Source organism: Poecilia reticulata, chromosome 19 (assembly GCF_904066995.2).
Source record: "Poecilia reticulata chromosome 19, P_reticulata-male-v2, whole genome shotgun sequence".
Taxonomy (NCBI): domain Eukaryota; kingdom Metazoa; phylum Chordata; class Actinopteri; order Cyprinodontiformes; family Poeciliidae; genus Poecilia; species Poecilia reticulata.
The window spans coordinates 24,453,106-24,735,605 of record NC_088848.1 but is presented as its reverse complement, the minus strand read 5'-3'; the positions used below and the strand labels follow the sequence as shown (position 1 = coordinate 24,735,605).

The 282,500-nt window shown below is 40.7% G+C and overlaps 10 protein-coding genes and 4 long non-coding RNA genes across 30 annotated transcripts in view; 6 read left to right on the top strand and 8 right to left on the bottom strand.

Moving 5' to 3' along the window:
• rnls (renalase, FAD-dependent amine oxidase) overlaps positions 1-11,143 on the top strand; it is a 14,876-nt gene extending 3,733 nt beyond the window's left edge. Inside the window, exons 2-7 of one of the 3 annotated variants that reach the window (XM_008438089.3) lie at positions 3,099-3,204; positions 3,277-3,419; positions 3,998-4,153; positions 9,564-9,737; positions 10,598-10,764; positions 10,828-11,143. In XM_008438089.3, coding sequence (XP_008436311.1) covers positions 3,099-3,204; positions 3,277-3,419; positions 3,998-4,153; positions 9,564-9,737; positions 10,598-10,764; positions 10,828-11,004 — 923 coding nt within the window. In that variant the 3' untranslated portion in view covers positions 11,005-11,143. Of the gene's footprint in view, positions 1-3,098; positions 3,205-3,276; positions 3,420-3,997; positions 4,154-9,563; positions 9,738-10,588; positions 10,769-10,827 lie in introns of all 3 variants that reach the window. The other 2 variants (XM_017310799.1, XM_008438090.3) reach the window with 2 other exon arrangements.
• An 833-nt stretch (positions 11,144-11,976) lies between these two features.
• On the bottom strand, positions 11,977-32,185 carry ptenb (phosphatase and tensin homolog B). 3 transcript variants are annotated; one of them, XM_008438083.3, is made up of 9 exons: positions 31,584-32,185; positions 24,354-24,438; positions 22,702-22,746; positions 20,972-21,015; positions 20,652-20,890; positions 19,416-19,557; positions 18,965-19,131; positions 17,261-17,506; positions 11,977-17,029 (listed from the first exon to the last, which is right to left on the bottom strand). In XM_008438083.3, the coding sequence occupies exons 1-9, from the start codon at positions 31,663-31,665 to the stop codon at positions 16,841-16,843; spliced, it is 1,239 nt and encodes a 412-aa protein (XP_008436305.1). In that variant the 5' UTR covers positions 31,666-32,185; the 3' UTR covers positions 11,977-16,840. The 3 variants fall into 3 exon arrangements, with proteins under 3 accessions (XP_008436305.1, XP_081456516.1, XP_081456517.1); XM_081600390.1 differs by lacking the exons at positions 24,354-24,438; positions 31,584-32,185 and having other exon boundaries at positions 22,582-22,717; XM_081600391.1 differs by lacking the exons at positions 20,652-20,890; positions 20,972-21,015; positions 22,702-22,746; positions 24,354-24,438; positions 31,584-32,185 and adding an exon at positions 20,105-20,641.
• Positions 32,186-40,424: 8,239 nt separating this feature from the next.
• On the top strand, positions 40,425-52,042 carry atad1b (ATPase family AAA domain containing 1b). Of its 2 annotated transcripts, none has more exons than XM_008438082.3 (10): positions 40,425-40,560; positions 43,823-44,026; positions 44,098-44,196; positions 44,264-44,384; positions 49,744-49,944; positions 50,071-50,177; positions 50,245-50,334; positions 50,412-50,462; positions 51,083-51,213; positions 51,318-52,042. In XM_008438082.3, the coding sequence occupies exons 2-10, from the start codon at positions 43,853-43,855 to the stop codon at positions 51,439-51,441; spliced, it is 1,098 nt and encodes a 365-aa protein (XP_008436304.1). In that variant the 5' UTR covers positions 40,425-40,560; positions 43,823-43,852; the 3' UTR covers positions 51,442-52,042. The 2 variants fall into 2 exon arrangements, with proteins under 2 accessions (XP_008436304.1, XP_017157220.1); XM_017301731.2 differs by having other exon boundaries at positions 40,432-40,560; positions 43,844-44,026.
• A 5,355-nt stretch (positions 52,043-57,397) lies between these two features.
• minpp1b (multiple inositol-polyphosphate phosphatase 1b) lies at positions 57,398-66,112 on the bottom strand. Its single transcript, XM_008438079.3, has 7 exons — positions 65,555-66,112; positions 65,103-65,294; positions 62,816-63,016; positions 62,509-62,606; positions 61,755-61,885; positions 61,540-61,673; positions 57,398-58,825 (listed from the first exon to the last, which is right to left on the bottom strand). Exons 1-7 carry the CDS (start codon positions 65,955-65,957, stop codon positions 58,572-58,574), a joined length of 1,413 nt encoding a protein of 470 aa, XP_008436301.2. The 5' UTR covers positions 65,958-66,112; the 3' UTR covers positions 57,398-58,571.
• Positions 66,081-114,469, top strand: LOC103482124 (uncharacterized). 2 transcript variants are annotated; one of them, XR_536390.2, is made up of 5 exons: positions 66,081-66,174; positions 112,594-113,141; positions 113,335-113,420; positions 113,954-114,060; positions 114,207-114,469. It is a non-coding gene; the product is annotated as an uncharacterized LOC103482124 (long non-coding RNA). The 2 variants fall into 2 exon arrangements; XR_014085144.1 differs by lacking the exon at positions 66,081-66,174 and adding an exon at positions 73,223-73,552.
• On the bottom strand, positions 80,997-82,821 carry LOC145549168 (uncharacterized). Its single transcript, XR_014085148.1, has 3 exons — positions 82,732-82,821; positions 81,919-82,091; positions 80,997-81,070 (listed from the first exon to the last, which is right to left on the bottom strand). It is a non-coding gene; the product is annotated as an uncharacterized LOC145549168 (long non-coding RNA).
• acta2 (actin alpha 2, smooth muscle) lies at positions 83,613-96,321 on the bottom strand. Of its 3 annotated transcripts, XM_081600950.1 has the most exons (10): positions 96,161-96,251; positions 94,638-94,696; positions 92,026-92,205; positions 91,814-91,942; positions 87,207-87,317; positions 86,512-86,596; positions 86,241-86,402; positions 85,941-86,132; positions 85,615-85,796; positions 83,613-85,315 (listed from the first exon to the last, which is right to left on the bottom strand). In XM_081600950.1, exons 3-10 carry the CDS (start codon positions 92,152-92,154, stop codon positions 85,172-85,174), a joined length of 1,134 nt encoding a protein of 377 aa, XP_081457076.1. In that variant the 5' UTR covers positions 92,155-92,205; positions 94,638-94,696; positions 96,161-96,251; the 3' UTR covers positions 83,613-85,171. The 3 variants fall into 3 exon arrangements, with proteins under 3 accessions (XP_081457076.1, XP_081457075.1, XP_081457077.1); XM_081600949.1 differs by lacking the exon at positions 94,638-94,696 and having other exon boundaries at positions 96,161-96,321; XM_081600951.1 differs by lacking the exon at positions 94,638-94,696 and having other exon boundaries at positions 92,026-92,187; positions 96,161-96,298.
• LOC145549167 (uncharacterized) lies at positions 89,102-91,431 on the top strand. The gene is made up of 2 exons (XR_014085147.1): positions 89,102-90,309; positions 91,142-91,431. It is a non-coding gene; the product is annotated as an uncharacterized LOC145549167 (long non-coding RNA).
• On the top strand, positions 104,331-109,419 carry LOC103461531 (uncharacterized). 4 transcript variants are annotated; one of them, XM_081600952.1, is made up of 13 exons: positions 104,333-106,225; positions 106,284-106,331; positions 106,498-106,581; positions 106,663-106,728; positions 107,278-107,338; positions 107,523-107,573; positions 107,643-107,687; positions 107,759-107,820; positions 107,905-107,968; positions 108,174-108,227; positions 108,432-108,458; positions 108,544-108,696; positions 108,776-109,419. In XM_081600952.1, exons 5-12 carry the CDS (start codon positions 107,294-107,296, stop codon positions 108,580-108,582), a joined length of 387 nt encoding a protein of 128 aa, XP_081457078.1. In that variant the 5' UTR covers positions 104,333-106,225; positions 106,284-106,331; positions 106,498-106,581; positions 106,663-106,728; positions 107,278-107,293; the 3' UTR covers positions 108,583-108,696; positions 108,776-109,419. The 4 variants fall into 4 exon arrangements, 2 of the variants coding, with proteins under 2 accessions (XP_081457078.1, XP_081457079.1); XR_014085143.1 differs by having other exon boundaries at positions 104,331-105,847; positions 106,100-106,225; positions 106,663-107,338; positions 107,523-107,687; XR_014085142.1 differs by having other exon boundaries at positions 104,332-106,225; positions 106,852-107,338; positions 107,523-107,687.
• Positions 111,963-118,034, bottom strand: acbd4 (acyl-CoA binding domain containing 4). 2 transcript variants are annotated; one of them, XM_008438076.3, is made up of 11 exons: positions 117,755-118,034; positions 117,456-117,615; positions 116,568-116,688; positions 116,136-116,220; positions 115,629-115,749; positions 115,203-115,358; positions 114,252-114,349; positions 113,943-114,135; positions 112,914-113,125; positions 112,730-112,780; positions 111,963-112,299 (listed from the first exon to the last, which is right to left on the bottom strand). In XM_008438076.3, the coding sequence occupies exons 2-11, from the start codon at positions 117,544-117,546 to the stop codon at positions 112,171-112,173; spliced, it is 1,257 nt and encodes a 418-aa protein (XP_008436298.1). In that variant the 5' UTR covers positions 117,547-117,615; positions 117,755-118,034; the 3' UTR covers positions 111,963-112,170. The 2 variants fall into 2 exon arrangements, with proteins under 2 accessions (XP_008436298.1, XP_008436297.1); XM_008438075.3 differs by having other exon boundaries at positions 117,456-117,570; positions 117,682-118,033.
• A 1,533-nt stretch (positions 118,035-119,567) lies between these two features.
• LOC145549166 (uncharacterized) lies at positions 119,568-121,969 on the bottom strand. 2 transcript variants are annotated; one of them, XR_014085146.1, is made up of 4 exons: positions 120,812-121,969; positions 120,372-120,515; positions 120,061-120,194; positions 119,568-119,952 (listed from the first exon to the last, which is right to left on the bottom strand). It is a non-coding gene; the product is annotated as an uncharacterized LOC145549166 (long non-coding RNA). The 2 variants fall into 2 exon arrangements; XR_014085145.1 differs by having other exon boundaries at positions 120,372-121,284.
• Positions 121,970-122,059: 90 nt separating this feature from the next.
• Positions 122,060-146,309, top strand: LOC103482122 (1-phosphatidylinositol 4,5-bisphosphate phosphodiesterase delta-3-A). 2 transcript variants are annotated; one of them, XR_014085141.1, is made up of 16 exons: positions 122,060-122,243; positions 125,431-125,598; positions 129,067-129,295; positions 129,430-129,559; positions 129,635-129,860; positions 130,595-130,796; positions 136,739-136,883; positions 137,336-137,488; positions 137,693-137,827; positions 137,982-138,135; positions 138,973-139,089; positions 140,464-140,642; positions 140,986-141,121; positions 141,195-141,344; positions 142,059-144,395; positions 144,501-146,309. XR_014085141.1 is itself a non-coding variant. In XM_008438074.3 (15 exons), the coding sequence occupies exons 1-15, from the start codon at positions 122,168-122,170 to the stop codon at positions 142,145-142,147; spliced, it is 2,289 nt and encodes a 762-aa protein (XP_008436296.1). In that variant the 5' UTR covers positions 122,060-122,167; the 3' UTR covers positions 142,148-146,309. The 2 variants fall into 2 exon arrangements, 1 of the variants encoding a protein (XP_008436296.1); XM_008438074.3 differs by having other exon boundaries at positions 142,059-146,309.
• Positions 146,310-146,461: 152 nt separating this feature from the next.
• LOC103482121 (muscarinic acetylcholine receptor M3) lies at positions 146,462-154,208 on the bottom strand. 3 transcript variants are annotated; one of them, XM_008438071.3, is made up of 5 exons: positions 152,083-154,208; positions 150,495-150,565; positions 150,195-150,349; positions 148,291-148,586; positions 146,462-147,945 (listed from the first exon to the last, which is right to left on the bottom strand). In XM_008438071.3, exons 2-5 carry the CDS (start codon positions 150,547-150,549, stop codon positions 146,805-146,807), a joined length of 1,647 nt encoding a protein of 548 aa, XP_008436293.1. In that variant the 5' UTR covers positions 150,550-150,565; positions 152,083-154,208; the 3' UTR covers positions 146,462-146,804. The 3 variants fall into 3 exon arrangements, with proteins under 3 accessions (XP_008436293.1, XP_008436294.1, XP_081457074.1); XM_008438072.3 differs by lacking the exon at positions 152,083-154,208 and having other exon boundaries at positions 150,195-150,242; positions 150,325-150,349; positions 150,495-151,484; XM_081600948.1 differs by lacking the exon at positions 152,083-154,208 and having other exon boundaries at positions 150,495-151,484.
• Positions 154,209-154,293: 85 nt separating this feature from the next.
• ryr2a (ryanodine receptor 2a (cardiac)) lies at positions 154,294-276,748 on the bottom strand. Its single transcript, XM_017310781.2, has 97 exons — positions 276,536-276,748; positions 276,006-276,210; positions 275,766-275,870; positions 275,431-275,534; positions 274,837-274,920; positions 273,979-274,138; positions 270,939-271,086; positions 269,921-270,024; positions 265,653-265,757; positions 261,612-261,786; positions 258,155-258,363; positions 250,596-250,766; positions 250,037-250,182; positions 249,779-249,893; positions 249,189-249,349; positions 247,552-247,711; positions 241,053-241,139; positions 240,108-240,239; positions 239,010-239,104; positions 238,743-238,918; positions 232,940-233,592; positions 231,828-232,028; positions 230,919-231,024; positions 230,700-230,837; positions 230,109-230,236; positions 229,067-229,212; positions 226,696-226,810; positions 226,449-226,581; positions 225,238-225,341; positions 223,954-224,089; positions 223,683-223,869; positions 223,275-223,386; positions 223,063-223,183; positions 222,716-222,885; positions 221,504-221,724; positions 221,261-221,351; positions 220,775-220,915; positions 216,548-216,711; positions 216,346-216,424; positions 214,952-215,041; positions 214,620-214,757; positions 214,071-214,148; positions 213,836-213,911; positions 213,331-213,454; positions 212,490-212,605; positions 211,783-211,847; positions 210,940-211,061; positions 210,704-210,753; positions 207,332-207,392; positions 206,065-206,303; positions 205,900-205,981; positions 205,464-205,594; positions 204,528-204,655; positions 201,598-201,790; positions 201,263-201,345; positions 197,420-197,577; positions 197,111-197,198; positions 196,478-196,570; positions 196,135-196,305; positions 194,661-194,720; positions 194,346-194,480; positions 194,127-194,239; positions 193,085-193,181; positions 192,838-192,944; positions 190,862-190,913; positions 190,693-190,740; positions 190,488-190,587; positions 189,492-189,571; positions 187,480-187,556; positions 186,571-186,644; positions 183,034-183,051; positions 177,533-177,613; positions 176,684-176,772; positions 176,150-176,278; positions 175,743-175,847; positions 175,428-175,509; positions 174,916-175,074; positions 174,616-174,770; positions 171,894-172,109; positions 171,527-171,799; positions 170,330-170,536; positions 169,925-170,230; positions 167,957-168,027; positions 167,691-167,841; positions 166,647-166,733; positions 165,871-166,140; positions 165,435-165,565; positions 165,268-165,310; positions 165,051-165,184; positions 164,380-164,440; positions 162,905-163,051; positions 161,588-161,722; positions 158,819-158,975; positions 157,921-157,985; positions 157,645-157,745; positions 156,960-157,011; positions 154,294-156,752 (listed from the first exon to the last, which is right to left on the bottom strand). Exons 1-97 carry the CDS (start codon positions 276,598-276,600, stop codon positions 156,657-156,659), a joined length of 12,603 nt encoding a protein of 4,200 aa, XP_017166270.2. The 5' UTR covers positions 276,601-276,748; the 3' UTR covers positions 154,294-156,656.
• Positions 276,749-282,500: the final 5,752 nt, after the last annotated feature.

Sequence of the window (282,500 nt, the reverse complement as noted above, 5' to 3'; positions counted from 1 at the left end):
ATGGCAACCTCGATGAGGTCACAAGGAAAGGAGCCACAGCCAAATACCTCCAACGAATAAGGCAAGTCCTGAGAAGCCAGCTCAATGGCAAGAACAAGATCTGTGCAATAAACAGCTATGCCTTACCAGTAATCAGATACTCTGCCGGAATAATTAGCTGGCCAATGGAAGAGATGAAGGCCACGGATGTTAAGACTAGGAAGCTACTAACCATTCCACCCCAAATCCAGCACCCTGAGACTGTACACGAGCCGTAAGGAAGGAGGCAGAGGACTAGTGAGTGTGAGAGCCACTGTCCAGGATGAAACATCCAAGATCCATAAATACATCAAGGACAAAGCCTCAACGGACGATGTGCTCAGCGAATGTCTCAGGCAATGGGGAACAGAAGACAAGGTGCTGGAAGTACCATCATGGGAGGACAAGCCCCTACATGGGATGTACCACCGACAAATAACTGAAGTGGCTGATGTCAGGAAAACCTACCAATGGCTGGAGAAAGCTGGACTCAAGGACAACACAGAGGCTCTCATCCTGGCCGCCCAGGAACAGGCCCTAAACACCAGAGCAATAGTGTCTCAGATCTACCACACCAGACAAGACCCAAGATGTAGGTTGTGCAAGGAGGCCCCTGAGACAGTCCAGCACATAACAGCAGGGTGCAAGATGCTGGCAGGGAAAGCGTACATGGAACGACATAACCAAGTGGCGGGCATAGTGTACAGGAACATCTGTGCAGAATATGGACTGGAAGCCCCGAGATCAAAGTGGGGAACACCCCCAAAAGTGGTGGAGAATGACCGAGCTAAGATCCTTGTGGGACTTCCAGATCCAGACAAGATGGTAATGGCGAACCAACCGGACATTGTGGTGGTGGATAAAGAACAGAGGAAAGCCGTTGTGGTGGATGTAGCAATACCAAGTGACTACAACATCAGGAAAAAGGAGTATGAGAAATTGGAGAAATACCAGGGCCTCAGGGAGGAACTGGAAAAGACCTGGAAGGTGAAGACCACAGTGGTGCCTGTGGTCATCGGGGCCCTCGGGGCAGTCACCCCCAAACTGGAGCAGTGGCTCAAACAGATCCCAGGAACAACATCAGACATCTCAGTCCAGAAATGTGCAGTTCTAGGCACAGCCAAGATACTGCGCAGAACCCTCAAGCTCCCAGGCCTCTGGTAGAGGACCCGAGCTCAGAGGATGAAACAGACCACCCGCGGAGGGTGAGAAAGGAATTTTTTTTTATATATATATATATATATATATATATATATATATATATATACAGTACAGACCAAAAGTTTGGACACACCTACTCATTCAACGGGTTTCCTTTATTTTCATGACTATTGACATTGTAGATTCACACTGAAGGCATCAAAACTATGAATTAACACAACAAAAAAGTGTAAAATAACTAAAAATACACCTTATATTCTAGTTTCTTCAAAGTAGCCACCTTTTGCTGTGATTACTGCTTTGCACACACTCTGCATTCTCTTGATGAGTTTCAAGAGGTCGTCACCTGAAATGGTTTTCACTTCACAGGTTGTGCCCTGTCAGGTTAATAAGTGTGATTTCTCTCCTTATAAATGGGGTTGGGACCATCAGTTGTGTTGTGCAGAAGTGAGGTGGACACACAGCTGATAGTCCTACTGAATAGAGTGTTTGTTTGTATTACAGCAAGACAAAAGCAGCTAAGTAAAGAAAAACAAGTGGCCATCATTACTTTAAGAAATGAAGATCAGTCAGTCCGAAAAATTGGGAAACTTTGAAAGTGTCCCCAAGTGCTACAAAGAAACTGGCTCACATGAGGACTGCTCCAGGAAAGGAAGACCAAGAGTCACCTCTGCTGCGGAGGATAAGTTCATCCGAGTCACCAGCCTCAGAAATCGCAGGTTAACAGCAGCTCAGATTAGAGACCAGGTCAATGCCACACAGAGTTCTAGCAGCAGACACATCTCTGCAACAACTGTTAAGAGGAGACTGTGTGAATCTGGACTTTATGGTAGAATAGCTGCTAGGAAACCACTGCTAAGGACATGCAACAAGCAGAAGAGACTTGTTTGGGCCAAAGAACACAAGGATTGGACATTAGACCAGTGGAAATCTGTGCTTTGGTCTGATGAGTCCTAATTTGAGATCTTTGGTTCCAACCACCGTGTCTTTGTACGACGCAGAAAAGGTGAACGGATGGACTCTACATGCCTGGTTCCCACCGTGAAGCATGGAGGAGGAGGTGTGATACTGTGGGGGTGCTTTGCTGGTGACACTGTTGGGGATTTATTCAAAACTGAAGGCATACTGAACCAGCATGGCTACCACAGCATCTTACAGAGGCATGCTATTCCATCCGGTTTGCGTTTAGTTGGACCATCATTTATTTTTCAACAGGACAATGACCCCAAACACACCTCCAGGCTGTGTAAGGGCTATTTGACCAAGAAGGAGAGTGATGGGGTGCTGCGCCAGATGACCTGGCCTCCACAGTCACCGGACCTGAACCCAATCGAGATGGTTTGGGGTGAGCTGGACCGCAGAGTGAAGGCAAAAGGGTCAACAAGTGCTAAGCATCTCTGGGAACTCCATTGGAAGACCATTTCAGGTGACGACCTCTAGAAGCTCATCAAGAGAATGCCAAGAGTGCGAAGCAATAATCAAAGCAAAAGGTGGTTACTTTGAAGAGCCTACAATATAAGACATGTTTTCAGTTGTTTCACACATTTTTGTTAAGTATATAATTCCACATGTGTTAATTCATAGTTTTGATGCCTTCAGTGTGAATCTACAATTTTCATAGTCATGAAAATGAAGAAAACTCTTTGAATGAAAAGGTGTGTCCAAACTTTTGGTCTGTACTGTATATATTTTACAAACTTTGTATTTATGGAGTAGCTTTCAACAAATAAACAATTTCTCCTTGGGGATCAATAAAGTATTTTCTATTCTATTCTATTCTAAAGATAAATCCCTAAATAATCTATGAAGTCAGCAAAAATAAGTTTTGGTTTTTTTGCACTTTAAGTGTATAAATGGAGCTCTGTATAGACATGCCTTTGTGCAGATTTCCAACCCTCTGTATATCCACTCTGTCCCAGGGGGTAGGATGTCTACCAGCCGTCCTCCTGACCCTACATCTCATTCCGCTGACCTTGGAGCCCAGTACATTACAGCCACTGCTGCATACGCTCAGTCCCACAGCAAGTACGCCTCACCTGATAATTTCTGACGTTAACTAACATCCACGTATCAGTTTCTGATGATGTGTATGTTCAGTTTTTATACAGAGTTGCTATCAGCTGGCCTACTTAAGCCACTGGACTGTCACATTGAAGGTCTGCAGCATAAAGAGGGAAACAAGAATTATGTAACACCACTGGGGACAAGCAGTGTGGTGAAACACTTCCTGTCTGAGTCAGGTAATCACACCTTTTTGATATTTTGTGTGTGTGAGATACCTGCAGTCGTTTGCTGCCTGATGATGATTAAGGATACATGTGATGTAGCATGTGGCAATTTACAGTCATAGTCACTTTACAGGAATGAGAGCACCAGTTATTCCTGTAAACTCATCAACAGTTAACTAAACAAGCAGAAGTGGGGCAGAGTTTATTGAAGATTTTGTTGGTATGTGCAAAGATATTTCCGTACTTTAGAAAACGTTAAAAGTCTTCTTAAACACAATAACTGAAGCAATTTTGCTTAAAAAAATGTTCTTTTCACATGTGGGCTGCACAGTGGCGCAGTTGGTAGAGCTGTTGCCTTGCAGCAAGAAGGTTCTGGGGTCGATTCGCGGCCAATGATGAGATCCTGTACAGAGACGAGATCAGAACATAACAAAGTGTTCCTCTTATTATCTTATTTTAAACTGTGGTCCAACAGTTTGATACTCTGATTAGAAACAGATCAAATCATTATTAATTCACAGCAACAGCAGAACTAAATATAACTTAAAGGTATAGAGTTCTTCAGGTCTGAAACTGTCTTTTTGCCACAGGAGCTGATGTGCACCTCGAATATCATGTGACTGGCCTACACCGCTGTGGAGCATCATGGAAAGTGGAGAGGAAGGGAGGCAATGAGAAATTTGACACTGTTGTCTTGACGATTCCTGTGCCTCAGATCCTTCAGCTGCAGGGAGACCTGGGGACCTGTAAGACCGTCACAAACACAACCAGAAGCAGAACATGTTTGAGCCTTTGTGTCACCTGACCTATGTACAGGTCTCGTGAGCTGCTGCAGAGGAATGCTTTTGATGTGACCTATGCTCTGATTTAGGTACAGCCTATGAACACATGGATGCAGCAGCAGCTTCATCCATGTAACTCTGTGGTCCCATAGAATAATCGTTAGTTTTTGCTGAACAGACATTGGTCTCAGAGCAGCAGTTAAACACATGCATGTTGTATTTCTAACCATATTAGGATTGAGTATTGACTTCCATTTAATGTAGTGACTCAATTTGCATCCTTAACCTTAATGTAAACCGGCCACTTTATTGGGTACACCTTGCTAGTACCGGGTTGGACCTCCTTTTGCCATCAGAACTGTCTTAATCCTTCGAGGCATAGATTCAACAAGGTACTGGAAATATTCCTTAGAGAGTCTGGTCCATATTGACATGATAGCATCACGTAGTTGATGTGGATTTGTCAGCTGCACATCCATGATGCAAATCTCCCGTTCCACCTCATCCCAAAGGTTTTCTATTGGATTGAGATCTGGTGACTGTGGAGGCCATTCGAGTTCAGTGAACTCATTGTTGTGTTCAAGAAACCAGCCTGAGATAAACTTGTGCTTTATTGCGCATTATCCTGCTGGAAGTAGCCATCAGAAGATGGGTTGATAAAGAGAAGGACATGGTCAATGCTCAGGTAGGTTGTGACTAATGGGCCCAAAGTATCCCAGGAAAATATCCCTCACACCACTGCACTACAACCAGCCTGAATGTTGACGCCCAAATTCTGACACTACCATCCAAATGTGGCGGCAGAAATTGAGACTCGTCAGACCAGACACCATTTTTCCAATCTTCTATTGTCTAATTCTGGTGAGCCTATGTGAATTGTAGCCTCAGTTTCCTATTCTTAGCTGACAGAAGTGGCACCCGGTGTGGTCTTCTGCTGCTGTAGCCCGTCTGCCTAAAGGTTTGACGTGTTGTTCAGAGATGCTCTTCTGCATACCTCAGTAGTAATAAGTGGTTATTTGAGTTACTGTTGCCGTTCTATCAGATTGAACCAGTCTGGCCATTCTCCTCTGACCTCTGGCATCAATAAGGCATTTGCTCCCACAGAACTGCTGCTCACTGGATATTTTCTGTTTTTCAGACCATTCTCTGTAAACCCTAGAGATGGTTTTTCGTGAAAATCCCAGTAGATCAGCAGTTTCTGAAATACTCAGACCAGCCCGTCTACCAACTACCATGCCATGTTCAAAGTCACTTAAATCACCTTTCTTCCTCATTCTGATGCTCAGTTTGAACTACAGCAGGTTGTCTTGGCCATGTCTACATGTCTAAATACATTGAGTGTCTGCTATGTGATTGGCTGATTCAACACTTGTGTTAAGAACCAGTTGGACAGGTGTACCTAATAAAGAGCGAGTAGTGCCGGTGCATGGCAGTCTTACATCTGTCAGGTGCATATGCCATATGACTTCATAGCCATATACTATGCTATCAGCCATATGCAGACAGCATAGCCATATGCTACTGAGCTTGTCACCATCAGTGTCACGTCCTCTGGATTTGATATAGTGTTATAAAAGTACAGACCATTTATCATCAAGGGTGCATTTCTAATGAGATGAATTTATTTGCAGTGCACAATGTTGTGTTCCATTATTAGTCGCTACTTTAAAATTTTTACTTCCATGTTGGAAAAATCAACTGGACTAAGAGTAGTAGAGTTGGGACGTGTGTTGGACACAGGTATTTGAACACATATTTGCCATTTGTTAACGAATGTAAATTAGTTTCAGTGTTGTATATAGGGGCTATAAATTCTGTGGGATGGACAGAAAATGTCCTCTGATTAATTAAATAATTGATTAATCTCAATTAACAAGTAACTTGTCTACTGTATTTGCAATAAAAAAGACGAGTTAAATAGAAGTCATCAGAGACCATTATATCAAATGTAATAACGTCTATTAATTTAATAAATATAAGAGCTACATCTAAACATTTTCCTGCTACATCTTTTACCAAAAAGATGTAGCAGAATTTTAAAATTTTTGGACATTTGACTGAGTTGAATGAATTGGACCCAAATGCTGGCAGGTTTAGTTGTATGACAGAGAGGGGCAGAAAAGAGAAGCGTGATGGTGAGCTAGATGTGAGTCCAGGGTTTCCTCTAGGATAGTGGTTCTAAACGTGGGCGGTGCCCCCCAGGGGGCGTTCAGAGGACGGCAGGGGGGGCTGGCGGAAATTTTTACAAAAGGGGGGCGCTGGGATTCCTTTGGGGGGCGTTTGGTCGAAGGTAAACTTTACACCTTATATGCACAACAATACCAGTTCAGACTTTGAGAAACTTGGTAAAACTGTATTGTGTAACATTAAATCATGCTTGGCTGCAATGTTTTCGATGGCAGCTCTTCTTCTATTCAGTGTTTGTTATCTTTTGGCACAGCTTCGTTCTCTTGCTAGTAGCTTCACCGCATCAGGTCAGCGTTACACCGGCTGATGACGTTGCTGTGATTCACTTTGTCTGGTGTCAGATTTTCTGATATTTTATGTTTTATTTAGGATTTTTGTACACATGTTTAGGCAGTTCTGTGATCATGTTAAGCAGCAACTTATATTAAAAAGTGTTTTATTTCCGTTTGAAGGCTGCACGCTTCCATGGAAGGACAACAGAAAATCGCTCTTATAAACATGTAATTACTAAAATCACAATACCCTCACTGTGTATCCCTCTGAAAAATGAACCAATTTAAATCAAGAAATCAATAAATCCCTCCATGGGTGATACCACGATAGAGAGCCTTCATTTTATAGCGTTAACACGGTGCTGTAAGTGGTCCGGTATGAAACGGGTGTGATAGAACAACACAGCACTTTTAAATTTCAATAATCAGAATGCAGAAATTGTTTCCGTTGTTTTAAAAGGTTTATGTCAGACTGCCTTTTCCCCATCGATACGCTTCCCGACCGCCCTAATCAAAGGAAACTAAATGGAAATGAATGAAGAACAAAATGCAAGAATAAACTAAGAAACTAAAGTAAATACACAGGAATAAACTGGTATGGCAAGACCTTTCAAGCAATAATTAATACAGAGACTGTATGGCAAGAATAAACAGACACTATTTCTGGATAAAAGGTAAAATAATATGCTGAAGTGCCATGGTTTGTTAGACCACATTTAATACTGAGAATAAATATACTTACGACCATAACAGTAATAACTGATCACTTATTTATGTTTTTAATTAGATTTGATATATTTATTCTTCAATATATTTTTCTTCAGTGTTAATTATGAGGTTGATGACTCCATGACACTTCAGTTTGACTCATTAGATTGATTAAGAACCAGATTTGTTCTTTGTAATCTCTGCCCAGTACCACTACTAATCCATAATCACTAGACAGGTCTATATAAAGATATATCCATGTTCTGTCTTATTTTGTATGTATTAAAAGGAACTTTATTTTTCCACTGAAGCTTGGTTTGAACAGTAAATGCCATGTGGGTGAGTTTTATGGATGATACTCTGATGTCCCATTCTCCTGAAGGCAGCACAGAGCTGCACCACCAGAAACTGACAAACACTGAAGAGAAGAAGAGTTATGATTAATGTAGTTACAGTTCTATCCATGTTTTAATGTTGCAGCTCAGTCATTTTGCTAATGGTTCAAAGTTTAAACCGGCATGTTGTTCATCTTTTATCTGGTTATTTTGTGGAATATTTAACAACTAGAAAATGGCAAAGAATAAGATTTTTTTTTTTCACTCTGATTGGCTGCCTACGGGTTTTAAGTTGAATGTTCATTGTATTTTTCATAGACACCTGTGAAAATAATTTCTATTCTTATAACTTTTTTGTTCTCTGGCAAATAATTTTTAATGATAAATACAGAAACAAGCATAAAAATCAAAACATCTACAATAGTGATAGTAATATTAATAATAAAATAATAATCAGTGCAAAGTAGCCTACAAATTCTTTGGTGGGGGCGGTGAGGGACCTGGATAAAGGCTGGGGGGGCGCTGGGCTGAAAAAGGTTGAGAAACACTGAACTAGGATGTTTTTAAACAGGTTGGCTAACACGATTCTGGCAACACTACTGCAGAACAACAATAGTTTTAATTTAGGGCTGTCAAAGTTGACACAAGCAATTATTCTGTAAATTTTAACATATTAATTTTACATAATGCAGATTAGTTGAATGTCCTATTTTGACCTAAAAAGTCTGTCTCTTGTGGAGGGTTACCTAGTTCACAGCAATGTGTTATGGACTCAACTCACGGGGAGCAACAATAAAAGGTGAAAGTTTAAACCTTCCTGAATATAAAAACTTGGAAAACTGAGAGTCTTTGAACATGTTTAGTTTGAAACAATAAAACATTTTCTGAAAATGTGCATGGAGTGGCGATTTTTGATATGGGCTACATACAGTTGCCCAGGGGGCATCAGAAAGGGGTGTGGCACTCAAGAACTAGAAAATAAATATATGCTGTCAGTTGACCCCTGCATAAGTTGGCTCCTACTTGTATTCATGTGCAGTGAAGTAAGTTTCCATTAGTTTCTGTTCAATACTAAATTATGTGTATTCTGCTGCTGCAAAAAAACCATAACAGATAATTGTTTGGAATTCGGCAGAAAGAGGGGCCTGCCCAGGGAACCATTCCTGCAAGAGTGAGGAATGGTTCCCTCTGTGCATATTTATATTTTAAGCGTACACTGTATGATTAATCTGATTACATTTTTTTATTGACAGCACTATTTTAATTAGAACCAAAAACAAAATGGAATAAAAAAAAACATTTATTTACTATATTCACAGTGTACAACTGAAATTAAAACTGAATTGTAGTAATTTAATGGTTATTTCAGTTCATCTGGGTCCCAGCTGCCAGATTATTTGTGCTCACTTTTTTCTTCCCTCCCTCTTCTTCTCTGATGCTCTGATCTGACTCACTATGTTCACCTGTTCAGGAAGATGCATCCTCCTGCTCTGCCTCTCGACTTGGTGCCTATGCACAGCAGAGGACAGATGTAACTGATGTTTCAGAACATAAAGATCTGTGGGACACCTAGAGAAAATCTTCAAGAAGAATCAGTCAGTTATGTTTCAAGCATAAAATTATTTACAGATGTTGAGTTTTCTCAGAGAGGTTTCAAGGTCATAAGCAGTTCATCTGCTGTCTGGAACTTCAGGGAGCAGATAAGAGACTCCAGGGACATACTGTATTAGCAAAACTCAAGTCTCTAAAAGCAGTAATCATGGTGACATTTGATGAGTTGAAGTACCTAGGATCAAGCATCCAGGTATTACATTTCCTGTGATTCCCATGATGCAAGTGGTATTACAGACTGTCTGTCATTCTGTTTCTCAGTACTGTCTGTCCAGCAAACAGAGCAGTTGGAGGGTGTCAGGTACTCATCCCGCTTCGCTATTGCACTCTTCTTCTCTCCGGACGTTGTCTTCAGTTTTTCCTGGGGAGCGCGGTACGTCATTGACAGCCACTGCATCCGCTACATCGCTGTGGACAACAAGAAACGCAGCTCAGGTATCTTCACCCATCTGTATCTGATAAATAATGTCACTAGCATTAAAAAAATCAACTATTATAAACAAAGTTTTGTACTTGAAAATATAAATTGTTTGTGTAACATCACAACTTAACGTATAACTAACTTGTGAAAGCAAAACCCTGCCCCTGGCAGATTTGGAAAAAAAATCTGCCAGACTTGTCAACTTATCCACTTTGTTGCTACATTTATTGATTTTCCAGGCCCCTCTGTAGACTTTTGTAAAGAAAACAAAAAAAAACAACTAAAGACAAATCTAGAGACTTTTTTTTCTGTTGTTGACAATTTTAGTGGTGACAACACTGCAGCTCAGCTGCAGCCCGACTCTATAATGAACAGAGCATCTAAGGCTACCGTAGCCTATTCTGCTTCCTAAGCACTGCAGTAACCTGCAGATACCCATTCTACTCCATGTCCACACTGCAAATACATTGTGGAAATTGATTAAAACTGATTAATGCTATCAATCAATGCTCACCACAGTCACGCGTGGCTTGCTGTCCCAACTCCTGACTCCCAACCGGGCGGGACTGTGACCGAGTTGTACCAAGCTATATCTTTGTAACCAATAGCAAAATTCAACTGCTGAAGCACCGTTCAACCAAATGAGGCCCAGCAGTGAGATGGTTTTCAATAAAAGACAGCAGAACTAAACAAATTTAAATGAAAATGTTAAAATGTGCACAGTAGCATAATCAAACCATAAATAATCTATTTATACAGTTTCAGCAAATAAAAATTTATTTGAGGTTTAATTACACTTTACGTATCTCCACAAGAAATAAAATATTTGTCTCAAATTTTCATATTTATCCATATATTTTCTGAGATGCTCCAGGTCTCGGTCCATCCCTTGTCATCCACACCAGCGTTCCGTTTGGTCTGGCGCACTTGGAGAATGACAAGGATGCCATCCAGCCAATCATCTTGCAGGAGCTCCACAGGCTGCTCCCTGACCTCCCTCAGCCAGTCAGCATCAAGTTTCAGAAGTGGAGATACTCCCAGGTGAGTCAGTGTATCTCCTCCAGGTGAGGCAATGACTTACTCAGCTGTCCATTCCTTGTGCAGGTGCTGACCTCAGTGCCCAATTGTCCAGGCCACATGACTATCTCGGAGCAGCCGCTGCTCATATGTGGAGGAGATGCTTTCACCCACTCCAACTTTGATGGCTGTGTGGAATCTGCACTGAGTGTGTGCAAAGCACTGCAGCTCTCACTAGATGTCCAGCAGAACATTTGCCTCTAATTTGCACACTTATCCATATATTAACCTATTGACTGGGGTCATTTGCCTAAATGCATCAAGTGATTCAAAGATAAAACCAAATATGTCTTAGTTTTTCAAAGAATAAATGATTGTTATTAAAAACTTCTCTCCACACTAAGCTGCTCATAGGGGAATTTTACTGCCACAAGTAAAGATCTTACATTTTCAGTTTGGATTGAGAGCAGGAGCTCATCTCTTTCCTCAGCAAACTTGTAACACTTGCACTTACAGATTTAAAGGAGAAATGATAATATTTGAAAGAAAGCAAAAGCTTTGAAACAATTTTCTCTGCATTGTTTGTATTTACATTATGTAGCTGCATCTCATATTCTGGTGTTGTCCACTAGAGGTAGAAAAAGCAACTTCAGCTTTGGTCATGCTCCCAGGACAGATCGTGTCACACTGTTCTGTGTTTCAAGTGTCAGGAAGTCATGAAATGCTTACAAAAGAATAATACTTTGTTTTTGTCAATTTAATTGTTTTCCAACTGGGCAAAACTGCTGCTGATTTATCTGTTCAAACACTTTCTTGGAAAGTCAAACAGAAAATGGTTCTCAGCTGGTTTACTTTAAATTCTAAAAACCTGCAGGACTGTAAGACTGCAATTTTGAGCTGTGGAACAGCAGAACAAGCTTCTGTACTGTTCCCTAAAACGTTTTCTTCGTTTCTCCTCAGGGTTCTCCTATACATCTTGAAGTTCTCAGACAGAACCACATTCTACATGGTTTCATTCTGTTCTCAGAGAACTGGATCTAAACCTACAGAATATGGTTCATGCTGGGAGCAGAACCGCAGCTTCAGGGCTTGAGCCTGCAGGACAATAGATCTTGGAAATGCTTTAGTTTCACAGCTTACTTCTAACATCTGCTATCACATTCAGGTTTTCATTGATCTTTTGACTTCATGAAGGTCAATGAGAGCTGTAGTTTTTAAAGAAACAGAAAAGCGCCATGGGTGTTTATAAATAGTTTATTACTTTACAGTGTTTTTTTTTCCCATTATAAAATGGGTAGCGGCAGATAAAAGAGGGGAGGGGTCAGAATAATGTGTGTGTATGGTAACAACTCAAAGTGTCACAGCAACTCTGCTGTTTGACATCTGACTGAAAAAAATAAATGTTTACAAAAATCTTTTGAAGCTGATGGTTCCACAACTCAGAACTCGTCAGTGTGTTGCTGACAGCCATTCTACAGGAACAATCTACAGTTGTGATTGAAGGCTTTTATTATTTGGAACTTAAAATATCCATTGAGTAGCAGAATCAGATGTTCCAATAAAGCTGAACACTGGTGTCATGAAATGTACAGGTTCAAGCACCAACATACCAACGTTTTGCTAATCAGCTGAACAAAAATCGCTGACTGGACAACCAACGACCACTTCAACCCAAAATCACACAAACATCCAAGTGAGTTTTTTGTTGCTATAAATGGAGATTGAAATGGAACTTGAATGGTCAAGTTTTGATTCAAACATGAGCAGTGTGATATATCATGTATTTGAAGACATGAATGATACTGTCTGTCTGATAAAGTCAACTGACCCAGTTGATTTGACCGTTGATTCCTCTGATCCATGTAGCCCACCCAAAACCCATTTCCAAAGTCCAGAACCCACTTCTCAGAGCAGGAATCAACCCACCTCTGACATGTGAACTTCCTGAATGAGCTGCAGCTTAGCATCTGAAACCTAATGAGATGAGCTGAAGATCCAGAACAAGCAGAGGTGTTATCTTGGAGCTCATCGCTATTCATACAGGGAGTTCTGACAGATGATTCTGCTTCCAACTGAACACCATACTGGTTCCAATTCTTCTCACAAATCTAAACATTTGAGCTTCTTAGCTGAGGATGAGTACTGAAATACTTTACGATATCAGCACCTTTAGGAAAGGCCATAAATTCATCCACCTGATGCGTGTCAAAAAAATGAACAGCTGGTTCTTATTTAACAATGTTCTTATTTAGCTAATTCTGCCTTAACTCCTCGTGCCAGGCAGTTTCCCTTACAAAGTCCAAATCCCCTATTAAGATATTAACCCTAACCCATTAAGATTTAGTTTTGGAGTGGAAATAAGGCTCCAAGAATCAATTTGGAACGCTTCCTCATTGATATAGGGTTGGGAATTTGGAAGACTGTTGGAAAAACTACTTCAACAGCCCTCAGAAACTTAACAATTTTTGCCCAGTTGTCAGTTCTCTGTGTTTTCATAACCCTTCATTAGACATATCGAACCCTTACCAACACCGGACAGAAAATATACAGTCCCCTCCTAAAGTATTGGAACAGCAAGGCAAATTGCTTCAAAGATGTTTGGGTTTAACATCAAAACATGTACAGGACGAGTTCAGAATGTCAACTTTTATTTCCTGGTTTTTACAAGTAGACGTGGTAAGTAAATTTGAATATCTCACTATTTGTGTTGCACCACAGCATTTTTAGGTGAGCAGAAGGAACAAAGAAATTTAACGAGAATAGTATTTAATATTTGGTGATATAACTCTTATTTGTAATGACTGCCTCAAGCCTGTGACCTGTTGACATCACCAACTGTTGCATTCTTTGTTTGTGATGCTATTCCAAGCTTTTACCGCTGCTTCTTTCAGTTCTTGTTTGTTTCGGAGGGTTTCTCCCCTGAAACATTTCAGGAGGTGAAATGCATTTTCTTTTGGGTTAAGGTCAGATGATTGACTTGGCCAGTTTAAAACCTTGCATTTTTTTCCTCTGTTGAAGTTCTTTGTTTTGCTGGATGTGCGTTTTGGGTCACTGTCCTGCTGCATGATAAAATGTCTCCCAATTAGTTTGGATGCATTTCCATGTAAATTGGCAGACAAAATGTTTCTGTACACTTCTGAATTCATTCTGCTGCTACCATCATCACTTACATCGATAAAAAAATAATGAGCCTGTTCCAGAAGCAGCCATGCACGGCCAAGCCATGACATTACCTCCACCGTCCTTCACAGATGACCTTATGTGTTTTGAATTCAAAGCAGTTCTTTTCTTTCTCCAAACTTTGGCCTTTCCATCACTTTGATGTCTTTGTGGGGTTCCTTCGCCACAGAGACAAAGAACCACAAAGATTATTACCATTACAGAGTCCTGGGGATCAAACACTTCTGAACTAAGAAACCCATTGGTTTTATCAGTCTTATGGACTGATGAAACCAATCTTATAGATTGTGTACCAGAACTTTTCTGGCTCATCTCTTACTTCTTTGCAAATTGCAATCTGGCCTTGCGATTCTTACTAAGTGGTTTGCATCTTTGGGTATAGCCTCTATATCGGAGTCTTCTTCGAACAGTGGATTGTGATAAGTTCAGCCCTGCACCGTGGGGTCGTTGGTGATGACACTTACTGATGTTTTAGGATTTTTATTCAGTTCTCCCAATATTTCTGTCTTCAGCTACTGCCTGTTTGCCGTCTTTGACTCAGTTTCTTTCTTATTCAGAACATTCCAATTGTGCTTGCTATGTCCATTGTTTGGCCAATGGGCCTGATTGATTTCCCTTCTTTTCTCAGCTTCAAAATGGCTTTCTTTTGTCCCTTAAACACCTCTCTTCTCTTCATGTTGGTTTATCCTCTTCAACAAGATATATCTAGCTAATAGGTTTAAGCATAGGCCAAAAAGAAGACTAGTCAAGCAGAGCTATTTAATGTTTGAATAATCAATGTTAAACACGTACCACCCTTTGTTTGAATCCACTTTTTTCAAAGGAGCCAAACTATTGGAACACCTGGTCAACAAGGAACACCTTTCGATCACGTGTTCCAATAGTTTGGCTCCTTTGAAAAAAGTGGATTCAAACAAAGGGTGGTACGTGTTGAATTGTTTAACACATCTATATGTTAAACCCAAATGTCTTCATTGTTCAACAAAAACAAAGCAGTTTGCCTTGCTGTCCCTTTTGGAGGAGACTGTATCTGTCCCTGAGAGAGAATGTTCTACAAGGTTCTACCAATCCAATATCTGATCAGAGCTTCAGCTTTCACCCCATGGATTGATCTAGATCGGATGGAGAAGTTTCATGACCAGTGATTTGAACTAAGGGTCAAGAGTCCTTCATTGTCAGATACGCTCCAGCTCAGTCAGTTTCCGTGTGAACCAATCTGAAGACTGTGCATAGCAAACAGTTACAGCGCTGATGCAACATAAGAGGAAAAAAATATATGGAAAACTAGGGGAGGAAAAAACTGACCAGAGTCAGGCTCTAAACTGGAACATCTCCAAGTAGCTTCAGAGAAATTTTAACTTGATGTCTAGATTACATGATCCCGGTTTGACATTACACACATATATAAAAAAGAAAAAAATCAAAGTTAAGCACTTTGAAATGCCTTGTTGTTGAAAATGTGCTATATAAATAAAATTACCTTACCTTAACCATCAGAAGCACTTCTGATTTGACAAATCTGGCCCATTAGGAGGCTCTATAATTAGACCTTCTGAAATGTTTTAGCACCAGAAACCTTAAAAAAAAACAGCTGAGCTGTAGTGACACTCTGGGGGGTGGGGCACAGCCTTCTTACAGTTTCAGACCAGTCATTCTAAACCTGGATTCACAACCTGGATTGCATTTCCAGAAGTAGCTTATATGATAAGTTCATGAAACTAACAGAAAGGTGCCAAACAACCAGAAGAGCTTTTCTAGCTGGATTGAACATGCTCAGGAATATTTACAAGGCTGAAGTATCTGGAACAGGGATGGTTAGCGAGATGAGCTTGTTTGCTGTTTAGGTTAATGATAGATGGAAGCTAGAGGAAAACAATACACTTCCTATACCTGGGATTTGACAGACTCCCAACAGCTGATTGACAAAATGCCAGTTGATTTGGAATAGGTTTCATCAACAGGGCTGGAAAGTTCCTTTGAGCGACACATCGCCACAAAGACAAGGAACCCCAAAGATTATTACCATTACAGAGTCCTGGGGATCCAACACTTCTGAACTAAGAAACCCAAACACATACTGTGCCAACACTAAGGTTTGGATCAAGCTCAGCTGGAAATCCACAACATTATGTCAGGAGGACATCTTGGGATCAGAACCCAAAGCTAACCTTAAAGATTTCCTGCTCTAACTATTTAAAAAAATTCTAAACCATTAGCCAGAAAATCTACACACTAAAATATCCTTCTGTGATCTAGACTGTTTTTCATCCTTCAACAGAACCTCCTCAAGCTGCCTACCAGAGCGTTGGGATCAAACTCAACCAGAGGCTCTAATTTTAAAACTTCTGAATTCAGATGTGCATCTGGGCTCACATCTAAATCTTTTTTGATCCTGATCCTGATTGGATTATGATCAATTTAAAGAAACATTTCAATAGGAAAGCAGCTGACATGATTTTGGACAAGAATTTAATGCTCAAGAATTTAAAGAGAAGAACCAAAGCCGGAACTCAGACAGGACAGAAATGGAAACAAAGTTAGAATATTTTTGTTTCCAAAACAAAAACATTCTTCTGGAGGAAAGAAAGAAAGAAAGAAGATTCTAGGAAAGGTTAGGTTCATCTCAATGAAGAAAACCTCTGACTTTGTGAGATTCAAGTTTTACTCGGTTTCTGTTAAAATGTCCCATTCTGTGCCCCAGCCACTTTCAACTGCTCACCCCACCATGATTGTTTGGTTGTGCACCGAGTAGATAAAATAAGTTTGGTGTCATTATCTGATCCAAGCTCTTTAAACCCAGAGTCCACAGATCAATTCTGGCCCAGACGTCTGGTCGAATACTGGTCTCCATCCAGTGTTCCTGGCCTTGTGTATTTATGTACACGTTTACACTGAATATGTGTGTGTGTCTCTGTGTGTGTCAGACTTTTGTGATCTGACTATGGAGATCATCTTCGAATGGTTCGTTCTCAGGGTCTGAGTCTGTAGTGTCCGAGTAGCGATAGTGATCCGGCTCGTTGTCGCTGACGTCTGGTGTCACTGAGGTCGACATACTGCACGTGTCACAGTTGGCTCCTTCCTCCACAGTCTTTGTGAAAAACAGTTTGACCTGAGGAACAGAAATAGCAGGAATGTTCTCAATGAGCAGAAAAATCTAATGTTCCTGCATGCACCCAAATGAGCAATATGATTTATTCTTTATTTATATTTTAGTTTTCCATAAAAAATCCGAAAAAAGTTAAAGAATGATTATCCAAAAGTAATTCAGAGAGCATCTGTGAAAAGTGGGCGTTGTTTTCAGTCTGAATAAACAATGACTGAAGCATCAATCTGGCTTTACCTTAAAGTTTGGGGAGAAGTTCTTGTTAGCTTTATCCTTATTGGCTTTATCCAACTCATTCTTGTCAAGTGTCAGAACCAAGAAGTCTCTGTCGCTGGTCTCACTACCCATCATCAATTCTGGATTCTGAAACATTCTGTCAGAAAGATCTCGAAGTGTTGCGAAGCTACCATTCTCCAGTCTGTCCGAGGACTCCTCTGGCCCTGGGATGAAGAATGTGTTGATCCAAAAATGGAACATCTTTTCCTATAAGGACAAAGGAAGAAGAGTACCAGGGATCAGTCAGCTGAGATGGTTTGTGTTGTAAGATCAGGTGTTCACAGTGGTGAAGATTTAACCTGAGCTTCATCACTAGGAATGCCTGAAGATCCATGCGGAAACTCAAACTCAGATTAAACTGGAAAGACGGGAGTGGAGGAACATCCTGCAGAATGTAAGAATATCTGGAGCCGGAAAACATGAAAAGAGGTTCTTGTCCTAATTTTTGCAGTAGAAATATATGTTTACCCAGAACCTCTGAAATTAAACAGAACCCAATCAGAAAAACAGCTTATTTTTAAAAAGCATTCCTAACCCTCACTTATTAAGTTGCAGATGTTTTACTTCTGTTCTGATCTGGATCATGTTCTAGCTGCAAAACCAAACACTTCCCCAACTTTTCTGGGGGAATCCCAAGGCTAGCCGCAAAGCACAGTTCCTCCAGTGTGTTCTGGAGCAGTCTAGAACACAGCAAGATCTATTCTAAACTCAGTTGTGCTGCTAAGAAAGTGGGTTGGAAGTACCCAGAACACCTGACCTGGGAGGCATTTAGGAGGTGTCCTAACCAGATGCCCGAGCAAATTCAACTGGCTCCTCTCAATGTGAAGAAGCAGCAGCTCTACTCTGAGGCCCTGCTGGATGACCAAGCTTCTCACCCTATGCCTAAGGGAGAGGACAGACACACTGTGGAAAAACTTTATTTCAGCCACTTGTTCTTTCAGTCACTCCCCAAAGCTTGTGACCATAGATGAGAGTAGGAACATGGATCAACTGGTTAAGCAAGAACTCATCTCTTGAGCTCTTGAAGTGCGGTGCACCTCTTGAAGTACGCTTAAGAGGTGCACTGATCCTCATCCTGGCTGCTTCGCATTCAGCTGCAAATTGTTCCAATGAAAACTGGAGCTCACAATCTGATGAAGCCAATAGAACCACATCATCTGTGAAAAGCAGACACAATCCTAATGCCACCAAAACATATCCCCCTTTTAACACCTTGGCTCCACCTAGAAATTCTGTACATAAAGATTGTGAACAGAACTGGTGACCAAGGGCAACCTTGGCGAAGTCCAACTATCATTGGAAACAAGCCAAACTTAATGCCAGTAACGTGGTATTAAGTCATATAGGGACTTAACCTAACAAAAGGCATGGTACCCATACTCCCCCTACAGAATTCCAGAGGGACCCAGTCGAATGCCTTCTCCAAGTCCACAAAATACATATGGTTGGGCAATCTCTCATGTGTCCTCCAGAACCCACTAACGGTGTAGAGCTGGTTCTGTGTTACACGACCAGGACAAAAAGCTGGTGGTGTAACACTGAAAGGAGTCTTCTGGAATCCAAGATTGGACTAACCGGCAAACTCTCCTCTCTAGGACTTCTTTTCTAACTCAAAAAGATCAAATGATCAAATTCAATCAAATCAAATTATGAACTCCTGCTCACCTTCTTCATCATCTTGTTTTGCTTGTGAAAGAACTCCACCTTGATGTCTCCGCAGACAGGTAGTGGCTGAGGGAACTCAAACAACATCAGCTTGTCCTCCCTGCGAGTATAAGCAGGGTTGTAGGTGTGGATCTTCACTTTTAGCTGGTAGACCACAAAGTGAGGGTCTAAAGACACAAAAACACCTGAGCGTCACTCCCTTCTTCTAGATCACATAATGAACTGAAATGGAACTCGAATATGGTCTGCAACTGAACCGAGAACAGTTTGGGTCTGGGTAGGGACGTAGAATTGAGACTTGGCATGGGTCTGATTCTAGAACTGAAAAGTATCTGGAAACAATATTACATTTCTAACATGATCTCAGTATGAACTAAATCATCCAGAAACTAGACTACGCTCTGGACTACGAAAGATTAACCAGGGTCTGGATCTGGTTTCTAGAACTTACTGCATGTACCAGCCGTGAACATAGGGATGGTTTCAAACAACATTTTGTGGAAGAGCAGTGCCACAGGTTTGTAGTGCAGCCGGTTCCTGAGCAGGAAGTTGTAGTAGATGACATAGCGGCGCTGGCTGGGAATGGTCACACCCTGAACACACACAAAGAATAACAGCATCAAGATTGGGTGGGATTTTCACACCACAAAAGTCCTTTGGTCCACTTGTATCATTCACACCAAAAATGGACTTTATTTTTTTTGTTTGGTGCAGTTTACTTTCACATTGTATTTTTTGAAAGTGAACTATACTTTGTAAACAAAGCCATGTCATTGATGATTGTTGCTAACATTTGATAGAAATGATGAGGGGCAGAACAGAGCACAGACCCAGAAAAAAAAGAAAACAATCATGCAAGTCCTGCATGCTGAATTTATGTTGTACACATTAACATGTGCTTGTTATTACAATTGCAATACAATTTTGAATGTCAAGAGCTGGTCATTCAACTCAGGTTTCGCGATGTGATATTTCTCATTTTGGAACCACGTCAGCAAATGCGTGCTGCTAACTTAATAAGCCATGACACAACATGCTGGCAGCAGCATTGCTAAGCAGAAGACGACAGGTCAGGTATGATTTCATTACAATTAGTACATGCAGTAGTCGTGTTAGCAACACTGAAGGGCTCATTTTTACCATGATGCCCAGCAACGGTGTCTTGAGAAGTCCAAAAAGACGTATGTTTCCTGTAGTTGGTTCAAAACGAGACAGGTCTGTATTCACTCCAAAAGCAAACCGAACCAGGGTTAGTTTGAAAGTGGACTCAGACCACTAACTCAAAAAGTGGGTCTCTCTCTGTTTGGGGAGCACCAGGGTCCACTTGAGCATATTTACACTTGCACAAAAGGTTCGAACCAAAGAGGAAACGAACTCTAGTCCATTTAAAGCAGACAAAAGATGGCAGCTCAGTTCAACCAGCTGCAAACCAGAACATAAGGATCATAAAGATCCAGCTGCTCATTGTTTCTTTCTCCTTACTGTTAAACTTCAAACCTAACACACTCGGCAGGTCCAACTTTATTTGCATTCTGACCTGATTCATGATAAGGAACAGAGATCGGGAGAAGGATCAAGGATGTTGGTGTAAACTCAATAACCCAGAGGACATTCCTGCTTGTAACATATGGCAAACACACACGTGTTTTTATCTTTACTTGGTCTTTGCTCTTCCTGACTTACTGACCTTCTTGTCTCTTGTCCGGACCTCTCCATAGAAATCTAGGGCCTCCTGAGCTTCCTGGAACTTCCCTCGGTGCAGCAAGTAGGCACAAATCATGACTCCAGTGCGGCCCTTTCCTGCCTTACAGTGGATGGCAGCCACATGATGCTCATCTTCACTAAGCCACTGATCCAGGTCCTCACAGAATGGCTTGATTAGCTCCAGCTGGGGCGGGTTGTGGTCTTCGAATGGATACTGAGCCACTAAAACAGAACTGAGTAGTTAGTAAGGATAAATACAAAAACTGGTCTTCCAACAGGTCAGAGGGCGGGAGACTGTCTCACCTCTACAGCTGAACTTTGAAGTGTCGTAGTGTCGCTCTGCACACCTAAGGAAATAGGGAGGCTTTTTAAGAAACTCAAAGACATTGTACAATAATAAAATTAAAAATAACAGTAATAAGAAATCATGGAAATGTTACAGAGTAAGAAAATTTTTAAAAGATGGGTCTTGAGTATAGAATCTGTATGAAATCTCACTTTAAAGTTGACTTGCAGATTTGAAAGTGAGAAGGTCAGAACAATGACAGATGGTGACGAGGAGTATTTTGAATTCAATGAGCTTAGAGTTACGGAGCCAATGTATATTTTGAAGAACTGGGATTATGTGGTCATGGGAGAGGGTGTGAATTAAGGTTGGGTGATATCCAGGATTTTCTAAGTCGATATTCGTCAGTCTATCAAATGAAGATGGGTGACATATTCACACAGGTGACCTTTGGACTTTTTGTGTGTGTGTGTAAAAACAAGTAACCTAACAATGATTCGCCAGCTTAGAACACAAAAGTAAAAAAAAATGGAGGAATTAGTTGCCAAAAAAACCCCAACAAAGTCACCTATTTGGGATTGCTTTGGCTTTTAACAGGATGAAGAGGTAAACCACAGGCTGTGGATTGCAACTTGAGCAGTTTGGAGGTGCTGCAGCTCTAGCAAGCTCTGAAAAAGTTTTTCACTACCAGAAATACAAAACACAGTTCAATAAGAAAATTACCGCCCCATGTGGACACAGGGCACCTTAGCTGTAAATATTTCTCAAAGGAAAATGCATAAAAGGCGTTTCCAATTGATGGAAACAAATAGCAGGCAAACATACTGGTCTGTGGAAAGCAACTCTTTGAGAGGAGCTAACATCAGCTGGCTTGCCTAACCACATATTTGTGGCTGGTGAGACCACAAAGTCATGAGTGCACCTTCTGAACTTGTCTTCAGATCCACTGGTAAAATTGTTAACCACCTGCGCAGGCTGCACACACTGCCAAATTCAAAGTAAGACTTCATGACATGGTTGTTTCCTTTATAAAAGCATTTCTAAAATGTATCTAGAAGACATTGAAGAGTTTCCCTGTTTGAATTCTGCATAGTTTTTGGGTGTTTACATCATGTATTTATTTTGAATGCATCAAATCACTCAAAAAGAAACTGTGGCAGGGATTAGTTTTTATTCTTTTAATTTTAGTTTGTGTTTAATTTAGTATTTAAACAGCATGGTCATACAAATTCAGAAGCACAATTAAACTAGGGAAAGGCCAGTCACCCCTCACTGTATTTCAATAAATGTATTTTCTGAAAATAGGGTAGTGTATTTCTGTTCCAGGTTTGGTAAATAAATTGCTGCTGCAGTTGGAGGAACTTTGGGGAAAAAAAACTAACTGGAACGACAGTAGTTGATGGTGTGCTGCGCCTTTTGGCTTCAATCAAGAATTGTTACTAGTGTAATAAAAAAGTAACTCAGGCAAAAAAAAAAAAACACCTTTAAGAAGAAACAACCAGCAAAGGGCGCAGTCTTTCATCAATGGTCAATAAATTTGTCCAATCGCCCAATATTAGTATGTGGTTGGGAGGGCAGCTGAGATAATATGAGCTGGAGTTTGTTTGTTTAACACCTCCATAATTACCTGAGGAGGGAAAATCCGGAGAGAGAAATCTTTGACCTCTAAACGTCTTTACCAGGAATGCTCCTAAATGTGAAGGGATCAAAAGTTGAACCAGGCTAACAAGAGGAAAGTAGTACTTACAAGTTATAGATCTTATAGTGATTCTTGTGCTTGGAATCCAAGAACCTAAAAATAAAAATAAGTTAATTAGGTATCATAAATCAGTTTGAGTTTCCTCAGAGTGGTTTCCTCTTCAGAGTTTCTCTCTCAAAGTGAATATGATCTGTTGCAGTGGTGATGTTCAGTCTCTAAAGGCGGATGCTGTCCCATGTGTCTGCACAGTCCACACCACCAGAGGTGGGATCTTGCACACATGGCATCACGTTGCAATTTCACACAATTAGTGCTTTGATACTAATTGTAATCATTACCACAAGTACCAAGGGTATCACATTTCACCAATCAATGAAAAGTTTTAATTGAAAAAAATAGAGACAAAGAGAGAAGTAGGTCAGTTATGCTAGCTCGACTTTGACAACTTTAACATGTAGATGTGCTGCAGAATTCAGTGTTCTTGGTTCAGTAAAAAGAAAAAAAAGGCGAGTTGTTCTTCAACGGTTTTCCTGCATTATGTCCCCTTTCCTCTTGCACACTGCACTGAATTAACAATTCCTACATCTCCAGGTTTCATTTTGTTAAAGGAATTGTAAAACTGCGGCAGCGTGGTTGAGGATGGCAAGTAAAATGATTCTTTTGCTCTCCACCGTTGTGCACATACGCAAAATTTACAGATGAAAGCAATAACATGCAGAGTGTCTATACCTGACATGCTGCATGTTATTACACTTTAGAAACCACGATGATTGTTATAAGCGTTTGATTTTAAGATGGGCAGTCTCTCCTCTTCATTTCTTCTTCTGTGGTATTGTTTGTTAAATTGTGCCCCTTATATCCTCTCCTTTTGTGATGTTGTCTTGTTGGTGTTGGTTGCTTTTTTTGTTCTCATTGCCATTATAACACAGGGTTGCCCACAAAAAAGTAGCCCGCCTTCATGCCAGAGTGGCCACCGGACTTAACAACTTATGACTTTTATCTGTGGGGCAATGTGAAGGGAAAAGTGTACGCTAATAACCCGAGAACTTTACAGCAGTTGAAAGACAATATTTGTAATGCAATTCAGAGCATTGGTGCCCCAGAGTTGCGTTGCGTATATGACAATATGTTAAGGCGCGCCCAAAACTGCATTGATGCACAAGGGGATCATTTCCAGCACTTTCTGTAAGGAGTGAGTAAAGATTTGGGCGTTTCAAGATCTTTCTTTCTTTAAAGAAGGCCGCCAGTAATACTATAGTAACGCAGGCTACTTTTCCGTGGGCCACCCTGTATATAAATCCATCCCATAATGTGAATATTTAAGTGAAGGTACAACTGTATACGTTATATCACGGTCACTAATAACCAGAACAACACAGAAAGGATTTGGTTACACAGAGAGGTAATAGTTAGAAGTTACATTGTCACAGTGCAGAACTCATCTAACTACACATAGTATGATTATCACATGATCCAACATGTGATACAGTTAAACCCTCCCTGTTAAACTTAACAGTTACTGTGAAAACATGGAACATACAAGCATCCAAAGTTATTATTTATGACATATTTCTTGTTTGAGAAGTTGTTAACGAGGCAGATGTTTGATCTCGGCTCTAAAGCAAACCCACAACACCTCAGTTTGATTTTTTCATAAAACTGCTTTGTCTGTGGCCCAGTTTGTTCTGTCTGTGACTCACCGAACAACATCATCGATATTGTTCCTGTAGACGCCTTCAAGTCGCTCAGCGGGAAAACCCATGGCAATGATGTTGGGATAGATATCTGATTGGTAAGTTCAGGAAAGTAACCTGTGGAACAGCTCAGACAAACGTTTCTAAATTGGCAAAATAAATAGTTTACAACTCCTTCTCTTAACAACTCAAATAATTCAGTGTTAGTCTCACATTCATATTATACAAGTCATGACAAGCTCTCAGCTCCACTGATTGACGTTCAACAAAAAATTGAATCAATATCCAGGGCGTGGCAGAGGTGGTCCAGCCTGTGTGGCATTAGGCACTATTGATATTCAGATCCTCTGGTTGTAAGAGCGAGGGTGGGTGGGTGGGTGGGTGGTTGTGCTCATGCTGCTCCCCACAAGATGCCGGTTGTCCATGTCACCTATATCAGAAAAAAGTTGTCCCAATCCGATTATGTGATCGGAAATCGGGCCAATCACATGCTTTCAAACTGATCTGAATCAGGCATCCCAACCAGGGATCAGATATATATGCAATATATCCGTATTGATTCTAAACACAAATAGGAATTAATAAGACTACCAAGCAGGGCGTGGCATAGGGAGGAAAAGTGATGACAATTCCAAGGGCCCTTGACTACAGGGGGTATTATAAGCCTGGCGGCCCGCCATGCTTTACTAGCCCCGCCGCCAGGCTAAGCGTTGCTATTTACGTTTCTAGGAAAATAAAAAATTAATAATAATAATGAAAAAAATTTGAATCGTTTTTTTCTTTCTTTTTTTAAAGCCGGGCTTCAAGCTTCTCTTTATCTCTTAGCATTTCACTAGCAGAGCAGATTTATTCCTAAAGGATAGGTTTATAATAGATAGGTTTATAGTTTATGCATTTAAAGCCAGCAGCGCGCGGACCAATCAGCGCACAGCTGGCGCCTCTGCGCTTTGAATCGCGCGCTGCCGCTGCTTTACTTCAGCGCGGATCGCGCGCGCCTCCTTTCACTCAAACTGGACACAGACTGACCTGTATGGATATTTACATCAACCTACTGTGAGGAATTCTGATCCTTTGGAGAACTCTAGGTCAGAGTTTAAAACCCGCCGCGTTAGTTCTGGTTGCACAGCTCAATGTGAACCGCAGGAATAACTTGTAGCGAATTCAGAGGTCGCGTTGTGGAGCGGTGAGAACGATTTATCTTTGTGAACGAACAATTGAGGTGTTTCCATCTCAACGCGCTGCCCAGCCTGTGGCTCTGTGTCCGTCTTCCCTGTAAAGTTTATGGTCCCGGTTGGCCGGAGCGTTAGTGGATAACGAGCAGCGCTAACCTCATCATGCAGGTTCAGCCCGCTGAGGAGTTTTCACGCTCTTCTCGGAGTCACGCATCACGCTGACTTTATATTATTTTATTATTCTTAGTAGTATTTTTCCGGTTACACCATGCATCAAACCATATCAGTTGTCTACTTAGAGTTAATACGCGCGGAGATCTGAGAAACTGTCCCATAAACCAGAATAGTTTCTGTGACGCTTATTAGAAACTCAACCGACACGAAATGGAAGAACTACTAAAGCCACATTAGCAGCATTGAATGAAATCTCTCGTTTGTTGGGCATCTCTGCGTAGTGCAGCAGATTACCTCATCATGCAGGGCCGGTCCAAGGCTGTATGAGGCCTGGAGCAGAATCTGACTTAGGGGCCCCTTTTGTTGCTAAAAAATATCAGCACCTCTAACAGGTTCTGTGTTAGATTGAGTCAAATATGGGAGAAGGGAATAGTTTAATTAACCAGCCTAAAAAGCAATAAGTTATCGCAGTAATTTGTATTTGTAAATTCAAAGATTAAACTCACAGCATCAGATTGTTGCTACGGTAACAAAAAAAATCTATGACTATTGTTCTTTGAAGTTTTACTAAGTAAAATTGCCAGCTCCTTAAAATCTTGTATATAAAATGTTAAACAATTTTAAATAATTTTATTTATGTATGCCTAAACAATTGAATAAAATTTAACAGCATTGATCATCTCAATGAACAAGTGTTACATTTATGTATCTGTGGTCTGTTTTAAATTATTAGCACTTATGGGGCCCCTGAAGCCCTTTGGGGCCTGATGGAGCCACTGACTTAATTTGGATTAAACAGAAGTGCAAATTTGTTGTTTTTAGACTAGTTGTGGATTTAAATAACATTTCACTAGAGATCTTTTCCCGAAACATATAAGTAATACTTTTACATTTCCGGTCAACTTAACATCTTTTAATACAAAAACATGGTGGACTGCCAGTGGACCGCCTCGATTCCCCGACCACCGGGCTTAACAAGTTTTCTGGGGGAAACCCTGTGTGTGTGTGTGTATATATATATATATATATATATATATATATATATTTCCACGTCCCTCCTGACCTGTCCTCTCCTAAGTGTAATTAAAGCTACAGTATGTAACTTTAATAAAATGTATTGTTCTACATTTTTGAACTGTCATTATGTTGTTACAGTATGGCATGAGAGATAATTTGCGAAAAATTATTTCCTCTGTCTTCTCCTATCTAGAAACAACCAATCAGAGGTAGGAGGCGGGTTTTATCACTGTCAATCACAATCTCATGTGGCTGCTCATCCTCCCTCCCCTTGCTATGCTGCAACTAGCAAAGCACAGAGCTGTGCAGATTCAAACTGTGAATACTCAGTCAAGTTAACATAGCTACCAATGACGGCAGATAAAGTTTTCCTGTGTTAATAAGTTGTTTCTCCACCACTGCACATTTAGCAGTGAGTGAATGAAATTGACTGACCACTAAAACCCTCCTCCTGGTTCTGATTGGTTGTTTTTGGTCAGAACGTTGCATTATTTTAGCTAGCAACAGTAGTTCAGGGAGCAGGTGGAGGAGATTGTTTTCACAGATTATCTGTCTCATAAACTGTCACGACATAATGACAGGTTTAACAAATATGGAGAAAACCTATTTTTTTTATAATTTGTAATAATTTTAATAAGTTGTTTCTCCAACTTGAATAAAATGCAATTACATAGCATTTTTTTTAGAAGACTGGATAGCTTCATGTGTATTTTGCACGTTGTCTGAGACTTGCAAGTGGGAAGAGACATTTCAATGAGATAAAACTAATAAAAAAATTAAGCAATTTATTTGCTGTATTGTATGCGGACTGTTACAGGTAAAATTCACTAGAAGTAAATATTGTGCTTGTATCAGTATTGGACCAAAGAAAGCAAGGCAGTTGCAATGAGATAAAATTATGCAAGCCTTTAAAATTATGATGCTTTTGATGGGTCAGATAGACTCAAGAAATTTGTAACAGTAGTTGTGCAGGGTGGGGGCCCAATCTCATTTTTTGTCACGGGGCCCAAGATTCCTGGCAGCGCCCCTGCTGTCGAGGTTATGTGGTGGTACAGAATCAGAATGTCTCGAAACAACACATGCACAGCTCACTGCAGCAGTGACGGCTGTAAGGCGAAGCAGAACACAGCATCAGCTTGGGAGCGCTGTTGCCAACTTAACCACAATGTAATGGGTCACTTTTCAGACCCCTGGTTAATTCATTTATTTTTTTCTCCAAAAAAGTGACTAGTGACAAATCTAGCTCTCTTTGGTTTTTTGGGAACTTTGCTGACAAAATGGGAAAGCAGCTTTAGTACTGCAGTGACATGAGACCCTCCCTCCTCCGAAGCCCTTACTGGCTCATCATGCAGTAGAGTGGAGGAAACTCCATTCCGTTTCCACATTCCAATGGAATTACGCACTCACAGAGCTGCCGGTGACCCCGCTCTGGATGAAATATGATGTAAACATAGTTTTTATGTTGCCCAATGTCTTTTGGAACCGAAACCGTCGCATCCAAAGGTACCTGTATTTGATTTACACTGCCTGTGTTCTGTTAAATGATAAATAAGGTGGATAAAATAAAAAAAGGGACAACCTGGATCTGTATCTTCACTCCCGCATTTTTAAAATGTAGTTTTGAAGTACCGGATCAGGACCTGATATCAGCCAATCAAAGAACTCTGAGGCAAAAAAACCCCTAACATGGAACCTTATTGAGGGCTGCAGGGAACACTAATGGTTTTAAAAGCAGCCTTCACACTATTCTGTAAGCAACATCTGTAAACCAATGAGCTTCTTTTCCATCATGACCAGGACTGGAGTCTGACAATTACATAAGGTTAATGTACAGCATTCCTCCTGCACTCGGAGCAGAGCAACTCAACACTAAATAGCTTCAATTCCTTAAACTATACTGCTTCCATCAATTTCCTTATATTCCCTTCCCAGGTATTTCAGAGAATTGATCAGAAATTATGATCAGCTCTCTGGAAGATTTAATGGAATCAGCCTGAGGTCAGACCAAACCAGACACAACCGCTGAAGAAGCAGAACATCAGTACATCCATTTCTTCTTGTTCTGTCTGGAATAATTACAGTTTTGCTGGAGTTTACCAGCAGCAAACAGGACAGCTCAGCATCTGCGGAGTCACATTTCAATTTGCTTAAATCCTAGCAAAGGAAAAGTTTTGGATTATTTATCCAACTTCTGAATCCATTCAGATCTACTTCATTCTGCTGTACATCAGCACCACCTTCAGTCAATTTCATAAACTGCCTTTCAGACACTGTTGAGTCAGACTAGACAGTGGACCCACAGACACACAAGGTAATTTTAAAAACAAACCAACATCTGAGTTCTGATTGTTTGTTTGGTTCCGGATCAGGTTTACTCTGCTCCGTAGCAGATCACTGTTTGCTTCAGCCATTCTGAAGGTAACAGAGTCTCTGCTGTGAGGAAACATTTTAAAACCAAGCTAGGAACACCTTCTGTTCTATTCAATCCTCTGGCAAGAAACTCATCCTGCTGTCCTGGAAAAGGAGGACCCAGCTTTTAAAGCCTGGATGGCAATAATGACTGATACGGTACCTTCTCAATGACAAACTGAGAGATTTTGAAAAAATCTGGAACTAGAGAAAAATCTGCCTCCGAGAGGCCTTGCAATCACTTATGGAAGAGAAAGACAATTAGAAATGTACATTACAAGCTGTAGTCTTACTATGCCTCACTAGGGGAGTTACATAAGGGGAAGTGGGTGATGTTATCCTTCAATGCCCTTGTCTATGTTTTTGGTTTGGTTGTTTTTCTTTGCCTCCTTATATTGTATTTATTGAAGGACAAAAATGTCAAAGGCAGTAAATTCCATCTTGATCTCTGCTCAATGGAAGCCTTGCAATAAAATATTTTATTGCAATATTTCAAATTATTGTAAACTAGACTAGAACCCAATTTACCTGAGCTAGTTTCCTGAGCTGCACGTCCACTTATTAAAACAGATCAGACAAACCAGAGAAATACACACGTGCAAACTGAGTTGTAAACTGCTCTCTTATTTCTTTTTAATTTCCTGAATGTGATTCAGGCTGAATCATCAAATGGAATTTCTAAATCTGCAAACCAAACCTCAACAGAATCTGTATGGATTCATTTTTCTGCCATAATTTGAAAGCACACATTTCCAGTCTGAAAGCAGGATTTCATGTTTTTTGTTCTCAAAGCTTTTAATACTTGGGTTTACATTTTCAGTTTAATAGCAGAACTTCATGTCTTTCTTCTCAAACTTATGCTTGTGCTCAAAACTTGTGTCTTTCAATTATTCACTGTACTTTCTCAAACCTTTCTCCTCACACTCAAAACCTCTCTGCTCAGATCAAAACCCAGCTTGTAAACCTCTCTGCTTGCTTGCGAATTCTTTCCTGCTTGCTCTTAAAACAAAAAGGTACAGTTGCCTGGCAACCTCTCGGCCAATAGAATGACAGTGTTGAACTGGGTGCGTTTGTTTCTTTCTAGTGGGTGTGCCTGTGTGGCTATTGATTGTAACAACCTGTGCTGTCCGCTGGATGTAGGGAGAAACGACGACATCAGCTTTTTGCTCCGTGTTACAACTTAGAGATAAGGAATTTGGGTATAGAGTCTGCAATCAATTGCTTAGCATTGACTTACATGACAGACAGCAAGTCTGTGTTGTATTCCTCTTCCTCATTAAAAATCCGCCAGCAGTGTGCTACTGATCTCTAACAGCCTACTGGAGCCAGAAAATGGATCCACAGAACCAACCGTGTTTCAACTTAGATAGATAACATGTTGTGACTAAGTTGACTAATCTAGAGAGACCAATTAACCTGACAGTTATGTTTTTGGACTGTGGGAGGAAGCAGGAGTACCCAGAGAGAACTCACATATGCACAGGGAGAACATGCAAACTCCATGCAGAAAGACCCAGGGCCAAGAATTGAACTCAGGATCTTCATGCTGCAAGGCAACAGTGCTACCAACTGCGCCACTGTGCAGAACAAAAGACATGAAATCCTGCTTTCAGACTGAAAATGTGTGCTCTCAACTTATGGCAGAATTTCCCTACTAACCTCGCTGGTTCAGATCCACAAACAATCCACACATAACAATGTACTGTGCTTGGGAATAACCCAGCATTACAGGATATTTCCTTCTTTAACGCACCATCAGTGTGACCAATGTAAAACAGAATTGTGAGAATGTAATGCTGTCTGCAGATCATGTTCTAAAGCACAAGAGCCCCATCTGACTCATTACACATTACACACATGTCTGCTTGGTTCTTCACATGCCTTTTTTCCCCAATAAAAATGTGTTACTCAACAGGTGAGTTCAAACCTTTAATGAAATAAAGTAATTAAAAAAAACATGCTTGAAGGTCATTAAGACTACTTGAGAATGAATTGAAGGGAAATTGCATTTGCTGTTTTCTGCTGTGACTAAAGCATGAAACTTTGCATAAACCTTTACCCGCAGAACAAGCAAGGAGAAAATAATCAGTTTAAGTCCACCAAAAGCTGTGATCCTCCTGCCTAATCAACCTGCCACTTTAACCCAATGGAACCAGAGGACAACCAGCTTACGTCCCACACTCATCTCTGGAACTTCAAGCTGTTTTCATTATATTTCAATACAACTGGGAAGGACAACCCTCCCAGCTGGAACCCAAAGAGGCTTTGCTGAATTTGAAAAAAGACGTTTTCCTGATACAATAACCAATCTGTGACTTCTCACAATAACCCTGCAGCTATAAATGGTCTATAAATACAATATATATGTATTTGCAGCTATGTCTGTGATTCTGCAGTTGTAATGTAAATGTTGCGTTTTTAATGCAATTATGCGGGGAGTCCCACGCTAACAGGTGAAAGATACAAGTGAGGTCCAGGTCAAACCCATCTTCCTGATACCGCCGCTTGTTCCTGCTAACAATCTCCTTGATTAGGTTAGCAGCCATAGTTCCCAGAGGTCCGTTAACCAAGCACCAGGGCTCGGTTGGGAGCTGGGAGCCCCCGATCCCTCTGTCGGCTTAGGACAGATGCGCTAACGGCGACAGCTAGCTAGGAGCTAGCTCCTCGCTAGCCCTCCAAGCTCCACAGAAAGTATAGAATAACACTAAAAATCCTCCGAAAAATATTCTCACTGCAGTCAAAGGCCTGAGTATCTCTCCGGGTTCCGCAGCAGCAACCGGATGCTAACCGTCCTGCGTGTGGACAGCCAGCCCCCGGCCGTCGGCGGTGCTTTCTGGGTCAGCTCAGGGGCTGCTCCCGCTGTGGGCCCGGATGTTCAGGTCCCCCCGTCCAGACACAGAACCGCGGCGTCGCTCGCCAGTGCAGACCATAACCTCCGGACAGATCCAAGGGAACTGTTCCAGGCCTCGGAGAACTGCAAAGACGCAGTGATTAAATGCAGCAACACGGAGAGTAAAACAATCTCTGAGCAGCGACCACCGAGCGTCAAGTCCGCGGCAGTATGAAGGACATTCAGTGGCTTTCAAAATAAGGGATCGATCACAACAAGAATTTTACTCTTGCAATGTAATTTCTAAACTGTGTAAATTTTCCAACAGCGTAAATCATTAATAAAATGGTCTTTTTGCCTCCTTATCTTTTCTTAAGTGCATTTGAAGAATTAACCCCAACAGATTTAGACTATTTCCTATATGCTATATAAACTTCGGTTACGTCATGCCACATGCTTTTATTTTCTACAAGACAGACATCCTGTTGCCGCCTTGTTCAAAATAATAGAAAATCAGTGGTTCTCAATTATTTTGTGGCATGTAATGTCCTCTCTGCCACTGTTGCCAGAGAGTCCAGTCTTGTACCGACGTGGGAACAAACTAGGGGGACCCAGACGCAGACCCGTTTCCTTGGCAACAAGCGGAGTGTAGCTCCTGCAACGCTGATTTCGGAATATGGTTTTCTGTTATGGCCCTTCACCTTGACAGCATTGGGTCACCAACGTTACCTGGACGTGAGATGGATTATGCTTTTATAATATCTTAGAGTTGCCACCCGTCCCAATACGGAATCGTCCCGTATTTGGCTGTTAAATGTTGCGTCCCGTATTGAACCGATACGGGACGCGATTTATTCCGTATTATGTAAATGTCCGATAGACACGCCTATCACACAGTATCAACACTAAGTGTAGCAATAAGGACCAAAACAAAACACAGGAAATATTAAAGTCAGCTAAATTGTCGTGGCGGGAGCATAGACATAATATAAGGATAGACGCCTCATGGACCGCTCTCGCCTATTGTCGCTGACGAGATTTAGGGCGGCCATCTTGGAGCGGTCCACCACTCCACTCAGCGTTATGTGTTTAGCAGCACAATGACGTATAAGCGCATTTAATCAATCATAACACGCTTTTTTGTTACTTGAAACCATATTCAATCATCTATCAAAGCCACATTTATAAACAATTGTATTTTTTAAGTATGTTTTTAATACATAGTTCAGCATATTTAAATATGCTTAATTTATTGCTATAACAATAGAATAGAAATGGAATATTCTGATATTGATGTATGATGAGCAGATTACAAAGCACACAGCCGTTCATAATTTATTTAATAAATTATTTAGTAATATCAATACATATTTATATAACTATACAAACACAAGTAATTAATGATTAATACTGAATAATATATATTGGATACGTGTTTATATGTATGTATGTGAATACATACATATATATAGATATATGTATACGTTTTTCAGCCGAGGATTTCTAGCTTCAGAGATTCAGCAGCTGAGATTGAGTCCAAAATCTGATGTGAGATTCATCCGTGCTGCAGTGAATCCGTCTCTTTTTATAGATTCTCCCTCTTCTTCCTCACATCGTGTCTTTAGGAAACCTTCAAAACAAAAACGGAAGATTGGGGATGTATCTTACTTTTGACAGAGTGAAAGAATTATACATAAATAATAGTCTTTACCACCTGTGTGTTGTGATCTGTGTTTTCTGTGTATTTATTTTGAGGTTTTTCTGTGTTTATTAGCCTGTTCCCCTGTGAGTCTGTCTTCCCTATTGATTGTTAACAGCTATGTCTCGTTTCTTTGATTACCCTTCCAGTGTATTTAGTCCCACCCAGGGGTGAAAGTAAGGGGGTACGGCAGGGTACTGCGTACCCCTAAAACAGTGGTCCCCAAACTACGGCCCGCAAGTGTAAAATGAATACATTTTTAATTTATATGTAGAATGCACCTATTAAGACAAATGGAAAAAGTTTCATGCAAAAAAAAAAAACTTCTATTTTTAAAATATTTTTAAACTTTAAAATGGGTCAATTTGACCCGCAACATAATAGGAGGGTTAAGAAAATACTACTAAAATTATATATTATGACAATTAAGTATAAGTAGTCATTTAAATAATTATAAAAGTATCAATAAATTGAATTAAAAATCATTTTAATATATTTTCCAACTCCATTGATATTTGTCCCTAGTTTTTGTCAACACCGTCAGAAATGAAAAGAATGTAAAAAGAAAAAATCAGGCATTATTGGGGGGCACCAGAACTTCTGAGGACCCCATGACCACTTCCTTTCTCTTCCTTTGCTAAGAGGGCTAGTTAGCTCTGGTTAGCTTATGTTAGTCTTTAGTTTTTTCTTCTTTTTATTTCTAAGTTGATTGTCACAACCATGATGTGTCAACACCATAACTGACAATTTACAAAACTTTGATGAAATTTTGTGAAATAAAAGCTTAATTTTGTTAAAATGTAAAGATTTCATGGACCTGATGAGCTACAATATGGCCTCCTTCAGAATAACATCATATAAATTGAGGTAGTTTGCCATTTTGTCAACTCTGTCAGATGTCAACTCCATCAGTTTTTGTAACTCTTTCAGTGAAATTGTTGTCAAATCTCACTTAAATGTGAAATTAATTCATTTTAATGTATTTTACATAAATTGCATTACTTCACATGTATGAAGTTTTTCATTTTATTCACTAGTTTGTCATCACTTTCAGTTCTGTGTCAACTCCATCATGCAGTGTCAACTCCGTCAGATGGACTTTTTGTTGTTTTTTGTTTTAAATAATATTTATTTTGTTTCTTGAGAAGCATTTGTCTGTAAAAAGAGTAAAAATATCACTATTAGGGTCATTAAAAATGATTTTTTATTTATTTTTGTCAGATGGTGATGACAACGTTCTGGGTCAGGTCGATTAAAAATGTTATTTTTTTTAAAAAATGTTGCAACTGGGAGCCTGTACCTTAGCATCTTTGCATTTCCAAAACATTATTTGTCATCTTTGCATACATAAGGTTGAGAAATTAAAAAAAATATGGGAAAATTAAAACCCATTCTCAAGAATCACTGAAATATTATATTAAATATATATTAAGTTAAATATATATTATTCAGGATCAGGTTTTAATAATATGTACTAGTACTTTTAAAATATCTTCAACAGCAGCATTACAGGTTGAAATGGGAGAAATGTATTTTAAAGGTGGTATCGGTTATCTTTGAACTATTGGTCAAATCTACAGAAACAAAGAAATGATCATCTAACATTACAGGTGCTTAAACCTGGCTGGGAAAAGAAATAATAAAAGGTATTTGGATGGATAATAAATTCTAAAGTTAATGAAAGCCATATAAAGTTCCATTACCCACAATACCACTTTGGATACATACTGATGCTAAAGTAGATTTTTCATTATTGGAAAAGAAGATACATTTCTCATTATGAATAATTGTATAGTACAGGAATACTTAAATCAGCATGTACATATATAGACGGATGCATAAAAAATATATCTAATAGGATAAGAATATTGTTTATTGTACCACAGTTTCAAATTAAAGTAGGATAAAAGTTCAGTGGTGGAGTCTCGGTGTATACAGGAGAAATGCTTGCTTTACTTTTAGCAGTTCAGTGGGTGGAAGAGGTAAGACCATCAGTCATCTGAGCAAATCAATCATTTGCTCAGATTCTAGTTAATCACTTTCCAGTTTGCAACACAATCAGTCAGACAGTGGACCAGATATATTAATTGAAATACAACAAACACTTTAAAAGGAGAGCACTAATAGGGTAAAGATTGATATTAATGTTAGTTTTAATATAACAGAAATAAAGGGTATAATTAAACATAAAATGAGAGAGGTGGAAAAAAGTATGGGTAGAAGAAAGGAATGGACGGTGGTTTTATAAAATCCAAAGGAAAACTAGAGAAATGAAAGAAACAGGAGAGAAGAAATAATTATTTCCGATAGGGAAACATCAGATAAGGAAATGTGATTGTGGGGAATATGAGACTATAAGAACCAAAAATGTTAGTGTGTAATATTGTTTATTATTGTGTATGCTGTTTGCATATTTAGATATTTTGTTAAGATTCCTTTTCATTATGTTTTTAGTAGAAAAGCGCCACCTAATGGACGTAATTGAAAATATGTAAAAAGTGCTGTGTCACTTTAGTTTATGAAAGAAAATTTAATGTGGTGCATTCAACTGAGCTCTACAGTTCAGTTTTTTGACCATTACGTTACTTTACATGTGGAAGGCTGTGCAAAATTAAAGAATCATCTGTAATATTTGCTCAAATTTCGTCGTTCGCCAGACTTTGTGTGGATTTTACAAGTACTTCACTGAGAAATGCACAAAGGCATATCGTGGGACAGAAACGCGTCAGCTCAGAGATAAGCTAATGAACGTCAACGAAAGAAAACGGAAACTTGTTGAACAATATAGTGGCTTACACTGAAATGAATAAGCAGCCACTACAGAGACAATAGAACATGTTATTTTGCATTGCAGGAATTATCGGATTCAGTGAAACAAGTTAATTATGAATCTTTGTAATATGAAAATGAAATTGGACATTATTTATTACAGAAGAATTTAGAAAGTAGAGGATATCAGACTATATTAGATTTTTTGAAAAAGTATAAATTGTATAGGATATAGTTTTTTTGTCATGTGGTTGGTGGCAGTAATGATCACCTAATGTTTTTAGCCAATCGCCAATAAATCTCAAGAAGACGAAGGAAAAAGAAAAGTTCACAGTTGTAATAATTTAAGTACAGAAGAAAACGGAGAAGAGTTTGTACATTCAATGAAAATGTTAATTTGTTAGAAGAAAATGTAAGATCTAATGACTTACATTAGATCTTACTGGAGCTCCTAAATTACAGCCTCTTTTTTATTTGAACTAAATAATGCTCTTAGGAAATCCATCTGTCCATTTTCTTACACCCTTGTCCCTTAGTGGGGTCAGGAGGGTTGCTGGTGCCCATCTCCAGCTAACGTTTCGGGCAAGAGGCGGGGTCACCCTGGACAGGTCGCCAGTCTGTCACAGGGCAACACACAACCATGCACACTCACACCTAGGGGAAATTTAGAGAAACCAATTAACCTGACAGTCATGTTTTTGGACTGTGGGAGGAAACCGGAGTACCTGGAGAAAACCCACCATGCACAGGGAGAACATGCAAACTCCATGCAGAAAGACCGGGGCCAGGAATCGAACCCAGAACCTTCTTGCTGCAAGGCAACAGCTCTAACTGTGCCACAGCTCTTAGGAAATCAAAAAACTAATCTCCAGGAAAATATAATTTTTCTGATATTATGGTTGTTAAGCTTAGTAATTCATCTAAAAAGGTTTTATTGGAATTGTATAATAAGATCTGGGAAGTAAGTTTTAAATATGGCATGGAAAGAAGCAATCATGGTTCCAATATTAAAACCAGGTAAAGAGTCAAATCCACCAAGTTATCTTCACATATACAGTGGTGTGAAAAAGTGTTTGCCCCCTTCCTCATTTCCTGTTTTTTTGCATGTTTATCCCACTTAAGTGTTTCGGAACATCAAACCAATTTAAACAATAGTCAAGGACAACACAAGTAAACACAAAATGCAATTTGAAAATGAAGGTGTTTATTACTAAAGGAGAAAAAAAATCCAAACCATCATGGCCCTGTGTGAAAAAGTGATTGCCCCCCTCGTTAAAATATACTATAACTGTGGTTTCTAACACCCGAGTTCAATTTCTCTAGCCACACCCAGGCCTGATTATTGCCACACCTATTTTAAATCAAGACATCACTTAAATAGGAGCTGCCTGACACAGTAAAGTCCACCAAAAGATCCTTAAAAGCTACACATCATGCCATGATCCAAAGAAATTCAGGAACAATTGAGAAAGAAAGTAATTAAGATCTATCAGTCTGGAAAGGGTTATAAAGCCATTTCCAAAGCTTTGGGAATCCAGCGAACCACAGTGAGAACCATTATCCACAAATGGCGAAGACATGGAACAGTGGTGAACCTTCCCAGCAGTGGCCGGCCTCCCAAAATTACCCCAAGAGCGCAGCGACGACTCATCCAAGAGGTCACAAAAGACCCCACAACATGTTCAAAGAACTGCAGGCCTCACTTGCCTCAGTTAAGGTCAGCGTTCATGCCTCCACCATCAGAAAAAGACTGGGCAAAAATGGCCTGCATGGCAGAGTTCCAAGAAGTAAACCACTGCTGAGCAAAAAGAACATTAAAGCTTGTCTCAATTTTTCCAAAACACATCTTGATGATCCCCAAGACTTTTGGGAAAACATTCTGTGGACCGATGAGACAAAAGTGGAACTCTTTGGAAGGTGTGTGTCCCATTACATCTGGCGTTAAAGGAACACGGCATTTCAGAAAAAGAACATTATACCAACAGTAAAATATGGTGGTGGTAGTGTGATGGTCTGGGGCTGTTTTGTTGCGTCAGGACCTGGAAAACCTGCTGTGATAAATGGAACTATGAATTCTGCTGTCTACCAAAAGATCCTGAAGGAGAATGTCCGACCATCTGTTCGTGAACTCAAGCTGAAACGAAGTTGGGTTCTGCAGCAGGACAATGATCCTAAACACACCAGCAAGTCCACCACTGAATGGCTGAAGAAAAACAAAATGAAGACTTTGGAGTGGCCTAGCCAAAGTTCTGACCTAATTCCTATTGAGATGTTGTGGTATGACCTTAAAAAGGCCGTTCATGCTCGAAAACCCTCTAATGTAACGGAATTAGAACAATTCTGCAAAGACGAGTGGGCCAAAATTCCTCCAGAACGCTGTAAAAGACTAATTGCAAGTTATCGCAAATGATTGGTTGCAGTTGTTGCTGCTAAGGGTGGCCCAACCAGTTATTAGGTTTCGGGGGCAATCACTTTTTCACACAGGGCTATGATGGTTTGGATTTTTTTTCTCCTTTAATAATAAACACCTTCATTTACAAATTGCATTTTGTGTTTACTTGTGTTGTCCTTGACTATTGTTTAAATTGGTTTGATGTTCTGAAACACTTAAGTGTGACAAACATGCAAAAAAACAGGAAATAAGGAAGGGGGCAAACACTTTTTCACACCACTGTATGTAAAATGGAGAAAATGACAAATAAAATTTTGAACTACTTTGTTGAGAAGAGGGGATATTAACATGTCTAAGTGGATTTAGAAAAGGTAGAAGTTCTATGGATCCTATTCTATGTTTAGACCATAAAATCAGAAAAAGGCAAGTTAATAAGGAGAGTGTGGTGGCTGTATTCTTCATATAGAGAAAGCTTATGATGTGGAAGGAAGGATTTTTAATAAAATTAAAAACGATGTGAACTAGTTGATCAATCTTTTATTGGATAAAAGATTTTTTACAAGATAGATCAATACACGTAAGAATAAGCCAACATTTTTCAGAAAATGTTTTTGTTGAAAATGATACACCTCAGGGAAGTACAGTGAGTCCATGTTTTTTTCTATTATGATTAATGATATGTTTGAGTGGAATGGGCTTTTCTTTATTTGCTGATGATGGAACAATTTGGAAGAGGGGTAAAATAGAAGACTGGTCCTTTAAATGGGTTTCAAAATTTCTATAGACAAAATAAAGACTCTATTTTTTTTTTACAAGGGAGAACGTGTCTGAAAATCTAAAATTGCAAAAATATAATCATGATTTAAAGAGGGTAAATTTAAATGTAGCAGTTTATGGCTGGATGAAAACTCTAAATTCTCCCTATGTGTGTGTGTGTGTGCATGGTTGTTTGTCCTGTCTGTCTCTGTGTTGCCCTGCGATGGACTGGCGACGTGTCCAGGGTGTACCTCGCCTCTCGCCCGAAACGTTAACTGGAGATGGGCACCAGCAACCCTGCCAACCCCGACAGGGACAAGAGTGTACAGAAAATGGATGAATGGATGGATGAAAAACTTACTTGGAAAGTTTATATTAAAAAAATAGAGAATAAGTGTAAGAAAGTTGAGAGTGCTGAAGAAAGCATTGAATGCAATACACGCTGTATTTGATTATGGCAATATAGCTTTTGGATCAGCATCAGCAACATTACTCAAAAAAATTATATTTTCAATATTCAGCATGAAGCCTTGTGGTTATGTACAGGTGCCATCAGAACAATTCCAACATCAGCTTTTCTAGAAATGGGAGAGGTACCACCTCAGTTAACTTCAGCTTATTGGTGTCACAATGGAAATCATCCATGTTAAGAGATTTTAAAACCTAGTTGGGGAAAAAACGAATTAAATTCTTTTGGCTGGGTTATAGAAAACATAAAAAAAGACTTTGATTTATCTCACATAATATCAGTCAAATAGTTCCTCTATCACTAGTTAATCCTTTATTTCCTAATTGTGTCGATATTTATTTTTGGTTGTTTTAGTGTGCGGCAATATACATTTTCCATCCCGGTCCACACTCCCCTCCAGTAGATGGCGGTAATGCACATCAATACGTTGCTTGCCAACTTTTGGAGTCATACAAAAGAATAATAATAAGAAGAAGATTCTGCACTTTGCTCTCAGACACACGGAAGCCGGTCCTCCTGGGATAAGGTGAGTTCTTTAATGCTGATAGCAGCTTTGTCTGGTTTTGTGTTCCCCTGGGTCAAGCCGAACTACTGCTGGTCCGTTGTGGGGATTGGTTCATGGTTCCTTACATATTGTTGCCGGCGTGAGCGAAGGTCAACCCTTGCTAATACGAGTTAGCTTCAGGTCACTTCCAGTTTCGTTATACCTGGAGGCCAAGACGGCATAAAGACTAACTCTATTTGAGCTGGTAAAACTTCCTTTGTGATCACGGACTTAACATCATGCCAGATTCCTTTTAAGCTTGTGTCAATTTAAGGTAGCACAACCCCACAGGGACATGATCTTCCAGCCGAGACCGCCACCAGATCAGAACATCCGTCAACGATCTGTTTTTAATTCAGAGAACCGACATTCTCTCCAGATCATGAACATGAACTTTCAGATTTAACACTTGTTAATTTTGACATTGAGAGCTGTCTTCTGAGACCGGAGCTCAGAGATTAGTTTAAAAATCTCAGATTAAAGACTTCATCTGTTAATCAGGGGCATCTGCTTTATTTCACAAAACATTTCCACAGGTTCTCCTGTAGCAGGGGACACGAATCTAATTGGGGCCTGCCATAACCATGCATAGAGAGAGCAGCCTCTGCCTCATATGCAATGCATGGAAGAGCGAATGTTGTTATGGTACTCCCATTTACGTGCGGCTTTCACAATAAAAGCGCAACCCGATCTCATGAAATTCAAAATAAAAGCCTTTTAAAATAAGACGTTTTCATTTTATTCCCCCTAAGTTGCTGTGCTTATTGCTGAAAAACTCTGTTTCCAGTGACTTCTCTCACTTCTGCATGGCAGAGACTTATCTCACTTCTGCGTATCAGAGGGACACCTCTAAAACACAACCAGCAAGTGTCAACCCAATCTGATGTTTAATTTCAAAATAAAAGCACAGCAACTAAGGGAGGGGGGGGGGGGTAATAAAAACGTCTTATTTAAATAGACTATTATTTTTGAAATTATACATCAGTTGTGGTTGACATTTGCTGGTTGTGTTCCAGAGGCATCCCTCTGTCACCGAGAAGTGGGAGAAGTCACAGGAAACAAAGAGGTTTTAAGCAATAAGCATGGCAACCTGGGGGGAAAGGGGGGTAAAAATGTACTCTTTTAAATGCACTGAACTTGTATAGCACTTTACACTAGAGTCACATTCACCCATTCGCACTCAAACGCTCACACATTTATACACCGATACGCAGATCAGTAGGCAATTTGGAGTTAAGTGCCTTGCCCAAGGGCACATCAACATGTGGCAGGAGGAATCTGGAATCGAACCTACAACCTTCCGATCTCAAGACGACTACTCTTCCCACAGAGCCACAGTTGCCTTTTAAGAGGCTTTTATTTTGAAATTAAACATCAGATCAGGTTGAGATTTACTGGTTTTGTTCCAGAGGTGTCCCTCTGCCACCCAGAAGTGAGAGAAGTCACTGGAAACAGTTTTTCAGCATTGCTTAATATCCCCAATTATTTCCGATAATTTCTTTTTTCAACTGCATAAATACAAAGTCTAAACTTGAAACCGCTGGAAATCTACTTGCAGTTAGGCCTGCCGCAATAACAAATTTTGCTGAGCGATTAATTGTCTATAAAAATTCTCGTAAACGATAATATTGTTTCAAGACCTTTTGACACTGATTTAATGGAAATGACATAATAATGCATGCGATTTCCTGCCATAGATGGATGCACTTTATTTTCAAAAGAACACGTAACACATCCACATGAATTATGTGTAGTTCCGCCACTGTGTGGTGGTCTCAGGTTTTGAAAATGGGCCGACAACTCGTGTAGTGTGCGCTGGACATTACACAAAGGAAAGGAGGAAGGGAGGGTCAATGGAGAGCACCGGAGTTGAACCTTTTTTCATTCAGTGTCAACAGAAAGAAAAAAAGCAGAAAGAGACAATAAAGCAGATAATTAAAATGAGGTCGATAGGTAATTTATTGTGCGATTAATTGATTTGTTTATCGCGACAGGCCTACTTGCACTAGACCAAACATGAACCGAATATTTGCTTTTACTCTGAAAGGAGCTGTAAATTACTGTGCCGTAATGTCTTGTGTCGTGGCTCACGTGAGTGCGGGCTGGATTTACTGTCATTTTCGAACATTCATTCATTCATTCATTCATTCATTTTTATTCTGTCACGTTAATGCGTCTCGTACAGCCACTACGTGCACCCCCACACAATAGGTATCAAAACGTGCGGCTCGATCTCGAGAAGGGAGCTATTACTTTTAAGGGAAATTTGAGTTACCAAGGCGACATAATTCGCGAAAGTGATGTCACAAAATCCCATACAAATCAATGGAGTGAGGTTAACAAACAAGCAAAAACACAATTTTTTTGGAATTTATGTGTGGTCATGGATTCACATAGAATTCAACTTTCACTTTGTATACGTCCGTGCTCTGTTCAGAGGTGAAGACAGTACTTAGAAACGATTTACGTTTTTTTCACAGCTGTCTCTAGCGCACCAAAGTTAAAAAAAATTTTTAACTGAAAATAACTGCTGCTCCACTAGAGTGAGAAACGGAGTGAATTTCTGACCCCAAAACATTTTTTAACAAGCCCCTTCACGTCCACAAATATTGCTCCACTGATATGTAATATGGTCATGACATCACACCGAATGCCTGCTTCCATAAAATGTTATCAGAATTGCTCTAGGGCTGACTGTTTTCTGTCAAGGTGCTTCAGAGCACTAATATTAGCTCTTTCCATAAAATAAGTATTTTAACTATTTCTTTCTCACAGGTTACAAGGCAGTGCAATAACACTAGCAAAAACATTAGCATTTCACTGCTACCCTTTAGGTTTGTGCATTAGCATTAGCCTGCCTTCCCTCTAAAATAAGCATTTGAGCTATTTATTTATTAGCTATGTTTAGCACACGGAATGGAGCAAGTCAAAAAAAGACATCATGCTAGTGATATCCCACATTCCACTGACAGCATTTATGCCAACATAGCATTTTGGCAAATTTTAGCTCATACACTATGTTTAACATATTGAATGGAGTAGGTCCATGTTAGTCAACATGCTTGTGATTCTCCACATGCTTTACATATTTAGCTAAATTGATTGATGCTAATGTTTAGCATCAGATTGCTGGGTTCCAACTGACAGGCACACGTTGGCAGGCCCCACTTAAACTTCAGAAATTTTCTAGTGAATTCTTGTTCTCCTGTCTCAACTAAGTATAACTAAGTAACATTGCGTACAGCCTGGTGTGTGTGTGTTTCAGAGAGTGACCATGGTTCTGAAAGAGATTCCAGCTGATAACATTGCCCGTCCTTTGGGGAGGAACGAGGTAATTGGTCTGCTCTTCCGACTCACCATATTTGGAGCTGTAACCTACTTCACCATCAAGTGGATGGTGGACGCTATTGACCCAACTCGAAAGCAGAAAGTGGAGGCTCAGAAGCAGGTGAGGGTGTGGCAGCCTTGTTATTCACAGCTTTGTGGCTGTTCATGAATTTTCTGATTTGTTGTCAACAGGCTGAGAAGTTGATGCGTCAGATTGGAGTGAAGAACGTCAAGCTGTCGGAGTACGAGATGAGTATTGCTGCTCATCTGGTGGACCCATTGAGCATGCAGGTAGTTTCTCCTCGTAAGAGTTGATGATGGAGAGTCAAGACTGTGTCTAATCTCTGACCTCTGATAGATCACCTGGAGAGATATCGCTGGTCTGGACGAGGTCATCACTGAGCTGAAGGAGACTGTGATCCTGCCTGTTCAGAAGAGACACCTGTTCCAGAACTCCAAACTGCTGCAGCCTCCCAAAGGTCAGAGCTCATTCATTTGCCTACTATTTACCTGTGTCATGTGACTGCAGCTGTGAGGTAGGTTTAAGATCATGTTGAACCTGAGAGAGTATTGAGTTCAGAGACGAGAATTTCTAAAGACAGATATGCAGGTTTGGTTTCAGCATGACTGGATAGGTCTGCAATAAAATGATCAAAATGGGTTAAAACCCTTAGATTTTAGTGATAATGGAGGTTCCCTCTAAATTTGTGACATTTTCTGGAGATGGAATCATGGGTTAAAGGACTCTGGACCTGAGGTGGTGAGTGTGATCTTTGGCTCTTTCTGTTCTTGCTGTCATTTTTGCTGTAATTTTGTTTTGTTTGTTATTGCTGTATGTTCTCTTTTGGTTCTTGGCATCTGATCTGTCAATGCCTTGTGGCTGTAAAGTTGTTTCTATTAGTATTTTTTCCCCCATCTGATTTGTTGGTTCTTTCCATATGTTCTTTGCTGGATATTTTTATCTAAGATGTCAGCCTTCCAATGTTGTGTAACTTTTACAAAAAATGCTTTCCCATATTTGTTAAAACTGTCACCATATCATGACAGTATAATATGAGACAGATAATCTTTGAAAAGATCAATCTTCTCCACCTCCTCCCTGAGCTGCTGTTGCTGTGTGAAGAAATGCATCACTCCTGGTTAGAAACAACCAATCAGCCAGGAGGAGCCAGCATTGGTCTTAACCAGTCCCTTTTTGAAGGACAATTTTGTTTACTGAGACTTTTTAAATTTTTTTTATTATTATTTGGATATTTAACGTGTCTTCCATTTCCAATGTTAAACGTTCAGTAGAATTTAAAGTTTATTGATCTTTGAGAATGTTTTATTGGGTTGTTATGCCACTGCCATCATATTACTTGAAAATTGTCTCAAAACAACAATATTATCATTCATCACAATAATACTGGGTCAATTTATTGTCCAGCAAAATTTGTTACTGTGACAGGCCTACTCATATCGTACTGTCAGGAAATTCTGATGGTTTTAGCCAGTGGTGGAGAAAGTACTCAAAAAATTTACTTAAGTAAAAGTACAAATACACAGTCAAAAATGTACTCAAATAAAAGTCAAAGTACCACATTAACATTTTACTTAAGTAAAAGTAAAAAAAGTCCTGGCTTTTAAAAATACTTGAGTATTAAAAGTAAAAGTACTTGCTGAATGCATTACCTAATCGCTATCATTAAGTGTGCCGATCGTATTTAATTTTAATACATCAGAAATGTGCCATTTTAATTAACACTACCACAGATTAAACATGTTTTTATTGTGTTTATTCTCTGTAACAGTTTAGACTTGGATATGTGATTCTATGAATCATAGTTTCAGGGATGGAAACATTTTGTCTCCTGTCCTAACATAGCATGAACTTCATTAGTCACATTTATTTAGAAAGAAATCTAACTGAAAGGGGATGTAAAGAAGGTGAGGGCAGGGTGGAGGACATGCAACCAAGGAGCCATGTAGCAGAGTTGTAGTCAAGACCACTGAACCCAAGACCAGCGCCCTGCGCTAAATGACACAATAACATTAAGTTTACCAGAATTAAGGTGGATATTTTCATTGGGCAGACCGGTGTTATGCCCAGAAAAGCCCGCCTGCCCAAATTTGCATCCCCTGTCGTGGGAGCGCGCATCGCTCTAAACTCTCGCATATTGACGAGGAAACGGATAAAAATATGACCGAAGAGAAAATTTTAAAGATAATTGTAACATTATCACGTTTCTCAACCGTGTAATCCCTAATACGGTGGGTTTTATTTTGCAAATTATTTGAAATAAATACGGTTTTTACACTTTTATTGACACAATGAGTCGAACTTTTTTTCAGTCCGTGTCTGTTGTAAACGTTCTCCGCAAATGGTTTGAAATTCTCTGCTTTGTCTTTTGATATCATAATAGCTCAAAAGCATTACAAAACAGAGGCTCATTATGTAGAACATTTTATATCATGCTTCACTTCTAGTCTGTTAATGTAGGAGGAAATGCAACTTAATTTATGAGCCTGAAAATATTTGCATCCGTCTTGTTGATATGAAACTTATAGCATTAGCTCAGAGAACAAGTGTCATTACGTAGAAGAGATTAAATCATTTCAGCTCTTTATTTCCCCCAATTAGCACAGGGATGCATGTTTTGGCAATATAGATTTTGAGCCTGCCACAATATGCATCCCTTCTCTATTCCCTTCAAATATTATCCTATCGATATAAAACATATACCAGCAGTTATTGGAACTACTCAGATTATGTAGAAAAAGTTATTTCACTATTAACTCTTGAATTCTTTAAATTAGCACAGGGATGCGTTTAGGGGCAAAATTTCCAGCCTGCCAAAATATGCATCCCTTATCTATTCCCCTCAAATATTATTCTATTGATTTAAAACTTATACCAGCAGTTCTTGGAGCTTCTCTCATTATGTAGAAATAGTTATTTTACTTTTAACTCTTTATTTCTCAAAGTTGGCACAGGGATGCATTTTTGGGCAATATGGATTTCCAGCCTGCCAAAATATGCATCCCATATCTATTCCCCTCAAATATTATCCAATTGATTTAAAACTTATAACAGCAGTTCTTGGAGCTACTCTCATTATGTAGAAAAAGTTATTTCATTCTTAACTCTTTAATTCTTCAAATTAGCACAGGGATGCATTTTTGGGCAATATGGATTTCCAGCCTGCCAAAATACGCATCCCCTGTCTATTCTCCTTAAATATTATTATAGTGATTTAAAACTTATACCATCAGTTCTTGGAGCTGCTCTCATTATGTAGAAAAAGTTATTTCACTCTTAACTCTCTAATTCTTCAAATTAGCACAGGGATGCGTTTTTGGGCAATATGGATGGCCTGCCAAAATACGCATCCCCTGTCTATTCTCCTTAAATATTATTATAGTGATTTAAAACTTATACCATCAGTTCTTGGAGCTGCTCTCATTATGTAGAAAAAGTTATTTCACTCTTAACTCTCTAATTCTTCAAATTAGCACAGGGGGATGCATTTTTGGGCAATATGGATCCCAGTGCTAATTTGAAGAATTGAAGAGTTAAGAGTGAAATAACTTTTTCTACATTATGAGAGTAGCTCCAAGAACTGCTGTTATAAGTTTTAAATCAATTGGATAATATTTGAGGGGAATAGAGAGGGGTGCATATTTTGGCAGGCTGGAAATCCATATTGCCCAAAAATGCATCCCTGTGCTAATTTGAAGAATTAGAGAGTTAAGAGTGAAATAACTTTTTCTATATAATGAGAGTAGCTCCAAGAACTGCTGTTATAAGTTTTAAATCAATTGGATAATATTTGAGGGGAATAGAGAGGGGTGCATATTTTGGCAGGCTGGAAATCCATATTGCCCAAAAATGCATCCCTGTGCTAATTTGAAGAATTAGAGAGTTAAGAGTGAAATAACTTTTTCTACATAATGAGAGTAGCTCCAAGAACTGCTGTTATAAGTTTTAAATCAATTGGATAATATTTGAGGGGAATAGAGAGGGGTGCATATTTTGGCAGGCTGGAAATCCATATTGCCCAAAAATGCATCCCTGTGCTAACTTTGAGAAATAAAGAGTTAAAAGTAAAATAACTATTTCTACATAATGAGAGTAGCTCCATGAACTGCTGTTATAAGTTTTAAATCAATAGGATAACATTTGAGGGGAATAGAGAGGGGATGCATATTTTGGCAGGCTGGAAATCCATATTGCCCAAAAACGCATCCCTGTGCTAATTTGAAGAATTAAAGAGTTAATAGTGAAATAACTTTTTCTACATAATGAGAGTAGCTCCAAGAACTGCTGGTATAAGTTTTAAATCAATAGGATAATATTTGAGGGGAATTGATAAGGGATGCATATTTTAGCAGGCTGGAAATCCATATTGCCCAAAAATGCATCCCTGTGCCAACTTTGAGAAATAAAGAGTTAAAAGTAAAATAACTATTTATACATAATGAGAGTAGCTCCAAGAACTGATGGTATAAGTTTTAAATCACTATAATAATATTTAAGGAGAATAGACAGGGGATGCATATTTTGGCAGGCCATCCATATTGCCCAAAAACGCATCCCTGTGCTAATTTGAAGAATTAGAGAGTTAAGAGTGAAATAACTTTTTCTACATAATGAGAGTAGCTCCAAGAACTGATGGTATAAGTTTTAAATCAATAGGATAATATTTGAGGGGAATAGATAAGGGATGCATATTTTGGCAGGCTGGAAATTTTGCCCAAAAACGCATCCCTGTGCTAATTTAAAGAATTCAAGAGTTAATAGTGAAATAACTTTTTCTACATAATCTGAGTAGTTCCAATAACTGCTGGTATATGTTTTATATCGATAGGATAATATTTGAGGGGAATAGAGAAGGGATGCATATTGTGGCAGGCTCAAAATCTATATTGCCAAAACATGCATCCCTGTGCTAATTGGGGGAAATAAAGAGCTGAAATGATTTAATCTCTTCTACGTAATGACACTTGTTCTCTGAGCTAATGCTATAAGTTTCATATCAACAAGACGGATGCAAATATTTTCAGGCTCATAAATTAAGTTGCATTTCCTCCTACATTAACAGACTAGAAGTGAAGCATGATATAAAATGTTCTACATAATGAGCCTCTGTTTTGTAATGCTTTTGAGCTATTATGATATCAAAAGACAAAGCAGAGAATTTCAAACCATTTGCGGAGAACGTTTACAACAGACACGGACTGAAAAAAAGTTCGACTCATTGTGTCAATAAAAGTGTAAAAACCGTATTTATTTCAAATAATTTGCGAAATAAAACCCACCGTATTAGGGATTACATGGTTAGGAAACGTGATAATGTTACAAATATCTTTAAAATTTCCTCTTCGGTCATATTTTTATCCGTTTCCTCGTCAATATGCGAGAGCTTAGAGCGATGCGCGCTCCCGCGACAGGGGATGCAAATTTGGGCAGGCGTGCTTTTCTGGGCATAACACCGGCCCTCGAGGCCTGGAGTTGCCCACCCCTGTTCTAGACGGTCGTTAGGTAGATAGGTCAGTCAAACTTTATTAATAGATTATAAACCAGCGCTCTGACAACTATCCCAGCATGCACTGCACCGCGCGTTTCTTCTTCTATGGCCGAAAATGAAGTTGGCAGCTGCTTACTGTAGTTGCTAGACCTGTTGTGGCTCAAAATTGGTCCATATATAAGGCGCACTGTCGGTTTTTGAGGAAATTGAAGGTTTTTAGGTGCCTTATTGTGTGGAAAATACAGTAGTTATTTATGATCCAAACAAGTTTTATTCTGAAACTAGAAAAGTAAAAGTCGGTGTTGACCTTATCCTGTCGTCGTTTTAACAGGTGTACTGCTTTATGGCCCCCCTGGCTGTGGAAAAACACTGATCGCCAAGGCAACAGCGAAGGAGACAGGGTTTCGCTTCATCAACCTGCAGCCAAGCACACTGACGGACAAGTGGTACGGGGAGTCGCAGAAACTGGCTGCTGCTGTATTCTCATTGGCTGTTAAGCTGCAACCTTCTATAATCTTCATTGATGAGATTGGTGAGAAATGTGCACACAGTGACTGACTACAGATAGTTGTAATCTGTTTGCGACCTGTATGAATTAAGCACCTGTATGTTGTAGTATCTGCCTGGCTCCAATACGTATCACTGCTTTTGAATATAGACTCATTCCTGAGGAGTCGTTCAAGCTCAGACCACGAGGCTACAGCCATGATGAAAGCCCAGTTTATGAGTCTGTGGGATGGACTAGACACAGACCATCATTGCCAGGTGCGTGTGCAAAAACAGATACACACACAAGCAGGTGGATGTAGTCTTATAGTTTTCTCCATGTCAGGTGATCATAATGGGCGCAACTAACCGTCCTCAGGACCTGGACTCTGCCATTTTGCGGCGAATGCCAACCAGGTTTCACATCAACCTACCTGTATGTACAGTCATAGTATTTACAAGTTCTGCCAGAGATCCTGTTGTAGAGGATGCCAACACTGTTTGTTTCTGCAGAGCGATAGGCAGCGAGAGGACATCCTTCGTCTCATTCTGATGAACGAAAAAGTAAGTTCAGCTCGAGAAAACAAACTTGAAATTTATTCTCATTAAAATGATCAATTTTGAAAATTTTGAAATACTTCACCCATCAAGTCTGCTGTGGGTGAAAGGCGGGGTCACCTAAAGGCGGGACAGACTAATTTTGTAAATAAGGGCTAATGATTTTAAACTTGAGTCACACCTCAGGCTTGAGCCCCTTTCATCTTTTAAGCTTCAAGTGCCCTTTTTTGAGTGTTTTTTTATCTGTGCATCAGGAGGCCAGCTTGTGATCCTCAACAATAGTATTTAGCTAAATATAACAATTTAGCTAAATAAATTAGTCTGGCTGCCCTCGGTCTAATAATGCTGAGCATTCTCAGTGCCACTGCCTCCATGTTAAGACACTGAGCCCATGATGAGGAGGAGGGGGGAACTGCAGCCTCTAGCTATTAAATTATGGGCATGTTTTTTCCAACATACTTGTTGTTAATAAAAAAGAAAGTTGTCTCTGCCACCTGTTGGTGGCTCATATCTCAGGCATGAAGTGGCAGAGACAACTGCTGCAGGATTTCTTACAAATAGGAATAAAGATCAATTCAGAACAAACTGAACTGATAGATCAGCTGATGGTTTATAATCACCTGCAGGTGGACACCTCTGTTGACCTTAAACTTGTTGCCAAGGAGACGGAGGGTTTTTCAGGAAGTGACCTCAGAGAAACTTGTCGTGATGCAGCACTGCTCTGCGTCCGAGACTTTGTCCACAACCAGAGCACCAGGTAAGCTGCAGAATCGCCTCTTCAATCACATTTCGTGTGTCTCAGGTATGCCTAGTGTTATCTCAGATGTGTGGTTTTTTTTTTCTTTTTTTTGCTGTTCTCAGCTCGGAGGATGATGACCCTATACGTCCTATCTGTCAGTCTGACCTGCAGACCTCAATCAGCAAGATGAAGCGCTCTAAGGCAGCAAACATTCATGGTGTTCTGGTACACGCCGCTCTGGACTAAATGCTTGGGTTCATATGAACTTCCAATACTGGTGTGGAAACGCATTGAGCATGTGCCACTTACTGCTTTCTGACATCTTTGTTTCCTGTCTCCTCCATGTTTGGGCACCCAACAGGAACCTGGTGTTCCTGATGGGAGGTGTTCATAGTTACACCACAGTTCTCTGTGAAGCTACCTAGGGATGTTCCACCTCACCAAAGTTCTTCTAATCTTCCCCCTGTTGTCACCCCTGACCTGAAAATGCTGAGATGTTCTGAATTTGAAAATAATCCTCACTGTGTCAAAGATAATACATTTTAATCATTAGACAAAACCCATAAATTTAATAAAACAATGAAACTGCTGACAAATTGGTCAGGGGCAGCACTCTGTGATGAAACAGCAAGCAATTATCAACATAAAGTCATTTATAATTGATTAATATCTTTTATTGATCCTTTATTCTATATGTTTTTGTGACTTATAATTTTCTGAGGGCTGGTTGTGTATTTATTTATATTTAACCATGGTGGGTCATTTTGTTCTGTTCAACTCTGATTGTAAACAGTCTGAAGTGTTTTTTATGCAGTAGAAAAATAAAAAGCAAAAATATTTATTTTAACACATCTCTATAGATGGAGCTCATTTTGTCACTTCACTGTTTGATTATTGAACATTTTGTTTTTTTTCCTATGTCAGAGCTGTGTATGTTTCAAACCTGCTCTGACAGCTCATGGTTGAAAGTACTTACACACGTGGACAAAATTGTTGGTACCCCTCAGTTAATGAAAGAAAAAACCCACAATTGTCACAGAAATAACTTGAATCTGACAAAGGTAATGAATAAAAAATGAAAATGAAAGTCGGACATATCTTTTTTATGGAAGCGCATTGCTATCACGCAGGGGGGAAAAAATTCGAGCGCTATCACGTTAAAACGTGATGGTATCTTGTTAAAACGTGATACGTATCTTGTTAAAACGTGATACGTGTCTTGTTAAAACGTGATAGTATCTTGTTAAAACGTGATAGTATCTTGTTAAAACGTGATAGTGTCTTGTTAAAACGTGATAATTTTATGTCCAGGAAGTGGCGATATTATGCTAGGCTATTACAGTGGCTAACAGGAATTGGTCAGGTTTCCCTTCATGTTTGGTCTACAGGGATATGGATGCTGCTTTGCACTGTGGTTAAAACCATTAATAGCTACTCTGAGCAGGATCCTAAATAGAACGGTCTGCACAGAAGGAAACGTAAATTCGGTTCTCTAGCTGTGGCGGCTTTCCTGACCCTGGAACGAAGCTGAAGTTGGCTTCCGGTTGTAGCTTCTGATTTGGGAAATGGCTAAAGAGCGATTATAACGGAGGCTCAGATGTATTTGCTGAATATTTTCTGTTCAGATTTCTTTTTTTTTAACAGTACACTTGCTGAGGAACGGCAACGGCTGTTCGTAACCAAGCAACCGAAATCAACAGAAGGCTACATAGTGGCAAAAGACAAAACTAGATCCTGTTAAGCATTCTTCAAAAATAAAAGACTTCCTCTCTCCAAAATAAATCATATATAAAGCTTTGAATTTAATTATTTTTCACGTCACCTTTTTGTAATTATGTACAACCAAGTTAAATTAGGTGAATAATAATTATCATGTAAATTATACTTAACATATGACTTGACATAAGACTGTGTATAAATAAGTGTTGCCCTACAACAAATTGGCGACCTGTCCAGGGTGACCCTGCCTCTCGCCCAGAACGTTAGCTGGAGAGGCACCAGCAACCCTCCCGACCCCACTATGGATGGATGGATGGATGGATGTAAATAAGTAACTAATCATGGAAATTCTATTTAACATATAAGTGTTAACAAATCATTTGTTCTGCTTTAAAAACGAACATGCATCGACACTTCAAATCTGGAGTACATTATTCTACGGCAATGGCAGAATATTTCAAACCTAGTTTGTGATTTGTGAAACCTTTATCTGAATTGTGAAACTTCAAAAATGAGAGATTTAAAAACCTTTTCGTATCTGGATTGCATTAGAAATGAACTATCACATTTACAATATTTGTTATTATTTTAGCCTTCTATTTTCTTTCATTTTTTGTCCTAGAGCACCTGCCTTTCTGTTTGGCTGTTGTGGCTTACAGGGATGCATCAGCTGGGATAATAATAATTCATATATAAAACATGGTATTGTTTTACCATGTTTTATAGCAATAAAACATGGTGTTTTAAACGAGCCCGACTTACTGCCGGCAATGCGGACCAGACTCTGACACCGGTCATACAGGGACCTGACAGCCCGTATCAAACGGCCCGGTACCCCATACTCCCGGAGTACCCCCCACAGGGCCTCCCGAGGGACACGGTCGAACGCCTTCTCCAAGTCCACAAAACACATGTAGACTGGTTGGGCGAACTCCCATGCACCCTCCAGGACCCTGCTGAGGGTGTAGAGCTGGTCCAGTGTTCCACGACCAGGACAAAAACCACACTGCTCTTCCTGAATCCGAGGTTCGACTATCCGACGGACCCTCCTCTCCAGAACCCCTGAATAGACCTTACCAGGGAGGCTTAAGAGTGTGACCCCCATGTAATTGGAGCACACCCTCCGGTCCCCCTTTTTAAACAGGGTGAGCACCACCCCAGTCTGCCAATCCAGGGGAACTGCCCCCGATGTCCAGGCGATATTGCAGAGTCGCGTGAGCCAACACAACCCTGCAACATCCAGAGCCTTAAGGAACTCCGGGCGGATCTCATCCACCCCCGGGGCCCTGCCACCGAGGAGCTTTTTGACCACCTCTGCGACCTCGTCCCCAGAGATTGGAGAGCCCAACCCAGAGTCCCCAGGCTCAGCTTCCTCAACAAAAGGCATGTTGGTGGGATTGAGGAGGTCTTCGAAGTATTCCGCCCACCGGCCCACAATGTCCCGAGTTGAGGTCAGCAGCACACCATCCCCACTATAAACAGTGTTGGTGCTGCACTGCTTCCCCCTCCTGAGACGCCGGATGGTGCACCAGAATCGCCTCGAAGCTGTTCGGTAGTCTGTCTCCATTGTCTCTCCAAACTCCTCCCACGCCCGAGTTTTTGCCTCAGCGACAACCCGAGCCGCATGCCGTTTCGCCCGTCAGCTGGTACCCATCAGCTTCTTCTGGAGTCCCACAGGCCAAAAAGGCCCGATAGGACTCCTTCTTCAGCTTGACAGCATCTCTCACCGAAGGTGTCCACCAAGGGGTTCGAGGGTTGCCGCCGCGACAGGCACCAACAACCTTGCGCTTGCGGCCGCAGCTCCTATAGGCCGCCTCGGCAATGGAGGTGCAGAACATGCTCCACTCAGACTCAATGTCCCCCACCTCCCCCGGAACGTGTTCGAAGTTCTGCCGGAGATGAGAGTTGAAACTCTGTCTCACAGGGGACTCTGCCAGACGTTCCCAGCAGACCCTCACTACACGCTTGGGCCTGCCAGGTCTGACCGGCTTCCTCCCCCACCACCGGAGCCAACTCACCACCAGGTAGTGGTCAGTGGACAGCTCCGCACCTCTCTTCACCCGAGTGTCCAAGACATACGGCCGCAAATCCGATGAGACGATGACAAAGTCAATCATCGAACTGTACCCCCTCTAAGGACTCCAAGAAGGGTGGGTAATCTGAACTGCTGTTTGGCCCGTAAGCACAAACAACAGTCAGAACCCGTCCCCCCTCCCGTAGGCGGAGGGAGGCTACCCTCTCGTTCACCGGGGTGATCCCCAACATACAGGCGGCCAAATGGGGGGCAACGAGTATGCCCACTCCAGCCCGGCGCCTCTCACCGTGGGCAACTCCAGAGTGGAAGTACGTCCAGCCCCTCTCAAGGAGACTGGTTCCAGAACCAGAGCCATGTGTCGAGGTGAGGCCGACTATTTCTAGCCGGAACACCTCAGCCTCGCACACTAGCTCCGGTTCCTTCCCCACCAGAGAGGTGACGTTCCACGTCCCAAGAGCCAGCTTCTGCAGCTGATGATCAGACTGCCAGTGTCCCCTCCCTCGGCTGCCGCCCATAGCAAAATGCACCCGACCGCTTTGGCCCCTTCGACAGGTGGTGAGCCCATTGGAAGGGGGACCCACGTCTCCTCTTCGGGCTGAGCCCGGCCGGGCTCCGTGGGTAAAAGCCCGGCCACCAGGCCTGGCTCCAGAGTGGGGCCCCGGTGACCCGCGTCCGGGCGAGGGAACGCCAGATCCAAAGTTCGTATTCATCATAAGGGGTCTTCGGGCAGCGCTTTGTCTGGTTCCTCACCTAGGACCTGTCTGCCTTGGGTGACCCTACCAGGGGCATAAAGCCCCAGACAGCATAGCTTCTAGGATCATTGGGACACTCAAACCCCTCCACCACGATAAGGTGGCAGCCCAAGGAGGAGACAATTAATTTAATTTCACATAATTATCGCCGTAGAAACCATTTGTTTGTTAAATACTTAATGAAACGTATAAGCCGAACAGGTGATCAACTCATAACCACTTGCACCTTTTTATTCTCCATCCCTCTGTCATTTAAGCACACCCGTTGCCGTGGCAACTGCCTGTGCTCCGCAAACCCAGCAGAAATTACTTAAAGACATTATATTTTTTATGTTTTTAAGTAAATATAAACTTAAAAAAAAATAAAAACCTGGGTTTGTTTGTTTTTTTCCCATTCTTTTTCAAGTGTCACCATAGAAAAACACCAACTATCCTGGCCCCTGTGTAGAACCAGCCTCCAAACCTGACTCCTTATTTCTATAAATATTTTAGTAATATTCTTTACAGTACCAGAATGTCCACATAACTTTTATACTTTTGGCTGTCTGAGGAAACATTTTGAATATTAAATCAGGTGTTATGATCAGTTATTCAGTACTTGAGTAGTTTACCAAATACTTTTTACACTTGCTTAAAAGGGTGTTTTTAAGGTATGCTACTCTGATTGGAGTACAATTTTGGGGTACTCTAACCAATTATGCATGAATGATTGCTCTACGGATCACTTTTTAAAAACAAAAAACACCGCCGTAAAATAATGTTTATCACTGCAGTAGAAGTCCCACCCCATGAGTAGGACGACGCGCCATGGGGAGCGTCCCTTATTTTCATTTTTGAAAGGTGGCAACCCCAATAGTATCTGAATATTCATGTGTGGACAGCCGAGTGATTCGGAATGCACGCTGCAAAAGTTTCTTCTGAACAATCTCTTCAAGTCGGAACTTTCTCATGGTACTCAGCTCTGTGCAGGTGTTGTTTACCCACCAATCCGCCCTACCATGTGCTAATGCGCATGCGCACATCAATGCTATGTCACACACTGCTTACTCAGCGTATTTCTTATCAATTCATCCTACCTGTTTAGGTTTAATTTCATCCAAGATTAAGGTAAACTTTAATTAATTTATTTTATACCTGGCTTTCATGAAGCTGCTGTATTACTTTATGTTTTAAGTTTACATGATAGTAGGGCTGTAACGATTCCTCAAATGATTCGAGTTAACGAATATTGTGGGAAATGGGATAAAAAGTTATCATTAAAATTCCTCGAGAAAAATTGATCTGCCTCAAAGCTTCGTAAAATTATGTTTTATTATTTAGCACATCGTGTTCCACCGGGTTATTATTTATGGTGGGCTGCGCTGTTGTCGGTAAGTGCTAGCAGCATGATACAGTATAGAATTTTCCGCCGTTTCATGAGGTTTTGGGGGACCAATAAGGATTGTTAAATTGTGTGGCGGTTTGGAGTATGACAGAGCCCTACATGTCCATAACCATATTTGTAAATGCCTTTATTTATAACGCATGGAGGTGGGGCTCAATGCCCCCCGTCCCCTCCATGGAGGCGTCTCCCTGCTCCAGACTAGCCAGGTCTGTGGAAACGTGATTACTTTTTAGTAAAGCGGGGCTGCCAAAGCAGATCCTGGGAAAAGGAAATAGTCCCACATGTCTCTACTTTAGTAAATAAGCACAAATATTTAATCTGAAAATCTTGCTTTATTAAAGCTTTAATTCAGAAACATTTGGAACCAAAAGAACTTATTTGGTACATACACCAATTATTTCACCCACAAGATATTTTCTAAACCCAGAGCAGGAATTTGTGCAGTCACAATTTCAAAACTGTTAAAGCTACAGTATGTAAATTTTATAAAAATATGTTTTAAATATTAGTTGAAACTGTCACTATGTTGCAACACTATGGGATGAAACAGATAAGCTGTGAAAAAAGGAGCTGTGCTCCTATGCCTTCTCCCAGTACTAACTAGAAGCAACCAATCAGAGCCAGGAGGAATAAAACAGTGGCAATTCATACTCCATTGCCACTTCCTCTGGACAAGCTCTAGTTTATGTGATAAGCTACAACTGGCTTATCACAACATAGCCTGCCATGCATTGGTGGCCACCAATAAAGGTCCGGTAACAGTAAATTATTTCTCGGCCATTAACACATTTAGCAGCACATACAGGAGTTGATTGACAGCTCCAAGACTTTCCTCTTGGCTACCGACTGGCAGCGGTGCATTTTTGCAGACTGCAATAGTAGCTGCAATCTATGAAGAGAGATCCATCTTTACATATGCTCATATTATGCTGTCATGGCATAGCAACGGTTTTAACAAATATGTAGAAAACATTTTAAATAAAAGTTACATACTGCTGCCTTAAATAAAACCTGAGTCAGCAAGAAATTAACTTAAAGCTCCAGACAGAATCCCAGATTAAAGAGTCAGTTAAAAAAATTAGAGTAAGGCCTTGCTGCAATATTCTTTGTATTCATCTAAATACAATTTCAGTAAATTTCAGCTAGTTGAGTGGAACACAGAGATTTTTCCAGTTGATTACATTAATATTTTTGTATGCAGAGGCTGGAAATGGTACAGAAACTGTTTGCTATTGAAAAGAGCTGGTAGATATCTGGATGCCCTTTAACAATAGACAGCAGTTTATGAACAGAAATCGTTTTAATAGAGTGTCACAGCTCCACTAAGAGGGAATAATCAGTCTGGGCAATTTTTGCAACACTTAATCAAGAAAGTTCAGGCCTTGAAGAGCAGTTTTGCAGCTACAGTATCTGATTGGATGACGCCTGAGTGAGTTTGAGGCTTTGTCACCAGGTGGATTAAGACATTGTGTAAGGGTTAAAGCTGTCAAAGCTCAGTGTTGGGTCCCCGGCCTTCCGGTTTCCTCTCACACTCTGTTTTGAAGTCACAGCCATCTAGCAGGTAGCGGTATGCTGCACGAACATCCCTGTAGAGTGGTGCATCCTCAGTCTGAAAGTTTGGAAAGCGTAGTGGTGTCTCATTGATGAGCAGCTGTAGTCGGGGGCCACGCTGACAGTCATAGAGAATGAAGAGCAGGTTGGCAGCGTATGGAATGATGCGACTGGTCCGGAAACGTCTTCCTACAGAGAGATGTGCAGTTATTGTTCTGAACAACAGGACATGTTCATTTGAAAACACTATGTGACTTCTGAAGGCAGTTGTTTAGTTGATTTAAAAAATCTCTATTGAAATCTCTATTCAGCTCTTTACTCTTTAAAGAGCTTTATATCACATTATATCACAGCTTTATATCACATTATTCCCTCATCAAAAACATAGCTAGAGTGTTGCCTTGATTCTTTCATGCATGTTTGAGAACTCCTTGAATTTCCTGTGGCAGTCATTCAGAGGTGTTAGTGTTTGCTCCCACAGGATGCCGAGTATTTCCACAAAGCTCCTCTTGGAACTGTAGTCTCCAGCTGAGCTTCCACCTTACAATACACCTCCATCCTCACCTCCCTCTCACAGCTCTAACAGAGTAGCAGCAGGCAAGCTTAGCAAGCACCTAACGTGCTAATTGCAAGTTAGCAAATTAGTTGGTCTGATTAACATACACGCTAATTCTCAGTTCTACGCTCCCAACAATGGTTGCTAACGTCATAATGAGAAGCATTATTGTGATGACGCGCTGAAGGCAGAGTGTCAAAGAGCAGGAACATAAGGAGACAGAGACCCGAATTTAAGGCTTCAAATTATGAAGTCTAATTTCTTTTAAGTTATCTGTGACATACAGCATAACAACCAAAGATAATATACAGGTCCTTCTCAAAGAATTTGCATATTGTGATAAAGTTCATTATTTTCCATAATGTAATGGTAAAAATTAAACTGTCATATATTTTAGATTCATTGCACACCAACTGAAATATTTCAGGTCTTTTATCGTTTTAATACTGATGATTGTGGCATACAGCTCATAAAAATCCAAAATTCCTGTCTCAAAAAATTAGCATATTTCATTCGACCAATAAAAGAAATGTGTTTTAATACCAAAAAAGTAAATCTTCAAATAATTATGTTCAGTTATGCACTCAATACTTGGTCAGGAATCCTTTTGCAGCCTTCAATGCAGCATGGAGGCCATCAGCCTGTGGCTCTGCTGAGGTGTTATGGAGCCCAGGATGCTTCGATAGCCTTAAGCTCAACCAGAGTTTTGGGTCTTGGTCTCTCAACTTTCTCTTCACAATATCCCACAGATTCTCTATGGGGTTCAGGTCAGGAGAGCTGGCAGGCCAATTGAGCACAGTACCATGGTCAGTAATACCAGTGGTTTTGGCACTGTGAGCAGGTGCCAGGTTGTGCTGAAAAATGAAATCTTCATCTCCATAAAGTTTTCCAGCAGATGGAAGCATGAAGTGCTCCAAAACCTCCTGATAGCTGCTGCATTGACCCTGCCCTTGATAAAACACTGGACCAACACCAGCAGCTCCCCAGACCATCACTGACTGTGGGTACTTGACACTGGACTTCTGGCCTTTTGGCATTTCCTTCTCCACAGTCTTCCTCCAGACTCTGGCACCTTGATTTCTGAATGACATGCAAAATTTGCTTTCATCCGGAAAAAAGTACTTTGGACCACTGAGCAACAGTCCAGTGCTGCTTCTCTGTAGCCCAGGTCAGGAGCTTCTGCCGCTGTTTCTGGTTCAAAAGTGGCTTGACCTTTGACCTGGGGAATGCAGCACCTGTAGCCCATTTCCTGCACACGCCTGTACACGGTGGCTCTGGATGTTTCTACTCCAGACTCAGTCCACTGCTTCCGCAGGTCCCCGAAGGTTTGGAATTGGTCCTTCTCCACAATGCAGCGTTTTCTGCCACACTTTTTCCTTCCCACTGAGGTGCCTATTCGTTCAGAAATTTCTTTCTGTGTCTCACCCTCTTGCTTCAGGCCATCATTGAGGGCGTCAATGATGGCCTTCTGGACAGCAGTCAGGTCAGCAGTCTGACCCATGATTACGGTTTTGAGTAATGAACCAGGCTGGGAGTTTTTAAAAGCCTCAGGAATCTTTTGCAGGTGTTTAGAGTTACTTTGTTGATTCAGATAATGAGGTTAACGAGCTAACGGCTCGTTCAGAGAACCTTTTCATGATATGCAAATTTTTTGAGACAGGGATTTTGGATTTTCATGAGCTGTTTGCCAAAATCATGAGTATTAAAACAACAAAAGACCTGAAATATTTCAGTTGGTGTGCAATGAATCTAAAATATGACTTTAATTTTTATCATTACATTATGGAAAATAATTAACTTTATCACAATATGCAATTTTTTTGAGAAGGACCTGTAGTTCATTGATTGTGCTATAAAATGGCACTGTTTGCCTGTAAACTCCCTCCCCCCCCCCCCCCCCAAAAAGATAACATACTACCATTTTAATAATTTCGCCAACCATTCCGGTATGGTGTAAATTATATTTATTATAAAATATAATTTTTTAAATAAATAAATAAATGCTTTCTTTTATTTAGTAATTTGGGTGAAATTTTGAGTATGTCCAGAAAGGAGTCAGGTTTTCCTACATTTTTTTAAATATATTTTTAGCACAAAGTTTCCCCAGCACTTCTAGTTGCCTTCAAATTTTACTAAACTTTTTTCTTTTACTAATTTTTATATAACATAGAATTAAAAGATGCTTCTAGCACTCTAGTGTTTTGTCATTTTAAGAAAATTTCCTTGTAAAAATGTATCTTTCCTTTTTGGAAAAAGTGAGACCTTTTTTTCCAAAAATTGGAACCTTCCTGGCATGTAGAAAGAAATGCATACATGTTTCAAATTTGATAAATGTCAGGCTTCATACCATGCTGTGAATGGTAGTTGCTAGCAGTGGGCAAAGTCTGGTCTTTGTACAGTCCAAGTAGGGAGATGAGGGGGATCAGCGTCTCAGCATGTCCCACCAAGACAGAGGCTGGTTCTGGGCCTGTCTCGGTGGATCTGGAATCAACCAGGATTCAGTCAATTAACAATAGGGAATCAATAAGGGGGCTCCTAGAGCTTAGTCAGGGAACACCCCACCTGCGAGGACGACCAGCTTTATCTAGAGTCCTGAAAATGTGATGGAAGAGCGGACAGCTGGACAGACTGCTGATTAAGTGACCATGAGAGCGCTTCCAGAATTGCTTCAGATCAAAACTGTACTCCAACACCTGCAGAAAAATGACAAGGAGAAAACAGCATCAAAAATCATTGATCAGTGTAATCTACTCTGGTCTTTGTTCAAGATCCCAGATGATAAACCTCAGAACCAACATTGTTCCTGATTGAAAATCCAAAATGAATCAGAACATATCTCTGTTTCTGCCTCCAGAGGGTAACCCTTTTGACCAAACTGTGTTCCAATTCAAAGAGTCTAAATGCCTGGACCAAACTTTTCAACTTTCCATTTCTGATCAACCATTTTGCTTTTTAGTAGGGAAAACTTTAAACTTGACCTTAAAAGTTTAAGGTGTGAAAACCTTGTCTTATAAGACAAGATGTGCATGCTCTGTCAAAATAATTGATTCAGTGTGTTTCTTTTAAAGAAGAAAATGTCCATAACATTTTGCTGAGGTTGGTTTCTGCTACCTAGACAGACATTACTGAAGGCACACCCTTCACTTTGTTCACCCACACCTGAATTGATTCAAACTATATTTTTGATAATTCAGCATTTTAAACCAAAGTAAACTGAGGTTCACTGTGAGTTTACTGAGAAATAATACATTTCCTTGCATTTTTTTTGTTTTATATCAATTTTGCAAATATCTTTCAGAAAATATTGCTCTCATACCTTTGCATCACTTTCATCAAACAGGAAGCACCATGGTGAGTGGATGGATTTGATGGACAGTTCGTAGGAACAGATGAAGAACGCTGCTTCCACCAAGTCTAGAAGTGCCAGAAAGGGGAAAAAAAGGTCAAAGGGAACATTCCTTTCTAACATTACAATCTGATAGAGTGACTAAACACACAGAATGAGAAAAAGATCTGCAAAATTGGTAAAAAAAAAAAAACAAAAAAAAAAGAAACGTAATATTCTTCAACTTCCAAGTACTATATTACATCTCTAACCTGAGGGAATGCCTCTAGGTTCCTACCTGGGGTGAGTAGGTGAAGAGAAAGGCCGAGTTTCTCAGCCAACCTCTTCCTCACTGCCTGCATTTCCTTGCCATGTTTGAACTTCTCAACTTCCAGCAGCGCAGTGTGGTTGTTCTCCACGGATTCCACATAACCACGGCAACGCTCAAAGAAGCGCATTAGTTCATCATCCACCTCATGGTTGTATCCTTGAGCACTGTCTGTAGGGGCAGAGGTCAGAGGTCAACATTTTAGGTAAAAGACTTGTCAGGTGTTCTAACTATCTGTGCTACTCATTAATCTGTCCTACCTTGTGGTAATGCGCATGCACACATTGACGCTAGGTCCCAAACTTCTTACTCAGCAGATTTATTATCAATACATCCAACCTGTGGAAGTTCTTTTCATCCGTTTTATTTCGTCAAAGATTAAGGCAAGCTTTAATTTATTTATTTTATACATGGCTTTCATTTAGCTTCTGTATTACTTCATGTTTTAAGTTTACATGACAGGCAGCTTGTAACCATATTTGTAAATGGCTTTATTTGCCGTCCACAATGTCTTTATTATACTGTATAGCAGTGGTCCCCAAACTATGGCCCACGGGCCGGATCAGGCCCACCTCAACATTTGGTCCGGCCCCCTGAACAATATCAGAGAGCATTTAAATTTTTTTTCATTTACCGTGTTTTCCGGACAATAAGCCGCTACTTTTTTCCTAAGCTTTGAACCTTGCGGCTTATGTTTGGATTTTTCTTGAACCACCTCTATAGCAAGAAGTGAATCATTACAAGTCAAAATTGGAAATAAAAGAAGAAAGCGCCCATTAAAACGGAATTAGGTTTTAATAGGGAAATGAAATTTCAGAATGTTGTTGATCAGTTAAATAACATTGAGGGGAAAAAGAAGATTTTTCTGTTTTTTAAATAATACTGGGATCATTATGAGAATTTGAGGTAAAGATATTAGGATCCAGTAGATGGCAGTAGTGCAACAACAATGGATGCAAGCTGCCATTGAAATCTAAGGAAGAAGAAGAAAGCGCCCATTTTCATTTAGCACATGCTAGTAGCAACACGAAGGATCAGCCGTAATCAGTTCAGTTAAATCTAAACTTGGCAACTTTTTCTTTTTCAACCGTAATAAATGTGATATTCAATTGACCTGTTATGACTCAGATTTTGGCTGTCCGCCCCTCTGCTGCTGCTGCGTCGCTGTGGAAAACCTGGAGCGGCAGAGATATCTGCTGCTTATAGTCCGGTGCATAGATATGTGCATGTTTACTGTTTTTGTTTTTTTTTTTAATTCTGGGGTTGCGGCTTAAAGTCCGGAAAATACGGTATTTATTTCATAAATAGTGTTATTTCCTGGATTTTTTCTGTGAAGAACGCAGAGAGAGTTATTTGATTGTCCTTTCTGGAAAACAATACATTTTTACATTTAGGCTCTCCTGCAATCGTCACTTTTTCTGTTACAAACTGACTCCGGCCCCCAGCAGAGAAGGGAAAAGTTATGTGGCCCTCACAGGAAAAAGTTTGGGGACCCCTGCTGTATACTGTAAGCAAGAAAGTCATTGCTTGTCGTCAACCATGTGAATCAGGACAAAATACATTGTGGGACATTTTGTCCCCATTTTAAATATAGGGCCTTTAATTGTTTCTTTTTTAATTAAACCTTGCCAAGTAGGGTATGCTGGTAGTTATATTATGTGGTATTAACGCTGTTTATGTCTATGGTGTAATAGTGTTAGTGTATCAACATGTGCTACTTCTGTAATTTACAACGCTATTCAAATGAAGGAATCTGCTGCAGCAAAATGTGCTACCCACGTATTTACCAGGTCAAATATTTGGATGGAGTTTTGGCAGATCATGTGGAACCATGTGTATTTTATGAAGGTAGGATTCTAATATGATGTTTTAGTGCATCTAAATTTTACATATTAAAACAAGCACGTTATTCTCAAGAAAGATATTAGTGCAATTACATAAGCAGGTATTTTAAACGGATTCAGGTGGTTTTAGATAAGTTTTCGTCATTCACATATTTTTATGCTACGTATCACTGCTAAGCGCCACTTAAATACCGTCACTTAAATGATTTCCGATTATTATATTTAACATTGACACCGACTGATGATGTCTTTGGTATGTAAACATGACGGTAGCGGTTTTCGAAAGGTAGCAGCGACCGACAGGCATAGTACAGACTTTCCTATCGTAGCGCTGATCTGACGAGATAACACAGATGGTCAGAACACCGGAAACATCTTTCAGTGGTGGCAGCAGCGGCAGTGGTGACTGTCACCATGGCAACTCCAGTGCTGCTGCAGACCCTCCTGGAATGCCTCCACGCTGCTCACACAGCGATGCTTAGAGCTGGTCACAAAGTGGATTCTCCTCTTCCTCACGTTTTCTTCCGACAGCAGAGATGGTAACAAAGTGGCCAGCCGCTGGGCCAGGAACTGGAGGTCCTCCCTACCCTTCCTCACCAGCCGACCTGATTAAGAGGCATAAGAGGATCAATTTTTCTGGAATATTACTAGATGCAAATTATTATTATTATTATTATTATTATTTTTTTTTTTAAATAGGCCTGATTTTTTTATCCTGTGTAAAAAAATCAGGGATTCTGTGTAAATCTGTTTTTTCTTTTTTTATTACCTTAAATTCATCTTCAGATTTTTACTTGAAAAATATTTCCTGAAAAGAAATTCCCTGCAAAAGTTGCCAGCAAAAACTCCAGTCTAGAATGCTTACCGTCCATGTCCTCGGTGTACCAGGGTTCCCAGTGGTTCCGGAGCTCATCCAGCCAGCCAGCGGAGCTCTCTGAGGTTCTGGAACCTTCGTTCTGGAGTAGCTCGCTTAGTCTGTGTATTCTGCGGATGTTCTTGATGGTAGGAAACCGGCTGCCGTGTCTAATGACGGCGGTCACGTGGAATGGGGTGCAAAACTCACCTGGCGGGGGTCTGAGGACCGAGGTGTTCACGGTTAAAGGGTCTCGGAGTAGGTTCGGTTTCACCTCCTCATAGCGAGTCTTAGTTCCGAAGTAAGTGGCAATACTAGGGACATCCGGTATTTCCGCGGAAGAGCAGAATACACGGGTCGGAATTAGGCTGAGAGCCGCCAGCCACAGGAATCCGTGTGTTCCGAGATCGAACATGTCAGCTGATACCTTTGTTGGCCGTGTTTCTGTTCCCAGATCTGGCAGCAGGACATTCTAGATGCCTTTTTAAGGACCCATTCTTTAGACGGATCAACCGAATCGAACCAGGAAGTCAGGGACTGAACCGTAACCATAGAGATGAATACGGCCTTAGTGTTTTTCTCCTCCTCCTTCTTCTTCTTTTCTATTATGGCGGATCGCGAGCAACTTTGAGGTACGTACTTCCACCTACTGTACATGAGTGAGTAGCAACACTACTTTACATCCATTAAATTCTATTTTCTTATTTTGTATTCTGAAGATAAATAAATAATGCTTTCCTTAATCTGCAAATATCCACTATGTTTCCTTCATTTCCCACTATTCTCCATTTCTGTCCTGTCCTTCCAACCATTCTTCTCAATTTGTCCCTTTCAGCCTCATATGTTTTACAATTCATTTATGCATGTCCTAGATTTTCTTTCTCCTTCACATTTATGATTATTTTCCCTCCCTATTAGACATATAATGTCATACTCTTAATCTCATTTTCATTATTTCTTCCCTTCTTAAACACAGAATAAGGACGACACTTTTTCATGAATGTGTGAGAAGTTAAATTCTCTCTGCAACCAGAACAGTAACAACATAGGCTCCCACAGCCTCAAAAACAAAGATAAAACTCACACAGAGCCAGAGCCTTTCTCTGCACAGAACTCTGATTAGTACCACAGACACAGAGGAAAAGGTGTAATGTGAGTCAAAACTCAAGGCCCATGAGCCAAATTCAGCCCACCAGAAGGTTTGTGTTACCTTCTGGACTGTAGAAATGCAGTTTTTGATACAGCAATGGTGTGTTTAACTGATATTTTGCCAATCAGCAGTTTTGAATGTATTTTGCCAGATTGGATCAAGGTGAACAAATGTATAATATTTGATTTCAGGAGGTGCTCATCAAATGCCATTTAATCATATTTTAACCACTTTATAATGGGCTTTATTGTAAACGTGAAAAATGTAGTTATGAGAATGTAAAATGTTTTATTTTGAAAGGCTCCCCAGATGGGGTAGAAGGGGCGAACGTTCGCCCCTTCTACCCCATCTGGGACCGGTCAGCTGAGGACCGGTCAGCTGTGTTCGAGGACAGCTGATTGTGTAGATCAGTGTTTCTCAACCTTTTTCAGCCCAGCGCCCCCCCAGCCTTTATCCAGGTCCCTCACTGCCCCCACCAAAGAATTTGTAGGCTACTTTGCACTGATTATTATTTTATTATTAATATAACTATCACTATTGTAGATGTTTTGATTTTTATGCTTGTTTCTGTATTTATCATCAAAAATAATTTCCCAGGGAACAAAAAAGTCATGGGAATAGAAATTATTTTCACAGGTGTCTATGAAAAATGCAACAAACATTCTAGCTAAAATTTGTAGGCCTAACAGCAGCCAGAGTGGAAAAAATATTCTTATTCTTTGCCATTTTCTAGTTGTTAAATATTCCACAAAATGACCAGATAAAAGATGTTCAACATGCCAGTTTAAACTTTGAACTATTTGCAAAACGACTGAGCTGCAACATTAAAACATGGATAGAACTGTAACTACATTAATCATAACTCTTCTTCTCTTCAGTGTTTGTCAGTTTCTGGTGGTGCAGCTCTGTGCTGCCTTCAGGAGAATGGGACATGAGAGTATCATCCATAAAACTTCACCCACATGGCATTTAATGTTCAAACCAGAGCTTTCAGTGGAAAAACTAAAGTTCCAGATCCTTTTAATGCCATAGAAATATGAGACAGAAACATGGATTATATCTTTATATAGATCTGACTATTGATTATAGATAATAGTTTTACTGGACAGAAATTACAAAGAACAAATCCTAATGAGTCAAATTGAAAGTGTCATGGAGTCATCAGCCCCATGACATTAAGACTGACATGAAAAATAATATTGAAGAAATAAAAATAAATATATCAAATCTAATTAAAAACATAAATAAGTGATCAGTTATTTACTGTTATGGTCTGTAAGATATATTTATTCTCAGTGCCAGATGTGGTCTCAACAAACCCATAACACTTCAACAATATTATTTTACCTTTTATCTGGAAATAGTGTCTGTTTATTCTTGCCATACAGTCTCTGTATTAATTATTGCTCGAAAGGTCTTGCCATACCACTTTATTCCTCTGTATCTACTTTAGTTTCTTAGTTTATTCTTGCATTTTGTTCTTCATTCATTTCCATTTAGTTTCATTTGATTCGTATCATCCTCTCTTGGTTTATTGCTATGTCCACTTTAGTTTCTTTCCTGTTGCTACATTTATTTTATCGTTTAATCGACGATTAATCGTCATGTGTTTCACATCATGTGTTGATTTTTCACTGTTCAGCATCAGATTCTCTGTTTTTATGCCATAATTCACATCTAGTTTGTCGCTCCGTTTTATGTCCTGCTTCTCTTGTTTCAGAGTTTTGCACAATGTGCTCGTCTCTTTTTTTAAGCCCCTACGGTGCAGGGCGGTCGGGAAACGTATCGATGGGGAAAAGGCAGACTGACATAAACGTTTTAAAACAACGGAAACAATTTCTGCATTCTGATTATTGAAATTTAAAAGTGCTGTGTTGTTCTATTACCTCCGTTTCATACCGGACCACTTACAGCACCGGTGTTAACCAGGGGTGAAAGTAGTTTAAAATTCTTGGGGGTACTTTGACAGAAGTATAAAGCACACTTTGGAGTTTCTATGCTGATAAAATTTTTGCGACACGATAAAAGCTGTGTAGCTCTTGAATTGCTAAGAAGTGGAGCTGTATTTTCCTCATCCCACTGGCTGCAATGTCGACACGTTGAGATGCCGTGAGACCTAAATTCTGAACATAGTCTTCCACATCGGGTTGATGGGGTAACAGGTCCAGAAGGGAACCACAGACATCTCTCCCAGGCCAGACTAGACACATAGACCATCTTCATCAGTTCATTTTAAATCCTGAATCGTATTTAAAAACAATCTAATTATTATTAATGATAATGTCACTAAAAGCTGCTACTGCTGCTTATCTGATGGAGACATAAGAAAGAAGCTACAATTCTTTTAAAAACAGATATAAACATTTTTTTACCAGTTGGTTAAATAGTTAGAATACAAGAAAAGTGAAAAACCAACAGACTCATAACCAGTTTACAGGAAAGCATAGAAATAGACTAATTTATCTCCTTCCCGGCTATCAGCAATGTGGGCTGCTGATGCTGTGCTGCTGTTGGTGTCGAGCTCTCAGTTACACAGAAAACGCTGGAAGACGTTACGTTCTGTTCTATTGTTTACGTTTCCGCACCGTACGGAACAAATGTGTTCGAGTGGGTCGTTTACAACCCATCAAATATGGAGCGGCAGCAGCATCATTTCTTTGTGATCATCCTTTATTCTATTTCTATGCTAACATGTGAAATTATTAAACCAAAATTATTTCATTGCTCTTCTCCAAGCAGGCAAAATTTCTTGTCACAATTTACAACAGCAGCAGCAGAGAATGTCTGTAAGTTGCATTTAATTTTACTTTTAAGATATTTTTAAGTCAAGTATGATTCAAAAATTTTAAACCTGATATAATAATGAAAAATCCAACTTAAATTAATGGTTTTAATATTCCATTGTCAATCTACACTTAATATGTCACTAAGATTCCTGTTTTAATCCCTAGCCTCCTAAAATATACCCTTCTTAAGTCCGTCATGGCGCCTCAAATGATTAAGTGACGCAGTTGCAAAGTTTTAATAGTTTGAGTCATGCAGAACTGATTTGATCGTTTCCATAGCAACGATCAGAAGCAAGACGTTCCCCCAGAACCACAGTGACTCATTGTAGCTATGACCTCATCTATGACATCTGAGGTTATGAAAGCTTGGCTCTCAAAACAAGAAGTTATACCCAAGCATCTCTTTGTTAGTGATCACTGTGTTCAACAAGTACTTTTACCATGGAACAAATTGCATTCAAGACAATTTTTTTTCCAATTACTTTTGGAGCAGGTTATTTAATAACAACAGGAGTAAGAAAGATTTTCAACAAGCTACTTCCAGGAGTTACTAGTAACAAGGATGAGAACGAATACGATGTGTTTGATGAGTATCTGTTCAAACCTTCCTCCACTTTGGCAAAATCAACAAATCAAAACGTACAGTAAGCTTCCCCGGCTGGAGCCGTTTATAGTGGCTCAACAGGACATAAAAAAGACGGATTATTCAGATCACTCTGACAGGGACACAGCGGATGAGGACAACGATTTCCCCAGTTCTCCCAAAGTACACAGACTGAGGAGGGTTGGAGCAATAAGGAGCTCAACCTGAGGTCTGAGGAAAGCAGCATTACAAGACCGGTCTTGTAATGCTGGGTCCGGACCCATCAAGAGAAATTGTCCTAGGGAACAATTTCTCTAATCCCAAAGAGCAAACTTCCCCAGCTGGGGAAGTATCTTGATGGGTTCAGTCTTCTAATGCCACTTTTGTTAACAAATTTCCCCGGCTGGGGAAGTTTGTTGACAAAATTCAAACTTCAAAATGACAAAATGCAAAATCCAAATGGATTTTGCATTTTGAAGTTTGGATTGAAGAGGAGAGCGTTGAGTTTAAAAGCTCAACCTCTGTGCTGATGATAGGGATATTACAAGACCGGACCCATCAAGAGAAATCGTCCTAGGGAGAGATTTGGCCAATCTTCCAAAAGAGCTAACTTTCCAGGCTGGGGACGTTTGTCAACAGCCGAATAATTAAGAATAATTAGTTATTAATTAATTCAATTATATAACTAAATTATATAAATTAATTAATAATCAAATTATTTAATAATAATACATATTATTGTTGTAATAATATTTATTATGATAATATTTATAGTATTTATGATAAATAATAATATCCATCCATCCATTTTCTTCCGCTTATCCGGGGTCGGGTCGCGGGGGCAGCATCTTCAGAAGGGAGGCCCAGACTTCCCTCTCCCCAGCCACTTCTTCCAGCTCCTCCGGGGGAATCCCAAGGCGTTCCCAGGCCAGCCGAGAGACATCCAGCGTGTCCTGGGTCTTCCCCGAGGCCTCCTCCCGGTGGGACGTGCCCGGAACACCTCACCAGGGAGGCGTCCAGGAGGCATCCTGACCAGATGCCCGAGCCTCAACTGGCTCCTCTCGACATGGAGGAGCAGCAGCTCTACTCTGAGTCCCTCCCGGATGACTGAGCTTCTCACCCTATCTCTAAGGGAGAGCCCAGCCACCCTGCGGAGGAAACCCATTTCGGCTGCTTGTACCCGTGATCTCGTTCTTTCGGTCATGATCCAAAGCTCATGACCATAGATGAGGGTGGGAACGTAGATCGACCGGTAAATCGAGAGCTTCGCTTTTTGGCTCAGCTCTCTCTTCACCACGACGGACCGGTACAGTGCCCGCTTCACGGCAGACGCTGCCCCAATCCGCCTGTCGATCTCCCGCTCCCTTATTCCCTCATTCGTGAACAAGAAGATCCCCAGATACGTGTACAAAACACATGTAGACTGGTTGGGCGAATTCCCATGCACCCTCCAGGACCCTGCTGAGGTTGTAGAGCTGGTCCAGTGTTCCACGACCAGGACGAAAACCACACTGCTCTTCCTGAATCCGAGGTTCGACTATCCGACGGACCCTCCTCTCTAGGACCGCTGAATAGACCTTACCAGGGAGGCTTAAGAGTGTGACCCCTCTGTAATTGGGGTCACACTCCAAGGGGGAACCCTCCGGTCCCCCTTTTTAAACAGGGTGAGCACCACCCCAGTCTGCCAATCCAGGGGAACTGCCCCCGATGTCCAGGCGATATTGCAGAGTCGCGTGAGCCAACACAACCCTGCAACATCCAGAGCCTTAAGGAACTCCGGGCGGATCTCATCCACCCCCGGGGCCCTGCCACCGAGGAGCTTTTTGACCACCTCGGCGACCTCGTCCCCAGAGATTGGAGAGCCCAACCAGAGTCCCCAGGCTCAGCTTCCTCAACAAAAGGCATGTTGGTGGGATTGAGGAGGTCTTCGAAGTATTCGCCCCCGGCCCACAATGTCCGAGTTGAGGTCAGCAGCACACCATCCCACTATAAAGTGTTGGTGCTGCACTGCTTCCCCTCCAGACGCCGGATGGTGCACCAGAATCGCTCGAAGCTGTTCGGTAGTCTGTCTCCATTGCCTCTCCAAACTCCTCCCACGCCCGAGTTTTTGCCTCAGCGAAACCCGAGCCGCATGCCGTTTCGCCGTCAGCTGGTACCCATCAGCTTCTTCTGGAGTCCACAGGCCAAAAAGGCCCGATAGGACTCCTTCTTCAGCTTGACAGCATCTCTCACCGAAGGTGTCCACCAAGGGGTTCGAGGGTTGCCGCCGCGACAGGCACCAACAACCTTGCGCTTGCGGCCGCAGCTCCTATAGGCCGCCTCGGCAATGGAGGTGCGGAACATGGTCCACTCAGACTCAATGTCCCCCACCTCCCCCGGAACGTGTTCGACGTTCTGCCGGAGATGAGAGTTGAAACTCTGTCTCACAGGGACTCTGCAGACGTTCCCAGCAGACCCTCACTACACGCTTGGGCCTGCCAGGTCTGACCGGCTTCCTCCCCACCACGGAGCCAACTCACCACCAGGTAGTGGTCAGTGGACAGCTCCGCACTCTCACCCGAGTGTCCAAGACATACGGCCGCAAATCCGATGAGACGATGACAAAGTCAATCATCGAACTGCGGCCTAGGGCGTCCTGGTGCCAAGTGCACATATGGACGCCCTTATGCCTGAACATGGTGTTCGTGATGGACAATCTGTGATGAGCACAGAAGTCCAACAACAGAACACCACTCGAGTTCAGATTGGGGGTGCCGTTCCTCCCAGCCATGCCTCTCCAGGTCTCACTGTCATTGCCCATGTGAGTGCTGAAGTCCCCCAGTAGAACTAGGGAGTACCCAGGCGGGGCACTCTCCAGTACCCCCTCTAAGGACTCCAAGAAGGGTGGGTAATCTGAACTGCTGTTTGGCCCGTAAGCACAAACAACAGTCAGAACCCGTCCCCCCTCCCGTAGGCGGAGGGAGGCTACCCTCTCGTTCACCGGGGTGATCCCCAACATACAGGCGGCCAAATGGGGGGCAACGAGTATGCCCACTCCAGCCCGGCGCCTCTCACCGTGGGCAACTCCAGAGTGGAAGTACGTCCAGCCCTCTCAAGGAGACTGGTTCCAGAACCAGAGCCATGTGTCGAGGTGAGGCCGACTATTTCTAGCCGGAACACCTCAGCCGCACACTAGCTCCGGTTCCTTCCCCACCAGAGAGGTGACGTTCCACGTCCCAAGAGCCAGCTTCTGCAGCTGATGATCAGACTGCCAGTGTCCCCTCCCTCGGCTGCCGCCCATAGCAAAATGCACCCGACCGCTTTGGCCCCTTCGACAGGTGGTGAGCCCATCGGAAGGGGGACCCACGTCTCCTCTTCGGGCTGAGCCCGGCCGGGCTCCGTGGGTAAAAGCCTGGCCACCAGGCGCTCGCCGTCGTGCCCCACCTCCAGGCCTGGCTCCAGAGTGGGACCCCGGTGACCCGCGTCCGGGCGAGGGGAAACCAAGTCAAAAGGTATTTTTCATCATAAGGCGTCTTCGGGCTGAGCTTTGTCTGGTTCCTCACATAGGACCTGTCTGTCTTGGGTGACCCTACCAGGGGCATAAAGCCCCAGACAGCATAGCTCCTAGGATCATTGGGACACTCATCCCCTCCACCACGATAAGGTGGCAGCCCAATGTTCATGATAATATAATATTATCATGAATATTATCATATTCATGATAATATAAATAATAATATGTATGAGAATATAAATATTATTTATATTCTCATAATTATTATATTCTATATTATATATTAGTATTTATATTATTATATAAATAATACACATTATTTATATATTATTATATATAAATAATAATATATATATATAATAAACATATCTATATATAATAAACACACTGTTTTTGACACAGTGTGTTTATATATATATATATATAGGTATATATATATATTTTTTTTTGTTAAATACTTAATGAAACATATTTACCGTGTTTAATTTTTTATGTAAATGACTTATACTGACAAAGAATGAGGTATAGTCCAAGTTTGTCGTTTATTGAACGTTCAGAAACTACAGCGGCTGTGATGAGCCACAGCAAAGGTAAACAAAGGTCAAACAACCCGAACAGGTGATCAACTCTAAACCACTCACACCTTTTTATTCTCCCTCTCTCTGTAATTTAAGCACATCCGTTGCCATGGCAACCGCCTGCGCTCCACAAGTCGACCAGAGATTACGTTACAAACATAACATTTAGTCCGTTACAGTATCAGGTTTTCAGGCTTGATATTTATTTTACGATCATTAATAACCTTCCCTGAACACAGTGGTGGTTGATTAGTTCATTTTAACTCCTGCTCTGCTAGTTATTTTGGTAATGGAACCGAAACGCACAGAATTGCGCAACACCTTGTTGAAACAATAATCACTGAGATTATTATTGTTGTTGGGTCATTAATTTGAAAATTTTTTGTTGTTGTTCTTTCATAAAGTTACAAATGTTTTAAGCGAGTCAGAGGAGGACATGCTGGTCTCAGCCTCCTGGCTGCGTTCAGTTTGTCACCTAAAGCCGAGATCGACTCAAAACCTTCCGCGATCCACATGTTGCACCGCTGCTCTAACAAAGCACGAACAGTTCAGAAACAATATGATATGGGAAAAAAGTTATTTATTAACTGATTAAGTCGTGTTTTAGATTGTTCCTGAAAAACGAATCAGTCGCGGCTGCACAGTTTAACCCACTGATTTTTTACAGCAGACAGCTGCTCCTCTCTCTTGCAGGTACTGCGAACCTCCTCTAAATCTTTTATTTAGGGGTACGCAGTACCCTGCTGTACCCCCTTACTTTCACCCCTGCCTATAACTGCTGCTCATGGGGAGAGACATTTCAGTAATCTAAAACTAATAGAAAAAAATTAAGCAATTTACTTGCATACTGTATGTGGACTGTTGCATGTAAAATAGATGAGCAGTAAATATGCTATTATCAGTCTTGAATCAAAGAAAGCAAGTTGCAAGCCTTTAAAATTGTAACATTTTTTATGGGAGTATAAAAAAACTCAAGGTGTGCTGTGGTGGCGCAGGGGTTAAGAACAACCCACATATGGAGGCCTTAGTCCTCGACGCGGCCGTTGCCAGTTCAATTCCCGGCCTGGCGACCTTTGCAGGGGGGCCCAATCTAATATTTTGTCAGGAGGCCCAAAATTCCTGGCGACGCCTCTGGTTCCAGCTGTCGGCAGAAGCTCAGAAGTGAAGTTAAAAGCTGAATGAAGCTTCATATCAGGCAAAGGAGTCTGAAAATAAAGAATCAAAAGAACTCTGTGAAAAAGGGGAGTTTTAAAGACGGCACTCATCTTTCAGAGAAACAATCAAATAACTGCAGTGCATTATGGGTAAAAGTGGCAGACAAGTTTGTAGTTCCCATCTGAACAATTCCAGCTCTTGGCAGGGCTCAGAAGTGAGCATAAAAGCTGAACCAAGTTTCATGTCAGAAAAACTGAGTTATAAAATAAAGAAATAAAAAAATAAACGAATGTGATGGAAAAAGGGACTCCATAATCAAAATTCCATCCATCCATCCATCCATCCATCCATCCATCCATCCATCCATCCATCCATCCATCCATCCATCCATCCATCCATCATCGCTTCGGGTCGGGTGCGGGGCAGCAGCTTCAGAAGGGAGGCCCAGACTTCCCTCTCCCCAGCCACTTCTTCCAGCTCCTCCGGGGGAATCCCAAGGCGTTCCCAGGCCAGCCGAGAGACGTAATCCCTCCAGCGTGTCCTGGGTCTTCCCCGAGGCCTCCTCCCGGTGGGACGTGCCCGGAACACCTCACCAGGGAGGCGTCCAGGAGGCATCCTTACCAGATGCCCGAGCCACCTCAACTGGCTCCTCTCGACGTGGAGGAGCAGCGGCTCTACTCTGAGTCCCTCCCGGATGACCGAGCTTCTCACCCTATCTCTAAGGGAGAGCCCAGCCACCCTGCGGAGGAAACCCATTTCGGCCGCTTGTACCCGTGATCTCGTTCTTTCGGTCATGACCCAAAGCTCATGACCATAGATGAGGGTGGGAACGTAGATCGACCGGTAAATCGAGAGCTTCGCTTTTTGGCTCAGCTCTCTCTTCACCACGACGGACCGGTACAGCGCCCGCTTCACGGCAGACGCTGCCCCAATCCGCCTGTCGATCTCCCGTTCCCTTCTTCCCTCATTCGTGAACAAGATCCCCAGATACTTAAACTCCTCCACTTGAGGCAGGACGACCCCCCTGACCCGGAGAAGGCACTCTACCCTTTTCCGGCTCAAGACCATGGCCTCGGATTTGGAGGCACTGAGCCTCATCCCGGCCGCTTCACACTCGGCTGCGAACCGCTCCAGTGAGAGCTGCAGATCACGTTCCGATGAAGCCAACAGGACCACATCATCCGCAAAAAGCAGAGATGCGATCCTAAGGCCACCAAAACGGACCCCCTCAACACCTCGGCTGCGCCTAGAAATTCTGTCCATAAAAGTAATGAACAGAATCGGTGACAAAGGGCAGCCTTGGCGAGTCCAACTCTCACCGGAAACGAGCCCGACTTACTGCCGCAATGCGGACCAGACTCTGACACCGCGTCTACAGGGACCTTACAGCCCGTATCAAAGGCCCGGTACCCATACTCCCGGAGTACCCCCCACAGGGCCCCCTGAGGGACACGTCGAACGCCTTCTCCAAGTCCACAAACACATGTAGACTGGTTAGGCGAACTCCCATGCACCCTCCAGGACCCGCTGAGGTGTAGAGCTGGTCCAGTGTTCCCGACCAGGACGAAAACCATGCTCTTCCTGAATCCGAGGTTCGACTATCCGACGGACCCTCCTCTCCAGGACCCCTGAATAGACCTTACCAGGGAGGCTTAAGAGTGTGATCCCCTGTAATTGGAGCACACCTCCGGTCCCTTTTTAAACAGGTGGTCCCCTTTTTAACAGGGGGACCACACCCCAGTCTGCCAGTCCAGGGAACTGCCCCGATGTCCATGCGATATTGCAGAGTCGCGTTAGCCAACACAACCCGCAACATCCAGAGCCTTAAGGAACTCCGGGCGGATCTCATCCACCCCGGGGCCCTGCCACGAGGAGCTTTTTGACCACCTCGGCGACCTCGTCCCAGAGATTGGAGAGCCCAGCCCAGAGTCCCCATGCTCAGCTTCCTCAACAGAAGGCATGTTGGTGGGATTGAGGAGGTCTTCGAAGTATTCCGCCCACCGGCCACAACGTCCCGATTGAGGTCAGCAGCGCACATCCCCACTATAAACAGTGTTGGTGCTGAACTGCTTCCCCTCCTGAGACGCTGGATGGTGGACCAGAATCGCCTCGAAGCCGTACGGAAGTCTGTCTCCATGGCCTCTCCAAACTCCTCCACGCCCGAGTTTTTGCCTCAGCGACAACCTGAGCGCATGCCGTTTCGCCTGCCGGTACCCATCAGCTGCTTCTGGAGTCCCACAGGCCAAAGGCCCGATAGGACTCCTTTCCAGCTTGACAGCATCCTCACCGAAGGTGTCCACCAACAGGTTCGAGGTTGCCGCCGGACAGGCACCAACACCTGCGGCCGCAGCTCTGATAGGCCGCCTCGGCAATGGAGGTACGGAACTGGTCCACTCAGACTCAATGTCCCCACTCCCCGGAACGTGTTCGAAGTTCTGCCGGAGATGAGAGTTAAGCTCCGTCTCACAGGGGACTCCGCCAGACGTTCCAGCAGACCTCACTACACGTTTGGGCTGCCAGGTCTGACCGGCTTCCTCCCCACCACCGAGCCAACTCGTCCCAGGTAGTGGTCAGTGGACAGCTCCGCACCTCTCTTCACCGAGTGTCCAAGACATATGGCGCAAATCCGATGAGACGATGACAAAGTCAATCATCGAACTGCGGCCTAGGGCGTCTGGTGCCAAGTGACATATGACGCCCTTATGCTGAACATGGTGTACGTGATGGACATCTGTGATGAGCACAGAAGTCCACACAGAACCCACTCGAGTTCAGATTGGGGGAGCCGTTCCTCCCAACCACGCCTCTCCAGGTCTCACTGTCATTGCCCACGTGAGCGTTGAAGTCTCCAGTAGAACAAGGGAGTCCCAGGAGGGGCACTCTCCAGTACCCCCTCTAAGGACTCCAAGAAGGGTGGGTAATCTGAACTGCCGTTCGGCCCGTAAGCACAAACAACCCGTCCCCACCGTAGGCGGAGGGAGGCTACCCTCTCGTTCACCGGGGTGAACCCCAACGTACAGGTGCCAAATGGGGGCAACAAGTATGCCCACTCCAGCCCGGCGCCTCTCACCGTGGGCAACTCCAGAGTGGAAGTACGTCCAGCCCCTCTCAAGGAGACTGTTCCAGAACCAGAGCCATGCGTCGAGGTGAGGCCGACTATTTCTAGCCGGAACCTCTCAGCCTCGCACACTAGCTCCAGTTCCTTCCCACCAGAGAGGTGACGTCCACGTCCCAAGAGCCAGCTTCTGCAGCCGAGGATCAGACCGCCAGGGTCCCCTCCCTTGGCTGCCGCCCATAGCACAATGCACCCGACCCCTTTGGCCCCTCGGACAGGTGGTGAGCCCATCGGAAGGGGGACCCACGTCTCCTCTTCGGGCTGAGCCCGGCCGGGCTCCGTGGGTAAAAGCCCGGCCACCAGGCGCTCGCCATCGTGCCCCACCTCCAGAGTGGGTCCCCGGTGACCCGCATCCGGGCGAGGGAAAACGCAGTCCAAAGTTCGTATTCATCATAGGGGTCTTCGGGCTGCACTTTGTCTGGTTCCTCACCTAGGACCTGTCTGCCTTGGGTGACCCTACCAGGGGCATAAAGCCCCAGACAGCATAGCTCCTAGGATCATTGGGACACTCAAACCCCTCCACCACGATAAGGTGGCAGCCCAAGGAGAGGTAATCAAAATTCCAATCTTCAGAATAAGATACAAGCAATAATCCTGCATCCAGTGGAAGTGAGCTGAAGAAATAAAATAAAATATGACCATCCTTCTTATCCTTTTCAAAGAAAGTAAAGCAAGTAATTAAAATGTTCTGAAAATAAATGAATACTGACTTTATTTATTGGATTCCATTTTCATGTTTTAGTTTATATAAACTTGCATTTTAGAACAATGCGAGAACATAAACAAACCATATATTTGTTATATTTGTATGTAAAGCTCAGTTTGATTAACCATCTGTAACAACAATAAAGAGATTTGGTAAAACACAATGGGCTTCGAGGTAAGGTCAGTGTCTGGCAAAAAACAAGTTCCTGCAAGGAGGAGTCATAATGTTACCGCTTGGGAAATTCTCACCACACTTTCTCAAGAACTAAAACATGACAAAAACAATATAACAGCAGAACTAGCATGACCTAGATTAAACATATTTCAATATATATGCAAAAAAGAAAACCATATAAACATATTTTATAAAATGCATAAATATATGCAAGAATATATGTCAGTTATGACATCACTCTCTCTGTGATGTCATAATATCATTCTCTTGTTATGACATCATAAACAGTCTTAAGTACTTGAACTTTTTCCCAAGAGATCTTTCAGTGTAGCGTTGAAGAAAAAGTGGCAACGTGTAAAACTTTTATGATGGAGGATCCAGAATTTCTTGAAGAACTTGAGGAATTTTATATAAGAATTCAACGAAAGAGGCTGCACAGTTTAAATGCAGAGGAATTAGTGACTGAAATGGCAGAATTAATGACGAAAATTAAAAGATTTTATGATTTGGACCAGTCAGAAGAAGATGAGATATTGGAGGCTGTGAGGGAACATCTGAGGCCAGAAGTGAGGCAGCAGCAGCGTTCATCCTGGAGTATGTGGACTTTCTTATCTGATTGTGGGGAATCTTTTATGAGCAGCTTCAGTTTTGGCTTGGGTTTTGGTACAGCTGCAGGCATTGTTCTGGCTGTGTGCAAACTCCTTTCCTAAACACTCTTGTGAACATGGATGGTGCTCTTGGGACGTAGAATGTCTCCTTTCTGGGAGAGATTGGGAGAGGGGTTCCTGCCTCAAGTGGAGGAGTTTAAGTATTGGAGATCTCGTTCACAATGAGGGAAATGGAGCGGGAGATCGACAGGTGGATTGGGGCAGCGTCTGCTGTGAAGCAGGCACTGTACCAGTCTGTAGTGGTGAAGAGAGAGCTGAGTCAACAGCAAGCTCTCAATTTACCAGTCGATCTATGTTCCCACCTCATCTGCGGTCATGAGCTGTGGGCCATGACTGAAAGAACGAGGTCCCAGATACAAGCGGCCGAAATGAGTTTTCTCCGCAGGGAGTCTGGGCTCTCCCTTAGAGATAGGGTGAGAAGCTCAGTCATCCGGGAGGGACTCAGAGTAGAGCTGCTGCTTCTCCAAGTTGAGAGGAACCAGTTGAGGAGGCTCGGACATCTGGTCAGGATGCCTCCTGGACGCCTCCCTGGTGAGGTGTTCCGGGCACGTCCCACCGGGAGGAGGCCCCAAGGAAGACCCAGGACACGCTAGAGGGACTATGTCTCTCGGCTGGCCTGGGAACGCCTTGGGATTTCCCCCGAGGAGCTGGGAGAAGTGGCTGGGGAGAGGGAAATCTGGGCCTCCCTTCTGAAGCTGCTGCTCCATGACCCAGTAACAATAGAGGAAAATGGACGGATGGACAAAGGTTTTTGTTATCATGCAGTTTCTAAGGGCTCGGCATGTAAGAGGATGAGGAGGTTCTACAAACAACTCTAGGGATGATTCTTCACTTTCACTTGTTTTGCATGACCTGTGGAGGGTCAAACAGAGTTGTTCACTCTGTTTAATTCCCTGAAATTGATTCACTTACCTGGAGATTACATTGTTTCTTCGGTGGAAACTGAATCCTGGGTACGCCTCGCTGTCTTCCTGCAAAAAGGAGGACAAAGGTACTATTATCTGACTAATTATACAAATGATAAAGAAGAGACTAAATAGATTCTCAAGTGAGGTCCTAGCCTGGGGCCTTGGGACTTTCTGTTTGGACGTCGTCTACTGGGTCTTTTGGACCTTCCTTCCTGCAATGAAGAGAAAAAAAGACGTTACTCACCTGGAATGTATTTTTTCTTTTTGTAATGGACAACCAGGTTGTTTACTTGTGATTTGGGGTTTTTGTTTGGTTACCTGCAGCATCTCCTGAATTGGATGGTTCATTTGCAGGTACTGGTTATAAAAAGTTTTATATACTTTGATTGTAATGTGGGCTGCACAGTGGTGCAGTTGGTAGCACTGTTGCCTTGCAACAAGAAGGGTTCAATTCTCGGCCCTGGAAGACTCCATGTCTTTCTGCATGGAGTTTGCATGTTCTCCCTGTACATGCATGGGTTCTCTCCGGGTACTCCGGCTTCCTCCAATTGTCCAAAAGCATGACTGTCAGGGTTAATTGGTTTCTCTAAATTCTCCCTAGATGTGTGTGCATAGATTTTTGCCCTGTGCCTCGGTGTTGCCCTGCGACAGACTGGTGACCTGGCTTCTTGCCTGGAACATTAAGTCTCATCAACTTGTTGTTTGTACTCATTGAGTCCATGCAACAACTAAAATAAAATAAAAAAGGAAACTATTTGAAAGTGCTGAGGATTTCGGCTGGTAAAATGTTTAACATTTTAACATGTCCAGACACTACGCCATTTCTACGGAAGCAAACCGAAAAGTTTTGAACAGTACAACTATGTCAAGTAATGACAGTCTTGTGTATAGTTAGTATATTGCTGCTATTGTATGCAGAAAAAAACAAATACATTTTGCTGACAATATCCACCAAATACTTGACCAAATACATTATTCACATAGAACTTTTAATGTCAAGGCATTTTTTCATTTATGTCGCCGCATGTTACGCAGAGCGGGCTTGTAATGTGGGACTCACCTACCGGTCCGGGATAAATCTGTTCTCCTTCCTCTTCTTTGGGCCTCTTCCCTTTGCAAATAAACTTTCCAAAGACATCTGATCTGCTTATTACTCATTTTGCTGCTTGTGGGCTCAGTGTTGGTGCGCAAGTAACCAGACTTCCAATGATTCACTTCCTGCTAAAGAGCCCCCTGGTGGTTGAAGAAAAATCCACATATAAACAGCTTATAGTCCGGAAAATACCATAAATGAAAAAAAATCTGAATGCTCTCTGGTATTGTTCAGGGGGCCGGACCAAATGTGGAGGCGGGCCGGATTCGGCCCGCGGGCCGTAGTTTGGGGACTTTTGTTCTATAGAGTCCTTTTATGTTTAATTTACTGGTGTCATCGCAACTGAACTAACAGGCGCCCGTGAGAAAATGAGCGACCGACCGCGGTTCTAGTTACCTGAGGAATAAAGCGACTGTACAGGAACTGCTGCAATTTGTTCTTATGATCAGATTCATTAATATACCGTCAGTTATCAGCTATGAAATTAAACTGTTCTGGAAGTTGTTGGAAAATAATATGGTTATGTTAAGGAGTGAAATTAGTTTTAAATTCTTGGGAGTTCTATGACAATGTATAGTATATATAGTATATATATATATATATACAAAAGTATATATATATATATATACAAAAGTATATATATATATATATATATATATATATATATATATATATATATATATATATTCAATAATTTAATTTCACACAATTATCGCCGTAAAAGCCATTTGTTTGTTAAATACTCAATGAAACATATAGTTGTAAATGACGTATACTCACAGAACGAGGTAATGAGTCCAAGTTCAGAAACTACAGCGGCTGTGATGCGTCAAGACAAAAGTTAAAAAAAAGGTAAAACAGCCCGAACAGGTGATCAACTCTAAACCACTCACACCTTTTTACTCTCCGTCTCTCTCTGTCATTTAAGCACACCCGTTGCCATGGCAACCTCCTGCGCTCCACAGGCCGACCAGAGATTATGTTAAAATCATAACATTTAGTCCGTTACGATATCAGGTTTTCAGGCTTGATATTTATTTTTGCGATTAATAAACCTCTCATGAACACAGCGGTGGTTGGTTAGTTAATTTTAAACTGCTGCTGGTAATGGAACCGAAACGCACAGAATTGCGCAACACCTTGTTGAAACAATAATTACTGAGATTATTATTTTTGCTGGGTCATTAACTTGAGCGCGTTTTGTTGATTTTTTTGTTGTTGTTGAGGTTGTTTAATAAAGTTTGAACGTTTTAAGCGAGCCAGAGGAGGACATGCTGGTCTCAGCCTCCTGGTGGCGTTCAGTTTGTCACCTAATGCGAGATCGACTCAAAACCTTCCATGATCGACATGTTGCACCGCTGCTCTAGCAAAGCACGAACAGTTCAGAAACAATATGAAATGGGAGAAAAAAAAATTATTAACTGATTAAGTCTGTTTTAGATTGTTCTTGAAAAACTAATCAGTCACGATTAATTAGTGGGCGCACTCACTGCTGCACAGTTTAACCCATTAATTTTTTACAGCAGACAGCCGCTCCTCTCTCTTGCAGGTACTGCGAACCCCCTCTAAATCTTTTAGGGGTACGTAGTACCCTGCCGTACCCCCTTACTTTTACCCCTGGTGTTAACGCTAGAAAATGAACGCTCTCTATCACCCATGGAGGGATTTCTGGATTTCTTTATTTAAATTGTTCATTTTTCAGAGGGTATCGTGATTTTAGCTACCAGCAGCAGGAGGACGGAGCTGCGCCAAGAAGCTAACAAACACTGAATAGAAGAAGAGCTGCCATCGATACAGTTGCAGCCAAGCATGTTTTAATGTTACACAATACAGTTTTACCAAGTTGCTCAAAGTCTAAACTGGTATTGTTGTGCATTTAAGGTGTAAAGTTTACCTTCGACCAAACGCCCCCCAAAGGCATCCCAGCGCCCCCCTTTTGTAAAAATGTCCTCCAGCGCCCCCTGCCGTCCTCTGAACGCCCTCTGGGGGGCGGTACCTCCCACGTTGAGAACCGCTAGACTAGTCCATCCATCCATTTTCTTCCGCTTATCCGGGGTCGGGTCGCGGGGGCAGCAGCTTCAGAAGGGAGGCCCAGACTTCCCTCACCCCAGCCACGTCTTCCAGCTCCTCCGGGGGAATCCCAAGGCGTTCCCAGGCCAGCCGAGAGATATGGTCCCTCCAGCATGTCCTGGGTCTTCCCCGAGGCCTCCTCCCGGTGGGACGAGCCCGGAACACCTCACCAGGGAGGCGTCCAGGAGGCATCCTGACCAGATGCCCGAGCCTCAACTGGCTCCTCTCGTGCTCCTCCACATAGACTAGTGCTACAGTTAAAAATCCATCAGGTTTTATTAGTTGGCATTTCTACTTCTCTGCCTACTGCTGCAACTCCAGCATTGTGTTCGCTGAAGTGAGACATCTTCATTGATTCACTACAAATAATACTAATTTAGACTAAACTAGTCAACCAAAGTAATGAAAACATCAATACACTGCTTCAGTATTTGACATTTAAAACATGAAATAGAAAAACAAAGCTGTTTTCAAACCTTAGCTGTTTACATCCTGCTGTTGTCTTTTGTTTCAGAGGTAACATTATGTATATTAATTTATCAGGTTGTTTTAAGATTTGCTAACTTGCAAAAATATCACCTAATAGCCAACACAATACCAGCAACAGCATTTATCAATCCCAAGCAACCAACACATCTAAACTGCTTCCATCATTATTGTGCAGTTTATGATGTAACATCTGCTTTATGATGAAGAGATTTTGCCTTTAAAACTGATTGTTATGACAACAAAGATAATCAATAGTTACATGAAGGACAAGAATTATTTGTGTTTTATTGGAGCTCTTTATTTCTTCCTGGAAGGTCATGTCTGTGGTGCTTACACACCTTTGGCAAGACCACGCCTCCTGATCATCTGTTGTACACTCTGTGACATCATCATAAGGCTGTGCAAATGTGCTCTGCTTCCCACCAACATTCAAGGTTATTTTCGAAGCAAAATTAGAACCAACATGGAGAAGGATAGGGCACAACTGGAGTAAAAGGTGTTGTTACAGTGGCAGGACAAAGTAGCAGATTCACAGTTTGAATTGGGCTGATCTAGGGTGTAGTTGCTGGTGCTCAGTGCAGGTTAAACTAAAGGCAGTGCTGAAGCTGGAAACTGAGGGGAGGCTGCAGAGCACATCAATCTAAGGAAGGGAGTAAATTCTTTAAAAGCACTTTCGGTGGACAATGGAGGGTCCAGCCTCATCGTACTCCTGTTTACTGATCCACATCTGCTGAAAAGTAGAGAGGGAGGCCAGGATAGAGCCACCAATCCACACAGAGTACTTCCTCTCTGGGGGGGCAATGATCTGAGGGACAGAGTTAAATGTTAAATATCTTCAAATGTAAATAATATCTCAACATTTGTTCTATCAATAGGACAAATATTTTTTTTGAAATACATGTGAAGTTCCATTGGGTATAATTATTTAGACTATTCTGTTTACCAAGAAGTCCATAAACCCATGAACAAATGTTCTTTTTAGCAACTACACATACAGATAACTGACTTTTGTTGGAAGGAAGTTGTATATCCATTCTCATTCTGTCACATTAAAAGCCTAGACTCATTCTGGAATCTGGGATTGATTATGAGCTGAGAGCTGACCTTAATCTTCATAGTGCTGGGAGCCAGCGCTGTGATCTCCTTCTGCATCCGATCAGCTATTCCCGGGTACATGGTGGTTCCTCCTGACAGCACATTGTTGGCATACAAGTCTTTACGGATGTCAATGTCGCACTTCATGATGCTGTTGTAGGTTGTCTCATGAATTCCAGCCGACTCCATGCCTGCAGGAAGATTGAAACACCAATATGTGGCTGTGTGCTAATGAATAATAAAAAAAACAGCTGTTTTGTTCAAACTATGATTTTTTTATCATCAGTTAACCAGACAACTAACAACTAATATGAAAACATGAACATGTGACTGACCAATGAACGATGGCTGGAAGAGTGTCTCTGGGCAGCGGAACCTCTCATTGCCAATGGTAATCACTTGACCATCAGGAAGCTCGTAGCTTTTTTCAAGAGAAGACGAAGTGGCTGCCGTTGCCATCTCATTCTCAAAATCCAAGGCCACATAGCACAGCTTCTCCTTAATGTCACGCACAATCTCTCTCTCAGCTGCGGGACAAATGGACATGGTGAACTAGGCACATCTGTGTAATGGGGTATCGTGAAAGTTGAGATTGATCAAGGTGCAAGTACAGGTGTATCATTGAAGGGGCATACCTGTGGTGACAAAACTGTAGCCTCTCTCTGTTAGAATCTTCATGAGGTAGTCTGTAAGGTCGCGGCCCGCCAGATCCAACCTCATGATTGCATGTGGTAGGGCGTAGCCCTCATAGATTGGGACGTTGTGGGTGACACCATCACCAGAGTCCAAGACAATACCTGAATGACAGAAAAGAGGCATAACTCAGCTGGTTTCAGCCTTTGCTCTGTATCAAACATATTTCATACTGGTCTTAAGGAAGAAGGAGAAGGAAGAGTGCGATCCAACCTGTGGTGCGTCCAGAGGCGTACAGCGACAGGACTGCCTGGATGGCCACGTACATGGCAGGAACATTAAAAGTCTCAAACATGATCTGAACACAGATATTAAATTTACATTAGAGGGACATAGAGCAATCAGATTTACTTAATTTATTCTTCAACTTTAACTGAGAGCAAGAGATACTGTATGTTACATAGCATCAGACTTCTTTTTTTATCTAACCATATCAATTCCTGAGCTCCATGCTGCAACACATTCCAGTTGTACATCTGACTAGAGGAGTTGTGCACCAGTGATGAACCTTTCTGCACGCCACTGGTTAGAAACACTCAGGAAATTTTTACTGAAATGTAATTCAGTTGCAGCAGGGAATCCTGGCAAGTGTGGCCAGCATGTGAGAGGAACAAATGCTGCTGCAGGAGATGAAACTATTAAGAGAACTGAGGACTGCTATTACAGATGTGCATCTGTGAAGTGACAACGGCAGGAATATGTGATTAAACACTTCACAAGTTGTAAATTCAGATTACAAGCCAATCAGTAAATCAGCTGCAGAACACTTCAGTCTTCTGGACCACTACTGTGAACAGGCATGACAGATTAACTAGAACCTCCTATAGAATCTGAGTTTCATAGGTACCAGAGTGTCTCCAGTTTGGGTTGTATTTATGTACTTTTTTTGTATTTTGTACACAAACTACCTGAGTCATTTTCTCTCGGTTGGCTTTGGGGTTGAGCGGCGCCTCGGTCAGCAGGGTGGGATGTTCTTCTGGGGCAACTCGCAGCTCGTTGTAGAAAGAGTGATGCCAGATCTGGCCAATCAGAGAGCAGGAGCAGGTCAGGAAGTGGTGTGTGTGTGTGTGTGTACTTGTCTAGCTATCATATTTAGGACCTTTTCTGGTATATTTACTAACTTTTGAAGTCAAATGTACCTCATGGGGACCAAAGTCCAGTTCTAATACAGTGGACCCCCTTGTTTAGGGTCAGGGGTTAGGTTTAGAGGTAAGGCGCAAATTAGGTTTTGATTAAGGGTTAGGGTTAAGAACAGACTGAATGGTTAAGGTTAGGGAAAATATCTGGGTTATACATAAAAGTAGAAACTAAAATGAATGATAGTCAATACATAGACTTAATAATATAAAAATACAAACTGCCCAGATAGCACACGATGTTAAATCGACATTGAATTGTAGTCAGAATGGTTGATTTTTGGTTGAAGTCGAAAACTGACAGTGGATCAACCATCAAACAACCATCCAATTCTAACCGTTGAAACTGTGTCATTGAATCAATGTTGTTTTATGGTTGAAATCTAATAACTAAAATGCCGAAGTCTGATCAACGTCTGATTAATGTTGAATCAATGTCAGCTGTTCTGCCACACCCATTCCCCTCCTCTCTTCCTCATCAGAGCTCTGGGTTCTCACTTTTTATTACTGACTGAGGGTTATCACATTTTAAATTAAGCACTGTAGAGGATACTGGGTGATGATTCCTTTCTGTACATTTTCTTACTTGTTCATAAAAATTCCTACTGACTGGTTGTGTGTGATATATTGACACACAAACATCTACAACATACTACAAGGAGTGGAGCGGTCCACCCCTGCTATTTACATGAGTGAGATGTCCCAAACACACAGCCTCTTCTCTGTTGGCTTGTTGGCAAAAGATATTAATTCAATGTTGAATTATGATCACAAAGGTTGAATTTATGGTTAAGGTCGACGGCAGAAGCTGGATCAAGCATCAAACAACCATTCAATTCTAGCCAATTAACTAACGTTGAAAATTTGTCATTGAATCAATGTTGATTTATTGTCGATATCCATTGAAATGCCAACATCGAATCCAGTGTGTTTCAGCACTGGTCCTCCAGTTACTGCCCTGCAAGTTTTAGGCATTTCCCTAATTCAGCACACATGATTTTAATTGATGTCTGATTAAAGGGGTTTTGCTGAACTAAAAACATGCAGGCCAGTTTGCCTTGAGGACAAGATTTGGGGAAGAACTAGTAATCTAAATGTTCAATCAATGTAAGCTATTTTGCACACCCCTCCACCTGCCAAAGACGCACACACCTCTTTCCCCCCACTGCTCACTCCTCACCTGGCCCCATCTACCCCTCAACATCCCCCCCTTTCCACTCTCTTCCCCTCCTCCTTGGGCTCTGGGTGAAACAACTTTAATTTTAGGTGAGGGTTAATCATGTTTTAACTTAAGCACTATGTGTTGACAACATTGAGTTGTGATTCCGTTCTGTACCCAGATTGCACATGATGGCAATTCAACATTGAATTAACATCTTTTGCAAACAAGCCAACAGTAAAGCGGCTGCGTGATTTTAACATCCCACTCATGTAAATAGCAGGGGTGGACCGCTCCACTCCTTGTAGTATGTTGTAGATGTTTGTGTGTCAATATATCACACACAGTCAGTCGGAATTTTTATGAACAAGTAAGAAAATGTACAGAAATGAGTCATCACCCAATATCCTTTACAGTGGTTAATTTAAAACCTGATAACTCCCACTCACTAATAAAATGCTCTGACCCAGAGCTCCGATGAGGAGAGGATGGGAAGGTGTGTGGCAAAACAGCTGACATTGATTCAACATTGATCAGATGTTGATCAGACATCAGCATTTCATTCATTACATTTCAACCACAAAACAACATTGATTCAATGACACAGTTTCAAAATTGGTTACTTGGCTAGAGATGGATGGTTGTTTGATGGTTGATCCACCGTCAGTTGTCGATCTCAACCAAATATCAACCATTCTGACTATAATTCAATGTTTATTTCCCATTGTGTGCAATCTGGGCAGTTTGTTGCACCCCTCATCACCTCATCTCCCCGTACTCCCTCCCTCCCCCCACCTAGCCTTCCTCTCTTTACCCCCTCTCATCCATTCTTCCCTCCTCCCTCCTTGAGCTCAGGGTCAAAACATTTTATTACTAGGTGGGGGTTAATCATGTTTCAAATTAAGCACTACATGTTGAGAACAGTGGGTTGTGATTCCTTTCTGTACATTTTCTTGTCTGTAAATATTATTACTGACTGGGCCCCTCACGTGTATCACCTGCGCTGCTGGAATCTGTTGAGCGGGGGGGGATTGCGGTGCGGTTTAGCCCGCGTTTCTCGTTTCATTATTACCCAGGAAGCACATTGGCTAAACCGTGAGACAAGCAGTCACTGGGACTGACTACTATATATTCCATTGAGGGACAGTAACTTTGACATTACATACACTTTTCTGAACAGGCGAGGGCACACTTTCTCCGTGTATAATCAGACTTTAAAGCGACTTGAAACCCTTCCTCCCTCCCTGGCACCTCCAGACCCGGGCACCCATGGCTCTGCGCCTGGCACAATGTGTTGACACAAAAATATCTACAAGTCTCTACAAGGAGTGTAGTGTGTACAAGAAGTGGTTTGTCCCAACCAAACAGCCGCTTTGCTGCTGGCTTGTTTGCAACCGGCTTCTGAATTGAATTCTCCTCTCAGCAGTTTTATGGTAAGTTTTTCAATATTACTTTGATCTTAAATCTGTTTATTGAAAAATAAGGGCATTATTTTGTGCCTATACTAATCCTGGTTATTTTGGGGCAAAACAAATATTTTTAATAATTGAGGTCATGTCTCATTTTGTATTATTTTCATCCTACCCACCACTCTAGGCCCAAGTATGAAATCCTGCGAGATTTTGTGGGATTTGAGTTTTTAAAATAGGGCGGGGCCTATTGTTTGTTCTGGGAGAGCATGTGGTGGACAAGGAAGTGTAAAGCTGGCTGCTCCAGGTGGGCTTTAAATTGTTGTGATACTAATCACTTGTTTTTAATTTTTTATTATGATGTGCTTAGGGATGTGCTTAGATGTGTCTCTGTTCCAGAACAACTGAGTTATATATTTGCATGACCGTCTGCAGCCATCAAGTGCAGAAGGTTGTTAATCATCCACAGATTCAATCTATATGTGGCAGAAAGGAAACCCTTAAAACATGCAAGGCAGGTGAAACACTAAACTAAACCTGCTAATGACTGAATTAGTATGTTGATTCTTGGGTTGGTAACTGGTTAAACTGAACTGGTCTATTATTATTGGTGTGGGATCTTTAGATATTTTTGAATGAATTTAATCAACTTATTTGGAAATATTTGTAGTTAATGGAAGATTGAACCAGTTATTTGATGGAGGCCTATTCTTTATAAATTATTAATAATTTTTCCAACTACAGTATAAATCACCTTTTGTTCTATTTATCTGTCTCTGGTGTGTTAAATAAACCCTGATCCTCCCTGAGTTTTATCTTTAGGTTTTCAGATAAGCAGCCTTTATTTTAAATATTGATTCTCTCATTTTAACATGAGTGCAGAATCATAAATTTTACACTAGACAGTAGCTTGATAGGTAAATGTAATTGTATACATAAACATTAAGATAAATTAATATTTATCTTAATCTTTTATTAATATTTAACAGTGAGTGTACATGTGGAACTGTACGGTTTGTATTTGTTCTCAGACTTGTAACCAGTACACTGTTTAATATTTCAATGTCTTTCATAACTTTTCAAATGTTTATCATCTTTCTAACCGGCACCTTCCTCACTTTTATTTTTGTGTTTTTCAGCCGTTGCTCTGCAGTTTGACCCAAAGCTGACTCTTGAGGACTGCAGTAAAACTGTCAAGTGGCTTCATTACACGTCAGAATGAGAGAAAGACATCGCAAGGAATCAAAGTGACGCCAACCAGAGTCAAACTGGGGTTACCACAACTTGTACTGTTTCCCTGGTTCATACAGTACAAAGCTTAACCTCATGGACTCTGTTCTTCTGTGGACAATAGACTGTTATTCTGACAGTCAAAAAGGAGTCAAATATGTTTAAAGATCTGTTCCTCTTAAATAAAATGTTATATCAATCCCATGTGGTCATTTTTAACATTTTGTACAGTTTACCCATGATCTGCCAATAATAGTGTTTAACACCAGTGACTAAACTTTTAGTGGTATGTTATGATGTAGACCTATCAAACGTAAAAATGTACATAAATCCTTAGCTTTCATTCAATATAAAATCAACCCAAATATGCATGCAGAACCATGTTCAGATGAAGGTTGAATCAACATTGATATGTCAGTTATGGTTGAAACCCTAACATTGATTCAACATACAAGTCACCGACCACTTTCAATGTTGTTTCAATGTCAGCGTTCAACGTTGATTCAGTGTCTCTGCCTGGCATTGATTTAATGTTTCAATCATTCTGTGCCATCTGGGTTGTGTGTGTGTGCGTGTCAGACCTTCTCCATATCATCCCAGTTGGTTATGATTCCATGTTCAATAGGATACTTCAGGGTTAGGATTCCTCTCTTGCTCTGAGCCTCATCTCCCACATAGCTGTCCTTCTGTCCCATTCCCACCATCACTCCCTGAGACACATACACACAGTCTGTCAGTTTACACCTTTCTCATTGTCTATGATTGCTGTAAGCATTAATCATTGAACAGTCACCTGGTGCCTGGGCCGACCCACAATGGAGGGGAAGACGGCTCTGGGAGCGTCATCTCCAGCAAAACCCGCCTTACACAGACCAGATCCGTTATCACAGACCAGAGCGGTGCTCTCCTCGTCATCACACATGGCTGCAGGGGGCACTGTGGACAAGCTGGAAACCTAAAAGAACGACTCGCACTGATGAAGAGAGATGTGAGAAAGAGATGTGCTTTTACAGTTCAGAAAAATCAGAGCATTATTCATCAACTTGACTATTTCTCATCAAATAAAACTCACTCAACCACCAACAATATATAAATATGTATATATATATATATATATATATATATATATATATATATAATTTCTGAACTATATATTTATATACTTCCACACATTATCTTGTAAATAATTTGTAATTCAATCAAATTTTTATTTATTTTCTTTAACCACAGGTTTGTTTTTTTCAAATAATTTCTCATGTTGAAGTTGTTTTCTGTGAATTTTTACATTGTAAAGTGTTAAAAGGTTTCTTCAAAAACAAAAAAACTTGTATGGTTTAATGTCACTGTTACAACTGACGGCGTAAAGTTAATCATAAACATGAGTGTGAAGGTGACCGTCCCTGATTGGTTCAAAGAAGACGACGGAGACGTCCTATTGGCTGCTTTCCGGAGGTGACGGACATAAAAGCTGCTGACTTTCTGTGTTCCATCCTCCACTCATCTCCACCGGCCACACCCCTTCCCTTTGTTCACCTGTGTTAGAGTTCTGGAGTGTAGGGGTGAGCTGCCGTTTATGTTTTCTCATGTTTTTCTTAGTTAGGAAGGTAAGTTTTTGTTCTTTGGTTTATTTACTTTCAAGTACGTAAGTTTCTGTTACTATTTAGATAGTTTCCTTTTGTTTGTTGTTTTCGGCTATAGCTCACTCTGAAGCCAAATACTCAGATTGTAACATCTTTATCAAAAATACATCTTTTTAAAATAAATAATCATTATCAACTGTTCAACTTCGAGTGTGTCGGTTGTTGAGATCAGAGGAGGATGGATCCTTCATGTTGCGACCTGGCCCCCCCAGACTGGTCGTAACAGTCACTGTTTAGTAATAGTTAATAAATATTGATTAATGCAAAATTAGCTTAATAGGAAGATTTGGGGATACTCCGTTATCTGTCAGTTAAAGATGAAACACTAAAAAGGAGCCCAGAAACTGAAACTTTACCAACCAAATTTATTCTAAAATCACTTTTCTACATTAAAAACAGCAAAGAGGAAGAAAACTTTAATTAAATTTATCAAAGTTTTGCAGCATCACCAAAACTAGAGCTGGTAGGTGGTCACATGACTTTCTGCTCAGAGAAGACTTCCTATTTCGGTCATGAGTGAAATCCTGCCTGTGTTTGGTATGCTCTCTCTCTCTCTTTGTTAGCTCTGCCTTACCCTGCCCCACTCCACTCCATCTGTCCTTCCTCATCTCTCCTCATGTTCCTCTCCCTGCACAGCACTTTGCTCCATATTTAGTCATGAACTCCAGGAACTGAATATTTCTGCTGGTTCTGGCTGCAGGACAGGCCTCTGTGCGTCAACATTGCTCTGAGTTCTGCCTGACACCCCTCTCTGCAGCTCTTATTTTCCTAGTCAGTTAAATTGTTTCTCTCTCCATCTTTATGAACTGTAAATTCCTTGTGCAGCGGCTACTTCTGCTGACACGTTAGGAGAACATCACGGAATCTGGAACATCACATTCTGCAGCTGAAGGTGCAGAATGGGATAAACATATGCTTTGTCAGTCAGTTACGACATACTGAACAAGGTTCTACTGTGGTTTTCTGTTTACTTTTTAGGTTTAGGCTTAAACTTAAAAACATTGACTGCAGAGACTCCTTTAGCTTAACGGGCTTCATCTGTGTGTGTCTCAGCTTCATCCCTCTTAATGAATTTTAACTTCGAATGAAAGCATCAGAAGCCCACAAATAAGAAAGAGTAATTTAATCCAAAATCAGCAGCGAACACAGAATAAAAAGTAAGTAAAATAAATAAAAATAAGAACTTTTGCTTAACTCAAGTTTTTGTCCTTGTCTAATTGTGAGTTTAAATCCTCAGCTGAATGTACAGAAATTTATTTTTGCCAAAGAAAGATTATTATACTAAAATTATTTTTTTTCTATCTTCACTTGATGGATATATATATATATATATATATATATAAAATATGTATATGTGTATATATATATATATATATATATATTTTTTTTTTATGAAACTCAGGTTACGTAAATTTAATTATAAGTAAAAATTAATTTCTAATCAATTAACCCCCCTAATGTTAGATCTCGTAAAATTCAAGTCCAAAAGCAGGCTTGGTAAATATTTTTGGTTGTAGCACAAATAAAACTCTAAATGTTCTTCCAAACAATGGAAATGACTAAATGTTCCAGACACTGAGTTCCACATATATATTTATAATATTGTCTGGAAACAAGTATCTGAAGATGATGGAAAATAAATCCTGATCAGATTGCGTCTAGATGGCAGGCCCAGTATTGGTTTAGATTTAGCTGGTACTGGTACTGGTCTCATCTGGAAAGTTATTTTTTCTAACCACTGCACGTTGTTGGACCGAGTCCTTACCCAAATCTGGAAAGCTCCTGTGGGTTCAGTAAGAAGCCAATCAGAAACCTAAATAGTGGCTGGAAAGATTCAGAAATCATCAGATCAGGAATATTTCTTTGTAGAGGTGACTGATAATAGAGCTGACAGAATGGAGAATGATGCAGCAGAAATCAGAGGGATTTTGCTGATTGACTGACTGATTTTCTAATATAATGCTTCACAACAACCAACTAAGGTGACCAAAGACTTTACAAAAAAAAACATAGATATAACAATTAAAAATAAGGGGAAATGCCACTATGCTACATGGTATTAAAACCTTGTCTAGACATTAAGGTTGATCTTAGACTTAAACATTCCCAGGTCAGAGGTGGAGCGAAGGTTTGTTTGAGAGTTGGGGTGCTGCCACTGAAAAGGCCCAGTCACCTAGTACTAGGAACATCTAATAAAGGGATGGATAGAAAGGTTTAAAAGTACATTTAAATAAAGTCATTAAGAGCTTTAAAAACAAACTGTATTTTATGGCGTTATTAGGTTGGAAAACACCCTGAAACCCCAAACTCCAAAATACAAGTATTCATTTTACATATTTATTTTAACGTGGTAATAAAAAGTCCTGTGGAATGTCTCAAAGATGCCCTCTGCTGGTGGATATTTTAATGAAACATAAGATCGTTTTTAGATTTATTTTGTCTGATTTGATTTAGAGTTGAATGATATCAAATGGGCTCAGATGTTGGGATATTCCAGTGTGTTTGAGACAGAGAATAATTTGGTCTCTTCTGTCATTGGTAGGGAACATTACAAGGTCTGAACATTTGGACCAGAAGGCCTCATATTTGGTTTAGAAAAACAATTTACAGTATTTTTATAAACATATTTTTATCAATTGAACATCTGCTGCAGAAGCCAGGCTTTTCAGACACCATTAAGCTCATAGCCAGAGTCAGAGCTTGGGACACAGAGAGGTAAAGGAGTAACATCTTGACAATTTTCCTAACATAAGAAACTTCCAATGAGATAATGGACAGCACTTCACAAGAAAAAAACATTCTTAGGCACAGAGAACATGATCCTCTCTTTGCAGGAGGAGAGAGGAGGACCAAAGACAGAGAAAACAGGAATGTGATGTTTCATTCACAGGAAAGTAGGTAAACAAAAAGAAACTTTTAACTAATGGGAAAGAAGATGCAGGTAATAACTGAAGGAGAAAAGATGGTTTAGCAGATGCAACATTAAAGAGAGAAACTTGGAGAAATATGTTCACTGAGAAGAGGCGAAACAGCAGTAGCATAACTGAGGAGAGAGGAGTGAACATAAAGTAGGAGAAACAAGAAGTCAGAAGTGAAGTGGAGAGGAATGGAATGGAATATTTTTTCTACTTTCAAGTGAAGATGAAAGTTGTAGATTAAAGAGGTGTGTTGATGAGAGTTTTCCTAGAGATTAATTACAGAAAGAAGTAAATGATGGCAGAAGCCAGAATACATCATTCAGGAAAATAATCATGATCACAGAGCAGAGTGCAGCTGAGGAGGTCTTACCGTGGCAGTGCAGGGTCTGCTGGGATGATGTGGGATGGGAGCAGGACAGAAGTGAGAGTCTAAGGCGCTGCCTCCCAGTTTATCAAGCCTCCACCTCCTCCATCCATCCTCAGTCCAAACAAGGCCGGGGCCTCCTCCTCATTCTCCTTCTTGCTGTCTCCTCGGCTCCTTTCCTTATAGGGCAGGACCCAAGAAATGGCCAATCAGACAGCTGATGGCATCTGTGGACTTTCTCTCATCATTCACTGCATTCCTGTAGGAGGCAGACGCAACTCAGCAGGAAGACTAGAGTGTGAAGGAAGAGTACTTTCATATTTTGATAATAGAAAATGGTTCCTCTGCTGGCAGAACAGAGTCACCATTCACCTAGTTAGCCACAGCACGCATGTAACACGTGAATTGTTTGTTCTGGTTATGTGCCCAGGGGGATGTATTTGTGTGTGAAACAGACCGAGGGTGGGCTAGAGCGATTGTGCTTGTTATGTGGCTCTGTGATTCCAGAATAAAGTTTACAGCAAACAATAATACCGCTTTAACCGCCCATTAAGTACAGCTGGAAGACAGAACAGAATGAAACATGCAGCAGCTGTCATGAATCCAGCCTATGTAAGTTTGTGCCGAACCATGAAGAGTTAAAAAAGTTTGTTATTATTAGCCTAGCCCAGGAGCTAAAGCTTTTGGTTTTATGGATTAACTGGTTGTTAAATTAACTTGTGGTGGCTGAGAGAGGCAGATATTTAAAACTAGGAAATAAACAATGCTATAAACTTAAAGAACTACAAAACTTTGCAAAATACTATCTGTTTCTGCAAGACGCCATTAAGATCTCAAGAGTAGCTCATTAGAAATACTTTTATTGAGCTAATATTGTATGTTGCCTTTTTAAAAAATAATCTGCAAAATTGCTAAAGCTTGTAAATTATGCAGAACTTGTCCTGATTTTACAAAATCATCCGACTGTCACAGACCACATGTGCTTTTTAACACATTAAAACCTCTTATTTCTCCCTGTGACAGAAATGTTGATGAAATCTCTTCATCCAATCTCTCTGAAGACTTCCTGACATTTTTCAGAAACAACATTTCTGATCTTGGATTGTCTCCTCTATCTAATGTGGATCCAGTGGCTCCATCAGTTTGCATGCAGTCTTTTAATGTTTTGAGCCTGTGTCTCTTAGTGAATTGACAAAAATTGTTAAAAAGTTAAAGCTTTCTTCATGCCCTCTGGACCATGCCCAGGCGTTGGTTTATAGATGTCTTTGACTGTATTGTTCCATGTATTGTTGAAATGGTAAATGCTTCCCTGATATCTGAATGTTTTCCCACTACTTTGAAACCTGCTGTGGTCCATCTGCTCATTAAAAAAAAGTATGTGTGAAAGTGGGGTGTCCCGTGTCTTTTATTCCATGCCCTTCTTTGACCCAGACTCCAGTCGCTGAGCCTTAGGTTCTTAAAGTCCCCTTTGTTTGTTTTGTTGGGTTCAGTAAATGATAAAGTTGACAGAATACATTACTGTGAGGAAAAATAAACATTTCTATTTGAAACTTGAACTGCGTCTCCTGTCCACAGAGCTGCCAAACTAGATAACCTTCTAGTTGGTGGTGTGTTTGGAACCGGGCGTTGCTAACTCTCTCAAGTCACTACAATAGAATGAGAATTTCAACTTGGAACAAAACCACAATTTTCAGTTGTAAAACCCCAAGGCTGTTCTACTGCACCAGCAACTGTGATCTTTGTTTTTGACTGGACATTTGGTGCTCTGTTTGAAGCATGAATCCTGCCTGAACACAAACATGAACATCTGAGACAGAAAGTAGGAACTTCACCTGCTGCAAATGGATTCATTTACAACTTTCGTCTCCACCTCCTCCCCTTGCACACATACCACACAAACACAGATCCCCACCCACACCATTCACCACACAAACACAGATCCCCACCCACACCATTCACCACACAAACACAGATCCCCACCCACACCATTCCCCACCCATCTCCCTGCCTACATGCACACATCGACTGAACCTCTGACCAAAGATGGGCAAACAGCTGGACTGCTCAAAGTTTCTGAAACTGTTACTGACTGGCTGCAGTACATCAACATAGAGCAGCTTGGGAATGTGTGTGTGTGTGTATGTATGTGTATATTTATTCTTTTTTCTGTTTATGGCATCTGGACTGAAAGCTGCATCAGCAGCTAATCTGAGAACTTGTTGGCGTCTGAAAGAACAAAAACTGTGAGCAAATCTCTGAATAAATCATCTATTTCTTTATGAACCTTTCTGGATGATTGATGTTCTTGTGAAAAGGAAGTAATCACCAAAACTTCTGTCCGAATGTTTGTAATGTGATGACTGGTCCTGTCTTTGGCATGCCTATCGAACTTCAGTGTTTCAGAACATCAGATTTAATTATTGGTAAAAGACAGTACAACACAAAATGTATTGTGTTGTACTGTACTGTGTACTGTGTGTTGTTCATTTAAAAGTTTAAACTTTTAAATGAAGTTTAAACTTTTAAACTTCATTTAAAAGTTTAAACTTCATTTAAACTTTTAAATGAAGTTTATCATTAATTTAAGGAACAAAAAAACTCCAAACCTGTGTTTTAAAAAGGGATTGCCATCCTGCATGTTTTAGTTCTCTCTGGTTTAATGCACCTGGATCAAATGATGGCTCATTAGAAGCCCTAAGAGGAACATTGACAAGCTGAAAAGGTTGTTACTACCACCAGGGAGAGAACTAAAACGTGCAGGATGCCGGCCCTCCAGGACCGACCTTGGACACCCCTGATTTAGGGCTTTAACTTGTCACTTTTTCTCAGACCTTTTGTATTTTTAACTGTCAAAATAGAAGTACCGTATTTTCCGCACTATAAGGCGCTCCTAAAAACCTTCAATTTCCTCAAAAGCAGACAGTGCACCTTATAATCCGGTGCGCCTTATATATGGACCAATATTGAGCCACAACAGGTTGAGCAACTACAGTAAGCAGCCGCCGACTTCATTTTCGCCCGTAGAAGAAGAAGTGCGCGGTGCATGCTGGGATAGTTGTCAGACCGCTGGTTTGTTAATAAAGTTTGACTGGCCTATCTACCTACCGACCTGATAATCAGGTCGTCTGCAGGTCATTTAGCACCACGTTCTCCACGAACATGCTGTGCGCGAAAGGAAAAGGGTGACCATCGTCCAGCCACATCCCGGCCCAGTCGCGGAAGGCTCTCCTCGCCAACCGGAGTCAGACTGTTTTATGGACATTCTTTATGTCAACAAAGTGGCTTTAGACATTCATCCGGGGTGCTTCGACGAGGGTTACCAAGGGACCAGCCCCTACACATTTAAAGCCGGGGGGACGGGGAAAGAGAGACAGAGACTGCGGCGGCAGCGTGTCGGTTGGTCTGTGTTACCCAGAAAGCAGTTGGGTAACACAGACCAACAATATCACAACACCAACACCGTGAGTCAAACAATGACTGGGGCAGACTACTATATAAAGTACTGGAGGACCACTTCTTTATTATTATACATCCACATTTGCAGAGTACGGAACAAATCGCGTCCTGTATAGGTTCAATAAGGGACGGGTGGCAACCCTAACTGTAGCGTTTATTCTGTGAGCCTTATATATGAAAAAAGTCTTAAAATAGGCCATTCATTGAAGGTGCGCCTTATAATCCGGTGCGCCGTATAGTGTAGAAAATACAGTATGTGAATTACCATATAACTTTTTTAATTGCCTTTTACAACTTATATTCTGCAAAAATAAAATATACTTTAATATTTAAGCAATTTAGCTTTTAACTGTATTCATTGTTTTAACAGATTAAACATATTTATTCTCTTACACAAAAACTAGAAAACTGGAAAAGGTGTAAATCTTTAATTCTGTTTATCCTTACTAAGCTTCATATAGGCAACTATTACTTCCTCACTGAACAATATAAAACCTGAGGAACAATATGGTTCCTCTGGTTTTATCAATAGCTACTAAAAAAAATACAATTTTACAAATAAAAAGACCAAAATAATACCTTTTGTGTGAGAACCATTTCGAAATATGTAAGATAAAATAAATTCAAAGTAAATCCAGCTAAGATAGCCAAATATAAGTGAATCAATATTAAAATATAGTTTTGGTTGTCATCAAAATTGGTTCCTTCAGATGCTGTTTTAACAGTTTCACTGTAGTCCTTCTCAGGCAGTTTTGGTTCGAGCTGCTGAGCAGCAGCTGAAATACACAGCAATAAGAGTGAGGAAGGTACCGGTTTGAAAGATGATAGAAACATCACTGTGTAACGCGTTACAATGTAACAGATGTAATGCATTTGTAGCAGAATGAAGCCTGCTCTCCAGGACTGAGGACACCTGGCATCCAGTTAACCCCTGACAGGGGTGTGGAGCAGAAAAGGAGACTCTTTCACCTGTTTTCTTTATGCCTAGACATGGTCACGCTTCAGTATGAAGGTTTGCAGTGGTCACAACTCTAACATCAGTAAGAAATGTTTTTCCTGTATAAGAGCTGACATTGCAGTTGTTTAACCCAATTGTTTGTGGATTTAGAGTCTCCTACTGGTAATGGAGTGTGGTGGTAATTTCACCTTCCCAGTTGATCTTAGCAACTTAAAAGGGATATGTACTGTTTATTGCATCCATGTAGATCAATAGTACAAAAATGTGACGTGTTACAATGTAACACAATGTAGCATTGTAACTTTACAATGTAACATAAAAGTGTTACAAGTGTTACTTTGTAACAATGTATTACCATGTTACAATGTTACAAGTGTTACAAGGTAACACAACATAACATGTGATATACTGAACAAAAGAAAGGACAATTTTATTACAAAACATAAGGAAGGATTGATGACAAAACAAGATTTTTGTCAAAAGGACAAAATGATGTAAAGCACTTTGAACTGTCGTGTTGCTGAAATGTGCTTTACAAATAAACTTGATTGATTGATCAGCCTCTCCTTCAGTCATATCTCAGACCTGACCCAGAGAGAGAAAATCAATATTTACTTTATTTTACATATTGTAAATAAATTCTTAACTTACCTTCACTTTCGCGTGTGATTTTGTGGGTCAGAAAATTATCTACAGACATTACCCATCTGACATACTAAAAATCATGACAAATTGTTAGTATATCAAATATGTCATCAAGTGGACCAAACACAGAGCTTGTTCTCCATTCTCTACCTGAGAGAAATCAAAGCATTACTTTGATTTCATAATGAAGGAGGTTATTTGGTACCAACCAGCTGAGGAAATAAAATCATGATTTCTGATTCCTGTGACTTAGGTAGAAACTATCAAATATAATGTTTTATGCAAGGTAAACATCTTTAATATATATTCCAACAATATTTTATAATTGTCATGCACATATAGTTGTGTGGTTCTGTAAATGAAGGCATGTTGGAAGATTGAGTAGTTGGAGGTCCTAATTGTTGCTGCAAAAAGTGTAACACTGAAAAAGAGCCTGCGGACTTTCTGAAGCTGACTGATGAACTGAAGAGTGATTTCATTTACTGCTAGCACACAGCCAGCTGGAGAACCGCTGCTCTTCTCTCCCGATATGGACTTGCTACGTGTTCAAACAGACACACATTTTATACACCAGTCCATTGAAATGACATCATTGGTTTATGCAATGTACACAGTGATTCCCATTTGAGGACATTTCCAGACCTTCCTTTTGCCAGACAGAGACATAGCTCTGACTGTTTTATTTGGAATAATGTTACATATTCCAAGAGCGCTGTCACAGACAGGCAACCAATAGAGGGTGTACCTCGTTTCTTGCCTTGTGGCCACTACAAAACACCTTATTTCATTAGGTTGATATTTTATATATATTATCATATATATTGTGTCAACTGCTTCAACAGTTCTGTTTTAAGGGGTTTGTGATATGAGGCATTCTTTTTATCAGGCATTTTGCAGTCACTTGGTATCTTGTAATCTTTTTGCAGCACCTGTAGCCCATTTCCTGCACACGCCTGTACACGGTGGCTCTGGATGTTTCTACTCCAGACTCAGTCCACTGCTTCCGCAGGTCCCCGAAGGTTTGGAATTGGTCCTTCTCCACAATGCAGCGTTTTCTGCCACACTTTTTCCTTCCCACTGAGGTGCCTATTCGTTCAGAAATTTCTTTCTGTGTCTCACCCTCTTGCTTGAGGGCGTCAATGAGGGCGTCAATGATGGCCTTCTGGACAGCAGTCAGGTCAGCAGTCTGACCCATGATTACGGTTTTGAGTAATGAACCAGGCTGGGAGTTTTTAAAAGCCTCAGGAATCTTTTGCAGGTGTTTAGAGTTACTTTGTTGATTCAGATAATGAGGTTAACTGCTCGTTCAGAGAACCTTTTCATGATATGCAAATTTTTTGAGACAGGGATTTTGGGTTTTCATGAGCTGTTTGCCAAAATCATGAGTATTAAAACAACAAAAGACCTGAAATATTTCAGTTGGTGTGCAATGAATCTAAAATATGACTTTAATTTTTATCATTACATTATGGGAAATAATTAACTTTATCACAATATGCAATTTTTTTGAGAAGGACTTATATATAAATGAAAAAAGAGCACATACTATGTTGAGGCTTGCAAAAGTATTCACATCCCTTAATATTTTCCCTATTTTGTTACATTACATCCACAAACAAAATTTTTGTCATTGGAATTTAATGTGAAAGACCAACACGAAGTGGCAATTTGAAGTAAACAGAAGATTATATACAATTCAATACATTTTTTAGAAATAAACTGAAATGTGCAGTGTTCAAAAGTATTCAGGCCCCCTGAGTGCCCAGTACTTTGTGGAACCACCTTTTGCTGCAATTCCAGCTCCAAGTCTTTAGGGTTTGTCTCTACATCTAGTGACTGAAATTTTTGCCCGTTCTTGTTGCCAAACAGGTCAAGCTCAGTCAGATTAGATGGAGAGCATTTCTGAACAGCAATTTCAGACCTTGCCACAAATTCTTGATTGGATTCAGGTCTGAACTTTGACCTGAATCCAATCAGGTCAAAGTTGTAGCCCTGGCTTTATGTTTGGGGTCGTTGTCCTGCTGGAAGGTGAAGCTCTGCCCCATTCTTAAGTTTTTTGCAAACTCCAACAGGTTTTCTTCCAACATTGCCCTGTATTTGTCTGCATCCATCCTCCCTGTCCATGCTGAAGAGAAGCACTCCAGAGTGTGATGGTGGCACCACCATATTTGACAGTCAGGTTTATGTGTTCAGTGATGTGCAGTATTAGTTCTCCAGTTTGACCAAAAAGTTCAGTTTAGGTCTTTATTAGGGCTAATTTAGGGCTGTGTCCTTAATAAATCTGTGGAAAAAATTAATCTTGTGGAAAACTGAGAGCGGCGGAGATATCAATGGCTTATAACCTGGTGCGGCTTATATATGTACATTTCCAGTTTTTTTTTTAAACTTTGTGGATGCAGTTTATAGACTATAAGCTGCATCCACAGGAAAATACGGTAATAGTTTTCCTGTGGACAGATGTTTATCTCTGCATCTGGTCCAGAGTTAACATGAGCCTCTTGGCTGCATCTCTGACTGGAAGTTTAGCTGGTTTAGCCTCATTTTGTAGGTTGTATCAGACTCTTTCCATTTAAAGATTGAACAGAGGTTTGTGAGATGTCTAAAGCTTGGTAAATCTTTTTATAGCCTAAGCCTGTGTTAAACATCTCCACAGCTTTCTCTGTGACCTGCCTGCTGTGTTCCTTGGCTTTATGATGCTGTTTGCTCTCTAATATTCTCAACTTCTAAAGCCAATTGGTTGTAGTCACAGAAAAGGGGGATAGGGGTTGTTTAGTGTCACAATGACATCCCCTTGAATGGGTAATGGACCCATGCTCTTTCCAACTACTACTGAGATTCACTGTCTTTTCCATCACTGTCTTGCTAGATAAAATCATAGACATAATATAAGGATAGACGCCTCATGGACCGCTCTCGCATATTGTCGCTGACAAGATTTAGGGCGGCCATCTTGGAGCGGTCCACCTCCAGGGGTGAAAGTAGTTTTAAATTCTTGGAGGTACTATGACAAAAATAAATAAATAAAAAAAAAAAAATATATATATATATATATATATATATATATATATATATATATATATATATATATATATATATATATGTGTGTGTGTGTGTGTGTGTGTGTGTGTGTGTGTGTGTGTGTGTGTGAGTGTGTGTGTTTGTGTGTGTGTGTGCGTGTGTGTGTGTGAGTTTGTGAGTGTGTGTGTTTTGGAGTTTCCTTGCTGATGAATTTTTTTGCGAAGCGCTAAAAGCTGGTAGCTCTTGAATTGCTACAGAATAAAGCTGTATTTCCTCCCTCAGCCCACTGGCTGCAATGTTGACACCTTGAGATGCCATGAGACCTAAATCCTGAACATCATGGCATGGAGTGCATCCCAGTTTTCCATGTCTGGCATATAATAATTAATTTTAGCTTTTAAACTGGTTCTATTGATCCTATTGATCCAGACAGAGGGATAATCAGTAGCCCAGCATCATGACCTGTTTGTTCTAAAATAAAAAATGGACGGTCTAGCCCTTTAGATATTTACTGAATGGGAAGCAGCATTTATCAGCCATTAGCTTCATATACAAAACAAAGTCGGAGTTAAAGGCTGTCTGTGTGAAGGTATCATGATCAAATTAATTACATGTCGCTTTGGACGAGTGTAGAGCATAGTGTGTATGTGTGATACGGCCCCTGTGTAAACCGGACAGAGAGAACTTCCGGGTCAGACCGATTGTCAACAATGAAATAATGAAACGCTAAATTAACAGCTCGTTTTCTTTTTTCTTTTTGCAATTGCCGTTTTTCTAATTTCGTTATAAAAACAAAAAAACACATGCTTGTTTTGTTTTTCCAATTTTATTTTGAAACGAAAAAACCAAAGAACGAACCATACACGGATTCATTTCGTTTCAGATTTTGGAAATCTGTTAATTTTAGTTCCACAAACACGATCAGGATACCTGACATCACCTGTACAGATACCCAACTGACGGAGAACCAATTTTTTTCGAGTCCTGACGCAAAAACTTTCTGTCGGTCTGGTAGTCCACTATGTATATTAGCATGAGTTTGTGAGACGGTAACCCACGTGATAGCTGTGCTGTGACGTAAAATGGGCATTAGCCAATGAAAGGCGGACCCTGTGGTAAGGTCCATGCCAAGTACACCTCGCTGCAGCAAACAGGAAGGGGCGGGACGGACCACTGTCAGTCTCTTACCTTATTTGGAAATGGGACCATTGCACTCCGGAAGTGAAGGGGGCGCTATTTCCTATATTATCCGCGTTCTCCCGTTTTAATTTTCTTTTGAAATCTGTGATATATCTTCAACTGTAGGAAGGAGTTTCATTCTCAGCATGCATTTCAACTTCTCTTTTTATTTACGTCAGCGCTGCTCACAGCTTTTAACAAATTCGAGAAGGTCCTCGCTGCAGCATGCAGAAAGGGGCGGGGACGGACCACTGTCAGCCTCATACCTTATATGGAAATGGGACCATTGCACTCCGGAAGTGAAGGGGGCGCTATTTTCCTAATTTCTAGTATAAATACCTTAAAGAAGCGGGTTTGAGATGCCGATTGAAAGAAGTTTGAGGGTTCATGTGTTCGGCACACGATCCAAAATGGAAAAGGCGCAAAGTCAGCAAAAGGTATTTTTACCTTCTTTAAAATTTTTATCACATAGTAAATCAATACGCTTTTCTAGATGACGTTGAGCATATAATAAACAGCTGTAGACTATTGAAATGCGTAATTCATGAAGGTAAGGTTAAATTTAGCATGTAGCATAGCTAATTATTTCCCTGCATGGCACCATTAGATAAAAATAGAAAAGTAAATAAAATGTATAATTGATAAGTGTATTTTATGCTCAAACTTTGTTTTTTTATTTTATTTAACAGATCCACGTTTCTATTTGTAACATTCGTAACGGAGAGAAGATTATTCCGTATTGCACGAATGACGGATATCTCCTGACTAGAAGCGATATTTTCACACTGGGATTATCGAAAGACATCAATGGGCTGGTGAGTCTAAATATATTTAGACTCACCAGTCTAAATATATTTAGACTGGAGTTCAAAGGTTCTGAACTCCTGTCTGAAAGCCGTTGAGAGAATATGCAGCGACAAGGTCAGTAAATTTAGGGAATCTACATGTGTTTCATAATTGAAAGATTGGACTCAAACAAATTCCATAAATGTGGCAATGACAAGGAATGCCAGGAATGGATGACAAAAAAGTATCTCTTTCCTCTGATCCTCTGAATTGTTCCCTCTTTTTTGTATTATTTCTCCAGGGCATCAAGGTTTTTGCAGGAAACAGTCATGTAGTACAAACCTGGTTTCCACCTCTATCCCTTGACCCAGCACTACATCTCCCAGTACATATTTTTGATAAATTAATTTTCAGCTTTGAATGTCAGATTCACCACAGTGTATTAATTTTGTGATTTAATTGTAAGCCGCAAGCACAAGATCTGGACTGGGTTCTGATACCTGTGTGGCGTCCTGGACATTGGACACTTTGCGTTAGTACAGTACTTATTTGATATTTACCTTCATATTTCCTGCATTTCAAAGACACTTGTTTAGTTCCTTTATTACTCTGCAGTAGTGTTCACCATCACTGTACTGTGCCATATTTTTTTCAGATTTTGAAGCCTAAGCACAGGGAGATTTTCTTTCTTGATTCTATCAGTGGCAGTGGGTTCTTGGATGAAAACCAAATCAAAAGATTAAAGTTTTATAGGAATAAGTTTGAAAGAGGCATTTAGAACAATGGAACCTTTGTTCCATTGTTCCACGGAGTCAAAGGTTCAGCATTAATCTTCATATTTATGTAACAATAAATATCCAAATTGAATTTGTGAATACATTTTAATGCCCGGAATCACGAAAAACACACATTTTGTAGGCAGTCTACTTTAAACATGAAATGGGTTAAAGCTGAACCATTGAGAGACTGTTATGTCTCGCATCTTTCTTGCATCATACATGTGTATAAGTTTTTATTTTGATACGTTGTGTTGTGAAACATGCCCTTGTTAATTTTTTCTTTAAAAACTTTGTATCATCAGGGAAGTCTGTTATCAGATGTCATCTGGACCATGGACAGAATTTGTTGGCAATGACATTAAGGTGAGATGTTATTGTTGGACAATTATAGTTCTTTAGAGCTACCAGACTGCTTATTTCCAATCATTCCTCCGTTCAATGTTTACAGTCAATAGTGTGGGTAAGGCTGTTGTCTTATACATTAATTTGATTGTTAAAGTAATTTAAATTTTCCCTCTTTTCTTGAATGTTCTCTCAAACACCACAGGGATTGCCTAAACAAGGACTGTCCAACAACTGTGGAATGTTTGTAGTGATGGTAACATCCACTTCCTCCCACCATTTTGTTGTATTGTTTGTATAGACATAATCACATTTTTCTCCACAGTATGCTCTCTACTTTGTGATGGAAGCACCATTTGATTTCACGGAGGTAAGGAAACAGATAAGACTGCATGCTTTTTGTTGGAGATGTCATTAAATGCGAACCTGTCATGTCCACAGAATGACATGATGACAATACGAAGATGGTGGACTCTCACTCTCCTGAGAAACTTCCCTGTGAAGTAAGAATAATGGTGCAATATACCACATCATCATACACATAAGTCAGTTTTTTAAAGAAAATCTTCAATTTGTCCTTTTAAAAGGACCAAAGAAGAACTACAAAATGAGAGAAAGCGGAAAAAAGTTCATGAGGGGGCAAAATATGAGGTATGGTTTAGTTCAAATTCATCAGTGTGTAGTTTTGAATCATGTAATTTCTATTATGTCCGTTCACAATGCAGTTTTATGCAATGCTTGATTGTTAAAATATGAAACAAAATCAGGATAGGACAGTTCAAAAGGTTGAAACTGTTTTGATGTTGTTTGGACTTGGGCTCATCTTTCACTTTCAAAATATCTATATTTTTTACAGACTCTGTGTGCTGATGACCACACCTATGCAAAAGCAACTGAGGCACAAATTGAGGTTAATTTTTAAAATGTACACATAACTATTATTTTTGATTTGTATTTATTTATGTGCAATTGACACTTAAACCAGAAATGATTTTTTTTTAAACAGGAAAATATATTTTTTGCACATCATTTTTTTATGACAGTAGAGATGGAAAGGGTAAGACACTGAGAGATACAACGTGTTAATTACTGTTTTATGCTTCTCACCATGCAGGTACAAATGATGCCACCAATTTTGCAGGTAAAGATACATTCATAATCATATGCGTCATAGCCATTATTCTGGTGATAGTCTTGCAATGCACCTGTTTTTCTGTAATTTTCAGATGCCTTTGGATGTACTGGAAGCTGTTCTCCAGAGGTGATACTAGCACAGGGAGATGCAGCTTACCTCACCTTGGCATTAACCTGCAAGCGCTTTAAAGCCATTGTGTCTGACCCAGTGTTCAGGAAGAGGACTCGCTTTGCTTGGCTGGATGGTAAGAACCTTTGACTTTTTTCCACATAAAACATGTTAAATTAGATTTAAACTACATGAAATTTATCATTCATTTACAGGTGAGATCAACTGGGGTAAATTTTCAAAGTCATTCAAGGCAGAAAACCGGATTCCTTTTGCAGTTGTTACGTGTTCTTCCTGTAACCGGCAATATAAAGACTGTGTGGGCTTCACTGGAAATGGAAGACGAGGAGATTACCCTCGTTACTACTGTGATGGCAGACCTGGACACTGCCCTGGATGTCAGTACTGAATGCAAGGAGAATAATAGTTGTTTTCCACAGTCTTTCACACATTTCAGTTGTCACACATTGTTCTTTTTTGGTGACATCTTTGTAAATCTGTTCTGCTGACATTTGGATTTGTTCTGTCATCCTTTAGTTTTTCACAATGTGTTCTTTAAACATTATGTAAATTTTTTAGTGTTCCTTTTGTTGTAGTTCAGTTGATTTATATTATTTAGTTTTTTGGTAGAACTGTTGTTTCCAGGAAAAGTAACATTGTGGCTCTAATATATTAAAGAGAAAGTAGAACCAATAAAGTAGTTGTAAATATATTGTAACAGCATTGTTTAACAATTGGATAACCTTGTTTTAAAATTTTGAAATACAAGCAAAGATAATACCTTTCAGTATTTCATGTGTAACGTTTCATATACTTTAACAATGACTGGAAGAAATAAAAATTGTCTTTGCAAACCTCAGTCGTTTATGTTTTAGCAATCAGAATCAACAGTTTTTATTTAAATAAAGCAACCAAATACAGAAACATGTTCAGTTAGAAACATACCATAATACAAAGATTAAAGGTATGCTGAGCGACGGTGGAGACCGGGTGGAGGTGATGGAAACTCGGGTGAGGAGCAGTTGTTCACATCAAGCCGGACTTTATGAAGGGTAATTCAAGAAGATGAGACCGGCGCCGATAGGCTGAGACGGAGGCGCATGATGAGCTGATTGGCTGAATTGAAGAGCGTTAGAATGTACACATAAGCCTGATTTATTTATCTGGTGACTTCAAAGAAGCTTCATACAGAAACAATGATTAATCCACAGTGGATCATTCTCTTGTCAAATAAACTTTCTAAAACCTACTTTCTCTGAGTGTTTCCAGTTTGAAGCTACATTTAAAGTTTTACAAAAGTCTCTCTGGGTTTTGCAACAATTGAATATTTGAGCGCAGTTTGTGAATCAAATACAACTGGTAGAGTTGATATAGAATTTCTAAATTGAATAGTGGGACACCAGTCCAGTGTCTTTTATCAGATTACTGGTTAAGCTGGAGTCCTTACAGGAAAGGTTTCCAATGAGACTTTATGGTAAACAATGACAATAGTTGAGCTCACCTGCAACCAAGCATAATAGTTTTTGGCACTAGTTATATTTTATATTTAAATTTATTTATTATAAGAGTACGTTTCACTACATCACAATCTATTAATTGAACTACAGCGTTCTTGAAGTATTTGGTATCTGTTTTCTTAATCTAGGATGGACTGGTGATCTGCCCAGGGTCATGCGTGCGTGTATGATAATTAATGGATGGATAAATGTGTTCCTAAATATTTTTTAAGCCTTTTGTTTCAGCTAGATTGGGTGACAATAGATAAATACATATACATAATAATTCATTATTGTTGCTTGTTTTAAGTTGTTTATTACTAATGTGATTTTAACATTAAAAAACAATAGTTTTAATTATTTTTTTAAAGGGACATACCACGTTACATTTTTATTTCTATTATTATTATCAATATTATTATTATTATTAACGCGGCTGGTACAGGAAATAGCGCCACTAGCGCCCCCTTCACTTCCGGATTGCAATGGTCCCATTTCCATATAAGGTAAGAGGCTGACAGTGGTCCGTCCCCGCCCCTTTCTGCATGCTGCAGCGAGGTGTACTTGACAAATTCCGTAGCTTTCTGTGTAATTCTAAATCTGCTTCTTAGTCGCATCTTTTCGGGCCTGGTACTGCCTCTAGTGGCGTGGTGGTGGTAACACAACTAATATAATGATGTCGCTAAACGAGAATACCACAAAATCTTTATTATTTACTATTAATTTCGTAACGTGAAAGATAAATTATCTTCTAAAATACCACAGAAATGTGTCTTCTTTCTTTTGTGATGCAAGAGCAATGTTTTGAATCACAAATCCAACCCATCACCCTGATGAGTCCAGGATGAACCACAATGAATTCAAAGAGCCAAAGGATGATCACCTTTTGCAGGCAAAACAGAAACAGAAGCAGACACTTTGACTTCAGCGTTTTCACGTGGAAGTTTCTGTAAGTTCTCTGGGTTTACAGGTCAATCTGTCTCTGGCTGTGTAAGGACTGCAGGACTAGATGACACAACCATGTAGTGTCATTAGAAAAGGCTCTGCCTTGACCTCTCTGGAGGCCAGGTCTGTGGGGTAATGTGTTGTGTTCACATATCTCCACTGGGACGTGCCAGAAGCCCTGAGAATCTCTGACACTGTTCACCACAAAAACATGGAACCTGTTTAGACAGTAAATAAACAGGTTCCATGAATACAGACCTGATAATCTTCAAATTCTCCTTTTTGCACTTCTGTCGCTGAGATAAAGCAGTTTGGGCCCTCTCAGCTGCAACTCTCATTAAATACAATATTTCTACATGATTCTAATTTCAAACCACTAGAACTATCCCTTCTACCCTCAGCATGGTTTGTTCTCCCTGCTCCCGTCTGGGAAAAAAATTCAGCAGCTTCAAATGCAGAACAACCAGATTCCACAACAGCTTCATCCCTCATGCCCTAAGAATTCTAAACTCCCATTAATTCAATCTTTTATTATATATATATTTACATTATACTTTACTTATTTCCTTTTTATTTTTATTGGAGCCCTGCAACAAAATTTAATTCAATTTGTACATTTTTAAATGTAAAATTTAATGACAATAAACTCCGTCTATGCCTTTAGGCATTCAAAGGTGTTTAGACAGTAAATAAGGTTTAACATAGAGTACATGAGAATCTTCAAATTTTCCTTTTTGCACTTCTGTCGCAGAGATAAAACTGTTTTGATCTTCTCAGTTGCAACTCTCATTTAATACAATATTTTCCATGTGGTTCTAGTTTCAAATCATTACAGTTGTTCCTTTTAAGCATTCTGACAGTAAATAAAGTTGAATTTCGAATATAGAAAAAAAACTAAATGTATGTCTGCACTCACTCAAACTTTGTCCAGAGGCATGAAAGAATTGTTCATCATGCTGAATAATAATGGGAAAGTTATTTATTTAAAACTTTCCTAACCAATTAATCGACTTCAATTAATGCTAGTGACATGTTACACCAGGACTAAAGCAGTCTGTAGATTAGCTTAGGTCGAACTTCCTCCTTAGAGTTATTGACAGGAACTTTAATAACACACTCCACCAGTGAACATGGGGAGCATGTCCATCCAGTGGTGCAGTCAGTGCTCCTCATGAAGATGTGCGACTTCTCTGGTGGGCCTTCCTGAGCAGGTAGACCAGACCTTGTGTAACAAACGGCCACAGCATGAACAGTAGAACTGACTGACACGACACATCAAATGGCCACCATGTCTCCTCCTGGGAAAAGCAAAAACAACAAATCACTGCAGATCACCAAACAGTGTTTTCTATCTGACACAGGCAGCAGCAACTGTAAATTCAGCTAACACAAACCAGAATGATATTCAACAGAACTTACATTTTCATTTGTTGTACCAGTAGAAGCGGCTATGAATTTTTTGGATGATTTTTGTGGCCTATGAATAACTATAATAATTGCTAGCAGCAACCATTAATAAAACACATCAATTTATTTAAAATGTTGTGTTTACTCTGTTTATTGATTGTAACATATTTGTTTGCATTTTTAAGTTTGTTTCTCTGCAGACAGCAGAGCTGCTCACCTGGCTTTCTGACTCAGTTAAATCAAGACAAAAGCAAACCTTCAGAACTAGGTTTTATGGACCAGTACCATCCAACATCTCCTATCAGAACATTAGCTCCTCACCTGCTGTGAAGCTGCGTCTGCACACTGCAGGCATGGTCTCCAGTCTGAGCCCTTGGTGGGTCACACACACAAACCAGCAATAATCACTTCAGAACATTGAAGAAGCATTTGTGAAAAAGCATGCAACATGAAACAGAATGAAATGAAGCCTTAGACATGATTCTGCATCAGCACACAAACTTACATGGGTGGCAGCAAGCCTCTCCACCACCTCCAGTCTGTCCATCACACTCCTCATGTCCTCTCTGAGCCTCCGTAGAGCCAGGATTATCTGTTGCTGCAGGTGTGTCTCGTGCAGCCTCTCTGCTCCACCCTCTGAGCCGTCCCCACCTCCGCGTCCTGCACCCCCACCACCACCAGGGGCCATCCGCCTTGGGCTTCCCTGTGGAACACCACCTATGGATCATACAAGGTTAGATGAATCTAATATAACAACCAGACACAATGATATAACCTTGTCATTAAGCTACACTGCTGGTTTGTAAACTGAGCCCCAAACAACCTCATTAGATAATCATGTTTTGGGGAATCCAGCAGAAAAGACTGGAGTGTGTAACAAAATACATGGCAACATAATGAAAGAACCTCCTGTGCATAAATTGAAGCAACATCTCAAGACATCAACCATGAAGGGGAAGTTGAGGCTGAAGCGGGTCTTCCAAGTGGATGATGTCCCTCGGCATACCACCAGGTCAGTCACAAAGAGGCTGACGGACAACAGAGTCCATGTTTCAGAGAGTCCATCACAGAGTCCTGGTCTCAGTGCCAGAGAACTATAAGGGGCCGAGCTGAATTGGTGTGGGATTTTAAATCATTTCAATGGTTTATTTGTCTTAAGTCCATTTTGATGCCTACTGCAGATTTTCTGCCCAGGTCCTTCTGCAAATGAGATCTAAAGGGTTTTAATCTGGTTAAGTAAAGGAAATTAAACAATGTTGTCAACAAACCAGACTCAATTAATGGTGATACAAAACAAGATCAAAGCAGATGACATGCTGATAAATTAACCATTTGCTCACTGTGGAACATTTAACCAAGCAGAGAAAAAACACATTTGGAAATCACTGGTAGCAGCATTTGGAGCTGCTACCCAAACATAACAACAACTGGCTGTAGAAAAAGAAAAGTTCTAGAAGAACTTTTTTTTTCTTTTAGTAAAACGTTTTTAAATGAATCAGATAATAATTAGTATTATCAAAGAATAACAGCTTACGTTCTCTCCAGCCGTGGTAGGAACCTTCCCGCCCGCTGTGCCAACCTCTCCGGGGCTGACATTTCCCATCCTCTGCTCCTTCTCCACCTTGACCAGCGCCGACCTGCCTTCCCTCCAGGTGAGTCCCTTGACCAGGAGAGGACTGTGGGTAAATGCTGCTGTTGTGAAAGCCGTTTGACTTGACAACTGGAATCTGTGATAAATAGAAAACTTTTACATTTTACTTCATGAATATTGTATCTTTATGTGTATTTTAATTGTTAGGACATGTCTCGCTGTGCTGTGGAGATGATGATGGTACCACCATACCTTGATGTTGCTCAGTTGTTCCACTGAATCCACAGAGTCACAGAAGATTTCACTCTCTGAGTCGCTGGTCAAGACCAAACCCTCAGATGTCCCAGAGTCTGCAACAGTTCAACTCAGTTCACTTAAACTAATGTCCTTTCAAGGCACCTTAAAAGACAAACAGATCTGTTGTGTATGTAGAAATATGTAATCAAATAAATTCAGTCAAATCCTCCTGAGCATGCATGTGGTGACAGTGGAAAGGAATAACTTTATTTTAACAGTATTAAGCAGGAGCCTTCAACAAATATGCTGCAGTCTTAGAGATGAGGTTAAAATAATCAGAAAAAAGAATTAAAATTTATCAGTGAGGAACATCTACTTAAGACACGCTTTACCATAGCATTTAGAGCACAGAATAAAGTTTATTCCATTAACAAAACTCTTAACAGTCTGAGAAAATGTCAAAGATAGATAAATGCCGACCTCACGATCATCTGAACACAACAGTGATCAACGGTATAACGACAACATGTTAGTCTGTATGAAGGTTTTTGTCATCATTACATCATATGCTTAGTGGTTAAATCAAAAATTTATGCATCAAGCAGAGACCAAAACAGTAAATATGAGCTGTGGCTACAAAATGGCGGTTTCAGTGTAAAGCAGTAAAATGGTCCTACTACCAACAAAATTTAGTTTCCACGGTTTGGTTTAGTTTTTGTTAACGTGTGTCCTGTGTTGTTCATGCGAGATTTGCTGAACTGAGAGCTTTTGATGAAACATTTCTTCTATTGATGATGTCGTAATGTGAACAAGGATGTTTCCACAAGAACACAAGCTGTCTTTAAAGGACATCTAACATTTGTTCACTCGGAAGCTTGTGTGACAATTAATTCAACACCAAAAGGACACAGACAGAAACATGACAGCTTGAGACAACCTTCCCATCATGCCTTTGTCCTGCTGTACCTTTAGGAATACTGTTGGTAAGCAGGTGGGCTTCGTCAGTCATGTTCAGCTCCGGCTCTGGATCAGAGTTCTCTAAACACTCCTGAGGTGGGTCCTGCTCCTCACCTTGAAGCTTCACGTCTGCTGAACCGTCAACCTGCTGCCTGCCTTTAGGACCTGAATGAGATGCAAACATTTAGAAAACAATGGCAGAAGATATGTGGTCATATACAGCTGGCTAGAGTTCTCAGACAGTATACATGTCAGAAAGCTAGGATCAGTCACCTTATTGTTCCAATTATGTCGATTCACCTCTAACACAATTAGAGATACAGGTAGTACATAAAACCAACTGTTCATTAGAGAGAATTCATTCCTCCTGTGCTGCCTTCAGGTCTAGAAGATAAGAATCCCACCAAAATGTTCTCTACGCCCACACCCAACCACCTTCAACGAGTGTGAGCAGTGAAGCTGGAGGCAGCGGCATGTCGTCAATGGCCCTGTAGAGAGGCTCGAAGTGGTGGAAGAACGACGCTGTTCTCTCATCCATGGGCATGGTGTGGATGACCTGCACACATCCAGGACACACTCAGCTCAGGGGCTCCTGCTCTCCTCAAAACACATCAAGTCACATTTCAAACAAATAGAACAAATTCACAATGGTTGTGTCAAAATTGACAGCAAATATAAAAAGAATGAAAGAAAATGTGAACATTTGTTTCTTTTTAGAAAGCAGTGTTAAATATCAGTAGGATAGAATCTGGAGGAATTTTGTTTAAAAGGACAAGAGAGTCTATCTAAGGCAACAACATGCGTCATCACTAACAGCTGACAGAACATCATAGAAAAAGCGTCCAGCAACACAACTCTAGTGAAGGACCAGCTTCAGAGAGGTGGACAGGAAATTACAGCAGAGATCTGTGGAACCTGACATGGAAAAAATGCTGACTGTACCTCTTGTGCCACTTTCTTCATTTCTTCCACATATGCTGCCATGGCGGTTTCCTGACTCATCTCCCCCAGGCAGCTCCACGCATCCCTGAAACAAGCCCACAGGAGGAAGTGTTTAAAAAACACTGGTGCTGAACTCTTCATTACCAGAATCCCACAGCCGAAACATTGGACAAATTTTGTTGGGTGAACTGGCGTTGATGAACCTGAAGGACCCAGGAGAAGTCATCTGTTGAAAAGCTGTCACCTCATTGATAATTATGAGCAAGAATTTATGTGCATGTATGACAAGACAAGACAAGATAAATAGATAAGCCATGTATCCTACCATGTTTTGGACCAAGCAGTCGTTTGGTATTGTTCCTTGATCTAATTCAAACACCAGAGATGCTAATGGAATTTGCCTAAATATTATGGATAAAAAGGCACACTGACCACTTGTAGCGACCCACTGGGTCCCAGAAGCCAGGCCGAGGCACTGTACACGGTCCACACACTGCCTGCTTGTACAGACTGTAGAAACGCAGCATCACCTCATACGAAGGTCTGTAGGAACCTGCAGATCAACAGATTCATCATATACAATAACATAATGAAAATGCATAAAGGAAAACAATACAAATTTATTTTCATTGTTTAATTAATTCACCATCTGAAGCAACAATTTTAATTCAGTTAATTTACACAGCAGTAATTCTTCCAATGTGATTGTTCCTATTCCTTCGGTGTATTACAAGCCTGGCGGGCCACCAGGCTTTACTCGTGTCCCCACCAGACTAAGCACTGCTTATTTATTGAAGTCTTTTTAAAATGTTTGCATTTTTTAAAAAGATTTTATAGTTAGTGTTCAGGTATTAATCTTCCAGTCTTCCAATAACACATAATTATCAAGTGATATTTTCAAATTTCCTGTAAACTTTAAGCATTTTTTAATTCAAAAACATGGCGGGCTGCCGGATGAATGATGCACTAGCACCTAACCACCGGGCTTAGCAAGTTTTCTGGGGGAAACATTGCATATACAGAAAACTATAATCCAGCCAATCAAATAATATTGACAGACTCAAACATTAAAATTTCACAATTAGGGCCATATAATGCCATACCATGGATATTCTTACCATCATTTCTATTTAGTTTGATTTCTGGTGTTATGCTAAACCCAAAAATTTGCTTTTTTTTTCTCTCCCCAAGTTTGGAAATTGTTACTATATTCAACTCGTGTTTTATAATTACAAATGATCGATTCAGGACTGTATTATCTGATAAGATTGCACTATTGAAACTAAAACACCAGGTCGGAAGTGAGAGGGGAAGCCGTACCGTTTTTGGGGAGTTTGTGGATGACATCAACGGCAGCCTGAAAGCGCCTCTGATGATCCACGGCAGGCTCTGCCATGGCCAAGACTGGCATGATCCCAGCTCAGGCTAACAGGAGCTGGTGGGGGAGGACAGACAGGACAACAGCATCTCACACCGATGCCTGGACACAGCACAGAGAACTCACTGTGGGCAGTATCATGTTACTGAATATCTGAGCAACACTGACCGCATACAGTCCACTCAGCTGGGACCTTTCAGCTCCCTGTCCGGACTGGTGCAGCTTAACGTCGTTAGCTTACACTTCGTCCTGTCTCTAGAACTCTCCTTCTGGTCTCATTTCCTCCGCCAGCAGCCGCCCGGCCTCCGTAGAGACACACAGATGTCTTCAGCTTAGAAAAGTGTCAGAGTTTCAATGTTCGTCCTGGAGACAGACTTGCTGAGATCAGGTTAACGTCAACGTCACACAATACTTCCGTGTTAGATCACGTGACAAGCGTACCACCGGCACAACCTTAGACCATAGGCTCTCGCCTATTGTCGCTGACGAGATTTGGGCCGCCATCTTGGAGCGGTCCACCACTCCACTCAGCCTTATGTGTTTAGCAGCACAATGACGTATCGGCGCATTTAATCAATCATAACACGCTTTTTTGTTACTGGAAACCATATTCAATCATCTATCAAAGTTACATTTATAAACAATTGTATTATTTAAGTATGTTTTTAATACATAGTTCAGCATATTTAAATATGCTTAGTGGCTATAACAATAGAATAGGAATGGAATATTCTGATATTGATGTATGATGAGCAGATTACAAAGCACACAGCCGTTCATAATTTATTTAATAAATTATTTAGTAATATCAAATCAATACATATTTATATAACTATACAAACACAATTAAATTATGATTAATAATGGCACAAATAATGATTAATACTAAATAATATATATTGGATACATGTTTGTATATATATATGTGTGTGTGTGTGTGTGTGTGTTTTTCAGCCGACTAGTTCTAGCTTCAGAGATTCAGCAGCTGAGATTGAGTCCAAAATCTGATGTGATTCATCCTGCAGTGAATCCGTCTCTCTTTATAGATTCTCCCTCTTCTTCCTCACATCATGTCTTTAGGAAACTTTCAAAACAAAAACGGAAGATTTGGGATGTATCTTAGTGAAAGAATTACATATTTGAAAGAATTACAAACTTTGCTGGTGAATGTCATAACACATAATATAAGTTTTATAATATATGTTACATTGTTTCATTTCTAATGTAGGCTCTTGTGTCAGATAATCTAAGTCAATGTTAGAGAATAATTAATTGTTTTAGATTTACAGAATCTCAGTTATCCTTCATAGCGGCTGAACCCGTATTACACCAAACACTGTATCTAATATTAGCTGGACATAAATACAGTAAAGTAATATTCTAATCACAATATATACACAATAATATGTCCATCTTACTTGTGAAATGTTGTCTGTTGAGCCTCACATCAATAGTCCATAGATCAGAACAACAATATCCCAGGTGAAAAAAAGTATACTTTAGTATACAAATTTTTTACATACTTTAGTATACTTTTATCAATGTACTTAAACTGTACTATTTTGGCACAACTAATTTTGTGCTTAGTATACCTTAGTAGTATTTAAATAGTATTAAATTACAACTAATAGTATATTTTAGTATACTATACGTACTTTTTTGGAATAACTTCAAGTGTACTTAAAGTATACTTTTTAAATATAATATTTCAGATTATATTTTGATATAATTATTATATTGTCAGTGTAATAATTCTGTCTCAGAATTATATTAAAAAATATATTTCATATACTTCAAATATATTTTAAATATACTATTATTATATTAGTAATGTATTTAAATTACACCTAATTTTTATTTTTGATTTCCTGCTATAGCAGGAAATCAAAAATAAAATAAACTACAATTATAAATAAACTACAATTTTAATTACTCGTGAAAGTCTTTATTCCTACGTACCTATTTTGTACTTTACATGCATAACTACACTGCAGTACTTAAATTGTTTTAGGCTACAATTACATGGAAAGATCATTTACACAAGATGCCCAAGGTAATTCAAATATTTTGTTTTATTACCGACATTTTAAAATTGTCCAATTTTACTCACAACTTTATAAACTTTACATAAATTATCAGTTTACACATCAAAAGTGAACACATGAACATGAAAATTTAAGTGTGACAATAAAACATAAAGTGAGGATCAATGACAGAACATTCCTGTTCACTGCACCTTACAGAAACCTACAAAAATTAACAATAGAGCAATTAAACATAGAAAGCATTGTATTTTAAAGAAGACAGAAAAATGGCAAATAAAAAAATAATACAATTTTAAGACGTTTTGTACTCGCTGTATATGTGACATCATCAGAACTGATGATGATTGGGACCAGATGCCTGGGGTGGAAAAACATTTCTGGGCGTCTTCTTTGCCTGTTTATGTTAGAAGTAGAAAAAAATAGTCAGCAATGTCATAGAATCAGTTGATGTTGGCATTAACTATGAATCTGTTATAAGTGTGGACTTAAGGAGACAAACTACCTTAAAATCTTTCCATCCATGATCTGAACACACCGATCCAGGGTGGTGAGGGGGGCTGGTGGTGCCCATCTCCAGCAGCCATCAGATGAGAGGCAGGGTTCACCCTGGACAGGTCACCAGTCCATCACAGGGCCCTGAAAGCCAACAACAAATAAAAAAAATGAAAGATAAATGTTAGATTAACAAGGAGAGAAAAATTCTTTCCAGTTATCTTTAAATCAAATCATGTTTATTAAGCACTTGGTGTTGGTAACACAGCAGTTTTTGTTGTTGAAAATGTAGCTAGCTCCTCAGTGAAAAAACAAACTTACATCATGAAGACGATGTGGAGGTTCATCTTCAGAGCTGGTTGGTGATCTGGTGGAGACAGAGCTTCTTCTGAGACAGAAAAGTCTTTAGTTTCCCAACACCTGATTTCTCTGGCTTCCTCTTTCATCTTCATTTGCTTAGTTAGACTGCAAACATATGTTGAAGATAAAAACATTGATGAGCAAGTTATAACAACAACCTCACAATATCAAAGTCTCTCCGTCTTATGGAGCTTAATTAAAACCAGGTTATGTTTATGAATAAAAGTATAAGTCGCAACAAACAGCCTCCATGCAGTTATAACATAAAGCTGAATGATTCCTATTGTAGTAATCATACAAGTCACAATAAAATTGATAAATTATTTAAGAAACCAACGTAAGTTATATATCTTTACTGCACTGTTTATAGTTAAATGAAGATAATTAATAAGCAAACTTACCACCAGCTAGCAACACTTAGCAGCCTTCATCCCTCCGGGCTCCTTTTGTGACACACATTTCATTTCCATCAGTTGTTGTCCCGTTGTGTTGTCGTCTAACTCGGACTAGAACGTCACCAGCTTGAATTTACCAAAATTAGTAACTATTGTCGAGGCCCTCTCTACTTTTAAGGCAATATTATGCGAGTAAAAATGGCGAATTTGAACAGCGTCTGTTATCTTCCCTGCTTCAAGTTCTCTTTGGGGCGTTTTTTTTAAATAAATGAAAATGTGCAACACCGCCACCATCTGGTCTGGAGTGTGAACTGGAGCTAATGCCGCTGATTATAAGGTTTTACATCACACATCTGAAAATTGATTGGATACTTTCTTAAAAATTACATCACGATTATCATTTTTTTATAGTATGCAATTTTACTTAATAGTAAAAGATTATTAAGGCACTTAAAATACATATTCATTCATAATTTGTTCACTTAAAGTATACTTTTATTTAATATATTAAAAGTGTATTTTAGTACAATTATGTTTAAGTGTGTTTAAAGTTCTAATTTCGAAATTGGTACAAGTGTATTTTTAGTATACTTCAGATATACTTATAGGTAGTACACTTAATATTTAGTATACTTAAAGTGTACTTTCATAAATTTAAGTATGTTTGAAGTATACTAAAGTATACTTTTTTCCACCTTTTTTGTACATACAGCATTTGCTTTATTGTAAAGACAATAGGATCCACCTACACACCAAGTGGCTGGGGAGAATGTGGGTGGTGGGGAACCAATACTAATCAGGCTTAATTATTATATTTCATCATAACATATTTATGAGAGGCATGTTAATAGATATAACAAATACTAAAGTAAGAAATTTGCTCCAAAAATTAATTATTCTTTTTCAGTCTTCCCCACAGTCTTTTCATGTAAACAGAAAGCAACATCTTTGAGCAAATGGTAAATGATAAATAAACAGAAAATCAAGTGCTTAGTTTGGAGTCTGTTATTTACAACTATTAGATAGGAGGGACAAACAGCAGCAGATATAAAATATTGGAAATTAATGTCCCAGACCGTACCTGATGACTTTCACCGCTGGAAATAACTGAATGCTCAGATAAAGAAAAGTGGGCAACGTTCAACAGCGGATTATGGTTCCCCCGGTTTTATTTTGAAAATCTGCTGAGGAGGACTTAGTCGGCTCTGACGTCAGATGGATGCCAGTGACATCATTCTGAAGAAGTGGGGCTCTTAGACCCCTGAGCAGGTTAAAATGCTGATGAGCGGCCAGCGGAGCGCCGACTCACCGTCCGCCACCCTGCGGCTCACATAGACGGAGCGGCCAGAGCTTCTGAGCATCATGCTGGGCGCCAAACACAAGAAGAACCGGGCCGGGACGTCCGAACCAAAGGCCATCGATCCCCTGAGGAATCTGGGTGAGTGTTTTCCTCTTTTGGCCAAGACAATCTCTGAGCGTTTGCCAAACCTGGAACCGTCATGTCGTCTCTTTCGTGTGAGACTCAGAGGGTCAATCACAGCGCTGTGGTCATCCTGAAGCTGCAGAATCTCAGCAGGGAAACCGTCCAGGACCGGATAATGTTCCGTTCAAAGCGAACTGGAGCAGAAGGGATTACTGATGGGTTGAGGAGCTCTGAATCCACAAACACTGGCAGGAGAGGAGGCAGCTGGAGCGTTCAAACAGCAGCAGCATGTTTTTAACCATTACACATTAATTACTAAACATTTACAAAATGTTGCACATGAACATTAACCTAGTTGCTGTTTTTAACTACAGCTTACTAAAAATATAGTAGCACTGGAAAAAACGTCTATATAATTATGTGTTTATGGCAATGTGCGGCCATTTCAGTTCAATTCAATTCAGTTTATTTATGTAGCGCTAATTCATAACAAATGTCCTCTGAAGGCACTTTATAAAAATATTTCAATTCAATAATACATTCATTCTAACTGACCCTTTATGAAACTGTACATTACACTCGATTAATTATTGAAAGTAAATTAAAACGTTTCTAAGATAATCCAGCAGATTGCATGAGTCATTCACTCCTCCTGTTTATTGCAGTACTAAAACTTCCATCATCCTGTCAGAGACTCACTTTGTTCCCAGATGTGGAATCCACTACACAATGAAGCTTCTCTAGTCTCCTGTCAGATATTTGAATATTTTTCCTTTTGACACATTTTTCCTATTTGAGGGATGACTCCTCTGTTGTTCTCCACTCTGCTGAATCGTTGCTTCTTTGAACACATTCTACTGCGGTGAGTGAAAAGGTTTGTTGGCAGAATTTGTAATACACTGCTGGTTTAATGCCTACATTTTATGGGTAATTTTTAAATTTTCTACTTCCACCGACCATTTAAATATATTCAGAGGAGCTTCAGCTGCATGTGAAGCGAGATTCATTTTCCAGTGTGGGATGAACTGATTATAACTTGCCATCATGTGTGTCTGAGTCTGATATTACTGGGCTGAAGCATGGATCTTCAGCTCTGTTCAGTGAAGTGATGATTCATTGTCTTATTGGTTTGAACACTTTCAGACTAAACCACTGATACGCTATGTGAAATTGGAGTGAGTGCACATTAAATTTCCATGCATGCCTAACTACAGCCTGTGTGGGTAGTACACAGGATCTTTTAACATGTAGCTGTTTGTGTGTTCAGACATCTGAGTTCTTTCCTGCTAATCTGTTCCAAGATAGTCAGAGTAGTAATAATCCTTCGGACTGGCAGCAGAGAATTAGGTCCTGGATAAGTCCTCATCTGAATCCTGGCACCAGATTTAGAGCTGTATTTACTCAGATGGTGGATTGATGGGACCCTGACACTGACCAGGGAATTAAGACTTAAATCCCATTGTCTTCTGTTGTGCCCTCTCTTCTGTTATAGTATTATCCATTTTTACTAGGATAATCAATAGTATTACCTAGAAAAATACAGGATAAGATCTGCACAATATTGTAGAATCGTTATTGCAAGTGACATCATGTCTTCTCACTCTGCTTATTGATAATATTAGGAATTCAACTGCAGTTTTCTGGCCAATCATGGTCTTTTAAAAAACCTGATGTGCCAATTCAGTTTTTGGACAACTCTGATTTTCTTTTCTGAAATGTTGCTCAGAAGGTTACTGGATTACCAGTGGAGTGACTATTATGAACTGCAAACATGCAGACATGACCTGGTGAGTCTGTCAGTCACACTCTCTCACAGCAGAGCGACAGAGGAAGGATTGTGGCTGATTTTTAGATCTTTGCTGAGGAAGATAAGATTGGTGTAAGAATCAGCCGATCTTTTCTCCCAAAATAAAGAAAATCTGCATTGATTTATCATCTGTCCAATTTATCGATTCACCTCTATATAATATATCAGGCAGTGAGTGGTGATGGTGGAAGGAGGTCTGTGTGCCTTTCTTAATGCTGAGTAGGACCAGAATACGTTGAACTCCATATTATAATGGCTTGTGATGGTAAAATATTTAAAAATAGAAAATATAGCATTATTTTGTCATGATGATGGAACCAAATGCAGTAATGCAGAGGTGTCGAGTAGATTTGTAGATTTTTTTTTCCACAATACTTTTTTTAATACCAAAAATTGCAATTACTAACTGGCACAGGATTGAGAAAAAATATCAATTAAGTAGACATACTTTATATAAAATACATTTACAGTGACATAACACAACAAAAAAAAAGACAAAAAACATGGGGGAGGAGTAATTAAGGGTAAAACTAAATTATATAGGAATCAGAGGTACAGATGGTATCACTATTATTCATAAATACTGTCAAGCCCTGCTCAAGTACAGGTTAGTCAATAAAGTGTGCAGGTAGGTTTTGCATATATCTTAAAATGGTTGCCATATTTTATAAATGGTCTTACTTCTGCTTTGCATCCAATAGCTTATTTTCTCTATTGAAGCTATTGATTTCACAAAGCCATATTTTAATTGGAATGGGGGCATTGGATTTCCATTTTGTTGTAATACATTTCTTAGTAACTGCCAAAATATGGTTGTGACAACCTTCTTTAAAAGAAACTGGTTTAAAATGGTAAAATTTTACTTTACAATTTATTGTTAGCAGAGACCAGTAAGGGGGCAGGTGCTCAACAACAAAAAGGGCCCATCTAACCGCATTCTAGGACAGAATATTAACAAAGCCTCTCAGCTTTCAGAGTTAATAAACAATGATAAATTACAAAAATGTGACATATACAATGAATAATAATACCAAAAAAAAAATAAAAAATTTGACCAAAAGGGCACTTGGGGGCAAGGAGCAAAAAGGGCAGGTGCTCAAGCCCCCCCAGCTCCCCGCTCTGCACGTGCCTGGTTGTTAGATGATAACATCTAAAAGTCACACTGTTCAGTACTGTTAATTGCTTGCTGTCTGCTTTGGATGGTCAGATCAGATGTAGGAAGTGCCTTACAAAGTAACAGAGGATAGCAGTCTGCAGCTATCAACAGGATCTCTACCCTGATTCTCATGAGATTCACTACCATACGCTCTCTGGCAATAACTATGTCCACACCAAACTCAGCTTACCATCACATGCCATCATATGTCTTTCTTCCCGTGTTCTTGTTCTTCCCAGGGATTCAGGATGATGAAGATGTGAAGCAGATGTTGCATGGTTCCAGCATGGTGAAGGTTCGATCAACTCGCTGGCAGAAACAACGTACCTTGAAGCTTCTGGATGATGGTGTGACTGTCTGGTGTCAGTCCCAGAAGACATCTAGCCGGGCCAAGGAGCAACAATCCTGTGAGTTAGTTTCTCTCTTACACATCTAGACAAAGTTCTGACAGGAAGGTACATGACATGCTGTGGGAAAGACACAGAAAACCCTGAGCTATTTTCATGATCTGAAGAACATTTTTTCAGATCGTATTTTCTTGGTCTTATTTTTTCAGTTCTTCCGTGGTGGAATCCAGATTAGACCCATTATGACAGCACACACAGTGTTTCACTGTTAACTCTGAAGCAAGGTTGATTCATTTCATTCAACAACAGTGTAGGAAAGAAATAAACGTTTTCATTTTCAGCATTAAATCTACTGAGTTTGTTACAGCAGCTTCATTTTAGAACTCATACAGTCACTACAAAGGAAACAGGAATGTCTAACATGGAAATGTCAATGCTCCTTCTTTTAACCAGGGCGACAGAAGGCTGTAGAGAGAAAGGAAAGTTTTGGTTGGGTTTAAAATAGGCATGCACAATAAATCAACATTTACATCAGTATTGGCCAATGTTAGTCAGCTTTTCATATTTGCATTGGTCCAATAAATAAAACTGGAATGTTTGTGAGTTGGGGGGGGGGGCATTGTGGGGGTGTTTAACCAAAGCAGAAAATCAATGTGTGTGGTTGCTTTAACACTGTGTCCAAAATGTAGGGAAATATATATAATATTGGTTACTGTTACAGTTGGCAACAGTTGGCAACTGTTGGGCAACTGTTGCCAACTGGGTAACAGTTGGGTTCGATTCCCGGCCCAGGGATGGGTTCTCCTCCCACAGTCCAAAAACATGACTGTCAGGTTAATTGGTCTCTCTAAGTTCTTCTTAGATGTGTGTGTGCATGATTGTTTGTCCTGTCTGTCTCTGTGTTGACCTGTGATGGACTGGTCATCACAGGTCAACCCTGGACCTGGTGACCGGTCCAGGGTGACCCCGCCTCTCGGCTATTGATCTCTGATAGTCACCAGCACCCCTCCTGACCCCACTAGGGAGAAATGTAAGATGAAAGCCCACATCTTCACATGGGCGCCTCCCTAGTTTAACACTTGCTGTTCCAGTTTCACTGCATCTGCAGAGTGCAGGTCCAGTCTGGGGTGAAGGAGACATCTGAACCTTTGATACAGAACAAATTTAAAAATACATGTTTTCAGCTGTTACCAAAGTCTCTTGTTTTCTATGCCTTGTTGGGTCATGTGAATCGCTAGTTGATTTCATACCTTAACAAAGGTTTACTGACTTTTTTTTTGTTTTACTTGAAAATCATGAAACAGCATATGCTGAGTCATGTTCTGCTGCAGTTGTAGACATTTTCTAGCTCCGTCTTGTTGAGATCTTGGTTAAGGTTTGGGAGCCATGTCTGGAGGATATAGCACTACGATTGTATTGCTGCTGGGTGTGTTCTGTAAAACATCAGTACAGTGTGTCTATTTTGGTTGAACTTAAATGCTACTTGCTGCATTCGAAGTACCCAGTCCCTGCTGCACCATCTAAGGGGAGCCTACCTTGATTACAGAGTTGGAGCTTATTTTAAGATGCTCGCCTATCCTGTTGCAGTTCAAACATTTAAGATTATAGAACACTGGAAGCTGGGAGGGTCTGTGGTTTGATGCCATATTATTATCAGAAGATTTGACTCTTTTTTAACTTGACAAGTAAAGCAGGTCTGCTGAGATGTGAGAATATGACCTCTGGAGCCCAGGGGTCTATCTGGTTTTCTTGAATGTTGTAGATTGTCCAATTTTAAGTCAGAACCTGTCGATTTATCCTAATTAATTTAATCACACAAAAAACACTCAGATTGTGTTTGTGAAAAAAAAAGTCTGCAGATGCAAGTGATCATCATGTGGACAACACACAGTGAGAACCTATCATTCATGTTCTGTGTGTAATTAGTGCCACTTAGTTTAGATCCCAGGGGCTGGCTGTAGCGCAGCTGGGTGGCCCTACTCCTTAGCTCCTCGCCCCTGTGGCTTTCAGTCAAGTAGAATCAAAGGTCGAAATTAGAAACCCCAGCTCGGTTGGAGACCGCCTGAGCACATTTAAGGGGTATGGTTGTCTTCTTGTTTAATTTGGAAGAGTTTAAAGGACAAGTTTGGCTTTTTATAGGAGACATTACTGGAGTGCTCACAGCAGTCTGACACTGAAGCTGTGTCAGCTTGGAGAATAGAATAAGAATTTTTCTAAAGAGCTGAGCTGAAGGCTACTCACAATAGGACCTGTTTAGAGGAACGTTTTGTCATCTAAAATACTCTGTCAGCTCTGATTCAGAGTATAAGCCTCTTATTCAGGCCTTTAAGGGTAACTTTAAAGGCCTGTTGTGAGGAGAAGTGACCTTTGACCCTTTGAAAAATCATCTGTTGATTGTTGCTGCAGAGGTTACAGGGCATCTGGTTATCCATGCTTACTGGACACCACTTTTCTGTTTGTCAGAGCTGAAGGTGTTTTCTGAGCTGTCTGGTATGTTTGCAACCAAAGGAACTGATGCACTGCAGAAACACAAAATCTTACAAAGTATTTTGGTCTAGTTTCTAGTGCAAATATATTAGTACTCTGGAAATAAGACAAAACTAACTTACAAGCTAACTTTAAGTCAATAGTTTCTTACTATTAATGAAAAAGTACTAGTTACATTGACATTATTTCACTTAACGTGTTTAGGAAAAATGTTTTTCGTTTTGGGAGAGAACGATACACTGAAATCAATCAGAGAAATGCACATTTGTCTTCACATATTTTATTTAGAAAATCAGAGTAAATAGCTGCATCTGAGAAAAGAAAAGCAAGAGAGAAGAAGGAAGAAGTGAAACTTAACACATAAAATTCTCCTTTTATATCTTATCAGTCACGTACTCGGTGCTTTCCACAGATCTCTTTCCTGTAGAGAGTTTCTCTCAGTTTCTCCCATCTCTGGTTACCTGGTACCTCTGTCCCTAAATCAAACCTGGTTCAAAGGAGTTTCGGTTGGAAAGAGAAGAAAAATAATCTGCACTGAAAACTCCGTTATCTGTTCCAAAAGTATAACACTTGCTCAGAAACCTTCATTCATTCTTCCCAGTAAATAAACAAAAGTTTTATTTTCCAAGATGCATGCTAAAATGTTTAGTTATAAATAAAATTAAGAGCCAATGTGCCAGTGTAATGATTTTGTTGCATCTATTTTATTTGCAATCAAGGATTTTTTTCTGTGCACATACCTCTATAGCAGAGCTATGCACCTAAAATAGATCAACACAGTTCAGTGCAGCCAGACAGTTGTAGATTTGATTCCACCTCCTCCCTGCCACATGCCTCTGGGCAAGGAACTTAACGGCAAGCTGCGTGCATGTAGTTAGACTAGGTAAACTTCCATAGGTCCCACTTTGTGTCAAAAATCTGGTTTTACTTCTTTTCCTAAAGCAAGCCACAGATGTTCTCCTCCTGGACTAAATATCTCATTATAAAAGATTCTCCATTATCCTTATTCTTGTTCCTCCACTCTGCTTTTCCATCCCGTAGTCTCTGTCATGGAAGTAGAGTGTGTTCGTGAAGGTTGCCAGTCAGAAACCCTGCGGCGGATGGCAGGCTCAGTGCCAGAGGGTCGATGTTTGACGGTGGTCTTCAAAGGACCCCGGAAGAGCCTGGATCTCCTGTGCAGCAGTCAGGAGGAGGCCCAGCATTGGGCCCGAGGCATCTGCACTCTGCAGGAGAGAGTGGACAACATGACCCACAAAGAGAAACTTGACCAATATCCTTCAACTGCCTGACTCACAACGTCCAACACAAACATCAGAGCTAAGCTGTTTTCCATGTTTCTTGTCTATATTAAATCAAGTATGAGTGGAACTGCAGCAGCTGCCTCCTTAACCATGTCTGTGTCACTTGGATCCATGCTTATCTGAGTCGGGCTGATCAGAACCGTGATGACAAGATGAGCTATGAGGAGGTGCAGACACTGCTGCGTATGATCAATGTTGACCTTAGTGATCAGTACGCTCGCAGCCTCTTCCAGGTAGAGCCGCCACAGCTGTGACCGTCTGCTGGCCAACAACACAACACTTACAGCCTGGCTCTGTCTAACCCACAGAAATGTGATCAGTCTGCTGATGGACGTCTAGACCACGAGGAGATCGAAGTGTTCTGCAAGGAGTTGCTACGACGACCAGAGCTGGATGCTGTCTTCATTCGTTACTCTGCCAACAGCTGTGTCCTTTCCACTGTGGACCTGAGGGACTTCCTGAGGGAGCAGGGGGAGGATGCCTCCCTGACACATGCTCAGAGCCTCATCCTCACCTACGAACTCAACGAGTGGGGTGTGCTATCTTATTAATTAGGAACTACTATGTTCAAACATTTACAGTTGAAATCAGAGTCAAAAACATTTAATTCTTTCTGTCTGACATAAACATTTCCTGTCGTTACTCAAGCTAAGATGACCTTGCCTTTTAGCTAAATGTGAAAAGCCCAGATTCTGGTGCCTTTATGCCTCTGTGTTGATTCTAATTCACAACATTTAAGTTAACTGGAAAATGAAAGCAACATGTTAAGACTAAAGCTTGGAAGTTGAAGCTTAGGTCAGCCCAGTGGACAATGGTAGCACCAATTAGTGACAAATAGCTTAAGATAACCAAAATCAATGCTAAGGAGTGATCATAACGAAACCACTGACTCGGTTGCGGTTTCATTGTATTACTTGTGCTTTCAGAGCTGAAAGCACAACTCACACCAGTCACACTCAGGAAATACTAGTAAGTCGCCTCTAAGCTGGAAAAAATATTATTGTATTTAAGAAGCTTAAATAATTTACTTAATCTTTATTGACCCAAAACAGGAAATGTTTAGTTGGATTTTGTCTTTTTAGACAGAGCATCTTTATATCTGGGTTCAGCTATGATTAAACCACCCTCCTAATGAAGATCTTAAAATTAATCTCTAAAACTGAGAGTATTGACCCTCAGGAGGAGACAGGGATACTATGATTGTTTATGTCTGATTGTTTACTGAATTTATTTAATAATTTCTTATTTGTACCGTTTACCTTCTGCAGCCCAGAGAAATCAGTTCATGACCCCCAATGGTTTCACAATGTACATGCTGTCTAAGGAGAACTGTGTGTTTAACCCCGAACACTTAAGAGTTTACCAAGATATGAACCAGCCGCTGTCACATTACTTCATCTCCTCATCACACAACACCTACCTCACCAAGGACCAGCTGACCGGAGACAGCAGCACAGATCCGTACATACGGTGAGCAGCATCCTGTAAGGCAGGGGTCTCAAACTCAATTTACCCGGGGGCCGCTGGAGGCAGAGTCTGAGTGAGGCTGGGCCGCATAAAGGATTCCACAAAAAACATTTTAAAAATATCCTCAAATGTCATCACCATTTAATTATTTCATGAACTGCAAGCTTTGGCTTTGACAAAGACATAATGAGGGTGTAACTAAATTTAGGGTGCGTTCACACTGCAGCCGGAAGTGACCCAATTCTGATTTTTTTTTGTCAAATCAGATTTTTTTTTTTGCCGGGCTGTTCACACAGCCACACTTTATGCGACCTGTATGCATTCTGCAGTCTGAACGGGCAAACGACCTGAAAGTGAGCCGCATGCGCAGTAGAAGGCGCAATAGCGTCAGCGTTTTTAGTGTTCTGCAACTGCCATAAGAAGAAGTGCTCAGTGTTTGCGGAAGTAAACATGGAGGCTAACGGTGGAGCTTAGCTTACATATTTGAAGTTGTCCAACCGGAGCAGCATATTAACAACTTAATCTTCATTATAGTACATCATAGTTGTTTTTCTTCCCGCTTGCGTGTATCAGGACGCAGAATTTGTTGAGAATCAGTGACGTTCAGTTCGGATGAATGCGGCCTGAACGTTAAGTTGTATTTGAATCGGATACGTACCGGATATGGGTCACATTCGAAAAGAATCTGACCTGTGCTGTTCACACTGTCATGAAAAGATCGGATACAGGTCGCATTACGTCAAAAAAAAAAAAAAAAATCGAAATTGGGTTACTTTAGGCTTCAGTGTGAACTTGGCGTCGCTCTTGTTCTATTTTTTTTAAGTCTTTAGCCAGCTAGCAAAGTATGGAGAACGTCTCGACGCGTGACGTCATTGCGGCAGATGACGAGCAGCCCGGTAGCCGTCGCCTTTCACTGCGTTTTATCGTGTCATTTGTTAATGGTAGAAAGTACCAGAATGGCGACTGCAGGGAAGAGCAACTGGTACCGGACTGGTCCATCATCCGCCTGGTACCGGACTGTTCCATCATCCACCGCACTATTGTTACAAGCTTAGTGTGCATGAAGTCAGTGTAGCTTAGCCTAGTACCGAATGTCAGCCATGACGAGGAACGGCGGGCGGGATTTCCTTCAGAGGTCCGCTCACCCTGTGGGCCGCACTAATATTATACTGTCATATCACGGTGGGGGCCACGAGACATCGTCCTGCGGGCCGCAATTGGCCCGCGGGCCGCGAGAATGAGACCTCTGCTTAAGACGTCACTACAGTTAAAAAGAACTGAAAACCTGGACAATGAGCCTAATTTGCTCATGTTCTGTCTCATCAACTTCTCATATTCCTTCATTCCAGGTGGCAGAGCAGTTTATAAATTATGTTGGGACTTGAAAAAACTACTCCAGTGATGTTTTGTGAGAAGGAATAAAGAACATTTCAGATAGGTAACAGGGTGAATGCATATGACTAATAAATGCATATAACGCTTTTCTAGTACTAATACCCAATTACTCCCACTTATTGACACATGCATGTGCAGATTGCTAGGCAACTTGGGGTTACCCAGGGGTATATTAATATGGAAAGCTCCTAAGTGATTTTGTTGGCTTTTCACAGTTTGCGTTCATTACTTTTTAAGTATAGGCTGTAAATTATGGTACTTGCTGCCTAAAGAGAGAAGATGGGATTTACAGCTCTTTGAAGTGAACCGGTTCTAGTGGATTCTTCAGTTTAAAAGAACCCATTTTAATGATTATTTGTTTCTTGAATCTAGCATTAGGTAAGTAAAAGATCCACTATCTAATAAAGATCCACTTACTATTACAAACAATTTGGAGAGAGTAGTTAACCTATATGCTAGTTTTAGAGAGATGGAGGAAGCCAGAGTATCCTGAGAACAAACCAATGCAGAGCAGCCCCAGGTTTGAAACAGGAACCTTCGGGCTACAGGATGACAATCAGTCAAGTTTATTTGTATGGCACATTTTGGCAACAAGGCAGTTCAAAGTTCTTTACATCATAAAAATACAAAATTAAAATAATAAAAACCACCATGGAGTCAATAATTGAGAAACCAGTAACAAACATTGCGTTTTGATGAGTGCCATTGTCAAACTCATCAATACACATTACATTTTGGTCAATGTTCCAGCAACTGTGAATCAAAGGAAACTCGGACAAGTGAGATTGTTCCAGTGAAGTTGTTCCAGATTTGTGGTGCATAGAAGCTGAATGCTGCTTCTTCATGTTTGGTTCTGGGGATGCAGAGCAGAACCAGAAGGCCTGAGAGGTCTGGAAGGTTGATACAACAGCAGATCTTTAATGTATTGTGGTGCTAAGCCGTTCAGTGATTTATAAACTAACAAATGCATTTTAAAGTGTATTTTCTGATTTACAGGGAACCAGTGGAAGGACTTTAGAACTGGGTGATGTGCTCTATCTTCCTGGCTTTAGTCAGAACGCCAGCAGCAGCATTCTGGATCAGCTGCAGCTGGAGGCCTGGTTTTTTAGGCAGACCTGTGATGACACTGTTGCAGTGTTGTCACAGACAACAGAACATTTTGTGATTGTAGCTGTTTTGCTAAGTGAGTCATGGAGATAGACTTTTAAAGACATCAGAGAAATTATAGATTGCATAGATTTTCAAGAATATCACATAACGTTTTTGTCCCTCTGGTTTTGGGCTTGTCAACATGGATGTTGAAATTTCCTACAATTATTAAATAGTCATAATCAACGCATAGCTGTTAAAAAGTTCATTAAAGTCAATGAAGAAATTTTCCACATACTTTTGTGTCTTGTACAGTTAGTGTCTACAAGCTACCACTTGTTTTTGAGAGAGCTCGTTTATGGCCTTCTACCTCAATTCCCAGGTATTCAAAAGAGTTGAACTGACCTGAGAAAACCTTTATAGTGAATCATGCCATATGGCAGCAACCCCTCCTCTTCTTTATGTTTCCTGTTCTCACTTGAAAAAATTTAATTAGGATCCATTGATTTAATTAGTGTAGGTGATTCATTATTTTCATTCAACCATATTTCTGTCAGAAACCCAACAGCAATATTATGCTCAGTGATGTTTTCATTAAGTAATAGTCATTTTGCCGATAGTAGTTTTATATTTAGCAGAGCCAGTTTAAGTGATTTGGTGGCAGATAGTTCATTAATTTCAGGTTGCTTTAGACAGGGTAGGAGTCTGAGGTTGGATTTTAGATCACTGCATTTAGGTTTTCTGTTTTTTGTTCATTTTCTGATAGTGATCTGGACAGGCAGTGTTCTGCATGGTGCTGCTGTAGGGGCCAGATGCATTCTGGAGGAAGATGGGTCTAAAGCAACTATCTGGACCCCAGTCTCAGACCTCTGAATGGTGGATGCTCTGGGGAATCAGAGACAGGTGGTTTTGATGAAGTAAAGTCAGCTATGTGAGCACTAAGAATAGAAGTACCAAGCAGAACGTTATTGTTCATTTTATATGTGAATTTAAGAAACCCAGGTTCAGAAGGTACATTTCTTCTGAGATGTGTTGGGACTTTTAACAAAGGAGTGAGGGGGCTGACGGAGGGTTAAGAGGGATGGGAGGGCAACCTCCCACTCCATCTCCAGCTGATGTTTTGAACATTTTATCCGCAGATTTAAGATACTCAAGTCCAGGTGAAGACATTTTTTCTGAGGACATGAGACGTTCAAAGGACTGTAGTGGGAGGAGAGCTGTCTCCAGTTGATGTTTTATCAGTTTGTTTAGGACACGGAGGGTTCCATCCTAATCAAATAGGATTAGAGCCTGTTCTTCTGAAGTGGTCATCACATTGCTGTTCTTGTTGATAAAATGAAAAAGGTTTGCAGTAAGTAGCTTTGTCCCATGTTATTTAAAATAGTGTCCGCCTCGTCTGAAGAGATGATGACACTCCATGGAGAGCCTGTGGTTGTCAGTGAGCTGGCAGAGAGTTTTTATGAGACTTTTGTCAATCAATCATGTGTTCATCTTATGACTCCTGTCGATGTTTGAAGGTGAGGTTTCCTCGTAGTGTCCTGTTGAAGTGCAGTAGATCTGGGGGGGGGGATACTTTGGCTCAGAGCTGGCCACTCTGATTTGTCTAAGTGAGAGGTTCTTCTGCTTAGTTGTCTCGTAAAATTCAAAGTGTGAGACTTTTTTTCGGTTTAGCTCCCAGAGAGTTCCAAGGTGAGCTGCTTGGTGAGGTGCATGTGATCTGTTTTTAACAAGAGTTGCTTCATTTCCAGAAGCAGCAGTTTCTCGATATTCACTTCCAGCTGCTGAATCTTCTGTTCTACTGACTTTGTATAATAATGAGCTGGTCATTGTTTTGCGTCATTAGTTGGGTTGAACCTGGATTAATCTTGGTATTTGTCTCCAGTAGATGAATCTTTATTTCTACTGATTGAAGTATTTGTGTAATATTGCTGATATCTCTGGTGTCTGCCAGAGGCATCTTGCTCTGGTTCAGCTTGGAAGTAGAAAAACGAAAGTAGTAATCCAGTTATGAGGTTGATATAATAGTAACAGAATATATAAAATAACTTTAACAGGCAAAACTATTAGGTTGAGGGAGAGTAGGATAAGCTCCTTCAGCTGTCACTGATGCAGTCCTCACAGTTGCTCCACAGTGGAATGAGACTTTTCTCATTCAAGGTCTAAAACTGCATTCAGATGCTGCTGCATTTGTTTCGGTTCAAACTTATAGTGCCATACTCTTATTTTTTATTGTTCTAAGTCTTGGCGGGATATTTCAATTAAAAATGAAGAACAAAACTTACAAAAGTAACAGGGAACACAGAGAGCCAAAACAGTGCAAAAAAAGGAATCCAGGACACAAAGACAACAGGGAAGTGACAGGAAAATAACAGGGTTATATCCTGTTATATCTCCGTAGTAACAGGGGATATGTTTTCCCTCTCACCTAGGAGAATTTAAAAAAAAAGGTATATAAGTACTGGGAGAGTGAATGCTGGAACAATAGACCTGGCTGATTGACTAGCTGAGGGGAAAGAGCTGATGAGAGAGAGAGAAAGTAGCACAGGGGATGAGGAAATGAATCTAACACTAAGGCATAACCAAACATAGGAAACATAATTAAACTAGAGTAACTAGGAATAACTAGATTCAAGAACTAAACATAATAAAGTAGAATGAGTAAGAAAGGACTGAACTAAACTAGAATCATTAAATCCAACTCCAAAACAACAACCCGGGATTCTAATACTTCAGAGTCCTGTTTCCACATTTTAGAGAGGAATATTACACACAATTCATCACTGCATGTGATGTTTTGAATTAAAAGGTGACAATTTGGAAATGTTTGGGTTTTGTTTTGTCTTTATTGAAAATGTAAAGGAAATAGTACAGCAAGGCACAATCAGACATTCAGGAACAATACAGTTTGAAATAATAAACTCAACAGACAAAAACTAACTGACAGAAAAGTAAAACAGAAATGTTACAAATGCAAGAGTAATTTCAGATCTTAATTTAAGATATGAACATATTGGTATAAATATCAGGCTTTTGTGTTGTTGCAACATTTAAGCATTTCCTTAAATAAAATTATTTAACTTAAAACATTTTTACAAATGGATGAATACACTTGTGAATACAAAACCAGAAAAAAATATGGCTTTGTAATCTGGCATATTTTTGTTTTTGTTGTTGTTTTTTAAACAAAAAACAACAACAAAGGATTTAAATGTTAGCCAGATGATTTAATTGTTAATATCATAATTTGACCCTTCATCCCCTGTTAGTTTTATTATATCAAAACTTAAAAGCAGAATAGATTTTATGTACAAGATCCAGTTTTGAAAGTCTTTGTCTAAAAATATTAATAAAGTTGCAGTTGAACAAAAAACACTTTCTGTTGTCTCAACATCTCAGTCATAAGACTTACAGGAATTGGTATATATATCATTTCTGAATGTGCCCTCTGTGATCTGTGTCAGAGCTCTGAGTCACGGCTGTCGCTGTGTGGAGCTGGACTGTTGGGATGGAGACGGAGGAGAACCCATCATCTATCACGGTCACACGCTCACATCCAAAGTGCCCTTTGTGGAGGTGATCAAGACCATCAACGAGTACGCCTTTAAGGTGAGGACCTCAACATCCATCCGTTTCTCAACCTCCTGCTCTCCATCCATTACACTACTGCCATTTATTCTCCATAGATATACAGAATCTATGGGCAGAATAAATAGAGTAGCTTCTGTCCAAGAGTTGTTGTTGTCCTGAATTCATCCTGATCATCATGCTCTGAACATCCCTGTTGTTTCTCTGTGTTTTTACTGTATATTTTTAGATTTATTTAAATATAATTATTTATTTATTTGCACTGCCTTTAAGAGTTGCTATTCTTTACGTTTTGTTGTGCTTTCTTGCACAATGACAATAAAATAAATCTGATTCTGAAATAGAGCAGTCTTTATTTAACTTACTTAAATAGATAACTTTCTAAAATATTTATTTCATATACAAATAAATATTTGCTGACCTCTGACCTGTTGAGGTAGTTCTGACTGTTTGTGGTGATTGGGCTCCCCCAGGCGTCTCTCTACCCTCTGATCCTGTCTCTGGAGAATCACTGCTCCGTGGAGCAGCAAGCTGTGATGGCTCGACACCTCAAAGCCATCCTGGGGGACAAGCTACTCCTGAAGCCCCTCTCTGGGCTGAAATCATCTTCTTTGCCAAGTCCAGAGGTAGATAAACTAACTGAAAAGAAGCTTATTTCATTTGTTTTAAAGGTCAGAAGTTGTACACAGAGATATTTGTACTTTCTGGAAGTCCAAAAAGATTGAGAATGAATTTGTTGAAATCTAATAGCAAAGTTAAAGGGAAGAATATTTATTTTCTGAAGGCCACTGCTGTTGAAAGTTGATGTGGAATGTTGGTTGGATGTGCAGGATCTGAAGGGTAAAATCCTGGTGAAGGGTAAGAAGGAGAAGGTGGTGGAAGAATATCCGTCCAGTTCTTCAGACTTGGACTCATCAGAAGAGGAAGGCAGCTGTGGAAAGTCCTCTGGAAAGAAAGACAAGAAGGTATAGCACCAGCGGTTCCCCTTCAGTAGCCTTTGACTCTGATTTGGTCACAGACTTTGGCATTTTACTTATTAAATGACTTATTTATTTACTTATTAAAAGGTGAGTTAGGAGTGAGCATTTTTAATAATGCGATAAATATTTGTGGCCCCAGCCAGGAGTATCCAGGCTGAGTCTGGAGCTGTCAGAGCTGGTGGTGTACACTCGCAGTGTTCCCTTTAAAAGCTTTGAACATGCTGCCAAAAATCCGTCAACTGACATGTGTTCATTCTCTGAGAGTGAAGCCCTCAGGCTCATCAAGGACTCAGGTAGGATTTATGTTCAAAACCTGTAGATCATTACAACCAGGGTCTGTTCTTAACTTACATGTAAACCAATGGTCTCAAAGTCCTACAACTTCTAGACCAGTGGTTCTTAACCTTTTTGAGGTACCGAACCCCCTAGTTGCATATGCGCATTCACTGAACCCTTCTTATTCCAACCCGACCCCTCCACCCCCGAAACACAAAAGACTTTGCGGTATTCTGATTTAGTAATGTAATTATATTAGCCGTGTTACCACCCCCACACCACTAGAGGCAGTAGCAACCCCGAAAAGATGCGACTAAGGAGCAGATTTAGAATATAGAATTTGGTAAAAACTGTGAGCTTTGCTTAAGTAATTAAAGACAAAAGTTCAAATCCATGCTGAGAGTGGAACTCCTTCAATCAGTGCTCCTCTGCAGCTCTGATTGGCTAAGCAATGCAACGTGATCCTCTGATTGGCTAAGCAATGTAACGTGATCCTCTGCAGCAAGTGATGGCAAAGCGGCGCGTCATCACGACTTTACACAAGTGTGTCTTTACCTCCGCGGCAGAGGCTCCGCCGAATCCCTGGGGTTCGATCGAACCCAGGTTAAGAACCACTGATCTAACCCTAACCCTTTCCTACACATCTGAGTTAAATGGCTAAACTGCCTCCCTAGAATGTAGTCAGGTTCTACAGAGATCTGCTACTGATCATGTCATCAATATCATATTGGAGACGGGTGTGCTGAACCAGACACATCTAAAAGTTCGGAGACACCGGTCCTTGAGGACAAGAGTTTGAGACTACTGAGCAAAGAGTGTCAACTAAGAGAGTGTTCCTTGTCCTGCTGCTGCAGGGATGCATTTTGTACGTCTCAACTGTCACCAGATCAGCAGGATCTATCCATCAGGCCAGCGCCTTCAGTCGTCCAACTACAACCCTCAGGAGATGTGGAACGCTGGCTGTCAAATTGGTAAGAGCAACATACCAAGAATCCTGGGGCAAACATCTGACCAGACGGTTTAGTCTCCACTGGTCCAATATGATTGGTCAGAAAGGATCTTTGCAAACAATCATCATATGGGTTCCTAGATTAGGGGTTTAAGCAATTTAGCAAAAAAATGAAAGAAAGTTGTCAGACGTTTTATGTAAGAAACACAATATAATTTGTTAAAACGTGACCAAAAAAATGAGCATTTCTGGTGAAGATGCAGTGTAAATGCTGCAAGATGAAATTTTTTTGATGAAAATCGCGAAAGCATTTGAAATCAAGAAGACTCACGGAAATGTAAGAAATGGGTGAAGGCAGCAGAAGTAAGCAAAAATCCTCAGAACACAAAGAAAAAATTTTGAAAAGGAGGGAAACTTTCAGTCAATCCAAAAATCCTAGTTAAAGAGAATTAGACATTTGTGCAAGATCACAGCTTTAGCTGTTAATTCATACAATGAGCTAACATTGTATCTTAGCTCATTGTCGGCCTTCTATTACCTGAAGGACATCTCCAGGATTAGAGGACTGATGTCTCAGTGAGATCTAGAGAAACTCATCCATGTGTTTATCTTTAGTTGCATTGATTACTGCTGCATTATGGTCCAGTGAAGAAACTGCAACAGCGTCTTCCCAGGTCTGTCCAACAAATCAATCAAACAGCTGCAGCTGATCCAGAACGCTGCTGCTGCTGCTCTCACTAAAACCAGGAAGATAGTCCTTGCACGCACAAGTGACACCCCTTTCCTAATCCATAGGGTTCAATATGACGTTGGTCCACCTTTGCAGCTAGAACAGCTTCATCTCTTCTGGGAAGGCTGTCCACAAGGTTTAGGAGTCTTCCAGAAGTGCATTTGTGAGGTCACATACTGATAACTGATTGATTGGTAACACTTGAAGTCTATCAAGTGGTCCCGAACTTGATAGAGTTCATAGATCCCAATGCGCTTCACACTACATTCAGCCATTCCACCCACCCATTCACACACTGATGGTGGTCCTCTGACCGTTATGCTGGACCATTATGCAGCAGGCAAGGCGAGGAAAGTGGCTACCCAAGGACACAACAAAAGTAACGGACAGAGTGGGGATTGACGTGCTAAATGTTCTCTCTCTCTCTCTCTCTCTCTCTCTCTCTCTCTTTCTCTCTCTCTTTCTCTCTCTCGCTTTCTCCCACTTTTTCTTTCTCTCTTTCTGTGACGTAAAGAAATGCATCAGCCCATTGGGAAAATGCCTGGTAGTTCAGCCACACATTAATCTAATCTAGCAGAGTAATGAATGTGTTCCTCAATAAGCATGTTCTCTCACAGCTCACCCCCTAGTGGACAACTCATGATACTGCTGTGATGTGTCCTCTAGTTGCTCTGAATTTCCAGACGTCCGGTGAGCCGATGGATCTAAATCAAGGCCGGTTTTTGCAGAATGGTCTTTGTGGATTTGTCCTAAAGCCCCCTTTCATGAGACAGCCCAGCACCTCCTTCAACCCAGAGAATGTTGGAGGTGGTCCAGCCCACAGACCCCTGCTGCTCACTGTTCGGGTAAAGTGGAACATTATTATTTCATGAACATATGTAAAAACAGAACTGTAAGCTTTATTCTACTGATGATCAGTGAATTTAAATGCAGCATATTTCTGATCTGTACTTTATTTTTCTACTCAGATTTTCCATTTTGGATGCAGAACCTGATTAGATCTTTTTTTTGTCCTCATTCATAAAGCTCTAGCACTTTCTTTTTACCATCATTGCAAATATTTATATTGGCTAGGACACTTGTAATTCAGAGGAGTTTTCTGATGTAATAAATATAAAATGATTTTAAAAGTAATGAGGACCACTTCCATTCTTCATTTGTATCTTCTCTGTTGTTTTGGTGCTGAAGGTTATTTCAGCTCAGCAGCTACCTAAACCTGAGTGGGACAAACCCAGCTCCATAGTGGACCCTCAGGTGTGGGTGGAGATCCATGGAGTTCCCATTGACAACATTAAGAAGAAAACTCATCATGTGGACAACAATGGTACCAATAGTGAATGAGAGTGTCCAACTGCAGGAACATGCTACATGTTTGACTGACTGACTGTTTGTTTTAGGCTTCAACCCACGCTGGGACTGTACGTTTAACTTCACCATTCACGTACCTGACCTGGCTCTGGTCCGCTTTGTAGTGGAGGATCATGACTATACCTCTAGTAATGACTTCTTGGGGCAGTTTACACTACCTTTCACCAGTCTTCGCACAGGTGTGTGTGTACACATGTACAGTATTTTGTCAAACCTATTTGCTCTTCTGCCTTGACTCACATATGAGCTTAAGTCACATCCCTTTCCTAATCCATAGAGTTCAATATGACGTTGGTCCACCTTTGCAGCTAGATTTTGTGAGGTCACATACTGATGTTGGACGAGAAGGCCTGGCTTCTCATCCATCAGAGTCTGATTCCCTCCACTCTAATTCATCCCACAGGTGTTCTATAGGGTTGAGGTCAGGACTCTGTGCAGTCCAGTCAGGTTCATCCACACCAGACTCACCATCCATGTCTTTATGAACCTTACTTTGTGCTCTGGTTCACAGTCATGTTGGAAGAGGAAGAGGCCAGCTCCAAACTTTACCACTGCATACAACACTTTGTATTGCACTTGGTGATGTATGACATGGATGCAGCTGCTCCACCGTGGAGGAGCATCCTGTCACAGTTCCACACTGGAGTTCAGAGCTTCTGAGAGCGAGCGATTCTTTCATAAATGTTTGTGAAAACAGTCTGTATACCGAGGTGCTTCATTTTATACACTTGTAGCTATGAAAGATTGAAACATCTGATTCTAATAATTTGGATGGGTGAGCAAATAATTCTGGCAATACAGTGTAGTTTAAAATGGAGACGTGAAGCAAAGACATGCTAAGGGTTCCCAGGTTGTGAGCCTAACTGTATCTTGACTGTGTCTCTTGTCTACAGGTTATCGCCATGTGCGCCTGCTGAAGCTGGACGGCTCCAGCCTCTCTCCTGCCTCTCTCTTCATCCATGTTAAGATCACTCCCACCTAGTCATCAGCTGAACCTTCAGCTCAATCATAGGTCAAGCCATCAGCTGAACACGACCTCTTCACCCTATTGGAAGTGGGAGGCTTGATCAGTATTTGTGCCTGGATATGATTACAGGATCAGGATCCTGACTGTCTCTTGTGATTAATCCAGGTGGATCCTGTTTATGAGCATTTCTGTTGGGTCAGTTGATTTCTTTTGACACTAAGTTGGAGGTTTTTGAGAAGCATGTATTCAAATGAATGCCTGTAAAAATCACATTCACTGTGGTTGGTGGATACTTGAAGGCAGATATATCTGGTATGAAGTATGTTTACACTGTTTTATTCCATGAGACAATGATCCAGTCTTGATGTTTTGAAATATGAAGTATTTTTATCTAATCTCAATAAGACTTGAAAATTGTTTACTGTGTTAATTTAATAGCACACATTTTTTCTGGAGTAGATATTTATCTAAAACTATAAGTTGTATTTTTTCTAATGGCTTTAGATTACGGTAGTTTTATTTCGCTGACTTGTTCCGTTGTAAAGGTGGCAGACCTCTGATCTAAATGAATCTAGGATCAATATCAGGTTTTCTTCTTTCTAACCTTGTGTCCAATCATATTTCATTCACTCATTCCTGACGCTGATTAACTTGATTTATTTTCTTCAGGTTTGTTTGTTGCCTAAAATATTTTCATATATTGCTAAAGTGGTAATGCTTTATTTATTTTCAGTTAATCCTGTTTGATTTTCACATGAAATTCTTGTAGAAATGTGCAGCATTCCACTGTATCCTAGCGAACTAGTTTTTTTCTATCAGATGTTATGTGTATTTTATGCTTATTCGTGTTTTATATATAATAAGAAGTACTATGACTATATCTGTTCTTTAAGTCATGTGACTTAAAGAAGGTGACAGAAGAAACATCATCTGCTGTAAATCTGCGTGTGAACGTTTCAACAAACTTTCTATCTTACGAATCCTGTCCTTCATTGTCAATATTTTTGTTTGACCATTTCTGTGTATGATTACACACAATGAAAGACATTCACACAAATGAATGAGTTGATCAGATCTTTGCCCTTTTTTCAGATTTTTCCTTCAAGAACAAGACTTCCCATTCATGTTTGAGATTGGTCACATTAAGTATTTCTTTGTTGTTTTTTTAAGAACCTTTCAAATATTTTCATTGGCTACTTTCTCACTTGTTTTCATGTAAAGACTTACTGCGTTTTAGAGGAATAATTTATATTTTTGATTGTTTTAAACTTTGCAACTCTGACAGAAATTGTCAAGAGGAAAGGCTCCTAAAGCAAAACCTGCATGAAAACCAGTTTTTATCACTATCTAGTTTTTTATCAGTAGAGTTCCGGAAATACATTTACCATTTCTGTCAGAAGTTACTCTGTTGGACGAAGAAATCCTGTATTTTAGCACCAGCAAGGTTATACCTAAAATGATATTAGCTGAGTTTTAAGAAACCCTTAATGGATCGAGTGAATGGTGGTGCACACCTGAGCCGCTTAGATCATTTTAGGGGGAAAATACAGACCTTAATACTCATCAAGGGGGCTGAGAACAGAAATGAGTGACAATATAGTCAAAATCTGAAGAAAAACAAATTAACCTTCTGAAAACCTAAAAACTTACTGAACTCTGTTTTGGCACATTACAAGAAATAAGCAAAATATAGGAGAACTACTTGGATCACTGTAAACAGGAACACTAATCTGTAAAAGACAAGTAAGATGGAACTAGAGCAATAAAACAAGCTGTAATTTATTGTGTGTAAGATTTGATATCAGATCAGTTACTTCTGTTCCTCTAGACGTTTGTCCTCAAAGATCAATAAATCATCCCTTATTGACTTATTGTGACTTTTATGCAGCTGTTTGTTTATATTCTCCAGAATGTGTCGCACAGTAGAAATTTGTTTTTACTTTTTAAGTGTGGTTTTTATTGAGTGTTTTCGCTGCATGTTTTGTTTTTTTTATTCACTGTGGACTCCGAGAACTAATGGCTGATGCCAGTCACCTGCGCGGGGTGGGCGTGCCCATAGGCCGCGTACCTGGAACCTGCAAGGCGCAGTGTGTTTTAAAAGGCAGAGGACTTCGCGTTGAGAAGAGAGAGGAAAAAGCAAGAAGAACCTAAGAAGGGTCGTGACGGAGGACTGCGACCCCGAACGAGTTGACAGCAGAGATACAGTCAGTGGGAGCGACGTGTAGAGCCGACAGTGGGCAGAGGGGGAACTCTGCCCTGGTCGGTAAGTAACGTTTCCACTGATTATCTGCAGGGACCCTTGCTGGGACAGATAAAACATCCGCTGCTCAGCGATCGCTCTCCTGGCCAGGTGTTTTTGTCCCAACAGGACGCCAGCGGGGCGGCGCTTTACGCGGAGCAACTAGAGTGGGTTGGAGTGACCACAGGAGGCGGTGGCGCTGGGGCTGCTACTACAGACTGGACGGAGCGCAGGATTTTCCGTCCTAACAGGACTTTGTGGATGTTGAACCTCTTGGACAATTTTAGTTTGCTCTGATTGGAACATTTTAATACTTTTATTGTACTTTTTCATCAAAAAGAAAACGGAGCATTTTATTCCGTTGGGGAATAAAAGAAAAAGCTAACTAATTGAATTGTCCTCCCTTGGTGCTGTGTTACTGTCTCCCTCCTTGTTGTCTGAGAACCCGTGGTTACCAGCTGACGTTAAGCTGGGCCCTTACATAAATTGGCGTTGTTGGCAGGACAACAAGCTCGGGAACAGTGTTCAGCACCTAAGGTGTAAATTTAACAAAAAGAAAAAATGATGATGCCGGTGTATCCTGGTGCTCCTTGGGTACCAAAGTATAAGGGTTCAGACTCTGATGTCTCCTATGGAGATTGGAAAGAACAAATACAAGGGCTATTAAATGCTCAAGAAATAGCGGAGGCTCGGAAAGTAGACATCTTAGTTGGAGCCCTGGGTGGTGAAGCTAAGCGTCAGGTTGGTGTACTAGAAGAAGGACAGAGGGACCAGGTTAGAAAAATTTTCACATATTTAGACTCTTTATATGGCGACAAATGTCAGAATTTAATTTACACAGTTAATGTAGATAACAGATAAGCATGAGTACAAATAAAGCAAGATAATGAACCTAAGAAATCTTTAATCACAGCAAAGCTCTGATCTGATCTGATCACACATTACAGCGTCTACAAGCAACTCATCTGGTGAAACACGAAACCAAAAACCAAACCTGAGCTGCTGGTTGGCAGCTTGTGAACATTGGCTTAATATGAAGCAGCATGAAACAAATCTGTCATTTCATGTAAATTTAATAAAAGGTTTTCACAGTTAAAAGTTATAGTTTGACTAAATATTAAATTATTGCATTGCTTTCTGCATAGGAATGACTCGTAAACAGCAAAAGTCAATAAAAAATGGTCCCATCATAAGTAACTGAGAAAAAACTGTATAATGACTTAAATTTTTTTTAGAAGTTTAAAAAGAATTCAAATTGATTTTTAAATAAAGAAATGATTACTTTTCAGTACAAGTGTGACTACTGATATTCACGATATCTTAGGGATGGTAGGTTTTCCTCAGTATTCATGGACTACTGGTGTGTATGCACATGATGTGTGAGTTGAGTGTGTGTGACAGAGCTGTGCTGGATCTGATAACAGATGATGAGGTTCTGGTTCTGTTTTCTAAAGCTCTCTGAGGTGCAGCCAGCTCTCCAGTCATTCTGCCCTGATTCAGCTGGTGAGGATGCTCAGACAGGATCCTCTCTTCTTTCAAATCTCATTCTCTTCATCAGTCCTCTGATGTGTGATGTCATCTCCTGTAGGTCATTCTGTCCTAAATCATATTGTTTAAGGTAAATTAGGAAAGGTTGTTACTGTTTAAAATCTTAAAAACAAACAAAATGAATTTAAAATAAACTCTAAAATACATGGGCAGCTAGTGGAGAGAAGCCTGGACCAGGGTGATGTGCTCTCTGTTCCAGGTTCCTGTTAAAAGACGGGCAGCAGCATTTTGCCCCAGCTGCAGACATGTGAGGACTGGCTGACTCCTGACTCCAGGTGGAGGGAATTACAGTGATCCAGTCGTGGTGAAATGAAGGCATGGATTACTGTTTATTTGAAAGAATACATTTTATCTTTGCTATCTTCTGTAAATAATAAAAACTAGACTTGACTCTGGATTTTATATGATTATTGAGTGTAAAATTACTGTCCATCTTAAAACCTCCACAATATTGCCAAATATATAAATTATTTTTATTATATCCTCTTAATATGTTTATAAAAATTAAAACAAAAACTATGAATACAACTGCAAGCAAGGTCTATCCTGTCAAGTTCAAATATCATTTACTAAATATAAATTTACAAGGTTTTGTTTCCCACTGATATTTGAACACATATATTATTATTTGCACTGCCTTCAAGAGTTGCTATTTTTAAAATGTTGTGCTTTCTTGTACAATGACAATAAAGGAATTGTGATTCTGATGCAGGGTCAAAACATGGAGCATATGCTTCCCAACACGGTGTAGTAAAACCCATAAACTGAACATGTTTAGGTAGTAAAAAAGAAACAGGTGAGTGTTCTTTCCACAGAGGGATAGATAGTGACGCATCTAAACTAAAGAAAATATCTTCACCTAATGGATCAATCTGGTATTACAATCTATCTAGGCTCCTTTCGGAAGCCGACAGCCTGCCTTTGATTAAAATTGGGCTTGTTCCTGTTTCGATTCCACTGGCATATTAATATATCCCTAAAGGTTGTCCGGAAAGTCTTGTTACACAGAGCGTAGCACATGGGGTTCACTGTGCTGTTAACATAACACAGCCAGTACCCCAGAGCCCACAGAGATTCTGGAATACAGTCCTGACAGAAAGTGTTGACCAACACCATGATGTTGTACGGCAGCCATGTGGTTATGAATGCAAACAGAATAGCGCTCAGAGTTCTTGCTGCTTTCTTTTCATTTGCTTTTTTTTCATTCTTGCGCTTACTGATCTCTATTTTTGCTTTTGTGGCAAAGCGTTTGGCAAGCACAGCATCTGTGGTTGCTTTAGCAACTGACTGGTCAAGAGAAGATGAGGGAGTAAGTCCATCTGAGCCTTTCTGAACTTTGATGCTTTCATAATATTGGTTGTTCTTGTTCACCTCTGAAGCAGCAGCCATGTCACCGTTGACGCTGCTGCACTCGGCCTCCTCTACTGTACTTGTTGTTGTGTTGCAGGATCTGTTGGATGGAGGAAAACGAGTCCAGAAGGCTGAGAATTGAAAACATGGCGTTCTACAGCACTTTTGGTTTTCCTCTCCTGGTGAGCTGGAATTATTGTTCCTGTTTCTCCCTGGAGAAGACAAACAAATGTCATTACTGCTGACGCTCTGGGAGCTGATCTGGCGCAGCATGATTGATGACATCCTCTGGCTGCCAACTGTATCTTTTCCACTGCTGCTGTCCAGGTTCTGAGCCTGGCTTGGGTTGGTGCTTGACCCAGATCCCTTGAGACCTTGTATATCTTTAGCTCTCTTCTCTGTCTCCTGGTAGATCTTCCAAAACAAAATGGCCATGATACTCACTGGTAAGTAGAATGCAGCAATAGCAGTGCAGAAGGTAATTATGGGCTCGGACAAGAACTGGATGTAGCACTCATTGGGTTGGACTGTGCGCTCTCCCACAATGTACTGCCAGAACAATATGGCCGGGGCCCAGAGAATGAAAGAGATGGACCAGGCTAATGCAATCATGGTCATGGCTCGCTTGGTTGTTCGTTTGGACCGATAGGTCAAAGGTCTGGTCACAGAAAAATACCTGGGGAGACACAAAAAGTAATAAAACAGACTGTAAATTGTTTGTTCTTTGCAGTATGATCTAAACAAACCACAGAGTTCCAGTGGTGCTTTTATGTCACAGGCAACTGGAGCGTTGCTGCCTCCACTGGGCATTTAGACATTTTTTTGTGTGTTTCCTTTGATTTCCTGAATTTTTATTGGTTTATGAACAACAAGAGAGTCTTGTCCAAAGCAGCAATAATGGCAGAACTGTCACATTATTCATATTTACATAGGAGCAAATATATTCAGTTTTCTTAAATGGAAAAGACAAAACCGTACAGTCACTTAGAAGAAAATTGTAAATGAAAATACTTTCAGCTACCTGTCAAAGCTGATGACGAGCAGGTTCATGACGGAGGCGTTACTGGCCACATAGTCTATTGCAAGCCACAAGTCACAAACCACTGGCCCAAGAGCCCACTGGCCCATGATGATGTAGGTAGTATAGAGATTCATTGACAAAGTGCCGATAGTCAGGTCAGCGAAGGCCAGACTGAGCAGGTAGTAGTTGTTAACCGTCTTCAGACTCTTATTTACCTTGAAGGACACTAAAACCAGGATGTTGCCAACAACAGTGATGAAAGAAAGGGATCCGGTGAGGAAGACGATGATGATGACCTGGGAATGAAGAGGAGATGTAACCAAATAAAGTAATAAGTAGTCAAGTTTAGGTGCACTCCCAAAATATAGTCTGATGGCCCTGACTCCTGTAATTAGGAAGTGCTTTGAGAGACTAGGTCTCCAGCACATCACAGACCATAGGCTCCAACACTACGATCCTCACCAGTTCATATCATGCTGAGACACACAGAGGATGCCACTCAGCAACTGGAGCAGCAGAGTTATGTCCAGATGCTTTTTGTTGACTACAGTTCAGCCTTCAACACAATAACCCCGGACAGACTCATCACTGAACCGGTCATTCTCGGTGTTCTTCCTCTCACATGCTTGTGGATAAAGGACTTCCTCACCAACCAACCCCAGACTGAGACTTGGCTCCCCTCAGGGCTGTGTGCTGTGCCCCCTCCTCTATTGCCTCCATGCCCAAGACGTCAGTCCAGTCCACAACAGCTGCATCGTCAGGTTTGCTGATGACACCACAGTGGTCGGACTCATCTCACAGGGTGATGAGGCAGCCTGAGAGAACAACCTCACTCTGAACACCAAGAAAACCAAGGAAGGAAACCATCATGGATTTCAGGAAGCTGACTCAGCTCCTCTCTACATTAACAGCAAGTGTGGAGAGGATCCATACCTTCAGGTTTCCAGGGGTCCTCATCTCTGCACTTTACTGCAAACATCACAGCAAGTCAAGAAGACTGAGAAGTGGCTACACTTCCTCAGAGTACTCAGGAAGTACAAACTAAACTCCAAGCTGCTGTTGACCTTCTGTTGAGCCTGCTGACATACTGCATATGGAACAGCAGCTGTACTGTTACAAACACGATGAGGCTACAGAGTAACGTTTTCTGACCTTCCGCTGCCTCAGCAGAGCTGAAGTCATCACCAAGGAAAGCCCCCAGCCTGGCTTCAACCTGTTTGACCTCTGGGAGGCGCTACAGAGGCATCAAATCAAAAACAAACAGACTGAAGGCCAGCTTCTTCCCAAAGCAATTAACACCCTGAAGCTCTCACACACTAATTATATAGAGTTGTGTATGTGTGTATATGCATGTCCATACACACACACACACACACACACACACACACACACACACACACACACACACACACACACACACACACACACACACACACATATATATATATATATATATAGTTGTAAATATGTATTTCTTTGTTTGCATTGTTTTTGGAGTTGACTTTAGTTTCATTGTACATGTGTACAGTTGCAAACAATAAATTCTAATTAAAAACAAATCTCTTTTGTTTTATAAAAAAGGAAAATCCCAGAGTTCCAGAGGACTGTCAGCCGTCACTCCCATCATGTTTAACTGGAAACAAACTGCAGATAAATTTTTCTTTTGACTTTGTAGTTTCTCTGTAAGGGTCATTTATGGAAAAATAAGAAACTTCAGTCAAAGTTATATTGGTATTATTTTAAAGGAATGATGGAATTATTCCAAATTTGTAGATATCAAGTTAAAATAATCTATTTTCATTTCATTTTATTGATCCATTTACTAATGAGGAATAACACTGTTATTATGGAAAATATGTTGAATAAAAGTGTCAAAAAACAGAGATGAAAGTAAAGTTTTTAACCTGCCACACGGTGTGACCTCCCAGTGGATCAAATTCCTCTTCAGGCAGCTGGAAGGTCATGTTAAGTGCTGACTCAGAATTGTTTCCTCCTTTTCTTGAAAAAATACTAATGTTATGCAAATTCCAGTACCTGGACCATTGGCGGAAAGAGCCACCTGAAAATGTACAGTTATAAAACATTTTAAACATCTAGTATATATCATAATTCAATCTGCAGAGTAAATGTGCACAAACTAAAAGTAATGTGCATTTCTACTTGTGGCTCTTTGTTAGATTGAGGTGTAAATTGGTCTCTCATACCAGAAGGGTTATCAGGGAAGAAGTGGGTCGGATCAGACCCAGAAGTCAGATTCATTGTGGTTAATGACCATCTGGACAAACAAAAGCACAACAAAAGACAAAATGTAGTTTAAATGTTGACAGTTAAGGTTTGGACTGGATCTTAAATGTAACCTGTCAGTTTCATCATTGAAGGCAGCTGGTTCATCAGCTGGTTCATCAGCTGGTTCATCAGCTGGTTCATCAGCTGGTAAAAAGAGAACATGCATGGAAACATACTGGTCGTCTTCTATGATGTGGGTGTTGGCATTTCAAAGTTGTTGGGCTCTGAGTCCCATAAAGCACAGAAACAGCAGAGGAAACCAAAATGTCAGAGTTCTTGTTTTACTTTTGTCCAACATGGCAAGATTTCAGGTATTTCTAATTGAAACTGATCCATGATTTTGATCTATTTTCAAGGTTAAACAGGCTAGAAACATATTTAATATATACAGTAAGGTTATATGATTGAAGGAGCCTCAGATAGTAGATTTATGCATGAAAAGCTCAAACTTTTGGCAACAACTAGAGCATGTAGGATACTGGAATAAAATATTTATATTTTTAGCAAGCAGTGACAGAACTATGCTGAATATTTGCAGGGAGCCTTAATCAGGTGGCAGTGACTGCTGAAATAGAAAACAACTTGACTTCCTTTCTTGCTTCTTGGAAACATTTGAAGGAATCTTGAAGCATGGCATCAGCATCAGGACGAAAGGAAGGATGGAAAACATTACCTTAGAGAGCCTTTTTTTAATTGATTTTAAATATGCTTATACTTATTATTCATCTAATTTGTCTCCAAGTGAACCTTTAAAGGTGAAACTGATTCAGATTAGGCCAGTGTTTAACCCAAAAGATTTTGGATCCAAGCAGGTAAAACATGCAGAATCTGATGACAAAGACAGCAAGAGAGCTACACGACATAAACAATATATTTCAGTTAGTTTTCTATCCTCGTGATCCAATGTTTTGCTGATTCTGGCATAGATTAGCATAGCCTGTAAAGAATACATGACATTACTAATACAGGCTGTACTAATTAAAGCCAAAATCATCACATATTCCCAGAGCCTTTCTTCAGTCAGTAACGTTAGGTGTACGTACAGTGCTAAAAAAGAAGGAACAAAATGGCTTTTTAATTATTACACTGGTCCACAAAAAGCACAACCTTTAACTGCAGTACAGTCATCTCTAATACAGGCTGTATTAGATAGAGATGACTAATAATAAATGAGTGGATTTTGTGTCATTTCCATGCATGGAGCTTTTTGAAATGTTAGTGTCAGTGACCAGCATGAACAAACCTGTAGTGATCCAAAAAATGACATTTTTTCATTGAAACGGTGCATTTGATAAGAAACCTGGCAAATGTGTTAATTTACCAAAACCTCATTCATATACTGTGAACATGAAAATCAACACTTTGAGATAAATCATATTTCATGTTTTCACTTTAAATGAAAATCATCTCAATCCATGTAAACTGTATGAAACGTTTACCTTTATAAAGAGGTTAAAAGAAAACACTTTAGTGCAAAGTTGAAAGTCTTTAAAAGTTCAATCTTACTTGCCAGTCAGCTGTAGCTCCAAGTGTTCAGTGGAACATCCTGCAGAGAAGCTTTGCTCCACCAGAGCAGCATTCAGCTTTCAGACAGTCTAGTGGCCGTACAGTGCAGGAACTCTGAGCTCCGCCTCTGACAAAAACTGTAACGTCCTGCAGAGGAGCGTCTCTGAGCCGCGCTGACACAAGATCACTGTAGCTAACAAAAGTGTAATAGAAAGGGTTAACGCCATGGATAGGTGAAGCACATAGCAAAAAGTATGTATACAGCTTGATTTTATATATTTATACATAATAAAGTATATATGTATATATTTTATTATGTTACAAGCACAGACTTTAATGTAGTTTAGTAGGATTTAACATGACAAAAACACAATGTAGGGCATAACTGTGAAGTGGAAGGCAAATAATGTATAGAACTTTCACTAATAATAATTTGAAAAGTGTGGCATGCATTAATATTAAGCCCCCTTTACTCTGATACTCCAGAATAAATTCCAGTGCAAGTCAGAAGTAACTTTGGACATCTTTGAACTGCGCTCTGTCTGATCCCTCACCTAGGAACCTTCAGAGGTGCATGGCACTGAAAATGAAAATGCTATATATCATATATAAACCTCTGCAGCTCTGTGCCACAAGCTGTGGAACTGAAAGTTTGGTGCATCAAACAATTAATTGAATGTCATATTTTAGTTGATGTCTCCGTTTTGGCAGTGACCCCAAAAGTGTACATCATTATGTCTGTATGTCTTTGGTCATAACTGAAATGTCCATGAATAAAAACTTTTTTTTTTTTGCCAGCAACTTCTCTGACATAGACGGGAAACTTTCCTTCCTCATCAAGCAAGATGGGAACAAAGGTCAGATTTCAGTTGATTGACTGGAATTTTGTACTGCTTTGAGAAATTCCTGTTTTGTTTGTTTGCTCACTCATGTAAAGACCTACCAAGACTTTTTATTGTTTGTTTTTTTTTCTTCATATCTTACCCTCCCACTGGGGATTATTTCAATCTTATCCTCAATGTCATTATGGAATCATGCCAGCTCTACTCTTTTGGCTGATCATGTCTGAGTGCGAATAAAATATCTGACCACCGAGAAGGGTCAGAGCCTTTGTGTTTAGCACCACATAGTTATAGTCTTTGTGTTTGTTTAGTTAGCTCAGCAGGCTGGTGGCATCGTTTCTCTGCTGTCAGATAACATTGGTTTTTGTTCTCCAAACATCTTATATCTTATACACAGATTATTATCTGTGTATAAGATAATAATCTTATACACAAGATTATTATCTTGTGTATAAGTTTTCTGGATGTCTCATATATTGTTTGTGATATCTCTGGTGTACATTATATAATTGAAAAGTACATGCTTACTAGAGAAGGACACTATACTATATGAATTTACATCTGAAGATGCTGATGTTTGCTCAGTTTTAGTAAAAAAGATTCATACATATAGATTAACAACTGACATTTCAGTTATTTCAGTTGGTCATGTGACAGTGATGATGATGATGATGAAGGATTCTTCAGTGTTTCATTGAAGCAGAGAAGAAGTGTCAGCTGTGTGGTTATTTTCTCACTAATGCCTCAGTGATTCTTTGGCTGTCATTTTACTCACCTTTACATTCACTGAGGCTCAACCGGATCCTTTTCCTCAAGCAAACAGTTTCACTGACATTACCAAGGGCTCTTTTTTTGAATTCATGATTAAAGTTTTGTTATAAAGCCCAGTTGGAATATGTGTAGTAAGTAAAGAATAAATAGGCAGAATATAAAGTTGCTACTGAAAAGACGAGGACGTCGTTTAGAAATCAGCAGCAAGTTCTCAAAGCTTTATAGTCACCATCAAAGTTGTTTTATCATGTAAAGCACTTAGAATTGCCTTGTTACTGCAATACTATATGGATGTGACTGGTGGCAGGGAGTCTTTAAGAATCTAAGCTTTACGAAATGTCCAGAAGTGTGGAAGTAAAAACAAGTTGGCTTCTGTAGTTACTTTGCTTGTGTGTAAAAGTATTTAAGTAGTTCAAGTGAAAGATGTCAATAGTGCGTGTGGGAGCATTTCATTGCAAAGTTTTCCCATTTAATGTGAGGACCATTGTTTTCACACTCAGCTTAGTTTCATTTTGTAAATGTCCCAATCTGCAGAAGAATGAAAAGCACAATACATCAGCAAATGCATGAATTATAAATATGCAACATCTCACAAATGTATAAATAAAGATTTATTTTCCAGACCATGCAATTTCATTTACCCGGTCCCTCTTTTACATTTCCCTTGGTCAAAAGTAGCAATAATTTATTCAAAAGGTCGACATAATGCTCTACTGAAAGGCAAACTAAACATGCCTCATGGTAAATATTGAAATGTTTACGTTCACATGATCCAAATTCTACAAACTGTATTCATGGCATCATTCAGTCTGAGGCATGAGTAGAAAAAAAGGCATGATGTCAGCATGGCATGACAACATGGGAACACACACACACACACACACACACATTACACATGTTGGCTGCCAATGTGACCGCCTCTTTCACCCTTTCTGCTGGTCAGTTAGCAAGGCTAACTATGCATGCAGTGTCACTAACCTAACCAGTAAACATGGCTCTTCGTGGAACAACACCATCTCCAGTCCTCTAGTGGCTGTACGATGAAGCAACTTCAACATATCAACCAAGACTAAAAATGATTCCATTATCATTTTGAGATCAGAAAGAGCTGATAGAAAGACAGAAGCTAGCAAACACTACTTCAAAGCTGAAGTTGTTTCACCGGATCCATCCTTGATTGTTGGAAACCCGGCCCTTCAGGATTCCCATCTTCACTTTAATACCTAAACGTAAACATGGTGGTGTTCAGACAGCGCACTGTTCCTGTAGACCGTAGTGCATTTGGTTTGATGAGGGAAAGAAAACCACCATGACCTGTTCAGTGCAAAGTCACCAGCTTGATTGTTTCAGTCAAGACAGGAAAAGGACCAATTACTTCTTTCTATGTGCTTCATCTTTAAGGCAAAGGAACATTCAAACAAATTAACATAGAATAAATGAATAAATACGTGCATTTATTTAACTGAAATAAACTGTAGCAACAATGTGTTGTCCTATCTTTGTTTGCCATTAACAATATACAGACCCTCCAGTACATTCAATGAAGAGGTATTGCTTGAACCAAATCATCATTAAAGATTTCTCTTATAAATTGCATATAGTAAGGAAAAGATACACGATGAAATAAGATGTTTCTCTTTAAGGGATGCAATGTGTCAAAATACTTAACATCTAGATGTACAGTAAACCTAAAACTAAACTTTAAATAATCCTAATGAAAAGTTTTATGCAATTTATAGTTGGCCTTAAATTGTTTCAGGTTCATTAAACTGCCATAGTTTCCATGCAATGACTTTATTTCCAAACATTTCTTGAAAAGAATAACATATTTTGTTGTATTTTATAAGAGCATTACTAAGCATAACAACAGAAGAATGATTGCTGGATGGGTTCTGTTTCTTTGGAGCAACCTCTGAAACAACACAGCTCCAATCTAAAACTCATTCATATTCTGATGCTGTTATTCTGTTTTGAATGAAGGTCCAGACCTTAAAACAGACGGACATGTGGAAGGTGTCCCTGTTAGTAGCTAAAGACTCGGCTTTGTTTGGAGCGATGCGTCACTGTGACCAGTGTAGCTTCCTGTTACACGGCCGTTCAGGAGACGCTGTCCCTCCTCTGTCCCTCCTCTGTCCCTCCTTCACTAGAACAAACCATCAATACTGTCAATAACATCAATTCTTTAGAACTGAAGTTTAAAAGCCTCTCAATAAAATCAAATCTTAAAGCTGCTCCAGCAGCAGGTGAGACCTGTTTATTATAGGCTGGATGAATATTGTGTGTGTATATATATATATATTTTTTTGAATGAAGAGAAGTGAGCCTTTAAACACAGGCTGGTTATGAACAAACATCTGCAAACTTCATCATCCAGAAAGCTCTGTTTTCATCAGCAGCACCCAGTTTCTCCTCAGACTGCACGGTGCTTGAATGAAGCATTCACTCGCTCAGATGTGCAACACAGTTGTCACATCAACATGGCGGCTGTTGCTTGTTCTGCTGGAAATGAATGAGTGAGTGAATTGTGTTGTGTTTTTACCTCCTGGATCTACAGCTAACATGAACATGTGGAACAGTTTTTTGCCCTGAATGGCTTTCAGGCTTTTTCACGTCCTTTTAATTTTCTCTGCTCTATTTTTTGCATGTTACCATGTCCTGTACGTAGAATAAAGTGAAACAAACAAAACAAAAAGATCACTTGAGATAAAAATCTCGACATGCCATCAGTCACATATGGTACATATTAGAATCTTATATTGTTTATGTACAAGAAGCATTCAAACAAACAAAGTGGGCTGAAGGTTGGGTCAGAGTTAGCAGGCTGACTGTCTAAATAAGGATGGCTTGAGGAAGGGAAGGACATCTGGATCCGCTTGGACTGACACGTGGAACAGAGAGGACAGAGTGTTTGGCTGCTTCTCGGAGAGCAAACAGAGAATCACGATGAAGGACAGGCTGAGCTCAGTTCAGTTGATCCTCATACTGTTTCCGGAAACAGTCACCAGCAGGAAAAAACTCCCAGCAGCGCTCCTGGTACATCTTCCATACATAAGACTCCTTCAAGAGAAACACAAAGCATGAGAAGGATTGCATCTAATTTTAGGATTTTAAAACTAACAAGATGTAAGAAAGAAAAGAATGTTATCAGAAAATATCCACCATGAAACATATCAGTGACTATATGGAATGAACTGGACCGTAAATACTGAGAGCAAAATGTCCCTCAGAATGAAAGAGAAGCTGAGTGGAGAGCAGCTGCTTCACCTGGCCTGTGTGCTCAGTTTCATCTTTGTTTATCAGATACATCAAAAAGAATCTGAAACACACAAACATTTATTACATTTATTAGATGATGGAACGAACTGTGTACAGAAATATTGGAGTTTATCAGAAAAACCATCACTTCAAACTTAAGGGGAGATGTTACAAAAAACCAAGTTCTATTATGTTACAACATTATTCCTTCACCAAAAACACACCTAACCTAATACTAGTCCTCAAATCAAAGCTCACTGTCCAAAACCTGTTTAGCTAATGAGGTTTTTTTTTTTAAATTTTGATTCCAAATGCAGCTTATTGATTGGAGGACCAGCCATATAAAAACTTTATCGAGTTTAACTGACCACTGTCTCTGAACATGATGAGATTTACAGGTTTTAAACTCCACAGGAAGAAAGAACATGTAGGAGTCACTCTTTGACCTTATTAAAGGTCACCATCACATTAGAATGAGAACATGTGTTGATTTTTACATTTCTTTACTAAATGTAAAACCTTTTGACACTCGTATATAAATAGTCCTAGTAACAGCTGCTGCAGTGCTTTGCCCATTGAAACTTTGGCGAAGTGGAAGGCATCAGTTCAGCTGAAGGCTCCAAAGTAGCAGCTGCCTTCAAGCTGCAATAACAGGAACAACCAATAAAAGCACAGAGGAGCCTCTGATACTCACAAGTAGTTGGCTAAGTTGTGCTCTTGTAGTGTGTGAGATTCAAACCCATGTGGTACTGTGTCAAAATACTCATTTCCTATTCCACAGATAAAACATTTGGTCTGCAAGAAAACAAAGACAAAGGTAACAAGTTCTCTCCAACAATTACTGACATCTGCTAGCTGTTAAGCTAAAATTTGCATCTGAATATCAAATAAATAATGAAATTGGTAGAATGGTGGAAAATGTGCTGGTGGAGCAGAGACAAATGTGTTTCTGGTGACTGTGTGTCTTCACCTCCATGTCTTCTTTGACTTGTTCCTGCTGGTCTCTCAGTTCACCAAAAGCATCAATGATCAAGCCTGGAATTGGACGAGAAAAATCACATTCATCAGGCCAGTCAGCTCTGCAGCATTACAACTCAACAGCTAAATCCAGTTGACCACAAGCAGCTGTCAGGCACTCAAAAAACTGAACCCAGCGAACTGTTGAACTAAATAACAGTGAATTCAACAAACCAATTTGTTCCTTTGCAAAGTCCTGTATCATATCAGGTTAAGAAGACATCGCACATGCTCAGAAGCTTACTCAGTGAACTAACTTAAATGGTACAGCCATCTTTATGAAGGTATTTTTGGTGCAACATGATGATGATTCCATCATGTGTGGAGATTTCTGATCTCCACACATGATGTGTATCAAACCTTACAGAAAGTCCTCACCAATCCACCACATAGCAGGATAACAGGACTATAACTGTCTGGAAGGTCGGATTTTGGCCAAACTTTTAAAATTTGTCGATGAACTCGTACTGAACTGGACAGAAGGCTATTTGGAAGATTCGCCAAATGTGCCACCTAGTGGACAGGCATGGGATTGGTGAGAAAGCATTGACAGAGGCGCTTCCTCGCAGCCATGTGGCGCCGAGCTGGGAGGGCCATATGAGGTTACTTGTAAGTTTAATTAGGAGTCATGTTCCACAAAAAAAATCTGCAAATTGGACAGGGAAAGTTTTTGTGCTTTCTTATCTTGGTCATCCCTGTCAGTATGTGTTGAGTTTTCTTTCACCAAATTACAAGTTATTATGTTCTTGTTCAGTTTTTCTCTTACTTTTGACCTGAGATGAGACAGTGCAGTGATACCATCATTCTGAGGCATTTTGTCCGTAGAAGCATATATTTGCTGCGTCTCTCACCCTGTATGATGGCCAGCAGGATTACAATGACAAAGAAGAAGAATGTAATGTCAAAGATGATCCGGTAGATCTCGTACTCATCGCCCGCAGGATCCTCAATTTGGTCGCCAATCCCTCCTCCTGCTCGAACGCCCACATACATGTGAAACATGTAACACTGGGCGAGAAATGGAGAGGAAGTAGGTGAAAAAAAAGTGTTTTTTAAGTTGTTTTAGCTGTTTTGATATTTAATCCGTAATATTAACTCTCTTCTGACCTTCAAAACACAATTCAAAACTCCTCTGTTGAAGTCAGCCTTCTCACTTTAATTTGTTTGTGATTTTGTGGTTTTGTGTTTTATTGCTATTTTTTACTGTTTAGTTTGTGTTTTTAATGTTGTAAAGTGGGTATTTACCCAAGGACACTTTACAACATTAATGATCAAATGATCAAGAAGCACCACATGGTGGTTTTCATTATTTAAAGGTACAGTGCACATTAATTAGCAGTATTTCAGTTCATCACTGTAGACAGGTGTGTAGACATACAGTAAACAAAGGAAATAGAAGTGTTTGATGTTGATAAAAGGTCAACCTTAATAAACTATTAGCTGACAAAAAAGGGACAGAAACAATTATTTCAGTCAGTTCTGATATATATTTCAAAGGAAAAACATGTAATAACATGGGAATTTAAGTGACAACATCTTTGCAAAGTAAGCTAGGAAACACACCAAAGATTAAACTAACAGAACACAAAAAAATCTAATAAAATAACTAAATATGAAGTATATTGGTGCATCAGTAGATGCCAAGAATGTACAGATGACTTATAAAAGGGTCTCGATTAAAGAGTTATACGTCATAACACAGGAAAGAAACTAAAAATATCTTTGAACCAAAATGAAGAGATGAAACGGAAAATAGGGAAGAAGAAGAAAACAGATCCATTTTCCTCCAGGTACAAGGGAAAAAGAAACAGGGCAGGAAGAAAATGATCACTTCACTCCACTATAAGGGGCGACTGTGGCTCTGTGGGTAGAGCGGTCGTCTTGCGATCAGAAGGTTGTAGGTTCGATTCCAGCTTCCTCCTGCCACATGTCGATGTGCCCCTCGGTAGGCACCCAACTCCAAATTGCCTACTGATCGGTGTATAAATGTGTGAGCGTTTGTGAGTGCGAATGGGTGAATGTGACTAGTGTAAAGCGCTTTGAGTGGTCAAAATGTTTGGAAAAGCTATTTAAATCCAGTCCATTTATATAAACTCTGAAACATGAGGCAAATGACTACAGACTTCCTCTTGTTCATCCCTGTAAGCTCCACAGCTCCTGTCATCTTACCGCGGTTCAATGCAGGCAGAGCTGCCACTATTGGCTCCTTAATAGGAACCAGTTGCTCCATCAAGTGCTACGGGTGGGTGACTAAAACGGATTAGTGTGTGTGTCCCAAAACGTCTGGGTGACACAAGGTACTTCCTAACTGCAGAAACACGAACAGGCAGATTCCTTTTTATAGTTATCTCTTAAACATGGCAGAGAACAGACAGTTACAGCCTGTATGTCCATAGATACTCATTAAAATACATAATTGTAGGGTTTTTATAATCAGAGGACACAATAGTGTAGCAGATTATCAGCTGCAGAACCAAGCATGCCTGGTTCCAGGCCTGACCGCTCTGACCCCTGCTTCTCCCACCATAAATGGAGGCCAATGATCCTGTTAAGACAGGCGGTAAGATACTGACTGGTTTCAGTTCATTTATGAATCAGGCAGAAAGCCAGACATCAGTAAAACTTTGCTCCACCAGCTTGTTTTTCTACAGGATTACATTCACATATTTCACTTTCAGCATAATTTCAGACATGATTTAAGGCCATTCAATCAAAACTATGTTTTATCGAAATATGTTCAGATCTACTTCATATTTCATTATGCAATTGTAGTTTGGAGAAGAAGTGTTTTTAGATGCACTGTGACATGTCAAACATTTGTTGTATTTACATTTGTTAAGCTATTGTATTTTTGCACCATTATGCTGCAAATCCATTACATGTTCACTAAGGTTATAGTTGCCTACACACTTTTTCATTCAGCAGTTTTCCAACTTTTAGACTAAGTCATGGACACAACCATCTTTTGACATTATGTTCTTAAAAAAAAACTTCCATTACTTTAGATTTTCTCACTGATCCACTCCAGCATGAAATACAGGAATTCATTTAAATGTCAAAGCAAATGTAAACGTCACTGCAGTTGTTTCTTTGTATTCAAACTCATAACAAATACGAGGAGGTACCCAAAACTTTCCAGAATGACGCTGCTGCACGCGCAGTTTTCGTAGTACACCATTCTGCTGCTAGGTATTTGTTCCACCACGCCTTCTCAGTCAGTGTGCCAAGCGGCGTTGATGTGGAAGGTTTCGTCTACCTGCAGGGAATTTTCTTGGAAGAGCCGTTTTGTTTTGTCCAGCCGTCGTTTTTCTTCATGGAGAAGTTCTATGAGCAGCGCGGCTGAAGCTTTGCTTCCTGCTCGGGAGAAAAGCATCGGAAACAGTTCAAATGTTGGAGACCGCTCACAAGGACGACGCTATGTGTCAAGCTCAAGTTTACTCGTGGTTCACCCGCTTTAAAAATGATGAAATGTTAATTGATGATCAGCCGCTTTTTTCTGGAGCAGGAAGCAAAACTTCAGCCGCGCGTGCAGCAGCGTCATTCTGGAAACTTTTGGGTCCCCCTCGTACAATCAATCAATACATACAATCAATGAAAGTGGATATATTTATCATACTCACTGTCAACATGTCATCACACTTCATGTCTGGAAGTTCTCCATCTTCACTTTTGTTGTAAAACTTTCTAAAGAAGTTGAAGGCAACCACTGTGTAGAGGTAAACCACCACTGCTAACAGACCGACAGTGAGCACAAGCTGGAAGACAAGAAGGATGAAAACACTACTTTGATGGCCATCAGGGTCAGAACATTTATAATTCCATGATATGGAGATTTTCATTATTGATCAACTCTAACTGAGCTGGAACGTCTGTGCTGACTTCCTGCATCCGTTTGCAAACACATTCATCAGCACCCTGGAATAATGTAGAACAAACATTCCTCCAAAAGAAAGAGGCAATGTTCAGGTGGTATTTAAAAAAAAATCTGTTTTTATTTTTGCTCATGCTGCTCCCACAAGATGCCACCCTGAGCAGTTGCCCATGTCCTCCATATCAGAAACCAACAGGAAACACAGCAAACCTCCTGAGCAGAGTCTGCAGTCAGGGTTCCTGTTTCTACAAACACTTTAACCTCCTTTCTAGATGGAAAAATCATTTTTTTATTCTCACAATGTTTATGTTTTGTTGTTATTTTTTTGAAGAAGTTACACTACAGGAACCTATAGTCTATAACTTGACTGAACAAGTTAAGTTCTTGAAAACAGGTGAAGTTTGGTGAGTAATTGATATTCATTCATTGTGAATCATTTGACTCAAGCAAAATGTAACATTTCCTTTACAAATAAACCCCAAACTATTAAAACTAAGCTTAAAACAAAACCCTAAACTGAGTTAACTATACTAAAGTTTACACAAATAACATGTACATCATGTTGAGACATTTTATTGAAGTATTTCACAAAACATAATTAACTGCATGAAGATTAAAACTCAATCCAAGACTTTTCTAACTTTTAATTTTTAACTTTGAACTTGAAGAAATTAAATACAACTTTATTTATTGCTTTATAATTACATTAGAAGAATTTTCCTTCCACCATGCTTTGCTTAGAACAAATCATGTTTCATCATATCAGTGACACTTTAATACTTGTCTGTATACAAATGAATCTATTCATTTTTTTTGTGGTCAATCCTTCACACTTTTTAAAGAGGCTAATATGACAAAGTCGAAGGTCATTATCCATAGCTGTGTGGATAATGACTGCAGGCACTCCTGCAATGACTTCTATGGGCCTTTTAGCCTTTATATTAACAAACGTGTTACACACACACACACACACACACACACACACACACACACACACACACACACACACACACACACACACACACACACACACACACACACACACACACACACACAGTCTGCTTACCTGTTTGCCATTATGTGTGACTGAAGAGAGGATGGTCCGCAGGGTCTTGAAGCCCATAGCAATGTCCAGCAGATGGGCAGCAAAGAAGAAGTTGTTATAGTGACCCAGGATGGACATGGTCATGTACCAGGCCAGATACAGGAAGGACTACAACAACGGGACAGCACCATGGTTACGGACTGATGCAGGAACCACACTTATGTCATGATATGGTATTTATAAACAATATGAAAGGAGTTTTGGATAAAAAGTTTTGGAATTAAAGTTCGACTTGTTATTGCACTTTCCTATGGGTTTCCAACATCAGAACTAACCTCAGTTAAAATGTTTTATATATATGTGAATATAGATTAATTTCTTCTTCAAGCATGTCCTGTGTTACAAAACGTTTTGCTTAGTAATGCTAATTATTAGCATAAAGATTACTTTATGCCAATAATTGAAATGGAAATGAAAAAGGCACATTTCTGTCAAAAATAAAGTGCTTAAATTAAGTATAATTATTAAGAAACCTTGACAGTTGTGTGGATAATGACTGAATATATCTGATTGGACTGAACTCACTATATATACTGAACAAAAATATGTTATGTCAAATATTGTTGCCGTGTTGAGTTAACAACTGTAAATGAGTATTTGCTGATATTTTATTGTACAAAAGTAATGTTTCTCTTGATATATGTACATTTTTTTCATCCAACTTGCTGTCAGTGAGCATAACTCAGTGAGTTGTTTTTTTACTCAGTACATGGGTGGGGCATGTCCAGTGGGTGATCAGACAAAATGAGCAACAACTGGACAATCCTTGGACTGGAGACAGTAAAAGGCCGCCCCAAAATGTCACATTTGGTCACAAGCCTCAGATGTCACAAGTTATGCCGGAGCGTGCCATTGGCATGTTGGATGCAGGGACGTCCACCAGAGCAGTAGCTGCACGGCTCAATGTCCATTAAAAAGGCAGCTTAAGAGTTGGTTCCAACAGACTGGCACTATTGCAAATCGACCTGATCCTTGCCGGCCACGTGTGACCACTCCAGCACAAGATCACCACATGCGGCTGGCTCGCCCATCTGCGGGATTGGCTAAGACTAGCGACACACACAGCTGATGAGACTATTGGTCTGCACAACAGACGCATCATAGCCCAGACTGTCTGTAACGGCCCCAGAACCAACTGGGTCAAAATCAAATTCCTCAACCTGACCCCTATGTTCAAAGGACTGTCAATCCATTAAAAATGGATGTTATCAATGCCAATATGAAGATCAGTAATTGCTGAATTTATAGTTTGAGTTTCTCTATAGATTGCGTAACCCAAATGTTCATAAAACTCATATTTGACATGAGGCATTTATATTTTTGTTCAGTATATTCCTGGATATTAAAATAAATCTAATATTGTGAAAAGCATTTGAAAACCCACAGTGGGTTTTAAATGTTTAGATGCCGTCTCTTTTGGCTGCTGGAATACTTACATTATCAGTAAAAACAACCCCAAGCTTCCAGATCTGGTACTTCACATCGATGGAGTTGAGCCTGTTAGGACGCAAGACAAGGTTGGCTGTTCTTTATATCCATAATAAATAATAAGGCATTTTATGTAATAAAATGTGAAATCTATGGGTAATACTGTGCTTGAATCTCTCACTAGTGGCTTCAGTATGTATGATTCTAAGGAAGACAGTAAGGGAATGTGTTTCTTCTGTTGTTTTTCTGTAATATATTCAATAGTTCAATAAAGACATTGATGGGAAAACATTGAAATCAATGGACTGATGCCAATAACCTTTTTAATAAGAGCTCTATCCTTAACGTGTCTGTAAAGCTACTGAGTTTTCAAACATGACTTCTAGTTTACTCAAAACTCCAGATCATGACAACGCAAGTTATTAAATTAAAATTACCTCAACATGCCAGCATTTTATGCGAGTAGAAATGTTCAAAAAATCAATTATTTTACAATCAGTCCAAATGGCAGAAAGTACATCTTCCTGTTTAAAGAATGTTGAATTGTAGAGTAATTGGTTTGCTGTAAGCAGGAAAAGCTTGAAACCTTCAGATCATATTAATTATTCATTAATATTTCGTTTTCATTTTCCTGCTCTTAAAAGGACACATACACACACTGTTGGAGTGAGACACTTACACAGCGGCCAGTGAACTGTCTTTCCTGGGTTTTCTTTTCTTGTGCGCATCACTGAAATCCAGAGCAGCTTTGTCCAACCCCAGCAGCTCACTGATGCGGTCATGGCCATAAAACTCCCCATACTTATCCATCACCTGCACAAGATAAAAGACTGTATGAAAAAATGTCCAAAATTCATTCAGTTAAACTTCACATCTTTGTGAACTCCTTTGCCTACCTTCCTCTTGACAAACTTATCCCAGTAGTTGTTGGGGAAGGATCTGAAAGGACAACATTTTTATGGAAGTGAAGAGAAGTGTAAGTGGTAAAAAAGAAAAAGAAAAAGATGAATGCATATTAGCAAATATTTTCTGGCTCCTTTTGTTCCTGTTCTGATCCACTCACTGAGTGTTGATCACAAGTCTGTCCCACTGTCCTTTAATGTCGTCCTCAGATGGTTGCTCAGTGATGTAAAGACCATCAAATTCAAGCTTCCTGGCCACTTCCTTTTCACGTTTGAAGATTACCAGTGGAACCTACAGGAGCCGTAACCAGCAATACAGGACAAATGACTCAAATATCACTAAATGACTCGATGCATTCTGCTGGGTTTCCTTAGACAGAAACATTATAAACTACTTTGAATAATTAACTGAGCATAGTGTACTGTTTGATAACTAGGATCAGTTGGAATGTGTGTGATTGAGTTGGAATCATGTTTTTGTAAATTGCCTGGAGATGACATTGCTTGTGAACTGGTGCTATAGAAATAAACTGAATTGAAATATACTGTCCCAAACGAGGCTTTTTTTGCTTTGTTTCGTAATTTGAAAAATCTTACCTTCAGACAGTAGTATCCGATGATGCAGAAGAAAGAAAAGACGGTGTGGAGAACAGCCAGGATCCGCAACATGGGCTCCATGTATCCGCTGCTTTCCTCCAGAACAAAACGCACTGAGACCGGCTTCAGAGGCTCGCCCGTCTCATCCGACACCCGTTCGTTCAATTCCAGCCTTTCTCCAAGCAGTGGATCCCACTGGACACTGCTGTCTGCATGGCTGCTGCTGTGAACAGCTTCCTTCTCTTCCACCAGGGATGAAGAAGTAGAAACCTGGCAGGAACAAGTTAACTAGTTTTTTCACAACAAAGCAACAACAACAACAAAAAGACATTGAAAAAAGAAAGAGAATACTGTTTCCTTTTCAGGAGGGCTCTACAAGAAAACCATCTGTTCTTTAATTGCTCTTTGCAATTAAAGAACAAATACTTTACAAACTATTAACTGTTTCAAACAACAGTCTGCTTTAGTCTACATGTGGATAACAAAGTACTAAACCTAGTTTGTGTAGTAATGCTGCGCTTTAAAGCATTCTGTAACCCTGACACTCTTTAGCTATGACCTGATTTTCTGACCCCTGACCCCTGACCCAGGCTTCTATCCATGTCAGATGTTTGCAGATCATTTATTATCATCCTCAACTATTCAAAGCCTTTTTAACCGAAACAATTGCCATAAATGTATTATGGCAACTGGAAAAGAGCGCTAAAAGCATGTGTGTGTGTGTGTGTGTGTGTGTGTGTGTGTGTGTGTTCCTACCATACCCAGTTTCCTATTACCTTATAGAAGAGAAGTATAAAATTAATTGCAAATGCAACAAGCAGGGCCAGCATCCTCATGTTGTAGAAGTTTCTGGCAAAGTAGTTCTGTAGGGACGACAGGAAGACAAGAGCAGATTGATGATTCTGGAACACATTTCTAACATGCTTCACATCATCTCATCTACTGACTGAATGAGAACATTCAGTCCATACATGAAAATACTTCTGCTTTCGTCTGAAACACTGAAGGTGGATCTGACCACCTGATATGAGCAGAAAGACCAGAAAGTGAAGGGCAGGACGGGGAAGAACAGAACGGGATAGGAGGATGGGACAGGACAGGACAGTATGGGACAGGACAGGACAGTATGGGACAGGACAGGACAGTATGGGACAGGACAGTATGGGACAGGACAGGACAGTATGGGACAGGACAGTATGGGACAGGACAGGACAGTATGGGACAGGACAGGACAGTATGGGACAGGACAGGACAGTATGGGACAGGACAGGACAGTATGGGACAGGACAGGACAGTATGGGACAGGACAGGACAGTATGGGACATGACAGGACAGTATGGGACAGGACAGGACAGTATGGGACAGGACAGGACAGTATGGGACAGGACAGGACAGTATGGGACAGGACAGTATGGGACAGGACAGGACAGTATGGGACAGGACAGTATGGGACAGGACAGGACAGTATGGGACATGACAGGACAGTATGGGACAGGACAGGACAGTATGGGACAGGACAGGACAGTATGGGACATGACAGGACAGTATGGGACAGGACAGTATGGGACAGGACAGGACAGTATGGGACAGGACAGTATGGGACAGGACAGGACAGTATGGGACAGGACAGGACAGTATGGGACAGGACAGGACAGTATGGGACAGGACAGTATGGGACAGGACAGTATGGGACAGGACAGTATGGGACAGGACAGGACAGTATGGGACAGGACAGGACAGTATGGGACAGGACAGTATGGGACAGGACAGGACAGTATGGGACAGGACAGTATGGGACAGGACAGAAGTGTTGGTCGTACCAGCAGTTTCCTCTGGTAGGCCAGGATTTTCTTCAGGACAGCCGACTCCTGCAGGTCTGGTTCATCAGACTTTGAGTTGTGATGCTTTCTCACTTTTGATTTCATCTTCTCATTCTTCACTTGTTTCTCTTGTTTCACCACATGTTCCTCTCTACAATCATGAAACAGTGCTTGAGGCTTTGTGCTGTTTGCCCATATTCGTCTATTTCTCTCGTTTTTGCCCCCCAAAAGTTGTTCTTATGACGCCAATAAAGACTTTTTCTTACTCTGACATTTTTTCGTGTTCAGCTTCAGCTTCTGGTATTTCTTCCTTCTTTTCAGAGGAACCACTCTTTGACTAAAGCACAAGACATGATTAGAAAATATGCATAGTTGTTGTTATTCAGCATGAGTTTCAGTCATACAGGGTCTTACAAAAGTGTTCACACCCCTTTATGTTTTCCTACATGTTGAATCCACAGCATGTTCGGTTCAACAAAATATCTCAGTGAATAAATATGTGGTTTTAATTTTATTAAACACAAACTGGAAATGTGTGATTAAGTTGTAGAAAAAAATCCCAAACTTTGAGCGTCTCTCAGAGCTCTTTTCAGTCCATCATGTTTTACATGGGGATAGGCCCACAGTGACTCAGGAGGAGCTGCAGTGACCCATGGCTCAGGTGGCACAATCGCACAAATCAGGTTCTTATAAAATAGTGGAACAATGAAACAATGAAAGGTAAAGTCAGGTTTGCCTGTTGCCTTCAGAAAATAAGGTTAGACAAGAGCAAAAATACAACTTTTTACCATATGTACAAAATGCTACAGCTGAACCTGAAATGATTCATACCCCAGGCAGATTTAGATATGGAGTTATCTTTTAATTTGACCAACATGTTTCCTCTGACCAGAGGGGATATTAAAGTTTCAGAGTAACAGCACTGGTTCCCTGTTACCTATTGTATAAGGTAACAGGGAACCAGTATTCTCTGGCAGGTTCTGACTGAATCTGCCAGAGAATCTATGGAAGGAGCTAAAGATTAGGGTGATGGTCAGGAGGCCATCACTGTATACTGTCTGGTCAAAATACCTGCGGAAAAATGGGAAAAACTGGTCAGAAATTGAAAGCAGGGTTTGATCGCTGCAAGTCCAACAAAGGCTTTTCCCCTGATTATTTTGAAGGATTTAAGTAGATCATTTTTAAATAAATAAATAAATAAATAAATAAATAAATAAATAAATGAAAGCAGACAAAGTAACTTAATTCCTCAGGGCAGTAACTCTGAACATGCAAGTAGAGCTTCAATGGAAACATTCATATTCAACCATTCCTGGATTCTAATGATAGACAGAATATTCTCTGAATGCCTCCAAAAACGTCTTACAACTGGAACGACAGAGACAATTGATTCTACAAAGCCTGCTGAACACAGGTGCCTTTTCAGATTGTCAGATTCCAATTGGAAAATAGATGCATCAATACATGATGTGTATAGATGATTCCTTTTCTGATTACACTTCCACCTCAGCACTAATGTTTTCTTTATTTTACATTATCGCAGGTTTTGTCAGGTGCTTCAACAAAATCAGGATTTTATAACAGAGGAGCATTAGCCTCATTGTTTTCACTCTGTCACTACTAAAGTAATGCATGAGGTTCCTGGAGCACCATTTGACTTTATGGATGCTGAATAAAAAAAGTGCAGTGAGATTTACACTACTACGGTTTGTGGTTTTAATGTGAAAGAATATTTGAAAGTGAAACAACAAAAAAACCACACACACACTGAGATGATAATGACATGGTTAAAGTGATTATAGTTCCACACGTAGGCTAAACGGATCATTTATAGTCTGTATTTCAGACTCCTTTAGCTTTACGGTGACAAATACATTAAAATATGGGAAAGACAGCAGTGGTTCTAGCAATTCAACCATTATGAAATACAGTTTATATGAGCGAAGACAGCAAGAGATAAAAAGTCAGTTACAATGGATAATGGATACATCTTTTAAATTATTCTAGACAAAGAGTGATAAATGAACCAAAACTCATTCATTTATCACTCTGCCTGAGTGATAAATGAACTCTCCAAGACTTAATTTGGAGTATTGAATTTAGTTCTGAAGGTTTAGATGCTGAACTATAAACATGAACTGATTGATACCTGAGTTTAGAACAAGTTCAGGGTGATCCCTGCACAGATGACTATACATAATGAATAAACCCAAAGTAGAAAATGTTTCTTTCACCTGATGTCTTTGTCTGAGTTCTGGCTGTGGAGCAGGGGGCGGTGCTGAGGGGGGCACTGGGGAGTTGAGGAGCTCTGTGAGGGTAGCGTTGGGGTTATGGGGGGTTATTTTGTACTGTCCCCCCTCTCTTCTCAAGTCAAGACCAAAAATGTCCGACAGCAACTCAGTTTCACTGGTATTAACTGCTAGATCAGCCAGGTCCTCCTTCGGGGAGACGCGCTCAGACAGCCTCTTCTCTCTCTCGTCTCCTTCACCGCGGACCTCGTCCTGGGTGGGATCAGGCATGGTGGCCAGCAGTTCTGACACCTATGGATGGAGAAACTTTAGCTCTTCATGAATAGCTGATGCAGAATCTAAATAGTTCTTTCTTCAACCATTTGTACATCTATTATTTTTTTAAATAACCTTGACAGCTTTGGCTCCCTCTACTAAATTCCCTCCCATGAAGGTATTGTAGAAGATTCTGCAAAATCCTCGAGCCACACTGAAGGTCACATGGAGGAGACCCAGCAGCACTGACCAGTAGAAAGACACCAGAGTGGTCACCAGGTCTTTCAGTGTCATGTTCTTGATCTTCTTCATTTGTTTCTTTAGGCTCTTCATTGACAGCACCTGAAGACAGAACCAAGCCAAAGCTCAGGTCACCGGACACTCTGCTGCACATCACTGTGCCCCTCGAGGTGGACTCTGATCTGAACCTTCAGAGCCACATGAAGACCGCTACAAAGCCAGCCTTCTATCACCTGAAAAACATTTCTGGGATTAGAGAACTAACATCTAAACAAGATCTAGAGAAACTCATCCATAAGTTTATCTAGTCGCATTGATTACTGCAACAGTGTCTTCACTGTCTGTTCTGCATTAAGAAACAAAACTAAGAAGCAGCCTTTAGCTTCTATACGCCACAAATCTGGAGCAAACTTCCAGAAAACTGCAGAACAGCTGAAACACTGAGTTCCTCTAGACCAGTGCTTCTCAGTTCCAGTCCACAGGGCCCCTGCTCTGTATGTTTTAGATGTGCCTCTATTCCAGAAAAGTGATTGCATGGTCTCTTCTGCAGCCATTAAGTACTGCAGAATCACCCACAGTTTGAATCCAGGTGTGTGGCAGAAGGGGAACAAATGAAACAGGAGGGCCTGTGGACCAGAACTGAGAAACCCTTACCTAGACTGAAAGTCAATCTGGTTAGAATTGCTTTTGAACCATAATAAATGAAACATTGACCAACCTTTGATGTGTATTGATGCTTTTGATGATGACACTGAACAAAATGCTATGTTTATTAATTGCTTCATAATTCATTATCATATGTTTTTGTCATGTAAAGCATCTGCTGCATCTTCCAGCAGACAGACAACACCGCTGCCACCATCTCAGGTTTAATTTACATGTTTTGTCCAGGTAAAGATTAGAAACATTTTTTTAAATTTGTGATGTACAAAAATAATATTTACATAAGACTGCATTTTTTCACTACAAAGACTTCATATATGCAAAGTTTGGAAGACACTGAATCAATATATATTTGCATATTTTGAAAAACATGCAAGTTTTTCAAAATATACATGTTAAATTGGCAGTGAAGGGAATGTGTGCTCCCACCTTTATGAGCAACATGACGTTATGACGAAGGGCGATTAAAGCCAAGCGCACAGTGGACATAGAGAAGAAGCCCATGTCAGAGTTTTCCTCGTCACATTTCTCTCGCTCACTCTCCTCTTTCACAGCTGAGCGCTCGCCAGCATCGGACATCTGCGCTGCTAGCTGCATTTCAAAGATGGTGTCCTCACAGAAATTCACAAACAGCTCCATCTTCTCTTTCTCTCCACCTTCATTCACCACATCGAAGATGAACTGACGTTTTGATTCTTTAACCTGCACACACAGGAGGGATGTTTGGAGAAGGTTTCGGGGTTAACAGACATATCTATAATCATCTGAAGTGAAGGATTGTTAAAAGCATTTTCACCTGAGGTTTCTCCCACTGTGTCCGGCTGGACTCACTGATTTCAAAGTAAACCCGCTCAATGCGCTTGGCGCTGCCCATGATCTCGATCCGGCCCAGATATGGCTGGAAGTAGTTGAGGACGCTCTCGGCCAGCTCCAGGAAGGTCTGCAGGCGGGTGTCATGAGGCATGTGCTCGGACAGATTTGTCAACAAAACTGCCACATTGAAGCCAATGTCCTGAGTAACAAATTGAAGAGTAAATATGAAACTAAACCTTTATTGCCTTTAAGGGTGTTAGGCATAATGCATCATGATGGAACCAAAAAAATTCACTTAGCTTACAAGTTTGAGAAAACTAAATGATCCAACCCTTGTTATTTAAATAATCCTTGGGTGTGTGATGTCTTTCTGAACTCTACACACACACCGTCCTGCTGAAAACCAGCTCCTTGTTCTACACTATTTGTTTCACCTACAGCAGGGGTCCCCAAACTTTTTCCTGTGAGGGCCACATAACTTTTCCCTTCTCTGCTGGGGGCCGGAATCAGTTTGTAACAGAAAAAGTGTGACGATAGGAGTACCTAAATGTAAAAATGGATTGTTTTCCAGAAAGGACAATCAAATAACGCTCTCTGGTTTCTTCACAGAAAAAATCCAGGAAATAACACTATTTATGAAATAAATACCGTATTTTCCGGACTTTAAGCCGCAACCCCAGAATTAAAAAAAAAAAAAAACAGTAAACATGCACATATGTATGCACCGGACTATAAGCAGCAGATATCTCTGCCGCTCCAGGTTTTCCACAGCGACGCAGCAGCAGCAGAGGGGCGGACAGCCAAAATCTGAGTCATAACAGGTCAATTGAATATCACATTTATTACGGTTGAAAAAGAAAAAGTTGCCAAGTTTAGATTTAACTGAACTGATTACGGCTGATCCTTCGTGTTGCTACTAGCATGTGCTAAATGAAAATGGGCGCTTTCTTCTTCTTCCTTAGATTTCAATGGCAGCTTGCATCCATTGTTGTTGCACTACTGCCATCTACTGGATCCTAATATCTTTACCTCAAATTCTCATAATGATCCCAGTATTATTTAAAAAACAGAAAAATCTTCTTTTTCCCCTCAATGTTATTTAACTGATCAACAACATTCTGAAATTTCAATTCCCTATTAAAACCTAATTCTGTTTTAATGGTCGTTTTCTTCTTTTATTTCCAATTTTGACTTATAATGATCCTGCTAAAGCGCCCCCTGGTGGTTGAAGAAAAATCCACATATAAGCGGCTTATAGACCGGAAAATACGGTATATGAAGAAAATCTGAATGCTCTCTAGTATTGTTCAGGGAGCCGGACCAAATGTGGAGGCGGGCCGAATCCGGCCCGCGGCCCGTAGTTTGGAGACCACTGACCTAGAGGGTCTGAGCTCTCAGATGTTGAGAAACAATTGCTTCCTGCAGTCCTCGACTCTGTTGAAGTTTTAAATTTTACCCAGTAGCTAAAGTTTGTCTAAGACAGGGGTGGGCAACTCCAGGCCTGGAGGTCCGGCCTCCTGCAACTTTTAGATGTGTCTCTACTTCAACACACCTGAGTCAAATAATGAGGTCGTTAGCAGGACTCTGGAGAACCTGCTTGCGCTTTGGAGGTGATTCAGCTGTTGGATTTAAGTGTGTTGGATCAGGGAGACTTCTAAGAGTTACAGGACACCGGCCCTCGAGGACCAGGATTGCCCACCCCTGGTCTAAGACATATGTAATGCGCCAGTTCTATGTAGTTTACTGGAAATTACCTGCACTGTGATCAATCATCACGGACTGAACAGCTTCTTCCTCCACTGCCATTGCTGAAACTAACTACAGGTAGACTGCAATTCTAAAATGGAGGAGAAACTCAACATCATCATTCACAACTTCTCCTTCTGTCCGCTGTTCAACCTGGCAGAAAGTCTAGCTCCAAAAATCCTAGTCAATGGGAGAAATCCCAGATGGAGCACTGAGGCGAGATCGAGTGGAATGTGTAGGCAAATGACAGATTAGGCAAAAATGGTTAAGGTTTTTGCCCTGGGGGTTCTTATGGACATTTTGATTTGTTATTTCAATAGCTGATTGATTTGCAAATTTTTTTTCCAAATATCTTCTCTTTGAATTGAATTCAGCTCTATCCATCTGTCTGGAGGCTAGTGGTCATTGGGTAAGGGGCGGAGTACACCCTGACAGGTCACTACTCCATCACAGGTCAACACAGAGTTTATGGGTGTATGAACAAGTCCACTATTTAGACAGAATAATCAACAGTCAATCTTAAGACTGTGGGAAAGAGCTGGAGGACCCAGAGGGAACCAGAATGGAGGACATGCAAAGTCCATGCAGAAAGACTTGAAATTCAAACCCAGGAGGTCGGCAACAATGCATCCTTCAATTCAATTCAGTTTATTTGTATAGCAGCAATTCATGTCATCTCAAGGCACTTTACAAAAAAAAAGAAGAAATGTCTTGTTTGTTCCCTCAGCTTGCAATAATTCTGTCAACTGTAAATGTGTTGGAAAAAATGTTTCTTTGAACCAACTTAAAAAACAAACATGTTACAGCTAATTTTAATAGTTTTGCTCAAGCTATAATTCTGATATGATTTTCAGTCAAATCAGCAAAACTAATACAATTAGCTGCAACAAATTAGAGTATGTTTTGGTTGAAAGAAACATTTTTTCAGTGTACATCCAGTGCTCTGTGTTCTGACTCACCTTGGCAGGTTCATGAAAACGCATCACAAACTCCTCATAGTCCAGAAGTTCATTCTCATCAGTCTCAGCACAGGAGAGGAGGAAGTCCGTTTCAGACTGGGTGTAGTGTTTATGGCTCTCCATGGCTTTATGGAAGTCCCTTTTGGAGATGACACCTGTAGGTTCATACACAAATCAACAAATCACAAACTATTTCCATAATGCAAAACACTCCATATGCAAATAATGCCAATCCAGCACATTTCTCATTAGGGCTGATTAATAACTTGTTAAACCCAAAAAGTGTTCAGAGCTTTTTGCCTTTTCCATCAGGGTCATACTCCTTGAAACCATCAGAGGAGGTCAGGTCTTTCAGTTTCAGGAACATGTCAAAGAACTTGAGGATCATCTCCACGTTGTTGGACGATTCCACCAACATATCAACCATTTGTTTGCCAATTGTCCCATTTACTACATTACCTGCGGGGGTGACAGTGAATATTTTTTAGACGGGATTTAACAACCATTAGGAGACACAGCTTACCTGAAAACAACTAATATATGCATCTGGTGTTTCTATCTATTATATAGATCTAGACTAAAAACCCACCTGTTTAGCTTTTGAAACATCATACATATGAAACATTAACCGACATTCTGACAATGGCACTTGACAAAATGTAATGGTTCAATTGTTGACTGTGTGTTCTATGACTTTGTACTTTTGTGTTTTTACTTTGAGCTGCCTTTCTGCTGAAATGTGCTATACAAATAAACTTAATTATTTGATCAATCTACAATAAGTCATACATTTGCTATGAACATAAATATACCTTCCAGCATAGACAGCAACATAACCACCATGTCTTTCTGCAGATCCATCAGTTCTTTTAGTAACTCAATCTGACTGGAGTCCTGAGAGGAAAGAGAAGGAACCATGTTTGATCAGTCTGGAACCCAGTATTTACGCATTTATACTAGGCTAATTAAAAGAAGGTACAAATTATCTTTTAAATGCTTAATTTCACACATGCATAGCAAAGAAATGCAGACTTTCAATCTACTCAATCAACTAATAACTAACCAAAATGCGAAATGGGTGACTTTATGAGACCTGTCAGTTTCTACCCAAGTTGTTTTCCACTAACCTGAGATAATTTCATCTGCATGTGAGCAAAGACATGCAGGAAACCAACCACAGCATCCCACAAGCGACTGTGTGCCAAACTCTGCTGGTTGCCTGTGCACGGCCCCTACAAAAACAAACTCAGTCAGTTTCACTGTACATGGCAATGTGTCACCCTGTGCACACAATGATGCAAAACTATTTTTTCAAACAAGAAAACATTAAATGACACTGCATGACGTGAGGGGAAGATAAGAAACCATTCATTAGGAGTACATGTACCGCAACATACAGGAGAAGTTCATGTTTGGATCTGATTAAGGGAAGACTGGTCATCCGCCTCGTGGGACTTGTCAATAGCTATTTTTAAAATAAAGGGATTATTATTAGAAATGAAGATCTTTGTTTCTTTCTGCTGAATTCTCTTACCTGGATGTACTCTGTAAGCGTGTTGAACACCTGTTTGGCCACATTGATTGCCTTGGAGAAATTCCTCTGGCCCTGCTCGTCAATAACATCCTTCCCAGAATAATACCAGTAAAAGTCACTGATAGACTCCTGAGGAGCAAGGATGGGAAATTAAAGTTTTTTCAGTAAAATTACAAGCTTGGAATTTTACTGAATAAGCGAACAACCTAATGCAAATTATAGATTAGTTCATTATGAAGGATAATTCCTTCTATGCCATGTCTACAGCAACTTATTTTTGGAGTCTTCAACCAAAAGATAATTTATTTTTGTCATTCTGTTACTAACTGATCAACTTGTTCCAAAATATTTTTTCCACTCAAATTAACTGCTTTGTATGAAACTGGCTAGTTAGGATTGTTTGTTGGCAAAATATGAAGGATGTCACAGTGTCCATATAACCAACAGAGTTTTTTTTCAAGCTTCTATAAGGAAATGTGCCTCAGAGTAAAATTGGATTTTTGTCATATTGCAGCTGTGAAGAGAAAAACTAACCTGAACTCTGAGTAAGTAGTCAACAGTAGAGATAATGATGTTGACGGTTGTATTGTTCCCAGTTTGTGTCCTCAAGTAGTTCTGGAAATCTGAAACAAGATGAAGCAAAAACAAGAATATATAAAGTTGAAAGGGAAAAAGCAGAACAAGATGTTTCATAAGCTTCATACAGAGTCCATTAAAGGCTTTCACCCCCTTGGATGTTTTAAATTGTATTGCTTTTAAAAATCACTGGCTTCAGAGAGCATTTATTCTTCAACCGGACGATGAGCCGAAACATATAAGGCGGATATTCAGAAGTGGCCCAGTCAAAGACCAGACCACCTGAGAGAGCTGGAACAGTTTAGCAGAAATAATGGAGAAAAACTGCAACATTCAGAAGAGCAGCCTGACTGAGACCAAACCACACACACTCCCTGCGGACAGAGCCGGAGATAAAAATACCAAATACTGACTTGAAGGGGGTGAATGGTTATACATTCACTTTATTTATGTAAATTATTTTTATTTAATTGTCATCATTTTGTAGAAACATAGATTTCACTTTAAGTATTTTTATTCTTTTGCAAATTGTTTTATCAAAAAAAGCCAAGTGATGGTGATTGATTTATAAAAGTCAAGAAAAAAAAAAGTGAAACATCCAAGAGGGTGAATACCTTTTATATAAGAATCAATTAATTTATAGATCAGATTTATCTCCTCCCTTCTAAGCTAGAAAAACAGACCTAGTTTGAACAGAACAGAACCACTTTATATCACTTGTATTGTAATTCAGAGCCATGGAGCTTAATTCACAGCCTGCCTCACGTTTCTCTCTAAATTAATAACCAATAAGAGAGAGCTTAGTACCCGAGTTGTGTCCTTCGCAAAGCAGCTGCAGGAAGCGGAAAAGGTCACAGGTGAACTCATCATCCTGCATGACCTTCTCACCTGGCCAAAGAGAAGAAACAAACGCACACACACACAGACACGCACACATGCAGGCACACATAAGCACAATCACAGACGTGTATGCACAAACATTTCAACAACACAAGCATGAGCAAACATAGAAGCACACGCACATTCATATACACAGACACACAGAAACCAGAGAAAGGACAACAGGAGCAGACAACATGTGAGAAACAGGACAAACAGGAAGATGGAGAGTGAGGATATGTTAAAAGAGAGATGCTAATGTAAGGATATCACCAGTGCTTTTCTTTACTACAGTGTCAATGATACACAATTCTCATCTAACACAAACACACAGACACACTGTTGGATTAAAGGTGGGCAGCCAAGGACTTGGCACAAAACTCAAGTGTAGTCTATATAGTGCAGCATTTTACAGTCAGAATGGGACTTTAGATGGTTTTATCATTTTGTTGAAAGAGTTTGAAGTTCACTGCTTGTAGATTCTGTAAACCACTGAGGAAAATGAAGCTGGCTACTCTGACTGTGTAAAAATACTGCTCTAAACCATGAAATGGGCAAAGAAAGGGTGAAAGACCAAAGACCATGTGATAAAACAAAACATGAACAGAAACATTAACAACACATCCATACAAAGTGACCAGAAACAGAACTGGCCAAGAGGAGAGATTCAGTCTGGAACAGGACTGAAGGTGTTCTCTGGCAAACAAGCAGATTCCACTTCTTTATGCATAGAGCAGTCCTACCAGGATGTCACATGCTGTATGTTGGGACTTGAAGGGGGAGGGCTGTGGATGGAGGCTATAGATTACACCTTGAATTCCTTATTAATCAAATATGGGCCTATTGGAAAACATGCGTAGCTGTCTCAGATAGATAAATGTTTACTCACATTTCTCCTGCTGGCAGTAGACACACACATTTGTTAAGGTTGTATTTACCCAGAATGCCCTGCACTGTAGTCCACTTCCTGCTTTTGGGGTGGTCTCTGGCCTGCTTAGCGTTCACATATGCATTCCAACTGGGCCCAAGTTTACTTCAACTGAACTGAGTCCTAGGCTTGTAGGCAAACCAGAGTTCAGTTTTTTGGTCTGCATCAGAGTTTGAATACATTCACACCTCCCAAACGAACTGGACCTTCTGGACAGACAAACTGGTGGTGGACTAAAGCAGACCAAACAGAACTGGTGTGAATGCACCCTCAGTCAGAGACCATATAGTTCCAGACAGAACTTTTGTCTGAACAGAACCTACAAAGCTCAGCTAGGTGAAACACTGTGTGGACTACAATATTCACCAGAGCAATATGAGAGTGATGAGGTCACACAAAGGACGATGCAGGTATTACTGCAGCAGCTGCTTCTCTCATTCATCTCATATATAATGGTGGTGTACAGACAAAATGGGGTCTTTACTGGAGAATGTGTAGTCTCTGACCTATACTGGTTTCGGAGACGGGGAAAATGGCAATGCAGGATTGAGGTCACACTCCATCATGATCCCTTTAAGATTTCTCACCATCACACTCCCGTTCCTGGATGATCATCAGGGAGACGTGGACCAGAGATCAACACAATGTGATAAGTTGTGAGGATGCCAGGCTGCTTGCTGCAAGTGGTGACAAATACCCTGCATTGACCAATTATGGTTGAATGTGGGCATGTAGAGCAGGACCTTATGCGTGTCCATATTACAACTGTTGTATATATTATTTAATCTCACTGTTGAGTAGCACTCCTTATGGGTTGGGGCGGGGGGAGGGGGCATCCTGGACAGACTGGGAGTTGCAGTGGGTCAAATTTAAGCCTCTTCATAGTCAGATTATTACAGACATTTGCTTTGAATTGACTGGTATTCAACCTGGGTAAATTATATAGACTTAAAGAAGATTTAAATTGTTTCAATTTGTGTGTTATTTTTTAAATGGGTCTGAAGCACTTAGTGAGAATATTTTGTACGTTCGGTCTTATTCCAAACAACATTAAACCAGATGGAGAGTTTGCATTGTTCACAGAGTAAAATGATTTAAAAAAAAGGTCTTATTTCACAGGTGCTTTAAAAGTATCTGGTTTAAAAGTGTTTCATACACCAACAACTAAAAATATAATTTTTCTTTAAACAATAACTTAAGCAATCTAAACATATACACAACATATTACATTCAACTTTTTTTAATCAGTCATTATCTAATCAGGAAAAATCTTGAGCAAAGCTTGAAAAGAAATGCATGTGGTCAGAATAGTTTTTTTTTTTTATCAGAAAACAAACTTTCAAATGAATCATTTCACAAACAAACAGCAAATACAGACTACAGCAAACAGCTTAGCCATCAAAAACAACAAAGAAGAAGTAGAAAACCCAGAGTCCAGTCTTCTCTTGGAAACAGAGTGGCCACAATCGGCCACTCTGAGGTCCCCATAAGAGATGGGGAGGAAGAAACTTTTGACTTCTTAAAATGGATGAAAGGTGGCAGATGATAGATGAGAAGGGCTGCAACTACTGACTTTGGTTTAGAGTTGATAAAATAAAAATGTAAACATTTTACAGCCGCTAAATTAGATAAAACACATTTTATTGTGTGGACCATTTTGGGCTGTCCAAACACTTTTCAGTCTGGAAAGGCTCATTTTGTCAGCCTATTAACAGCAATGATTAGAAGATATGTAGGTTCCTGTGGAGCACAAAGCTGCAAAGCTCAACAGTAGCAAAATCTACACCCTCTAGAAAGATTTTGAGTGGACATCCACTCATCCATTTACTGTACAAAGGCAAAGAATTTACTTACATACGCTAGATTCCCAAAAGTATTTGCTCACCCATCCAAATGACCACAAGTTCCAATCACTTCCATGGCCACAGGTGTATAAACTGAAACATCTCGGCATACATTTGTGAAAGAATGGCTCGCTCTCAGGAGCTCAGTGAATTCCAGGGTGGAACTGACAGGATGCCACCCAACAAATCCAGTGGTGACATTTCCTCGCTCCTAAATGTTCCACAGTCAATTGTCAGATGTATTCTAAGAAAATGGAAGTGTTTGGAAACAACAACTCAGACACAAAGTGGAAGTGGAACGTAAACTGATGGAGCAATACAAGCATCGAATGATGCGGTGCAAAGAACGTTTGCACCACTCTAAAGCAGTGGAGGCACGTTCTCCATCTGGCAATCTGATGGACAAGTCTGGGTTTGGAGGTTGCCAAGACAACGGTACTTGTCTGACTGCATTGTGCCAAGTGTAAAGTTTGGTGGAGAGAAGATTATGGTGTGGGTTTGTTTTTCACAACTAGGCTTGGCTCCTTAGTTCCAGTGAAAGGAACTCTGAATGCTTCAACATACCAAGACATTTTGGACATTTCCATGATCCCAACTGTGTGGGAACAGTTTGGAGCTGGCCTCTTCCTCTTCCAACATGACTGTGAACCAGAGCACAAAGTAAGGTTCATAAAGACATGGATGGTGAGTCTGGTGTAGATGAACCTGACTGGACTGCACAGAGTCCTGACCTCAACCCTATAGAACACCTGTGGGATGAATTAGAGTGGAGGGAATCAGACTCTGATGGATGAGAAGCCAGGCCTTCTCGTCCAACATCAGTATGTGACCTCACAAAATCTAGCTGCAAAGGTGGACCAACGTCATATTGAACTCTATGGATTAGGAAAGGGATGTGACTTAAGCTCATATGTGAGTCAAGGCAGATAGGTTTGGCAATATTGTGCATTTCTGCCTTTTTTTCAATCTTTTATGTTTGAGATAAAATCCAGTTTTTAAATAATGATTTCATTCATCAAAAGAAAAAAAAAGCTACCCAAAACAACCTTGACCTGTGGAAAAAAAATAATTGTTCCCTACTCTTAACAACTGCAAACAGGTTTCTGTAACTCCAATTTGTAAAAAATTTACTTATTTACAAATTTTGTCGCAGAGCATTTCCAAAATATTCTAAAGAAAATGCGACTCAAGAAGCTGAAACACTTAGGCTAAATTTAAGTCCAGATTTGACTATGACACTCCAAAACATGCACTTTATTTATTTGAGCCAATCAAAGGTGAACTTGCTGCTGTGCTTTGCTTCATCCTTCTGTTGTATAACCAAAGTGTATTTTAGGTGAAGGTCAAGAACTGATTAGTAGACATTCTCTTTCACATTTTTGGATGAATTTCCCAAAGCAGCTCCCCATTACTCACTCTCTGATGGAGGCCATATTTGCCACATCTCAATCATCAACACTGGCCTCACCTGAGGCCTGCAGAGCTTTAGCTGTTTTGTTCTTTGTTACCTCATGAAAAGGCCATTGTTGTACTATAGGAGTAGCTTTAGTGGCTGGCCAAATCAACACAAAGTTTTGGAAATGGGGTTGTTATTCTTTCCCGGCCTAATATAATATCAATGAGTCTTTTCCCGACAGAGACACCATGTGCTCTTATTACAAAAAACATGAGTTTTTTAGTCCAACTCATGTTGCTTGACAGGTTCTCTTGAGGTGATTTCTGGATTGTGCAGGTCTGGCAGTAAGCAAGTCTGAAACATCTAAGTGCAACAAAACAAGCGATCTGTACAGGGGAAAATATTTTTACTGCACTGTAGTTTGAAAATCTGAATTATTTTTAAAACCCTATAAAAAACAGAAAAGAGTTATGCACTGAAAAAACAGATGTTTCTGTTTGCTCTTATTTATGCTGTTTAGCACTAAGGGTATGTTGTTGCTTGTTGCTATGAGAGTTTTTTAAATAAAAAATGTTTTTAACATTCAGACTGATGCATTCGGCAAAAGAGAAACATCCCTCAAACACTCGTGTAGCTGAAGAACATCAGGATGTGAATATTGGTGGCACCGTAAACTGCAGCTTTGACTAATCTGTGATAGACGTTTAAACTTGCTCTGATGTGTTTCATTGCAGCCCAAGTGAGTGAGTCAGAAAATGACTGAGAGGCTAAGAACACAAAAGGGACTGTTCACTTCACGACAAACAACAGCACAATAACCATCTTCCTTACTAAGACAAAACAACCAACTGATTCAAGTTGACTGGAGGACTGAGAGGAAGGAGGTGGTGAATGTGGGTGGGACAGGTTCAGTACTCGTATTAGTTGTTTTCAAAATGTGCCAGATACTGTGCAGATCCTGAGGGGGCTATGGCGAGATGCCAACACTTCCACCATTTGTTCCATGTCCAGATTTGAAAATTTTATTGAAAAATTATTTGTTTATTGCCATTTAAAAAAGCAAGAGTAAAACCAGCCCAGGAGTAAACTGTGAGGAACTAACAACAGAGGGATTGGGATGGTGACAGTCAGGAAAAAAGTAACTGGAAACACAGATGTCTGCACTCAGGACCTGGACAGAACTGACACAACCAAACCAGCCAGGGTGAAGGAGAGAGAAAGACCAATCAACACACAAGAAAATGGCAGAAGGCATAATTACCACGCTCATGAGTGATGACTGAGGTAGGGAGGAAAGTGCAGTAAACAAAAATGAGAAAAGGAAAAGAGAGAGAAAGAAAGTAAGACACAAATAAAGAAACAAAGATTACATATAGGGAAAAGAACTTTGAAAAACTGCGTGTTTTGGTTTGGTCAATTAAAAATGTGCAAAGCATGAGAGTTCAAATAAAAAAACATGGTTCCTGTTTTATTTAGGATCTCTTGGAAAGCATCCTTGATTACACCCTTGGTTAATGGTAGATTATTCATTTGAAATCGTTAGTGAGTTGTATTTATAACCAGCAACAGTGGATGTCTGTCTGCTCTTACTGTGTAATGGGGCAGCAATGTTCACAGCAAAGTTAGTTCCAGTAAACCATGGGTTCTTTGTCTAAAAAGATAAAACTGCAAGGACTTTTCAAAAATCCTTTAAACACTGTGAAATCCACCTTTTAAAAAGTTATAAACATCAAGGACTGTCTCACAGCATCTAACAGTATAAATTAGGAAATTAAGAATAAATACAGAATACTGCACAAAGGCAGCGAGATAGATGAGAAGAAAACTTTGTGATCTTCCCCCACAGATGAAAAATTCATAAAAATCAACTTTTATTTTATTCTAAAACTGAATAAATGTTCCACTATTAATTTCCCTACTGCTAATAATTTTACTAAACTTGTAAAAAAAAACAACAAAAAAAACACACCCAACAACAATGTTTACAACACACACATATAAATCGATACATGTGACAGGACTTGATTACAAAATGTTTATAAGTGTTTTTAAAAAGGCCAACATGGTGTCGGCATCATTCCTGCCGCTGGCACCACTGCATTGGAAGGACTCTTTTTATCACCGACATGTTTCTTCTGACTGGTAGTAATGTAATAAATCTCATAGGAGCTAAAGATGAGGATGAGAGCAACAAGACCTTTAAAAAAAAAGACTTTGAGTTCATCACACAAGATGGTTGGTGATGTAAAAAGGTTGTTAGCAAATCTAAAAAGAAAACGTCTTGGTTAAATCAAAAATAATCCCAAATCTAAATATGCTAGGGGGACGAACACTTTCAGGCCTAACTCTGTTTAGGCAGGTAAGAATCAGTGTGACAGCAGCTGCTGAGTCCTTGATTTTTTAGTAAAGAAGGAATCCAAGTTGTTCTGGATGGAAACACATCAAACAGTTGGCAGTAAGATTTCTGTCATGTTAAAACTCTGGTCTCACATATTGTCATAGAAACAATGTTAGAAAACGTTCAGCCAGTGCTGAAATTGCATTACAGGATTAGTTACATAAAAGTCTGATTGTCTTCTGGCTAAAGTGGGAAATGGTCCAAAACAATCATCATCCCATTTGAAACACCTGCTGCAAAATGAAAAATTCTAAAAAGAAAATATATATATCCTGAAAATGTAATTACAATTTTTTTTTAATTGAAACTATTTTTAAAATTGCATTTTTCACATTGCTTTACCTTTTTACCAGATAGCTCCTCTGTCCGGTAACACTCTATTTGAAGGGGTACATAAGACTGACTTGACACCGTCATAAACATAACACCTGTAATGAACATAAAGAAGTCTTTATGAATGTTTATGACAGTTGTCATTTGGTAAATAATGACACTTTTAATGCAAAGTTGCTCCAAAAGTTGCATTGAAAGTCCATTAAAAATGCAAACTTTGAATGATTTTGTAAATTACGATAATTTAATGCAAAGTTGGTACTTTTAATGGACTTTCAATGCAACTTTTAGAGCAACTTTGCATTAAAAGTGTCATTATTTACCAAATGACAACTGTCATAAACATTCATAAAAACTTCTTTATGTTCATGACAGATGTTATGTCATGTTTTTGACTGTGTCATGTCAGTCTTATGCAAACCTCTTCAAATAAAGTGTTACCCTCTGTCCTAATGTGGCCAAAATGTCCTGTGTTTGAAGGTCACTGCAACCTAAACCTCTGTACCTAACCATCATTAAATAACAAGTAAGAGTTTTTCTGGTGTTGTCGGCCCCACTGTGCCCAGCTTTAACAAGAAAGCCGACTTTCAAGGTGAAGATGCTTTAAGGCAGGGGTGTCAAACTCCAGTCCTGAAGGGCCGCTGTCCTGCAGTTTTTAGATGTGCCACAGGTACAAAACACCTGAATCAAATGGCTTAATTACCTCCTTCTTGTGTAGATCAGTTCTCCAGAGCCTTGCTAATGACCTAATTATTCTATTCAGGTGTGGTGCAGCAGAGGCACATCTAAAAGTTGCAGGACACCGGCCCTCCAGGACTGGAGTTTGACACCCCTGCTTTAAGGTATTTACTGCAGGTCAGAAAATTCCTGATCAAAACTTTGTAATACAAACCCGCTTTCTTAAAAATGGAAGTACTGCAAAAACTATAAATTATCTGGACTTATAAAATTAAAGTAATGCAACCCTTCTCCAAAAACAAAAACAAAACAAACAAAAAAATGAAATAAAAGATTAACTGAACTGCCACACAATAATGAGTATGTGCACTGAATTTAATTCACTTTAAACTCATTTCCAATCTTTGCTTCCCGTCTAAGTTACACAACATGCAGCCTGAAAGCAGATGAAAGGTTTAACAGAAACATTAAAACATGAGAAAATGGTTTGGGATCAGCAAAGCACTGCTGCAGATGGAGTTCTACATTCAGTGGAAATGTCAGTCAGTTACATCAGTTCCATCCTAATGTAGAAAGAAGCTTAAGACACAGAGAAATAAATGGAAAACTTACAGCTGAATGCATAAAACAAATGTGTGTTAGGAATTCAGATTGATTCTTACAAACAAAAGTGAAAGAACTGTTCTGAATGTTTCTGCTGTAGATTCTTTCCTGAAATGATTCATTTTAATTCAAAATAATCTGATGAGCACAATGACAAAATGGACATACGGACAAATAATTGTGTTCATGCTGTTGGAATAGAAAACATTTGTCCTTTTTCTAGGAACTTCTATGTGAAAACACCATGTAGAAGTAAAACTATAGTTGCTTTACTTTTATAACGTGACTAAAACTGGAAAATCATAAAAATAGCTTTGTGTTGCTTGTTTATGTAAGGGGGAAAGATATTGCTGTGCTTCATAAAGCAGTTTTACAAATTCTTAGTACAACAACCATGATGTGGTTCATGTTCTTAAAATGATTAGAATTGTGGTATTTATGTTTGATAATTTCCTTGATACAATAGACAATTCTTAAGTTTAACCAGACAATTCTACTTGATAAAAATATTAACACAGTCATTCATTAGCCCAAAAGCAGCAGAAGGCTTAAAAGAATAATGATGTGATAAATTCATCACATTTATCAAATTCAAAAATAAGGTAGTTTGACAAAGAAAATCAATTTATAAACTGCATAGGAAAGTGATATCAATGAATATGTTTATCTGCATCACGGCATCAAGGTGGTGAATTCAGGAAAACAAGCCAGGCTGCGTCTTCTAGGAAGGGCTAAATTGACATTTTCCTGTCTGTCCCTTTACAGACAGTCACACGGAGTGCTTACCTGATCCCTCCTCTGTCACCATGCCCAGCCCCTCTGCTTTGTTCTGCCTCTCAAATGCATTCAGATCCAGAACACTAAAAGAACAGAACAGACCTGTGAGCCTTCCAGCGCTGATAAATCACAGAGCTTTTGAACAACAGCAGCTTCTTTACATTCATTTTCCAGTCATGATGCAAGACAAACACCAGTAAAAACAACAGCAGTGATACTGCTTGTAAACTCTGAACAAAGCAACACCATGGTGTTTATGAAATGAGTGTCTCCATCCAGCTGGTCAGCACAGGAAGCATAAAGAGCTCTAGATTCTCCTGGTCGATGCTGCATTGACTGTGGAAACCCAGTGGACCAGAACCAGCAAAACATGACTGACTGAGGAAACGTCAGCTGCATTCTGGCCCTCTCCCTTGATTTCCAAGTTCAATGGCCAAGAAAAGGCCTTTGGACTGCTGAGCAGTTGATTTTTATTTTACCCTGTGATAATAACTCAGAAATAGTCCAAATAGTTTGGATGTATTTTTATTTCTTTCCTACTTACGGAAAGTTTCTGTTTATATCATAGGTTTGTGGTGCATTTCTATACTAAAGAAAAAGATATAAAACGTCTGATATTTCACAACGAGATATTAACGTTCCTGGAAAAACTTTACATAACTTTATATTGAAGCAGAAAGTACAGCGACCACCGTAAGAAAGGCTTACAGTATTCAATTATGCCGCATGAACTGATCAGTAGATTATTACGAGGGAACGCAAAAGAAAAAAAAATCCCCATGTCCCCTGCAGGGCTCCGTACATTCTCAACCAAAAAAACACGTTTTCAAACCATTTTGGTCTATTACCGGAGAAGTAAAAACATAAAAAACATAATAAATCATCAAGTCTTCAATGAGAAAGAAGTTGCACACTTGCCTGCAGGACTGCATTAGACCAGCCAGACTTTGGAAAAAGCCCACATCCTTCTTATCCTTTAGATAATCCAACATTTTCTGTCAAATAAAAGCTGTGTTAGATCTCAGAAAATCTTACAACTAATACAGACACAGTCACAAAAATATGAAACAGACCCTGTCTTACTGGGCCTTTTCAGATGCAGTATAATCAATTTAAATCATTGATTTTGATATAAATTTGACCCATTCCAAGTTTCTGTTTGTGTTGTACAGACATGAATAGAGGCAGATAAGGCAGCAGTTTGAATATAGTATAAAGGTAGTTAATCAACTACCTGCCAGTAGTTAATTAACTATTAATTAACTATTTGATTAACTACCTGCAGTGGCAGTGGCCAAATTATTTCCTGAACACAGAAAAAAGAGGAGACTAGAAATCAGTTCAAGCTGACTGGTGGTGTTGGGTTTCCTTGGCGGTGCTCTGACAATTTTAAAAAGAATGACATTTTTACAATCCCAAATTAGATATGGCTCCAATTAACAGTAATTTCGATCTCAGAAGGACAAAGAGGCAAAGATGAATACATTTTTATTGACTATACTGGAAAAAAAACAGACAATCCTCTTCTTAAGTCCGCACCTGGATCTCACAATCATCTCGAGCTAAACCACATCATAGTTTCATGCAGCATCAGTGGGATTTACTCATTTCTGTATACACCGACCAGATTACTGTTAGCAAGACGAGCTCATAGCAATGTAAATCTCCTGATTGGTGCTAACCTAGCCCCTATGGAAAACAGCACTTCCCTGAGAGTTTTTGTTTAGTGAGGCGATACTTGCTAAAAAAAAAAGTTGATATCCAGTCTCCCTAATCCTGGAGAGGGTTGGGAAAAATGACTCTTCATAATAAGTCAGGCAATATTTAGTAACAGGAAGAAAACAAATGGGAACATTTCAGTGCTGTTTCTGTCAGGCTATTGGAGAATCTGATTCTAGGTAAGGGACAGATAAGGATACATTAACATGTTTATCTTTCTGACTTGTTTACAGTGGATCATTGCCTATTTGTTGTTCAATGTTTTCAGATTTATCTATTAACAGATTCTTTGAAACCTAACTCCAAATTATTTGCAGAGACCTGGTGCAACACCACTTGGTTGACATTTGCAAAGCAGACAATGTAGGTCACAGGTGTCAAACTCCAGTCCTCAAGGCCCACTGTGGCACTGTTTTTAGATGTGCCACAGGTACAAAGCACTGGAATGAAATGGCTTAATTACCTCCTTTTTGTGTAGATCAGTTCTCCAGAGCCCTGCTAATGACCTAATTATTATATTGAGGTGTGGTGCAGCAGAGGCACGTCTAAACGTTGCAGGGCAGTGGCCCTCCAGGACTGGAGTTTGACACCTCTGATCTAGGTACACAATTCATTTTCCTTGGTGCTGATTTGCTGTATCACCAAAAGTGGAGATAAGAAAGACCATGGATGTTAGCTTCCATGGTTGTGAAGAGACCGTTTCCGGGCTGTGTATGAGGTTTGAACTAATAAAATGGCAGGTATAAGTGTTTTTATATGTTTTAAGATTCTTGTCAAGTATGTCAGCTGTTTGAAGGCAGTTGGGGACTTCAACCCCCACAAATACTAGGAATCATTTTATATATATTTTATCTCTGTCTTCTTAAACCCTCAGTTGGTCGTGGCAGATGACTGCTTGTACTGAGGCAGGTTCTGGTTCTGCTGGGGTTTTCTTCTTGTTAAAGGGGGGTTTTTCCTGCCCACTGTCTCTACATGGATGCACGGTATTGCTGTAAAAAGTCAACCATGAAAAGCAAGTAATTGTCGCTACATGCTGGTCCAGGAGGAGTGAATACTGCAAGTCAATGACTCAATGCAATTTGCTGGATTTCCTTAGATAGAAACTTTTTAAACTACTTTGAATAATTAATTGAGCATACTGTATTAATTGATAACTAGGATCAAATGGAATGTATGTATGCATAGGTAGGAAACTACACATTAGTAGTTACCTGCTGTACAGTTGAGTTTCCTCCATTGAGAATGGCTATGCCCAGCTTCAGAGTGGATGCAACCATAGGGCCCATAACACCTAGATCCCATACAAAACATGGCCATTAGCTTGCTTACACTTATTTTCCATCAGGAATTATTTTATAGTAAATGAGTAGAGTAAAAGCCACGTGGTTGTCACAAAGTCAATTATGACTAAATATTGACTAAAGAGGAAAAACAAGGGTTTTCTGCCCTGTTTTATATGAGTATTTCTTATTCAGGGCCCAAAAATACAGAGAAGCATATTTAAATCAATCAATCAATCAATCAATCAATCAATCAATCAATCAATCAATCAATCAATCAATCAATCAATCAATCAATCAATCAATCAATCAATCAATCAATCAATCAATCAATCTTCCAACAAGCTTATCACCATGTCGTGACAGTTTATGAGACAGATAATCAATGAAAAGATTGCTCTCCTCCATCTCCTCCCTGTGTTGCCATCGCTGTCTTAAGAATGCGCCGCTCCTGACCAAAAACAACCAATCAGAGCCAAGAGGCAGGTCTTAGCGCTATCAGTCAAACTAATTTACTTGTTGTGTGATGTATGTCCTATTGGCAGAGAAAAAACTCATCGCCACAGGAAAACCTTTTATCCACTGTCATCAGTGACCATGCTAATTAGCCTGAGCATTCACAACAGGTTATGCTAGCAGCATTGTAGCACAGAGCAAGAGGGAAGAGGAAGGATGAGCAGAGCCGCATGAGACTGTGACTGACAGTGCTAAGTCCTGCCTCCTGGCTCTGATTGGTTGTTTCTAAATAACATTGGGTTAAGGCAGAGAGCTCAATTTTTTTCACAGATTACCATGTCATACCATCCCGTCATGACATGGTGACGGTACAATCACAATCTTTTATTATTTTTCCAGTATTCAGACAACTCCATGAGTGTTTTAATCACTGGTAGTCTGGAAAGGGCAGCTCGTCTCTCTTATGGTTACCTTTGCTGGCGCTGATGGTTTGAAGGACCATCTCTGCAGCTCCGCGGTCGTGCAGTCGGGCCTGCTGATACAGCAACTTTTGCTTCTCCATCTCCTTCTCCTATTTCATTCAAGCAGGACAGTTTTCTGGTGAGAGCTAGAATATTCAAATGTTCCTTAATTATCCAAGGACAGTGAAGGGCACAATTAGTGAGTGATCACCTACTTCAAAGCTTTTAACTTCTCCTTCTTCATCCTCTTCATCATGACAACTCTGGGAGAAGGGAGTGTTATAGAGACCGGTGACACAGTCCAAGTTAAATTACTGATATAAAATTTCTCATAACAGAACCAAAATCAAGTGTGGATTCAGGATTACAGCTTCTGTCAGATACCTTAGCCATGATGTCAGCATACGCCATGTAAAGGTTATCTTCATCCAGCTTACTGCAACATATAACACACACACACACACACACACACACACACATTCACACACACACACACACGCACACGCACACACAGAACATAGAATGATGATTTTTATTTGCCAAACAAGTCAGGTTTTCTTTTTGAGAAAATCTTTTGTGTAAGAGGTTGAAAGTTGCTTCACTGACTTTATAAACATTAAACATTTTTTTTAACACCTTTTAATTTATTTTCAAAAACAACAAACATAACAGTGTTGGTGTGGTTAGAATACAAACTGACGTGTGATGAGCTTAAAAGAAAAACACTTACTGAACACTTATTTGTAAGACATTATAGAATCTCAAAATAAGACCTTAATTTAAGGTAAATTTTATAAGGAATTTTTCTATTGGCCCTGGAAGTGTGAAGGAGTCCTGCAACACCCTAATGCCTAATACCAGATGCTACAAAGTGACGAATTTGAAGGTAGTCATAGAAATCCTTGGATCAGAGGCCAAATTTATTTTGAAACTGGGGAAAGGTCATCAATATGTTATTATTATCAAATAGATCTGCTATTGTTTTGATAACTTTTTTGTGCCAGTTTCCAAATACTGCTGAATTCACCCTTTGGAGGAAGTTTTTACTGTTGATAATTGGTGTAATTTAGATAAGAGAATCCTTCCTACCAATATAATTGTTGATATCTAGCCAACTTTTCACTATATTTTGAAGAATCGGATTATCCTCCCTCTTCAAATAAGATTTCTTCATGCTTCTAAGCTCTCCTAATAAATTAAAGGGACTACATGTTCACTTCTCCAATGGTGCTTCCTGGCTTTTAAAATAATCGTGAAGCCTCTCATTAATAATTTCGCCATGACAAGTCTAGCTATAATGTCTAATGTTAGCAAAGGACTTTGCAGCTGCAAAGTCCTTATACAAAGTCACCTTCAATCTCTTTAGCCATCTTCTTAGAAATACAGAGTGGTAGCAATCGCATTGGGTGAAGTAATCTTGGCAGGATGTTCATCTTTCAGACTTATTCTCCCTATCTATGAAACTGGCAGATTCATTCATCTTGTAAAATCTTTTAGTTTCTTTTTGTACTTTAGCCAGATTAGTTCTCAGCAGTTCCCCAACATTAGGCTTAATATCAATCCCCAGATATTCAAATCCTTTCTCAGATCAATAAAAAGGGGAGACAGATGGATAGGAGGTTTCATCGTTAAAGCCAATTGGCATTGCTCATGATTTATCCAAATTAATTTTGCAGCCTGACAGTAAACCAAAATCCTTTATAGTAGACATTAACGCTGGTAAGGATGTTTCCAGGTTTGAGATGAAGAGAAGTACATCATCAGCATATAAAACTATCTTGCAGAATATCAAATCAATTGAAAGTCCCGTTGTATTATCGTTGCTTCTTATAGCCTCTGCCAATGGTTCGATGGTTGGGAGGTTTTCTCACTTTTATTTTTACCTTACTGTTCTTCACCTCCAAGTTGAACCAGGGCAAAATGCCCCCGTCCGACCCCAAGGACATTAGCAGTATTCTACAACGACTTCAGTTTTTAGAAACGTAGATTCAACGGCTGGAGGTGAACTTTGAGATCAATACTACCCATGGAAATGAAACAACTCTTCCTCAAATCAGCGGAGAGGTCATGCGCCCCACACCAAGCAGCTCACCCTGGATCGCTCAGGGCGCCAAGCCGAAACAAAAGTCTCACACTGCAGATTCCATGAGACGACTAACGGGGAGAACCCCTCACCTGGATGAATCAGCGTGGCCGGCTCTGAGCCGAAACCCACCTTCAACCTCAACACCTGCTCCGCCAAAGAAAAGTGAATAAGCAGCTGGAACCAAAACGATTCCACTGACCCGCTTGGATTGGTTGGATTGGTTTAAAACAAAAATATTTGATTCAGTAAAAAGACATATGAATTTTGAACCCACCATTTCTCAGTGAGGGCTGTTCTGCTGAACAGCTGGATAAGTTGATGGAGTGGATCGATGTGTTTTATGCCCTCCTCTTCTTCAGATGGCTCTCTTTCACCTGCTTTCTGCAATCAGACCATTTTACACACATTGGACAAACAATTGAGTTTAGATTTATGATTCAAAACTGTTTTTTCAAGTATGATTTTTTTTGTTGGGATCAAAATATTCCTATTTGTTTAACTTTGAATGCACAATATCTTACAGCAAGGTCCTCGATGAGTTTGTCTTCAAAATAATGCTCTTCTGCCTCAATCCAGGACTTCTCATAGCCTTGCAAGAACAAGTTCACAGCTCTGTGCCTAGTTTAAAAACAAAAAGGTACTTTTATTCAGAGAACTAGTTAATGTTTCAAAAATATGTGCAATGTGTACAATTCCATCCATTTGTCCATCTATTTCTATCTAAAAATAAGCAATAACAAGAAGCGTCCATCAGGATCTTGAGTTTTTTGTGTTATTCTGTGTTTGTTTCTTATTTCTGTGTTCCTTAGTTTAAATTCTTTGATTAGATCAGCAGTGTTTCCGTTTTCCTTTGCTTCTGTCTTTTCTTGGTTATTCTAGTATTATTATACTTGTTATGTTTAGTGTTTCATTTGTGTTAGATTCATTTCCTAGTCTGCAGTGCAGATCCGCTTTGTTTTTGTTTTACCCTTGTTCAGTCCTTTAGTTACTGAACAACTAAAGGACTTCACGTCTAGTTATTTGTTAGCAATAGATTTTTCCCAGTTACCCATTTTGTACACTCTCCATCGCCCCACATTTTCTCTCTCTCTTGCCTCAGCCTGCCTTCTGCTCTCTCGCCTCACACCTGCAACCCTTTTCCAATCAGCCATCTGGTTCCTGTTCAGTAATCAACCTCCCCACATAACTCATTCTGTTTCTCCTTGCTGGTTCCTCCTGTTATATCCCATTTACTTCCCCGTTGTTACGCTGCTTGCCTTTTGTTCCTGTTTTTGACCTTCTCTGGCTCCCTGCAATCCCTGTGATTTTGTAAATAATGTTCATCATTTTCATTAAACTTTTATCATCTACTTGCTGCCTCTACCTCTTTGTATTTGGGTCTAACTCAACCACAACACATCGTGACAGCATCAAGCCTTTATTTTAGTAAGAATAGTTAATCCCTTTTAGTCAGAAATCTTTTTGAGTGAATGCTGAACGTATCCAGGGTGGGTATTTTCAGCAGCGTTGGGCTGTTTTTCTCCTAATTGTCTCCAATTTATGAGTGGGAAGTGCAGATCATACCTCGGCAGGTTATAGAGAGGTGCCATCCTGAAACAAGCAACCACGGCTCGCTTCCTTTGCTTGGACAGCAGTTTATGCCATACAGCTTTCTTGCTGCGCTGAGGATGCTCTACCTGAAATACAAAGAGGTGGACACTGTTTCACACAACCACCAATACTTATTGTTATACAGCAGGGTTACATAATGTGTTCAGAAGCATGAAGTCCTATTATTAAGACCTGGTCTAGGTGGAAGAGGACATGAGCAATGTCCAGGACCCTTTTCACAGTCTTTTCTGGGTCCGATGTGTCCTCGTAGTGGTAGGGCAGGTCTCTGTACAAAGCCATCTGCCAGCGAATTGCTGGATCTTCCAGCTGCACAAGTTACACATGGGAAGAGCACTTCTATTGGAAAGTCACTCAACTTGTAAAATACACATGCACACACTTGATACAATATAGGAAAAGACAAAATGTTAATTTTAACATATTTTCTTTTTTTTTTTAGCAATCTAATGACAATTTGTTACAATGAAAAAAGAAAATTATTTTTACCTTCCCTTGTAAATGGAGATTGTTCCTGATGATCTCTCGAACCTCATCCTCTGTGTCTTTCTGTTGACAAATGCAAATTTTTTCAGCAGCTGCTTTAGAAAAGTTAATTCATGTGTTGTCTCGATTATGTTTTTCTATGATGCAAAATGTTTGCATTCCTTTATTCAGAGCTAGCCAATAGAGAGCCCCCTTCATTGTCTGCTTTTAAAACGATCCTTAAAGCCAAGTTGTGGTCTTTGGCTTTCAACCTTTACTAAACTTAGTTGGGGTTTGTTTTTAATATCTTGGATTTTATTGTGTTTAATCTTTTTGTCGTTATGTTTCACTTTTAATTTTTTTTCTTTTAATGTATGCTTAGCATGCAATTATGTGCAGCACTTTGTTTCGGCTGATTTAGTTTTAAATCAGCCGAATTAAAACTAATTCAGCTGATTAGCCAAATTAGTAACAGTGACACGATGTGTCACAGTTACTAATCTTGGTTTGTAACAGTGACACAAACTACAAACTTCCTCTAATCTCTTCATTGTCCTTTTCCACAGTTAATAACTCACTGCAATGTCTGCGAATGGCTGTTCTGCATGTCCATAGTAGCCAACACAATATTCAATGGCATACTATGCATCCTACCTTAGATCTTAATACCCACTTTATCTGGGGTCAAAGTTTATCCAAAGCTAGCCTCGTGCAGACAAGCCACACAGTTATGACGGGAAACCCGCAGCATTTTGGCTCCCCCAAAATATAGAAGCAAGATATGAGGAATGTGATAGGAAACTCTTCATATTGTATTTTAAGGTAAAATGTTCCTATGAAAGAGGAGAAGTGTGTTAGTCTTAAAGTATCGGGACTGTGGCAAAGAAAATGCAACAATATAAAGAGACGTTTCAGTTGCTAACTGCTAACTACAAACATGGATTTTTGTCTCATTTTGGTACAATTATGGGTGCACAAGTTTTCTGGCCAATTGCCAATTACCGAGCAGCAGATTAATCTGCCGATTCCAATTTTGGCTGATACCAATTTTTTTTGTCTGAAATGTTGCTCAATATAGCAAGAAAGTTGTTGAGTTGGCAACAGTGGGGTCACTATTGATAATTGTAAATGTGCAGACATAACTTGGTGGGCCAGTCTATCAGTCAAACCTCTCACCAGGGAGCAAAAGAGGACTGTGGTTGATTCTTAGACCTTGATCGGTGGATAAGATCGGCTTCATATGTAAAAGTTGGCCAATCACCGATCTCCCAAAATAAAGAAAAATGGCGTCGATAAATTGGTGCACCCCTAGGTACAATCCATGTAGTCTGTGCTGGGTGAAAATGCAGCAGTTGAAAAGAAATCCCAAATCACATGTGCATGCAGAGCAGCTTTGAAAGTTACCTGACCCAGTCTCCCCGAACCACCCTCAGGTCCAGCTTGTTGTCAACTATTCAAACTAAGTGAATCTGTGTGTCTGTCTGTGCCATCCTTCTACCTGTGTGAATCGGGTCTTAGCCAGAGCGATGAGCTCCTGTTCTCCTGGAGCACAGATGTTCAGTCCCACAGGCAGCAGGCGTTTCAGTGTGGCCACGATCAAACTGGTCTGAGTTGAGTAGCGATCACCCTTCCTCTTCATCTTCTTCCTCTCCTGGTCTGAAACTATACCCTGAAGCCCAATCAAATGAAAAAGGACACATATGCTTACTTTAACATACGTCCAAATTATCTTGATAAGACAGTACTTATTGACATAGATTATTAAACATTTATTGATATTACCCTTTTAGTCAGTAATTATCTGCCGCTTTATTCCTTTTGAACATGACTGTGTGTCGTACCTTTGACATCTTGCACTTGGTGTCAGAGATAAGGAATGACATGTTGTTGATTTCATTCTGGACCACAAAATTCTGCTCTTCTCTCTTGAAGTTCTACAGATAGATGACAAAACAACTCAGTCACACTGACATACTGCATTCTCTGAAACGTGCCTCACTGAACCACCACTGCCTTTGAGATGACAGAACAGTAAGAAAGCCTGAGCTCCAGTTGAATCACTGTTGAGTTAATGCACACCTGACCAGGTCCATTACATACAGCCACATCCAGATATTCATATTATTGCAAATAAAATCTGTGTTATTAGGAGATCACTTTGTTAATAATGCGTCATTTGTATGTACTTGCATTGGCAGTTCTTATGTAAATGGCATACTTTATAAGCCCCTCTTTCTGCTGCCAAATCAACCAATAAAATGAGACAATGAGACTCTACATTTAACAGAATAGTTGTATTTCTTATCAGGTGCTGGTGCATCCTCCTTCCACCATATGGCCCACATCTAAAACCTACACTGTGCTTTTGTGACCGCTTGATTAAATTGCTGCAATGTGCTAGTTATTAATATTAAAATTTCTGTCATTGTGTTTAAAAAAATTACAAAGTTACAGTGGAAAAGTAAGGTTCTTACATGAGACTTGGCCCAAAATATGAAAACTTCAGCCACCATTCTGAACAGCTCTTCTGCCTCCGGGTTGGACTCTTTTAGCCATCTTCCTCTGTAGTACAGATTTATACATCAGGCAGCTCAGTGACAAGCTTCACTCCATTAAGTGTCCTATCAGTTATTTTAGTGATGTGTTGACAAAAATGTTCTAGTTTTAGCTATTTAGCTTTAAAGTAGTAGTTACTTCCACTTGGTCATAGATCAGTTGGTGAAACAAACATGCATTGGATGCAAGGACACACATTTCCACAGTGTTACACAACAACACTGTACCTGTTGTAGTCCACAAATCGTATGAGCAGAGGGTAGAAGGCATACAGGTCTCTGACCAGTATGGTGAACTGATCCATGATGAGGAGCTCTGTCTCAGACATCTCACCTCTCCCTTCAGCCCTGCTCTGCTCCTCATCCGTCAGAACCACTGCAGCTTTCTACACAGGAACAAATTGGTGCAGTCTTACACAGAGACACAGTGTTTACAGCGCATTTCAGTATCAATATCCAACACCAGTTTAAAAAAAACCCTGCAGCATGATTTGACAGTCTACTGAAAAAGTTCATTTCTACCAGACAGAGGTTCTCTTAGAAAGTCACATCTGTCCGTCTTTTCTTTTTATTGCTTCCTAAATTAAGAGCTGTGAGCTTCTCATAAAATAAGATGGAGGATAGAAAAAGATATCGTCATGTTCATTTTCTCTGTTGCTGCACGCTCATGATCATCTAACTTAGCGGTTCTCAACGTGGGCGGTACCGCCTCCCAGGGGGCGTTCAGAGGACGGCAGGGGGCGCTGGCGGACATTTTTACAAAAGGGGGGCGCTGGGATTCCTTTGGGGGGCGTTTGGTCGAAGGTAAACTTTACACCTTAAATGCAGAACAATACCAGTTTAGACTTTGAGCAACTTGGTAAAACTGTATTGTGTAACATTAAATCATGCCTGGCTGCAACTGTATCGATGGCAGCTCTTCTTCTATTCAGTGTTTGTAGCTTCTGTTAGCTTCTTGGCGCAGCTCCGTTCTCCTGCTACTGGTAGCTAAAATCCCGATACCTTCACTGTGTATCCCTCTGAAAAATGAACCCATTTAAATAAAGAAATCCCTCCATGGGTGATACCACGATAGAGAGCGTTCATTTTATAGCGTTAACACGGTGCTGTAAGTGGTCCGGTATGAAACGGGTGTGATAGAACAACACAGCACTTTTAAATTTCAATAATCAGAATGCAGAAATTGTTTCCGTTGTTTTAAAAGGTTTATGTCAGTCTGCCTTTTCCCCATCGATACGCTTCCCGACCGCCCTGCACATTAGGGGTTAAAAAAAAAAAAAGACGCGAACATTGTGCAAAACTCTGAAACAAGAGAAGCAGGACATAAAACGGAGCGACGAACTAGATGTGAATTATGGCATAAAAACAGAGAATCCGACGCTGAACAGTGAAAAAATCAACACATGATGTGAAACACATGACGATTAGGCGGCGCAGCAGGTGATGAGTGAAGATTACTGATGGTCAATAAACGATAAAATAAATGTAGCAACAGCAAAGAAACTAAAGTGGACATAGCAATAAACCAAGAGAGGATGATACGAATCAAATAAAACTAAATTGAAATGAATGAAGAACAAAATGCAAGAATAAACTAAGAAACTAAAGTAAATACAGAGGAATAAACTGGTATGGCAAGACCTTTAGAGCAATAATTAATACAGAGACTGTATGGCAAGAATAAACAGACACTATTTCCAGATAAAAGGTAAAATAATATTGTTGAAGTGCCATGGGTTTGTTGAGACCACATCTGGTACTGAGAATAAATATATCTTACAGACCATAACAGTAAATAACTGATCACTTATTTATGTTTTCAATTAGATTTGATATATTTATTTTTATTTCTTCAATATTATTTTTCATGTCAGTGTTATTGTCATGAGGCTGATGACTCCATGACACTTTCAGTTTGACTCATTAGGATTTGATTAAGAACCAGATTTGTTCTTTGTAATTTCTGTCCAGTAAAACTATTATCTATAATCAATAGTCAGATCTATATAAAGATATAATCCATATTTCTGTCTCATATTTGTATGGCATTAAAAGGATCTGGAACTTGTATTTTTCCACTGAAAGCTCTGGTTTGAACAGTAAATGCCATGTGGGTGAAGTTTTATGGATGATACTCTGATGTCCCATTCTCCTGAAGGCAGCACAGAGCTGCACCACCAGAAACTGACAAACACTGAAGAGAAGAAGAGTTATGATTAATGTAGTTACAGTTCTATCCATGTTTTAATGTTGCAGCTCAGTCGTTTTGCTAATGGTTCAAAGTTTAAACTGGCATGTTGAACATCTTTTATCTGGTCATTTTGTGGAATATTTAACAACTAGAAAATGGCAAAGAATAAGAATATTTTTCCACTCTGGCTGCTGTTAGACCTGCAAATTTTAACTAGAATGTTTGTTGCATTTTTCATAGACACCTGTGAAAATAATTTCTATGTCTATGGGTTTTTTGTTCTCTGGGAAATAATTTTTAATGATAAATACAGAAACAAGCATAAAAATCAAAACATCTACAATAGTGATAGTTATATTAATAATAAAATAATGGTCAGTGCAAAGTAGCCTACAAATTCTTTGGTGGGGGCGGTGAGGGACCTGGATAAAGGCTGGGGGGGCGCTGGGCTGAAAAAGGTTGAGAAATACTGATCTAACTCAATGCTGGTTTGAAGTATAACAGCTGTCATCCTTGTATTAAGATTCTAATAAATGTATTAGTAAGTCTTATTAACACTTCATATCAAGGCAATTCACAGCAAGGAAAGCAAAAAGGTTCATATCAAACATCTGGAGCAAAATGTTTATTTTTATTTTTTTTATATGAAGGTTCTTTATTTTAAGTTTAGACTTCTTTATGCAAGTATACTATGAATATTTTACAGCAACATCATTTATTATAGTTGGCTTCCATCTGTATACCAGTAAGACTGGGAGAAATGGCAAAAAGAAAGTGTAAAACTAACGATTAGGGTTTAAGCTTCCTTCAGTTTAAATATTTATGTTGCTAAACTTCCTTTTACTGTATGTAGGGCTGTGTTATTCATTCCATTTATAATAGGTTTTAATTTTAACACTGAAGGATAATAAAAAACTAATTGTTGAAAACATTTTTGTTTTATTTTGACACATTGTGTAAGTATGGTGTGATTTAGTAATGTCTCCCAACTGATGCTGGAATGTTAAAGTGTGTCTGACACAATGACTACTGGGTTTCATTCTGTGTACACAAAAACTTTTAGAAATAAATATTTCTCACAGACTACTATAAATGTGTAGTGTAGCTGTTTTTGTAGTAACTGGGTCAAACAACAGCGCCATCTTGTATCGTAATCAGGGTAAATCAAACCATAAACAACTGAGGCTGAATACGCAGCAGTGGAGGAAGTTATGAGGATTTCAGAGATTTGAGCAATTTATCTGCAGTTTTGGAGGAAGAAGCTGGATGTAGTGAAGATGGAGAGGGAGCTGGTTCTACTGAAGGACTGCAACCAGATTTATTTGAGCCAGATAGTACAAGAAGCAACGATGACTTCAAGGTTTCTGGGGAGGAAGAATCCGACAGGGAAGCATTGGAGATGGACATCTCACCTCTAAATCACTGAATGTTCAAATAATTTAGTCAAAGGAAAAACTGTATTTATGGTATTCTGTAAAACATATTTATAACTAAAGTTTCCATGTTCACAGAATGAAAGCACAGTAGTTAATCTTTTTTAATCATATAAGTAGTTTTATCATATTAGTGACACTTTAATATTTTTAGTGTTTGAAATGTAAAGATGAAAGAGAAGAAGCGGTATGAATAGATGAAACATCCCATGGTAGACGGAACCATTTGATGCCTGAAACATCTTCATTTTTTCTGACTGACTGGTGAAAGCTGGGTTCTACCTTTTTTGTGGCCAGTCTGGTAACATGGGTTTTGTAGTTTTATCATGTCAATAAGTTTTCTTTTTTTTTCCAACATGGTGACTCTGTTTTGTTACCAGTAGCAGCTGAACCTTTACTTTAGAAATGGCCTTTGTAGCACATCACCAGAGCACAGAAGGGACTTACCTTTTTGAGTTTATCCATAAGAGGCAGGAAGTGTGTCTGTAATAGTTGGGCTTTAGCTTTGCTGATGATTGGCTGGGAAAAGACTTGAGGACAGGAATAGAGAAAGAGATTTGCAAGTAAGCATAAAATAAAAAGAACGGAAATTCAAAGACATCTGCTACCTGTGAGGCCTTTAAATTAGTCAGAACTGAGTTAAAGGTAGCTATTTGTGTCTTAACTTGACTGATTTACCTTTGCAGTAAAATATATCCATAAGGAGAAAGTTGTAGGAATAAGAATCTACAGTCCATTTAAATATACTGTCTCTGCTTCAAGCATTGTTTGTGTGGATTTACCAGCCAGTCTTTTCATCCAGGCCCCCTCGTCGATTCCCAGGTTGTTGTAGATGATTTTCAGAATGTTTCCCAGCAGTGTATTCATGTGCTCAGAGGTAACAGATGTGCAGCAGCTGTCGTCCTTGTCAGGACTGCTTTCTGGTCCATGCTCCCACCAGTGCGACATATAGCTGCACAACATGGGCAACACTACCTACAGTACACGAAAAGGACAAACACATGGGTCATGGACAATGTCTGGCCAATTACAAGAAAATCTGGCCTGTTACAAAGTCTGCCTTCTATCACCTGAAGAACATTTCCAGGATTAGAGAAATAATGTCTCAGCAAGATCTAGAGAATCTCATCCATGCATTTATGCGTCACGATGTGTATTGATGAATTTGATGATCATCAATACACATGGTTGATGTGTATTGATGAATTTGATGATCATCAATACACATGGTTGATGTGTATTGATGAATTTGATGATCATCAATACACATGGTTGATGTGTATTGATGATCACTTGACATTTTGGCACTTGATAAAATGTATTGTTTGTTACTGGTTTTTCATTTGGTGACTGTATGATGTTTTATTTTATCATATTATTTTTGTATGTTTATGATGTAAAGCACTTTGAACTGCCTGGTTGCTGAAATGTTCAATGCAAAGTGTTGGGTTCTGCAGGGGAGTGTTTGCTCTACTTTCTCAGGGTGGCAGGCTGATGGGATCCAGCTGGTGCTCATCATCTCCAATCAGAAAGGGCCTTAAATAGGAGTGGCTTCCCGGAAGAAGATGCCAGATGGTTCCGCTTCTACAGTGGTACACTCTAGCTGTTAGTGCTGTGGCTCAAGTGTTTTACTTGTTCCTGATGCCTCTTCCATCTCTTCCTTCCTCCTAGAACCAGCTCTGACCTCTCTCTGAGAGTCTGATCCACCTGGACCACCTGATCCTCGCTGTTCTGCTAGGCCTAGCCCCTGGATTCCTCCACAACCACCACCCTGCTGCTGCCTGTCCACCCTGAGTTACCTGCTGGAACTCCTCCACCTGGAAACCCCCTCACTGCCCCAACTGCTGTACCCTCCTCCGCTCATCTGAACCCTCCAACCGTAAGCCTTCACCAGGTCACACCATCACTCCTGTCATTATTCCTCTGTCTAACCACTCACCCATTTCTCAGTTCTTCCTCTGGCCTGGTTCCTTCCTGCTGCCGCTGGTCTACACCTCTCCATCCTTCCCCCCATTATTGTTCAATAAATCTGTTAAACTGAGTTTGGTGTCTGTAGTTGTTGCTTGCCTTCGAGTCCTGGAACCTCACATTATGACAAAAGGGCACATTCATTGATACAGATGTTTGAGCCTGCCTGCTCCTATGCTGCAGTAACACCTAAATATTTCCACTGTAAAACAATAAAGGATATTTCTATTCTACTCAGCTATTTTTGGGGCAGACTAAGAGCACTAAGGCTGTCCTCCACTGGAGCCTGACATGTCTTGCCCACTGACATATCTGTAAAGTGACAGAGATTCAAGGAATGGGGATTTGGACCGGTCACTCAGTGGTTATGCGAAAACACCTACTTCCTGAACTACTGCGGTCCCACACATAATGCATAACCTCACCAGGTAACAACTTGGGATATTCCCCTTGGGATCGCTGTGGTCATTGTTGCTAGAGTCTGTGTTAGCCTCTGAGACAATGGCATAAGGCTTTTTTTTTCTGTGAAGCATGTTCTCCCACAAACCTAGTTAGCCAGATCCTCGGTCACCCACCTGTTGAAGCCTCGGGTGATCGCAAGATGTAAAGAGACTATCTACCCCTACAAACAACAAAACAAAACCCCATTACACCATAAAACCAACAGAAAAATCATTCTTTCTACCCTTTTACACTCTCCAACCTCTGCCTTCAATACAAACAACCCCCGCCCCCCATCCACCTCTCTCCCCCTTCCCGCTTTTTTACTCACAACTGGTCTTTTAACATCTATCCTCCCTCACCTATGACTTACTACTCACACCATCTCACCCCTTATCCCCCTCCTCTCCCAACTCCCCTTCCAGAACAAAACACTGAAAAGATTAACAGAAAACAAAAGTAAAGTTAAAGAGACTATCGGAAAATAAAAAGATAGCTGAAAACTGAATGACACTGGAAAAACAAAACCCACCCACCCCAGCCCAACAAGTGAAGTCTCAAAGAGTGAACCCACAAACCCTAGGTTTCTCTGGAATTATTGTTTACTGTCTGCATCTTCTGTAGAATAAAGCCAGCAGTGCAGGATGACAGGACAAGTCTGGAGTGAGCAAAATGTATAACATCTGTGTTGGAAGTCTCCACATCTATTTTTCTCAAAACAATAATGCTGAACAAACAGTGCAGCAATTATTTTGTTGGTTGAGGAAATGCTTCAAATTTAAATCCTCTCTCACCTTCTTGTTTTTTCTCTTTGGAAATGATTTCTGAGTCTTCCCAGTGTTAATTACTGATTGGTTGCCCAAACTTGTGTCATCATCACCTCCCTATCCAACTGAGTCGATGTATGGCTCTGGTTCCATTGTTGGGAAAGTGTAACAGAGGCAACATAAGCTCTTTCTCAGAACACATGGAGACAACAAACAGGCAGGGGAGAGGAGTCCAGGTCCAATCCAGACCTACCATCCTGCTGCATTCACATGCACCCCGACTCTAACACACCAGAATGATCGCCTGAATTCCCTCATCTGCAGTCAATCAGTTTTCCTGAAACCTGCTAACAAGCTATTCCTTTTATTCAGGTGTTTTGTAGAAGGGATGCATCTAAAGTTTGCAGGGTAGTACCTCTCTGGACTGGCCTTTGATCACTCCTGGACTGAGCTTCCAAGAAATGGAAACATGATTCACCCTGAGGAAGCTGACCTATTTGATGATAATGAGTAAAGTTGAAAAATGAGTGTTTCACCTCCATTACATGAGGCATCTGAGTATACTTCATGCCAGACTCAGCCAGCTCCATGATTTCTTCCAGAGACTTTTCGAGGTTTGGAACCAAAGGACACACCTCCCCAACTGGCCCTGGCAGACCCAAAGCTGAGAGCAGAAAAGTATGGCAATGTGTCACAAAGTGATGCAGAAATCTAATACAGAGAAACAAAGTCTGGGTTTTCTCTTGTTTGGTTTTGTAGGCTCTGAGATGTGTTGTCTGTTCCACTAATTAGCGTTGCTGTTATTAAGCCTCGTCATACTTTCAGGGGCCCCAGGAACAGCAGCTAACAGGCCTCCATGTAGCTGTCCTGGGTTCGTTTTTCCTTTCCCACAAATACATAAGTTCAACCACTTACTTCATAATGCCCTTCCAGAACACGCACTCTCTGCCTTGTTTAGTTTTATCTTTTTTGAGTTTTTGATGTGGATTTCTAAAAATCTCTCAATCTACCAGCACAGCAGTTAATAAACTCAATTTATTAACTGCTTAAAAGTTACTTTCATTACCTCTGACAATGGTGAAGTTAGCTGATGCCATTTGTGATACTGAGTAAATCTCTCACAACCACTGCTGCCACTTGATTATAATCCAGAAGAATCTACAAAATGTAAGTTATAGATTAAACTATGTTGCATTGCCAGCAGTGTTAAGATGTACATCACTAAATAAAATGTTTATCTCTGATTTATGTTGGTACTTTTACAACAAAAAGATGTTGTTATACCTTCCATCCTCATCACATTGTTAAATGTTTAATTCCCAGTTCATAAAGGTCTTCAATAAACCAAGTTGGGCAGTGATTTTATATTCTATGAAAGACATTGCTTTTGTAAAAGTACTTGTAAAAGATGTTGAGGTGAATTGATTTGACTGTTGTCATTAAATAAGGCTGCTGAATGTGAAGCAGAGTACCTGTTCTGTCTTTGCTTGCTTTGCTGTTGTAAATGGAGAAGCCGTTAAACTTGTTGAGCTGTGGCTCCAGGAAGGCGACAGGGAAGGCTGCTGAGAAGGCAGCTAAACACTTTCCTAAAGCTGGCCGCTGTCTGACGTGCATGGAAACAGGAAAGGAAGTGGTGAAGTTAGATCATGTGACAGAGGGTAAATACAGAGGATGTATGGGAAGATTGTAACCAAGTATTTGAGTTGACCAAAACAAACTACTGACCCTATATCTGAGGTAATTCACTAGCACAACTAGAGGCAGAGGAGGTCCAGCCCAGCAGCCCAGCCAGGCAGAGGCAGGACAACGCATCGGGCTGGGACCGTTCCCTCATTTACTAAATAAGCCTAAGCCACTAAATGTAAACTGATTATTAATTGAAGCTGAGAAGTGTAGGATATTCAGTACCTCTCTACATAGATACTTTTGTTGGTTCCCAGGAAGTAGAGACTATTCAGTATTCTGTAGCAGGAGACCTGGACTTCATCCACTAGAACAAAAGAGACAAGAATTTTTTAAACATTAACATTCTGCTCGGAGAACAAATATAGTCAAACTCATGTCATTACGCACACATGAGGTCCTCTCCAAACATGTTCTGCCCAATGTGCTCAAACAGGGAGGAGAGCACCGGCAGCAGGGCGAAGGTGGTGTAGTTGATGATCTGAGTGACACCACGTGGTTGCTCTCTGGAGTGGGTGAACTGGCCCAGCTTCAGGTTCTCCTGAGTTTTCTCCAAATCTTCTGCCACACTATCAAAGTAGGACCACAGAGCTGCCTTCACTGACTCCAGCCCAGTCTTCATTACTGTCCTGAAAGAAATATGTTTGGTGTTATTGCCATGGTCAGAACCATGACTTGGAGATCTGAAGCTCATGTTACTAATTTACGTTTGAGACTGTCTGAGAGCTGACAGTCTCAAACTATTCAAACTACATGTGTTCACATTTGCTTTCTTTATTATTAGGATATAAAGACCCAATTAATAGATTAGAATATTATTGAAAAGTTCATTTATTTCAGAAAGTTTATCACCAAGTCAAACATTTGCCTTAATGAAAGCCTTAATGATGACTGTCTGCTTAGAGCAGAGGTGTCCAAAGTCGGCCCTCATCCTGCATGTTTTAGTTTTCTCCCTGGTTTGACACACCTGCATCAAATGATGGCTCATTAGAGGCCTAAGGAGAACACTGACTTGCTGAGGAGGCTGTTACAACCACTAGGGAGAGAACTAAAACATGCAGGATGCCGACCCTCCAGGACCCACTTTGGACACCCCTGGCTTAGAGCTAATGAAAACATGAGTTTCATATTTGAAACATTACAGACATTACAGTCTACATGCTTAACCCTTGTGTTTACAAATGGGGTCCAACCGACCCCACACCCTTAAAACTTGTATCGTTTGCCTCAGTCCTCGCACACACAAGGGTTAATGTACACTGTAATTAGAATAGCACACCAGATCAACAAAAAACTACTTTAAAACCAGGAATATGGGCTTAATAAAAACTGTGTTTATTAACTGCTTAAAAGTTGTTTTCAAAAGGTACTTTTAAGCTGACATAAAGGACTCATCAAGACATGTGTTCTAATGCATGTGTCAAACTCAAGGCCCAGGAGCCAAATGCGGCCCGCCATACGTTTTTATGTGGCCCTCTAGGCTTTACTGGGAGACATAAGTAGGACCTTCAAGATAACAATTGTGTGCTTAAATATTATTATATTAATCGAAGCAGTTTTTGATGTACACTGCCAAATTATATCGATGTGAAATATGCAGACAGCTAATTATTAATTTATTAATATTTTGCAAGTTTTGTATAAAAACCAACAGTACCTGGCATCTAGACTCTGTCCTAGTATCTGCAGACAGTTGACGATTGATGTTGCATTGTTCCCTGGAGAGGAGAGCAGAAACCACATGATGAGCTAAATACCTGAACCACAGTCTGTCAGTAGGGGTCGCTGACACCATCTTCTGCCTAATTTAGCACACAGACCTGGCTTAGAAACTGCTCTGATGGGATTTTACCATGGGCACAGTGGATGGTAGAATAAATCACACACACAACAGAAAGCATGCATATAAACACAGATGTCCTTAGATGTAAAGCTATAAAGCTACTAAGGGCATCTTTGAAATTAAGTGACATTGAAATTCTACAGATGAGAGTAAAGATGATGTAGTGGGACAGTGGGGAACTTTTTTTCATAGACTGGGTGAAAAACAGTAGAAGCCTTGTAAATTCTATTTTGTATTTATATATTAGGTTTGGGGATATACTTGTTTCTTTGGGTTTTTTAAATATACTTTTGTATTTTAGTGTTTTCTAACTAAAGATACACAGGTATCTGGTATGGCTCTAGATTCTACTACATCATGAACATCAGATGATGTATGGGTTCGGATCCCAGAACTAACGGATGGTGTGCTTCTTATTTTACTTGGACTGTGAGTGTGGAGTGATGGCAGCATGGGCAGCTGACACTGAACAGAAAGTAGATTGATATGTTGGAGTCTCTGGATAATAAAGGAAATGCTAGAAAAAATAAAAACACTTCGGCAAGCAGATCTGACTGTATGTTTACTCTCATCTGTATGAAGACGGTAAAGATATTACCATGTCTAGTGCTCTGCAAGATGAACTTTTAAATTGATTTTTATCATAATTAAAGCTGTACAGTTTAACTATTGTAACTAACTAAATGTTTTACAATCTCACACACTTCCTTACTAAAACCGTTGAGTATCTTAGTGAGTTCTGGCATGAATCAGCCTCTGTTTGGAGGTGCAAGAGACGAAGTGGAAAGCATTTATGCCACTGCATGAGTAGCTGGGACAGATTTGGCTCGAGATGAACATTTTTTCCTCAAGGCTAACATATAGAAAGGAGAATAAGGATTTTGCCAACAAGTAAGAAAAGTTTACAGCACGTCTGCTGGCTGCAGTGGAATAATCAGAGTTGGTCAAGAAAAGGAACATCTGGGAGGGAAAAGGGAGAGAGATGGAGTAATTAGCATTTTAATGTATTTAACTTCTTTACTAGACCACTTTTTAATGTATGTATATTGTGTACCTTTTATAGATGTTTCCAGTTGTACGATTTTTAATGCTGTGTGGATGTGAATTAATGTGTGAGCAACAGACAACCTTAATTTCCCTACAGGATTAATAAAGTTTTACCTAACATAGTCATCCTACACCAGGGCACTCAGAATGAAATACTTGCACATGCTGTACCATTCAGGAGCCACTATAGATAAATATAAAAAAATACCAAAATGTCAGAATACACAGAGTATCTGTGTCTGGTCTACACAAGATCAGGTGTGCAGAATCTGCATGTAAAACACATGAGCATCATAATTGGACAACAAACCAGACAAAATTTGGAACCTTGGTCAGCTTGACCTTGTGAATGACTGGCATCATGTCTAGCTGACCTCAGTAACCATTAAAGCACACACCACTGAGTCTGAGTCTTCATCTGTACCGCAATTGTGCAGTGATTTTAGCTCGGCATGTAATCCCATCATACACACAAACTATCAGAGGCTTTCCCTACTGTCATTTGTCTCTGGATTGTAAGGCTCCAGACTGAGATCACAGTCAGTCTGTATTGGAATAAACTGTTTATTGCATAAAACAAAGGAGATTATCATCACCCTCTATAGCAGCGGTACCCTATGGATTACAAATGGCTGTATGATTGAACGAGAAAGAGGGGAAGAGAGGATTCTTAGAGACACCCTGTCTGTAGACAACAACATCGGTAGCCTACTGGCTACTTGTTAAGCTTAACGTGCTGTTTTGATATTAGCTAGCTAGTCATCTTTTAGCTGACTTTACCTGCATCCAACAGCTTTACTCAACAGTCTGTTAGTTTGGGGGAAAACTATGAAAAGTTCTTTAAGTTTTGCTGGTTTGCTGCCATGATTCTAACACACCTGCGTAGCTCCGCCCAGCAGCAGCAGGTCTCCTTCACTGCCGCACAGGTGAAAACCCAGCGCGAGCGTCGTAGCGCCATGTGGCGTTTAAAGGCGGCTCGGAAAAACAGGTTACCACATGTTATTAACGGATTAAACAGTTTTAACTGCTGTGACAGAGGACACAGATATGGGTAGTGTGGAAGCCCCTACTGTATCAAATTGACATAGGAATAACAGAGAGTTGGCCATTCTAAGGTAAAAACCCAGCGCATACAGCGTTCATGTTTTGTTTTTTTTTTTCATCCAGACGGCTTCCCGCGCCCCCCCAGGGGGCATGCCCCACAGTTTGGGAACCTCTGCTCTATAGGTCATGACCCTTCAGCAGTAGCAGCTCAGATGGAGAGGCTAGCACTAAGGTCCTCTAAGCAGAGGCCTGTGAAGACCTCAGCAGGTGAAGGATCACCATTGGCAAGCAGACAAACACTGTTCACCACCAGCATCCTATAACAGTCTACAGAGCAGCGGTGGTCAGTATACTGATCTAGTGCCTCGAAGCAAGGCACCTTAGATGCAATAAGCAGCTGAGACAGCCCAGCCTGTCAGAGGTCTGATGGGGTTGTTGCTTCCAGCCTTAGTGCCCTTTAGCACCATAAGAGATTTCTCTCCATATATGGGTGCTAATATTGATATGGCCAATGACCACTAGAGATTACAAAGGTTGGGCACAAAAGTATGAAAATCAAATGTTAGCAAAATGTTAGCCACAGTGCTTTTGATCACATCATTACATGATAAATTAAAATGAGTTCAATAATTTCCAGTATGATGATTCATATTTTTGAAGGGCTATTTAATTTACATAGATATCATAATCTATTTAGTTTCAGCTGAAGGTGGTTTTTATTTCCCTTTTATTTAATGCTTTTGGTTGTGTTTTATTTGGGGTGTTTAAAATTTCTTCCAGCTCTAGTTTGAAATAACTTTACAAAAGGTTATTGGTCTGTCAGAGGGTAAACTTGCATTATTCTGCCACAATCAATATATTGCTTGAAGATGGTCTCAAAACAACAATATTATCATTTATAGCAATAATTACTGGAACAATTTACCATCCAGTAAACTGTGTTGTCATGATTCCTGCTTTGTTCTAACTGAGCAGATTTAGAAGGTGATGACATGCCAAGAAAAACAGCAACACACCAGTTCCATCAAACCAAAAGAAGATTGTTGGCAAAACAGTAACAGAAGCATTTTAGAGCAAGGGATCAAGCAGCCTTACCGAACAAGGATATCCTATGTCTGACAAGAACTCCAAGTTTGCAAAAAAGACTGAAAAGATTCACAAAATTGGGATGAGAAAGTTGAATTAGTAAAAGGAAGACTATAAAGATAAGATGTGGAAATGCAGACTGGAGGTACAGACGATCATTTACAAGATGCTGTCAGACTTTCCTCAGAGTGGAACATATTTCTGCTCCAACATAGTCTGAAGCTAGCTGGGTTTGTGGTTCTCACCTGGTCACCATCTCCTTCTCCTTATTTGAGGCATGGCCTCCACTGCTCATTGGATGAATGGCTGTGGACAGGAAGTACAGCCTGTGGTTTTTAAAGTACTGATCCACCAATGGCAAAACAACCTGGTGGTAAAATGATGCACAGACAGCATAAATACATTTATTAATCAAACAAGAACATTACTGGGGTGGGTTAGGGCTTGGGGAATCTTTTTGTTCCTCCCCTGCAAGTCAACACTGTTCTGAACACCCCAGGTTTTTGCATCATTTTAAACATAATTACAGATTGTTGCCCAAACAGTTAGCTCAAATGATGACCAGCAGTGCTCACACGCACTACTTTTCATCACCTAATATGTACCTCCAGCTCTGGAGACTTCTTTCCTCTGAAACAGAAGATTCAAACAGCCCAGCATGTCTCTTCTATTTCAGTCAGAGCTACGAGGTAGAGCATGCACTGACCCAACACTGACACTTTCTAAATCATTATACATCTCCAAATCCACCTTTCTAAAATATTCAGCAATAAATACATGAGCTGATGTTTTACTTAGACTGAAAACTTACAGTGGTATTTACCAGCAAGAAGGCAGGTTGAAATAAAGGAATTTCTGCTTTCCAAAAATTTCCAAGAAAAATGACTTACAACTCAAACTTCCCTTTGAAATGCATCTGAGAATTATTTTTCATTTAATAATTCCATTTGATAATTGGCCAATAATTGATAATTCATCAACTGACAGATTTCTTGTGGGGATGAGATTAGGACTTTCTGAAACACAGCAAAGTGTAAAAATACTATAAAAACCATAACTGAATAAAAACAAACTAAAAGAAGTGTGACCTTTCCAAAGAACTTTATTTGCTGTTCATGAGGAATCTTTCCTCCTTCCAGCTTTGCTCCCACATCTGAAAGACAAAAAGACCAGAAACAAACTGTGAGATCTGCATACATTTACATGCATTAAACTCTTTCCTCAATTTGTCAATTTAGAGAAGGTAATAAGAACTCTTCAGAAAAACTCATGTGTTCAGTACCTTGGATATAGAAATAATTTCTGTTTTTAAAAAACTATACTTTGAGTCTGATTTATTGTCAAACAGTGAGGAATAATGCTTATGTTTAGGCAGTGCATGTGGCCTTCTGGTTAAAATGTATAACACAAAGCTAGTATATTAGTTAATATCAATAATCAAACAATCACTTAAACAGGACGTTATTCGTAATGCATTGTATATTTTTAGAAATTAAGCCTGTCTCTCTTGACAACAATGTCCAGGACTGTAGCTCTAAGTAGTTCATTTTAAAGTTCTGCAAGTTTGAATATGTAATGAACTGCTGCCAGCCCAGCAGTATAAGTAGAAACTGTTGGAGGTGTGGGTCGGTGTTCTGACTAACTGAGCTACCATGTTTTCCTACCGTGGTTAGTATCAATAAGTTCCTTCTACTGGACTGGTAGGGGGTTCAGCTGCACAACATGGTTGAGACTGTCATTTGATGATAGGGGTCATGTGATATTTCATAAGTAGGCAACAACTGAAGAATCCTACCAAAGTCCATCATATGCTGATGAGCCTGGTCTACATATGTGATGAGCTTCTGGAGGAAGGTGTAGGCAAACCTCTTCTCGATTGCTGGAGTGTCCAGCTCTGGAGACTTCTTTCCTCTGAAACAGAAGATTCAAACAGCCCAGCATGTCTCTTCTATTTCAGGTAGAGCATGCACTGACCCAACACTGACACTTTCTAAAGTAAATGTAGCTAAATAACAAATATCAGCTGAAGTGTCAGAAAGTAGCAGGTTCAAACAACTGAAGTTCCAATAATCCATCTTTTCTGAATTGTCTCAAAAAACAATACAAGCAGTAAATTTCTTCAGAACTCCAAAAGATTACCATTTCAAAAGTTTGCATATTAAGTGTAAGATTTACTGTATTATCTTAGCATGGGGCTGTTTGAAGTGCTCCTGACCTAGTTAATCTACAAATGATCCTGAAGTTCTGAGCTGAATTAGAACCTCTTTGAAACATTTTCTGTTGCACAAAGAGGGCCCTGTTCTCATCGATGCATTGTCCATATTTTCATGGCTAGTTAAACTTGCAGTTCATCATTGTACGAGTGAGATGAAACCAACAAAGGCTAGGTATGGACAGGCATAGCCTGCTCATACATGATGTAGCAGTTATTGATATAATTTGACTGGGGATTAACAGTTTAAGAAGTTCAGATGATTTTCCAGCAAACACCACAGCAAAATGCATTATTAGATTGTGTAAGTACACCAAAGATGCAGCAAAGATTATTTTTCTCAAAAAGATTAAATCTACATAGATATCACTATACTTCACTGAGGTTCTAATCAGCCTCCAAGGAAGAATGGACATGCTTCTACCTGGATACGATGTAACCGTTGATCTGGAGAAACTTGAGAATGTCTTGAGCTTTTTCTCGGTCCTTGGATTTCTCTTTGGCAGTCAGCGTGTCATAGGGAACTAGAAGAGGATGTCTTCCTCCACCTGAAGATGTCAGTGAGCAAACACACAAAAACCCTAAACCATTTCATCTAAAGCAGCAAAAACCCCAAAGAGAACTAAGTTTTTATTCAAGTTATTCATTTTACCTTAGTGACAGTCTGAAAAGATCTGGAGGCAAAAAATGAGGAGGATGTCTTTTTAAAGACAGCAGAGCTTTACTTTGGGGGAATCCGTCTCTCACTACCACTCTAAGTAACTGACTCTTATTTGTTTGGCTGTGGTGGAATATTTTTAAAAAAATCTAAAATGAATATTGGATTGACAGTTACGCATAATATTTAGGAAGGTAAATGAATGTCAGACTAAAATAACAGAAGGCATCATATGGTGGTGGTGGTGTGGCTGTGTTATGCCGCTTGTTACCTTTAGCTTCTAGCTCCATTTTCTTTTGTCTTGCCCAGATATTATGATAATTTTCAGCAAGCAGCTCAGCCATAGACTGGGAAAACAAAATGATTATCATGTGTGGCTGCGTTTACACTGCAAACACCAGTGAATCGTGTAACATTTATTTTTAATTTAAGACACAGTAAACATTATTTACACATGTTTACTGTAGCTTTGTACTTTCATGGTTTATTTATAGAAACATATTTACCTGCATATCTCTGGACAGTGTAACATTGCTCATGTCAACAGGTCTTGGGCTGAAAGCTGGAGCTCCTTCAAAAGACAGCTGTGGACATTAGGAGCAGAATGTCACAAACCACTAAGAATTTTCTGACCACAGAGCCTTCTGGTCAGAAGTTTCTCTTCACGGGCAATAATGTAATCGTACTGTCAGGCTTTTAATGATTTAAAGTACATTAGGGGCCATGTGTAGAAATGATACACACAAAAAAAACTGTGGCGCATTATTTTGCTCACTACATTCACAAAAATGAATGCTGTGTGTAATCCATGCAAACTTTTTCAGTCGACAATCACCAAATAACATTCAGGTTATTTAACTCAAGAAAGTTTGAACCAAATGGTTTATCATGATTTGTTTATACCTAAGTAATGGTGCTGCACAGCCTTTGATCTTCATTGACCCATACAGTGATTTTACTGACCTTTGTGATCATCTACATAATCATCACTCCCATTCACATACTGACCGGGTTAGCATGATTTAATGAATGAATGAATTGCTCCACTAGGCTACCTGGCTGGCCTGTGATATCCGTCTGGATTTATTGTGGAGGGTGGCAGTGTCTCCCTCTCTGTTTCTGTCGATGCTCCAGCCCCACGACAGCATCGTCTTCAGAGACTCTCTGACAGACCAGCAGTACGCCTCCTTGTCCTGCCAGGTTACAGGCTAGCTATAGATCACTGCTTAAACTAACCAAATATCAAAAAACAACTACAAATATTTGACAAAGTTTTATAAGAGCTTAAGGATAAAAGGAATGTGAAACTGAAATGTGATGTTTGTGTACAGTTGCTTTAGTTTCACAGTAAAGCCATGATTGGTTTGGGATGGAAAGCGAGCAGCACCTTCTCAGACAGAGCTTTGTACGGCTTCAGCAGGGGATGGGTCTTACTGCTGTCACACAGGTGTTCTTCATATGTCCAGCCATGGGAAAACTGAAAAACATTCAAGAAAAGTCATTCAAGAATAGAATATTGGTTTGTTGGTAATATTACTGATGCTAGATGTGACCGGTGGATTTCTGCGTTGTGTGTGTTGTGTGGTGATCAGACAAACCACAAGACATCAAGTCTGGGTTTGGAGGCGGTCTCCGTTTATTTAATCTGTCAATCGGGAGATATTAGCATTAGCACCTAGCATGTGCTCCAGTTCTCCAACCCGATCTCTCCCCAGTGGAACGAATAACAAAAGGGGAGAGGAAATTAATAACTTAATATTTATAATAGTCCTGGAGGGCCCTGAACAAAAGAAGAAGAAAATAAGGCGGAGTTGGAAAACCAAACCCCTTATAGTAGACACAGAGGAACACAGCAACAGTCAAGTTGAAGCAGACAAATACATAAAAGAACACATTTTGTGGAAATATAAAACTATTAATATAGACCCAGTTACATAGACATAAAAAAAATAAATCAGTGAATCAAACCTATCGGTATTTTACAACAACTCTCTGTTCATGTAATCTTCGCATACCCTGATTCTGTATTTCTCTGTCTGCAGATACATGAGCTCAGCCAGGTGGTGGACTTGTTGGGGGATTTTCATCAGTAGCAGATGATCTGCACAGCTCTGATGATTTAGCATTCTCTATTTACAATCAACTGTACTCAGTTTGAAAGCTCTGACCTTTTCCCTCGGCTACAAAAGTTCACCACCTCTCTTTGGACTCCTAAAAACACTAAACATCTGGTTTGTGCTGAGCCCCATCCTGCACCTCGGTACCTATGTTTTCCAGACATGCAGTCTTGGTGACGTGGTGGGGAGACTCCACCCTGTGTATGACACCACCACATTCATTCTTGTTCTTGTTGCTGAGAAATAATCTACAACATTTCTGAAACCAAGGCAACTGAAAACAATGAACCTAAAAGATGAAAACATTACACGTGTTTCTGTTGGTTCCTGTAAATCAGGACTGAAAACATGTTACTGTTCTGCAGTTTTTGATCAAACAATCTCACTAATAAACTACTTCAACATTTGTTTCTTTAATGGCTTTGATAACATGTTTTTCTTTTCTTTTATGCTTTGCTATTTTCAGTCTGTCTTTCCTGTATGATACTTTGGATTGCCTTGGGTATGAGTGATGCTGTGTAAATAACATTTTTAATAAAGTGCACAGTGTTGGTATGACAGTTTGTATGAACTGTTAGCTGTTTTAGTGAAAGAAAAAGTGTATAGTTCAAATAAATAGATAAAATCTAACTGTAGGACATGTTGAGGCTTCTTGTCTTCTCACCTTCTCTATGCACCACCTCTCATGGTTGTGCTCGGCATATCTGGTTATAAAATAGTCCAGCTTTTCAGGAACAGTTACACTAAAGACAAAAACAGGATGTTTAAGCAACAGTTTGTCAGTCAGCAGAAGTGATGCTACAAGTTGCATTTCTGAGAGCACTATAAATGCAGCAGCACATAGTAACTAGAGTCTTGTTACATACTTAGAGGTGTCTGCTGGTTGTGGGTTGAAGTTTCCTTCTGAATCCATGGAGGACTGTTTCTCCATCAGGGCCATGTAGTTGGACTCCATGTAGTCTGGAGGAAGAGCGCCAGCCACCGCGCTCAGACACGGTAGTGCCAGCTTAAACAGCTCCTGGTCATAACGCTGCATCGTTAAAACACAGGTGTTCATTCAGGTTTAGATTCAGCACTTCACAGATGCAGTCCATCCCAGGCTGAGGTTGCCACTTCATACACCTTATATAAATTACCTTCAGTGACATTGTTGTTTATTTACAGATGAGGTTTGTTGCTGGGATTCCTTTGTTAGTTTATGTATAGTTAAAGTAAATCCAGTCAGTTGCTTTGAATCTTGGCAACGATTTAGAGATAAGCAACCACATGAAGACAATGAGTCAAATTCAAGTTTATTTCTATTGCACATTTAAAACAGTAGCTGACCAAGATCCTGCACAATGTGTAATGTCTCCACTAACTCAAACAGTTCAATATATACTCACCAGCCACTTTATTAGGTACACCTGTCTAACTGGTTCTTAACACAAGTGTTGAATCAGCCAATCACATAGCAGACACTCAATGTATTTAGACATGTAGACATGGCCAAGACAACCTGCTGTAGTTCAAACTGAGCATCAGAATGAGGAAGAAAGGTGATTTAAGTGACTTTGAACATGGCATGGTAGTTGGTAGACGGGCTGGTCTGAGTATTTCAGAAACTGCTGATCTACTGGGATTTTCACGAAAAACCATCTCTAGGGTTTACAGAGAATGGTCTGAAAAACAGAAAATATCCAGTGAGCAGCAGTTCTGTGGGAGCAAATGCCTTATTGATGCCAGAGGTCAGAGGAGAATGGCCAGACTGGTTCAATCTGATAGAACGGCAACAGTAACTCAAATAACCACTTATTACTACTGAGGTATGCAGAAGAGCATCTCTGAACAACACGTCAAACCTTTAGGCAGACGGGCTACAGCAGCAGAAGACCACACCGGGTGCCACTTCTGTCAGCTAAGAATAGGAAACTGAGGCTACAATTCACATAGGCTCACCAGAATTAGACAATAGAAGATTGGAAAAATGGTGTCTGGTCTGACGAGTCTCAATTTCTGCCGCCACATTTGGATGGTAGTGTCAGAATTTGGCGTCAACATTCAGGCTGGTGGTGGTGCAGTGGTGTGAGGGATATTTTCCTGGGATACTTTGGGCCCATTAGTCACAACCTACCTGAGCATTGACCATGTCCTTCTCTTTATCAACCCATCTTCTGATGGCTACTTCCAGCAGGATAATGCGCAATAAAGCACAAGTTTATCTCAGGCTGGTTTCTTGAACACAACAATGAGTTCACTGAACTCGAATGGCCTCCACAGTCACCAGATCTCAATCCAATAGAAAACCTTTGGGATGAGGTGGAACGGGAGATTTGCATCATGGATGTGCAGCTGACAAATCCACATCAACTACGTGATGCTATCATGTCAATATGGACCAGACTCTCTAAGGAATATTTCCAGTACCTTGTTGAATCTATGCCATTAGATTAAGGCAGCTGTGAAGACAAAAGGGGACCAACCTGGTACTAGCAAGGTGTACCTAATAAAGTGGCCAGCGAGTGTAAACTAGAGTAAATGAGCACCCATCTGTTCTACCTGGCTAGAAGAACCTCTGGTAATGGAGAAGTTTTTGGAAAGAAGAAGGAGCACACTTCGTTATTGAGAGCATCTAAACACAGAATCATTTCCTAAATACACAGCTACTCGCCTTTTTCACACATACATTCGTATACGCACACAAAAATAAATGAGATAAAGCAATGACAAAAATGTCAGCTTCCTTGTATCTTGGTTAGTTTCAATGTTGTCATAGAAACTTATTTAAGTATTTTGGAAGACTTAAATAATCTCCAATTAGTTTTTTTTTTTTTTTTACAATCAATCAAATCAATCAAATTTTATTTGTATAGCACATTTCAGCAGCAAGGCATTTCAAAGTGCTTTACATAATTAAAATAAAAAAAGAAATAATCAGTGAGAAAGAGAGAGATTTAAAAAAATAAATAAATAAATAAATAAAAATAAAAACAAAAAAACAAAAAACATTACATCATTAAAACGTCGAAAAGAAAGAAGAAGAAATTAAAAACATTAAAGACATAAAAAGATGGAAGACATCAAAACCCGCACTCTAACCCTAATTTAGCCATAAGCAACTCTAAACAGGTGGGTTTTAAGTTGAGATTTAAAGGCACCCAGTGTTTCAGCTGTTTTACAGTTTTCTGGAAGTTTGTTCCAAATCTGTGGTGCATAGAAACTGAATGCTGCTTCTCCTCGTCTGGTTCTGGTTCTGGGGATGCAGAGCAGAACCAGAACCAGAAGATCTGAGGGGTCTAGACGGTTGGTACAGTAATAACAGATCTTTAAGGTATTGTGGTGCTAAACCGTTCAGTGATTTATAAACTAACATCAGTATTTTAAAGTCTATTCTCTGAGCTACAGGGAGCCAGTGTAGGGACTTTAAAACTGGTGTTATGTCTCTATCTTCCTGGTTTTAGTGAGAACACGAGCAGCAGCTTCTGGATCAGCTGCAGCTGTTTGATTGATTTATTAGTCAGACCTGTGAAGACGCTGTTGCAGTAATCAATGCGGCTAAAGATAAACGCATGGATGAGTTTCTCTAGATCGTGCTGAGACATAAGTCCTCTAATCCTAGAGATGTTCTTCAGGTGATAGAAGGCCGACTTTATGACTGTCTTAATGTGGTTCTGAAGGTTCAGGTCAGAGTTCATCACTACTCCCAGGTTTCGGGCTGATCGCTGGTTTTTAGTTGTAATAACTGAAGCTGTGCATTGATTCTAGTTCGCTCCTCTTTAGGTCCACAGATAATAACTTCAGTTTTGTTTCTGTTTAGCTGGATAAAGTTTTGTCACATCCACACATTGATCTGTTCTAAGCATCTATTCAGTGATTGGATGGGTTCAGAGTCACCTGGTGACATCGTGATGTAGAGCTGTGTATCATCCGCGTAGTTATGGTAGCTGATCTTATTTCCTGTTATAACCTGAGCCAGTGGGAGCATATAAATATTGAAAAGAAGGGGTCCTAGGATTGAACCTTGGGGTACCCCACATGTGACCTTTGACCTCTCTGATGAGAAGTTTCCGATTGAAACAAAGAAATCCCTGTTCTTTATGTAGGATTCAAACCAGTTGAGCACTGGACCGGAGAGTCCGACCCAACTCTCCAGTCGATTCAGTAAAATGTCCTGATCAACACTGAGGTCCAACAGAACCAGCACTGTGGTTCTCCCACAGTCTGTATTTATATGAATGTCATTGAACACTTTGACTAGGCCGTCTCTGTGCTGTGGTGAGCACGAAAACCAGACTGGAAGGAGTCAAAGCAGTTTGTTATTGTTAGGAAGTTATTCAATTGTTTAAAAACAGCTTTTTCAATAATTTTGCTGATGAATGGGAGGTCAGAGGTCGGCCTGTAATTCTGCAGTAGTGATTTGTCCAGATTGTTCTTTTTTATCAGTGGTTTGATAACTGCTGTTTTCAAAGCCTGGGGGAAAAAAACACCTGAAGAGAGCGATGAGTTACTATTTGGATCAGATCATTAATGACAGGCAGGACTTTCTTAAAGAAATGTGTGGGTAGGACATCCAGACAGCAGGAACTGGAGCTTAATTGACTTATAATTTCTTCTAGGGTTTTATAATTTAGTAGTAGAAATTGGGTCATTTTTCCTGCATTTGTTTTGTTTGGGCACAGCATTAGTACTGTCTTTGGAGTGGATGTGCAGATTAATCCTCTGATCTTTTGAATTTTCTCTAAAAAGAAACTTGAAAACTTGTTGCAGGCGGCAATAGATTGAAGCTCAGGTGGCAACGTCATTGGAGGATTTGTGAGCCTGTCAACAGTGGCAAATAAAGCTCGAGCGTTGTTAGTGTTTTTGTTTATGACATCTGCAAAGTAACAATGCACAAATTACATAACATTAGTGTGTAGTTTGATCCACATTTTAATACCTTGCAGTCTTTCACATGTTGAGTCGAAGAAAACTGTTCCAATAAATACAGTGGTTTTGATGTAGCCTCCATAACAAGAGTCTACAAAACAGTTCTTATCACTTAATACACACAGAACAAACTATAAAACAGATGCTTTGGTGAGGCAACAAGGACAAAAGGAAATGTCAGGTCTCACCTTGCAGGACAGAGCATCAAATATTCCCCAGAACAGTTTCCTGGAGAGGTGAAGCTCTTCATCTGAAGCCACTCCGAAGCTGCCCCAGCCTCCGGACAGGCAGTAATACTTCCAGCAGCGGTCATAGTGATTGGTCAGCAGCTGGAAAAGTAACACGCTTCATTAGCGAACACCACACCTTCACCTTCTCCTTGAATGCAACTTCAACAACCGTGGTGTTTGTCTTAAACACCACGGTTTTAAGACAAACCGTGGTGTTTGTCTTAAAACAAACACCACGGTGTTTGTGGCTGCCACTTTGGCAGCCACTTTCTGCCAAAGTGGCTGAATTATGAAAACTATAAAAAATCTAATATACTTTGTCTTGTCTTCTAACCGTATGACATCATAGGAGTAAAACTACACTAATGTCATAAACAGTGGTTTATTCCATCTCCATATTTCTTCTGGGGATGAGGTAAGGATGAGAAAAGAGAGGCTTGTCACCTTCAGAGGCATCTTGGTGTGTTCATTCAGCAGGGGGACGTCGAACACCAGCCTCCTCAGCAGGTGCTGCATCATTGAAGGCCTCAGCTTACTGCATTACATCAGGGAGACACACAGGAAGTGGCCATTTATTCTCACACTCATATAGTTTTAGGAAATGTCTCTTTAAAACCTGACAAATGCAAGAAATATGGCTTCAACAACAGAGCCAGTGTCAGTGTAAGACTGTACTTATTAGCTTACCCACAAACAGCCAGCAGACACTCCTCTATAGCGTCCCTCTGAGCTTTGGTAAGGCAGCAGCCTTTGGACAGGCGGTACACCGTGTGGAGGAGGGAGTCGATCAGAGAAGCGAACGGCTCAGTCCCCGCAAACAGAGGAGCACATTTGGTCAGGAGGGGCAGCACCGCTGTACACAAGTACCTGTTGAGGGCCAGGGCCATATCTGTGGCACTGAGGGCAGCCTGGCACAGCAGGACAGGGTCAACACAGTGAGTGGTGCAACATTTTAAAAAAAAGTCTACATCAGCTATGAGCTGTACATCTGATGACCCTTATGGAGACTGCAGCATTGCAGTGTCAATGAGTTTTTTAACTTAGTATTTGGGTTAGGATTCTTTTCTACTCAAAGCTGATTCATCCAAAGCAAACAGAAGGCAGTTGGACTTCATCTCATGGTTGTTCAAAACATTTCAACACCTTTATAGTCAGTCTGAAAAAATACCTCCTCTCTAAACTGAATAAAATGTGAACTTGCTTTCAGCCATCACTGAAAGATGAGAGGTGAAACATCTTTAAAAGCGAGAAGGAAACATCCAGTTTTCTGTTTAACTGGGTAGACTTTGATCTTTAACTTGACCAGCTGCATCTGCTATCTGCAAAGGAACTCCAAATTATTTGTGGAAAATTTGCCTATTTAAAGATTTGTAAGAAAATGCAGCTTGGGAAGCTGTGCACAATGGTACTTGACATGCTATTGGCAGCCAACCAATGAGCAGCATTCATTTTCCTCGACACTGACTGGACATTCCCCCAAAAGCAGAGACAAGAAAAAAACTATGGACACTAGCTTCTACTGTAGAGATAAGATTGTTTCTGTTGCGTATATTAATGAATATTAATGTTTATTAAGGTATATTTGGTGTGTGAACAGTTAAGATTTTCAGTTAAAAATGTTTTTGAGTGGGTCCCACATATTCATGTACAGATGTGGTCTAACAACTTGCATATATCATTTATATCAAGTAAAAAACAGTTTAGGACCCAGCACTGACCCTTGTGGTACTTCACAGGTCACCTCCAGTAAATAAGTACTATTTATTTGTTCATATTGATGTCTTTGATTCAGGTAATGTTTTATCCAAGAAATGCCTCTTACAGCATATTTCTCCAATTTATGTAAATGTAATAAGTTGACCGGCATCACAAGGGAGATTGGAGGGAAAGCTTACTTACAGTATCCAGAGAGGCAGCAGCTCTGAGATCTGGCAGGAATCCAACCTCAAGAAGGTGGAGGAGGAAATTCTGGTCTTCTATACCATAGACCCGGTCCAGGAAAAGGACCATGGCTGCTTTATGGTCTGGACAGAAACCTGCTGACATGTCTGGCTCCACAACTATCCCATCTGAGAGAGCACAGGAACAAAAGGTCATGTCTAAAAACATTTTAAAATACTTTAAAAACATGCTTCAAATGGAAGCTCAATGATACAGAGCAATCACAGACCAAGTAGAGTTTGCTCATCTTCATTTATGTTAGTTATTGTTCCTGCTGTCTGCGTATGAGCTGAGACTGGACCTACCTTTAGCCAGGTTGGGCATGGAGAAGGGGATGCTGATGACTCCCACCAGGTCTTCGATGGGAATCAGGGACCTTAAAATGGCTCTGATGCGGAGGGCTTCACCTTTGCCAGCATGGATCAGCTGGTGTAAAACAGGCATTAGGTTAAAGAAATAAAATCGTCTAGGTTTTAGTCTGACATGTTTAATATTCTGTTATGTTTAAAGCACTCACATGCATCTCTGGAGCACAGCGGCCCAGCAGATCAATAAGTGCAGAGTAGAAGGTCATAATGGCATTGCCCATGTGGATGGTATCATCCTCCTCTTCATCCAGCATGTCACTGCTGCACAGCAGTACCACACCATTTACCCTTCATCTCAGTAGTAGCTTAATGATACTTTGATTTATAGCAATAACATAACAGGTGTTATGCAAGCATGAGAATACATCTAGACATAAACAGGTAAAAACCAAAAGTTTTTCTTTTTGAATCGAGTTGTGTCATTTTTATTAAATTTCATATTAAAGCACATTGGTGTAACTACCAGAGAGAAGGCGCATGCTGTATTAACCACTAACAGCTTTCTGTGATGATTATTAACACAAGCATTATTAACACATGAATGCTTGTTGTCTTACAGTGTTCTGCTGCTCTCAGACACCGGAGATGGCCCGTCTCTGGAAGGATCCTGAGAGATTCTGATGGCTTCCTCCATTGCTGCAAGCAAGCCATCACCGCCTTCACCTCGAAGAGCGGGGCCAAAACATTCAGGCCGGCGAATAAGAAGCCTCACCACAACGTTGGCGTTCTCTTCCACGCTCTCCCCTGCTCACGTCACAAGCACAGAGTTACAAAAAACTTATCAATGACAAGTAAAGCTGCCTGTAATGAAAGTGTTTCTGCCTTCACCATTGCAGAAGACAGCAAAACGCAGAAAGTCCAGGTAGCGCTCCCCCTCCACAGGGTTCCAGCCGATGTCTGGGTATCCCTTATGCACCAGCATTACACAGCTCTGCAGCCCACAGCCAGCCAGATACTGCACCACCTTCAGAGCAGTCACACAATGCTCAGCTATACAGTCAATAAAGCTGAGCATATAACTAATAAAGCTAATACAACCTGAAATAAACTGACAGAGAAGATCCCAAACGCTAATAATATAAGTTTTAAAATCAAAAAGCAATTGAGAAATTCTGTGCATGCAAAAGTGTGTACACAGGATTAGGTCTCAAAATACGCTACTGTATTTATTCACTGACAATACGGAGGAAAAAAATGGTTACATCACATTTTTCATGTTTATATTCTATTTGAATTGTTCTGTCCCTTAGTGAGAAGAAGAAAAACAATGAAAATATTGCAAGGTTTAAACTACATCTTTTTAAGTGTCACAATAATTTTTTTTTTCGTTGAAGTTTATGTATAAAGTTGTTGTTGTCATAGTGAATGAAAACGCATCCATGCAGCAATGGAACAACATCTTCTAAAATCCCACCACAGATAACAGGAGTGTTACTGGTGTCTTTTACCACATTGCTATTCAAATTCCAGTACAAAAATGACTATAAAACTTCCACATTTTTTCAAAGATTCATTCCTGATGATGATGGCTGTCAGTCAGGACCTACAGGCTGAAGTGGTTCTGAAGAAACTTCTGACTGAAGATCAGTGCTGACTGTTACACTAGTTTTCAGCTAATATGTTACCACTATTTCTTTATCTGCTCTGGATTCATGGATCACTTTGCAATAATTACAGAAATTATCTCTTCTTGCTCCTTTAGCATCTTTAAGTTCTGTAAAAGAATTTTTTGCATAATTTTAGCTGCTTTTGTGCAAATATTGTCAAATTTTTCTTGACAAACTTTAGATGCTAAAAACTGACTGAAAAGGTTCAAGTGTCCTGTGGCAGGTAAATAGATCTATATTCCAAATGGATGATGATGCCACAGTAGATTTCTGGTTTTTGTTACTGAATTAATGTCATTTTATTCCAGTGGGAGCACCCAGTGGTGGGCTGACAGGGCTTTGGGAAAGCTGCAAGATTTTTAGTTGGGAGATGAATGTGGTTAAAGTAAAACCAGTCTTACTTGAATCGGTTAGGGACAGGTAGTTCACAGCCATAATATATTGGACTTATTGTAGATGGAGGAGGACACATGGATGCTTATATGAGTGCATTTGTAAAACTCACCTTTTCCAGCTCTGGTTCTCTTAGAGCTAGAGCCAGTTCATTGTTATCCATGACTGATGCTGCAGCCACGTCCAGAGGAGTGGATCCACGCATGGAAGGAGAGGCTGAGAGAAGAGAGGAAAAATGGAGAACAGAAGAACAGAGAGCAGGAGCACTGGTACCATCATATAAAGAAAGAACATGTTTACATTTTGTTTTTAACATTTTCCTTCTGAACATGTCAGAGCTGAAATGCATCATCATGCTTCCCCATGACCGTTGATCTGCACTGATCCTTTAAGATAAACTTGTTTTGTCTTTCATGTAAATGTACAAAAATCTATCTGATTTGGTTAAGCCATCTGGTAGATGACGTTCCATGGCCATTTCATCCTGAATACCTTTCTCCTGTGTTGTTCTTAGCCAGGAAATGTTCTTTGTAGAAAAGGGGAATGGTTGTGTAGGAGATTTTCTTATTGTTATTTTTTTCCTTGTAGGTAAGTTTGTTTTCTTGCTTCTAGTGTTACGATCTGTGTTTTCTGTATAATAATCTTGGGATTTTCTATTTAGTCCTGTTTCCCTGAGTCCTGCTGTCCTGTCAGCCCTTGATTGTTCCCAGGTGTGTCTCGTCCCCTTGATTACCCCGTGTGTATTTTAGTCCACCTGTTGTCTCTGTCTTTTGTCAGATCCTGGTCGCACGTCTATAGTCTAACGTTGAAGCTCTCCAGTTGTACTGTGAAGTCCTGGTTTGCTTAGCTCTTGTTGCTACCGGTATTAGCTGTGTGCTAACTCTCTGCCGTGCTGCCTGTTCTGGACTGTTGAGCTGTCTTCATTAAATTCATCATCATCTTCATCACAACCTGGGTCTCAGCGTTCATTCTCACCACCACCAACCACACCCCATGACATCTAGTTTGAAGGAGAAGTTTTGTTAAATGGGCGAGGGCAATGTCTTCCTGCCAAGATTTCATATCTTTGCAGTTTTGGTTGCTATTGGTCTATTTGTACTTACCAGTGAAATTACTGAAAACAAAAGTCCATCTATCAATTTTCTCACACCCTTATTCCTAATGGGGTCAAAAGGGGTGCTGGTGTTTATCTCTAGTGGTCAATGGGCAACAGGCGGGGTCACCCTGGACAGGTCACCAGTCCATCGCAGGAAAGCCTAAAGTAACTTTCTATATTCTATTTACAGTTAACTATTAGCTAATGTGGTTAGCTCTTCTACTTACCAAGGCCTACGCTGCTATTCTCCAGCAAGTAGCTCAGATGGTCAAACATGGCCTTCTGGTTCTGGCGGCTGATTCGGCAGAAGTAGCACAAAAACCGACAACAGTTGGCCACCATTTTAGGAAAGGTGATTTCCTGTAAACACATTTAACCACAAACAAAAGCGTTTGTGTATATAATTTTAAAAAACACTTCCTAGTTACGCATATGTACATTTATTTGCTTATTGAGGTTTTGCAGCCTGCCTACCTTGGAGTCTCCTCCACTGAGAACGTTAACCATGACCTCCATGACCGTCTCATGCATGCCCAGAGCTCTCATCAGGTTGGGATGCTGGTAGAAAACCTTGTTGTTCATTATATCACTGCAGAAAAAGGAAACATTTTCAATGCTAAACTCCTCATAGATCTGTACACTGAGTAAGCACTCTTTAAAATTCCTGCTTGTCTCTGCACAGCAACTGTCTTTTATGCTTTTATTATTAAAGCTTTAATTAATCTGGCCAATGATACTGACATAAAGATATATTTCTCAAGAGTGAGCTGGAAAGGCAGCAGCATATCTTAGTGGAATAACTAGACAGAACAAACAAAGAATACGAAAGGCAACTTTGCATTTTAGGAGAGACCTGATATACTGGGCTGAAACTACACTTGGCAAAACCTGTGTAAAATTTGTGCTAATTCTCCTTAGCTGTGCTGGGTCCCTGCTGTGAATTAGATCTATTATAATTGGCTTTATGTTTAAGGTGGTTGTCCTGAAGCTCAAGTCTTTTTCAAAGTAACACTTTATTTGAAGGTGTAAATAAGACTGACATGACACTGTCATAAACATGACATAACATCTGTCATGAACATCAGTAAGTTTTTATGAATATTTATGGCTGTTGTCATAAAGTGTCATTTGGTAAATCATGACACTTTTAATACAAAGTTGACATTATTCAAAATTGTCTTCATTATGACAACTTGTCATTAACCAAGAAATCATGATCTGACATAAATTTGTTATAAAAGTATCACCGATTAAACTTTAAAATTAGCTTTATGTAGTAATATTGTATAGCTCTGCCATGTTGTCCAGTCTTAATTTTCTTAATTTAATCGATCCTAAAGTTTTACAGCAAGACGTCTACTAAGCACGTATGAACTTAGCATTTGAAACATTATTTAAGGCTGTTTTAACCCTTCTGCGTGCGAAGACTGAGACAAACGTAGAGGACTGTGGCAAATGACACACGTTTTACGTGTGTGGGGTCGGTTGAACCATAGAATAGACGCCTCATGGCCGCTCTCGCCTATTGTCGCTGACGAGATTTAGGACGGCCATCTTGGAGCGGTCCACCACTCCACTCAGCGTTATGTATTTAGCAGCGCAATGACGTATTGCTGTTAATATTACAGCAACATTAACTACCTTGCTGTAAGTTAATGTTAGCTAAAGTTATTAAACTCCATTACTGTAAGGTTAGCCCTTAATATCAAACATATTTTAATGACAGGCAAATAGGTTTTTCCCCTCCAATCTAGCAACTTAAAAGTTAACATGTTATTCAAAGTTATCCTTTATGTGCATTATTTAGCAACTTGGCTGATGTGACACAGTGCTTGTGTTCTTTGCTTTGGAAACTTTGGCCACATGAAGACCCATGTTAGCCTAAGGCAGAGGTTCCCAAACTGTGGGGCGTGCCTCCTAGGGGGAACGCCGTGCCATTGCAGGGGGGCGCGGGAAGCCGTCTGGATGAAAAAAAACAAAACATGAACGCTGTATGCGCTGGGTTTTTACCTTAGAATGGCCAACTCTCTGTTATTCCTCTGTCAATGTGATACAGTAGGGGCTTTTGCATTTGCCATATCTGTGTCTGTCACTTTTATCAGCAGTTAAAACTGTTAAATCCGTTAACATGTCGTAACCTGTTTTTCCGAGCCGCCTTTAAACGCAACATGAGCACTAGGACACTCGCGCTGGGTTTTCCTCTGAGGCATCACAGAGCAGCTGGATTTGTTCAGAGATTAGATTACATACAGGTGGACTATGTTTAGTCATTAGCAGTCATGAGACAACTTCTGAAGGAAATTGGTTGCACTGAATCCTTTCACATACCACACTGTTCAGTTTTTATTTGTAAAAAAATGTTTTAAGTTATGTCTAATTTTCTTTCTACTTTTGAAAGTTAAAATGCTTGGATTATATTTTTATTGCACAGTTCCAGAGTCAATGCTGCACTTCAAGCTGTTGATCTGTTTGGCAGATAATACAGAGAATTACACTTTTATAAGTTCTTTGCAAAACAGTTCAAATTCAGTCAGATTCAATGGAGTGTCTGAAAATCAATTTTCAAATGATGCTGCAGATTTGAAGTTTGATTTAGGTGTGGGCTTTGACATGAATATGCTTCGATCTCATAAATTCCAATCTTGCTCTAGATGTATTTGTGGAGTTATCACGCAGCTGGAAGATGATTTTCAACTACAGTCTCTAGTCAACATAGCTGCTTTTCTTCTGGGAATGTTTTCAGTTTATCTCCAAACAGGATAATGCTGTCAACATGTTTCCCAAGGGCAAAGTCTCAAAGTCATTCCAGGTCAAAGTTCAGAGTCTGACAGCCGCATGGCCTCACCCAAGCCCTCTGATCATCAGCTTCTCCTCCTCTCTGCCCATCCGGACGCTCAGCAGAGAGCGGATCTGACCCAGGGCAGCCAGCAGGTTGATGGTGTCCTCTATGGATACGGAGTTGATAGTGTAGGCTTTAGGAAGAGCTCGAACCTGAACAGTCAGCCAGACAGACAGTGCACACATGTAACAGATGTGCAGACCACACACACATCCACGTAGACATGAATACGTGGACGCCTCATTGAACGCTGAGTTCTATGTTACGTCACCACCATCTTGGATGTGGCAGTAGAGTGATCCATAATCACTCTACTGTGTGAGAGAATGTGTCAGTGTCAGGCATCAACTTAAAATACTTTATAGAATGGCACTTTCTAAAGTTTGATCCATTTACCTCATTAGCTTTCTGGCAGATCTACAACATTCAACATGGCAGATGCTGTGACGTATCGCAACAACTGACCAGCTCAATGAGGCATCTACGTTTTCATGTAACTGGCACATTGGTTGCTAGGGATTCACTACACCCAGTTGCTGTTTATTGACCAGCTATCATATTTATAAACTAAATTTATCTTAGTTTTTACCTTAGTTATCACTGATGTGTAACAATTAGCAGCACTAAGTAAGCTGCAAGGCAATATTATTTATGAAGAACATGTACAAGACAATTCAAAGAGCTTTGTAGAAAAAGAGCTTAGAAACAAATTAAACAAGATAAAACAAAGGAAATATAAGGGAAAAGTTGACTACTTAACTACTTGACTACTTAAGTTAAAAAATTAAAAAAATATATTTTTATTATAATAAAAAAAAGGTTAAAAAATAAAATAAAAATCTGTGGTTTTCTTATGTCTAATGCACTAGTTTTTCTAAATGCTGTGCTGACTGCTGTGTTAAAACTGCTGTCTCTCCAGAAATACTTGAAGTTTCGTTTATAGATATTGGCATAGACATAATACTTCCTTATTGTTAACCTGTGCCTCGTCAGGACTTTTTCTAACTTTCTACCAGTATTTAGTAAAAGAAGACTGACACAGACACACCTGTCCTCCAATGCCATCATACTGGCGGTGTAGAAGGACAAACATGGCTCTCACTAGCTCTGGATCCTCTATAACCGACTCCTGAGCCCAGTGGACCATCGTATCAGAGATAAGCTGCTGTAAGGTACCTGTGGAAAGAGAAAAAATGAAACTGAACAAAAGTAAATGAGACTGATGCCAAAACATAATGTCAAACTTTTATACTTTTGTATATGCTGTATTTCCAACTTTACAAAGATGTACTAACGGTACGCGCCAACAGGTAAGATGAAACCAAATGAATAATTCTTGTATGTTAACCTGTGAACTGTGGTGCTTGCATGGTTTTGTCAAAATTAAGTTCATTTCAAAAGCGTACACCTACTTAGTGATGACATAAACCATGAGGAAAAAAAAAAGAAAAAGTGTTGATCAGAGAAGACCAAAATTGAACTGTTTGCCTTCCAAGCAAATCCCAGCATGTGGTGGAAAAGCTGAACACAGGGTTGAGTTGTTTGGGCGCACCCTAAAATACCAACCCTGTGGTCAAACACTTGGGGGGATCACGTTACCAGGCTCTGTGTTTACTGATCTGTCTACATTAAACCTTACTGGGTTTCCTGTCCTTTTTTTCCTTGGGCAGGCTGCCCATCTTCTTCTTCAGGTAGGACACCTTCTCCACCAGCGACATGAGACGACCTCGAATGGTAAAGTCACTGTCCCCATCTATTCCTCTCTCCTCGTCCAGCTCTACACAGGACCAACACAATGCTACCATTAGTTGCAGTTAATCAATATGAAAATGTTTTGTTAGGAGGGTGTGAGACAGACCACAGTGTCTCATCAGATCTTCATGGAAGTCCAGTAGCTGCTCCCGGATATATTCCGGACAGGGACATTCCTGCTTGTCATCCTTGAAGTTCAGCAGCATATTGATCTTGGAAAATAATACAAAAGTATGATAACTGTTCTCATAAACATAAACCAGTTTATGGTACTTTACACTAATTTAATATGAACAAAATGAAGGTTTGGATTTGGGAGAACTTTTCTTGGGTGCTCTGAAACTTTTAATCAAAATCTGTCCAGACATCCTGTCATCCTGTTTTTTAAGTTTCCCTTTGGACTTGGCTGCTTTTGAACTAAGTGTTATTTCGAGTTTGGAGCATGCCACCAGCAGATTGTCAGAAAAGTTAGTCTGAAGAGCTTTGAAATAAAGGATGATGTCTCTTTTCAGGCTGGAATTCTTTTCCTCAATCTTCAATGGACAAATTTCAAGTGATGTTGATGAAGCCTACTAGTTTTTTCGGTAACACTTTATTTGAAGGAGTGTGCCTAAGACTGACATAACACCTGTCATGAACATGAAGGAGTCTTTATGAATGTTGTCATGAAGTGTCATTTGGTAAATAATGACACTTTTAATGGAAAGTTGCTCTAAAAGTTGCATTGAAAGTCCATTAAAAGTACCAACTTTGCATGATTTTGTAAATTATGATAATTTAATGCAAAGTTGTCATGATTTACCAAATGACACTTCATGACAACTGTCATAAACATTCATAAAGACTTCTTTATGTTCATGACAGCTGTTAAGTTTATGACAGTGTCATGTCAGCCTTATGTACATCCCTTCAAATAAAGTGTTACTGTTTTTTCTAGTATCATCGTTTTCAGGTTTCCCTCTTCTCCAACTTCAAGACCACAATGCATGACATGTTGCCATGGTGATTTTCCTACCTGTTCCTGTGGGGGAGATCTGAACTCTTTGGTTTTCTTAGCAGTGAGTGCAGCAGACATGTTCAGAGCCAGCATCACTTCATTATAGCGAAAGCGCTGGTTGTCTTGGAGACAAGCAACAAAGTCATCGGAGAAGGCCACCACCGCCTCAATACGATGGCGCACCTGGCAGTCACACAGGTACTGCAGCACATGGCACATCTACACGCACACACACAGATGGACAACAGTCAGCACCATCCACAGACATTCTATGTTTGAAAGTGATTTTATAGTCCAAGGCTCACTGCCCTGCATGTTTTAGGTGTTTTCTTGCTTCAGTGAGCCTGGAAAAAACAGCCACCTGTTCTATACTTTGCTGTTAATCACAGAGTTGCAAAGGAAGTTCCTGTAATCTGGTTCTTTCACTCCTCACCAGTTTGGAACTTTCATTTCATAGTTCCCACCAAAAGATGGATGACTACAAAAGTCTGGGAATCTGTTCTAGCGGCTTAACCACTGAAAGATGTCACTATGTTTAATAACCATCTGATGGTTATTAAACACTACATTATGTGTATTTTGAAGTACAGTGGATGAAACAAAGTATAATGAGTCAAATAGGTGCATAAATAAATGAATAAATTAAAGTGATTATTATTGTACACTTCACATGATCATGAAGCAAATACCTGCTGTCCAGCTGTGCAGAGACTACGCAGCAGTACACAGTGACTCTAAACATGATATAATGAGTTTTTATGTTCTTCATGTTTAATACTAGTGCTAAAGATTTTACACCCAACTTTTATATTTTATACTTTCACAATCTTTATTAAGAATTTGGAAGCAAGAGGAACTTGATAAAAACTAATTTAAAAAGTTGCACTTGTTGAGAATTCTGACATAAAAGTTTTAAACTCATATTTTTTATAGCCTGAATTTGTTTTTGTTTTTTGCAATACAGGACAGATCTGAAAGGATAAGCTCCATGTGCAATATGTGCAAGTAGAAACAGATAAACTGTTATAATTCTTTTCAACAAGATGGTCTTTTTTTTTTGCTGTACTGTAATGTTGGTTATAACCACTCACTCAGCAGCACTGAACAGGACAAACTCTGACTGTGATCACCTGCAGTTTAACGGGCTCTGGCAGCTTCATCTGCAGCAGCCCCTCCTTCGGCAGGTTCCTCCCTCCATTCTCTCCTCTTCCGGCTGTTTCCACGTTCTTCAGCATCTCCAGCTCTCTGGGAAGCTCTTCCTGCCCGTCTCTTGGTTCAGAGAACACAGACGGTTCAATGAGTTGGAGAATGTTTTTTAGATCTCCATTTTGGAAAATTCCCATGATGAGCATGGTGTAGACCAGCTTGATAAGAGGGACGAATAGCAACTCTGTGCTGCCCCCTACTGGATCTCGAACATGCATGCTTCCCTCCCGCACTGCCTCGGTCAGCATCTCAATAGTTTTCACTTTTAAAATCTCTAAAGGGAACTCGGGACTGTACTGGAAACAACTTCCTGGTCCACTGTTTCCGTTGTCATGGCAAGAGGACTCAGTCACACGTATAAAACTTGGACAGGAGAAGTGCATTCTGGGTCTCAGGGATGTGCTGAGTCCGATGCCTGGCAGGCCATGCTTCTTCAGGTCATCTGGAAACAATGTGATGCTTTTTGTTTCATGTGTCATGGGCACAATGTACTCATTATTCATCATCAGCCGAGCTGTTGCGTAGCTCCTCAGATGGATGTCGATGAGGAGGTCATAGTAGCCCGCACGAAGCAAACCTGCAGAGAAATGCACCAGATTCTGTTCAGCTCAATTATCACCATTACTCACTGTCCTCAAAATACCAGGACATGCTTTTAGTGGGTCACTGTTGCACACAAGCATCTTCAGACATAATCATGAGCACCACTGAAAATATTATGGCAGACATTATTCCAAAATTGATTATCTGTGTGGATGGTAAGATCTTTTCCCCATTTAGTGATTGGAATTTGAGGTGCATTATTGGTTGAATATATTACTTTGTATAGTTTTGAGAGTGATTTTGGAGACTTTGCGATATTATTAATGCTATTGAGGATGTTTGGTTGTCCTAGGTGAAAGTTATTAATGTCTATTTTTAATTTGATGGATTGTTTAAATTAGTTATATTGAAGAAACTGTTTCCTGTCAATTTTGTATTTATCAGTAAGCTGTTGCAATGTTAGGAAGTTATGATCATCAAAGATATGGTGGAGGTATGTGATGCCTTTTTCCTTCCATTTCGTTCCCGACAGAGGTGATTTATTTGCAGTGAAATCTGGATTATTCCATATGGGCGTTTGAGTTGTGGGTGAGAATATGACGTTTTTTATTTTATTGATTTTCATTTTCAGCTGTCCAACATCACCAAGATATAGTTGATACAATATAAAATAATCCATAGAACACACCTCACATAGCACAGGATACACGTCATGGGACTTATAGAATCAGACATTTGCACACACTGTACACTTAATGCAACTGATGATCACCTCCAAGCATTCTGGCTCTCTCCACCAATACAAAACTTCTGGAAAAAAACAATCACCAAGCTGTCTCAAATCTCTGGCCACAACATCCCACTATCCCCCTCTGTCTGCTTACTTGGTCATCTAGATAAACTGAACATAAACTCCAAACAGACCCAAACCCCACTGCTTGTGGCTCAACTATAGCCAAGAAAACAATACTGCTCAACTGGAAAAATAGGAAAAAAATCAGCACCTCACAATGGCCAGATCTACTTACACAACATATATCAATGGAGCAACAATCAGCAATACATAAAAACCAGCTTGAATATTTCAATAAAATATATTCCACATTTCTACTTGACATTTCATTGTTGGTGAATTAATACCATGGCGGAGGCAAGGACCAGGGGAGAGGAGGGAGTTGAGAGAGCCAAATAATAGGATTTATGGTGTTTCATCTTTATCCTTTATTTATTATTTATTCTGGCATATGAATTTATTTATTCTCCTTTTTTTCTTCCCTCCCTTATACAGCTTTTCACAAAATATCTGTGATGATAGATTCATTAGAGAATAGAGAAATAATTCAAATTAGAAAATAACTGCCAAGATCAAAAGAAAAAAGCAAATCCTAATTCACATATTAATCAGTTGAATTTTTGTTGTCATAGCAATCGACTATGTTGTGTGTTTTGTTTTGAATGTATCCTTTTTAATGTATACCAACATGTTTGTTTTGCTTGTCTGTCCCCCTATTTGGTTATTTGATTTCTATTGATGTTATTCGTTCTATTAAAAACACCCAAAGAAACAGTCATGAGTACTCTTACTATGCTGTGTGAACTTTGACCTGAACATGACTGTTTCTTTTACACAGAAGTTAAAATAGGCTCCAGCCATCTGTTTGGAAGTGAACAGATGATGTAGTAAACAGATAGAAAGGATCTGTGTGTAAGCTGTAACACACTTGTGTTTGAGAGAAATAATTGTTCACCAAATGCTGACTTATCAGAGAGAAGCCGTGTTAAATGTTTAGAATGGCTTCAGCTTTAGGATGCTATGTTAAGTAGAGCCGGGGTTTTAATGTGTTAAAATGAATGTAATGAATAACTCAAAGTGAATGGGTTAAACATTTTAACACAATTAATCACATTTTCTAATAGAAGTGGCATCCGCGAAAAGCAGGAATGGACCACGGCCCACTGGGGGATCATTTCTGCTTCTAAACCGATCTGATTGGGCGTTGGAGAAGACTATTGTTATGTTCAAGATGTGCTAAAAGCAGTTAGCCTACCAGCAAAGCTATTCACACTGATGGTAGCAATCTACTAGACTGAATGGCTAAAATAACACTTTGTACCAATTTGACAGTTAAAGAATCTGAAGAACATCCATCCATCCATTTTCTTGCACCCTTTTTCCCTCAGTGGGGTCGGGAGGGTTGCTGGTGCCCATCTCCAGCCAACGTTTCGGGCGAGAGGTGGGGTCACCCTGGACAGGTCGCCAGTCTGTCGCAGGGCAACACAGAGACACACAGGACAAACAACCATGCACACACACACTCACACCTAGGGGCAATTTGGAGAGGCCAATTAACCTGACAGTCATGTTTTTGGACTGTGGGAGGAAACCGGAGTACCCGGAGAAAACCGACCATGCACAGGGAGAACATGGAGACTCCATGCAGAAAGACCCCAGGCTGGGAATCGAACCCAGAACCTTCTTGCTTCTTGCAAGGCAACAGCTCTACCAACTGCGCCATCTGAAGAACAGATTAATAATAAATATCTTTGAGGTCATATGTCTGTTCAATAACTTAACAGCAAAATGGATTTTTAAATTTGGAAAGCTTGCTTCTTTTGTTGATATATGGTTTTCGACTTAGTGCTATTAATTCCATGCAGTGTAATGACAGTGAGACCTGGGGAGGCATAGTTGGGAGGAACGGCTCCCCCAATCTGAACCCAAGTGGTGTTCTGTTGTTGGACTTCTGTGCTCATCAAGGATTGTCCATCACGTACACCATGTTCAAGCATAAGGGCGTCCATATGTGCACTTGGCACCAGGACGCACTAGGCCGCAGTTCGATGATTGACTTTGTCATCGTCTCATCGGATCTGCGGCCGTATGTCTTGGACACTCGGGTGAAGAGAGGTGCAGAGCTGTCCACTGACCACTACCTGGTGACGAGTTGGCTCCGGTGGTGGGGGAGGAAGCTGGTCAGACCTGGCAGGGCCAAACGTGTAGTGAGGGTCTGCTGGGAACGTCTGGCGGAGTCCCCTGTGAGACGGAGCTTCAACTCTCATCTCCAGCAGAACTTCGAACACGTTCCGGGGGAGGTGGGGGACATTGAGTCTGAGTGGACCATGTTCCGCACTTCCATTGCCGAGGCGGCCGCAAGGCTGTTGGTGCCTGTCGCGGCGGCAACCCTCGAACCCGTTAGTGGACACCTTCGGTGAGGGATGCTGTCAAGCTGAAGAAGGAGTCCTATCGGGCCTTTTTGGCCTGTGGGACTCCAGAAACAGCTGATGGGTACCGGCGGGCGAAACGGCATGCGGCTCGGGTTGTCGCTGAGGCAAAAACTCGGGCGTGGGAGGAGTTTGGAGAGGTCATGGAGACAGACTTCCGTACGGCTTCGAGGCGATTCTGGTCCACCATCCGGCGTCTCAGGAGGGGGAAGCAGTGCAGACATTATTGATTGGAAGACTGGGGTGGTGGTCCCCCTGTTTAAAAAGGGGGACCGGAGGGTGTGCTCCAATTACAGGGGGGTCACACTCTTAAGCCTCCCTGGTAAGGTCTATTCAGGGGTTCTGGAGAGGAGGGTCCGTCGGATAGTCGAACCGCGGATTCAGGAAGAGCAGTGTGGTTTTCGTTCTGGTCGTGGAACACTGGACCAGCTCTACACCCTCAGCGGGGTCCTGGAGGGTGCATGGGAGTTGGCCCAACCAGTCTACATGTGTTTTGTGGACTTGGAGAAGGCGTTCGACCGTGTCCCTCGGGAGGCCCTCTGGGGGGTACTCCGGGAGTATGGGGTACCGGGCCCTTTGATACGGGCTGTCAGGTCCCTGTATGACCGGTGTCAGAGTCTGGTCTGCATTGCCGGCAGTAAGTCGGGCTCGTTTCCGGTGAGAGTTGGACTCCGCCAAGGCTGCCCTTTGTCACCGATTCTGTTCATTACTGTCATGGACAGAATTTCTAGGTGCAGCCGAGGTGTTGAGGGGATCCGTTTTGGTGGCCTTAGGATCACATCTCTGCTTTTTGCGGATGATGTGGTCTTGTTGGCTTCAACGGAACGTGATCTGCAGCTCTCACTGGAGCGGTTCGCGGCCGAGTGTGAAGCAGCCGGGATGAGGTTCAGTGCCTCCAAATCCGAGGCCTTGAGCCGGAAAAGGGTAGAGTGCCTTCTCCGGGTCAGGGGGGTCATCCTGCCTCAAGTGGAGGAGTTTAAGTATCTGGGGATCTTGTTCACGAATGAGGGAAGAAGGGAGCGGGAGGTCGACAGGCGGATTGGGGCAGCGTCTGCCGTGAAGCGGGCGCTGTACCGGTCCGTCATGGTGAAGAGAGAGCTGAGTCAAAAAGCGAAGCTCTCGATTTACCGGTCGATCTACGTTCCCACCCTCATTTATGGTCATGAGCTTTGGGTCATGACCGAAAGAACGAGATCACGGATACGAGCGGCCGAAATGGGTTTCCTCCGCAGGGTGGCTGGGCTCTCCCTTAGAGATAGGGTGAGAAGCTCGGTCATCCGGGAGGGACTCAGAGTAGAGCTGCTGCTCCTCCACATCGAGAGGAGCCAGTTGAGGCTCGGGCATCTGGTCAGGATGCCTCCTGGACGCCTCCCTGGTGAGGTGTTCTGGGCACGTCCCACTGGGAGGAGGCCTCGGGGAAGACCAGGACACGCTGGAAGGACTATGTCTCTCGGCTGGCCTGGGAACGCTTTGGGATTCCCCCAGAGGAGCTGGAAGAAGTGGCTGGGGAGAGGGAAATCTGGGCCTCCCTTCTGAAGCTGCTGCCCCCGCGACCCGACCCCGGATAAGAGGAAGAAAATGGATGGATGGATGGATGGATGGATGGATGGATGGATGGATGGATGGATGGATGGATGGATGGATGGATGGATGGATGGATGGATGGATGGATGGATGGATGGATGGATGGATGGATGGATGGATGGATGGTAATTAATCCACTAGTCCCTCCACTAATATTAATATGGTGCCCAGAAAGGTTCACCAAATTGAGTTTTACTTCCAAGAGAAATAATATGGATTCACAGCCAACATCTAGAAGAACTGCAAACGGTTTACAACATGTAGGGTAGTAGTGAATCTCATATTGTATGAAATGTTGCTCAAAGGCAGCACTGAGGCATAGTAGGGCAGCAGACAACTTCCAGGCGCAGACTGTGCGCTGCATGCTGTGTGTGTTACCTGGCATGTACTTGTTCTCTATGGCCTGTAGGAGCTGGGCCTCATCGATGTGAGAGCACAGAGCATGAGCCACTCTATTGTTCCCCAAGGCACAGATTGCAGAGTACAGTCTGAGAGTGTGGTAGTGAAACTTTAATAAGCCCTTCTGCTCTGACAGCTCCAGGATATCCACCGACCTGGAAAGCAAACACAATCACCTGCATTAGCACTAACAGACTGGGACTGGACTGACATCCCAGTGTGGCTTTTTAGACAAGGACTGTCCACCTGTTCTCCTCAGGTATGTGGAGAGACATGAACTGCAGGGGATCGCTACACTGCACCTGCCAGCCATGTCGATCATTCACTCTGGAAGCTGAAACCTGGACAAACAAGACAAAACTATTCAAGCTTGACATGTCAAAAAGGAAGTCAAACAAAACATCTCAGATTGTAGGTGTTGACTTTTTAGTAAACACCTGAAAAAGCAAACACCAAGTTCAACGCAGGTCAAGCCCCTCCACCCCCCGCTGAACAATCACAGCACAGAGCCTGGCACTCCTACATCATTCCATATCCCCAAGACCATATTTTAGGAGCCGAAGCAGCAGCATGAATACCCAACAGACTCCATCCTGTCCTGCCCCCACTCCGACCCCAACAGCTGAGACCAGGGCCAACAGTCCCACAGGGCACCCACCCCCAGCAGGACAAGTCCAGGAAAAGTCAGGTCAGCCAAGTGTATTCAACAATCAGCCAAACACCCAGGACCCTGGGGCTCCAAAGGATCCTGAGCTGGAACCTCAGGAGCCACCAGTTTGTACATATGTTCACTTCACTTATGGGATGTCTGTTCCAAAAAGGTCAGAATCCTTGACTGACTTTAAACATGGTTTAGTGACTGAATTATCCATCCATCCGGAGGAACTGTCCTATCTCACAGGAGGAGCCCAGTCACCCTACAGAGACTCTCGACCTCTTTTTGTTTGGGTCGGTCTATTGGCACCTCTGTAGGATCTACAGCAGGTTTGAAAACTTGGTATTAATTATATTGACATTTGTCTTAAGCAGACTGTTCAACTCAAAGTAAAACCATAGCTATAACGTTTGGAATAAAACGTCAAAGAAACAAATTCTGTCAGGGCAATTAGATTTTTTTCCTCCAATAACTTTTTTTTTTTTGCCATTAGTAACTCTGGTAGATATTGTCTCAGACACAAAAGAAGAAAACCAAGAAATCAAAATGACATATTCTGAGAATGAAAACCTTCTCAAATACAGCTTAATATATTGTAAAATATATACAGATGACATTAGAATTTCGCATGTTATTTTGAAAATCTGATCTGATAAAAAAAACATGGAAGAGCCATCTCCTCGACATACCTTGAGGAAGTGGTTGGGAACACGGCTCCATAACACTGGAGTGAGAAACTGGACATGGAGGCGCGGGGGACACTGGGGAGCTGGGTTCTTCCTCTCACTTTTAAACAAACCAGCTGACAGAGGCATCACATTCTGCCAGGACATACACACAAAGTGGGACAACAGCATTAACACATCACACCTTCATCTTGAACAAAAAAGAAGTTCTGTTATGTTTCCTAGGCAATGCTGATGAAGATGAAAAAAAATATAATTCTTTTATCTGAATTAAGAGGTTTGTCATTGGTCACCGTTTTCTAAAGTAATATTTAATAAAAACAACTATTTCAAACAACAAGCACACAAAACTAGAATGTTTTGACTTTTATTTACTGGTTCAACCAACCACAAAGACCCAGATGCAGTTACATTCAAAATGGATCAGTGCTACTAGACCAGAAGTTATACACTTCATACTTTCTAAATTATGCTCTGTTGGAGAAAAAGTTCAAAATGATGCATGTTTAACAGAAAAGTGTTTGTGTCACTGAGTTTTATATTCAGGAGGGTTTAACCTCTGTGTCGCCTTTTACAGCCACTACATTTTAGTTGATTTTTCTGTGCTTCATCATTAATCCAAAGACAGGAAAGAAAAAAAAGAAAAACACATTTTTTTTTTCGGGCAAAAAAAACAGACTTATTTCTTCCTCCCACCTTCCTAGGAAGTCTTTCTGCTGAGGTGATATTCCTGACAGTCCTGACAAGATTATCTGGTCTAATGAGACAAAGACTGAACTCTGTGCCAGGAGTCACATTTGGATAAACTTTCACCATCCTTAAAGTTAAGGATGGTGGTGGCAGCATCATGATATGGGGATGTTTTGCAACAGCAGCACAATTAATACACTCCTAAAAGTAAAAACAAGATTCATCCTGCAGATTGTGCCAGTGTGGATTCCCACATACCTTAATCCGGCCAAGTTCAAACTGGAAGACGTTGGGACTGGTGGCCTTGGCAAAAACAGCTGGAAACAGTTTTGTACTGGGCTCCACCTGTTAACAGAGGACAAGGCTTTCCTGACCATTCAAGTTCTAGTGATTTCAAACCGGCACATTGTCTGACTTTTTTTATTTATTTATACACACATATACATCCACCCGTACTATAAAAAATTGACAAAAGTGAAAACAATCCTCAACCTCCATATGTTGAAGGTGAAATCCTGTCCTTTGACATGAAGTGGTTGTGAAGCTTAGACTGACTTACCGGAAGCTGTTTTACTGGTTATGCTTCATTTGTCTAAGGCTGTTGGAGGACAACTTATGGTGTACTGTCCATTTCATTTACTCGCTGTTTCTGCCTGATGTTAATCACTTTGTTTTCTTAATTTATTCTTCTCTTTCTTCATTTCTCTCTCCTGGTCTCTAACCTTCAGCCTCTACTGGTGCTACTTCTTAGTTCAATGTTCCCAGGAACTGTTAACAGCCTAATGGAGGAGCACTGGTGTAATGACTTGAAGGCAACACCTGATTGTGCTATAAAAATGGTAATATGTGACTGTGAAACACATTACATTGCCTCCAACATGTAGCGTGATTTCATCCATGTTGCTGACCAACATGTGTGTTCACTATACAGTATAAAGACAGCCAGTTCCACTAACATCCCTTTTTGATATGGAAAACATTTGAAAAGGTACAGACACATTTGGTTGAAGGAAATGGAGCAAAAGCGGAAGTTCAGACTGGAAGACTCCGCCCCCTCCGTTCGCCCATCGACGTCATGCTCATCTCTGACCTCAGCGCTGGACCTCACCCGGCGCGTCCAATCAGCAATCAAGCTCTGCATAAAGGATCCACACCCAGCTGCGTTCAACCCGTTCATCTACACGCCTCAGCTGCTCCACCCACAGCTTCGTGATTTCCCGTCCATCGATGCGCGTGGTCGTGATGAGCACTGAGAAAAGCACGCGCTTGTTTGAGGAACTACGGACACCGTGAAAGCTCAAACATGTTTCGGCAAAGTTGTCACACTTTCTTCAAGTTTTTGCGGGAAACTAATAGTAATACTACTACTAACTGTCAGGACGCTCCTCAGATGCAAGAGATTCCTCGCCTGACTGTGATTTCTCCATCTCTCGCTCCCTCGCCACCTACTCCACGATCCATCTCTGGCAAGCGGACACGTGATCCCACCGTTTACAATCTACGCCGTCTTTCTTCGCCTCAGCGCCTTCACACCGGTGCCACGCTATGGATCAGCCACGCCTACAGCTTCCCTCTCTTCTGCATGGCCGCTGTCAGCCCGCTCAGCAACATCTCTCTGATTTTCCCTCACTACGCCTGTTTCAAGCTACCAGGGTAAGACGTAGCGTTCTCATGTCTCATTCGTGTCTCGCATCACTTCGTAATGCAGACTCTTTTTAATTAGTTTATTCCCTCCTGGACACGTTGGCTGTATATGCATGCATCAGGTTCTAAGGTTCAAGGACTTTTACCTGAACGATTGACTTGGCTAGAACATCGTGACCTGTTTCTCCGAGGCGTCTTTAAACATAACATTAGTTCAGCAGGTGACCAGCTGTTGCGTAAGAGCTGCAAGGCGAATGTTGGAATCCAGGCAGACATGGAGGGACATCTTCCGCCCATCTTTAACGGGTCACCGCAGTTATCCATCTGCTTCACATTAGTTATTTGTCGCTAGTCAGCGCACTATTCTTTGTCATGAGTTATATTATAACTTATGCTACCCAGGCCCGGCAGCATGGCGGACATCTGGGTGCATTGCCGGTAGATGTGCGGCAAAGCTAAAGATGTATGAGGGCCGCACTGGGATAACTCAGGGAATTGTAAACTGTCCGACTGGCCAACTCTTTGATACTCCTGCATCAATTTGGTAGTAGAGTTTCCTCCACTTCCCTTATCGTGTCCTCTGCAACCTCATTCTGCAATTAAAACAGTTTTTATGTGCCGCTAACATCGTAATCCATTTCTCAAACCGCCTACAAAACGCAACTTGAGCCCAGAGACGTTCACACCAGTTGCCAACACCATAGGAGCTGCTAGTATAACGTCTAGTTAGTACTTTGCTCAATCTAACCGTCCGAGTAGAGTAATGCCGCTGGATGCAGGTGATTAGTTACGACTAATCTCAATACAACCCCTTAAACTTGTTGACAAGACGCCCGTGGCTATTGTCGTTGTGTATGTTCAGCTACACAGATTAATTCTGCCTGTTGAAGATTTTAGGTTGTAATACATTTTGGGACAATCTCTGGCTCCATCTTCTTCTCACAGATCCCAGGTTCTCCCGGCGGGCCGAAGTGAAACCACACAGAAAACGAGTGTAGACGTCACAGAATTAGTTTAATCCAAAAGACTCGTATGAAATTACAACAAACTGCAGAACAGAGACGTGCATTAATTTACCTGAGACAAATGGAAAGGAGAAGGAAAGCAAAGACGTGCTTAGACGAATTGCAAGACCAAATCCAAGTAGTTACTCCTGTGTACGAAGTTCTTTAGTAAAGGCGTATTCTAGTCTTTTATTTATTCAAATAAGGCGTATCTTTGCTCATCCAACCAGGAGCTGTCTTTGACCCTCTTTAAAGTTAGACACTCCATGCACTTGGTTTTCAAGATAAAGGCCCAGTTGTCACCTTTATCTAATCAAAGTGGAAGCAGAACTTCTCCTCTACTGGCCTGAACTCCTGCTGTTTCACGACTTTTCACAGACTGTGTGAAAGCTGGAACTTCTCCTGATGGTTTCCCACACAAAGGGCAGTTCAAAAGATCTTTGCAAACAATCTGGTTTATCTACAGATAACATAAAGGTTAATGGGGCAGAATAAGTTATTAATCCCGAAACTAAAATTAGTCTTTCCAATCAAGACACGGCAAGTTTTAAAACTAGCATATTTAAAATGTATTTTTTATCATGATCTAAACAGTCGATTCAGTTAATCTCGTCTGGAGCAGGGGTTTGCTCACAGTGTCTCTGCTGGCCTTCACATACCAGCGGCTTGAGGCATGAATTATCATTTACATAATTGTGGACTTTTGCCCTGATGCGTGCAGTAGAGTGGCTTGCCAACGTAACATGGAGTCGGCCAATAATTCCTTTTATTTCGGTTGAGTCCGTCCAGCGCTTTTACTAATTATTAATCAGCCTTTAATTCCTGTTGACGAGGGCCATCGTTCAATCATTGTTTCTAAAAAATTTTTGCTCAGTGTCCACTCACTACTTATCAAAGCAACCTTAAATAGAAACTGGTTAGTCTCAATATAAAACGTGGGGTATTTTTAGCATTCGGTTTATAGGAATTTTTTCCAGATGCGCAACGTATAGTGGTTGATGTTTCATATTTCATTCCGGTAGCACAGTTCAGAACAATCCAGAGGATTTAAATGTTCTGGCAGTCGCTATTCCAGCAGGTGATCAACAAGTAATCCTTTTCATAGCTTAAGTTTTAGGTTTTTATTAGCTGTTGAACTTCTGGATATTCCTGGTCTACTTGCTTCGCCGCCATCAACCGAGCTGCCCCATATTCTGATGAGTCCTGTTCAAGTCCCATTGGTCGCTTCTCAGTTCTTATCTCAAGATCTCCCAAAATCGGCAGATTATTTCCCAGGTCATCCTGCCACTTTCAAGTTATGTAGTCTGGTCTCACACTCAAATGTGCTCATTCCAGTCTCACTTCTGGGCCAATAGCCATTAGACACTTACCAGTCATTCTTGAGGGTCTGTCACTATGGTAATCAGCTCTTTCAGGTATCCTAAAGCTCACGGCCCCATCTGGAGACTGAACCCCCAACCTTATTGCCAGGTCCAAGTGAAGTTCATTCGCATGGCACGTCTCAACAAGTCAAAGCTTTTCTATGAGTTTAAGATGACATTTCCTTTCTATTTCCCATTTTAAATTCAGTCTGTCGGGCTAGGCCCCTTTTTGGGGAGGATCTCCTATATAGTTGGTTCAGCTTCACCTTCATTTCAACAGCTTGAGTTTCCAGCTTTTTATGAAATTGTTCCACAGCCTTGACCCGTTTCCTGAGGGGCTAACTCCACAAGCAATCCCTAGTTGTCGCTCTCAACAGTTGTGTTACCATAAAGCTGAACCTTCACCAGTCCGTTTCATGTCATCAACCGACTTTAATCTTATTTCTGTTTGTTTCACCCCTGATCATTTTGACTCTACTGTTGATGAGCCGTCTCTCTCCACCTCTGCCCAGTCCAGTTCAGCTATTGGACGGAATCGCTCATTTCATGTTTAATCTCAGGTCTCGCTCTGTAATTTATTAGCGAGAGCTCCCTCAGTGCCTAGGTGAGCACTGCGCATTTCGCTGGTGGTGGTTGGTCTTTTCTTACCTAAAGCAAGCATTCTTATCCAGTGATTTGTCCCATTTTCCTACTCGTGCCTCCATGCTGCCACCTACAGGTCACATCACAAACACACTCCTTTTACCCCAACCTAAGTCTAGTGAGTTTCTTTTACCATCTTTCATTATTGATTACTTCCCCTCTTGATTTTTTTCCTTCTCTCTCCATTGCTAACTCCTTTTTTTTTTTTTTTTTTTTGGCTTTTTCTCTGTCCCTGCTGCTGGCCCATGTCCTAGCCTTTCTCTGTGTTGGTCCATGTCTCAGTTGTTTTTTCCCTCATACTTTTCAGCGTGGCTCCCTTACAGCGGGCACCTATCCTCCATGTTTTTGTGTCTCCTATCTGATCCCATTTCCTGCCTGGCTCCACGCCTTCAACTATCCTTCACTCTCTTGCCTGTTCTTATTTCGGCCCTTTCTCTTAACAGACTTTCACTCTTCAGTTGGGCATCACCCATCCATCCATTTTCTTCCGCTTATCCGGGGTCGGGTTGCGGGGGCAGCAGCTTCAGAAGGGAGGCCCAGACTTCCCTCTCCCCAACCACTTCTTCCAGCTCCTCCAGGGGAACCCCAAGGCGTTCCCAGGCCAGCCGAGAGACATAGTCCCTCCAGCGTGTCCTGGGTCTTCCCCGAGGCCTCCTCCCAGTGGGACGTGCCGGAACACCTCACCAGGGAGGAGTCCAGGAGGCATCCTGACCAGATGCCCGAGCCTCAACTGGCTCCTCTCGACGTGGAGGAGCAGCAGCTCTACTCTGAGTCCCTCCTGGATGACCGAGCTTCTCACCCTATCTCTAAGGGAGAGCCCAGCCACCCTGCGGAGGAAACCCATTTCGGCCGCTTGTATCCGTGATCTTGTTCTTTCGGTCATGGCCCAAAGCTCATGAACATAGATGAGGGTGGGAACGTAGATCGACGGGTAAATCGAGGGCTTCGCTTTTTGGCTCAGCTCTTTTTTTCACCACGACGGACCGGTTCAGCGACCGCTTCACGGCAGACGCTGCCCCAATCTGCCTGTCGACCTCCTGCTCCCTTCTTCCCTCATTCGTGAACAAGATCCCCAGATACTTAAACTCCTCCACTTGAGGCAGGACGACCCCCCTGACCCGGAGAAGGCACTCTACCTTTTTCCGGTTCAAGACCATGGCCTCGGATTTGAAGGCACTGAGCCTCATCCCGGCCGCTTCACACTCGGCTGCGAACCGCAGCCTTGGCAGAGTAGAACTTACTGCCGGCAATGCGGACCAGACTCTGACACCCGTATCAAAGGGCCTGGTACCCCATACTCCCGGATAACCCCCCACAAAGCCCCCCGAGGGACACGGTCGAACGCCTTCTCCAAGTCCACAAAACACATGTAGACTATTTGGGCGAACTCCCATGCACCCTCCAGGACCCTGCTGAGGGTGTAGAGCTGGTCCAGTGTTCCACGACCAGGACAAAAACCACACTGCTCTTCCTGAATCCAAGGTTCGACTATCCGACGGACCCTCCTCTCCAGGACCCCTGAATAGACCTTACCAGGGAGGCTTAAGAGTGTGACCCCCCTGTAATTGGAGCACACCCTCCGGTCCCCCTTTTTAGACAGGGGGACCACCACCCCAGTCTGCCAATCCAGGGGAACTGCCCCCGATGTCCATGCGATATTGCAGAGTCGCGTGAGCCAACACAACCCTACAACATCCAGAGCCTTAAGGAACTAAACAGAGGTGATGTTCCACGTCGCCTCTCTGGTGGGGCATCACGATCTCATGAAAACCCCCCATCAATGAAATTTAATTCCTCCTACCAGCTTCTCACCCTCTAGTCTTCTGCACTCCATTGGCTGCCAGCCCGTACTGTACTTCTCTCCCTGCATCCCCAAGTCTGCACTCAAGTTTTAGGTATCACCTTTCCTCGGGCGTCGGCCCCCTTTTTTGGGGGAGAGCATCCCTAATCAGTTATCGGGATATTCATCGAGTTCACTTCAAATCTCAGCTCGAATTAGCTGCCGGGGTCCGAGCGCCAAAGAACTGTTATTCATTCCTGTCATTAAATCTTTTAATTGTTCCCCTTTCTGTCCGTCTGAGTCTTTCCAGATTGAACTGTGTGTACCTGGTAGTACATGCTGAGCTCTTTCCCATTGGCTGTGAAGGACAGCAAGCCGTTTGTTGTGTCCACCAGGCAACCGATCTCCAGGCCGTTATTGTTCCTGCCCTGTCCTGGGCTGCTGCTCTCTCCAGCCCACACCATGTAGCAGTTACTGCGCTTTATGCTGCAGGACATTTAGTAGGACAGGACATTTTAGATTAACATCAGGATTAAACCCCCCCACCAACAATCCGAAACAGACTAATGTATAGAGGAACTAAAATTCTTGTTGTTCTTACTTCTGAATGACTTAAGTTTATTCATTATCACTAAATGAATAAAACATGGAACAGATTTTTGGACAAATATTGAAACACATCCTAGCTGTACTGTACACAACATCCAGATGTTGGGAAAGAGAAGATTGCAAACACTGAGACTGCGTAGAGCCTGACTGAGAACCAGAGATTATTCATTAATCATGTAATCTCTAAAATATTCAATTTTTTATTACAATAATGACACAAAAATTATAAGCAACGCAAGCTTTAAAACATTCTTACAAAGCTTAAAGGAAATCTATGAAAACTTCTTATAGCCTGTTTTAAAATAAATGTTAAAATACAACTTTTATTTAAGGCTCGCGTTTGCTCTCTTTAGGACATTTTTTACATGTGGATCAAAAGCATTAAAACCATGAGACAGACTATAATGAGATCAGAAGGCCAGCCTATGCAGTCATTGACTCTTTTCTTGCTGTGTTCTGATGAAAAGACCATGGATGGAGAATCTAGGAGATTCAGCCAAAATATCTAGGCTCACATGCCGAATATAAACAGCTGTAAACAGGCACCTGAGAAACCAGTGTAGAGATAAACCTGGTATCAAATATGCAGGTTATTAGTTGTCAATGCTGCCATTCAGAGGCCAATTCACAGGAGAACAGCGCTACTTTTCCTGTGACTTCGCATGTCCCCTTTCCATTCTCTGCACATTAAACTAAACTAAACAGATCTCCCAGTGTAAACATGCTTTTTGGAAAAGCTTTGTTGATTTGTTTAAATCAAAAACTTTCATGGTTATGTAAATTCTAGAAATCATAAACTATGAAAAAGATAGAACTCTTATAGGTTAGCTCTATTGTTGAATCTAAAAGTTGAATGTAGTTTTTCTCTCATTTCAGAAAATAAAACTTAAATTATATAGATTCATTAGAGTGAAATATTTTAAGCCTTTAGTTCTTGTAGTTTTGATGTTCAAGACTTAAAGGCAGCAAAAACTTTAGTTTCTCAAAAAATCTAAGTAGTAGCTACAACTGGGTCATAATTAGTTGAGTGAAAGGGAAAAATTGTGGGAGGTAAAGGTGAACCAGCAACAGGTCTGTGAAAAAATCCATTCAAGAATTTGGGCAGGCTTCACATGGAAAAATAAAGGTTGAAATATTTTAAGCTGTATATTTAAATTTGCATAATATGAGTTTAACTTTCTGAAATAATTGGTAAATATTAAACTTTTTTAATGGTTTCCATGCACAGTACTGGTATGACATATTTAGACTTGATGAAGGCTAAAACGTATTTAGATGAGATGGAGTTATTAGAGGCAGGAGAACAGCGCTACTTTAACAACAAATCTGTGACAAAGTGTGTGACTTTACTAACCTCTCGTGAACCTTTCCTTTCTCATCTCCCAAGGTAACGGTGACAGTTCGGACTTTGTTCAGCTCAAAGCTCGGGTCATACTGATGGAAGTCAGAGGTAACCCAGCCAACCCACACACTGCTGGGCTCCTGACCAGGGAAGATCCGCACTGAGTAGTAGTACTGCACAGGGAGTGAGAGGCTCAGTCAGCTCATCTTTACCTGCTGTCATTTAACAGCCTCAAAACAACAATTCACAAACAGACCACACTGATCATTGAAATCATTTCAGTTATGTAACGAATTAAATCATGGTCTGCTTGGGTCATTGCTGTAGTATTTGAGTGACAGTTGCAGCAGTGTGCCTGTGTAAATTTCTTGGCATATGAGAAGGATAATTATGAGGCAGGATGTTCCTGTCCAAAAGATCTGAGGAAGTTGGGCTCATCTGGTGATCAAAGTGTGTGCTACTGTCTTAAATGTGAAGTGGGAGCATTGCTGTTCTATTGTATTGCACTATGGGGTATAGAGTTCTTGAAGCGTGTGCATCTCTGATTGAATTTGAGTCATAAGGCCATTGCTGATAGGAAGAAGCAGGTCTGGTCGTCTTACAGCAGAAGCTTGCATTAGGACTTCATAGCCCTCTCTGTCTTCGACCGCCACTTCCTCTGACAGGCGAGCAGATGATGGACAGCTGTTGTCTGGCTTGTTTTTCTTCAGTGTGAACCTGACAAATCACATCACTGGCTTCAGTTTCCATTTTATTACTCACACAAAGACAGGAACAAAGTTATATTCCCAAAAATGAGTCCAATTAAAATGATAATTTTAATCATCTGAAGGATAACATTTGAAGACAAGGCAGGTTACCGTTGCTTTAGCTTGGCGGGCTTCTCCTGGGTGTAGTCTTTGTGGTTGTTGAATTCATCTCTGTCATGTCCACTGGGACCATTGGGACCATGAGATGACTTCAACAAGACTTCAAAGTCTGACACAGTTTCAAAATCCTCCAGCTCCTACAGAGAGAGAGAGAGGCAATAGAACACATCAGGGCTGGGAGCAGCCAGCAGTCCATCCTAACAGTGAGATAATGGAGGAACTGAGTAAATGTCAAGTTTAGGCAGTGAAAGTGGTTGAAATTAGATGTCGAACCAGTTTACAGGAATAATAGAGATATTGTCTATTGATGGTGAGGTGAAATGTCCAATGCCAATAGTTCTTCATAGATCCGTTTAAACTAAATACATGTGTTCCTTTATCAGACTTGGGATTTTTGCAAAAAAGAAGGTAATGCATAAGGCAAATTTACATGTTAAGCAAAATAGTTAGTTAATGATCAATGATGATGTAGAACAACTATGATGAATCATGATGGCAGCAGGTCTTGATTGGTGGAAGGCATGGCTGATCTAATGGTCGTATCTGTTACCCTCTTCGGTGAGAACAGGCTGCCATAAGACGGGGATCTGGATTCAGCGCACTCTATAGGCATGCTCAGCCTGTAGAAAGTGATGTCATTGTAACTGTTCTGGGAACCAAATGACCTCTGGGTGACCTTAAGGCAGGGACACGACTCCACTGTTCCATCCATCCTGGTCACCTGGAACACAAAAGTTTATGTTTTAAACAGCTTGGAATTATCATTGCAAAGTTTATTCAAGTTTTAATATTTATTTGCATTGAAAACACTCTACAACTTATGTGTTCACACTGCAGCCTGAAGTAACCCAATTCAGATTTTTTTCCTGTGGCCGTTCACACTTCCACATATATGCAACCTGTATGTGTTCTGCAGTGTGAAAGGGCCAACGACCTGAAAGTGTCCCGCATGCGCAGTAGAGGGCTCCTCATGGAGCGCTGAGTCGTACATAAAGGCGTCCGCCATCTTCTATGTGGCAGCAGGGCGATCGGAGCTCCTTAAGTTCTGTGCTATGTGGACTTGTTTAAACCGTTTTACGAAACAAACTGGATTCATTAGGATTACCTTCCCCAGGTAAAGATGAGAATTACTTGACTTTGCAGCCAGAAATTCGCTTCTAAACAACCAAAAAATATTTCTTATGTAGCTTAATGGCCCGAAGTTAACCGCTGATTGTTAGAGTAGCAGCTAATGTTTTCACACTGTTTGATGAGAAACTGCTGTTGGAGGAGAAGTTCATTAAAAACCAGAGGATTTAGTGAGTAAAGGTCAGTCAGGATCAGAGCTGGAGCTGCTGGTCTTCAGTCTGTTTCCAGCTCAGCTTCTCCATGTCGGTATTTAGCTATAAAGATGCTACTAGTCAGAGCCCAACATGCTGGAAATGGCTTTTTATGAATGTGAAGGAAACGTATACAAAACATATATCGTATGTATTTTTTATTTTACTTTTGGATAATGTCTTTTATTCTTGGCTTTAGCCTGTGAACCAGGACGTCTCAGAAGTCATTGAGTTCTCCCAGTGTGACCAGCAGACTGAAGCCTGTGACCAGTGTTCCCAGTATAATAGATAAATGTTTTATTCTTTCACTTTTTGTGTACCGTATTTTCCGCACTATAAGGCGCACCTTTAATGAATGGCCTATTTTAAAACGTTTTTCATATATAAGGCGCACCGCATTATAAGGCACATAAAATAGACGCTACAGTTAAGGGTTGCCACCCGTCCTGTATTGAACCCATACGGGACACAATTTGTTCCATGCTGTACAAATGTGAATGTATAATAATCGGGTGAAAGTAGTTTTAAATTCTTGGGGGTACTATGACAAAAAGTTTCTGTGCTGATGAATTTTTTTGCGAAGCGCTAAAAGCTGGTAGCTCTTGAATTGCTACAGAATAAAGCTGTATTTCCTCCCTCAGCCCACTGGCTGCAATGTTGACACCTTGAGGTGCCATGAGACCTAAATCCTGAACATCATGGCATGGAGTGCATCCCGGTTTTCCATGTCTGGCATATAATAATTAATTTTAGCTTTTAAACTGGTTCTATTGATCCTGTGTCCAGACAGAGGGATAATCAGTAGCCCAGCATCATGACCTGTTTGTTCTGAAGATCCTGTAGCTTCCACTTGTCTTCCTAACATGGCGCCTCCTCACCCTGACTCTCATACTGACAGGAGGAACCACAGAGCTCTGTTAGGTTAAAGCTCATCTTCTGAAGTAGGGATATTTTTCCTCCAACAGGTTCCAGAGGAATCACCTCAAACCAGATGTTGGACTGGATTTTATTTCAATGTCATTTGTGAATGTTAGAGCCTCATTTTTAACAGTGGAGCTATAAAGGTTGAAAAGGTTATTATTTTGGAGAAAGTCTCATCAACATCAATATTTCCATGTGGTAGAAGCCATTTGTTTGTTAGATACTTAATGAAACATATTTACCGTGTTTGATGTTTGTTGTAATTGACTTATACTCACAAAGAACAAGGTAATTAGTCCAAGTTTGTCGTTTATTGAACGTTCAGAAACTACAGCGGCTGTGATGAGCCACAGCAAAGGTAAACAAGGTAAAACAACCCGAACAGGTGATCAACTCTAAACCACTCACACCTTTTTACTCTCTGTCATTTAAGCACACCCGTTGCCGTGGCAACCTCCTGCACTCCACAGGCCGACCAGAGATTATGTTAAAAACATAACATTTAGTCCGTTACGATATCAGGTTTTCAGGCTTGATATTTATTTTCCGATCATTAATAACCTTCCCTGAACACAGTGGTGGTTGATTAGTTCATTTTAACTCCTGCTCTGCTAGTTATTTTGGTAATGGAACCGAAACGCACAGAATTGCGCAACACCTTGTTGAAACAATCACTGAGATTATTATTGTTGTTGGGTCATTAATTTGAACACGTTTGTAGATTTTTTTTTTTTTTTGTTCTTTAATAAAGTTACGAACGTTTTTGATAAGGAGTCAGAGGAGGACATGCTGGTCTCAGCGTCCTGGTGGCGTTCAGTTTGTCACCTAATGCGAGATCGACTTTCCATGATCCACATGTTGCACCGCTGCTCTAGCAAAACACAAACATTTCAGAAACAATATGAAATGAGAAAAAAGTTAACTGATTAAGTCGTGTTTTAGATTGTTCTTGAAAAACGAATCAGTCACTGCTGCACAGTGAACCCATTCATGTTTTGCAGCAGACAGCCGCTCCTCTCTCTTGCAGGTGCTGCGTACCCCCCGCTGGGTCTTTTGGGGGTCCGTACCCTCTTACTTTCACCCCTGATAATAATAAAGAAGTGGTCCTCCAGTACTTTATATAGTAGTCTGCCCCAGTCATTGTTTGACTCACGGTGTTGGTGTTGTGATATTGTTGGTCTGTGTTACCCAACTGCTTTCTGGGTAACACAGACCAACCGACACGCTGCCGCCGCAGTCTCTGTCTCTCTTTCCCCGTCCCCCCGGCTTTAAATGTGTAGGGGCTGGTCCCTTGGTAACCCTCGTCGAAGCACCCCGGATGAATGTCTAAAGCCACTTTGTTGACATAAAGAATGTCCATAAAACAGTCTGACTCCGGTTGGCGAGGAGAGCCTTCCGCGACTGGGCCGGGATGTGGCTGGACGATGGTCACCCTTTTCCGTTCCCGCACAGCATGTTCGTGGAGAACGTGGTGCTAAATGACCTGCAGACGACCTGATTATCAGGTCGGTAGGTAGATAGGCCAGTCAAACTTTATTAACAAACCAGCGGTCTGACAACTATCCCAGCATGCACCGCGCACTTCTTCTTCTACGGGCGAAAATGAAGTCGGCGGCTGCTTACTGTAGTTGCTAGACCTGTTGTGGCTCCATATTGGTCCATATATAAGGCGCACCGGATTATAAGGTGCACTGTCTGCTTTTGAGGAAATTGAAGGTTTTTAGGAGCGCCTTATAGTGCGGAAAATACGGTACTTTAAAATATCTCAATCTGAAGTAGAAGTGTATTAATACAGCTTATGTAATTAAATTAAAATAATTGACTCTTTTAGATTTATTTTCATTCCTTGTTGTCAATAGCAGTTGATGTATACTGTAATATTTTTTTCCTCTGGAAAAAAGTAAGAAAAATATGTAGTTTAATGTTTGACAATGACTGATTTATAAATCAAAAGTCATTTCTCAATGTATAAAAAATAAATAGAAGAAAATTATTTGTTTCTTGTCTTGAACCGTTAAATGTACATACAATTATGGAATTATGTTAATATATTCTTTAATTAAACACTGTAAAAGTGTGTCTGTTCATCAATGTGAATATAAAATTATCAGAATCATTTCTATCAAATAAAAACGTGCTCTTTATTCAGAAATGCCCCAAAACAATTGATCACATCTAAAGTTAGAAATGCTGTCTTTAGTCATTTCTTTGATTGCCAAGAATATTAATGTGTGTGAGAAAATGTATCAATGGCAGGAATTAATTTAAAATACTTTGTAGGACGGCACTTTCTGAAGTTTGGTCCATTTACTTGTATTAGCTTACTGGCACATATTCCACATTCAACACGGCGGACGCTGTTACGAATCGCAGCAACGTGCCGACCCGCTCCATGAGGCGTCTACGTGTTCATGTCTATGCTGCCAACCGCCATAAAAAGAAGTGCTCAGTGTTTGCGGAAGTAAATATGGAGGCTAACGGTGGAGCCCAGCTTACATATTTGAAGTTGTTGTCCAACCGGAGCAGCATATTAACAACCTCATTATAGTCCTTCATGGTTGTCGTTTTTCTTCCCGCTTACACGTATCAGGACGAAGAATAGTGACATTTGTTGAGTATCAGTGACGTCCATTTAGGATGAATGCAACCTGGACATTAGGTCACATTTGAATCGGATACATATCAAATATCCAAGTGGCCTTGATCAAATTCGAAAAGAATCCGACTTGTGTTGTTCAGATCAGATACAGGTCACATTGCCTCAAATCAAATTGGAATTGGGTCACTTGACGCAGCCTTAGATCATGATGTTCTCTTATTAATACTTATCAGTCATTATGTTATGACTATCAACAAGTTACAATAAAATGACTTCACATTAAGGGTTAAGATTGGTTTAAAGTTTAAGCCAATGACCTGAGGAGGGGGGGGATTTGTGAAATGATTTTACTATGTGGCCCTGGGCTTCAATTCAGGAATGGTACCAATTTGACCCACCAGCACACAAAGTGTTGATGCAGATGGACTCTTTGCATAATTTAAAACAATCGTTTTTTTGTTAAATATCTTTTGTTTAATATTAACTGCGTAGAAAATATTGCAACAAACATGAAAAAGCATGAATTCTGAAGCAGACATGGCTGCATCCACTCACTAAAGTTGATAATAAAGCATGAATTTCCAGAAAATTAGGAAATCGTATCTTCACTTTAATTAGACAAACTTGAGAATTTAAGTATTTCAGGTTTTTAATTGTGTACAAATTGTTGTTTTTTTGTTGAGTACTTTCTTTCATTTAAATATTGCATGTCTGTTAATTCGTAAGCAGATAAAACAAGTTTTATTTGCTTAACAAAATTAAAAGTTGTACTTTTGAATTTATTATGTTACTCTGCTAGATAAAAGGTTTGGACATCAAACTCAGTGGATCACAGCTTATCAAGTACAGCAGAAAAAATAAGTATTGAACATGTCAGTGTCTTAGTCTACTTAAAAAAATTTGTGTTGTTTAAAAAAAAGACAGTCTAATACAAAAAATCTTCCGTTAATGCGACCCCTGGCTCACACATGAGGTTCACAAACACCGATGTAGCATGTTTGTTACGTAAAGTCCAAGGCTAATAAATCTTGATCCTTTTCAAATGACTACCCTTCCTTCACCTACACCAGTATTTCTCAACATTTTTCAGCCCAGCGCCCCCCCAGCCTTTATCCAGGTCCCTCACCGCCCCCACCAAAGAATTTGTAGGCTACTTTGCACTGACCATTATTTTATTATTAATATAACTATCACTATTGTAGATGTTTTGATTTTTATGCTTGTTTCTGTATTTATCATTAAAAATTATTTGCCAGAGAACAAAAAAGCCATGTGAATAGAAATTATTTTCACAGGCGTCTATGAAAAATGCAACAAACATTCTAGCTAAAATTTGTAGGCCTAACAGCAGCCAATCAGAGTGGAAAAATATTCTTATTCTTTGCCATTTTCTAGTTGTTAAATATTCCACAAAATGACCAGATAAAAGATGAACAACATGCCAGTTTAAACTTTGAACCATTAGCAAAACGACTGAGCTGCAACATTAAAACATGGATAGAACTGTAACTACATTAATCATAACTCTTCTTCTCTTCAGTGTTTGTCAGTTTCTGGTGGTGCAGCTCTGTGCTGCCTTCAGGAGAATGGGACATCAGAGTATCATCCATAAAACTTCATCCTCATGGCATTTATTGTTCAAACCAGAGCTTTCAGTGGAAAAACTAAAGTTCCTTTTAATGCCATAGAAATATGAGACAGAAACATGGATTATATCTTTATATAGACCTGACTATTGATTATAGATTAATAGTTTTACTGGACAGAAATTACAAAGAACAAATCTGGTTCTTAATCAAATCCTAATGAGTCAAATTGAAAGTGTCATGGAGTCATCAGCCTCATGACATTAACACTGACATGAAAAATAATATTGAAGAAATAAAAATAAAAATATCAAATCTAATTAAAAACATAAAAGTGATCAGTTATTTACAGTTATGGTCTGTAAGATATATTTATTCTCAGTGCCAGATGTGGTTTCAATAATATTATTTTACCTTTTATCTGGAAATAGTGTCTGTTTATTCTTGCCATACAGTCTCTGTATTAATTATTGCTCGAAAGGTCTTGCCATACCAGTTTATTCCTCTGTATTTACTTTAGTTTCTTAGTTTATTCTTGCATTTTGTTCTTCATTCATTTCATTTAGTTTCATTTGATTAGTTTTATCCTCTCTTAGTTTATTGCTATGTCCACTTTAGTTTCTTTGCTGTTGCTACATTTATTTTATAGTTTATTGACCATCAGTAATCTTCACTCATCACCTGCTGCGCCGCCTAATCGTCATGTGTTTCACATCATGTGTTGATTTTTTATTGTTCAGCGTCGGATTCTCTGTTTTTATGCCATAATTCACATCTAGTTCGTCGCTCCGTTTTATGTCCTGCTTCTCTTGTTTCAGAGTTTTGCACAATGTTCGCGTCTTTTTTTTTTTTTTTAACCCCTAATGTGCAGGGCGGTCGGGAAGCGTATCGATGGGGAAAAGGCAGTCTGACATAAACCTTTTAAAACAACGGAAACAATTTCTGCATTCTGATTATTGAAATTTAAAAGTGCTGTGTTGTTCTATCACACCCGTTTCATACCGGACCACTTACAGCACCGTGTTAACGCTATAAAATGAACGCTCTCTATCGTGGTATCACCCATGGAGGGATTTCTTGATTTCTTTATTTAAATGGGTTCATTTTTCAGAGGGATACACAGTGAGGGTATCGGGATTTTAGCTACCAGTAGCAGGAGAACGGAGCTGCGCCAAGAAGCTAACAGAAGCTACAAACACTGAATAGAAGAAGAGCTGCCATCGATACAGTTGCAGCCAGGCATGATTTAATGTTACACAATACAGTTTTACCAAGTTGCTCAAAGTCTAAACTGGTATTGTTCTACATTTAAGGTGTAAAGTTTACCTTCGACCAAACGCCCCCCAAAGGCATCCCAGCGCCCCCCTTTTGTAAAAATGTCCGCCAGCGCCCCCTGCCATCCTCTGAACGCCCTCTGGGGGGGCGGTACCGCCCACGTTGAGAACCGTTAACCTACACCTAAGACTTAACACAACCTTTGGCACAATCGGCAAAACTAGTTCAGCAGGATTCCTAAAAACTACGGCTGATGTTCAGAGCCCAAACATAAAGTATTGTTTGGTAACCAATTGTTTGAATCAGGTTTGGAACCTGATTAGTAGTGACTAGTAGTAAATTAGTAGTGATTAGTAGTGACTGTCCTTCTACACAGGACAGAGTGTGTCTGTGTAGAAGCTCTGCTTACCTCAATGTGTTGGTGGTTGGGAGGCACAGGCACAAACTGAGGCAGCCTCTTGCTGAGCCACATGGTTACATCCCGGTTCATGTTGACGGCGAACGGCTCATAGCCTTCCTGCAGGCCACAGATGGTGAAGTACTTCAGAGTGCTGACATCTTTACCAAAATCCATCCTCCCAACCTGACACATTCCCAGACTGCACACTGGGATGAAGCCTGGGACAGACATAAGCACTCAAGTTATCCATGGTGCCTAATTCATTTTGTAACACCACAAATAGGGGATCTGTCAAACTCAGTAAGATGTTGTTTTCATTGCATAAAAGAACCAGATTTACACAGAAACTACAGAGAGGTTTGTGACCTGTTGAACAGGTTAAATATCTGGACTTCTGGGTCCGTATTATCAAAGATTCTCTAAGTCCTCTCAGAGAGCTGCCATCAACATTCCTGCTAAGGAGCTCCAGCTTCAGCGTGATTCAGTCGGTGCCTCTGTCTTCATGGCTCAGTGAGAGTGTGTGTTTGAAGCCATTACTAGATGTGATACTGTCTTCTAGGAACTGTGATTGGTTGATATGCAAAACAAAATAATACCTAAAAGAAACAAACATGCAACCGGCAGGTGATTGATAGAAATTAACTGATCATGAATGACATTACATGTATGTGAATGAATGAGATACTCATACTTGTTTGAGCAAGAAGTTTCATGGAAAAGGCAGGGCATAATTTTGCAGATGGCATCATGCATCCATGATTCTAGACTAAGCAACTTTGGCAAAATGTGTAATTTGAGAAAGGCCAGTAAGCATTCATAATTTTGAATAGTATTTTCTCATCGCTGGTGCCAACACGCAGTGTGACCTGTGCCTTAAACGAAAGAGCTCCTATGATCTTCTGACTATCTGTACTACCTCGTCAAATTTTCCTACCGTATCGCATCTAGACATCTATGTTTATCTATCGGTGCTACCTTTAGAAAACCTCTGAGGATATAGCAGAGACAACATCAATGGTCATAGGAGCTCTTTCATTTAAGGCACAGGCCAGCTGTTTGTTAGCTCACTGTCACTGGTTGATTCCTGTAACACTGCAACCTATTATACATGCCAATGTTGCTCTGATGGGATCTACGCGATGCGATCTCCAAATTATGCCCCGCCTTTTCCGTGACACCTCACACAGACAACTGCGAGCCTCTCACATACATGTATAGTCATTCATTCAGTCTAGTATTAGTTCACACATACATACATACATTTTTGACTTCTCACTCAGACAAGTACTGTATGTCTGTATACTTTACATGGTATTATATTTTAACAGCGTGTGCAGTTTTAAGTGTATGTGTGTGTGTGAGTCCGTAATAGCGTGAGAAAAATTGCATGTGTCTGATGTTTTAATGATCTATATGTGCAATTTTAGTCTTGTAAGTGTATGTATGAGTCTATAGAAGTGTGTAAGAGAAAACATGTCCTGAGTGTCCACTCATGTTACCCCTGCACCATCACAGCACCTCTCTCTCCTACTTCACAGAATTACCAATTACCTCAAATATTTGAAATAAATAATATCTACACAAATTATACAACTCTGGTTCCAGAAAAGAAAAAAAAAACTCAAGTAAAGGTTTTGTATTTGGATGCGCACAGCATTAAGTCAAAGTACTTTCGAACACAGAAAAAAAAGTACAACTATCAAAAACGTATGTTTTTGATATCAAAAACTTACTTTTTCTAAATGTTCATCACAAAAACATAATTAAATGTTTTGAAATCAAATTAATATTCTGAGAAAGATAACCAGAGCAAGTAAAAAAGCAGTTTCTAAATGGTGATTTTATTTATCAAGAGAAAAAAAAAACATAACCAAACCAACCTGACCCTTTGTGAAAATTAAAAAAATTCAAAATTCAAAAATACTTTATTAATTCCAAAAACAAATTAAAGAAAAGGTTATTCCCCCCCCCCCCCTTATTAAACCGTGATTAAATGTGATTTCACACCAAGGAAGGATTACAGTCAGACCTGTGAATCAAGAAATCACTTAAACAGAACTTGTTTGAAAACTTGACATAAGCTAACTGATTTCAAAGTCATGTTACAAAGGCCTTTCTAAGTCTTTGGGACTCCAGTGAATGACCATTGTTCACATTGTCCAGGCCAGTCATCCACAATTGAGATGTCACCGGCTCCTCTCCCTTGTGAAAGTAGAGCAAATCTCAACAAACTGTTGTTATGGCAGAGGTAACAGAACCTGGGACATTTTTGTTGTTGTCATTTTTGACTTATAAACCAACTCTGAGGCAAAGACTACGGGCAAGAAAATTCTCTCACAAGTCCAGCATCAGGTCTGTAAGGTTGTTGGTGAGAAACAACGGAGAAATAAACAATGAAGCCCACGAAAAATGATAACGGACACAAAGTCTGGTTGGATGTGAGTGTGAACGCTGTGGGACACATTTTGCACGTACAAAATGGGCGCGTAATGACTTCAAAAAATATCTTTTTTTTACAAAATTATTTTTACACCATTTTGTACAAATCTGCCTTAAGGAAAATGCTTAAACATAAAAAGTAGTATAAAACTGTGTCTGTTTTCATGCTGCCATAGAGCTACCGTTGGAATCTACGCACAAAATCCAGCATAACTACCTTCATTTATTGATCTGGAGATGATTAGATGTTTAGCGTTGTTATTTTAATCAGACTCAGTTGAGTTTATTTGATGCTTAGCCATCAGTCGTTAGCCGATAGCATGGAGCCCTTAAGCCGTTATCCAGATTAATTCCACATAATATATTACATTGTTTAGACTGAAGCAGCATTCAAGACAAAGGGGATACCTACAGTGTAAGTATAGTTTTCTATATTCACTTGTGTTTATACTACCTTCATGCTGACTAACGTGGCAGCTCCGTCCATCAGTTTCATTCAACTGGACATGAGGTGGGCTGCAGGCCATGATCTATTTCTTGCGTTATTCCAAACTCCTTTTTAGTTTTATAATAAATTGTATTCCGCCCTCTAAATATTCTGGGTAATGGCTGTCGGGATTTCACATTCCTCACTGACAGCTTGGACCATGATTATGTATTATTTTCCTGAAAGCCTCTCTGACCTCAGCGTGTTTGCTGTGATAAACACTGTCAATATTGTCAATATTACTGTCAATATATATAATATCTATAGATAGGGGCCAATTGGTCAGTTGCTGCCAAATAATTGTGAGAGGATTGCCCTACGTCAGCATGGGGGTGGAGCTGGCATCATGTCAATTACTCCAAATACACATGGATCCCTCATTCAGGAAGTCACAGCACTGTGCATATCATTATTACATCAGAAGCTTAGCCTCTAAGAGACACCAAACCAAAGTTAGTTTTAAACCACTGTGTCTTTCTGTCTCAATGGAAATTAATTAGATTCCGCGTTAGCTTCAAGGTTAAGGTTTTGCACATTTACCTTCAGCAACTTCAAAATCCTTGAAGGCCAACTCAGATCCAGAATCATCCAGCAGCACTTCACCATTCAGAGTGAACATCATTGTGTGCTCGTTCAGATCCACCATGCAGCCCACTACATCACCAGTCTGCCAGGCACGGCCAAAGTGCTCATTGCCCTGGTGCCAGCGCTGGACCTGCAAAACACACAAATACACACACATATCAGGGCTTTCTAAGAAGGTCTGTGATTGGACAACCCTCCATCCATCCATTGTCTAAAACCACTTGCAAGATCACTGGGGGAATGGTGATCTTTAATGGTGGTCATTAAGCAACAGCTGGAGTACAACTTTCTGGTCTCCCTGATTGGACCAGTGATGATTAATGCCACATGCTGTCATTCAACTCCTGATTCTCTAAGTCATGTTCAGAAAAACAACATCAAAAGCTAGCTTTTTGGATAAAACCTGGCTCTATTCAGAGAGCAACAGCATTCAGCTCTTCCTTCTAGGAATCTGGCTGCAATAATCAGTCCTTCAAAAAGTGACAAACTAGGAAGCAAAGTTATAGGATAGCACACCTGGTTTTTGGACTGGTTCACACTTATCACCCACTAAGACAACACTTCAAAAGATTACAAACCAACTGAAAAGAAGTAGATAAAATATAAACAGTATGTCAACTGAAGAAAACAAGAAAATATAATTTATTGAACATAGAGTCACTCTACAAAGACTTTGCATGTTTGTGACAGGATTAATGTGACTGGTGTAGTTATCAGGGTCCTCTCCTTTGGAGCCAGCTCCCAGTTGTAGCCCATGAGGCAGAGACCATGTCTACTTTGAAGACTGGGCTTAAAACTTTTCTTTTTGCCAAAGCGTTTAGTTAGAGTCCCTAAATGATCCTATACTACATGTGAAGCTGTGCCACTACTGGCTTAGGCTGTTGGAGGACATTTTAACATTTTTTCCTCACTCTGCTATCTAATCTTCAAAAATATTGACCTACCTGCCTGAAGGAGCTGCGATTGGCAGCTATCAGTAACTTCATGTTCTCTTTCAACAGATGATACACTTTATGTGTTTAACCCCCATCTCTCTCCTACGGAAAGCTATTAAAGTTGTAAAGATATTACAAGACACAGGGCTGGAAGTCAAAGTTGAACTGAGTGCAAGGTTAAGTTCCTTGTTCACAGATTTTCTGCTGAACCAGTTAGAGCCAAACGTTCTTTGGCTGATTTAGAGCCAAATATCGTTAGCACAGTGAAAACATGGCCTACTCAGTACAATAAAAGAACTTGGATCTTTTAGGCTTCTGCAGTTACTGCAGGAGGTTCTTTAAGGGATTTTCCCTGGTCGCTGAGCTTCTGCACACTGTAAAAAGAAATTAGTTGAACCAGCTTAATTGAATTGCTTCAATTGGTAAATAATTCAATCAAGTTTTTCCAACTGAATTTAAGTTTAACCAAATGAAGTTATGTCTATTCAACTCAATGTTTTATGTCTATCCAACAAAATTTACCAAGTTTATCCAACTCAATTCATTGAGTTTTTTTTAACTGAATTCATAAAGCTTGTTTAAAACGACAGATTTAAATCAGTCTTACTCAAATCACCTAGTTTACTTCAGATAAAGAAGAAAACTGATTATTTATTAGCTTATTTATTGGACAATTGAGTATTAAGTAAGAGTGACTCAAATTCATTTAAATTTGTCACGGTAAATGACATTAAGTTAAGAAAACTTTGTAAATTGAGTTGGATAAACGTAATGAATTAAGTTGGATGATCATAATATGTTGAGTTGGTCAGACATATGAAACTGGCATCGAATGCTACTTTTTTCAAGTAAAGTCAAAGTAAAAAGTTTCTTTAAGTTAATTAAGTTAAGTTAGTTAAATGTGTAACTTTTAAGTTAATTTAACACAAAAAGTAAGTTGTCAACACTAAATGAATTAAGTGAGATGTAAATAAGTCCATAAGATGAACTACAGCCAAAAAACACTTTTTAGAGTGCATGACATGGTGAACACCTGCTTTAAAGACAAACTGCTGGCCAGAGTTAATCAGTAGTGAAAAACTTCCTGGAGACCAAAGTGTACAAAAGACTTTTCAACTAACCGGTGCACCAGTGCTTGGTTAAGCAGACTTTAAGCTTCCTTTCGAAGTGGAGATAGGTGCTGGTAGCCTGAAGTTAGGCGCACTGTAAAACATTTCAAGGTGGTTTAACTTGGAAATGAATGTCCACCTGCTGCCTTGAAAATGCATTTTAAAGCAACAAGAAATTTTTATTAGTTTTAACTCAGCAGTTAATTTAACAACAAAACACAAGTTGTCTAAACATTATTTTTAAGTTCATTAATCTACAATTGTGAGATTTAACTTAATGCTGCAATTTGAACCAAATAATTATTTCACAATATTTAAAAAAACTTCCCTCGCCTAGTTAGAGTACACATTTCTCTATTATTTTACTCACAATATCAAGTTAAAATGGCTACTTATTTTAACTTTTGAATAATTTAAATTCTTGTTTCAAACTGCATGAAAAAAATTTCTGATCTGATGATGAATTTTATTAAACTTTACAATGAATTTTGCTTTCTTCTTTCAGTTGTTTTTAAGTGCTAATCTAAAACTCTCGTTAATCAAACGTTGACAAAATTAATAAAAAATTAACACAACTTGCAACTGTAAGTTTATCTTTCACAAACTCACAAATTTAGGTTCAAAATCTAAAACTTGCGGAATTTGTTAGACTTAAAGAGTAGAAGACAGTGGATGCAACTAATTGCAGCTCAAATGTTTGGTTCAAGGGGAAAAGAAAAATGGGTAACACTTTATTTGAAGAGGTGTGCATAAGACTGACATGACACCGGCATAAACATAACAGCTGTCATGAACATAAAGAAGTCTTTATGAATGTTTATGACAGTTGTCATGAATGTCATTTGGTAAATAATGAGAACTTTGCATTAAATTATCATAATTTACAAAATCATGCAAAGTTGGTACTTTTAATTGACTTTCAATGCAACTTTTAGAGCAACTTTGCATTAAAAGTGTCATTATTTACCAAATGACACTTCATGACAACATTCATAAAGACTTCTTTATGCTCGTGACAGGTGTTATGTCATGTTTATGACAGTGTCATGTCAGTCTAATGCACACCCCTTCAAATAAAGTGTTGCTGAAAAAGGTCATGGCATATGAGTCATAGTCTCAGGGGAGCTAAGAAGAAAGACAAAAGCTATAGTAGCATGAAGCTAGAACTAGTGAAATGAGCCGCCACAGAGAGGAGAGGTTTAGGAGTCGTCTCCTTGCTGTACTCTGACTCACTGAACTGATTCACGGAGCAGATATCATGCTGGAAACACCAAAGAGAGAATTATGCATCAACCAGACAAACATACAGTTGTGGTGGTGTTACAATTTAAGCAGTCAATACAGAACTGCCCTTCACTTAGTGTATGACAAGCCCAATCATACCATTCGTCTCGACACTGTACCCCTTCATGAACACAGATGTACTTTTATGTTTATGGATGATAATTCTTCAGCTCATTGAGGTTGCCTTATTATAAAATGACTGCTGAAGACTGGACTACCTCAAACAGAGTGTCCTGCACTGACTCCTATGTGTGCTAACTTGGAAAATGCAGGAAGGCGATATGGTCGAGTTATATGTGTTTGGAATCATGATTTCCAACACAACATTTTCACAATAGTGACTTTTCAAATGATTCTCTGTATCATGATGACTCTCAAGGTCTCCTGGGGAAGGAAACTTCTGTTCAATTAAGTCTCACTGTGTTTATGGTAAAAAGTATTCAGTAGTTTAAGGTATGAGTTTTTTTTTCCTGTTTGAGATCCATCCATCCATCCATCCATCCATCCATCCATCCATCCATCCATCCATCCATCCATCCATCCATCCATCCATCCATCCATCCATCCATCCATCCATCCATCCATCCATCCATCCATCCATCCATCCATCCATCCATCCATCCATCCATCCATCCATCCATCCATCCATCCATCCATCCATCCATCACCTTAAAACCATCGAAGACAAAGGCCTGGTCATCAGATCCCAGCTCCTGGTCTGGTAGACAGCCTGGCCTTGCCCAGCCCACCCTCATTTCTCCAGCTGTCAGTACCTAAAGAAACCAGCAGGAACAATCTAGGAATGCAGTGCAGAAGAAATGAAGCTCAAGTCACAGGCCTTGGTCACATCTGTCACTAGATGATTGGACGATAAATACAGTTACTTTTGTGAGTTGAATACGATCCGTCCTGGGAGACATTGAGGGACCCCCACTGACCTCAAGCAGGACTCTTGTTAGAAACTAAAAACAAATGTGCAAACAACTGCGAAATAATTAATCTAAACTAATTATACGGTCCTTTGGATATTTGTCTGTTTGTCCCTAGAATGAATTTATCTCTGAAATGCAGTTGGATGGTAGTGCCTTGACTACTGAAGTTGTTCCAGCAAGCTGTCGGTTGCTCAACTGTGGTGTTTAATGATTCCAAGTCTCTGTGTGCTAATGCTGAGCTGTTGTCTCTATTATTGAGTCTGTTAAAACCACACAGCTGAGTTCATAAAGAGCCTGCAGCTAAAATAACTCCTCAAAAATGTGCCTCAGATTAATCTCAGCCATATTAGGGTCTGAATAATATCGTAGTTCAAGAGATTTAGAGTATCTGAGCTGTTACAGGAACATCAGCTGACCTGCTGACTGCTCAGTGGACAGCCTGTTCTGTGAAGGAGTTACATGGTTTATTTCCTCGTCAAGCACAAAGATAAGATTCAGTTATTCTGTACAGATTAGATGAACAGACGTCAGGGACGAATTTTGCTTGTGGTGCTGATGTACAGATTAGTTATGATGTACATTATACCAGGTCTGAACAGGGCTATAATGCCCTCTGTTTGAAGTCAGAATTTCCTTTTTTTTCAATATTGAAAGTTCAATTTCACTGTCCTCAAAACGGGCCTTTATGACATGGAACATTAATATCCATAATTTCAAAATTCAAAACTCCTTGGGCTGCCACCTCATCGTGGTGGAGGGGTTTGAGTGTCCCAATGATCCTAGGAGCTATGCTGTCTGGGGCTTTATGCCCCTGGTAGGGTCACCCAAGGCAGACAGGTCCTAGGTGAGGAACCAGACAAAGTGCAGCCCGAAGACCCCTATGATGAATACGAACTTTGGACTGCGTTTTCCCTCGCCCGGATGCGGGTCACCGGGGCCCCACTCTGGAGGTGGGGCACGATGGCGAGCGCCTGGTGGCCGGGCTTTTACCCACGGAGCCCGGCCGGGCTCAGCCCGAAGAGGAGACGTGGGTCCCCCTTCCGATGGGCTCACCACCTGTCCGAGGGGCCAAAGGGGTCGGGTGGATTGTCCCCTCCCGGCAGCCAAGGGAGGGGACCCTGGCGGTCTGATCCTCGGCTGCAGAAGCTGGCTCTTGGGACGTGGAACGTCACCTCTGGTGGGGAAGGAGCCGGAGCTAGTGTGCGAGGCTGAGAGGTTCCGGCTAGAAATAGTCGGCCTCACCTCGACGCATGGCTCTGGTTCTGGAACCAGTCTCCTTGAGAGGGGCTGGACGTACTTCCACTCTGGAGTTGCCCACTGTGAGAGGCGCCGGGCTGGAGTGGGCATACTTGTTGCCCCCCATTTGGGCGCCTGTATGTTGGGGATCACCCCAGTGAACGAGAGGGTAGCCTCCCTCCGCCTACGGGTGGGGGGACGGGTTCTGACTGTTGTTTGTGCTTACGGGCCGAACGGCAGTTCAGATTACCCACCCTTCTTGGAGTCCTTAGAGGGGGTACTGGAAAGTGCCCCTCCTGGGGACTCCCTTGTTCTACTGGGAGACTTCAACGCTCACGTGGGCAATGACAGTGAGACCTGGAGAGGCGTGGTTGGGAGGAACGGCTCCCCCAATCTGAACTCGAGTGGTGTTCTGTTGTTGGACTTCTGTGCTCATCACAGATTGTCCATCACGAACACCATGTTCAGGCATAAGGGCGTCCATATGTGCACTTGGCACCAGGACGCCCTAGGCCGCAGTTCGATGATTGACTTTGTCATCGTCTCATCGGATTTGCGGCCGTATGTCTTGGACACTCGGGTGAAGAGAGGTGCGGAGCTGTCCACTGACCACTACCTGGTGGTGAGTTGGCTCCGGTGGTGGGGGAGGAAGCCGGTCAGACCTGGCAGGCCCAAGCGTGTAGTGAGGGTCTGCTGGGAACGTCTGGCAGAGTCCCCTGTGAGACGGAGCTTCAACTCTCATCTCCGGCAGAACTTCGAACACGTTCCGGGGGAGGTGGGGGACATTGAGTCTGAGTGGACCATGTTCCGTACCTCCATTGCCGAGGCGGCCTATCGGAGCTGCGGCCGCAAGGCTGTTGGTGCCTGTCGCGGCGGCAACCCTCGAACCCGTTGGTGGACACCTTCGGTGAGGGATGCTGTCAAGCTGAAGAAGGAGTCCTACCGGGCCTTTTTGGCCTGTGGGACTCCAGAAGCAGCTGATAGGTACTGGCGGGCGAAACGGCATGCGGCTCGGGTTGTCGCTGAGGCAAAAACTCGGGCGTGGGAGGAGTTTGGAGAGGCCATGGAGACAGACTTCCGTACGGCTTCGAGGCGATTCTGGTCCACCATCCGGCGTCTCAGGAGGGGAAAGCAGTGCAGCACCAACACTGTTAATAGTGGGGATGGTGCGCTGCTGACCTCAACTCGGGACGTTGTGGGCCGGTGGGCGGAATACTTCGAAGACCTCCTCAATCCCACCAACATGCCTTCTGTTGAGGAAGCTGAGCATGGGGACTCTGGGCTGGGCTCTCCAATCTCTGGGGACGAGGTCGCCGAGGTGGTCAAAAAGCTCCTCGGTGGCAGGGCCCCGGGGGTGGATGAGATCCGCCCGGAGTTCCTTAAGGCTCTGGATGTTGCGGGGTTGTGTTGGCTAACGCGACTCTGCAATATCGCATGGACATTGGGGGCAGTTCCCCATGACTGGCAGACTGGGGTGGTGGTCCCCCTGTTTAAAAAGGGGGACCGGAGGGTGTGCTCCAATTACAGGGGGATCACACTCTTAAGCCTCCCTGGTAAGGTCTATTCAGGGGTCCTGGAGAGGAGGGTCCGTCGGATAGTCGAACCTCGGATTCAGGAAGAGCAGTGTGGTTTTCATCCTGGTCGTGGAACACTGGACCAGCTCTACACCCTCAGCGGGGTCCTGGAGGGTGCATGGGAGTTCGCCCAACCAATCTACATGTGTTTTGTGGACTTGGAGAAGGCGTTCGACCGTGTCCCTTGGGGGGCCCTCTCGGGGGTACTCCGGGAGTATGGGGTACCGGGCCCTTTGATACGGGCTGTCAGGTCCCTGTATGACCGCTGTCAGAGTCTGGTCCGCATTGCCGGCAGTAAGTCGGGCTCGTTTCCGGTGAGAGTTGGACTCCGCCAAGGCTGCCCTTTGTCACCGATTCTGTTCATTACTTTTATGGACAGAATTTCTAGGCGCAGCCGAGGTGTTGAGGGGATCCGTTTTGGTGGCCTTAGGATCGCATCTCTGCTTTTTGCGGATGATGTGGTCCTGTTGGCTTCATCGGAACATGATCTGCAGCTCTCACTGGAGCGGTTCGCAGCCGAGTGTGAAGGGGCCGGGATGAGGCTCAGTGCCTCCAAATCCGAGGTCATGAGCTTTGGGTCATGACCGAAAGAACGAGATCACGGGTACAAGCGGCCGAAATGGGTTTCCTCCGCAGGGTGGCTGGGCTCTCCCTTAGAGATAGGGTGAGAAGCTCGGTCATCCAGGAGGGACTCAGAGTAGAGCCGCTGCTCCTCCACGTCGAGAGGAGCCAGTTGAGGCTCGGGCATCTGGTAAGGATGCCTTCTGAACGCCTCCCTGGTGAGGTGTTCCGGGCACGTCCCACCGGGAGGAGGCCTCGGGGAAAACCCAGGACACGCTGGAGGGACTATGTCTCTCAGCTGGCCTGGGAACGCCTTGGGATTCCCCCGGAGGAGCTGGAAGAAGTGGCTGGGGAGAGGGAAGTCTGGGCCTCCCTTCTGAAGCTGCTGCCCCCGCGACCCGACCCCGGATAAGCGTAGGAAAATGGATGGATGGATGGATAATTCCTTTGACTCTAATTACATAGTAAATATGCCCACAAGCATTAAGTGACTTTACTCAAATGAGGATTTAGCACAACTTAGGACACCACTTGATTATCAGAAATATTAGCAAATAGTCAATTTCAGTTATTACTTATTAAAAGATTCACCATCACTATCATTTCTGTGTTGATTTGATCATTCTCTCTTACCTCCAGCTCAAAGTACCACTTCCCAGTGTTAACGCAGTAGGTCTTCTCCGCTCTGAAAATGCGAAATCTCTCTGCAGACATATTGCTGACATCAGACTGAGCAGCTGCAGAGTTAGAAAAGGAAGGAGGTACACTGAATAAGAAGAAGACAATTAAACAACCAGTCTCATAACTGCATGATGGAACAATGTTCAGGTTAAATATTCTATGCAAGATACAGTGGAAGCTGACTCTAGGAATAACAGAACCTATTAAGTTTTTTGATAAGTGAAAGAGGACACCACCAAAATGCTAAGAAATTAAAAATAATTTATTTTTATATATTACTCCTTATATCAAGTTGAGATCTCAAAGGAGTAAGCAGCAACTCCAGGAAGAGAAAGGTTGTTATATTCCATGCATGGCACCAGTCACTCAGTTTAAGGATGCTTATTGGTCCCTCAAAAAACGATAAATAGTTGGATATCATCAATCAATTAAATCCCCCTGGACTGAACTTTCAAGTTGCCTCTAGGAATTTTAATAATCAAGATACTCGAATCATTTGAGGAATTTTTACAGCTTTAAACAAACCAAAACAGACAAACCACTGAGAAAACTCATTGGCTTCTGATTGATGTGACTGCTGACTGAACAGGTAAGACACCAGGATGATCTACGCCTGGCTGTTAGCCTAGTCTGGAGCACACTAGCTGCACAAGATAAATCACCATGGCAACTCATGTGCTATTGATTTTGTGAAACTGAATCAAGGCTTAACCAAATTAAGCCAGGATATCTGGAAAATCCCAGCTTAATTCACTATCCAGCGTTTGTGAAATATGCCTCTGTAAGCTGGATGATGCTAAACCAGGACTGGCAATCCTGGTCCTCAAGGGCCGGCATCCTGCAACTCTTAGAAATCTCCCTGGTTCAACAGACTTCAATAAAAGACCTGAATCACCTCCTAAATGCTTTAAAAATGTTTTTACTGAAAATATTGAGCTTGAAAACATTTAGCATCAGCTGGGAGTTGTACCATGATCCTGGTCTGGAGCTTCTAGGTTGTATCCATAGCCCAACAGAGTCCTAACAGCCTCTCTCAGACTGTCTTTATTAGACTTTTTGGTTCTTTCATCAAGCAGCATGTATGGAACGAGGCGAGGGTTTCTCCGGTTCTTCACATCCTGACATGGAAGACAAGTTAAGACAGTTAACTATAACAAATTCTGTTATGTTTTACAACACTTTAGTCAATGGCAGCTAATTATAAAATATTGTTCCTCTCAAGTGAGTCAGTCACCCGAGAGAGAAAACTGCTGACTCAGCCGAGGTTTTTAATGTGTGAGACATCCCTACCAATGGAGAGGCGGGGGTGGATGAGTTTCTGAGGAGAATCAGTAAACAGAGCTGAGGAAATATTACATTAGTCATCAAAGGGATAAATCAAACATTCCAGACGCAATGCAAGAGCTTTTAGATCCATTGGATTCAGGGGAGTTTGAATGTAAAGGTAAGAAAGTCAACAAAGTATGAACAGACTCAAACTTTTTACCAGGATTGGCTTTGTCAAGAAAAAGGTCTCAATGGCCTGAAAATGCATAAGATACAAAGAAAAAACAAGAAGGTTGGTGATTAGGCTCATTTGACCTGAACAACAATGACTTTCATATTTACTCACTGAGTGCAGAGGATGTGACTATGTCTCTACTGGTCAATAATGCTTAAAATCTTCCTCAGTGTTAATTCCATGATGATTTCTGTCTGTTTCTGTTTTGGAGTAGTTACTGATTCAGAGCTACGAAAAATAATTTGCCCCTTACAGGGAAGAAATACTTTTTCAAGTAACAGTAAAAGGATGGTTGTTTCTCCGCTCAGCTGTTAGCTTACATGATCGTCACTAGTGGTGATCATGAACCTGATCAAAAGAGAGAACCTGAGTTTCTACTTTCGTTGGAAAGTAGAAACTCAGGTTCTCTCTTCGCCTCTCTTCAAACAGGGTGGTGAGGGACGCAGAGAGACAGCTGACTACAGTCTCACTTCAGAGAAAGGAGGCTGTAGGTAAGTATTGTTCCAGGTTTCCAACCCTGAGACAATACTTTATTTAAGATATTCCAGGGCAGGGTTGGTTTTCACACTCCTAGTTATTTCCTTCACTGGTTGTTACCTGACACTGTGGAAAGTCCAGATCTGCTGCTGGAGGAATCCTGACTCACTGCACAGCTGGCTCCACAGTTTGGACTCCTCTCACCCTCCTCATTCTCCACTCAAAATTGATAGTATTAACAGCATTATTTCTGCTCTAACATGTTTCACGTGTAGTTTTATATATCAAAAAAAATGGTGATGGACATGAGATCTAATCTTTATCCAAGCTCCTCTACCTTTCAGGTTGCACCTCAGTGAGTCAGTCATTTCTTTCTTTAATTAGATGAACCGCTCATTTCAGATCTTTATTCCTGTTTCTTTCATTTCAGAAACATTTCTACAAGACAAGAGCTGTTCTTTCAAGCAGATCTAAAGAACATTATTTATAGATTTGTTTCAGTAGTTTTGGAAAAATTAAATGTGTTTTTTATCAGTCTGGACAGATCATCTATTTTCCTCCCGCAAGTTAGTTGATCGAATCAGCCAGGCGTCTTACTAAACCTATTAAACACACTCGCGTCACCCCAGTGTTATGTGCTTTCCTCTGGCTCCTGGTAGAGTTTGATTTAAACTAATCTATTAATCATCACTAGTCATATTTTTACCAAAAACATTTAGCCTTCAATCCCACAGAATCTCTCTGTTGTTCCTCATGCCAGGTGAAAAACTACATTTAGGAGTCTGTTGCTCCTGGACTCTGGAGCTGTTTTCCATCACAGCTTCACTTTACAGACTTTACACTTTAGAAAACCTGTCAAAAACAGTTTTGTTCTACAAGGCTTTTAAAGTGTCCCTGACACAATAAAAACACTTACATGATATAAAAAGAACTATTGCGTTCCCATTCTGTGTATACAAAAGTTTTGACGATAAATATTTCTCACAGAATACTCTAAATGCAGAGTTTTGCTGTTTTTGTACGTAACTGGGCCATTGTGAGGATCTGCAGTTTTAGAGGAAGAGGTTAGATGGACAGATGAAGAAGAGGGAGCTGGTTCTACTGAAGGACTGCAGCCAGATTTATTTGAGCCAGATAGTACAAGAAGCAACGATGACTTCAAGGTTTCTGGGGAGGAAGAGTCAGACGGTGAAAGATTGGAGCAGGACATCTGTCGCCTCCAAATCACTGAATGGTGATAAACACATTTATGATATACTCATAAATCATTTTATCACCATTCAGTGATTTCATTTTTAATCCTATTTTAACTCAAATAATTCAGTTACTTAAAAGGAAGTTCTGTGTGCGTTCCAACATATGAATATTTTGATCATGGAATTCAATAACCAGCCTTCCTGTTCCTCCTATTTTCACATTTTGGGTTCGATTTTTCTACTTCTGATAACTGTATAATATTTCTTCATAATTTATCGAATGACGCTTTATGACAACAGTCATAAATATTCATGAAGGCTTCTTCATGTTCATGACAGGTGTTTATGACAGTCTTATTCACCCCCCTTCAAATAAAGTGTTACCTTTCTTTGCTATAATCTTGTACTGCATAGAGGGATCGTCAGTTAGCATCAGGCTAAAACAGCAGCCTTGGATGCAAACAACATGCAGACACAGACTCTTCCTCCCCAGAAACCTTGAAGTCATTGTTGCTTCTTGTACTATCTGGCTCAAATAAATCTGGCTGCAGTCCTTCAGTAGAACCAGCTCCCTCTCCATCATCACTACATCCAGCTTCTTCCTCCAAACTGCAGATAAATCGCTCAAATTTTCTCTGCATTTACAGTATTCTGTGGGAAATATTTATTATTAAAAGCTTTTGTGTACACAGAACGGAAGCACAATAGTTAATCTTTTTATATCATGCAAGTGGTTTTATCATGTCAGCCTTATTGTGTTTTTTCATGTTTGACACTTATCATTTTTTCAGCAAAAATGGGCAGAGAAGGTCCAACTCCACAAGTTGGTCTCTCACCTGTTGGATTCCATATGTCCAGCCCTGACGGATTCGATCTCTTGCCCAGACATTGTGGGCATTTTCAGCCAGCTTGTCCACCATTGCTTCCTGTGTGGGAGTTAGTTTGATGTGACGCAGGTCCAGTGGAGCAGGTTTGTAGCCACTGGACAACTCATACCTGCACAGATTGGGTTGGAGGACAACACTGTCAGACAAAGCTGCTTGGTAACTAAAGAGCCTGAGGTATTTTTTTATTCTGAATAATGTGGAAAATTACTGTTGATCCTGATCCTCTAAGAGTTCAGCTGGTTTGTTTGATCACCTGAAACTAGAATGATCAGTTGTTCCTTTGGCTGTATGTCAGTATGCTTCACCCCATTTTCACTTTTCTCTCCATACGTTGCACTACTGGGTCAGAGTGGTGCAACGTATTACTCTCCTATTTAGCATTTAAAATAATTTAGCATTCTTATGTCTATTCTCTTAGACATAAGAATTACCCCAGGCCTAACTCATCACGTTTTTTTCTGTCTCTATTCCAGCCCTCAGCAGATGTTGATTTCTAATCAGCTGTGAGTTCTGCTGGAAGTTTCTTCCTGTTTAAAGGGATTTGTTACGTGTCAGTACATGCTCAGACTGACAGATTGCTGCAAACTCAGTGACTCAAATGTGGTCTGGGTTTTCGTTTTACCAATTAGCATAATAAAACACACCTGACACCATTTTATAGGATATTTCTACAAAGATAAAATTGGAATTTATGTAATTGACTGAATCTGTTTGTCTTGTAAAGTGCATTGTGAGGACAAATATATATACAGTAAATGAACTGAACTGCTTTTCAGCTACTATTGCCAAACTGTGGGTATGACTCACGTTGGTGATAGTTTCATGCTCTTTACTTTTTCAACAGCATGTTCATCTGCTAATCCAACATGGCATCCCAAAGCAAGTAAGGTTCTGCAACACACAGAATTGAAATCAATAAAACATTTCAAGTTGACCTTTTATTTTCCTGAGATATAAATATGACACACGCAATTGTTTTGGAAATTCATTGGAAGGTGAAAGACCATCCAATGAATTCATTTCCTGCTTTGATCGTCACAAAGCAGAAAATGAATACAACACTTATATTTATAAATGAACATGTTTACTACCAGAGGCATAATTAAAATGTTTAGAACAACTAAAGGCTTCAGAAGACCTCAGTTTATTTTGAAACCGGATGATCAGGGTGCTAAAAAACTTTGAAAGTTAGACAATTGGAAGAAAGAGTGGTAACTTACACTTACCATAAAAACAATTTTTATAAGCCTTTAAGCACATCTTTACCAGGATAAACTAAACACATACAAGTATTTTCAGTAGTATTTTCACTGAAGTTTTATCTAGAAGTGCACTGCCCCTGTCAGAACTGGATGCCACTCATAGATATTTCAATTAAAGCAGCGTCTGCAGCTGCATTACTTCAGAGTCTCCAGAGACATTTGCAGGTTGTAGCTTCGTTCCTGTTCAGGAAGCTTTGAAAACTCCACTAAGCAGGGGTGCTGCCGCTTGTTATCGTCTCGCACCTGCAATTCACACAAAAATGAACAAATCATCACATATTACATCTGGTCCCACAGCCATGACTCTTGCAGTATGTTAGAATTTATGTAAAAAGGAAAAGGAATGAATGTATGTACACACATATTTATTAATTTGACTTACAGAAAACGTTTTACCCTTGGCCATTAAAACCTGCTTTTCCACCCACCTTAACCACAGAACTGACTGAATAAGACTCATGTTTCCATACTCACCACACCGTACATCCAGCCCAGTTCAATCTTGTTCATCACCCACAGTTCATGGATGTTTTCTGCAAGTTTCTCCCTGATTCTCTCCAAGTGAGATGGCAGAACAATCTAAGCACACACACACACGCACACACACACACACACACACACACACACACACACACACAGGGGGCTGGGTCATCAGCTTTCAGTCACTTCAATGATTGGGTGTAACAAGGCTTTAAAGCATTACTTTGTCACTACCTGGCTGGTGTCCACAGGTGTGGGTGTGAATGCGGCCTGGCTCAGAGTGACAGTGGGTCCCAGCAGGTCTCTGGCTACAGTCTGGTCCTGGCTGGCCTCCAGTTTGAGTTTCTCCCTGGGCAACACTGCCTCAAAACAGGGAGCGTAGCCTGAAGGAGGAAGGAATTTGAACTCTCCATGACGCCCCCCGAGGAGAAAACGGACCCTGCAGGGTGGTGGGTGACAGGAGGGACGTTTACAAGCTTGAAAGAAATAGTGTGGAATCATGAAATTTAACTTATAACAACTTATAATAATTTAAAGTAATGAAGCTCAGCTCTAAATTCCTGGGCTTGTCTAACACAGTACTTGTTGAAATGGAAGTTGAATGTAGTTTTGAAGTACAAAATTGCGCTGATGTTAAAGGTAGGCAGGTTTCTGTCGCAGAAACCTGCCTACCTTTTCACACTCAGTGACATATTATGCAGTGGCCACATACTGACTGTGTTAGATTGTAATATTGTGAAAACAATTTCCATTTAAACACTAACTTGACCCCCGCAGAGAAACTGGCCACAGGAAAGAAAAGGCCCTCTGAGTTGAAGTTCTCAAACATGCCCTGAACGGGCTGGCCGTTGATCCTGAAGGAGATGCTGGGAATGCTCAGGTCCAGGCAGCAGCTCACCACATCTTCTGAACGCAGCAGGTGCTGATTGGGCGAAGTAACAGTCCGTGCAATGCAGCCTGCACAGAATCGGTGGAGAGACAGATTCAGTTCACATTAAGTCTAACGTCTGATCTGGATCATATAAAACAAGAGCTCTGCCTCAGCTGGCTGGGACATACAAACATAGACTTGTGATATTTAAATGTGCTGCTGGAGCTCATCACCTCAGAGCTCCACATCTACTCTGTACATCCACTGACACCACACATCTCCATACCTGTCCAGGTATACCTGGTCTGGATGGAGTTGCCATCCAGACCAGCTGTGCTCGCCATCTCTCCTCCTTTCTTTCTCTCTGTTTCCTCAGTCATCACCTCCTCAAAGTTCTCCTTCCATTTTCTTACCACAGTTTTCTCATTTACTGACACATCCACCTGCTCTACATTTCCTCCAGCTCCAGCTCTTTCCCTCTGCCCAACTAATCAGTGCAGATTCTTTTCTCTTACTGTTTAACCTCTCATAGAGCTCATCAGAAGTCTTCCCCTTTGCTGTTGCTACAGCTCTCTCTAAGCATCTAATCTCACAGAAGCCCAGTCTACTTCCTTCATCTTTTTGACTATCCCACCATATTTCCTTGTTCTTCCTCTGAATACATTCAACACCTTTTTATTTCCCCACCAACTTTCTATTTTGGCCTGAAGTTGCACCACATACATTCCTATCACTCTCTCTGATCACCTTAGCTGTCCTTTCCCAGTTCTCTGGTAGCCATTCACTATCAATCAAAATCAATCAATCAAATTTTATTTGTATAGCACATTTCAGCAGCAAGGCATTTCAAAGTGCTTCACATAATTAAAATAAAAACAGCATGTGACAGTGAATAAACAGATAGAAAGAAAGTTTTTTTCTTTTCTCTTTTTCCCTCCTTTCTTAAAAAAAGGTTAAAAAAGATAATAGATGAAAAGTAGAGATAAAAACATTAAAAACATCGAAGACATCAAAACCTGCACTCTAACCCTAATTTAGCCATAAGCAACTCTAAACAGGTGGGTTTTAAGTTGAGATTTAAAGGCAGTCAGTGTTTCAGCTGTTTTACAGTTTTCTGGAAGTTTGTTCCAAATTTGTGGTGCATAGAAACTGAATGCTGCTTCTCCTCGTTTGGTTCTGGTTCTGGGGATGCAGAGCAGAACCAGAACCAGAAGATCTGAGGGGTCTAGACGGTTGGTACAGTAATAACAGATCTTTAAGGTATTGTGGTGCTAAACCGTTCAGTGATTTATAAACTAACAACAGTATTTTAAAGTCTATTCTTTGAGCTACAGGGAGCCAGTGTAGGGACTTTAAAACTGGTGTTATGTGCTCTATCTTCCTGGTTTTAGTGAGAACCCGAGCAGCAGCTTCTGGATCAGCTGCAGCTGTTTGATTGATTTATTAGTCAGACCTGTGAAGACGCTGTTGCAGTAATCAATGTGGCTAAAGATAAACGCATGGATGAGTTTCTCTAGATCGTGCTGAGACATCAGTCCTCTAACCCTGGAGATGTTCTTCAGGTGATAGAAGGCCGACTTTGTGACTGTCTTAATGTGGTTCTGAAGGTTCAGGTCAGAGTTCATCACTACTCCCAGGTTTCGGGCTGATCGCTGGTTTTCAGTTGTAATAACTGAAGCTGTGCATTGATTCTAGTTTGCTCATCTTTAGGTCCACAGATAATAACTTCAGTTTTGTTTCTGTTCAGCTGGATAAAGTTTTGTCACATCCACACATTGATCTGTTCTAAGCATCTATTCAGTGATTGGATGGGTTCAGAGTCACCTGGTGACATCGTGATGTAGAGCTGTGTATCATCCGGGTAGTTATGGTAGCTGATCTTATTTCCTGTTATAACCTGAGCCAGTGGGAGCATATAAATATTGAAAAGAAGGGGTCCTAGGATTGAACCTTGGGGTACCCCACATGTGACCTTTGACCTCTCTGATGAGACGTTTCCGATTGAAACAAAGAAATTCCTGTTCTTTATGTAAGATTCAAACCAGTTGAGCACTGGACCGGAGAGTCCGACCCAACTCTCCAGTCGATTCAGTAAAATGTCCTGATCAACACTGAGGTCCAACAGAACCAGCACTGTGGTTCTCCCACAGTCTGTATTTATATGGATGTCATTGAATACTTTGACTAGGCCGTCTCTGTGCTGTGGTGAGCACGAAAACCAGACTGGAAGGAGTGAAAGCGGTTGGTTATTGTTAGGAAGTTATTCAATTGTTTAAAAACTGCTTTTTCAATAATTTTGCTGATTTGTCCCTGAACTTTCTCAAGCACTTCTTCAGCTTCCAATGTCTCTGCCTGTACTCTTTTTCTCCTCTTTGTTTCCATCTACTGTCCTATGTTGCTTTACTACACTCTCCCAGTAAGATTTTATCATCTCGGAGACTCTAAACCTCTCCTAAACACTCATCACAAACCTTCCTCATTCCTCTTTCTGCGTGTGGTAAAGCAGTCTGATGAAGCCTCAGAGGTTCCTGCTCTGGCTTTCCTTCCTTCCATTTGGTCTCCATGTTTATTTTTTCTCCCCATCAAGTCTGCTAGCTCTCTGCCTCACCTGTCATTGTCTCTACTCTAACCTCTACAATGCTACCTTTCATCTGGTCTTGTTGCCCCTGAACATGCTTTCCTTTGTCTGTTACTACCAATAGTAAGTCCCGCCCACTCCTCACAACTCTTAGGACTCACTACTGCCCAGTTCTCTGTCTAACAGGTCCGGAAAACCCCCAGAAACTCGGGTCTTACCTTAGCGATAGTTTGTGGAGAATTATCTGTTTAAACTGGGGTCGGAAAGGACTCGTCTAGCTCTGACTACCTTCAATCCAGAAGTTATGACCTTTTACAGTTGAGGGGCAATCCGCTGAGTAGCCCTCACAACGACATAACCCCTACAACCACTCCTGTTAACGGTAGCTCCTTTCCTAAAATAACGGCACTTGTTAACGGCTAGATTAAATTTAGTGACTTAGAGTTAAGTCCCAAGGTCATTATTTTAACACTCACCAGAGGAAAACACAAAGCCACCCTGTCTCTAGCATCATGTATATTGTTTTACTATATTTAGGAGAACCAACAATAATCGAGACTGACACAATTAAACTCACTGTTCACAATTCTCATTAGAATCTTTAGAATTATAATTTTATTAAGCAAGCTTTAGCAGGGGCATATAACAACAAATTAATTTCCAAGAGTTATAAAAGAAGCAAAAATATAATGAAATCAACTAGGATTAATCACCTCCTTTCCTTATTCTCATTCCTAACCTGTTTCACTAAATTCACTGAGCGAGGCTTTGGGAGAAGCTGATCACCTCATACCCGATGGTCTTTGATCTCGGCAGCTGTAATCTTTTGCGGTCCTTGGTCAGAGTCTTTGTCCAGCCGGAGCAAAATCCTCTTTACTGAAGAGAAGCGGAGAGAAGGCTCACGCTTTCCATTGAACGTGCAGACTCTTTGTCTTTGAAAGACCTCCGTCTCTTTTCCAAGTCAGCTGCACCGGAGTTGAGAGCGTTGAGTAGAGGCGGAGGATTCGGTCGGATCTGGAACCAGGGGTGTTGGCGTGTGGAACTCGTCCCTTTTAGGCAGCGTGAAATCATGGAGTAGTTACCCTCGGTCCCTCGGTGTGATCCTCCGCAGATCTTTAGGCAGCTTCCTCTGCTGACTCCCTTTCTGCGCTGCGAACGAAGAACGCTCGTTCTGACTCGTGCATCGGTATTTATGCACTTGTGTTTCCATGGAACCTGCCCATCGCATTATGTCATTACCTGATGTCATGAAGGGCAGGGCTGCCTGTGGAAAGTACCGGGCTCTTTCTCAAGTTTTCCAATGACTCATCCCTGCCTCTCGCTTCATCGGGGCAGTTCCCGTTTTTTCCGTTGACCATCTGTTTCCAATTCTGCCGCACCCTTGTTTTCCTTCCCCATTTAGATGACTCACCCTTCTGTCCCTAGCCTTCTGCTTAGTGAAAAGTACTCTTATGATCTTTAATAATACATGTTATTTGTTGGTTAACTCAAAAGTACAACCTTTAGCCTTTCATAATGTAGTAGAATCAATGGATTTAAGAATACAGAGCATACATCATTATAATATTCACTTGATTAAAGGTACAGAATACATGTTTTGATCATTCATTACAAACATTTCTTCACTGGCCTGTATATTATTACACATTGCTTCATTGGCATGAGTATCATCATCTTATAATCACTTAACATTTATAATCATCTTTTAATCATTAATCAGGGTTATACTGTTATTTCCCAGGCCTTTATTCCATTTTTCTGCGTATACCTGGACAGATCTCACACCCATACCAGATTCCTCGACACCCCCTCCGTGAGATCGGACGGGGCTTCGCAGAAAACATAAGTTCCAACTACCAAAAGTCCAGTTCATCACCACCATGGAGAGTTAAAATGTCCCTTTCGTAGCAGGTCACAGGAGAAGACGAAGGCGTCCATGTGTCCACGATCTCGTATTCCGTCAGGTGGGAAGGTGGAGAAGACCAGATGTCGGGGTCTAGTCCCATGTCCACAGTAGACCCAGACGGCCCAAAGGGGTCCTGACGCTCCAACTGAGGTGGTGAGGTTGGAGAAAGCACTTCGGCCGCCCAATCCTGTGGCGGAGCCGCTGGAAAACTGCAACTTTCCTCGAGTTCCTTCAGCAGGTTCTCGAAGTCAACAGCAAACGAAGGAGACTGTGCCTGGCAGATGCAGGCGACAGAGGAGCTGACGTTGCTACTTTGGCCTTGGGGTGATGGGACAGGTATATCATCGGTCTGGCATGCTTGCTGAGATGAACTGAGAGGCTCAGTTTGGGTACTCTGTACGTGAGTTGCAATGCTGGTTTGGCACCCGACGTCGATGTACGTGTCAGGAGACGCCGGACAAACAGATGGACGGGGTTTACCCACCGCCAACACTCGGCCATCCAAAAGGTGCAGCGTGGGTAGGCACTGACGAGTGATCTGATTCTCCCATAGCTTTTGGACTATGGGTAGTATCCGGTCGTTCCCCAAGTACGATGTGCGGAGAGTATCGTCGTCTTGGTTCAACGCAGAGGTCCACACGACTTTGTGTACTTGTTCCAGGGATCGAGATGCAGAGGCCGAGACGTACGGCAGGTCCCGTTGCTCGTTGAGGCAGAGGATCGCCGTAACGTTATCAAGGTGCACGCAAGCGTTACACCATCGGGTAGACGATGCTACCCACATGAATCCCAAGGATTCTACGGATGCTCCGCATCCCACACAGCAAGTTGGAGCCTAGGAGAAACAGCAACTCAGGTAATTTTCATGATTAGTAGGTATCGGTCGATCAACAAACATAAATGGATAAAAAGAAGCTAAGTGCGCATAAGCAGGAGCAGGGATCAAGGCTGGTACTACACTGATGTGCCTCGTTGAGCCGCGAGCCAAGGGGAATTAATGATAGGGGGAGGATCTTCATATTCCGGGGACCCAGGAGTAGCCATCGGGGTTGGATCGTGGAATATGGCTCCGTGGGTCATGAGCCATACGGCAATGGGCAGTGGGGACGACTTCCCTAACCAATACAAAAGCACAAAAACTCCCCATCCTGCTGCCCAGAGGGTTAGGGCGGCCCACTTACGAAGCCAGCGGCGTTTACCCTTGCCTTTGATGGATAGGGCTTGGTAGGCTAGGTAAATGAGGATGGATACGGCCAGAATGCCCTCGACGATAGCGGCCAGGATCTTGAGTGGTGCCGCTCGGGTAGCATGGGTTCCCCCGAGGAGTAATTCCATCAGAAAGGCCGCGGTGTCAATGGAAAGCCAAAAGCATGC

What these genes read in the sequence shown, in the direction of transcription:
- ptenb (XM_008438083.3), bottom strand. Translation starts at nt 31,665, where the DNA reads ATGGCTGCTAACCTAATCAAGGAGATTGTTAGCAGGAACAAGCGGCGG. An exon ending in TCCGGACAAGAGACAAGAAG is followed by an intron (nt 19,558 to 20,651) that starts GTCAGTAAGTCA and finishes GTGTGTGTTCAG; the next exon opens with GGTGTGACCATTCCCAGCCA. An exon ending in ACTTCTCCCCAAACTTTAAG is followed by an intron (nt 17,030 to 17,260) that starts GTAAAGCCAGAT and finishes TCTGTTCCTCAG; the next exon opens with GTCAAACTGTTTTTCACAAA.
- atad1b (XM_008438082.3), top strand. Translation starts at nt 43,853, where the DNA reads ATGGTTCTGAAAGAGATTCCAGCTGATAACATTGCCCGTCCTTTGGGG. An exon ending in ACTGCTGCAGCCTCCCAAAG is followed by an intron (nt 44,385 to 49,743) that starts GTCAGAGCTCAT and finishes TCGTTTTAACAG; the next exon opens with GTGTACTGCTTTATGGCCCC. An exon ending in GGTTTCACATCAACCTACCT is followed by an intron (nt 50,335 to 50,411) that starts GTATGTACAGTC and finishes TTGTTTCTGCAG; the next exon opens with AGCGATAGGCAGCGAGAGGA.
- minpp1b (XM_008438079.3), bottom strand. Translation starts at nt 65,957, where the DNA reads ATGTTCGATCTCGGAACACACGGATTCCTGTGGCTGGCGGCTCTCAGC. An exon ending in GCAGCACTGGAGTTGCCATG is followed by an intron (nt 63,017 to 65,102) that starts GTGACAGTCACC and finishes CTGCCCCTACAG; the next exon opens with ACAGTGCTCAAGGATACAAC. An exon ending in CAACTACCATTCACAGCATG is followed by an intron (nt 58,826 to 61,539) that starts GTATGAAGCCTG and finishes ATCTCTCTGTAG; the next exon opens with GAAGACGTTTCCGGACCAGT.
- acta2 (XM_081600949.1), bottom strand. Translation starts at nt 92,154, where the DNA reads ATGTGTGATGACGAGGAGAGCACCGCTCTGGTCTGTGATAACGGATCT. An exon ending in ACTGGGATGATATGGAGAAG is followed by an intron (nt 87,318 to 91,813) that starts GTCTGACACGCA and finishes CTGATTGGCCAG; the next exon opens with ATCTGGCATCACTCTTTCTA. An exon ending in CGCCTCTGGACGCACCACAG is followed by an intron (nt 86,403 to 86,511) that starts GTTGGATCGCAC and finishes TCTGTCATTCAG; the next exon opens with GTATTGTCTTGGACTCTGGT.
- LOC103461531 (XM_081600952.1), top strand. Translation starts at nt 107,294, where the DNA reads ATGTCATCTGGACCATGGACAGAATTTGTTGGCAATGACATTAAG. An exon ending in TTGTTGGCAATGACATTAAG is followed by an intron (nt 107,339 to 107,522) that starts GTGAGATGTTAT and finishes CAAACACCACAG; the next exon opens with GGATTGCCTAAACAAGGACT. An exon ending in ATGAGGGGGCAAAATATGAG is followed by an intron (nt 107,969 to 108,173) that starts GTATGGTTTAGT and finishes TATTTTTTACAG; the next exon opens with ACTCTGTGTGCTGATGACCA.
- acbd4 (XM_008438076.3), bottom strand. Translation starts at nt 117,546, where the DNA reads ATGCCAGTCTTGGCCATGGCAGAGCCTGCCGTGGATCATCAGAGGCGC. An exon ending in ACTGCTCACACTCGTTGAAG is followed by an intron (nt 115,359 to 115,628) that starts GTGGTTGGGTGT and finishes CATCTCATTCAG; the next exon opens with GTCCTAAAGGCAGGCAGCAG. An exon ending in CTACCACGGCTGGAGAGAAC is followed by an intron (nt 113,126 to 113,942) that starts GTAAGCTGTTAT and finishes TATGATCCATAG; the next exon opens with GTGGTGTTCCACAGGGAAGC.
- LOC103482122 (XM_008438074.3), top strand. Translation starts at nt 122,168, where the DNA reads ATGCTGGGCGCCAAACACAAGAAGAACCGGGCCGGGACGTCCGAACCA. An exon ending in AGCACAGATCCGTACATACG is followed by an intron (nt 130,797 to 136,738) that starts GTGAGCAGCATC and finishes GATCTGTGTCAG; the next exon opens with AGCTCTGAGTCACGGCTGTC. An exon ending in CAGGCTCATCAAGGACTCAG is followed by an intron (nt 138,136 to 138,972) that starts GTAGGATTTATG and finishes CTGCTGCTGCAG; the next exon opens with GGATGCATTTTGTACGTCTC.
- LOC103482121 (XM_008438071.3), bottom strand. Translation starts at nt 150,549, where the DNA reads ATGAATCTGACTTCTGGGTCTGATCCGACCCACTTCTTCCCTGATAAC. An exon ending in GAGGTCACACCGTGTGGCAG is followed by an intron (nt 148,587 to 150,194) that starts GTTAAAAACTTT and finishes CTTCATTCCCAG; the next exon opens with GTCATCATCATCGTCTTCCT. An exon ending in CTCGTCATCAGCTTTGACAG is followed by an intron (nt 147,946 to 148,290) that starts GTAGCTGAAAGT and finishes GTGTCTCCCCAG; the next exon opens with GTATTTTTCTGTGACCAGAC.
- ryr2a (XM_017310781.2), bottom strand. Translation starts at nt 276,600, where the DNA reads ATGTTTGAGAACTTCAACTCAGAGGGCCTTTTCTTTCCTGTGGCCAGT. An exon ending in TTATGGATAAACTCAAAAAG is followed by an intron (nt 197,578 to 201,262) that starts GTAAGTCCCTTC and finishes GTTCCTGTGTAG; the next exon opens with AAAGCTGCAGTGGTTCTGAC. An exon ending in GACAGTTCACTGGCCGCTGT is followed by an intron (nt 164,441 to 165,050) that starts GTAAGTGTCTCA and finishes GCGTCCTAACAG; the next exon opens with GCTCAACTCCATCGATGTGA.